Below are 288,358 nucleotides of genomic sequence, written 5' to 3' on the forward strand. Positions count from 1 at the left end.
GTAAGGTAACGTATCTCTAGCTTCCGCCCGAGAATTGTAGCTATAGAATCGACTTAGTGGGCACTAAAAGCTCTGCTTACTTCAAATCTCCAGGAGCAAATCTGGTTTTGTCCATTTTTTCTCCAGAGGGATTTGAGTATTTCAAACATGTTTTGAACTCTTGTAATTTTCTATTGGGTGTTTTCATGGCGTGAAATTACACCATAGTTTATCCCGAGTGATGTGCGTAGTTTGAGTATCAGGGACACTCTCGAGTCCCTTCGAATCTCGCAGAGGGTTACGGCAAGGTGATGGTCTTTCGTGCTTGCTGTTCAACATTGCGTTAGAGGGTGTAATAAGGAGAGCGGGGATTAACACGAGTGGTACGATTTGCACAAAGTCCGTTCAGCTGCTTGGTTTCGCTGATGATATTGATATTATTGCTCGTAAATTTGAGACGATGGCGGAAACGTACATCCGACTAAAGAGTGAAGCCAAGCGAATCGGATTAGTCGTTAATGTGTCGAAGACAAAGTACATGATGGCAAAGGGCTCCAGGGAAGATTCACCGCGCCCGCCACCCCGAATTTATATCGACGGTGATGAAATCGAGGCAGTTGAAGAATTCGTGTACTTGGGCTCACTGGTGACCGCCGACAACGATACCAGCAGAGAAATTCAGAGGCGCATTGTGGCAGGAAATCGAACTTACTTTGGACTCCGCAGAACTCTACGATCAAATAAAGTTCGCCGTAACACGAAGTTAACCGTCTACAAAACGCAGATTAGACTGGTCGTCTTCTATGGGCACGAAACATGGACCCTACGTGCAGAGGACCAACGCGCCCTTGGAGTTTTCGAACGGAAGGTGTTGCGTACCATCTACGGCGGAGTGCAGATGGAAGACGGGACTTGGAGAAGGCGAATGAACCACGAGCTGCATCAGCTGCTGAGAGAACCAACCATCGTCCATACCGCGAAAATCGGGAAGCTACGGTGGGCGGGTCACGTCATCAGGATGTCGGATAGCAACCCAACTAAAATGGTTCTCGAGAGACATCCGACCGGTACAAGAAGACGTGGAGCGCAGCGAGCTAGGTGGGTCGACCAAGTGGATGACGATCTGCGGACCCTACGCAGAGTGCGGAACTGGAGACAAACTGCCATGGGCCGAGTGGAATGGAGACGGCTACTATGTACAGCAGAGGCCACCCCGCGGCCTTAGCCTGATTGGTAAGTAAGGTAAGGTTTATCCCGAAAGGGTGCATGCGTTGTATAAAGAAGGAATGGATTCCAGATTTATCTGATTACCTCGTTCTTTCTGAAATGCTTGAAACGCATTGTCTATTTTCACATCTGTGATGTTCGTCCGGCTAACATGCCTATTCATGTGAACTCACATGCCTCCCAATCTGGGATGTCTACAGTGACTCTTTTACACAAAGTTGTATACGTTTTCAAGAAAGTACTCGCTCAAACGTAGTTTTTGCTTGGGTGATTTCTTGAATTTTGAGGATGCTTTCGATGACGTGCCTTTCAATGTCATATTGCAAAACGCTTGACGTCCCAAGCTACCTCCAATGAGCTGTAGGCTCTCTTTACGACTATGCGTTTACAGATCCTTTTCAGGGCACTAATTAAACCCGTTTGTGGTATGGGCTGTGAGCTCTCGTTGCGCTTATGCTTTCATTCCCTCTTCTAGGGTACCCCTTCCTATTTCATAACCTTTTCCTTTCCTAATTCCCATCCCTTGTTCTATTCTCCCTCAGGTAAATGATGAAATAGACTTATATGTAGGACGACGGCACAAATGTCCCAAATGGAGGATAACGTGCCTTCTGATACCTGCTAGAGTTCTTACTGAAATTCCTACAGGAGCTCCTTCTGGAATTCCTCCAAGAGTGCCTTTGGAGATTTTCCTAAGAGTGTTTTCTAAGATTTCTCCAGGAGTTCTTACTGAAATAATCCAGCACTGGTGTTCCTCCAAGAATTAATTTGAGAATCCTCGAAAAGTATTTTTTTTAGAATTCCTCCAGCAGTTTTCTCTGGGAATTTTTCAAACGTTTTTTTCTGTGGTTTTTCAAGAAGTTTCTTGGAGTATTTCTTACTTCCTAAAGTTCCCTCTGCCATTCCTTCAAGATTTTCCAAGATTGACCAGATTCCTCCTTCTGGAAATTTTATCCATGTTTTCTACTGGTATTCCTCCAAAAATTCCTTCCGGAATCCACTCCTTCCTTTAAAAATTTCTTCAAGAGTCTTCTAGGATTTTTCAAGATGTTTCTTCTGAGATTCCACCTTTTGAAAATTCCGAAATTCCTCCAGGAGTTTCTTGTGGGATTCCTCTAGGACATTTAGGATATCTCCAAGAGTTCTTTGTGGGTTTGACCCAGGAGATCTTTCCTGGATTCCGCCTATATAGAATATTTTGTGGGATTGTTATCACTAACTCTTAGCGGGATTTCTCCAGAAACTCCTTCTAGAATTCCTTCATGAATTTCTCCCATACTTTTCATTCTGAAATTCCTTCAGTATTTACTCCAGAGATTTTTTACAGGTTTCCTCCAGAAATTATTTTCGGGATCGCTCAAGAAGTTCCTTCCAGTCATTCCTAGCCGAGGTACTACTATGGCTAATTGGATGTCCCTCCGACCATCTTCAAGTGTAGCTGCGCCAAGCTGCTCTTCCGTTGTTAGGGCCACTGCTAGCTGCTGCGCGTAGTCTTGAGCCACTTCTACGATACGCAGCTGCTCGATGATGAGCCACGGCGTTCGACTTTGACGCGTAGAACTTCCAGGAATTCTTTCTTGATTTCATCCAGAAAAAGCGTGACACCGCTGTATGTCAGAAGACAGTATGGGTGCCTATGTGAACCCTCTATGTGCAAGGGTCATTATTGACCCCCAAACCGTTCACTAGGTCAGCGAGCTATTCCCAACGTTATGCGTTAGGAAGGTTCAATAATACAAGCTCTGAACTTAAGTATTGGGAGGTACTTCAAACATCGTGAATCATTTATCATATTCCGTCAACCCAATGGAAACCAGGGAACTGTGCTGCATCACCCTCACAGTAAATTAAGCACACATTACTGCTATCAAACGGCAATCTACGCACCAAAGTGAACCTCTTCCAAACAACCAATTATCAAAAACACTACGACAGCCACATCATTTTTAGTAGATTTAGTTCTCCAGCACTTATTCACTGGAGGCAGTGATGCCAGATATACAGATTTTTCTGTAATATACAGATTTTTGGCCTTCTATACAGACAAGATACAGAGTACAGAAAAATACGGTTTTTAAAATGTGATACAGATTTCTCCAGAAAGCATAAAATTTGTGGTTATCTATATCTATCTATATATATAAAAATGCAGTGCCATACGTGGGACCACGCATAACTTGCGAACGGATGGTCCGATTTGGGTCGTCCGAGTTTTGTTCTGTTAGTTTTCACCCAAGGAAGGTTTATGAGGCCAATAACTTGGAAAATTGAGAGTTTTTGAAAATCGATTTTTCTTACTTTTTGAACGGAGACTTGGCCTTGGCTTGGGACTTCAAGCGTCAAAAATCGTAGTAGGCAAGACAAAGTTTGCCGGGGTCAACTAGTTTTCAGTAAATTTATTGAAAACTTGATAAATTGCTGCTTAAACTTCAAAGAATTTATTGTAATTTGTACATTTTCACTCATATTAAAAAAAAAATAAATGCCAGGAAAAATTTAAAACCGCCAAAAAGTAGTACAGTTTTGTTCGTTTCCATTGAAGTCTAGTACTTTCGGTGTCTGCTATTCCCTTAAATACGGTGATACGGAAACATCTGTATTGATACAGATTTTTGATAAAATAATCTGGCATCTCTGACTGGAGGTTCGTGTTATTCGTGAGCAATAGTCTTATTGATTTCTTGTGCAGGTTCCAAAGAAGGACTTTCTTTCAAAGTAAACACACACACACACACACACGACTAATTTTATTACATTTTATTTAAAAACAGGAAACATACCATAAATTTCTCGGTTGCTGGATTCACCATCAATAATATTATCATATATAAAATAAATCATTCTTAAGGGCCTACAGTCTAAATTCGGTACAGGAAAAATACTCCTTTCTGGTTGCTTACAAAATACAGATGGAAAATGGTTATGTACAATAGGTTTTTTTTTTGTTTGCTTCTGTCTCACATGATAACATAAAAAAAAAAACTCTTTCAACAGTTAGTTGCTAAACTAAAAGTGTATCATTTTTCGTAGAGCTATTTTCGTGCGCGGAATTCAATCACTGTTTCGGAGTATCCTCCTCCGATTTGAGTATTGCGTACTTATCCGTCTGTGTGCAAATATGTGCGTTGTTGGGCGTGATCGATGTAACGGTCAACTATTTACAGGAAAAAAGAGGAAACTTGCCACAGGATATTTTTTTTACCGGTGCCGTTATAGTAGAAATTAACCCAAACCCGTCAGACAGGGAGGAAAGAATTCATGATTGATTGACGGGTTGGGCACCAACAACGCAATGTGCTGATGGTGGAAAATGGATCAGATTTCACTCCTAGTAGTGATGGGAGTGACAGTTGGGCGACGGGAAAATATTTTTGTTTGAATTGTTTCGGTGTTTAAGCAAGGAGGGTGATGGGCGGTATATGACGTTGATTGAAGCTTCTGTAATCCTAGGTGTAATATTTACATAAATTATCGTAACCTAACAATAAAATATTGTTTAGGAAGGGGGGAGTGGGGTAATTGCTGCCACACAGGCCGCTGTTGGGAGCAAAATGCTTCAAAGTTGGAATGATTTTTCAATTTTTCCGTCCTGGGAAAAGTTGAAAAATCAATCCACGCGGTTTAAAGCCAGCTCATTCGGTTTCAGTGGAGGTTCTTCTAAATCTACTTAACTGTGAGGACAAGGAATGGGAATTGGGATACGGGGATCAAATTATGCTATTCTTAGGAAACAAAGTCAAGAGCGAATCCACACTACTACTGTTTGCCAAAGTGTGTCGAAGACACACTTAATCTATCAAGTGCAGGGGGTCGATAGTTTAGATTTATGGCTCCTCTCTTGGCTTCTCCGTACAGTGCAGTGGAAATTTGAGGATGATTTCTTACAACACTTACGAAAGCTATTTCTGTGCGTGGGTGGAACGATGATGGGTTCGATGCCATAAAATTCTTCCGACTTCATAAAAGACCATGTACCCATCCGGGCCTTGTTCATAGATATGATAAAGAAAAAAAAACGGAAATTCTTGGTAAGGGTACGATGGAGCTGGTGGTGGTCCCTGTCGGTGATAATCGTACATCACGTAAATTTATGTCGATAAACAACACTTGGAGGCACTTCTGGCTGTAAGATGGAGAACTTTTGCCTTGGTTGGCCCGAGTTCGGAGGGTTGTTGAAATTATAGTTCGTTTTTATGGGCGGTGTTGAACGTTCATGGGCGGATGGGGGGGGGGGGGGAGGGGGGGTGGCATAGGGTTTCCGAAGCGTGATTGGAGGGTACCACCTTCGCGGTTCTAACTAGTAATTTTACCGGAGGCCTCAAAGCCGTTTGTGGTGCGTCGTCCGGTCAATGAACGAGTAGTGATTCCCTATGATTTCCACGTGCGAGAAGGGTCGTAAGTCATTGGTGCGTGAGCTAGCGGATGGTTGACGTACGAGGGGTTGCTGGATGATGGAAACGTATTGGCTAAATATTCAAAAAATTACAAATCCAGTCTTTAAAAAAAAAGGAAAAAAAGAGTTCAGGAGAAATCAATCAAGGAGATTTGAGAGGAATCTCTGCAAAAAAAAACTCTGAAGGAAACTCAGGCAAAAAACCGGAATAGATCTCTAAAAGAATCCCGTTATATGTTTAATGAAGAAATGTTGGAAGGAATTCTGGTAGGAATACAGGGAGAATGAATTTTGGTGAAATCCCTGAAAAATCTCCGGGGATATCCCTTTGAGAATACCCAAGAGAATTCCAGGAGAAATCCTAGGAATGAACTCTATGGGATTCATTTAATTCTATAGGGGAATTTACGAGACGGATCCTGATACGAATATTACGGCTATTCATGAGCAATATCAAGAAAACATTCAAGGGAATTTTACAGGAAAAAAATGAGATTTTTTTGCAATCATCCTGCAAAAATCTTCAAGTTCTTCAGCAAATCTTTGTATATCTCTTTATGGGATTTTTTTTTGGGAAATCTCTGGATGTTTTTCTGGATGATTTTCATCCAGCATTATTCCAACGTTTTTGATTGAATCTTAAAAATGGTTTCTGGAGGAATTTCAAAGAGAAAATTTTGGAAAAAAGGTTTGAGGAAAGCTTTGCAAATAACCTCACATTTGGAAAATGATTTCCGCTTGCATGGCATATTACTGGTCACCAAGAAATAAAGATATGTCGGAAGCAATTCTAAAAAAAATACGGGGAATTTTGGATATTTTGGCCAGGGTAAATATCAGGAAAAATCCTGAGAAACCCTACAGGGTTCTCAGGGGGAATTACGAGATGCATCCTGGTAGGAAAGCCACATAAATTCACCAAGAAATAATCGGAAGATTTTTTTAAGGAAAATTTTGAGATTTTTTTTAATCATTTGGTAAAAATATCTTGGAACATACCTACTGTAATCTTAATTTCTTGCATAAATCTCTCTCAATTTCATCAGCAAATTTTTGTGGAAATCTTTCAGAAAGTTTGCGGGAATATCACTGGATATTTTTCTGAATGATTTTCATCCAGAATTGTTCCATCGTTTAAGATTGAATTCAAAAAATATGTTTTCTGTTGGAATTTTTGAAAGAATTCTTGAGAAATGGTTTGAGGAAGTTACTCCGATTTGAAAAATGACTTTCGCTTGCATGACAAAGCATCCTGGTCGCCCAGAAATTCAGGCTTGTTTGACCTTTAATTTACAATGAATAACTGATATACAAAACTGTATATATGATGTATATATGATTTTTTTGTTTTGTTTTTTTTTCTAAATTGTCATTTTAACAATAGGTTGGTTCTTCATCTCCGCAAAAATATAAAAAAAAACATGCTGAAAACAATCATGGTTACCCCATTCTATTGGAAACTCAAAATAAATTACTGAAAAACTGCACTCAATCGTTACTTCGTGAAAGATAAAGGAAAAAACAAAAAAATCAGAAATAAATGCCAAGGAAACACTCTTGAAAAGTAAAATATAAAACATTAAAGGAACAGAAACGTTTGAAAAAAAACGTATCAAGAATCTTTGTGAGTCTAAGTAAATGGAAGAGATTCTTGAAAAGCCTAAAAAAGGATCTTAAAAAAATCATTGAATAATATATTCCAAAAAAAGACACAATTTTCTCAGGGATCCAGGAAAATCATCAGAAAATGTTGGAATAATTTTTTTTTTTTTGAGGAATTCCTGTAGGATCTGCGTTCACTCCTGAATAAATTTCAAACAAATCTAAATATAAAAAATCTAAAAGTAGCAAAAAAATCGTTAAAAGAATTTATAAATAAATTAAAAAGTTATAGTTCAGTATTCTTTAATGATCTCTGACGAAGAAGGTTAAGATGTCTCCTGGGAAAAGTATTTTGTAGAATCCCATAGAAAAATTCCAAGAAAATAATGCAGAGATGTTGGAAAATCGTGTTAAAATCTTTTGGAAACTATAGCAGACATCATTCATTATTCATTACATAAATTTCGGAAATCTTTCAGGTAAACGGCTCTTGTAGAAAGAATTCTAGGAGAATTTCCAACGCCAAAGTAGCATTTCGAGTAAAATAGTTTCATAGAGATCACTAGAACAAACATTAAACCAAAGGAGAAAGAAATTAGGTTTTCAAACTGTTCTAAGAACTTTCCCAAAGCTAATTGTTCTTTGAAAGAAATCATGAAGAAATCATTGGTTAAATTCCCTAAAGGAGTTTTTGAAAAATTGGTGAGAAATAGTAAAAAATAGTCCAAGAAGCATTCGTGAAGACCGGATAAATCTCAGAGGAAACTTCATGAAATGCTTTTCTGGAAAATCCTTTGTTATTCCGGAACTTAGCCTTGACTGACATTCGTAAGCCCTTACTAGGAATGCCAAAGAGTTTTATGGAGGCAACCCAGTAAAATTCCTGACACGGTCCTCTTGGAATGAATGTCTTCTAGAGGAATCTCAAAATATATTTAACCTTGAAGAAGAGATCGAGAAATCATCAGGAAAAGTGAAGGAAGAATCCGAAATAGTTTGTGGGGGAATTTTTACAGCAACCCCTGACCAAGTACTCAGAAGTTTGTAAAAAAAAGTCTTCCAACAACTTTCCGGAAAATCTTCTGAAAAACTTCTGATGATTTTCAGAAATTCCTTGAGATTTTTTTTTTGTTTATTTTTCACTGCAAATCTATTACATTTTTAGTCAAAGCAATGTTCAAAGAAGTTGAAAATGGACATTCTCAAATATGTGAATGAACATCTACAGATAATCATAAGGGAAGAAAACGGAATACGTTTGGCTAAATTAAAAAAAATCGCATTCTGAAGAAAACTTCTAATCCTGACGATAACTTTCGTGGGATGCTTTTCAGGAAGCTCTGGATGAACTCTTTAACTCTTTGAGGAAAATCCTACAGTGTCCTTTGATGGAGTTTCTGATAGTTCTGAAATTACATGTTTTGGAAAACTGTTTGGAGTATAATTTTATAAATTTTGACCTTTCTAGCATTAAAAAAAACATCTAAATAAATTTTGAAACATATGTTTTAGTTTTCTGCTAGATTTCTTAAAATCGGTGAATGTACCGTTGAATAAAACCTGATCAGGGGATCCTGATACAAGATCTGGTTGAATCAATGGAAGAATTTATGATAAAGAAGTATGTTAAAACGTCTCCATCACTCTGGTCTCTCTTCAAATGTCGATTAAAACGTCTCCAGATGAAATCTGTTTTGAAGCAAAATAAAGAAATGAATATTTGAGGCAACCAGTAATACCCAGTAAATTTATTTATTTTTTGGGAAATTCCTACAGGATTCGTTGCTTCTTACATTATGTTCTGCAGAGCTCACGGAACTCGTTAATAAACTCAAGAGTGTACACCTCTTGGTTTATTTCTTGATGAGTGTTGCAGTCAGTATTTGGGAAATATCTAGAAGAGTTCCAAAAAATCCGTAAGAGATACCCTGTAAGAGTTTTCAAAAGAAATTTTCTGAAAATGTGACAAGAAAAAAAATAAAAACATGGATATTCTGGAAAGCCCTACGTTATTCCTGACTAAAACTTTTGAGCTATAAGCTAAACTGTTACCGAGATTTTCGAGAAATATCAGTGAATTGATTACTCGCAAAGTCTCTAGAAAAAATCCCAAGTAATGTATGGAAACATTCGTAGAAGATGTTTGGTGGAAAACAAAACCAAATCTTGTACCAATTTCGAAACGAAAAGTTGTAAGCATCTCCGTAAGATTGGCTTAAGGAATTCTAATGAAATGATCAGATGAAGAAATCTTTCATTTTTTTTTTTGAAAATTTAGGCATTCTGAAATTTTTTATAAAAAGTGGATAAGACATCTCCAGAGAAAGTTCAAATGATGAACATCGAATTATTTTAAGAAATTATAACATATAGGAAACTTTGAGGGAGTTCCTGAAAAAATCCCAAAATCAAATTCGTAATAGGCAAGAAGACTTTTTGACGATTTTCTATTTCAAAATTTCTGTATTGGGTGGATGTTTTAAATAATTAAACCAGCGTCGTGTTGGAAACTCCCAAATTTACTCTTAATAAATACTTGCAGATCTTTGACAAAAAGAAGCTAGAAGAAGCTCTTGCGGGATGACTTCCATGATTGAAATTTCGAAAGTAATTCACCACCAGATACACGAATAACCCAGTGACAACTGAATTACAGCTTATTCAACCAACATTTTCAAAATCTACCTTAAGAGCGGATTATTCATCTGTTGTACAGCGATAATGATTGTTGGCAAGTTTTTGGAGAAATGTCTGGTGAAATTTATTAGGCAATCTCTCAACAAGCTCCTTGGACAATTTTCGAAAAATTTCGTGTAAAATTCCAAAGAAATCTATGAAGAAGTCTCTGGAGAAATTCCAGGAGTTATGTGTAAGAAAACTCTGGATGAAGTTCTGAAGGACTTTTTGTAGGAATTTCGAAAGCAATGTCCACAAAATTTCCTAAATGAATGTTTGGAGAATTTCCTAAAGAAATACCTGGAGAAATCTGTGGAGCAATCTCTGGAGTAATTCCGGTGGAAGCTTCTAAAGAAATTCCTGCAAGAATTTCTGAAGAAGTTTATTCAAATATTTCAGGAGAAATTCCCGAAGGAGTTTCTGGAAAAAAAACTGCAGAACCTCGGGAGAAACTTCTGAGGGAATATTTGTAAAAACTCATAGAAACAACTTGGATGAGTTTTATGTATTTTTTCTCAAACATTTTTTTTATTAATCTGGCATGCCAAAAAGTGAAGAAATTTCTGAAGAAGTTATGTGAAGAAATTTCTGAGAAGTTACCCTGGATTAATACCCTTTACCCTTCCACTAACATCCAAATTCCCGTGACGCCTAGGCCTGAAAGAATGTAGAGGTCTCTACGTACTTTCATAGGTGTCCAACTAATCTTCCTTTCCCTTCCCTCAGCTGTCGCAAGGACGTGGCCAGGACAGCACTCGACCGTTGGAGAATTGCATCAATCTTGTCTAAGAGTCAAAGACTAGTCCCAAATATTTGTGCTTTGGTAACGGACAGGAAGGATGCAACCCTCATAACAGCGATCCAGGGCTGTACCACCTACGAATTTGTGCGACTTGCTTAATGCTAATGCTAATGCTAAGTGATCCCTGGATGAATACCTGCTGGATAAATTCGTGACAGAATCACTGAAGACATTTATGAAGCAAGCTCTTGAATTACTATAGTAATTATCAGAGAATTTTCCAGGGGAATGTTAGGAGAGTTTCCTAAAACAACCGCTGGAGAAAGTCCAAATTAAAACTCTGGAGAATGTCATAGAAAGTCGCTGATGAAATTTCTGAACAAAATTTCCCTACGAGCCTACCAGACGTTTTTGAAGAAATCCCTGGTGAAATTTCCTGAGAAATCTCGAAAGAAATTCTTATCCAATCTCTAGAGAAGCTCATGGGGTAGTTTTCAAAAAAAAATCCTGGAACAGTTCCAAGAGAGGACTCTGCAGAAGTCTCTCAGGAGATAATTTTCAGATAACTCTGGAGGAATTTCTGAAGGACTTTTTGTAGAAATCTCGATGGCAATATCCACAGAATTTCCTAAACGAATGCTTGGAGAATTTCTTGAAGAAATCTTGGGAGAAATTCCAGAAGGAGTTTCTGAAGAAATTCTTGAAGAACTCCGAAAGAAATTTACTTAGATATTTCTGAAGAAACTCCTGAAGGAGAAATTTCTAGGGAAATTTCCTAGGGAATCTTTGAAAAAAAAAACTCACGCAGATATATTGCGTGAGTTTCAAACATTTTTTTCAAACAATTTCTAAATAAAATCCGACATGCCTTAAAATTATTGAATCTCTGGAGAAAATGTGTCACAGAATCACTGTATGAATTTCTCTTGCAATTTCTTTAAAAAAAAAGTCCAGAGGATATCTTTTGAGAAATGCTTGAATGAATCTAGAAAAAAAATCAATGGATGAATCCTTGGAAGAATCCTGAAGTAATCTAATATAAACAGCATGCTCTGGAGGAGTTCGTTACTGAATCATTGTAGAAGCTTTTGAAGCAATTTCTCAAAGAACTATAAACATTGGAGAAATGTCTTGGGGAATGATTGGTGAATTTCCTAAAAGATTCCCAGGAAAATCAGAAGCAAAATCTCTGGAGAAGTTCGTACAGAAGTTGCTGCAGAAATTCCTGAAAAAGTTCTCGGATAAACTTTCAAATGAAAATGCTTGGAACATTTTTGGAGACAGTCCTAGAGTAATTTGTGAAGAAATTCTTGAACCGATATCTGTAGAAATTCTTGAAATAATCTTTGAAAAAAAAATCTGAAAAATCTCTGACGAATTTCAGAGTTCAGTAATCTCTTAATAAAATTCTTAAGACAAATTCCAAATAAAATCTCTAGAGAATTTTATAATGGAAGCTCCGCAGCCATCTCTAGAGAAATTATCAGAATAATCTCTGAGGAAGTTCCTGGATATATCTTTGAAGAACGCTTCAAAGGAAACGCAGGGGATATTTGCGAATATACTCCTAAAAAAAATCCCTTTCCAATCTCTGGAAAAATTCGTAGAAAATCATCAGACGAACTTCTAGACCAGTTTCTGAAGAAATATCGGAAAGATTCTTTGGAGAGAATAGAGATAGCTCTGGACATATTCCTTGTGGCATATCACAACAAATTTCAAAAGTAATATCTGAAAAAATACTACATTCTTATGAACAAAAACTTTGGAGAAATTACTTGAGTAATCTGTACAGAACGTCCAAAAGAAATTTCCAATGCAATTCTTAAAAAAAATCTTTGTAGAAACTTCTGAAGACATCTGAATCTCTTGAATCAATGTCTAGATAAATATAGAAAACCGAGGTTTCAGTGAATATTCTGAAGATATTTTTGGAAAAAAGTCAGGAAAATTCTTTGGATAATAGAGACAATAATTGAGAAATTTCTAGAGGAATCTTAGGAAAAAGCCCTGAAGCAATATTTGAAAATTAAAAAAAAAGAAAAGTAAATTTTTGAGGATTTTCCGAAAGAATGTCTTGACAGCAATCTCAAGTAAAATTCTTACAAAATATTAGGAGAAGTTTCTCAAGAAACCAGAAAAAAAAAAACTATTTAAAAAGAAGTTATGGGAAAACATTATCGAAAGAAATTCCCAATAGAATATATTGAATTTTTTAAAAGAAATCTGTGGAGAAATTTCAAAAATAATATTAAAAAAATACTTCGATGCATCATTGGAAAAAAGCTGATGGAAAATCCTGGGAAACTATCGGATGAAACCCTGGAAAAAATCCTTAACCAATGACTGGAGAAATTGCTAGATGATTCTCTGGCTGAATTTCAAAAAGATTATCTGAAGATTTTTTGTAGGAATCTTGAGGTGAGTGAAAAAAATCCTAGGAGAATCTTTGGTAATTATTCTAGAGAAATCTCTGGTCTAACATCCAGAAAATTCTTTGGAAAATAGGGACATCTCTTGCCAAATATCTAGATGAATCTCAGGAGAAACTCCGGAAGGAAAAATAAGAAACTTCTAGAGGATTTTCTGAAAGATTGTCTTGAGAAATTGTTAAAATAATCACTAGATGAATGTCTACAGCAATCGCAGATGAAATTGTTACAAAAATGTTTGGAGATGTTTTTCAAAAAAAAAACAGACAAAAAACTATCAAGAAAAAAATTCTTTATCCAGAGAAATTCATAATAATTATTTTTTTTTTGAAAATTTTGTGAGAAATCTATAGAGATATTCCTTAAATAATCTCTGAAAAAATACTTTGTCGCAATCTCTGGGAAAAATCCAAAAGCAATTAGTGGAGAAATTGCTAGATAATTCTCTGGATGAACTTCAAAAGATTCTTTGGAGAATTTTTGGAGGAATCTTTGGGAAAATGAAGAAAATCCTAGGATTTGGTGATTCTAAAAAATGTCTGGTAAAACATCCAGAAGACTGTTTTGAAAATAGAGGCATCTCTAGATAAATTTCTAAACTAAACTCCGGATATAATATATGAAAATAAAATTGAAAAAAAATAACAACAGGAATCTCTAGAGGATTTTCTGAAAGAATGTCTTAAAAAAATCGTAAAACAATCTCTAAATGAATATCAACAGCAATCTCAGATGAAGTTCTTACAAAAATGTTTGGTTGCTCAAAAACCAGACAAAAAACTTTCAAGAAAGAATTTCTTAAAAAAAATCTTTAGAACTTTTCAATACAAATTTGTGAAATTGTTTTAAAAAATCTATAGAGAAATTTCTAAAATAATCTCAAGAAAAATGCTTCGTCACTATCCCTGAAAAAAAATCATTAAACAATGTCTAGAGCAATTGATAGATAATATTCTGGATTCTATGGAAAATATTTGGAGGAATATTTATGAAAATGAAGAAAATCCTAGGAAAACCTTGGGTGAATATTCTCAAGAAATGTCTGGTGAAGCATCCAAAAGAGTCTTAAATAAAAGAGGCATCTCTGCACAAATTTCTAGATGAATCTCAGAAGAAATTTCTGAAGCAGTTCATAAAAAATATCCATAATGTGAACAAATTACTGGAAAAACTTCATGAGCAACCTCCAATGAAGTGCATAACAAAAATCTATGAAGAAATTTCTGAAGAATCTTAAAGGGGAAGTTTCTAGGGAGAAACTCCAGAGTAAATATATGCAGAAATGGCTGAGGCAATCTCTAGTTAAATTCTCAATGGATTTTTTTAAGAATTCTCCAATAAAATCTGTACAGAAATTCACAATTGACCATCGACCAACCCCTCGTGTCATCCATCGTGCCAGCCATCCATCTTCCGAACGGGAACCCATAATTTGCCCATATCCCCCCTTCTGTATCCGAGAGAACCCGTCGACTTCTTCCCGAACAAAGAACCCGTCCGTCCGTTCCGATCCGATCGCCCCCGCGGCAAATCGTCCCACCCCCCATAGACGGGAAAGTAAACGAAATTGCCCACTTCCTTTGATTCCACTGTAGGAGGAGGAGGAGGGCACCACTCGCATCGCAGCACAAAGAGCCATAAACCTAATCGCCCGACCCCCCGCTTGAAGAAATTCCCCCCACACTCTCACCCCTTGGTTTGGAGAGGGGAACACCTAAAAACAATTGATTGCTATCACTTGCGAAGAGTTGAGCTAAAATTAATTATTAACACCGCTCCACCGCTGCTAGTGGGTGGGGAGATACGGAGATACAAGTGGCTTAGCCCACGTACGGGAAGGGAGCGTACGGCGCGGGGAAGTACCCGGGAAAAGCGGCTGCCGTCGGTTGCACCACCGGAACCGATTGCGTCACGTAGGTGGTCAGCTGCGTGGGGACCACGGTCGTCGAGTAGAGCGTCGTGTAGGCGGTCTTGGCTCCGAAGGTCAGCTTGAGGACTTTGCTGTTGGTTTCCGTCACGATGACGTTGGTGACGACCGGGGTGGACTGGACCGTGACCTGGGGTTGCTGCTGGAAGGGGTTCAGCTGGGGGATTGGGGGGATCGGAAGGGCTGGAAGGGTGGTGGTGACCACTTCGTAGTTCGTTTTGGTCAGGGTGCCGATCGGCCGGGAGATTGTGCTGAAGATGGTGTTCGCACCGTTGATGATCGGGAGGACGTGCGACTCGTAGACGGTTTCGAGGGAGACCACGGGTTTGGAGGAGGTGATGACGGAGGGGATTTGGGCGGCGGCAGCAGGGTTCAGTAACCGAAGGAGAGCGAGCTGTTGAAGTTGGTCTGGGGTGAGGGATGGAGTTGTCACCGGGGCTTCGGTCGTGACTTTGTTGGCTTCCTTGTGCGAAGAGATCTTCTTCTTGGGACGGATGTTCTCTGGGATGTTGGTCTTGTCGACTTCAGAAAGGTCAAATTCGGAGCCAATGCTGGACAGGTCCAAGTCGGAGGGTAGTCGCTGTCGTTTGGGATGGTCATCGTCTTCGTCGTTCTCATCACCGAATTCCAGTTCCAAGTGCAGTTCGGAACCGGCTTCGTCCAGACGGCTGTTAAACTCGTTCAAGGTCTTGGACGGCACGAATTGGTAGATCTCCATGGGCGGAAGCGTCTTGGTGGCAGTTACCAACCGAGTTACGTGGTAAGTCTGAATCAGAGTATAACTCGAAGTGTCAGTTCCATCGCGAATCACTGGCAGAATGTGGGTCTTCAGCATAACCTGTGTAGTACTGAAGGTCTCCGTCAGTGTTTCCAGTGGGGGAGTTTCCGTTTCACCCGACAGCGTAATTGGCGGAAGCGTGGCAATGCTCGAGTCCAGCAGGTTGCTTTCCTTATCAATGTGAGTGGTCGTCGCCAGGATGTTCTCCGTCAGAGGCTCCGTCAGCGAAGGCGTAATTGTGGCCGTCTCCTGCTCGAGAACTTTCTCGAATGTTGAAGTCACGGTGATGTAACGAGTGTTCTTCACGGTGCCAACCTAAAACATATCAAAATTCCATCATTATAATACCACTTGAATGTAATCCCCAGCCCTCGACCAAACCTGGAAAGTGTAGGGTGACTTGATGGTAGCAATCTCGTAATACGTATCCCTGAAGTCCACCGGAGTCGAGATCTCTACCTTGATCGTCTCGACCGGGTACCGTCGCTCAATCTGGTTGTCGTTCTCCGCGTCGTTCAGCACGTTTCCGTTGACCGATCCGGACTGGTCCAAATCCGCATCGGTGTCGACCTTCTCGGCGTGGTCCGGGTTTTGCGAGATGTCGTTGTACTGCACCGAGGTGTCCGAGATCGGGGCCGTCGTCAGGTTCTCCACGGCGTCGTTCGTCTTCTTGGCGCCGCCGCCGCCGCCGGGCTGCTTTCGGATATTGACCGTGGGTTTCGGTGGGCTCTTGTACTGCCAGCGGCCGGGCGAACGGTTCAGCTTGAACTTGTACAGACTGGTGCTGGTGGTTCCGGATTCCGCTTCCGGGGGCGTTGGCCGCAGGTTCGGCTTGAACGAACGGCGGTTGTCCTGTTGCTGGACTGCAGACGACGACTGGGCTGAGCTAGATATGGTAGAGCTTGGCTTGAAACTGTTACGAGAAGCTTTGTTACGCCTGTTTGCGTAGGCGGGAGCGGTGGTTGTTTCGCTAAAAACGGACACCGTCGCCAGTTCCACACTAGATGAGGAGAATCGGTTAAAGCGGGTGCTGCAAAAACAACGTTAGGTGGTGTGGGGTGTGGGGTGTGGAGTGTGGGTGGAGGGGGGAAAAGAAAAAAAACGAAAACATATGTACAGTCACCGTGAGTGTGTGTTGGTTTCGATTTGTGTTTGTGCTTTTTCTGTGTATTGGCGAGGTTTGTTGGCTTTGGATGGTCTTCGGGAACCCTGAATTTCAACCTCGACAACACTATTTACAAGCTAAGGCATGCGATTTGTCCTGGAGTGTTCCTGTTCTTGAATGAGGTGGGTATTGAAAGCTGATATCACTCAAACGTGCAAATTTTGAAAAAGGAATAGAAAACACGTTCATACTTACTCATTTGTACGGTAACTGTTTTGGTGTTGGTTGCTGAAAGTAAAGTGGTCAGTAGTGTTTGTCAGCAGTCTTTTGCTGGTTGATGTGATTCCTGTGGTTGAACTTGTGTTGTCAGATAGGAGTATGTTTCTTGTTTCGGCAGCTCGATAGACTTCAGAACGTCTTCTGTCTTTTCTTTGACATTTGGAAGTATCGTTTGAAAGATTAGCATAGATATTCACTGTTTAAAAGTGCATACATAAGATTGTGAATAAAAAGTTTCTTAGTCGAGGAGAGCTTCTGCATTTTGAAGTGCCAGGTGCAGAACAAAAGTGCATTTACAGTCCTTACCTTGTTCCAGCCTTATTTCGTATACCCCCGTTGGTTTGAACGACGCCTTATGGAAACCAACGGGGTTCATTTTTTAATTTAAACTTTTAGCTCACAGGGGTGAGCATCGAAAAGCACATTGATGGTAACCTTTTTTGCTGTTTTGTTTTGATTTTGCGTTCCGTTTCACCCCGTTTCATGAACAGAATGATGTTTAAACCATTTTGAGTATGAATCATGTGCAGATTTGGGGGGTCAAATTAAAAATTGTTCAAATTAGTTGAGGTCAAACCAACGGGAGTAGACGGTATTACCAATGACTTTGGCTCGAAATTCCTGTTAGTGTTTTACATGACTGATGTCAAAGTACAGATATTTTAAACGACGCTGTCATTCATCTGGAATCTCTTCCAGGATTTTAAAATTATAGGTGAATCTCTCAGTATTGAATTTTTTGAACGTATGGCTGTGATAAAGATCGAGTTTTCCCATAGAATGACAGCCTGTTTCAATGGGTGATGGTACACGCTCCAAGTAATTGGAAGCTCCGCTTCCCATGACAAATTAAAGCTCAGATTAAACTTGATCGGAACTTCCCAAAGAAGCTCCAATTACAAACCTAGTCCTTTAGAACTCCGCTGTTAGCCACTTCAGTAACATTTAGGCTGGATAAAATGTTTCTCGAAACTAGATTGTCATCTATAGGCAAGAGTTTGCATACTTGTACGTACAGTCAAGGAGGTTACTTAGCTCTGCCATGTACAACAATGTACAGGGGGTGGCCAAAATGTTTGGGATAGGCAACTTTTTTTCTCCCACAAAAAAATTCAACATGCTGTAACTTTTCATAGAGTGCATCAAAAAATCTCAAATTTTGACTGTTTATCAACCTGTTATATGTGCATGATTGGTACAAAATTGGGCTCGATTGAATAATTTTTCGCGAAGTTAGAACCGTTCGGGTAAAACACTATTTTTTAGATAACTCATTTTTGAGCTGTCATATCTCGGAAACCAGTGAACCGAATTGAATGAATTTTTTAACGTTTATGAACAATGTATTGATACTTAATACAACGTTATAAAATGTAATATTTTCTCACGACGAATTAAGTTATACCGGGTTGAAATTTTTACCCATATAGAGGAAAATAAGTCAAATTTACAATACCATACAAAAATTGCTAAATGTGTTCTTTCTTCAATCTAAATAGGCTCTGATATATCTGATTAGAGATAACTTGAGAACAGAAGTGGAAATTCTTTGGACATCAACACTAAAATTTGTAGACATTGACGTAAAAAAAATTACCTTTTTTCGAGAAAAATCCAAAAAGTGTCAATCCATGATATTTTTTTTCAACGTTCAAAAACTATCTATGTTTTAATAGTTTGTGAAGCATCTGTATATTGTTAGTGTACGTTCAAAATTTCATTCAATTCGGTTCACTGGTTTCCGAGATATGACAGCTCAAAAATGAGTTGTCTAAACAATAGTGTTTCACCCGAACGGTTATAACTTTGCGAAAGTTTAATCAATCGAGCACAAATTTGTACCAGTGATGCACATATAACAGGTTGATAAACAGTCCAAATTGGAGATTTTTTGATGCACTCTACGAAAAGTTATAGCATGTTGAATTTTTTTGTGAGAGAAAAAAAGTTGCCTATCCCAAACATTTTGGCCATCCCCTGTATATTCAACAGAAATGCGGTACGTCAGCAGGCTATCACGCAGTAGGATCTAGTTTAAATCTTCATAGCCCAACATAAAAAGTAGAATCACTCACCACTACTAATATTGATTATAGGAAAATGTGATAATGACGGTTACCGTAGCTATAGTAATATCGCCCAGGGTCGTTCAAAGGGAAAAACGAAGGGAAGTCTCAAGGAGATCTAAGGTGGGATGAGCGAATGGGTGGAATCCTGCTTCTTGGCGTAACGTCTTCATTGACACAAAGCCTGTTTCTCTGCTTAGTGTTCTGTGAGCACTTCTAAAGTTATTAACTGAGTGCTTCCTCTGCAAATGATCATTTTGCATGCATATATCGTGTTGCAAGCACAAAGATGTCCAAGACGGAAGTCAAGGAAATATCCATTACGATAAGATCCTGGACGGACCGGGAATCGAACCCGTCAGCCGTAGCATGGTCATGGTCAAGTTAAGTACACATGTCTTTAAACGGGCCCCCTACTTAAGGAAGGTCTCAGGGTAGATTTAAACATGTTCCGAAGGGATTGCAGAGGGTTTCAGGAACGTTTCTGTAAATTCCAGAGGGTTTAAGAACAGATTTCAAGATAGTACTTTAGAGCATTTCAGAAGGGTTCAGGGACATGTGTGAAACGATTGAAGAAGCTGCGGGCGTGTAACATTTTGGAGCCGCTGCTGTCGCAACCTTGCTGCCCTCAAACACGTTTGCTATGTGACTCCTATAATACCAAATGAAAAAGGGGTCTCAGAGGTGATCATGGGAGTTCCAGTGACGTTTCTATGGGTCTTAGGGAAGTCACAGGGACTTTCAGAGGTGCTTCAGTGGATCCTTAAGGGGTCTGGGGGATTTCAGTGGTATTTCAAAAGATGTCATGTGGGTTATAAAAGACGTGTAGAAGAGCTTTAGGGCATTTCGACGAGACTGGAGGTTTTAGTCATTTGAGTGAGTTAAGGAGGTTTTCAGGTGCAGCCCTGGGTTCTACATCCCAATGAACTGCGCCTTGAACCCCTTGAATTGCCCTTGAAAGGACATGCTAAAACCCTGGTTTGCTCCTGAAGCGAACGTAAAAGTTGCTGAAGCCATAAAAATAAATCCTAAAATCCTCTTAAATTCCTCTTACTTAAGCACCTCCCGAAACGCTTTTTAGAGCCCCCTCCTTTTAGGCTTTCCTGAATCTCGAAGAAACTTCCTCACCCAATAATCTTCAACCCCAGGAGCAAAATATATAATGTACACCACCCAAGTAACATAATTGCCACAGAAGAGTCACGGCGGCGCAGGTTTTTGTTGCGCAAAAGTCACTACGTCTTACTTCTAGTAAGTTAGTATTAATTTGTTAGAAGTTAGTCAACCTGACTTCTGGGCAACAAAAACCTGCGCTGCTGTTACTCTTCTGTGACAAGTGTGTTACTTGGGCAAATCCTCTTATATGCAGGTTATTTTCATGTGTATTTGATACACATACATATGTACCTATTTTTACACCCTTCACAAAAAGAGGAAGCGTTATTTAGTACCAGTAGTATACCTATGGAAATGTAATAAGGCTGTTACGTAACGCTGACATTGACATTTTTGAACCCCTCTCCTCTCCCTCCATAACGCTTTTTTTGTATGAAAATCCTACAATTTTTGTATGGACCGTAACGCTCGGCCATATTCCACCCCCCTCCCCCTAAAGCGTTACGTAATTTGTGGACGGCACCTAATGATGGTAACTATAGCCACACCGCCCTGGAGGCATTCAAGGGAAGAGCAAAAGAAGGCCTCTTCTTGAAGAGCTAAGGAAGGAAGCAGTGAATGAACAAGCTAGGAAGCCCTGAGGAGGAGTTGAGATGTAGCTATAGGGAGGATTTCGAATGGGTTCCGAGGGGTATTCGAGGTAATTTCAGAGGGTTTCAAACAAATTTCTGCCAGTTCCATGAGACTGACGTTCCAATTGGTTTCAGGGAAATTCAAAAGATTTTAGGGGAGTTTTAGGAGGCGTTTCAGGAATTTCATGAGGTTTCAGAGGGTCACAGCGGTGTTAAAAGGGTTTATAGAAGAGGTCTCGTCCCTGAAGGTTTCAACAGATTTCTGAGGGTTTTGAGGGTTTCAGTAGCATTCATATGACGCCCTCAGGGTCCTCAAGGGCCCTAAGGGTCGTTTAACCCTCTAATGGATACCTGGGGTCCATTGGACCCCAGAGCCATAATGAAGTGGTCACAAAAAAGTTTGGATTGACATATCGGTCGTATTTTTACAGTACCTTTAAACTACACCGCGATGAGTTATTTGGGAAAATACCGATAGTTTCATGGCGTAGTATGGAATGTTTTGGATTTCAAAGTTGAACCGGGCGATTTTGTACCCCTGGGGTCCATTGGACCCCACGGCACGAATGATTGTATCTTTTGATCGTGACTTGCTAGAATAATGCTGTCTTAGACAAAATTGTTCAATAGATCAAGGGCAATCTTATGATAAATAAATTGAATCGAAATTAGCTCAGTAGTGGCACTGTGTATTGAAATTACGGATTAAATGTTATATTTAGTTCGAATATCTTTATATTCCGAATGTATAGAATATTTGTGTCTTCGGAAAAAATGTTTAATACATCATGGATTATTTGGCAAGCTGCCGGTAACAAATACTTTTCCCCCCAGCATCCTAGATACCACGATCGACAAATGTCCTCAAAAAAGGAAACTTCTTTTAAGATGAATGTCTTGATACAATATATTTACATACTGTTAACAATACCAATACTTCCTATTTGGTGGATAATTTACTTTAGTATTGCCTCAACAGGTGGCGCAAATGTAGCTGCAAAGATCACATATAGATAAAACTTTTGACACGTATTCCAGAAATGTAATATACACTTGTTACATTAGAGAAAATATTCGAAGTTAATGTCTTCGGCGGAATGATTCATATGAATGTAAGTTTTCAATTTCAATAAAATTTGATTTGAAATTAATACAGGGAATCTTTCAATGATTCTCTAAAGGCTCCTCCAAGGCTTCATCTAGGAAATGCACTTGGAACTCATCCGCATTTTTTTCCAGAAATACCTCCCGGAATTCATTCAGAAATTTGTATCAGTAGTGCTCTCAGGATTCCTCCAAGAAATACCTTTCGGGCTTCCCCTAGAAATTCCTCCTGGGATTCCTTTAGGATTTTCTCCCGACATTTCCCCAGGAATTCCTACAGGAAATCCATCTGGGAATGCTCTAAGGATTCTTCCCGGGATTCTTCTAGGAATTTATCCCGGGATTCCTCCAATATATAAACTGTACATAACAATTGTATCACTCAACTATGTATCAGCAAGTCTGTCGATGCTATAGTGTCTTTATTTTTTAGCCCTATGCCAGCCAAAAACTTTGCCGTAGACACCATCTCTACAAATAATAAGTATTTCTTGTGTACAGCAGATATAAAATGTAAAAAATGCTTATTAGCGCCAGCGCCATGTCAAAGTTCCGAAGCAAATCCCGAACAACACAAACTTTCTAAGTAATCAGAATCCTGAGCTATATGAAATATAAAATTTGTATGCTCACTAGCGCCCCTTCACCAATCAAACAACTTTGCCGAAGACACCAACTCTTGCGATATATAAGATATTATTTAATGAATGATATGTCTGTTTGTCTGTGATGCCCCAAAATCATTAAAATAATACGTAACGTAAAATTTTACAATTTTGGAACTCCTCCCTTCCCCACATAATAACTTTTGAATGGTAAATTTTGTTTTTCTTTTTGAACAAAGCGTAACAAAGCGCAAGACTCCCTCGCTACCCCTAGCGTTACGTACCTAATATTTGAACGAACACTTTTGAGCTTCCAGACATATATGTCTACCCATTTACAGAAGTGCGATTTATCATTTTGTTATGTGCGTCTTGTCTGCTTGCTTTGGTACGTTACATCCTATTGATTAGGGGCGTTTTGGAATGCTCTCTAGCGCCAACTATCGGATATTTCCCAAACTAAATTGTTCATCACTAGATAGGCCTTTACTTACCGAACATCTTTGCTGAAAACATTAACCTTTTAAAAAGTAAGGATCACGAGATACGCGAGAATATATGTTGGGGTCCAATGGACCCCAGGGTCCCAAAACGGACCTTTTTTTATGGTATCCATTTGAGGGTTAATGAAACGACAGTGTTGTTTCAAGGGCATTGCATGGGTGTTTCAGGGGGTTTTCAGAAGTTTTTAAGGAGATCGGCGAGGTTTTCATGGATTCTCCAGTAGTCTTAAAGGCGTTTTAGTGGGGTTTCAGAGGCGCTTCAGGGTGTCTTTATTCATAACAGGGGAGTTGTAGGGGATCTCTGATGTATTTTAGGGAATTTTAGGAGGGTTTTCAGAGGCGTTTCAGGCGATCCCAGAGGGTCTCAGGGGGATTCTGAATATTTCAAAAGGGGAGTCATGGAATGATTGGGGTGGTTTCAGGGGACTGTACCCGGCTGAGAGTGTTTCAGGGAATTCCAAAAAGAATTATAGACCTCCTGAAACGGAGTCCAGAAAACTCCTTAAAACACTTAGGAAATGCTTCTTTTTGAGTGTAGAATTAGCTTAAGTTAAAACACATATGTATAAATGATGCTTCAAACCGTAAAACCTTCTGAAATGCTCCTGAAAATCTTCAAAATGCCCTGAAGGGTCCATGAAACTCTTAAAAGGCCTTTTCAAGGTAACTGACACTTGCTGGAAGTTTCCTGAAATACCCCTTAAATCACCCCTAAAACGCACCTTAAACTTTTCCGAAACCCATAAAAAAATGGCTTGAAACTACTCTGAAATACTCGAAATCCCCTTTATAGCTTCACTGAAACCCATCGGAACGCCCTGATAAGGCTCCTGCAACACCAAGCCTCCTTCTTCACTCCCCGAAACTACTTCCTTATTTATTGTCAAAACTTCAACCTAATGAAAAGTCCAGCTAAACATCTCTGAGGCCTCTGGAACCTCCCCTTTTTTGTGATCTCTGGGACTTAAGGACCGTCCATAAATGACGTTGCATTTTTTGACCGATGTTTTACTAGTAGCATATTTTCTCATACCTAATGCATGGTTCGTTACACAATCCCAGACCTAGAACCTGGATCGAGTTGCCCAACTGGGATGTAGTAGCAAACACAAAAAAAAAACACATTTCCAGCAGATAAGGAAGGACAATAAACAATTTATAGAACCTCCTCTTCCTGTGAACGGAATTTGTAATGTTCAATTCGTCGTGTATGTGCAGTGGTCTATATTATTTTTTTGTACACCCAGAAAAATTTCTACTCAGTCCCTGAGTTGGTCTTACTCAGAAATCGATAAGTTACATAGTTTCCGTTAAAAGTGGGACAGCTCATTGTCAATAAACAAGAAAAAAAAAGACTTATCGATTTCTGAGTAAGACCAACTCAGTATGAGTTGGTATTTTTCTAGGAGTAATATTACGTTAACGTGACACATTAATAGCGTATTGTAGCGTGGACCTGACAGTCTTGATCAACTGGCACGAATCAAGGTTTTCATGTTAAGAACGAACATGACATGTTGTTCCTTTGAATTCCACTAAGAATTTGCATCCTTTGACAGATAAGTATTTCGACCTCAACTGTCAGGTCGTCCTCAGTGTCTTGTACTTGACTCGACTTGTACAAGACACTGAAGACGACCTTACAGTTGAGGTCGAAATACGTATCTGTCAAAGGATGCAAATTCTTAGTGGAATTCAAAGGAACAGTACTTAACGCGATTTTCTTTTACTAACAGATATTCCCCTAACAAGCCCAGGTTAATCATCATGACATGTTGGTCGATGACGAAATCATCAGAAATTTCACTAATATGCGGGTGCCGCTTGAATCATACTGTCGGGCTAACCTGGCATATACAGAGTGTAGAGTTCATGCCCATGGACCCGAGCCATGTCAGACAATATACATCAACTCTGTCGGGTCCAGTACTTCTGAAGACTTGGAGGATTTAAAACTTGTAGTTAATTATGAACTTTATCAAGTGACCTGAGACCTTGGTTAACGGCCTGCTTCCACGGGGTATTCAGATATAAAAAAGCGTCAACTGACGAATGAGACAAGGGTAGAGGATCCCGTGCATATTTTGACAATTAGTGAGACACACGCTGGAGCTGGATTATTCTGGGAAGCTCAATCGAAATCAATTATCTAATTAAGTAGATGCTGGATTTCTCGGCTATGCAGTCTCCAAACTCCTTGGAACGACAACGGGTTTAATTCGTCCCTACGTTTCGGCAATGTTTATTGCCATCTTCAGGGGGAACTGGGGGATTTTATTGTAAATGTTAGCTCTTATTTTTAGTTTTTCGTCATTGTGTAAACTTACAATCATTTGGTTCGTTCTGTGTCTATAGTCTTTGCTAAGCGGAATGTCTGATTGGAATTTTTTGGTAGTCTGTACATGTGCTGAAGTTAAATTTAAATTAGTTCGTGTGGTATAATAATTGTTCTACAAACTTACGTTGGGTTTTTTGAAAATTAATTTCACTTATTTTGTCGGCACTGTACTGGAGTATTCAATTAGGCAGTTTTTAGATTTGATTGTTGGTGTGGTTTGTGTCTTGGCTAATCCTGATCCTCGCGTTGTGAAACTAGGTAGCCCTACGCCAAGAGCTTCCACTTTCACGTTCTTCATCGCGGATGAGCTCTTGTTCTCATCAAACTTACAGCGTAGTGTTACTTTAGTTACACTCATTGCACAATTATGGGTCACTCAAGGAACAATCATTTCATAATATGAATCGTTTTTCATACAAATATAACACCTTCATTATTTTTCATTTATATTCTCTTCATTGAAACTCCTTTTATTTGTTTTATATATAAATCTGCTTGTAAAATTAACTTTAGGCGGTGAAAATTACTGAAATGTTGGTGAATAATCAAAACCACAATTATGGGTCAAAATTGACTGTGTAACAATTATGGGTCAATTTGTTGCCTATTATGGGTCACTCAAGAGGAATCGGCTGAACAATAATGTTTTGTCTATTTTTTCAATGAATGGTCACTTATTCTAGACAGATCAACTATAGCAGAATCTAAAACTGGTCTCAAACCTCTTAACGAAGCGTGTTTTCACGATTTGGAATCAATTTCTCAAAATTGGGACAAAATCTCCAACACAACCACCGATAAACGCCTAAAAGTATGCAATGCCCATGTACGCAGAACTCTCAATATTATGCTGCACAAAAAGTGACCCATAATTGTGTGATTTTCGGTGTTCCTTGGCACAATAATGAGCCACTTAAATTTCGCCTGAAATAAGCTTTAATTAGCAGTTACATGAATTTCTACATTTAGAACGTAAATTATACCTTTGTTCTGGTGACGATACCATTTCGCACTTGAAAATCACTAAAGCTCGCCTTTACAGAGCTTACGAAAGCAGCGCATGCACTTTGTGATGTTCACAATCGAAGTGTTACTTTGACAGATGGTTTTACTCCGAACAAAAAATTACTGAAAATATGTATGTTTTGACGAATAAGCTCGTGTGCGATACGTATAGTGACACAAAACAAATCAACTCATGAACGAAAAATGATAATGGCTAACAAAAGCTTGCAATTAATTAGTATTTATCTATTAAAGTGGAAAGTGACTAATAATTGTGTGTGACCCATAATTGTGCAATGAGTGTCCTTATTGTAGGTCAGATATTCTTGGCCTGTGAGCCACCCATGCCTTGCATGGACAAATAAATGATAGAACGATCATCGTGTCTTCTTAGAATCATGGAGTTTCATGGATTATCAGGATCATTTCGGAAGGTCATAGAATTTCAAGGAATTTTCTCATGCATGTCGTGCGGTCTCAAGGGGGGTTTCAGATGTGTTTCACGGGCTTAATGGGATTTTTGTGAGATTTCAAGGGCCTCAAGGGTATTTCATGGGGGTTTGAGCAAGCCTTAGAGGATTTCAAGAGGTTTCAGAGATATAAGGAAGGTTTCAGGGTTGTTCCTTGGGCTTTTGAGGGAGTTATAGAGATGTTTCTGAGACATGTTTGGGGATTTAGGTGTTATCAAAAGCGCTTCAGGGGTCCCAGGGAGTTGCATAAGATGTGCGGACTATTACAAGGACGTTCCTGTTGTCTCAGGAGGTTTTCAAATGCATGGCACAGGGTCTCTCGAAGTTTCAGGGGGTGTTCAGAAGTTTTTCGGGGGTCCTTGAGAATTACAGGGACATTGAAAACGATTTCAGAGGCCTTTCAGGGTCGTTTCAGAGGGCTCAGGAGATCAAAATGATTTCAGAGGAGAGGGGTTTCACATATTTCGTGGGGTCTCATGGAGGTTTTTTGGGTGTGCTTTAAGGGTTTTCATGGAGTTTTTTTTATGGGGCCTCAAGGGCATTTTTTTTGCGAGCCTCTGAGGCTTTAAAGAGGTCACTGGGGTGTAAGGGAGGTTTCAGGGGCGTTTAATTATATTTGTCGTAGTTTGATGCAAACCAGAAATAAAATAGTGCATGTGTAACGTTTTATTTCATTTCTGTTATATGATAACTAACATGGGGACAAGTGCACTTGTAGTGTCCATTTTTAGCATGAGTAACAACTAGGAAGCTTAAGGTCACCAATGCTCATGTGACCTGAAACTTACTACTCCGTGATTGACCAGAGCTAGCGAAATGGAACACAGTACCAATGGATGAGGCTAGGGATCAGCACACCATCCTCAATGTAACTTTCCGAGATTTCAAACATTAATGAGTCAATAAATACGCCGGCCACGTCCTTACCGGGGCGAATAGAAGGAATGTTGGTTCGACAACCGTAGTTCTTCATCCATAGGACGTGTTCACACCCTGCCACACCTTACTCTTCCTAAGATTGTTACTACAAATACCACATCGTTTGTGATAATGGCAATCGGAAGAAGTTGGTAGAGGTATAATCTATTGCTAGAAGGGTATGTAGGATGTAGGATCACTAACATCGAAGAAGACTACAAGTATTAGATAAAATATGAGTATTTACTGATTACATTTGCTACCACGAAAATGCTTAATTTATGTCCATGTCTCCTCAGTGAGTAAAATGCAATTTAGGGAATTATTTTGTGCTGCAAGCAGCTCGCTAATAGATGAAACACGAACAGAACTTTTGTGAAAGAGCCATTGAACGTTTCTGAAAGTTAAGTAATGCGGGTATCAGTAACAAATTGTCAGTAACAATGATGACTTAACAGTTGAGTTCTGCTTTCGATGCATACCTAAACAGTATTTGTAGCTGAAAGGTAAACGTTAGTCATGAGTTGAGTATGGCTGTAGTGTAGTATGAATCTATGTATTTGTATGTAATGTATGAGTCTACATAATGGTGTTGCAATGTCAATGTCTGTATACCGTGTGTATGATTGTATGCGTATGTAAATGTCAAGCGTAAGATGAACGTGCATATCTCCAAAAATATATAAAATCTAACCAAATGTATCACACATTTACAGCAAGCATTCATCTCAATCATCAAACAAAACAAAAGCTATCAAATGGAATTTCAAACACAGATGTAACGAATCATATCATAAAAACAATCGCTGATAACTCGCTCAACTGGGCATGCTAGTTAATATAATAGTGTGCGTGGATAAAGGGAGGGTTACGAGCCCCAAAACGAACATTACCGCACTCAAAACTGAAAAATAAAATAAACCTTCTCGCAGTGTGTGTGCGACGTGCTATACTTACTTCTTTACCACATTGTTAGGCTTGATCGTTTGCGTGTTACGGTAGCGGTTAGTTTTCTTCCCATTACCAAAGCTTGGCTGCGCGGACGCGGCAGCCGGTGGCCCGACCGGTTCCTCGACCGTATCGGACCGCTCCTGCAGATCGTTGCTGTTGCTGTTGTCGTCCTTGCCGATGCGATTCTTGAGCCGGTTCTTGAACGCGCCCCCATTGAGTCCGGCTCCGGGACCGCTGAGACGGCGCGAAGGCCGCACCAAGCTGGAGCTTGGCTGGCTGGCGAAGAGATTCTCCAGCGGTAGCCCGGTGTCCTCCAACGCTTGCGAGTGCGACGGCGTGATGATCGAGGCCAGTTCCGGATTGTAGCGGGGCGTTTTGTTCGGGTTCGGGGCGGCCGTTTTCAGAATGCGAAGCGTTGGAGTGGGCTGGACCTTCGGTCCCGAAGCCGGCTTGGCGTTGGCGTTGGCGGGGGCGGCGTTGGCAGCGGCTGGGTTACCTTGAAATACATGAGAAGTGCTTTGTAGGACTTGGGCATATTTTCCTGAAATGTAGGTGCCGATGACGCTCGTTTCGTGGACGGTCGTGGCTCCGTCCTTGACTACGGTTCCACCGAGCTTGGTGACCAGGCCCGTCGGGCGGGGCTTCTTATTACCTCGTTTCGGTTTGGCTCTGGCCGTGGATGCCGACGAGGCGCTCGAAGTGGGGGTCGGTTTCAGATTCACCACTCGGTACGTTTCTTCCACGAATTCGGACGGCTGGCGGGACAAGAAATCGTACTCCGGTTCGGGGGCAATGTTGTTGCCGATTTGCAGCACTGGGGCTGGCTCGTCGTCTTCGTCTTCTTCGTCTTCCTGTGCGTCGTCATGGTCGGCTTCGTTCTCTTCTGTGATGTTCGAGAACTCGATTGGCGAGTGTTCCTTGTGCTGATGAGCTTCAATGGTAGGTTCTTCCGTGGTCTTTGGCTTGGGAGCTTCTACCAGGGCTGGCTTGGCTGGCTCCTCAACTTTGTGTTCTTCTTCTTCGTGTTCATCCTCTTCGTGTTCCTCCTCTTCGGGAGTTTCCTCTTTAGTCGGTTCTTCAGCGTGTTCTTCTTCTACTTGATCCGACTCATCCTCCTCTTGATGTTCTTCTTCTTCGTCATCCTCCTCTTCTTCATCTTGGACGACCTCAACTTTGGATTCAGGAGTGACGACTTCCTTTTCCGTGGTGACTTCAACCTTGGCTGCAACAACCTTGATGATTGGAGCCTGGGGTTTCACCACCTGGATTTTCGGTTCGGCCTTCTTCTCTTCTACGACAACCTCCGGTTCTTGTTCAGCCTTCACAGGGGTAACTTCAACGATCGAAACCTTCGGTTTAGGTTTGGTGATCGGTTTAGCCTTGGCCGGCGTCACCACCTTGGGCACAAACTTGACCGGAGTGTTGGGCTTGACAACGAAAGGTTTCGGCGTTTCGGCGATGACCTGGACGACACTGACCTTCTCCTTCGGTTGCACCGGCAAGATCACCGTCTTGCTGGGTTTGATCTCTTCGATGAGGGGCGCCGCTGGGGCTTGTGTGGTTGTTGGAGGAGGGGACGTCTCGATCACCGGTGGAGGAGCCGGTGTCGTCTTCGGGGGTTCTGCAATTGGAGGGTTAGACGAGGGTCTTGTGGAACTATGGATAAACTTACCAGTTACGGCTGCAGCTGCACTCTGTGGAGAGAAGATCATCACCGTGTTGCCGATGGTGGTTGTGAAGTCGAGGAATCCGTAAACGGTCTGGGTCACCAGGTAGCCGGGGTTGTTGACCTGAGTGGGGATGATGGCTGGTACCTCAGCATTCGGGTTGTAGACGGGGGCGTTGCCTGGGGTGTAGACAGCCGATTGGGCGAAGAGTGCTGGAAGAATGGGAAACAATGCATCAGACGACAGAGTTAAAAACAAAATACATTATTTGTGATGAAACTTCTCAAGTTAAGGAAAAGTGTCCAGAGAAAGAATAAAATTTTAATGCTCAAACTGTGGAAGTAACCGTTAGCCAAACTGCTAGATCTGCTGGTATTAGAAAGTTGTTGTATCACGTGCCCGGCAGATGAACGCCAGAAAAAAACTAGGTCATTTATTTGTCTAACAGTTTTGATTACGAATGTGATAGAAATGCCTTCTTCAGTCTCGACAAAATTCAAATACCGCTATTTGATCTTGTCCAACGTTTCGGTCACCTTTAGAACCTTCATCAAGGACTTTAAAATTGTTTATTAATTTTATTTGATAGATTAAATGACAGTATTGGAATTTTGTCGAGACCGAAAAGGCCATTTTCAAGTTTGTTTGTGTCAGACACGTTTCAACAGCTGATTCGTTGGTACTCGACAATTCGTGATCAAATTTCAATCTGTGTCCCCTCAGCATCAAAATTCCGACGTCGCATCGACGCCGGCAGTGCTAATACTTTACTCAAATATTGACGCCAACAATTTGCATCAATTTCATCATGCTGCACCCGGTGAAACACAAAAGTTCCTGATGTCGCTGAAGAAGCACCCGACGGCCGGCGTTTGGAACGGGGCAGATTTGCACCCGCCTGAACACGACTGACGACGACAACGGAGACATCGCCCAAACGATGCTACTTTCTTCGAAAAACAAACAATTGTTGTAATTCGACCAGGACATGCCGAGGATGCTCTTCCGCCAGAGTAATGAAGGCGTGGGTGGAAAGTCCCTAATGGGGCGCGGTAACCAGAGCTGCTTGCACTCTCGTTGTTAAACTGATGGAAGCATCAAATTTCAATAAATTTCCCTTCAATGAGATTGTTATGGTCTAATGTACTGGGGGAGTAGGGTAGGTGACGGGGGAATGGAAGAACTCCATCTTGGACAAATCTGGCACAAATTATCACGACACCATGCTATTATACCACACCAGTTCCATTCCATCGGACGACGACGGTGGCGTCGGGTAATCCAATATGCTCCCGAGCGGTGTGGGAAAATTGTCTTCCAGTGCATATGTGGTTTCTTCCCAAACAATGTCCGACCAGGTATGGATTTACGGGTGATTGGATGGTGTTTTTGAGGTTATTAAACAGTAAAATAAAAACTTCTAAATTTCTGAATTTCTGAATTTCGAATTTCTGAATTTCTGAATTTCTGAATTTCTGAGTTTCGGAATTTCTGAATTTCTGAATTTCTGAATTTCTGAATTTCTGAATTTCTGAATTTCTGAATTTCTGAATTTCTGAATTTCTGAATTTCTGAATTTCTGAATTTCTGAATTTCTGAATTTCTGAATTTCTGAATTTCTGAATTTCTGAATTTCTGAATTTCTGAATTTCTGAATTTCTGAATTTCTGAATTTCTGAATTTCTGAATTTCTGAATTTCTGAATTTCTGAATTTCTGAATTTCTGAATTTCTGAATTTCTGAATTTCTGAATTTCTGAATTTCGAAATTTCTGAATTTCTGAATTTCTAAATTTCTGAATTTCTGAATTTCTGAATTTCTGAATTTCAGAATTTCAGAATTTCTGAATTTCTGAATTTCTGAATTTCTGAATTTCTGAATTTCTGAATTTCTGAATTTCTGAATTTCTGAATTTCTGAATTTCTGAATTTCTGAATTTCTGAATTTCTGAATTTCTGAATTTCTGAATTTCTGAATTTCTGAATTTCTGAATTTCTGAATTTCTGAATTTCTGAATTTCTGAATTTCTGAATTTCTGAATTTCTGAATTTCTGAATTTCTGAATTTCTGAATTTCTGAATTTCTGAATTTCTGAATTTCTGAATTTCTGAATTTCTGAATTTCTGAATTTCTGAATTTCTGAATTTCTGAATTTCTGAATTTCTGAATTTCTGAATTTCTGAATTTCTGAATTTCTGAATTTCTAAATTTCTGGATTTCTGAATTTCTGAATTTCTGAATTTCTGAATTTCTGAATTTCTGAATTTCTGAATTTCTGAATTTCTGAATTTCTGAATTTCTGAATTTCTGAGCACTTCTAAGTATGAAGGAATAGAGAGATCGAATAACACGGAGAAAGCGTGGAGATCAAAGAGAACATACACTAAAAAAAACGAAGAATAGAAAAAAATGTTACAGGACTGAAGCAATAGTCAAAACAACAGACAGAAAAACATGGTGTCTGCAAATCTGGAAATCCACGTTACAAATCCGCCTCTGTATCATCTCCCAGTCATATGGAGAAACTAAGCAACGATACGTGGACGTTTCGAGGTCAAGAATGGTCGGAGAAAGATGTCGATAATAATAACGATAATGGCCAAAGACTAGACGACAATCGTCGATGGTCTTACTTTATCGGTCGTCGTCCTCCTCGTCGACGTCATAACCGGCCGGCGACTGCGACATGCTTCGTCCGAAAAGGATACGCTGCATAAAGGTACATACTGAACACGCTGACCGATACGAGCACCAACGACATCCTTCGTGTAAGAACATCAGGTGTTTCGCCCAAATGGCCCATTGTTAGCGAAGCCAATTTCCAATAATATCCCATTTACATTTCGAGCGGGTCTGGTTCTGGGCAGGTTGTAAACTATAGCTACAGCGGCAGCTGTACAAAACATGGTTTTGATTATACCTTAAGTTGTACCAAGCATGGGGATAACAGCTTTCTCTGAACGAGACGCGCGAAGCGAAATCTGGCAACACTGCCGCCCTATTCTGTTACCTCTGTTTGAGAGTAAATGTAATATCCGATTCAATTCAAACAAATTTACATAAATTCCCTTTTATTGCGTCCGACAACGATCTTTGCCCTTCAGCCAGTCATGGCTTTACAACATACACTGGAAGCCCTGGTCGTGCAGTCTGCAATTATCGTTTAACCGAACCCCATCAGTTTGTGGAAAACTTTTGCATTCATCAGCGTATGATAGTGTTTATCCAACTCTATAGGCCCACTTCCAATTTGTTCGGCCCGTCCTCCAAAAAGGTGGAAATCTTTCCAGTACTAGTCGTTGTCGTCGTCGTCAAACCGATGGCTGAGTTCGAGTTCGTGACCGATGTTGGTCTATATAGTTTCCAACAAACCACCACCCTGGCAAAACTTTCTCCACCTCGATCCTCGGATTGCTAAAGAGGTCCAATTAAATGCAAATTAACTTGGCAAAACTCTAATTAAACTTGAATTTTCAAAGCATTCTTTCGTTTATTTCAGTTTTCTCAATCATCGCCCGCCGTTCGCTCATTTGCGCAAGTTTGCGGAAACCGTTTCTGTAGAGCCAGGCTGGTGGAAATGGTGGTGAATTTTGTCTTTTTCGACGGGGTTAATCATGAATCGTTTGCCTAGACCATCCCCCCGAAAACCTTGCAGCAAACTTGCTCCAAGGACACAACCACCCAACCAGCAACCATGGGTAGTAGAACAGGCCCCCCGCCATTCATTGGTGATTGTTTTCAAACTAATTTGCAGCTAATTTGTCTTAGGAAAATTGGACGGGCGGTAGTAAATACCTAGTTTTGTCACGCAGGCGGTTTCAGTAGGACGAAAATTGTTAAGAGACGTTGCATGATTGGACGAATGTTCAACAAACTTACGGAAGATGAATGATTCTAGGATTTCAATTTCTTGAAAAAAAACATCGACTCAGATCACTATTTCGTAGTTACAGTCGAACCTCCATGAGTCGATGTTCTTTCCCAAAAGCTTCCCAAAGGATTTTTGTTCCACTACTCGATATTTCCTTGAGTCGATGGTGCCTTCAATATCGACTCATGGAGGTTTTACTGTAGTAAGATTCAAGCTCGGTTAGTAACCGTGTCGGACTCTGCTAACCAGCGATCGATGCGTTTCAACGTCTAGCGAGTATGGAACAGAATGATAAGCGGAGGTTTTACGAAACTGTCAAAAACATGCGGAGAAAAACAGCGCCTTCGTCCGTCATGTGCAACGACCGTGATGTACACTTGTTGATAGACAATACAATGGTGGCTCCCAGGAGGAGTGGGCACATCGAGAAATTATTGAATGTTGAGAACGGAAATATGATAGACAGAATTCAAATCGACGACGACGGACAGCCCATGGAACCCTCATCGCAAAACGAGGTCAAATCAACCGCTAGAGGGCTGAAGAACAAAATGGCTGCTGTAAAGGACAAGCTCTCGGTCAAGCTTCTCAAGCACGGTAGTGAGCAGCTGTATTAACTACTCTTACACTATGTTACATTGAAGACATGGGAAGAGAAAGAACTGCCTGCTAGTTGGTTGGATGACTGTATTAGCTTTCTATACAATAAAAGGCATCATTTGGAGAGCGCAAGTTACAGAGAAATAACACTTCTCAACTCAGCGTATATAATTTTGTTTGGAATTCTGTTTAACAGGCTTAAACTAATTGCGAAGTCTTCTATAGACGAATATCACACAGGTTTTCGTGAAGGTCGTTAAATAACGGCTCAAATGTTCACCCTGCGGTAGATTCTCGATTAATTTCGGGAGTACAACTTGCAGACCATCTGTTTATTGCTCTCAAGGCGGCGTAGAATTCAGTGAAGAGAAACGAGTTTATGGCAGATTATGATCGAAGATGGTTTTCCGGCGACGCTAATAGGACTGGTTCGTGCAAAGTAGGCTATTTCTTAAGAAATGTCTTCAAAGATTCATTTAGAATATCTTCATGTTTTTTTTCTGAAAATCTTTTGAAATTTTCAACAAGTATCCTTTTACGAAATTAAAAACAAAATCTCCAGGGATTCGCTAAAATGTACTACAACGATTTATTCAGAAAATCTTCCAGGAATTTCGCTACAAATTTCTAGGAATTCTTCCCTCTTAAATGGTCTATAGGTTGCTTCTAAAACTGCCGAATGAAATCCGTCACAAATTATTTGAGAGAAGTTCCATGTTTCCAGAAGCTTGGTGCGCATGTCGGGAACCCGGCAGATCAGAGCAGGGAGCGCTATAGGGAAGAAAGAGTAGGCAAAACACAAATCTACCGTAAAAAAGAAAAGAGAGCATGAGGAAAACGTGATTGCTCAGGCGCAAGAGAGTATGGAACAGAATGATATGCGGAGGTTTAACGAAGCTGTCAAATACGTGTGGAGAAGAACAGCGCCTCCGCCCGTCGTGTTGAACGACCGTGATGGACACTTGCTGATAGACAATACAATGGTGGCTCCAAGGAGGAGAGGGCACATCGAGAAATTATTGAATGGTGAGAACGGAAATATGACAGATAGAATTCAAATCAACGACGACGGACAGCCTGCGGAACCCTCAACGCTAGACGAGGTCAAGACAACCGTTAGAGGGCTGCAGAACAACATGACTGCTGTAAAGGATAAGCTCTCGGTCGAGCTTCTCAAGCTCGGTAGTGAGCAGCTGTATTAACAACTCTTACACCATGTTATATCGAGGACATAGAAAGAGAAAGAACTGCCTGCTAGTAGGGTGGATGACCGCATTTGCCCCCTATACAATAAAAGGCATCATTTGGATTGCGCAAATTACGGAGGAATAACGCTTTTCAATTCAATGATCAAAAATTTGTTCGGAATTCTGTTTAACATACTGAAACCAACAGCTTTACGTGAAGGTCGTTCAATAACGGCTCAAATGTTCACCCTGTGGCAGATTTTCGATTAATTTCAGGAGTACACTTATTATCCCTCATAACACTCATAGTTCCTTCTGAATTTCTTCAAAGTTTTTTTTAAAGAATATCCCAGAAATTAATTAAAACCCTTTCTTATAAAACCTTTCTTGGATTCCCTCCGGAATTTCTCCATGGATTCCGTTGGAAAATCTTCAAAAAATAAAATCAGAAAGTCTTCTATGGATTCCTCTTGAAAGATTTTTGTGGAACATCTACCATGCATTTCTTCAACAATTACTCTAGAATTTTCTGCAGAACTAGCTCTGGATAGGATTCTCCAAAAAATTATCTCGGACCCGAATGACTTCCATTCAGTTAAAGGGTCCTTAAAATAAATTAATAATAATAATAAAAAATTATCTAAGAACTCCTCTAAAAAACTTCCATGGGTTTCCATAAGTTCATTCAAAACGTCGGACGAGAAGTCTTTCAGGAAATCATCCTCGGATTTCTACGGAAATGCTTTCAGCGATCTCTTCAGAAAATCAAAAGTTTTGAATTCCTCCAGAAAATTCTCAACGGATGTCTCTAGATTCCTTTAGGATTTTTTCCACAGTTTTCTTCATAAGTTTTTAACGTAGATTTCATCAGAAATTCTCAATGATAAATCTTCATAAATCATTCATGGATTTTATCCCATTTTTGTTTTTCAGAAATCCCTTCGAGAATTTTTTTGAAAAAATTATCCAGAATTTTTTTATTAAGGTTTTTTTATGTTAATCCCGAAAATCTTCTAGGGATTATTTCAGAAAATCTTCTAAGGATTCACTATGAAAATCTTTCGGAAATTTCTCCAGGGATTCTTTTATGAATTTGTACAGGGATTGCTTCAGACATGATTTCAAAGATTCTTTCATAAATTTTACCAGTGTCTTTTTTTTCTAAAAATCTTTCAGATATTCATTCAGAAATCCATAACGTATTTCTTAGGAAAAAAAAGCAGAAATTTCTTCAGAAATTGTTATAAGAATTCCATTGATAATACCCGCCAGTATATGTTTAGAAACTTCTACAGTGATTCATCCAGCAAAATCCTGCAGGAATTCCTACAGAGCTTCTTTCAAGATTTCCTCTAGATAATTCCCCATATACTTCACCAGAAATTTCTCCGGCATTCTTTTTGAGGAATATTTTAAGAATTTCACCGCGAATTCTTTGAGAAAATTTTCCAGGAAATTCTTTGGATATATCTCAAGAGTTATGTTTTTTTTCAAGTATTTCAACAGATATTCCTTCAAAAATATGTTCACAAATTGTTTCAGAAATACTTTTAGAAATGCTTCCAGGAATCAGAAAATCAAATGTTTGGAATTTATCTAGATATTTCTCCTCAAATTCCTATAATAATTCTACCACAGACTCCTTTGGTTAATTTAATTCAAGGATGTCTTCAGAAACTTTCTTGAAGATTACCTAGTAAACAGAATTACCAGGTTTTTTTTTTTTTGAAAAATCTTTCATAGATTCATTCAGAAACCCTTAACCTTTTTCTTAAGAAAACAAGCATAAATTGCTCTAAGAGTTCCATTGATAGTTCCTACAGGAATTTCTCCAGAGATTCTTTCGAGATTTCTTCCAGATAATTATCCATGTATTTCACCAAAAATTTCTCCGGCATTCCTTTTCATGATAATTTTGTGAATTTCGCCGTAAATTCCTTGAAAAATTTATCCTAAAAGGTTTTCTAGGAATTTCTGAAGAATTCCTTTAGAGATATCTCAAGAGTTATTTTTGCATTATACCTACAGATATTCATCAGAAGTATGTCCACAAATTACTTTAGAAATACTTTCAGAAATACATTCGACGATTCCTTCAGAAAATAAAAAAATCAGAATTCATCCTGAAATTTCTCCTTAAATTTCTTTTGAAAACCCACCAAAGACTTCTTTGGGGAAATTTATATCAAGGATTTCTTCAAAAATTTTTTAGAAGATTGCCTAATAAACTTTTCTGTGGATTCCACATAGGGCATTTCCAAGAAATTTCTCCAGGTACAAGTATTCCGCTGGAAAGTTTTTCCCAGGGTTTTTGATATTCCTCTAGAGATTTATGCTAAAATACTTCTTGAGATTACTACAGAAATTGTACAGGAAATTTCTTCAAAAATTACTTCGGATATTCTTTCCAAAATTCTCGCTAGGATATGGGCATTTGTTTTTATTACCGTACGGGATTAAGCTGAAGCATCCCAGATTTTCATGAAACTTTTTCTACAGGCAGGGCTCATGGATATATGAACAAAAAAAAAATTGAGAAAAATTCAGGGTCGCCTATTGCCCGGAAAAATCAGGCGGAATTTTTTTGTTTTCCCCTGACACTACTTACTTTGAAAAATCATCACTCAAGAACGAAGCATCATAGGAGCAAAGTTTGTTTTAGAAAATGAAAGCAAATTTTCTCAGAAATCCAAATAAAATGAACTGGAAAAAGTTTTCCACAAAATTTCCCACAGTTGTGAAAATTCGTAAAAAAATCCGGAAAAACAATGCCCGAACTCGTAAACAAATATCCAAAAATATATTTTTTGAGAAGATTATTCCATAAGCTTAAATCGCTAAAACTTTTGGAATGCACTTTTTTTTTCGTTCCTGAGTTATGACCAAATTTGTTGAAAAATGTCCAAATGTGTCATATAAGCCATTTCTTTGAAAAATCATAACTAAAGAACGAAGCATCGTAGAAACGAAGCTTTTTTCAGAAAATGAAAGAAAAATTTATAAGGAATCAAAAAAAAAATATGAAAAGGAAAAAGTTTTCCACAAAATTTTCCACCGCTGAGGAAATTCACAAAGAAAAGCCGGAAAAACTGTGCCGGAACTTGCGGGAAATTTTCAAAAAAATATTTTTGAAAAGGTAGTTTTATGAGCTTTGACAGCTGAATTTTTTGGAATACACTTGTTTTTCGTTTTTGAGTTATGGCCAATTATGTGAAAATGACCATATAATATATGCGTGCATGATTATTTTCACAAAATTTGCTTTCATTTTCATTAAAAAACTTTATTTCTACGATGCTTCGTTCTTGAGTTATAATTTTTCAAAGAAAAGGCTTAAATGATACAATTGGACATTTTTCAACAAAATTTGTCAGAATTGGTGCATTCCAGAAATTCCAGCGATTAAAGCTTATGGAATAACCTTCTCATTTTTTTTAATTTTCCACGAGTTCGGGTATTGTTTTTCCGGCTATTCATCACGAATTTTCTCATCTGTGGAAAATTTCGTGGTAAACTTTTTCCAGCTCGGTTTTTTTGTATTTCTGAGAAAATTTGCTTTCATTTTCCAAAACAAACTTTGTTTCTATGATGCTTCGTTCTTGAGTTATGATTTTTTTAAGTAAGTAGTGTCAGGGGAAAACAAAGAATTTCCAACTGAGTTTGCCGGAAATGCGACCCTGATTTTTTCTCAATTTTGTTTTTGTTCATATATTCATGAGCACAGCCTATGAAAAAAAAATCATGAAAATCTGAGACCCTTCGGCCCAATTTGTAAGATAATAAAAAAAATGCCCTTATCTCTAATATTCTGTCAGAGGTTTTTTTCAAAAATATTTTCAAAAACTTCTTTAGCGTTTGAGGGATTTCTTTAAAAAAAATCACTCTGGGATTTCTTCAACAGTTCTCTCATGGAGATCTGCAGAAATTCATCGAAACATTTCTTTAAAAAATCCCACTGAGAGAATTTTTCGGAAACTCTTCCAAAGGTTTCTCCAAAAATTCAATGAGAGATTCCTTTTGAAATTGCCTAAGAAATTTCTACACGATAGTTTCTCTGGCTCCTGTCCCAGGTAACAATTTGATGCTGTACAAACGTTTTTTCAAACTTTTTTCAAGGCAAGCAAAAGCAGCCTTTATTTGAACAAAAGCTGAGCACAAGAGCTAAAATCCTTTGTTCAGCTCCTAAACATCTAAATATGGAGATTTCTTCCAATCTTTAGCTGATTTTGAGTTCATTGAAAGGCTTATTTAAGGCTCAATAGCATAGCATAGCATAGCATAGCATGAATACTTGCACAAATCTTGGATGGAGTTGCAAAGTTGAATATTTCCATTGACATTGCTGATGTCGCTACTATCTACAATGTCATAGATTCACTCAGCTCCACACACCTGGCCAAGTCCTTGCAAGCATTTATAAATCCCTTCCTCAACTTAGAAAGAGCCCAGAACTGAAGCATCTTCCAATAGATGAAAGGATGTTGAAAATAGCGAATTTTCAACTTATATGCAGTTATAAAATAAATATACTGAAGTAAAATTATTTATAAATAAATAATATTGGAAAGATCTCACCAATTGTTGTGGGGTTTTTGTGGTACCATGCCGATCATCTAATTGTCTTGATTAATGTTCTTCTCTGTAAAGAACAACACAATACTGAACACTAAACACCCGCGCATCTATTATTTTGATTTTCACTCGAGACAATAGCGAACGCAATCGATTATGCTGCCATACTCACTCTTTACAGGAGCGATGCATGCACAGCAAAGAACAACACAATACTCAGCAAAGAACAACACAATACTGAACACTAAACACCCGCGCATCTATTGTTTTGATTTTCACTCGAGACAATAGCGAACGCAATCGATTATGCTGCCATACTCACTCTTTACAGGAGCGATGCATGCACAGCAAAGAACAACACAATACTCAGCAAAGAACAACACAATACTGAACACTAAACACCCGCGCATCTATTGTTTTGATTTTCACTCGAGACAATAGCGAACGCAATCGATTATGCTGCCATACTCACTCTTTACAGGAGCGATGCATGCACAGCAAAGAACAACACAATACTCAGCAAAGAACAACACAATACTGAACACTAAACACCCGCGCATCTATTGTTTTGATTTTCACTGGAGACAATAGCGAACGCGATCGATTATGCTGCCATACTCACTCTTTACAGGAGCGATGCATGCACAGAAAAGAACAACACAATACTGAACACTAAACACCCGCGCATCTATTGTTTTGATTTTCACTGGAGACAATAGCGAACGCAATCGATTATGCTGCCATTTTCACCCCTTACAGGAGCGATGCATGCACAGCAAAGAACAACACAATACTGAACACTAAACACCCGCGCATCTATTGTTTTGATTTTCCCTCGAGACAATAGCGAACGCAATCGATTATGCTGCCATACTCACTCTTTACAGGAGCGATGCATGCACAGCAAAGAACAACACAATACTCAGCAAAGAACAACACAATACTGAACACTAAACACCCGCGCATCTATTGTTTTGATTTTCACTGGAGACAATAGCGAACGCGATCGATTATGCTGCCATACTCACTCTTTACAGGAGCGATGCATGCACAGAAAAGAACAACACAATACTGAACACTAAACACCCGCGCATCTATTGTTTTGATTTTCACTCGAGACAATAGCGAACGCAATCGATTATGCTGCCATACTCACTCTTTACAGGAGCGATGCATGCACAGCAAAGAACAACACAATACTGAACACTAAACACCCGCGCATCTATTGTTTTGATTTTCCCTCGAGACAATAGCGAACGCAATCGATTATGCTGCCATACTCACTCTTTACAGGAGCGATGCATGCACAGCAAAGAACAACACAATACTCAGCAAAGAACAACACAATACTGAACACTAAACACCCGCGCATCTATTGTTTTGATTTTCACTGGAGACAATAGCGAACGCAATCGATTATGCTGCCATACTCACTCTTTACAGGAGCGATGCATGCACAGCAAAGAACAACACAATACTCAGCAAAGAACAACACAATACTGAACACTAAACACCCGCGCATCTATTGTTTTGATTTTCACTGGAGACAATAGCGAACGCGATCGATTATGCTGCCATACTCACTCTTTACAGGAGCGATGCATGCACAGAAAAGAACAACACAATACTGAACACTAAACACCCGCGCATCTATTGTTTTGATTTTCACTGGAGACAATAGCGAACGCAATCGATTATGCTGCCATTTTCACCCCTTACAGGAGCGATGCATGCACAGCAAAGAACAACACAATACTGAACACTAAACACCCGCGCATCTATTGTTTTGATTTTCCCTCGAGACAATAGCGAACGCAATCGATTATGCTGCCATACTCACTCTTTACAGGAGCGATGCATGCACAGCAAAGAACAACACAATACTCAGCAAAGAACAACACAATACTGAACACTAAACACCCGCGCATCTATTGTTTTGATTTTCACTCGAGACAATAGCGAACGCAATCGATTATGCTGCCATACTCACTCTTTACAGGAGCGATGCATGCACAGCAAAGAACAACACAATACTGAACACTAAACACCCGCGCATCTATTGTTTTGATTTTCCCTCGAGACAATAGCGAACGCAATCGATTATGCTGCCATACTCACTCTTTACAGGAGCGATGCATGCACAGCAAAGAACAACACAATACTCAGCAAAGAACAACACAATACTGAACACTAAACACCCGCGCATCTATTGTTTTGATTTTCACTGGAGACAATAGCGAACGCAATCGATTATGCTGCCATACTCACTCTTTACAGGAGCGATGCATGCACAGCAAAGAACAACACAATACTGAACACTAAACACCCGCGCATCTATTGTTTTGATTTTCCCTCGAGACAATAGCGAACGCAATCGATTATGCTGCCATACTCACTCTTTACAGGAGCGATGCATGCACAGCAAAGAACAACACAATACTCAGCAAAGAACAACACAATACTGAACACTAAACACCCGCGCATCTATTGTTTTGATTTTCACTGGAGACAATAGCGAACGCAATCGATTATGCTGCCATTTTCACCCCTTACAGGAGCGATGCATGCACAGCAAAGAACAACACAATATGGCTTATTTAAGGCTCAATATGCGCATAATGAGTAATCAATATGTTTCATTTATTTTGAATAAAAAAACACTTTCGTAAGCATTGTTTACCATTTGCGGCTTTCTATTTCCAGAATAGATGTATGTATAGGAATGTAAAAATAATCTATGGGAAAACTGGGAATTGAACTCGGACCTTCTGATTTATAGTCGTTACTTACCTTAGCACCTACACCACCCACAATTGTATACATCTGCTCGAAATTGAGAGCATTATTTGTTGTGTCTGAAATATTATGACCATAAGTTGAACTAAGCCTGTATTAAGGCTGAAGAAGCTATGTGGATTCTACGAAAACATTGTCCATTACCCAAGTCAGCTGTCGAAAATTATTTGATTAAAGATTGAACAACAGATGATTTATTATGCATGCTGGTATCTGTTTTGAAGCTGGTTACACAAATTAATAATTTTCTATTCAACTTGATATTCAGCCATTCATGTATTGCTGATTAAGGAGGTTGAACAAGCCTTATTTCAGACCAATATTCAGCTATCATTGTATTCAGTCACTGAAACCATTAACCAGTCAATGTTAGGCTAATGCTCTCACTGTTCAGCGTTCATTGTTACTAGGAGTGGCTCCGTCAGAAATATCTACTGGGGTTCCCACGAAGATTAATGTAGGAACTGTTTCAGATATTTAAACAGGGATTATTTTTCCTGAAGTTCTTTCAGAAAGTTCACCAAAAATACTTGAAAGTATTCCTGGAGGAACCTCTGAAAGAAATTCTGAAGAAATCCCTGGAAGATTTTTTGAAGAAATCCCGTGTAAAAAAAACTCTTTGCTATAACTTTGGAGCTTCCTAGAGAAAAATTAAAAAAAAAATCTGAAGTGATTACCAGCCATACATACCTGGAAGAGTCCCTAAAGAAACTACTTAAAATACCGCCTCAATTCCCAGAAAAAAAAAACTTGGGGAGCTCTTAAATTAATTTCAAGGAAAAATTGCTTGAGATATTTATGGAAGCAAATCTGCAGACGTCTCTGGCAAGATGTTAGGATTTTCGCACCAGGATGGCGTAGTGCACGTTCAGCATGCCTGTCTGGGTCATATTGACCCCAGCATCCTAATAGGGCGTAAAATGTCTGAGAAAGATACTGTAGGAGTTTCGGTGAAATCCTTAGATGAACTTCTGGAGGAAATTCATAAAAGAATTCTTTTACAATTTCTTCAAGAATAATGTCATAAGAATCTCTGAAGAAAAATTTCTGAAGGAAAAATTTCTGGAGGAAATCTTGCCGAAACAAAAAAAAACATCCTGGAAAAATGTTTTAGAGAACTTCTGAATGATTTTTTGCAATTTTGAAAAGATCTTTGAAAGGACCTTTGAAAGGACCTGAGAACCACAAGGACTGGACATTTCTTCATAAATTCTTAAAAAATTCCGAGTAATATATTCTAGAGTAATTTCTGCAGGAATTGTTGAGAGAATCTTTGGAAGCATCACCGGAACAAAAAGGATGAAAGAATCCCTGAAGTATGGTCTGGGTAAACCCTGAGCAATCATTTGAGAAACTTCTGAAGAGACTTTCGGAATCTTTTGGAAAGTTTTCAGAGGAAATTTTAAATAAATGTCTGATGGAATATCTGAATATATGGAATAAGAACTGAAGAGAATTTTGAAGCAATTTCAGCGTAAAAAAATTAGCATCCTTAAGAAACTCCCTTAAACAATTTTTGATTGAATCTTTGAAATTATCTCCGAATCTCTGTCAAAAATTGCTCCTGGAATTTTACCTGCTGAAGAAATCATTGAGGGAACTTTTTGAGAAATGCTTGAGGAATTTGTGGGAGAATTGTGATAATTTTTCTGTGAGAAATTCCTACAGAAATGTTTAAAGAAATACATGAATGGATACATACATGAGCTTTCATAGCATTTCTTGCAGGAATTTCCTAAATAATTGCTGAAGGAATTCTAGGAAGACTTTTTGAACAAAGTTCTGAAGTTTGGAGATGAATCTTTTGATAAAATTTTTGAGAAAATGGGGGAGAATCGACTGTATTCTGTGCAACTCGGATTTGGTGCCAACGCAGTCTTGTTGAATCAAAACGAGTTGTTATCTAACCCGACACTTCGGATGGTGTCTTCTTCAGGGAAAAGATACCATTTATTGTTTTTTGTTCAATTTGATTTTGTCTAATTCTGGTGGTGAAAAGATATGTACCAACAATTTCACCACCCGACAGTTGGAATTAGACAAAATCACATTGAACAAAAAACGAAAAAAGGCATCTTTTCCCTGAAGAAGACACCATCCAAAGTGTCGGGTTAGATAACAACTCGTTTTGATTCAACAAGACTGCGTAGCCGTCAAATTCGAGTTTCTTGAGAAACTTTTGAGGAAGACTCATAGAAAATTCCAGGAGAAGTTCCAGAAATAATATCAGAAGTTTTCCTGTAAATTTTTGTTTATTGTAGGAGATCCAGCAAAAAAATCCTTTTTACACAAATCCAGGAAAAATTTTGATAAGTTTTAATAATGGATCCAAAATCATGGAATTCTTGAACAGAAGAAGAATAAAAAGAAGAAGAAGAAGATGAAGAAGAAGAAACAAGACTGAAAGCAAGTATGTAAAGATTTGCAAACAAGTAATTATCGAATTTTTCTGCATTTTTTTTCCAAAGTCATCGTACCAGTATGTATGATTGCAATCCATCTGATATAACATCTCGATGAAAAATTCCCCAACCCTCAAGATAAACTTTCGCACTCCGTTCGCAGCGAATACAGCAAGTGCAACAAGAAGTAACTGGTACGCCATGAGATGCAGCAAGGCAGGAGCAGCCAATTTTCTTTTCGTTTGCATAAATCAACAAACTTTACACAAACAATTGATGAGAATTTGCTAATCAATCTTCCCGTTCCCGTTCCTGTCCTGGGACAGCATCATCCATCCTGTGTGATGGCGATGACGATGGGAGGTCACCCATCCGGAGCCGTGGTGAAGCGTGGTAGGGAAATAATTTCAATCAACTCAGGGGATGCACTGCACACCGAATGAACGACGAATGCGACGCAGAGTTTTTGGGCAAGCAGCAGCCAAGTGACGAAAGTTTATCCTGAGGACGAAATCGGAAATTCGGGTGGGTTGTGGTGCTACTGACTGGCTGTGTTGTTGATTCAACTTATTTCCAACAACAGAAGTTGGGGAAGCCGGGTTGAATTGCGCACTTGGAAACATTCAAACGATGGCCATTCCATGAGTCTTAAAGTTGAAGCCAACTGAAGACCCAAAAGACAGTTTGGAACCGTTTCCTTAGAAAATGTATTTTACCTGATTCCCTCTCAGTGCGACTGCTGGTAGCAACAGCCAGCAGTAGTGGTAGAGATGCAGTAGCATCCATCCACGGGGGAACCAATCGAAAGTGTCGGAAATTGGTGTTTCAACAGAAAACTTTGTCTGATGGGATCGGTCGTTACCTACGCTAGAACTTTGATTTCGGTTGGTGGCACTTCCAGTAGAAACCGGCGGCAGCAGCACCACAGGTAGTTGGAATAGTACTGATTTGGGGATCGAAATGTTGGTATCTGGGGGAGACTTGGATTGATTCAGTAAATGGAAGAAGTATTTGCTGAAGATTTTGCGTTTTAATGAGAAATTCAATTGAGGACGGAAACTCGGGGAGTTTAAATTAACTCAATAAGAAATATGGATTAGATTAAATAAGCAAATTTATCTTGACATGCAAATTTATCGGTCACCGCAGAATCACTGAACTGAGTTATTATAATAGGTTTTCATAGGGTCTGGTATTTTCAACTTGGTGAAAAATTGTTCTAGACAAGATCTTGCATCTGTATAACAACATCAGCACCAAGGAAGAAAATGATGATTCATACAAGAAATATTCCAAAGATTTCTTCAGAATGATTTTTTCAGAAATTTTCGAAGGTTTTATCAGGACTTAGTCCTCTTAGGAATTCTTCAACAATACCTCCGAGAACTTTTGTAGTAATATCCCCTGATTTCCTTCAAAAATACTCCAATGATTCTTTCAGAAGCATCTCCTGGATTTGTTCAACAGTTATTACGAGTATTCCTCCGAGACTTCATCCAAGGAAACCAACGAAAAAATCCCTACCAATTCCTCAAGGGTTTTTCTATCCCTGCATGTGTTTTAAAGTAATTTTCACCCAACCCGTGCACTACGTCAGTGGACTGTTGCAAACGTGATGCATTTAAAAGATTAAGGAGTTCCTAACAAATTCGAAAAACAAATCCATCAGTAAATTCTCCAAGGGTTTTCTCAAGAATTCATCATCAATTGATTCCATCTGGTAAAATTTGTAAGTATCACTTCAAAAATATCTTCAATTTTTGTGATTGCAAGGTATAGCATAATTCTTTATAGCCTTTTGGAAATATTTCTCTTTTCGATCATATATTTTTGCAAAAATTTAATAAAAACCGTTACTTTAGGACCTTGTGGTGTCCTTGAACGATAATAAAGATAATAAAAATCTTTCGAAAAATATCTGGAGGAGTCTCTAAAATGTTTTTATGTCTGAAGGGAACTTATTGGAGAAAGTTTTATAGGAACACCTGGTGGATTTTCTAAACGAGTCCTTTACATACTTCCTGGAGGAATCCTGTAGGTGTTTCTGAAGAAAGACTTTTTGAAGTAACACTTGAAGAAATTCTAAGAGCAATTATTGAAGGATTCCCTCGAGGAATTTCTTACGGCATCCTTGGGAGAATTTTTGATAAAATTTGAAGGATATTAATAAAGAATTCCTGGAGTAATTTCTGAAGGAATCCTAGAATTGTTTTCTAACTAGGCACAAGTAGGAAATTCCTATACTCTATTGGACTCTTTGGATAAGTTTATGGAGGAGTTCTTGAACCAAGTTTTACATAAAGCTCAGAAAAAAAAATCCTAAAAGCTGCTCTGGGTAAATTACTTAAGAAATCCCCGGGGAATTTTCTTGGAGGCATTTCTGTAGAAATCCACGAAAAAATCAAAATAAACCGGATTTTTGTAAGGAATTTCTGGAATAATTTCTGCCATGCTTCGGAATTTCATGTTAATAGAATTTCTAAACAAATCTTTGGGAGGTTTCCTTAGGAAATACACGGAGAAACTTCTGATGGAATCGTAGTAGAATGTTTTGAAGAAATTCCATGAAAGATTTTCCTTAAAAAATACGAGCAGGATTTTCTGAAAGAGCCAATAATGGAGGACTGAGGAAATCTTTATAGAAGGTTTCTCAGAGAATCCTTGAAGAAATTTATGAAGAAATCTGTAAGAGAATTTCTGATGAAGCCTCTCAAGAATTTTAAGATTGATGCTCTGAAGGGATTTCGGAAAAAAGTTGCTGGCGATCCTTCCGAGACTTCTGCGAGTTATTCCTGGTATTTCTACCAACGTTTCTCCTAGCATTTCTGCGGTAGTTCTTCCAGGGATTTCTTCCAAAGGTTCTCGGGAGATCCCTATTGATGACCCCAACAGGGATTTTTCCCAAAGAATTTTCCGGGTTTAGACCAGATTTCTTCCGTAGTTCCTCTGAAAACAACTTTCGAAGGTTTCCAGAGTTCCTCACGATATTACTACCCAAAATTACTCCCTAAGGTTTTGATTTTTCAAGATGTCTCAGGTCTTCTCTGAATTTCTTCGCTTGCGACTTCTCCAGTACTTCTTCTCGGAATTTCTTGCGAGATGCAACCATGATTTCGTCCGAAAGTGCACTGGAAATTTTTAACAAAGGAATTTCGTAGGTCATAACTCCTGGAAAGTCCGGACAAGTACTCTCAGAGTTGTTAATATAAAAATCCTAAAAAGAACACCCAAAGCAATCCCCGGGCAATATTCGGTAAGGATTCTGGGAACAACTCTGAGAGCAATTTTGAGAAAATCACCAAGAGAAATCTCAGGATGATCACAGTAAGAAATCTCGAAAACAACCACGAAGAAAAGAGAAGAAAAACCATTGAAAAAAATCATGAGCAGTGTAGGTAAATACTCAAATTCTCAAATCTCTTGGTTGAGTTTTTTCACGCGCGATTCTTGACTCGCCAAACTCACCACCGAAAAAATCATGCATGAGTTAACTCGTGATTTCACTCATTGCTTTATTTCTTGGTGTTCTTATTATTTACATCGAAGCTTTATGGATTATATGATAGAACAAACGGAAATCTTGCGTACAATAACATTGAATGTTGTTCAAATTGATTTAGAATCGTTTTACAGGCGAACGAGATTTCGGCGCTTGACTCGTGAGAGCGAGATTTTGCATGAAAATCTCGCGCGTGAGAAAATGAATCAGAATCGCGCGCGAGTTTGCTCACGCAGGAGCGCTTCATGAGTGTGCTTTGAGTGTGATTTTACCAACACTGATCATGAGAAGACAAATGGAACTCTGGAAAAACTCCAGAAGAATGTCTACGACAAGTTCAAAAGCACTGTGAGAGACATTGTGGGAGCAACCTCGGAAGCAATCTTCTAAGATAAGTATCGCACCATACTCCGAAAGAAATCTCAAGAGAAAGTTCAAGAGAAATCTCAGTATTTTTTGGAATTGATTTGCATTCTTATTTGTGTCAGGAAAATTTCTATTGAGATATTGATTTTTTGTTTTCTCTTTCATAGAATTCCGTATAGGTTTTTTTTTGCAAATTCTGCAGGAATTCCTCCAGAGCAGGAATTTCCTGCAGTAGTTCCATGCATTTCTCTAGAAAGTTCTGGGATTGCTGTACATACTCATCTTTGTTCAAGAGTTTTTCTCAAGACTTCTACAGGAATTCTACCGAATAGAAATCAGAGATTTTTTTTTCAGAAATTCCTGCTGGGATTCCTTCTGTAATTAATTCAGAGATGTTTTAAGAATAATATCCAGTAAAATCTTCTGAATTTCAGCGATATGTTCAAGAATTTCTGCAAGGTATTTCTTCAATTTTTTTACGTGGAATTTTTTCCGAAATTATTCTCAAATTTCTTTAAAAATTATACAGATTTCTTGAGAAATTCTTCCATTAAGGCTTCCTTGCGAAATTTCATCAGGTATTCTTACAAACATCCCAATAAAGTTCTGTTTTTAGAAATTGTTCCTGCGGTGCTTCTACTGGAATAATTTCAAATATACCTTCTGTGGCTTTTTCAAAAGTTCATCCCGATATTTAAAAAAAACTGAAGAATTCCGTAAATAATCTCTGAAAGAATTCCTTTCAAACCTCTCATGAATCGTTAGGAGGTTTCAAGAAAAAATTATATTTCCTGGACATTTTCAGAAAAAAGGATTTTTCGCAGGGATTTTCGAAAATATACCTGGAGAACAGTAGAACTTTTTGCAGATATCTGTGAAACTTCTGTGGTGAATCTTTCAGAAGAATGTCCTGAGGTTTTTCAAAACCAGTTTCTAAATTAATACCTACGAGAATCCCTACACATATAAAGTGATACCCTTGGTGATACCTGAAGGAAGTATCCTCGAATCTCTTTGAAAAAAATCTCCTGGAATTGAATCTTCGGGGGAATTTCTGTCAAAACACCTAAAGAAATTCCCCCGAAAAAAAATTTGAGAAAATTTTTAGAAGACTTCTAGAAATCCCAAAGAAAAGTCCTGGAATATATTTCTATAATACTAATTTCAAGATGGGCTAATTTCAAGATGAGTCTTGAATTTTTCTGTAGGAATACCTCAAACTAAAATCTCTGGGGGAATCCCTGGAGAAATTTTCAAGTAATAGCATACATGTTGGCACACATTACGCTTTTAAATACTATGGTGTCGTGGTGACGCTGAAGGTGTTTCATGTTATTTTTTTTTTACATGACCGAAAAGTATTCTAAGTGTGCTACACTGTTAATCATATTCTTCATAGAATATTAGCACGAACAGCAAACTTTTTCCTGGAAATCCCACAAAAGTTTTCCAAGATATTTATTTCAAAATTTTTCCAATGATCATTTCTGAAAATTTTTCAAAGACTGCTTCAAAAGTTTTTCGGATATTTTTTTCAAAAAATCTATTATAAATTATTAAATAAATTTCCCATAATTTCGCCATGGATTGCTCCAACTACCACAGGAATTCCTTCACGGATTCAATAATTCATCTTGACTTTTTTCAATAGATTGTTAAAATCTAAAAGCTTTTTTAGAGATATTTTTTTAGAAAATTATGCACACCTCCATGGCTTTTCTACAAATTTCTAGAGAGGTTCTTTTAAAAATTCATCTTGATTTATTTAACTCCTCTAGAGATTTCTGTAGAGTTTTCTTCAGAGAGGCTTTCGGGAAGTTTTCCAGGTATTTCTTCAGAATAAGTCTTAGGATTTCATTCGAATTTCCACCAGAGTGGCTTTTAGGAAATTTTAACAGGGATTTCTTTAGAATAATTCTAAAGATTTCTTCTGAAACATCCATAAGTATTCCAAGAAATTTTCTGTTGAGTGTCTGTTAAAAAATTCTCTTGAGATTACCCAACAATTTCTTCAGAATAGCTTCCTTAGATAGCTTCAATAAATCCTCCGTGGATTGCGTCAGAAATTCCTAACGAGATTCTTTTGAAAAATTTTCTTTTAGGAAATTCCTCTAGCGAACTCTTCAAAAACCTAACAGGAACTTTTTTTTAAATATTTTCAAAAGATTGTTTGAGAAATCCCTGTTTGAATTCCATGAGAAGTTTTCCATGTTTTTTTTATAGAAAAGATACTTCGCTTAACAAAGTCCTCCATAAGGTTTCCTTAATTGATTCCTTAAGGAAACCCACAAAAGATTCTTTCAAAAAAAAATACTAGAGAATCTTTTAAGAATGATTGCCATGGATTGCTTAAAAATTGTTCCATGGACTTCTCGAACATTTCTTCAGAATTCCCTTCAGAAATTGCTCTAGAGATTGTTTTAAAAATTTTCCTAAGGATTCGTCTAAAAGCTTTCCATGGTATTCCTTGCAAATTTCTCTTACAGAAATCTTTCCGGAGATGCTTTTGAAAAAAAAACTACCACGAATAACGTCAGTTAATTAGGAATTCAGAATTCCTTTTCCAAAGTATGTTTCAGCAATTCTACAAGAGATTCTCAAAGAATATCCTCAGGGGTTCAGAAATGCCTCCAAAATTTCATCCATGAATTCCTCCTTTTAATTTTTTTTTAATTATTCCACAAATTTTGTCTTGGATTTCTCCAGAAATTCCTTTTTTCCTCCAGAGATTTCTCAAATGGTCCTTTTAAAAAAAATGAGTAGTTGCGAGATTGCTTCATCATCTAGAAATTTCTCTAGGAAATCTTTCAAAAATCTCTCAGAAATCACTCCAGGATTTTCATTATAAAATCTTCCTAGGATTTTTGAGAAACGGTTCAGTGGTTCCTCAAAATAAATTTTCCATGGATTGTTTAACAAATTTCGTCAGAAATTCAGAAATATTTTCCAGGATTTATTTCAAATTTTTTTTCTATTTTTTCTCCTGTTTAATAAACTCTTTGATTCAATTCTTTTGCTGATACGCTTCCAAAAATTTAAGAAATTTCCGCAAGCATTTCTTAAGGATTCTCATCAAAAAGTCTTCTTTTGATTTCTTTTGAAATTTTCCTTTACTTCCTCCGGATATTCCATGGATTCCTCCAAAAAAATTAATGCGAATTCTACAGATTAGAGGTTTTTTTTTCGGAAATTTCTTCAACAATTCACTTATAAGCTTCCGTATAAATAAATTTACATAACAGAAGATGATCTTTCACAGACCCCTTTCAGTATTCCAAGAATGCATTCAAGATTTTTAGGGGAAATTTCTTATATGGATTTTTTCAGAACATCCTTAAGGAGGTTCTATAAACCTTTCAGGAATAATAAGATAAGCACGTACCATCATAGGGGCGGTGAAATTTGAAAACCTTGAGTAATCAGTTTTGAATTGACAATGACTGCACTGATTGTACTTCTGAGTAGATACTACAAGTTGTTAAGATCGCTATTTAATATTCATATAACCCAATGCTTACCTATTGTTTCATCTTTCAAGTAAGTCTCGACGTAGGAACTAAGTTCCTGGAACTTACAATAATGGTTTGAATTGACTATAGAGTAAAGTTATTCTCCATACCTACCATACACGTCAACTTGTTCGGTTGAACCGAAAACAAACATACCTGCAACGGAAGAGGAAAGAAAGGAAAACTCGAATTAGAATCATTAAACCACCGAGACTTTCGGACTCTCGACTCGACTCAACTGCGTTGATGCGCCCACCCAAACTCAATTTACTGCGAAACTCCTTCCCCTAATAGCCATTAAATTTTCAATTCAACTGCGCGTTTTTCTTTTCAGTTCAAGAAGTTCCAGCTATTCGCCACATCAGGTAGTCAAGAGTTTCTACCCCTGCTCTAGATACTGCCCCACTCGCAGTGTGTTGGTAGGGTTTAGGTTCCTACCAGAAGCGGGGCCCCCGGAGTGTCCCGGAAGGAGACAAGGGTTGATTTGCGCAAATTGTCCGTTCGCGTGCAAACGGTTGGAATTTTATTTAAATTACATCCCAACCCAAACTTGGATGCGCCTTCCTGGCGGGGGTAAATGTTACGAAGTCTCCCCTCAAGTTTCAGTGAGTACCGACAAGAGGACGATTACAGGTAAATTTCAAACTTTCTTAAAGGTTTAAAGTGTGGGATTTGCTTTTCGATTTGTTGGATTTTCATGTGAATAGGTTTCTCTCAATATAGTTCAGTTGGTTAATGCGGAGCATTCCAGTATTCTAAGAGTGTAGGTTCGATTCCCGATAAGGTCCAGATTTTTTTTGCGATACGTTTCCTTGAATTCCTTGACACATTCATTGGCAGAGAAAGCTCATGATTAATAACCGTGAAAGTGTTTAGAACCTTGAGCTGAGAAACAAACTTTGTCCCAGTTCGGACACACTTAAAAGAATAAAAAGGATTCACTCTCTCTTAATCGAAGAAGATTTTTGTACTGAAAAGTGAAAAGCATCGGGACAGCAATGAGATGTTCTGCATATCCCGTCGTGATAAAACCGTCGAAAAGAATGGAATTTTCCAACCAAACAAATCCCTTCGCTGAAAGCAACCTTTTAGAATGTGTGTATGAAAAGCTGAGCATAGAGCTCTACTAATCCACCCTTCAAAGGATCGTGTATGCATATCGCAGCGCCGCCGGTTCCATCAGGTTCTTCCAGGATGATGATTCTATTTGGACTAGCTTTTCTCGCGTTTTTCCAAACACATTTTCTGCACACACACTCCATTTCCCATCTCTGATAAACATCCAGCATGGAGATTTCATCCTTTTTTTTTGTGGGGCGAGCACTCCCACCGGCGAAGGTCCCTCAAACAACAACGCCGTTTGCACGAAAGGACGAAACGGAGAGTGGCTTCATTTGGTGCGGCTGCCGGGTCCTCTGTCTACATAAACATCAAGCAACAGTCGTCGTCGTTGTCGTGCGGTACGGGTGCGATGATGCTAGCATAATGCAGCAGAAATCCGCATTCACCATTCGGAGCTTCCGTTTCGACGGACAGATACAACCCGGCGTGGTCGGCGCCGATGGGAGATCCGTTTGATGTTTGCTCAGGACAAAGCTGGAGTTTCTTCATCTCGGCCGACTGGTTGTACTATGTGGATTAAGCGAGGAATAGTGTGTAAGGTTGATATTGTTTGAGGAAATGAGGAAATCTATGGATATGTGTATTCTACTGTTTTGAAGCAACCACTGGTTGAGTCTCATATAAACTTAATTATTCAAAAACTGTGGGAAGCTTCTTGCATATATAAAGAAAACGTCTGGACAAGATTCCCAGATTGAAGCTTGTAAAGCTTCCAGACAGCTTCCAGGAATGCTTCTCGCTAGAAAAGCTTCCAGACTTCTGTTCTAAAGCTTCGAAAGCTTCCAGGCAGAAGCTTGGAAAGCTTCCGGGCAGAAGCTTGGAAAGCTTCCAGACAGAAGCTTGGAAAGCTTCCAGACAGAAGCTTGGAAAGCTTCCAGACAGAAGCTTAGAAAGCTTCCAGACAGAAGCTTAGAAAGCTTCCAGACAGGAGCTTAGAAAGCTTCCAGACAGAAGCTTGGAAAGCTTCCAGACAGAAGCTTGGAAAGCTTCCAGACAGAAGCTTAGAAAGCTTCCAGACAGAAGCTTGGAAAGCTTCCAGACAGAAGCTTGGAAAGCTTCCAGACAGAAGCTTGGAAAGCTTCCAGACAGAAGCTTGGAAAGCTTCCAGACAGAAGCTTGGAAAGCTTCCAGACAGAAGCTTGGAAAGCTTCCAGACAGAAGCTTGGAAAGCTTCCAGACAGAAGCTTGGAAAGCTTCCAGACAAAAGCTTGGAAAGCTTCCAGACGGAAGCTTGGAATGCTTCCAGACAGAAGCTTGGAAAGCTTACATACAGAAGCTTGGGAAGCTTCCAGATAGAAGCTTGGAAAGCTTCCTGACAGAAGCTTGGAAAGCTTCCAGGCAGAAGCTTGGAAAGCTTCCAGACAGAAGCTTGGGAAGCTTCCAGACAGAAACTTGGAAAGCTTCCAGACAGAAGCTTGGAAAGCTTCCAGACAGAAGCTTGGAAAGCTTCCAGACAGAAGCTTGGAAAGCTTCCAGATAGAAGCTTGGAAAGCTTCCAGACAGAAGCTTGGAAAGCTTCCAGACAGAAGCTTGGAAAGCTTCCAGACAGAAGCTTGGAAAGCTTCCAGACAGAAGCTTGGAAGGCTTCCAGACAGAAGCTTGGAAAGCTTCCGGACAGAAGCTTGGAAAGTTCCCAGACAGAAGCTTGGAAGCTTCCGGACAGAAGCTTGGAAAGCTTCCAGACAGAAGCTTGGAAAGCTTCCAGCCAGAAGCTTGGAAAGCTTCCAGACAGAAGCTTGGAAAGCTTCCCGACAGAAGCTTGGAAAGCTTCGAAACAGAAGCTTGGAAAGCTTCCAGACAGAAGCTCGGAAAGCTTCCAGACAGAAGCTTGGAAAGCTTCCAGACAGAAGCTTAGAAAGATTCCAGACAGAAGCTTGGAAAGATTCCAGACAAAAGCTTGGGTGGCTTCCAAACAGTAGCTTGAAAAACTTCCAGATAGAAGCTTGGAAAGCTTCCAGACAGAAGCTTGGAAAGCTTCCAGACAGAAGCTTGAAAAGCTTCCAGACAGAAGCTTGAAAAGCTTTCAGACAGAAGCTTGGAAAGCTTTCAGACAGAAGCTTGGAAAGCTTCCAGACAGAAGCTTGGAAAGCTTCCAGACAGAAGCTTGAAAAGCTTTCAGACAGAAGCTTGGAAAGCTTCCAGACAAAAGCTTGGGTGGCTTCCAAACAGTAGCTTGAAAAGCTTCCAGATAGAAGCTTTGAAAGCTTCCAGATAACTTGGAGAAAAGCGTTTCACCTGACATCGAATCCACCTCCTTCACACATCACTCAAGCTTCCACACGGTACAAAGCATTAAGGTCACTCGGCCATTGCATTAATAATGGTCTCCCAGGTTATTACGGACACGCCATCGCCCAAACCAAACGTATGCAGCCGGTCGCTATCGTCAGTTTTACAAACCAAAACAAGTCCTATCGCACCGGAGTCTTTCCTTCGTCCGAGTCACGCCAAGAGTTATGCAAATGACATTACACCATCCGCCTCCTGCATGCCGGCCGTTTCTTGTTGCAGTTCCCGGTTCCCTGCATTCTCCGAAGAAGTCGTTCTTCGTCAACCAGCGCAGCACTTGGTGCAGCGAGGTGCATCGGAAACTTTAATGAACCCCTCGATCTGCCGCCTCTCCCACCTCAGGGAGTCCTTCAGGAGTGACCGCCATTCGTTTTTCACCGTTTATTTAGTGGAAAACTAATTTTTCTTCTCGGTGGCGGCGGTGCGGTGTGCGGTCGGTTGGTTGGTTGGTCGGTTCGGTACGTTCGGTAGCCTTTCATCGGGAAGGTGGGACGACTTTTTACTTTGCCTTCTTTCCTTCGAACAAAGTGGGTTATTTATGGCGGGGCTCGACTCTTGTGCTACGGACGGGGACTGGTCGGTCGACCGGTTGGACAGTTTTCTTTCTACATTATGTATCGTTAATTTCCGTGCGACAGTTGTAAAACAGTTTGTTTGTTCAACTTCTTGTTGTTTGCGTTTTTTTTTTCTCATAGCATTCGGCACGTGACTTAATTGCTTCGGACAGTGCGGCGAGCTAGCTGCATTGGAGCGTTCTATTTTCTGGAACGCCGATTTTGATGCAAATTTTGTACATCCACGAGTTGAAGGGAATGGTCCGACAACTATTATCTACTTTCAAAAGGCGCTTTTCAAGAACGTTTTTCGACTAGCAGGACATATAGTGATTGCCGCATTACTGTGATCACCAGGTTATGCCAGAAAAGCCTTAGGATGGTCCAGTTATCTTACTACTAGAGCTTCTTGATTTAATCAATTTATCGGAAAGTTCTTGGAATCCAAGACCGTGCGTTCCCTTGAGTCTGCTTTGCTAACTATAGATATCAAGCAAAGATTGGTAACTTAGGCAGACCTTTGGGCCTAAACTTACTGGAATATTTGGATGCCCTGTGTATCCATTACACATCCTATGATTTCGACTTTGAACATCTTTGTGTACCCATGGTCTTCATTTCGTTCAGATGTTCCTCAAAATATTACTTCCACTTTTCAATCATCTCACTCTCATCTTTTGGGAGTATCCTTTCTCATAAAACATCTGAGAAACTTTGTTCTGACAAGATTTCCAGAAAAAAACTAAAGTGATCACACCATTTCGCACAGCAACCCACACATCCTTCAAAGAAAAATGAAAATATCCCTCCGGAGAAGCTCACTACTGTACGATGATGCAGTGTCCTTCAACGCCGCCGCTGCTGCTGACGATGTTGTCAGTCAACCAACCAGTTTGTCGTGAATACACTTCAAAAGTGCATTCATGGCACTCGCCCGCCATACATATAGGTACGATGGTTATGATGATGGTAGAAAGCTCGCAAGGACACCCCCGACGGACGGACCGACGACACGGATGGGTCCTTTTTCCTTCGCATAATAGATTATGATGAGGGTTTTACACGGATGAATATGTCTGAGAGCGAGCTTTTATGAAGGATGCTGACGCAGCTACAGCTGCTTTTGAAGGTGGTGAACATATGAAACTTAAGGTGATGAAATGGTTGAACATTAATGGGAATCATGGAAGAAATGGATATAAGCGCTTCAGCTCAGATGTGCTTAAAAATAGATTAATAACACTGAATTTTTCGACAATTATTTGTTCTGATTAAAAATTATCGCATTAGATGTTGGCCGAAGTTTGTCTTGAAACCAAGAAAAGATGCATACATTTGAAAATTCTTCACATTTACATCGTTATTTTTTTTTTTTCTTAAAAGCTTCCCAAGCTTTTTTTTTGTAGGCTGTATAGAGAATTTACAAGCCTCGGCTTGGAAGAAATTTATTCAGGATTCTGAATGCGCGAATTTCTATCAGGAAGCTCTCCATGTTTTTGTGTATAAGCTATCCAAGTTGATGTTTAGGAACTTACAATGCTTTGTATGGAAGTTTTCCATATTTTTTTTTATTGAAATCATTCTAAGCTTCTGCTCGGAAATATTTCAAGCTCGCGTTAAAAAAAATTCTGAGCTTTCAGAGCCGTCTATAAATGACGTTGCATTTTTAGGGGAGTCTCTGAAAGTGTGATGAGCCATGGAAAATATGCTACAAGGGGGAGGGGGTGACAAAAAATCATTTTCGGATGCTCCCTTATAGGAAAGCTTTTTAAGCTGCAGTCAAGAAGCATTAAAAGCTTTAAAAGCATTCAAATAAATGTTCATCATGCTTTTGTCTGTAAGTTTACCAAAGTTCTGTATGGAAGCATTTCCAGTTTATGTTTAGGAGCTTTCGAAGCTTTTGCATGAAAGCTTTTCAAGCTTCTGTTGGTAAACACTTACAAGCTTCTATTTAACAGGTTTCCAGGTATTTGTCAGGAGACTGTCCAAGCTGCAGTCTAAAAGCTTTCAGAACTTTTCCTGTTAAAAGATTTCTAAACTTTTGTCTGCAAACTTTCCAAGCTTCTGCCTGAAAGTGTTCCAAGCTTCTGTCTAGAATTCTAGCAGGATATGTTTACAATTTCTACCAATAATTACTTCAGGAGTTTCACTGGGAATATTCCGCAGTTTTGTTTGATAATTTGACCAAGAATTCTACTGCTTTGTTTAGCATTCTGCTGCTAAGATTTCTACTAGAATTTCTACAACGTTTTTCAGGTATTTGATGGTGAACATTTCCAGGAATCCCTCAAAAAATTACATGAGAAATTATTTTCCAATTATATCGAAAGTTTTCAAAAAAAAAAATTTATTCCTCGAAACGGCTATCTCAGTCTTTATTTCGTGACGTTTTTATTTATTCTACCCGACGTTTTTTAAAAACAAATCTGTGAAGATTGCTCCAGAGTTTTTTTGAAAGGTTTCGTCTGAAATTCTGCAGAGGAAATTTCCAGGAATTTTTGCTCAGGGGAATGGCCAGAAGTTGTCCCCATAAATTCGACCAAAGTTTTGTTTCAAGAGATCTTTCGAGGATTTAAAACAAAACCACCAAGGGTTCATCCTGAAGCTACTTTGAAAATGGCTAAAATGGCTAAAAACTCCCAATTATGTACAGATTCTTTTCAAAAAATAAATCAAGAATTTCTGCAAGATTTCTTTTGTGTATTCCTCCAAGGATTCGTTCAGAAAGTTTTTCTTTAAATAATTTCTTCCAAAATTTCATCGAAGACTTTAACAAGCTAACATGAAATGTTAAACAAAAATTTGCCCATGGTTTCACTTAACAATCTCAGGGTATACATCCAAGAATTTATTCAGAAATGATTTCAAGAATTTCTTAAAAAATCCTAAAAATTCTACATAGCAGTGTTCGTCCTCCAGAGTTCTACTTTTAGGAAATTCCTCTTACAATTTCCTCTTCAGAAACTTATCCAGGGATTTCTCCAGACGTACCCTGGAAGAAATACGTTTCACAAATCTCGCCTAAGATTTTCCCGGGGATTTCTCTAAAGTGTCATGCAAAAAACTGCGAAGCTTTTTTCAAGGATGCCTTTATAAATTCTCCCAGATTTTTTTCAACATTCCTACTAAACAATTTGAGAAGATTCCTTAAGAACTTTGTAAGGATTCCTCTAGAAAATTTATCCATAGAATTCACCATTGACTTCTCCGAGAAATTCCTAAGAACCTTCTTCGGAAAGTTGATCAGAAACGTTTTCGATATTTTTTTGAAAAAAAATGCTCCAAGTACTATAGATTTTTTTCAGAGGATTTGTTCTAGTATTTCTAAGAATTTCTTTCAGGCGTTCTTCCAAGGATTCCTTTTGAATTTTTACATATAAATAATTTCTTCCGAACTTCAACCGAGGGCTTGGCCAAGATTTTAATAAAATTTCATTAGGGGTACTCACTAAACAGATTAAATTGCTGCGTAAGCCATGATTTTCTACTTATTTGAAATGTTTCATGATTTTGCGAATGAAATAATCAAAGATTGCCTTGGTGATCGCAACGTTTAATCAGTTTAATCAGTTCACGCTGTTAAGTGAATCCCCCTATTGAATTTTCACCGGAAGTCACCGAATATACTCCAACAATTTCTTCAGAAATGCTTTCAACGATTTCTAAGAAATACCTTAAGAAATCCTCCCCAAATTATTCCGAAAAATCCTCCAAAATTGTGTTCGTTTAGAGATTTCTGTTTTGGAAATTCCTTTAAATATATCTTCTTATGAAGCTTATCCGAGAGTTTTTTTATACGTAACCTCGAAGAAATAATCATAAGATTTCACCAAGGTTTTTTTCCAGTGATTTCTCTGAAGTATCATGCAAAAAACGGCGAAATATTTCTCAAGGATTCCTTCTTTAATTTCAATTTGTGTACTGTAAGTGTCGTGTCTTATCTCGCGTCGCGTTTCGTGAATGTCGATTCCTTCTTTAATTCTCCCGATTTTTTTAAGAACTTTGGAGGGATTTCTCTAGAATTTAATCCAAAAAATCTCCATTGATTTCTCCTAGAAAATCCTACGAACTTTCTTCGAAAATCTCATCAGATATGTTTATGAGACTTCCTCGAAACATAGCACCACTACAAGTTCATTTCAGGGATTCCACAGAAATTTTCAGAAACTGCACTGAGGATTTCCCTACAAATTTCTGTGAGGGTTTGCTCCAGAAATATCATTGAAAAATATTTCCTGAAATTTCGTCGAGGAATCTCCAGAAGCTTCTCTTAAGATTGTTTTTTTTCAAATATCATCTAGAATATTCCTTAAATTTATCCGACGACCAAATTTAAAAACTTATGGAGATTCCTCCAGAAATTTCTAAAAATATTCTACCAGTGTATAATTCTCAGACTTCTTCAGAAATTCCCTATGGGAGCTCTTTAGAAATTTCTTTAGTTTTTTTTAGTTTTTGTAAGATTTTTGTAAGAATCCGTATTTAAGAATGCCGCAGAGAATTTTTCCAGATTTTTTTCCAAAAGTTCTTCAAGAAAATTTTTCAACATTTTTTCTAGAAGTTATCCATAGGCAAGACACTGAGTAAACGAGACCAAGTCAGAGAAATTGTGTTTAGCACTCTTTTAACCCTCCTAGGATGTTAAGGTAAATGCCCCACCCAAGTAACATGTTGATGACCACTTAGCCCTGAAGGGGTTTTGAGAGCCGTAATGAAACTTTATACCGTTTATTTTGGTTTTATGATGGTTGTAAAAACCTCTTCTAGTCTATTTGACAAAACAATGATACTTGGACACGGTGGCGTAGTGCACGCTCAGCCAGTATGTCTGGGTCATATTTACCCAACATCCTACTAGAGTTAACCCACTAATACCCATTTTTTTTTTATTTTGATCTAAATATCATTTTTCGTCATCTAAAATCGATTCAAACATGTTTTGGAAGATGATTCTTTTTAATTCTCGATTTCGTGAATTTCAGTTTTTGATTTTTCTAATTTTTATTTTTGAACATCCCCACACTTTTATATTTTTCCTGAAAGCCTATTTGGGGAACGGATTTTTTGAGATGAAAACATTTTGAGATTTTGTGATAATTGTTGAAATATTATTATTTTATTTTTTTTTTCATAGAAAATTTTATTTTCCGTGTAATTTTAAGGAAAATAATTTTAGAGTGTATTCGATTCCCTTAAACTATTAAACAAGGATAGAATGATTTGGGAAAAATTTAAAATATGTTAATTGTAGCGATTCAATACTAAATAAACAATGACTTCTAAAAGGTGACTAAAACATAAATTTTTCAATGATTTTTAAAAAAATGTAAATACGCTCTGAAATACACCAAAAACCATTTTGAGATGTATAGAACAGTCCTAAATATCAGCCAAAAATATAAAAAAATTGATTTTCCACGAAACCAAAATTACAAAAACGCTCAAACTATACCCCGTCCAAAGGCGGGGTTGGGTATTAGAGGGTTAAACATGTTCATTAATTTCCGTTGTTTTCCTTCAACACACATAACACTATTTGATTTAAAATACCGCCCTAGCTTAGCAAGAGAATACCCGAGGAATTGTGACAAATCTCGAGCATAATTTCAAACGCAGATTTTCTCTCGTGAACTGTCTGACTGCTGGGAAATTCTTGAATTCCCCGAAAAAAAAATTCTGAAAATTTACCCAGTTACATTCCCAAATATGCGAATACATGCTTCTTTGAGTAATGAAAAATCAATGTAAAAACAAATGAAATCGGCTCAGTTTTGCCCATGTGACGCCCGAGCCTTCTAAATAAACGGATAAGAAAAGCTTCTTTGCGGATTCGATCAGGAATTCTGACGGATATTCTATTTTTTTTTATTTTTTTAAAGAAATTTCAATACGAATTTCTACAGATCCCCTGATGAAGATCCAGACCTGGATCGGAACGTTGGAGCAAAAATAATTGTTCGTGAGCCAACACATAAGAGTTCAAGCCAGAAAAAAATTACAGATAATTTTCTGGAGATTCCTTGAGATGTTCTTTGATTTTTTTCCGGATATTTCATGAAATCCTCCAAAAATTCTGTCACGAAATTTCCATTCTTGAAGGAAATTACGATAAATTTCTCCAGAAACTCTTCCAGCTCGCTAGTTTCCCAGAAAATCTTCCAAGTTTACATTCAGGAATTTTTCCAGGGATTTCTTCGAAAGTTTTTGAAAGGATTCATCTAGACATTCTTCCTTAAATACCTTCACGAATGCTTTCAAAATATGCTCCAGGGATATCGTATTTTTTGTTGGGGTCAGCTGTACAAATTCTTCAGGTGATATTCCAAAGGCTTTATCTAGAAATTTTCAATAAATTCGCTTGAAAAGTTCGAATGGATTGTTTTAAAACTTCTAGAAATTGCTGTATAAATTCCTCCAGGGATTCTTTCAAAAGCTTGTTTCTTGATTTCTCCACAAATTTGAAGGATTCCATTAGTAAATCTCACAAGGATCATTCAGAAATTCCTTGGGATATTCTTTCTAAAAATCTTTCTAAGAATCATTCGGTACATTCTCTCCAGAGAATTGCTTAAAAATTTCTCTTGAGATTCCCTCAGAAATTTTTCTAGGGATTCGTTACGAAAGTCTCCCATAGGGTTGTTCTTCTTAACCTTCCGTGACTCGCGCGGTTGACTACCTGCGTCAGCACCACGCTAATGCTGAGTACAAAAAGCGAGATTTTTTCAACGTGTTGTACAAAATACAACATCGCGATCGCTCGAGGGTTAAAATTATTTGAAACATTATTTCTGTGCTTTCTTAAAAAAAATATTTCAGGGTTCCTGCAGAAATTCTTCCAGAAATTCGTCCACCAAATCTTTTAAAAGATCCTTTAGAAGTTCCTCTGGAGGGGTTTTTTTTCCGAAGAATTCCCTCCATAAATTTCAACTCGATCTCGGTTAGAAAATCTTCCATGGCTTCCATCTTCCATGGCTTCCATTGATCATTGCAGCAAAGATTCTTTTGGAAATTCCAACAAAAAAAAAATCGAAAAATCTTCCACGAAGTCCTTAAATCTTGCATAGATTGTTCCAGAAATTGCTACATAAATTTCTTCAACAATTTCTTAGATCCCTTAAGAAGTTTTACAAGAGATTCCTCCAAAAATTAACTGATTGTCTAGAAAACCTTCGGAATTCTTTCGAAGGTTTTTCAAAAGTTTCCTTCAGAAATTCTGTCATGATTTTTTCAAAAGTTCTTCAAGGATTGGTCCAGCAGCTCCTTCCGAAATTCTTTCATAATTTTTTTATAACACGGTGTCTGTGACAAAAAAATAAAATCGAAGTCTCCTCCTACTGAACTGGACTGAACTGAAAAAAGGTAAGATTTGAAAATTCTCAAAAAAATGCGGTAATGCACACATGTGGGGCCTGTTGTAAGTGAAAGTGACCTCGGAATGGACGTGAATTACTAGATATTCTGAAACGGATCACTGGATCCCAATAGAGCTATATCACCTTTCAACTCTCTGGCTAAAGATGATTTCAGTTTTTAGTGTGAAATTTAGTAAAAACCGCACAAACAACTGTAGACATCTTTCTTGCATAATATCACTGTCGGACAGTGGAAGTTGAATTGTATACACACGCATTCTCCATTTTTGATATCATTTGGCCATTTCAATGCCAAAATACCAATTCATTAATCAACATTCAACTAGTGTAGTAGTCTGTTGTAAACTACAACCAGTTAAAAAAAAAAGAAAAAAAAAATCTTCGAAGTCTATTTCCGTCTATTTCAATTCTATTCCTGGATTTACATGCATTCAATTTCCGTCATACCTTCAAGAAGACGCTATGGTACACAGGATGGTCACACATTATTAAATTATAGAAATTGTGCATTGAAAAAGTCGGTTAAATCCTTAGCAATCTAAGTAACTTAATGTTTTCCAAGTACACCAAAACCACATTACAAGAAGGAAAACTCTTAGAAACCAAATTGTGCATATAAATGGCAATGACTTTAACTATGCCATTGGCGGCTTGCGAGCGCCCCTGAAGTTCATCAAACTTCCTGAGACCACTTAGAATGTCCCTGAGACACCATGGAATATCCCTGAAACCTGCAGAAATGCCTCTGAAACCCCGTCTGATCTCCTAATCAGCACACAAGTCACAAAGAAGTGTCGACAGTGTAAGTTTTTGGATTCTTAGGAGTCATATTCGTGTAATTCTAACTCAAGGGCAAAATATCATGAAAATGACTCGTATCCAACCAAAAACCTGCGCTGTCGACGATCCTTTGTAACATGTGTGTTACTTGGGGGCATCCTTGAAGGTCTCTGAAAACCCTTTGAGGTCCCTTTAAACGCCCCTGAAACCTCCTGGTACCCCATGTGACCCCTTTAAAATGCCCATTAGATCTTCTGGTATTTCCATACAACCTCCTGGCAAAGGGCGTGTCAAAGGGCCCTTCAGATCTCCTGGTGCCCCCTAAAACAATTTGGGACTCCCTGAAACGACCCTGCAACCTCCTTTTCGCTCTTCTCTATAAATTTCTCCTGGTCACCGATGCCTAAGTTACCATCATTACTACGTGATGCCATCGAAGCACCAAATTCCCTGTTTTTTTTTATTTTTTTTTTTTCAAATTATGCACATTTCAAAAAAAATACTTCGGTGTGATTTTTTCCGACGTAGGTATTTATTTGATTTCCAGTGATTTAGAGGTTATTGATAGTCTACATTTTTATGGTTCCAGAGCTACTATGTCATTGACGAAGATGAGTTGAAATGTCCATGATTATTGATTTTTTTTCCGTCTGATATGACGGGAATTAGCGCATATGGTGAAATAGATTTTTATATTATTCAAACAAAATTCGATAAAGGTTAGCCAAACAACAATTTCCGTGAAATTAAAATTACTGCGGTAGGCTGACATTTGCCCAGTTAGTTGTAATGAATCTAATGACAGGTATACAAGATTTTGTAATGAGAGCTTTTGTGTCAATATATGAATTTTCCAGTGAAATTATATAAAAGGCTTAGTACGAGAAAGACAAACGGACCGTTGATTTCCACGTCAAATTATGCATGTTCATCGATAGTAAAAACCCAAATTAATCCACCTAGTGGTGGTAGTGCCTTTCTCGTCGAACATGTTCTCACAATCTTTCCGGCAACGTAAGTCAAAGTGTTTCTGAATCCGAATATTTTTATAGAAAAGCAAGCATTTTATCAGACATCTTTGAATTGACTTGAAACTTATTGATTGCACATAGTCCGACATTATGTTCAACGTATAAGCAGGGCTGAAAAATATCAGACTTCTCAGTTGACTGCTTGAGCACTTTGTTGAGCACCTTCACTAACACTGGAGGCTGATCAATTTCAAGACGATATTAACAAGCTAAGCCATAACTCTTTACACAATCACAGATCACATTTTTTTTTCTGAACATTTGGGCTGTATCTTATTGACCGTTGAAAACAAGAGCGATAGGTAGTGAGTATAGTGCGACATCTGTTTGTATGTGGGTTTAATTTGTTAGATTTTGTTCTCTTACACATATTTATCGCTTGCATTGGTTTTATTTACTTTCGTAGTTCCGGCGAAGCACCAAACGCTGGTTGTGCAACCCTACCGGTAGTCTGCAATGTGGTGTGAGCCTATTTTCTAGTTAACCGTTCCTCGGGTTATTCAAAAAGCCGTGATCTAATATGTTGCATGGTACATTTGGTTACTTTCGATGCGGTACCGGAACAGGTTCCGGAGCACACCGGGTCTCCCAAATATAGTCTGAGACTATTTCATTGCTAACGTTCATTAGGTTACCCAAAAAAAAACACGATTTGATTTATCTCATGCATGGGTGGGTATAGATCACTTTTACATTTGACCACTTCCAGTGGGACACCCAGAACTGGTTTCGGGACACTACCGGTTGTCTAAAATATAGTCTGAGGCCATGTTCTTACGAATCGATCATCGTGTATTCACAAAAGCTGCTATTTGATGTACTGTCAAACACTTATTTGTGCATTTCGCTAGTTCCGGCGAGACACTCGAAAGTGGTTCCGGTACACTACCGGTAGTCTTAAAGTGGCCTGAGACTTTTCTTGCTGACCGTTCTGCGCGTCATCTAAAAAGCCGATATTTAATGCGCGGTGTGCATGCGTTTGGTTCCGTTCTATATTTGACCACTTCCGGCGGAGCATCTGGAACCGGTTTCGGCACAGTATTGGTTTTCCAAAGTGTGGTCTATGATTGTTTCTCTTGTTAATCGTTCATCAGGTTACCAAAACAGCTATTTATGGGGTTGGTTCTCCTTTACATTTGACCACTTCCGATGGGGCACCCTTAATCGGTGAGGAATACTACCGGTTGTTCCAAATATGGCCGGAAACTTTTTTTTGCCAAATCAAGATACCTAAAAATCCGCGATTTGATTTGTCGCATGGGTTTGGTTTACTTTTTTGTTTGGCCATTTCCGGCGGGACACCCGGAACCGGTTCCGGATCACTACCGGTTCAGATACATATGGTCTGAGAATATTTTCCTGCTGACAGTTCATCAGGATATCAAAAAAGCCACTATTTGATATGTCGCATGTATGGGTTTGGTTAACTTTGAAACTTGGCCACCTGTGGCGGGACATCTGGAACTGGTTTCGGAACACTACTGGTTCCGATATGTTCTGAGAATGCTTTCCTGCATACTGTTCATCAGGTTATCGAAAAAACCGCGGTTTGATATGTCACATGCATGGTTAAGTTCAATTGCATGGTTAAGTTCAATTTTATATTTGGCCACTTCCGGCGGGACACTCGGAACCGGTTCCGGAACACAACCGGTTCAAATATGGTCTTAGAATATTTTCCTGCTTACCTTTCACCAGGATGTCAAAAAAGCCACTATTTGATATGTCGCATGCATGGGTTTGGTTAAGTTTTATACTTGGTCACCTCCAGCGGGACATCTGGAACCGGTTCCGGAATACTACCGGTTCCGATATGGTCTGAGAATGTATTCCTTCTTACTGTTCATCAGGGTATCGAAAAAGCTGCGGTTTGATATGCCGCATGCATGGGTTTAGTGCACTTTTATGTTTGGCCACTTCCGGTGGGACACCGGGAACCGGCCTCGGGACACTACCGGTTCAGATATGGTCTGAGACCATTTTACTGCTTACCGTTCATCAAGTTATCGAAAATGCCGTAGTTTGATGTGTCGCATGGATGGGTTTGTAGCGTTTTCATATCTGGCCCCTTCCTGGGGTACCGATCCGGAACACCTAAATGGCCATAACTCCGGAACGGCTGGACCGATCCGAACCATTTTCAATAGGAAACAATGGGACCACATTCCGCGTCGAATGAACCATCGGTCATTAAAATCCGTTGAGGTTTAGTTCAAAAAAGTGATGTGACCTTTTTTGTACACAGACATACATACACACATACACACACACATACACACATACACATACATACACACATACAGACATTTGCTCAATTCGTCGAACTGAGTTGATTGGTATATGTGATTCGACCTTCCGAGCTTTCTATCAAAAAGTAGTTTTTGGAGTGAACATATAGCCTTTCCAGTACACTTAGTGTACGAGAAAGGCAAAAACATAACCAATTACATCAAAGTTAATTCCTCTAATCAATGCCGTTATCGTTGTACCACGTAACCTTTTTCGCACAAATTAATCATCAAACCAAAGCACCCATGTAAACACGGCTCAAAGACATCTCAATTAGCCAAGTGCTCTTCCCCACACTTTCCTCGTCACGCCACATCCCTTCACTACAGGTGCCTTTCGGAGTACTTTTTTACGAGCAGCTCTAAAATGTTTATCTTCTCGTAATATTTGTCATCTCCCTTCCAGCACCTCCCCACCGTCATCGTCGTCGTCAAACGGTTCCTAATTCCGTCCCTTCAATTTTTCAACAGGGCTTAAACCCGACCGACGAAATGATCTTTTACGCAAATACCTACGACCGACGACGGGCGACGAACGCCGCTACTCTTGAGGATTGGTCCCGTGGAATTTCCGAATTTTTCTTCCATCTCCTGTCGCGTGTGTGTATTATGATGGTCCCGGCGCGAGCAAGGCGCGATCGTAAAGTTAATGGCAGCGAATGCAACTCGTTCCTTCGCTTGCTCGCAGCTCCATTAGGATTAAGCGACATACAGACAGTTCCAGTGGAATAAAATGCCGTTTGACGACAGACAGATGCCACGGTGACAAGCGGATCCACGGAGAGGGGTGGCAATTATTCGAGAGTGAAGTTTGCCATTTGGGTGTCATTTTTAGAAGGATTGCATGCCATGCCTTCAGGTTTATGGCAGGCATTTCCTCCGAGGACACATCATAAACAGAGCGTCCGGGGAGTTTCATAAATGTATGGAAAAGTACAACTTATCTTTGTAGTATTAGTTACGAGCAAAAAAAATCTTGGGAAAAGTTACAATTTTTACTATTCATTTTTCTTTGAATAGAAGTTGCTTATTTGTTCTGTGATATGGGAACTCATTAAGCATAAAACAGAATCCTAAGCACCCCCGTTTCCTCATTTTTCAAATTACGGTAAAACGACAACCGTTTTTCGAAGAAATTTAATTTAACAGCCTCAATCCCAGCTCCGCGAACAACTTAATGATCCCTTAAAAAATAAAGAATCGCGCGACCAAGCCAACCGATAAACAGAGCAACCAACCGTGATATTATGCAATAACACTAAAATTTGATTCCAAACGATTCTCGTTTCTTATCGCGACGGCGACGCCAACGACGACGATGAAGCAACAGCCTTTTTCTGGTGCAACTCACCTTAAAAGCCACCACCGAGGCGAGGCCGGTAGGGAGGCACTGTAACCCATTGTTTAGAAATCATCAAGTCCTTCCTCCTTGGGAACACTCGCTTCGCTACCTATTTACCAACAGTCGGATAGGTTGCTGTTGTTCATTTGCTTCACTGGAATTGCTTAATAAAAAGCCCCCCGGGCGGCGGGCGGTGGCGACGAAGATGAAGACAACAACCCGGTTCGGTGACGACGACGACTTGCAAATAAACAACGCGAAACAATGAACTAGTGCGCTGTGGTGAGCGTTGTTCCTTCGAAGAGACTGGAGCTACGCGCTTCAACGCAATGTGGAGTGTTTTCAACTTGGAGACGTTTGAAAGCGAACATCGTGCAATAACAGTATCATTTGACGGTTTATCGTTTTCGGGGTTTCATCGTTTAATGAACACTTTCCTTATCAGTTTAACAGATAAGAGCGATTGGTATGAAAATGAGCTGCATTGAATTCTTGAAACTGCGCGCTTTTTCATCATCTACTCGAGGAAGAGAGATAGTAATTTGGAGGATTGAATAAAAGACCATATTGGCGACACCAACCCTCAGCTACCTGAAGAGCGATTTGCATTGAGTAGAAAAGGTTGCTGATGCACATACCAACTAATAATGTTAGGTAGTTGTCGGCAAAACCATAAGTACGGAAACCGCTATTATTGAGTTGTTTCAATAGCGTATTTGCTACGAGATTCCACAAAAGCGGTGATCAGACTCCCCCTTGGGGGCATCCACAAACACTCAATTTCCTAATCGCTGCTTTACGCAATGTCGAGAAGTGGTGTCGGTTTTTGAGCATTTGGTGAATCCAAATGGTTCACATGAAGAGGCACGTTGGCCAGATGAACATCATGGATGTGATGATTGACAATGCGTTCTAAGCATTTCAGAAGAAAAGAAGTCAAACTGATAGGCCTGATACTCTTTGCTTCTTATTTATTACGATAAACGACCCCCTTCCGGAATAAACTTTACAATAATGTCCCGCCAAGAATTGAGAATATAACCTGTAGTAAGACTGCAAACAAGTAGTATCAAATCCTTTCTGAAGCAAAATGGAAGGAATTCCATCTGCCCAGGACATTTGAAAGAAGTAAAGCAATTAAGTACCCACTCAATCGTTTCTATAGTTACCATAGGGAATCGCGCCACTTGGGCGGTGGTTTCTGTTTTTGTCTGTTTTCCGCTATAACTCAGTCAAATTTGAACCAATTGACTCAATTTTTGGAATGCGGTAAGATAGGTATACATAGTATCTAACTGTGTACAATATTTCTAGTAAATTGGTTCAAAATTGACTGAGTTATAGGGGGAAACAGACGAATATAGAAGCCACCGCCCAAGTGGCGCGATACCCTACTCCACACCGAAGCCAGAAAATCATAACTACAAGAGAAGACATCAGGTTCATCCGAAAATGTTATATCCAAACAAACGGGAAAAACTGTGATTAATAAGCATTCCAGAACATCCTCTTCAGAGGAAGTGAAATCACCATTCGGCAAACGTAGCTCGTTTACTCGTAAATTTTTAGATTTTTCAAGGATTTTGTCCAACCCACTGACTTTTTTGAAACTGGCAACATTTGTACGAAGGTTTTTCCAGTCGGATCATTTAGTGGACCAAAGAGCTGCTAGCTGATAAGATTCTCCAGGATTTCCCAAGAACTCAACTAAAAATTGTATAAAAATAATGAGTCCTTCACGGTAGCATACCTTGATGAAATGAGTTACCATGATCATCTGCCTGTATTTGGATTCTCGTGAGCCCAACAAAGAGCAGTGCTAATCTCTCGCAGTATCCCTGTGTGGCTGCTGTGGTTAGAGAATTTAGTTTTATTCTGATCGTCGTCAGTGTCGGTTCTTTTTGCAGATCTATCGTGTGATCAGCCGCACAACAACGGTGTAATCATTTCCATATATACGTAGTGATAAGTGAGCATATCACCGTTTAATTACTTTTCTATCGCTAATCATACGATCGGAACAAATTTCGCGAGTTTACAGATAGGGATTGGCCCTAACATTAGTCCTGGTGAGCCGGATTAGCCAGTTTCGCGATAGCTTGTCGATTTACCTGCCAATAGAAGAAATTCCACTGTCCAACAACAGCTGAGTGACGCCAAACGAGTAGTAATTGTGCCAATTCCAAATACGAATGTTAATATAAGTTTATTCTTGCTTGTTGAATTGAATACGACACTTTTTTTATTCTTCGACCACTTAACCTAATTTACAGCTCTTTTGTCCACTAGGGCACTACGTAAGCGATTAAAATTGGCAACTACACTTACAGTTTGTACAGCGCCTAAATTTGTTTTATTCGAATTCTACTTTATCGAACTAGTTACTCTTGCGCTGCTGTCACTTTTCCACCCTGTCCATGGTAGAATGATGAGCACGAGGATGATGATGTGTGGCTCTTTTCCTGTTCCAGGGGGTGGTTTCCATTATGAGTTTCCGTTAGCCGATATCCATGTTTCCAGGACGGTTAGAGCATATGCTCAGAAGATGGTCAGGTGAACGTGTAGCCACTACGCCTCGGGCCCCGGCGAATACGATACTTATATGGCCGAAACAGACCTCAACAGACGTCTCCCGAAGCCGCTGTCGTGGTCAAGTGCATTCTTTCTACATTTTTGTTTCGTTCAGTAGTTTGATTGTTTCTTGTGTGCAGAAGATTATCGACAAAAAAGGTGTCATAGACTATGATCTCAAACAAGACTGAACTCACATTTTCCTAATCTCTGAAACGTTGTCCAAAAACGTCTAAGCGCCAATCCAGAAATGAAGGCTTTGTATAAGGCATTCATGCACGAATATCTCTCCATGGACCATATGGAGGAGATACCAATGACAGTGAACAGTAGAGTCCGGAATACTTCTGCCGCACCATATGATCTGCTCACATACAATGGAAGAAGGCATACAGTTCTGCAAGGAGGTTTTGAAACATCTACGAAGTTCAAGCTTTAGCCTCAGGAAGTGGAATTCCTACGATCCAGAGATCCTGAAGGCAATACTACCAAATCTGCGAGCTGATCGAAAACTGCTGGATTTAGACGAGAAAGCGACAGTAAAGAGTTTAGGCCCTCCGTGGTAGCCGGATTTGGATACACTTTGGATCAAAGCTCCAGGCTGGAGACCGGGCGGACCAATCTCTTTATAATAAAAACTCTCATTTTTGGTTAACACCCATGCCGCACAGGGACTGTGTTGGAAACACACATTTTTTTAAATTGCTCGTACGATCACATTTTTGCAAAATATCCATATTTTTCGGTATTTGAAGGTGGTTTATAAACCCAGTGAGGTCGCCATGTCGAAATTATTGCAAGATACATGCTCATGTGAGCGTACGAGCAATTTAAAAAAAATGTGTGTTTCCAACACAGTCATGTGCGGCATGGACATGATATGACATTTTTTTTATCGCAGTTTTGATCACATATTTGGCCCGAATAGGTTCTACAATTACATAAAATTTAGTCTAGAAAAGATAAGTTTGAAAAATTTTAAATGTTTTTTGAAAGTTTATTCTAGCAAAAAATTCACTTGAACCCTTTGCGCCACCCCTAAATATCAACTGAAATCGCTCATTTTTGTACAGCTTACTTATTTCGACTAGTAGATCACTTTCCACTAGGGAAAACAATTGGAGAGATTTTTTGAAATTAGCCCCACCCTAATACCACAGTTAGAGCTATCAGCAGCGCTACTGTTGGCGCACATGTATTAAACGGTTTCTACGAGTATGATGGCAACAGGGAAATCCTTCTTCTGGACGAATCGAACGAACTCTACAATAGTATAATGATATAGCTACTCTTGCGCAGATAGCGAACAATGCCCTATGGTGGAGTGGTCCACATTGACTGAAAAAGGACAGTCGCCATTAGCTAATCAATTCACGGATTTTGGAAATACCAGTTCGACTCAGTGGTTTCTGAAGAGATACCGCTGGTTTCTGCAGTTTTGCAAACACTGCCTCCAAGTACAATCTTCAAGTTGCGCTCAACACAGCTATGTAGGTCTCATGTGATTACTTTGCAGAAAGGTGGCGCGGAAAGTGACGCACGAATGCGTGAAATGATTTAGGACGAAACCTCGAATTCATGAACAAAAACGAAGACGGAGGCCATCTGGTTGCTGGTACACTTGCGCGAATTGCGCGAGTTGCATATTCAGTAGATACAATGGCGGTAGCACAGACGGAAGCAATCATGGATAGAACAAAACGTATTCAATACTTCTACTCATTGAAAGGAATATAACACGCGGTTATTTCGTTCGAGTCACTGGAAAATGAAACGGCGGTACGTATTTCTGAGTTTTTGGTGCAGAATATGAGGAACCATGAGTTACTAGATAAATGCGTTGCATTCGATGGTGATACTAATTGATGTAGCCCGTCATGGGGTTGGTAGTTTGGATGTAGACGTTGAGGAATTTGTGTTTGAAACTTACATTTTTTCGATTCACACCGTTAGAATCGAAGATTTGAAAAAGTTCTGTACTTTCGTTGACAATGAGTACAAAAAAGTTCTGAAGCACTCAAAAACATGGTGGGCTCTCCCTTATGGTCACAGTTGAGAGAATAACTTTTCATCTTTTTGCGGCCCTGCAGAGTCGTTTCAATTTAATTAACGGTCAAAGCTTCTGGAAGATTTCTGTTCCGAAGACACGAACGAAGCATACCTGTGGTTTGAGCATTCCTTGATGTCAATAATGTTCCACATCGAGTAGATGGCAGCTGCCCATAACAGTTTTATCGGAGATATTAGACAAAATGAGTAAATCTTGGTTTAGAAAGACAAATGGACGAATCACTTCAATGAGCTGAAAGTTTTCCGATGGATGGCCACAATGGGATGATTTCATTGCATCTGTGGAGTTCCTGGATGAGAGGGGAGTCAAAGTGAACAATAGTCTACTGTTTTGCCAACTATTGAATCTGTCTGCGTTTTCGATATCGAAAAGTGACTGGGAAGCATTCCAGAAATTGCATTCATCTCATTAATGAAGATTTTTTTTAATAAAAAAGGGTCATTTGCGGTGCGAGTTCTGAGCTTTGAACGATTGTTTAATACTTCTTAGCGAATCCTAGCCAAAACGCCAAAGTAGAACGGATGTTAAGCTTCATGAATAGTTTTTGATCAGTGGTCGGAACCGATTGCTGCTAAATAAAATCGGTCAAATCAATTGATCATGGTAAAATTCAACTACCAGATGGATTGCGTCAAGATTTACGAAGAGATTCAAAACGATATGTCCTTGTTGGACATGGATAGAAGTACATAGTGATAAGTACAAAAACTAATTTGTGCCATTCTAGATTTTATATTGTTGCGTTCATAATAAGAAAGTCGATTATTATAAAATAATAACAGATCAAAACCATTTTTTTTTTTTCATTTGATAGGAAGCATGCTCTATTTTGTAAGTCTTACTACAACTTCTATTTGTGGATTGTACGGAGATGAACAATAACAATGCATGATCCGTTAGCCGAGGTCAGCTAGTAAAATAACGGTAAACTGCTTTGTGTCACCATTGCATCGTTACAGGAAAAAAGAAACAGTTGTAGGTATTAGGCCAGTCGTTGCGAGTTGATGTTAATTCTCTGCGTGAGAATATCGAGTGATTCAGAATCTGACAATTCGAGTCTTGCTAATCCGGATTCTGCTTCGGGAGAAAAGAATATAGATGAAATTTCTGAAGAACACACTTTTGGATCAGATGAAGAGTGTAAAGAAACGGAATATGTTTTAAAGTGCGTAGCTATTGTGTGGCGATCGAGTCCCGTTGTGACAGTGACTAATGGTAATAAAAATTCTAGGAAAACATGGAAAATTAAAACTCCTCTTCAAGCATTTTTGTTGTGTTTGGACCCTTTCAACAATCGACATAATTTTTAGAAATACCATTGCTGAAGACTATCATGATGAAAGCTTGAAGAGCTTAGAGCAAGATGAGTTACATGCGTAGATTGGAATTTTGGCTGCTGATGAGAACAACGACTGGAAAACCAAAGGAACTTTGGCCGAGAGATGAAGTGTCAAGACGTGTGTCTTTATCCAGCGGTTATGTCAAAAACAAGGTGATGTGGATACCTATGCAATGTAAAATTGTAAATGGCAAAATGCATGTTTAATTTATTTATGTTTTGTTTATATTTGTTTTCCGAGGAAAAGTATACGATATGCTGGAAAACAACCGAAGCAAACGAGTTGTGTTGCAGCCTAGGTTACAGCTTTGTGCACCTTACTTCAATACTCATCGAAGAGTAATATTTGACAATTTGTTTACAAGTATCTTGACAAGTATCCATTCAGCTCCTGAATTGATACAAAATGGCATGATTTCTACTGGTACACTAGCTGTCCCGGCAAACGTGGTTCTGCCTGCCTACTGTGTTTTTGACATGCAGTTCTGTATAAAAATGCCTCGTAAAATGGATTTCTAACATTCTCGTTTTCTGTGCCTTCCCGGTCGATTTTCACAATTATTTTTTCATACGAACACGTCGGATCCCCGCACGAATTAAACACTGAAAGAATGGTGTAGATCCGTTCCCGAGCCTATTCGTGACATACAAACACTATTCCATTTTTATTTATATAGATATAAGATTAAAATTAAACAAAAAGAAAATTTCAAAGGATTTCTTATCAATTAGAGCTACCTCTGGTGGAACTATGCCATATGGTTACAGTGATGAAATAATGGTGGTATGTATCATTGACCGTGAAAAAGAATAAAAAGTATTTTCCTTGTCCACTAGACACAGTGAAGGATCCCCAAAAACGAACAAATAATAACGATTTCGTTCGAAATGTGTAACTTTCGAAATAAGCACTAGCAACACACGAGCCACACACCCGAAAATCAGGAGCATGTTAGGGTAAACCGACCAGAAAATGGGTACCAAAACGCGCCGAACCAAAAACGATGATGGTTAGAGCAGCGATGTACCGAGTTTGACAGCTGTGTCACCCCACTATAATTACCAATGGGGTGAACATCAATAATATGAAACCCTACAAATGCTTTATTTAATTTTTTGTCTGGCACCTAGCCATGAGAAGCAAAACAGAACACTACAAATACATATTATGACGACACAAAATAACAACATACCTATGGCACAACATAAAGTGCCCGATGGATAATAACACATATGCACAAGATGACTAAGTTCTTAACTGTTTTTGGTCTATCAGTCATCCTGGGATTTTGTTTTGATTGAAGTTCGCGTATTAGTTCGCAGCTTCTGCTGCTCTGCCGTAATTCTGCAAAGTGACGTAAGCGCCATTCAAAATGTCGATATTTTTTGGTATATTATAAATAATATCTGGTGTAAAAATAACACTGTGGTATGCCTGCTGTATTAGAATGCAAGATCTAGTGGTAATCTAGTGGTAATCTATCATCTATGGAAAGAAACTTAGAGGATGAGCAAGAGTTTTATGCATATGTAATAACCAAAAAATGGGCCAAAACTATCAATGTCGCTTACGTCACTTGGCAGAATTACGACAGTGTTGCATTCATAGCTTGTTTTTATCTTAGAATACTAATCCTCATTGGGCCCCTGATGCGAGATCTCATATAAGGCGTCTACATTTTGATGCCTCTGTTAGAGAACGGTTTGCTGCATTTTTAATTGACAATAATTGTCCAAAATGGCCTGAAAATAGGCAATCAAATTGTGGCTGCACTTCATAAGCTTATTTTATCCCGGAGCACTACAAATGCTCAAAAAGGACGATAAGAAACACATGTACAAGACCATGTAAAAAAATATATTTTCATACATTTCTCTCTTCATGACATAAACTCAAATAAACAAAATAAAATCCGTACCTGTATAATTCATGTGGCGAAAATACAATAGGGGGATTCACTAAACAGCGTAAACTGATTAAACTGATTAAACGTCGCGATCACCAAGGCAATCTTTGATTATTTCATTCGCAAAATCATGAAACATTTCAATAAGCAGAAAATCATGGCTTACGCAGCAATTTAATATTTTTTTTTTTTTTTGAGTACCCCTAATAGGTGAAAAAAAATTAACCGAAAAATACAACTCATATTCTCTTACCGTTTACTAGCACGCACAGCACCAGCTCCCAACGGAGTCCCATCTTGATGGCTCGATCCGAAACCGGTTATCACTAGATTATCCTTCTCGTTGTCCTTCTTCAGGACACTCGCACTAATCAATCCTTCTTCCAAAGTTGCGTTCTCAGTCTTCGCGTGGTCAATCAGCGACAAAGCATCACCACGCGATTTTGTTGCGCTGCCTGTTCAAGCTGGAACGGACTATTCTCGCTCAACTGGCTGGCGGTGTGTTTCACCGGTTGCTCTCGGTTCAGGGGCTTTCTGTTTTGTTGCAACCCCGGTCGCTCATGTTACGCGTGAAAGAGAGAAACCCGAATGTTGCGTGTGACAATCGCGGGAAACTGTTGCACGATTGCGACCGGTGCGGTGTGGTGGGTAGTTTATTCTCTACGCTCAATGCGGGTTTTATCTGCAAAGAAAGGGGCAATAGAAGAAAAGGTTTAATCAGTGTGAAACAGCAAACAGCACAATTGAAACGTGCGTTGATGTGGATTTTAACAACATTTTGAAAGCACGCTTTGGCTTTCCGGCTGAGCATTCCAGTCACATAGCGATAATTAGATCGGACGACAAGCGACAAACGACCGAGCTGAATGGAGTTCGGTTGCGCTTCGGTCTCAATACTTGGTAAGGTGGGGTTTCTGTCCAGTTAGATTCAGTTAATTAAAATCGTTTGTTTTGCTTTGGGTGGGCAAACGTTGCTCATAGCCTGTTGGGGGACCCACCCATGGTGTGGTCGATTAGTTGATGAAAGAAAGTTGCTACTAAACGATTAGATTTCATTGAACGCCAGATAATTGTCGGCACATTTGATCCGCTATGAAGGGAGACAACCACACGCTACACGAAACTATTTGATGCTGCAATAGTGATCTCGGTGTGGAAACGGAGTGATAATTAGTTGGTCATTCGTGGCACGTACATGAGATACCGTATCAGCGCGCGTGTCGAGTTTTATGTCTTTGCTTGCATTCATGGAAAACATGAAAAGCGCAAATTTGAAAGAGACTGCCAAAGGTGAAAATAATAGTTTATCGGAAATCAACCATGTGATGATTTCCTTTTCATTGGTTCTTGTTTTGTTTCTGTCGAAATATGATATGCAGTTCTTTTTTCTTCTCAAACTGGCTCTAACTTGAAAATTGTCAAACTTATCGCTGCTTTTTATCTCTCATTCGAAAGTTTATTGAATTTTCTATCAAAAAAAGATCTTTCAATCTATCGGTTTAGTTAAATATCTTAGTTTTCTCAAGCCTTTCTCGTACACCGAAGTGTACTGAAAGGCTATATGTTCACTCAAAAATTCAATTTTCGATAGATACCTCGGAGGGTCAAGTCACATATACTAATCAATCCAGTTCGACGAATTGAGATAATGTCTGTATGTGTAGGGCTCCCATCAACACAGCATGGAAAATCAGGACATTTCATGTATTTTCCCGAAAATGTGTAAAACTCATCGGATTTGTTAAGAATTTTTGGCCAAAATAAGTCGAAAATCAAGACATGTCCTGCTAAATCAGGACGGATGGTAACCCTATGTATGTGTGTATGTATGATTGTCTGTGCGCCAAAAAAGTTCACCCATTTTTAAGACACTTCCCATTGGCGGATTTTTCGATTTCTAGCTTTATCTACCTAGAAAAATCGGAAATAAAAAATATGCGACAGATAAAACTTTTTCATGTTTGTTTACTTTGTTGTGGTAAATCCTACAGGCAACGTAAACAAAAGTTTGTTTACACACATACAAGTAAAAGTAATGGCTGAGTTATGGAAATAGTTAACATCACTTAAATTAAAGTCCTAACAGATAAAAAAATGCAAACCTGTTACCGCTCAACAGCACAATTGTGCTGGTTCGTCACGAAAGGGATATAAAACTGAACCAACGCATCATCCGACACATCAAAGTGCGGCGGTTTTTGTAACCTTTAGCATGGTTTACGAATTTTTGCGGATTGAACACTGGAGACCACACACTCTACGATTTCGGTCCGAAATTCAAGATAGCTGCCTAATATTCAAGATGGCGGCTCCAAATTCAAAATGGTGGCTGTTTGATGGAGTTTCAGGCTCTAAAACCATGTAATATCGATATATTTGGTATGAGGAAGATGAAAAAGGAGTTTAAAAATGGCGACCAGAATATCCAAGATGGCGCTCTAATATCCAAGATGGTGGCTCCAAATTCAAGATGGCAATTGTTTAATGGAGTTTAAGGACCTGACACCATGCACTATGGGTATATTTGATATGGGGAAGAAGTCTAGGCTCTAAAAATGGCGACCAGAATATCCAAGTCGGTCTAAATCCAAAATAGTGGTTCAACATTCAAGATGGCTGCTGTTTAATGTTTTTTTATCTTTATTAACGTGTTTTTTAACAGATGTTAGTTCAACACGAGTGTTTAATCCCAAGCAACACACATGTTATAATAAAGTTACGACAGCGCAAGTTTTGGTTGTATAGAAGTTTATTTGACGTAATTCTAACATTGTGTTGGAATTACGTCAAATAAACTTCAATACAACCAAAACTTGCACTGTCGTAACTTTTATATAACATGTGTGTTGCTTGGGATGGTGTATTAGTATCTAAAACAAAGAAATATGGGTATATTTGGCATGGTGAAGGTGTCCAGAGTCCAAAAATGGCGACCAAAATATCCAATATGGCGGCTGTTTAGAGTTTTAGGCTCTAAAACCATGCAATATATGTATGGGGAAAATCTGGACTCCAAAAATGACAGAGTATCCAAGATGGTGGTCTAAAATCCAAGATGGCAACTCAAAACTCAAAAATCAAAAACCAGATAAACGATATGATCCCTGATGCCATGAAATGGATTTCTGTTAAGGCCGCACGGGACGACGTGTAATTTTTCCTATCTTCCCTCTCTTTCTAACAATTTGCCTCGCGATTTTGAAGAAGCAAATATCAATTTCCACTGCACTGACGTAGTTGAAACTTTAGTCGATTGTGCACCACAAGTGAGCAAATGAACGATCAAATTTCTAGTCAATAATATGAAGTAGAAGTTGAGATTTGCATCTTACTAGCAACAGAGCAATGGCGGACGATTCAACCACCATCCCGTCCGGCCTTAAACGTATGAAAGTGCGATATTCATCAACATGTCACTTGAGTTGTGTTGAAATGTGTTTTCGAAGGCACGAGAAAGGCACCATCACCGCTAGGTGGATTAATTAGGGTTTTTTCATGATGGAATCAGACATTTTCCAAGGCATTCATATAGATAACATTCCATGAACTTTCTCAAAAATACTCCTTGCATTTTTTATGAAAATTATTCACGGATACATTAAGAATGAGAAATTCAGAACTCATTTAAAGTTTTCTCAAAAGCTTTTCAAAGAATTTTCTCCAAGGATTGCTTTAGAAATGCTACAAGAGATTATTCAGGAAATTCACCAGATTTCAGGGTTCTTGAGAATCTCAGGGGAGCTTCAGGGTATTTTAGGTGGTTTCGGGAAAGCTCCAGGGAGTCTCAGGGTTCGCAGCGGGTCACAGGTGGTTCCACGGGGTCTTCGGAGTGCTTCAGGTATTTCCGGAAGGATCCAGGGGATCTCAGGGGGATGGATCTCAACGATTTTTAAAAGTGTCCCAAGTAGACCTGTGCGCCGCCGCGCCACGCCGCCGCCGCCAACACTTTTTGTCCCACGCCGACGCCGACCAAGGTATCGGCGGCGCGCCGTACGCCGCTGTTTGTCACGCCGCCGATTTTCATTTTTCGCGCCGGTGTTCAGTGCACAAACAAAATAAAGTTTACATAAAGTCGAGATAAAAAAATCTCACGATCACTATCATAAATGATTAACTACAATAATTGATTTCTCAACTCTTAGATCATTTGTTTTCATTTTTGATTAGATTGTATTAGTTATTCCTCATTCACATCTCTCCAGAAAATTCTTTAGGGACGCTTCCAGGAGTTTTTTCATCCATTTTATTCAGTAGATCTCTCATGAAGATCTCAACGGGGAAAAGTTCAGGAGTTCCTTCAGAAATTCATTCAGGAGAGTTCAGGAATGCCTCCTAGAGATACATCAGAGATTCATCAAAAAAAATCTTTAGGGATTTTCATAGGAGTTCTTCAGAGATTAGTCTGAGAGTTTTTTTATGGAGTAAGTTCCTTCAAGAATTCATACAGGAGTTTCTTCAGAAACTAGTCCAGGAGTTTCCTCAGAGATTTATTTCTTCAGGGTATCTTTCAGAAATTCCTCTAGAAATCAGGGGATTTTTCTTGACGTTCTGTAGGTATTGCTCAAGAAGATCCTTCAGGGTTCACTCCAGGAGTTTCATCAAGGGTTCCTACAGGAATTCCTTCTAGCATCCCTTCTAGAATATGTTCAAGAATCCCTCCTGAAATTCCTTCGGGGATTCCTCTTGGAATTACTTCGGGATCCTTAATGACAATTTTTCAGAGATTCTTTCAGGAGCTCTTTCAAGGATTGCTCCAGAAGTTTGTTTGGTGATCTCTTCAGGAGTTGGCTAAGGGATCTTCCCAATAGCTCCAGGAGGATGCAGGGATTCCTCCGGGTGTTCATTAGGAGTTCCTTCAGAAGTTTCCTATGCTATTTTAACAGGAGGTTTGTTCAGGAATCCTTCCGGAAGCCCCTTTAAAGAATCTTTCGGAGTATTCATAAATGCCGCCTGGAGATCCATCAACAATCCCATTAGAAGTTTTTTTTTACAGGAGTTCTTGCAGGAGGTCTATAGAAATTCCTACAGGAGCTCTTACAGAAATTAGTCCAGGAGTTTCATCAGAGATTTCTCCAGAAGTTACAGGGATTCTCGCAGATGTTTCTTCAGAGATTCCTCCTGATTTTTTTCAGGGATTCCTATATAAAGCTCCTTCAAAAATATCTACAGAAGTTCCTTCACAGAATCTTATAGGAAGCTCCAAGGATACCTCCAGGAGAATTTAGGGATTCCCCCAGAAGTTTATTTAAGGATTTTTATAGGGTAAAAGCTCAAAAGCTCTCGACTTTGTTTACCCCTTTGTTTCATACATAAAAAATGGAGTTTGTATGGAAGGGGCGAAGACTAGAGCATTGGCGAAGTCTAGTGCTTTCACCCTAAGAGTCCCTTCCAAGATTCCTTCAGGATATCCTTAAGTGGGTATTCCTCGAGAAGCTCCTTTAGGGATTCTTCTAGAAGTTAATCCAGGGATAGCTCCTGGGGTTCTTTCAGATTGTAGATGGAGATCGAGATGTTTCCAGAAAAACTCTCGGAAGTTACATCAGAGATTTCTCCAGAAGCTCATTCAGGCATTCCTTCAGGGAATCTTGAAGGAGTTCTTTCAATATTTTTTAGGATTATAATCAGCCAAATCTCCAGGATATTCTTGAGGGATCTTCCTATTGTTATTGTTTATTTTAACTTCAAATTTTGAAAGAAGAATACTTCAAGGATTTCCTTCTAAAAATCTTCCAGGATTTTTTTTAGGGAATACCTCCTGCAAATCCTTCCCCCTATCCGGAAATATCCGCTGAAAATTGTTCGAGGATTCCGCCTGAAAATCCATTGGATTTTCCTGCCGGAATATTTTATTTTTATTGCTTTTTTTAAATTGTTAATATTTTTTTTAAATTGTTAATTCTACACTACCTACCGGAATACCTTCGTGCATTTCCCTGGAATCCCTGCAGGGATATCCCTTGTAATTTCTTTGGGGATTCCTCCTAGACTTTCTTCAGGGGTTCCCTTGGACTTCCTTCGAGGATTCCTCCTGCAATTTCTTCGGGAATTCCTCCTGGAAATTCTTCGTTGATTCCTTCTAAAATTCCTTCGTGATTTTTTCCTGGAATTTCTTTGGTGAATTCTCTTAGAACCGTCGGAGATTACTATTGAAATTACTTCGGGGATTTCTTATATAATTCCTTCAGGCATTTCTCTTGGGCTTCATTTAAGGATTCCTTCTGGACTTCTTTTCGTAGATTTCTCCTGGAATTGTTTCGGGGATTCCTCTGGATTTTTTTTCGGAAATTCCGGCTAGAATTCATTCTGGAATTTCTCCTGGAATTCCTTCATGGCTTCCTCCTAAAATTCTCTCGCAGATTTCTTCTAATATTCTAACATGGATTTCTCCTGAAATCTCTTCTGGGTTTCCACCTGGAATTTCTTTGATGATTTTTCTTAAAATTCCTTAGAAGATTCCTCCTGAATTTCCTTCGGGGATTCCTCATGAACTTCCTATGGGGATTCCTCTCGAAAATCCTTCGTGTTAACCGCTTGGAAATCCTTCGGAGATTCCTCCTAGAATTCTTTCCTGAGTTCCACGTGTGATTCCTGCAGGGATTTTTCCTGTAATTTCTTTGGGGGGATTTATCCAGGAATTCCTGCAGGAGTTCTCCCATTTATATCGTCGGGTATTCCTTCTGGAGTTCCTCAGGGATTCCTCCTGGATTTCTTTTGGGGATTCCTCCTGGAATTAATTCGAAGATTCCTCCTAGAATTCCTCCGGGGAATCCTCCTAGAGTTCCTTTGGGGAATTCTTTCAGGGATTCCTCCTGGACTTCCTTCGAGGATTCCTCCTGAAATTTCTTCGGTGATTTCTCCTGCTATTCCGTCGGGGATTCCTCCTGAAATTTCAACGGGAATTCCTCTTCGAATTTCTTCGGATATTTCTTCCGGAATTTATTCGGGGATCGCTCATGGAATTCCTCCGCGGATTTCTCCTAGAATTCATCAAAAATTTTCTTCAGGAATTCTTTCGGGGATTCCTCTTGGAATTCCTTCGGTGATACCTACTAGAATTTTCTCAGTAATTAGTCCTGGAACTCAGTCAGAGATTCCTTCTGGATAGTTTTCGTTGATATCTCCTAGAAACCCTTCGTAGATTCTTTCTCGAACTCTCATGGAAATTCCTCCTGGGTGTTTTTGGGGATTCCTGTTGATTTTTTTTTTTTTTGGGATTCATGCTGGAATTCTTTTGGGGTTTCCTCTTGAAATTCCTGCGGGAACTCCAATTGAAATTATTTCAATTGTTCCTCATGGAACTCCTACGAGGATTCCTTCTGGATTTTTCGATGGTTCTTACTAGAAATACTTTGAAGATTTCTTCTTGAATTCCTTTGAAAATTCTTTCTGGAATTCCGTTGGGGATTCCTCTTGGACTTCCTATGGGGTTTCCTCTTGAAAAACCTTTGATGTTCCGCTTGGAATTCCTTCGGAGATTTCTCCCGGAATCCCTTTGGTAGTGCCCTCTGGGATTCCTGCAGGGATTTCTGTTGTCATTTCTTCTGGGATTCTTTCTAGATTTTCTTCGAAGATTCCTACTCATATTCCTACGAAAATTTCTCCTGATGTTTCGCCGAGGATTCCTTCTAGACTTCCTTCGGGATTCCCTCTTGATGATTTATCTTCAAATTTCTTCGGAGATTCGTCCTGGAATTCCTACGGGGATTCCTGCTGGAAATTCTTTGGGAGTCCTCCTAGAATCCCTGCGGAGCGATTCTTCCTAGAATTCTTTCGAGAATCTCTCTTGGAATTTTATCGAGGATTCATCTTCGAATTCCTTCGGAGATTCCTCCCACAGTTCCTTCGGGGATTCCTTCTAGAATTCCATCGGGGGTTTCTCCTGAGGGATTCTTCCTTCGAGGATACCTCCTGAAATCCCTTTGGGATCTCTCCTGATATTTCGTCGAGGATTCCTTCAGGATTTCTTTTGGGATTTCTCTTGGAAGTTCTTTGGGGATTCCTCTTCGAATTTCTTCGGAGATTCGTCCTGGAATTCCTTGTGGGATTCATAGTGGAATTTCTTAAGGGATTCCTCCTGAAATTCCTTCGAGGACTCACGAGGAAATTCCTCCTAGTATTCTCTCAGGGATTTCTCCTGGAACTCCTTCAGAGATTTCTCCTCAATATTTTTCGTAGATTCCTCCTAGAAATCTTTAGGGGATTCTTTCTCGAGTTTCTTTTGGAATTCCCGCTAGAATTCCTTCGGAGATTCCTCCTGGAATTTCTCGTGTAAATCCCTTGGGATTCCTGCTTATATTCATTTGGGGAATCCTCCTGGAATTTCTTTCGAATAATTGTCATGGATTTCCTTCTGAAATTCCTCGAAAACTCCAATCATCGATTTCTTCAGAAGTTTCTGCAGGGATCACTCTAAAAGAGATTCTTAGAGGTTCTTGTCAGAAGGACTAACAGAGGTTCCTGCAGAAGTTTCTTCAGGGTTTCAAACAGCAATTCCTGCAAAGATTAGTTCAGAATTTTCATCATGGGTTCTTTCAGGAGTTTCTTCAAGGCTCCTCTTGGAATTCCTTTGGAGGTTCCTTCCTGAAATCATTCAGGGATGCCTTTGTGTAAATAGTGTGACCTAGAGTGTGACCTTATTATCAAGTTTGATTGCTTCTGAAGGAAAACTAAACAAAAACTATAGCAAAATCGATATTTTATTGCCCTTCATTTGCAATGGAGTAATGCAACAAGGATACAAGTAATGTCTCAAAATGTATAATCACTGGTGGCAGTGACGAACCCGAACAAAAATAAAAAAGGTATTTATTCTTACATAATAGTTTATGTCATCGATGGTCATGAAAAAGCTCAGACTACAAATTCCAATGTTGACATTATGATCAAATTTTAGTCACGCCGATTCACGCCGCCGCCGCCGCCGCCGATAGCTGCCACCGGCGTGACGCCGATGACGCCGCCGCCGCCGGCCAAAAATGGCCCTCACGCCGCCGCCGAACAAAATATAGTCGGCGCACAGGTCTAGTCCCAAGGCGGTTCCAGAAGGTATCAGAGTAATTTCAGAAGGTCCCTGGGGGTTTCAGAAGGACTCCTGGTGGTCTAAAAGGCTCTTCAAGAGGACTCAGGGAGTTCAAAGGAACGTCTTAAGCGTTTTGGGGGCCTCATGAGGTTTCAAAAGTGGTTCAGTGAGCCTTAGGGGCGTGTCATGTGATCCCATGGGATTTTTGGAAAGTTTCAGAGGGCCACAGAGGATTCTGAGGAAGTTTCAGAGTGTCTGGAGTGCTTAGGGGTTTTTCAAGAGGGTCTGCGGGATATAACCCTGGAGCCTCATGAATCCCTATGAAATGTCACTTGAAACGCCGCTTAACCTTTTGGAGCCATTTTGTTTCGCCTATGCTACCGCAACCTGACTGGTCTCGAACACGTTTTTTTATGATCGGTTTTATCGCTGGGGTCATATGTGACCCTCCTGGCCTCAAAATGGTTTACCTCACGAATCGCCTCTGAAAGGGCATTAATTCCTCTGAAACACCAAGATACCCATGCTGAATGTTTGCCAGGTTTTTTTTGGAGATTCCCCACCCATTCAAAACTATTTAAAATTATATAAAACTAATTCAACAATAGTTCTCAAATTATTGCTGAAGTATAACTGTAAAATATTCAAGCAACTTTACACATTTATGAAAAGATTTTTTGCTCAAGGACGCTATCTGCGGAGGGGGAGCTTTCAAGGGGCTATAGTGGGTTTTTGGGGACTTAAGGGGCTGCAGGAAATTTGATTTATCTTTATTAACGAGATAGTGAAGGCGAGGCTAGTTCCTCGAGACCCATGGTTTCGATTCCAAGTTGGTCTCAAATCCTTCCCAACTAAGCTGAATTATATGGCCAAATTTCAGGAAATTTGGCTGACAAAAACCCCCCCATGACGAAGAGAACAAACCTGCCGATAATACCCATTGTCACCCTAGTATGAAATTTAATAAGGACCAAGATATTTCCTTTAATTACTCAAATGGAACAGCATCCATAACCAGAAGCAGTTAGAACTAGAGTTCGGTTTGGTAGATCTTTCACCGTAACGCAACCGCAACCCAAAACCCGTAACCCAAAAGGTGATTTACCCACGCTACGGGCTTCGTTGAAGATTGAGCTTAGTGAACAGGTAATCCGTTCAACTATTCTGCGCCGGCAACTACAAGGGCAGCCCCCCGGTTAGTATTTTCGCCCCCCAATTTTCATTTTTTCTAATTTTCGCCCCCTTGAGGCAAGTTTTCGCCCTCAGGATTCCCAGGAAAAGATTTTGCCCGCTTTGGGTGATGTAAACTGTAAGTCATTCCATTTTTTTTTTAATTTACGTTCGCAGATGTTCCAGAATTTCTGGAGTATTCCAGAAGGTTGCAGGAGGTTCCAGTGGTATTTAAGGAGTATCAGGGGCGTTCCAGGGTGCTCTAGGGCTTCAGGGGTTTTTGGGAGCATTCTAGGAGTTTTCTATGGGTTTCAGGGTGTTCAAGAGACGTTCTGCAGGTGTTCCATGTGGCTTTAAAAAGTTTGAGGATCGTTCCAGGGGTGTTCAAGGGTGTCTCCGGGGCTTCAGGGGTTTTCAAAGGTATTGCACGGAATTTCAGAGGTGTTCCTGGGGTTTTGATGAATAATGGGACATCATAGGTATTCAAGGGGTTTCAGAGATTCCTTGGGCGGTCTAGGAGAATTCCATGGGGTTTCAGGGGGGTTGTAGAAGCAATCTTGTGGATCTTAAGGGGCATCATGGGGACTTCATGGTGTTTCAGGGGGTTTTAAGAGCGTTCCAAATGTGACTCAGAAGATTTAAGGGAGTTTTATGGCATTCTACGAAGTTTCATGAGGTTTAGTTGGGTATTATTGATGTTCAGAGTTTTCCGGGGAGTCTCAGGGGCGTTCCTGATGTATTCCTTGTGATTTTAGCGGATTTCAGAGAATTTCCAGAGGGTTTCGGGAGCGTTCCTGGAGTGCTCTATGGACTTCAGAGAGTTCCAGTGCGTCTCAGGGAATTTCAAAGGTGTTCCATGAAGTTCCAGGACCGATCATGAAGCTACTGGGGTATTCAGGGTGTTTCAGGAAGATCCAGGGGCGTTCGATATGCTTTCAAGGGGTTGCATAGGCTTAACAGAGATGCCCCAGGAGATCTCAGGAGGATTCTTGGGTGTTTCAGGTGATGTCAGGGTGTTTATTGGGCGATCCATAGGTCACAGGTCAGGAACGTTCCTGATATTTTTAAGGGATTTTTGGTGTGTTTCAGGCATGTTCCATTGGGAATTCAGGGTGTTTTAGGATCGTTGCAGAAGTGTACCAGGGCTTCTCGGGGGTTTTGCTGGTGTTTGATGGGGGTTCAAAGGCATTGCACAGAATTTCGGGAGCGTTCTTTGAATGACAAATGGGACATCATGGGTATTCAAGGGGATTCAAGGAATTCTCGGGGCGTTCCAGAGGTGTTCCATGGGTTTCAGAGGTGTTCCTGGCGACCTAAGGGGATTCATTGCCAGGGGTTTTGAAAAGCATTCCAGCAATATTTCCGAGGACTTTAGGAAGTTGGAGAGGGTTATACTAGGTTTTAAGACCATTCCTGGGGTTGGGTATCATGGGCATGTTCAGAGTGTTCCAGAGGGTCCCAGGTGCGTTCCTCGGGTGTTCCATGTGATTTAAGCGGGATTCAAAGGCTTTCCAGGGGATTTCTAAAACGTTCCTGGAATGTTCCACAGGAATTCAGGGTGTTCCTAGGGGGGTTCAAAGGTGCTCCAAGATGTTTCAGCACCGTTCCCAAAGTTTATTAGGGGCTGTTGGTAAACCACGTAGACCAAGATTTAGTCATCTCAGATACCCCCTCTCCCCTAGTAGACTTTTCTCCATGCCAAAATTTTGAAATTTGTATGAAGCGTTTCAGTAGGTTTCATAGGCTTTCCAGGGATGTTCCAAGAGATCTCAGATATTCATGGGTGTTCCATGGGATCTCGAAGGGGCATTCTAGGAGTTTCAGCGGATTTCAAGGGCCTTTGACGGGTTTCTGGAGGTCCCTGGATCATTCCAAGGGTCTTCCATGGTGCTTCAGAAAGCTTTAGAGGGTCCCAGAGGTTTTCCAGTAGGACTCATGAGGTTCCAGGGACGGCCAGGGGCGTTCCATGGGGCTTAAAGTTTCGGAAGCGTTCCAGGGGACTTGAGAAGTTTTCCGGGTGTGTTTCAAGGGCTTTCAGGAGCGTCCCAGGGGGTTTCAAGAGGCCTCAGGGACATTTCAGGGTATTTCTAGGAGCATCTAGGTTGAAGGGCATTCCAGGATTGCTCGTGGAGGATTCAAAAGGTTTCAAAGGTGTTTCAGGAGATACATCATCTGAAGCCCTAAACCCAGAAACCGCTCCGAAAAGTACCTGAAACTGTCTTGAAAATCCCCTAAATCTCCCTTTGATCCCCCAGAAACATATCCGGGACCTTCCTGAAAGCCCCTGAATACGTCTTGAAGCTTCTCTGAAGCATCCCTAAGACCCTCCTTAGAGGTCCCCAGGGGCAGTTTCAAAAAGGAAAAACTGGGAAAGGGAACTTCAATTTAATTGCGTTCTGCTATCTCAAACATTATCTTCGACCAAATCTAAATTCCGTAGATATACGTTAGGAGGAAGCTGGCCCCAGAACCCCAACACCAACACAGATAGAAACACCAGGGTGGCAACATCGACATAGCAACAACAAAGTAAGGCGCCATGCCGCATTGGACGAACGAGCAGGCGCTATGAGGAATTGCACTTTGGCAAACGCATAAACTGATGCCACGCATTAATCGATTCGACCGATCACCCGATCGACGACGGACCCACAGAGGAACAGTCACCAGGCGGATAGGTTTGCTGAGTTGACATAATGAGTTTATAAAAGCCACTTTCAGTGTCTAGAATAAGTTAGTCGTAATCGTGAGTTGTAACTTAGTATTTAATTGAATAAAATTATTTTTTTTATCGAATGCTAGACAGCATTCTAATTATTTATACATATACGAGAAAAATCGCGAAAGATTTTTTTCTACGTTTGCTAGGAGAAATCCAAAAGTCACCTTCTTTAATCACTCTAAAAATCATTCAAATCACTTTCGGTATACAAAAAAAAAAGAAAAACAGGCGGAGTTTTAACTTTTTCCGCGCTTTATCATAACACCGACACTCCAAGGCCCTCAGAACGTTTTGCGTAGTTCTGTCGATTTACAGTAATAACTCTCATTTTTTTCCTGCACTTCTCACCCATATCTCTCTACCACAAAACTCAGTTTCGAGATCGTAACAACTGCACTAGACCAACATTTATGACAACTACTCTCGGTGGTCGAAAGGACTTCCCACTTGAATGTGATGCCACTTCCATGTCCTGTGAAACTTCCAAAAAACCGTCAAATAGCCACAGTAACACTGCCAACACTGTCATCGCCAAAAGCAACCAGTTCAGTTTAAAAACTCTTGGAATCACTAGTGGGGAACTCAAAATCAAGACAAACATTTTTACGAACCACCAAAACGTAAATGCTTTTAATGAAATCAAAACCAAACCCGGGGAGGCGCTGGACGCGCGGAAGCCTCCCAACCGTTATTGCATTGCACTTCGGTTAGCTCCCGCTCATGTAAAGTAGGTAGCCATTTTTTGGGGTTAGGTTGACCAGCCGGCGCGGCGCGACGACTGCCACAGGCCATGGGGAAATTGCATTCCCATTTGTGGGAATTTCACGCATCAGAACAGCCGCCCAAGTCCATAATTTGCAGAACTCTTTCCCGAGATATGGAAGAAGCGTGTGGCAATATTAGCTTAGTTAAAATGGAAAATCTGAAGAGAAGAGATCACATTAAGTCTAACTTGAGAAAAGATGGCGTCCACCACTCGGATTCCCTTAATTGTTATGAGCGTCCAACCGCAGCAGCAGCAGGCAATAACTTCTGGTGCCATTTAGATTTCTCGTTGGGTTTCTCTTCTTCTCTAACTTTTGGGAACAGTCAGTGCTCACCTGATGGTACTTCTGATTATTTAATAACCAAAAGTCCGAAAACAGACCGCCGTGGTGCCACGGAGAAGCAGCAGGGTCGTAACCATTACCATTACGAGTGAATGGTTTTGGCCGGCGAATCACACACAGTAACAAACTCGAAATGCGATGGACAGTTGGGTACTGTTGTAATCATGGTTGGGATAGTCCTTTGTCCGTGTGGTTGTTTGCAGATTTCGAACGATTTTAAGTGGCGGCAGAAGCAGTTGAAAACCACTGAATACACCTAATGGGTGTGTCGTAATCGTTCAGGTAATTGTTTTCTGCGGTTTAGTTCTAATCAGTTCTGTGTATGTTTTTTGTCAAGTTTTTATTATTTTTGTTCGTTTTTTATCATGTTTGCATATCTTCTATTCCATCTGCTATTCTGTTATTATTTTCTTTTTTTCAAGATAGTTTGTATGTTTTAAACCTTTTTTTCTATTTAACATATATTTTACATCTACTCTATCTGTTAGTTCTGTTATCTTCAGTGGCAAAACTTGTTATGAAACTTAAACATCCCATCGCTTTCTATGTTCTACCAATAAACAGTTAATTGGTATTTAATTTCCACCATTTTATAACAATTAGCTTGAAGTTCGTTCTAATCTGGCGCAGAATTATCTTCCTTGAGCTGCACCGTATAAAACCAATCTCATTGAGTTCTACCTGGGGATTAGCGCCAACAACCAATTTAATCTCACATCCGAGTAATTACATCACAATCCCACCACCATCGTCATCGTCGTCGTCTTCGTCTTCAGATGCGCACTGATCTCAATCTCACTCACGCCAGTTCATCACAACCGCCACGGTACGATTCGAAACGGAAGTCCTACTCCTTGGGGCAGAAAAAGTTTTTTCGTGCCACGAAGTCGGAGAGCGAAACTTCCATTTCAAACAGCCCCCGGGAACGCCCGGCTCCTTAACTAGTTTACTCCGGCACACCTGGGCGCACTACGCCATGCCGCCGGATCCGAATTACCTACGCTGCCGCTGCTCCCGGGGAAGCTACGGAATCGGAAATTAAACGTCATACGAGTTCCTTGGTGGATTAACTCCCGCACTGACTGCCAGTCAGCGCAGCAGTGCAGTGCAGTGAGTGGGTAGGCCTGATGCAACTCTGCACCTGCAACTGATTTCCGTTTTTCCACTTTGCCACTCCAGTTGGATAGGAATGGAATGAGCGGGAAAAATGTGAACCGTTGACGTGGAGTTCTAGCTCACCGGCCGACCAGCGACCCGCTGGCAGTGGTATTGATATAATTAAAAAGAAATTAAAAAGTTTTCGCTGTGAGATTACTTTTAATTCGATTCTTCGCGAAAGAGGGAAGTCTCTCCAAAGGATGCAACTTTGTTGGATGCGCGCATTTGGAATGCAAGAATGGAAAGTTGGGACCATCCGGACTGAATTGGTTCTTGATAGTAAATGCGCTTTTTTTCGTTGAATGACGATGAAAATTTCGTTGAAAAGGATCACAAGCAGGGCGACTGCCAGGTGAAACTGCAATCAACTGCAGGTGAAAGTTTGTTCGGATAAAAGTCTCAAAAAAATTAATTTGAACAAAACTCAAGTAACATGTTGATGAATATTGCACTTTCATATGTTTTACAAAAATCCATTTCATGGCACCAGAAATCATATCGTTTTTCTGAAGGATTCGGAGAGAATCCTGCTTAGGATTCGGAAAGAATCCTGCTCAGGATTCGGAAAGAATCCTGCTCAGGATTCGGAAAGAATCCTGCTCAGGATTCGGAAAGAATCCTGCTCAGGATTCGGAAAGAATCCTGCTCAGGAATCGGAAAGAATCCTGCTCAGGAATCGGAAAGAATCCTGTTCAGGATTAGGAAAAAATCCTTCTCAGGATTCGGAGAGAATCCTGCTCAGAATTCAGAAAGAATCCTGCTCAGGATTAGGAAAGAATCCTTCTCAGGATTCGGAGAGAATCCTGCTCAGGATTCGGATAGAATTTTGCTCAGGATTCGGATAGAATTCTGCTCAGGATTCGGATAGAATCCTGCTCAGGATTCGGAGAGAATCCTGCTCAGGATTCGGAGAGAATCCTGCTCAGGATTCGGAGAGAATCCTGCTCAGGATTCGGAGAGAATCCTGCTCAAGATTCGGAGTGAATCCTGCTCAGGATTCGGAAAGAATCCTGCTCAGGATTCGGAAAGAATCCTGCTCAGGATTCGGAAAGAATCCTGCTCAGGATTCTGAGAGAATCCTGCTCAGGATTCTGAGAGAATCCTGCTCAAGATTCGGAAAGAATCCTGCTCAGGATTAGGAAAGAATCCTTCTCAGGATTCGGATAGAATCCTGCTCAGGATTCGGAGAGAATTCTGCTCAGGATTCGGATAGAATTTTGCTCAGGATTCGGATAGAATTCTGCTCAGGATTCGGATAGAATCCTGCTCAGGATTCGGAGAGAATCCTGCTCAGGATTCGGAGAGAATCCTGCTCAGGATTCGGAGAGAATCCTGCTCAGGATTCGGAGAGAATCCTGCTCAGGATTCGGAAAGAATCCTGCTCAGCATTCGGGAAGAATCCTGCTCAGGATTCAAGAGAATCCTGTTCAGGATTCGGAGAGAATCCTGCTCAGGATTCGGAGAGAATCCTGCTCAGGATTCGGATAGAATTCTGCTCAGGATTCGGATAGAATTCTGCTCAGGATTCGGATAGAATTCTGCTCAGGATTCGGATAGAATCCTGCTCAGGATTCGGAGAGAATCCTGCTCAGGATTTGGAGAGAATCCTGCTCAGGATTCGGAGAGAATCCTGCTCAGGATTCGGAGAGAATCCTGCTCAGGATTCGGAGAGAATCCTGCTCAGGATTCGGAGAGAATCCTGCTCAGCATTCGGGAAGAATCCTGCTCAGGATTCAAGAGAATCCTGTTCAGGATTCGGAGAGAATCCTGCTCAGGATTCGGAGAGAATCCTGCTCAGGATTCGGAGAGAATCCTGCTCAGGATTCGGAGAGAATCCTGCTCAGGATTCGGAGAGAATCCTGCTCAGGATTCGGAGAGAATCCTGCTCAGGATTCGGAGAGAATCCTGCTCAGGATTCGGAGAGAATCCTGCTCAGGATTCGGAAAGAATCCTGCTCAGGATTCGGAGAGAATCCTGCTCAGGATTCGGAGAGAATCCTGCTCAGGATTCGGGAAGAATCCTGCTCAGGATTCAAGAGAATCCTGCTCAGGATTCAAGAGAATCCTGCTCAGGATTCGGAGAGAATCCTGCTCAGGATTCGGAGAGAATCCTGCTCAGGATTCGGAGAGAATCCTGCTCAGGATTCGGAGAGAATCCTGCTCAGGATTCGGAGAGAATCCTGCTCAGGATTCGGAGAGAATCCTGCTCAGGATTCGGAGAGAATCCTGCTCAGGATTCGGAGAGAATCCTGCTCAGGATTCGGAGAGAATCCTGCTCAGGATTCGGAGAGAATCCTGCTCAGGATTCGGAGAGAATCCTGCTCAGGATTCGGAGAGAATCCTGCTCAGGATTCGGAGAGAATCCTGCTCAGGATTCGGAGAGAATCCTGCTCAGGATTCGGAGAGAATCCTGCTCAGGATTCGGAGAGAATCCTGCTCAGGATTCGGAGAGAATCCTGCTCAGGATTCGGAGAGAATCCTGCTCAGGATTCGGAGAGAATCCTGCTCAGGATTCGGAGAGAATCCTGCTCAGGATTCGGAGAGAATCCTGCTCAGGATTCGGAGAGAATCCTGCTCAGGATTCGGAGAGAATCCTGCTCAGGATTCGGAGAGAATCCTGCTCAGGATTCGGAGAGAATCCTGCTCAGGATTCGGAGAGAATCCTGCTCAGGATTCGGAGAGAATCCTGCTCAGGATTCGGAGAGAATCCTGCTCAGGATTCGGAGAAAATCCTGCTCAGGATTCGGAGAGAATCCTGCTCAGGATTCGGAGAGAATCCTGCTCAGGATTCGGAGAGAATCCTGCTCAGGATTCGGAGAGAATCCTGCTCAGGATTCGGAGAGAATCCTGCTCAGGATTCGGAGAGAATCCTGCTCAGGATTCGGAGAGAATCCTGCTCAGGATTCGGAGAGAATCCTGCTCAGGATTCGGAGAGAATCCTGCTCAGGATTCGGAGAGAATCCTGCTCAGGATTCGGAGAGAATCCTGCTCAGGATTCGGAGAGAATCCTGCTCAGGATTCGGAGAGAATCCTGCTCAGGATTCGGAGAGAATCCTGCTCAGGATTCGGAGAGAATCCTGCTCAGGATTCGGAGAGAATCCTGCTCAGGATTCGGAGAGAATCCTGCTCAGGATTCGGAGAGAATCCTGCTCAGGATTCGGAGAGAATCCTGCTCAGGATTCGGAGAGAATCCTGCTCAGGATTCGGAGAGAATCCTGCTCAGGATTCGGAGAGAATCCTGCTCAGGATTCGGAGAGAATCCTGCTCAGGATTCGGAGAGAATCCTGCTCAGGATTCGGAGAGAATCCTGCTCAGGATTCGGAGAGAATCCTGCTCAGGATTCGGATAGAATCCTGCTCAGGATTCTGAGAGAATCCTGCTCAGGATTCGGAGAGAATCCTGCTCAGGATTCGGAGAGAATCCTGCTCAGGATTCGGAGAGAATCCTGCTCAGGATTCGGAGAGAATCCTGCTCAGGATTCGGAGAGAATCCTGCTCAGGATTCGGAGAGAATCCTGCTCAGGATTCGGAGAGAATCCTGCTCAGGATTCGGAGAGAATCCTGCTCAGGATTCGGAGAGAATCCTGCTCAGGATTCGGAGAGAATCCTGCTCAGGATTCGGAGAGAATCCTGCTCAGGATTCGGAGAGAATCCTGCTCAGGATTCGGAGAGAATCCTGCTCAGGATTCGGAGAGAATCCTGCTCAGGATTCGGAGAGAATCCTGCTCAGGATTCAGAGAGAATCCTGCTCAGGATTCGGAGAGAATCCTGCTCAGGATTCGGAGAGTCTGTCTAGTCTAGTCTAGTCTAGTCTAGTCTAGTCTAGTCTAGTCTAGTCTAGTCTAGTCTAGTCTAGTCTAGTCTAGTCTAGTCTAGTCTAGTCTAGTCTAGTCTAGTCTAGTCTAGTCTAGTCTAGTCTAGTCTAGTCTAGTCTAGTCTAGTCTAGTCTAGTCTAGTCTAGTCTAGTCTAGTCTAGTCTAGTCTAGTCTAGTCTAGTCTAGTCTAGTCTAGTCTAGTCTAGTCTAGTCTAGTCTAGTCTAGTCTAGTCTAGTCTAGTCTAGTCTAGTCTAGTCTAGTCTAGTCTAGTCTAGTCTAGTCTAGTCTAGTCTAGTCTAGTCTAGTCTAGTCTAGTCTAGTCTAGTCTAGTCTAGTCTAGTCTAGTCTAGTCTAGTCTAGTCTAGTCTAGTCTAGTCTAGTCTAGTCTAGTCTAGTCTAGTCTAGTCTAGTCTAGTCTAGTCTAGTCTAGTCTAGTCTAGTCTAGTCTAGTCTAGTCTAGTCTAGTCTAGTCTAGTCTAGTCTAGTCTAGTCTAGTCTAGTCTAGTCTAGTCTAGTCTAGTCTAGTCTAGTCTAGTCTAGTCTAGTCTAGTCTAGTCTAGTCTAGTCTAGTCTAGTCTAGTCTAGTCTAGTCTAGTCTAGTCTAGTCTAGTCTAGTCTAGTCTAGTCTAGTCTAGTCTAGTCTAGTCTAGTCTAGTCTAGTCTAGTCTAGTCTAGTCTAGTCTAGTCTAGTCTAGTCTAGTCTAGTCTAGTCTAGTCTAGTCTAGTCTAGTCTAGTCTAGTCTAGTCTAGTCTAGTCTAGTCTAGTCTAGTCTAGTCTAGTCTAGTCTAGTCTAGTCTAGTCTAGTCTAGTCTAGTCTAGTCTAGTCTAGTCTAGTCTAGTCTAGTCTAGTCTAGTCTAGTCTAGTCTAGTCTAGTCTAGTCTAGTCTAGTCTAGTCTAGTCTAGTCTAGTCTAGTCTAGTCTAGTCTAGTCTAGTCTAGTCTAGTCTAGTCTAGTCTAGTCTAGTCTAGTCTAGTCTAGTCTAGTCTAGTCTAGTCTAGTCTAGTCTAGTCTAGTCTAGTCTAGTCTAGTCTAGTCTAGTCTAGTCTAGTCTAGTCTAGTCTAGTCTAGTCTAGTCTAGTCTAGTCTAGTCTAGTCTAGTCTAGTCTAGTCTAGTCTAGTCTAGTCTAGTCTAGTCTAGTCTAGTCTAGTCTAGTCTAGTCTAGTCTAGTCTAGTCTAGTCTAGTCTAGTCTAGTCTAGTCTAGTCTAGTCTAGTCTAGTCTAGTCTAGTCTAGTCTAGTCTAGTCTAGTCTAGTCTAGTCTAGTCTAGTCTAGTCTAGTCTAGTCTAGTCTAGTCTAGTCTAGTCTAGTCTAGTCTAGTCTAGTCTAGTCTAGTCTAGTCTAGTCTAGTCTAGTCTAGTCTAGTCTAGTCTAGTCTAGTCTAGTCTAGTCTAGTCTAGTCTAAACTGGAGAAACAAAGCCATGGACTGAGTAAAATGTAGACGAATCCTACGTACAGCAGAGGATACTTAGGACTTAGTCTGACCGGTAAGGTAAGGAAGTTCTAAAACATTCGAAAGTAATAATTTCATTTGACATTTTTTAATGCCGTGTCGCTTTACTCCTAAAAAATGATTTCTTCAAATGATTTCAACTGAATCATTGATATTTATTGATCGCAAACAAAAACATCCCAAGCTGAACACCTTCGATCCAACAACCACAGCAATAAACATCTAGTTGGTTCCGATTTCCGTCCCATCAGATAGACAGACCTTCATTAGCCACGCACCCCGCCAGCTGTCAACATGCTGTGCGTAGGTAAGCTCGATATGATAGAAATCATCGGGTCCATTCATTCGTCCAGCAGCCAGCACACGAGAAAAACTCACCCCAATTAGCGAGACCCGGGCGAGGAGTGGGCGCCTTAAAACAAGCACTAAAATCAACACCCCGATTGATGACGGTGGCTAACAATTTTGCCACCTTCCACGCATCACCCGACCCGCCGACAAGGTGGGTCATAATTCAAAAGCTTGATTGGAGGAAAGAACGCCTTTTTGGCTCGGTGGTTCTTGGACTTCTAGAGGCATCACCCAGCCGGCTCAAGATATGTTGTCTTCAACGTGAAGAACTGAACAGCCGTTCATTACGACGGTGGTCATTGCTCAGGATCATGGCGACAAAAACTTGTTGATTCTAGTTGTATGGGCAAGCCATTGATCGCAAAGTTGGAGGAAAATGTCTTGAACTAGGCGTGTTTGGAGACTTTATGGCGAGGACAGAGGCATGCGCTAGTTACTTCTTAAATATTGAGGGGCTTGGATTGAAGCTTTCGATCTTAAACGCCTAAAGGTAGATATTTTTGAGAATTTTAAACTTTTATGACTATTTAGTGTTGTGAAAGATTTTTGTGGCATTTTCCACATGAATTATAAATTCAAATGATTTCTACAATTTCAACAGTTTGGCTTACAGTATTAAAACATCTAACTAGAAAGTAGCTGTATTGTCTGAGAATAAAAAAATGGCATGACAACCGCCCCTTGCACGCTTGTGATCGTTCATTTTTTATCGAAGACCGTTAGTGGTCTCGTCTCAATGATATTGACTTCTGAACCAAACTTGACTCGTAACGATCTGATGAATGCTTCCTAATGTTACCACTTGGGGTAACTTACGAAATGCACCAACCACCCAGATTAATCTTTGACGTTGAACGCAAACACAGAGGAGGTGACAATGTTTTTGTCCATCTAACTCGAATGAGAATAAATTTGCGCTAATATATCGCCCATTAGTAATTAGCTGCAACAACATTATAGTAGTCACTGGTACCCGACTGGGTTTATCGTGTTTTGGGCTGCAATTGCGGCAGTCTGTCCAGCATTCGTAGTGCAGTGCCAGGGCAGCACCCAACAACCACGACGACGACGGTTTAATGGAGCCAATAATAATGCAGTCGACAACTTGGAACCGTGAAATGGGGAAAAGTTGTTCAAATATATCAGTGGTCCATTTCTTAATTTTTTTATTAAAATTTTATTTTGTGTATATAATGTTCTTCAAGTTGTAAATCAACACTCAGAATTCAATCATAAAATGAGCTCTCCGTACTCCTCAAATGAACACAAATTGAGCAACAATGAATAGCGTTGAAAGTAATCGCAATAATACAAAATGAAACGAGCTCACCAATGTGTATGAGTACAAGCTGTCTTCACAACCACATGTATCAGAAGTTTAAACGGAATACATTACAACATCACTACGTTTTCCGGTGCCAGCTGTTCAATGGCACATGCCATTTCTGCAACTGCTGAAATTACTCTTTTTCTCACCAAAAAAAAACAAGAAAAAAGTCACCAAATGAACAAGCTCACAGCTGACAATAATTTTTGTTGTTTCAATTACTTTGAGTCATTAATTTCTACTAGTGGCAATTGCGCACTACCAAATTTAGCAGCAATAAAGGCACTCGGCACTGCACTGGCATAGCTTTTCCCCTCCTTGGCGAGTTCACGACGAGCGACGTTAGATAAGCTCAACGCTCGGCTCTGCCACCTTGCGCCCAAGACTGAGAAGATTGCGGTCTGATGTCTCTGACTGCAGCATCGCATTAATCTTGTGGCATTACGTTGTTGCTGATGCTGCTGATGCTGCCCAAAGAACTCCGAGCGGCAATTGTTTTGCAATTTTTCCTGGCTTCAATTTCAAACTGCTGCTGCTGTTCGCTCGACTGTTTGGCGACAAGATAATCTGCCTGATGCTTGCGCACACAGCACACAGATCCATTCAGCCGGAAAATGGCTTATCGACGACGAATGTTTTTTTTTTGCTCGACTGGAACGCGATTCACGATAGATGGGAAAACTTGACTCTGACTTAGCTGGTAGACGTATTTCATTCTTTTGGTTGGCTTTGAGGTAAGAGAACTTATCAGATAGAAAAACTGATGATCGCTGATACAACCACATTTGTTAAATGAAGATGGCTGGCAATCTCTTTTTACAAACATAACAAAAATCATGAAGCTGCTGAAAAATTAATGACAAAACTTAATAATCCTATACTTTTGCATACATTTGTGGTTTAAGAAAAAAAAAAATACAGAGAAAGATACTTTTTTATCAGTATTAACGAGATTTTTAGCACAGGGCAAGTTCACCTCAGGATCCACTGCTTTACTTCCCTTCCGAGAGACGAACGCACATTAAGTGAGTATGTCGGGACTGGGATTCGATCCCAGGACCTCAGCGTGATAGTCACGAGATTTAACCATCACACCAGATCCGCTCCACAGATGAATCGTTGTTCAGTATGCTCCATGCTTTTTCAAAAGGCAAATTTGAAGTTTACTTGAATAATTATTAAAATTCAATCTGGATCTAGCTCATCGAGGGATTCCTTCAGAAATTCGTCCACGGTGTCCTCCAGGAATTCCTCCACAAAATTATCCCAGTATTCCTCCAGCAATTCCAACAGGGGTTCTTCCCGGAGTTCCTCACAGGGATTGTTTCTTAAACTCTTTCAGAAATCCCATCAGTCATTCCTCCAGGGATTCCTTCAGGAATTCTTTCTGGATATACTCGAGGATATATTCCAGAAATTCCTCCAGCAAATACTTCAGAAGCGCCTTCGGGAATTACTCTAGGAATTACTCTACGAATTCCTTCTGGAATTTCTGCAGGAAATCGTCTAAAAAATGTTCCGGGAAACATCCCAGGAATTCCTTCAAGAAATATTCTAGGAATTCATCCAGCATTAACTGCAGGAATTCCTACAGGAATTGCTGTAGGAATTACTACAGGAATTTCTCCAGAAATTCCTTCAATTCCAGTTCTTGCGGGAAACACGTGAGGTATTCGGAATTACTCGCATGAATTTCTTCATGAGTTCTTACAGGAAATACTTCATGAAATTCTCCAGTAATTCCTCCAGAAAATAAAAATTGAAAAAAAAATCACCTCAAAATTCCCTCGCAGTTCAAGGAAATCCTTCAGTAGTTCCTCTAAGAATTTCCCTAGGAAATTCTTTAAAAACTCCTTCACAAATTACTGCATAAATTTTTGCAAGAAGTACTCCAGGAATTCCTTCAGGGTATTCTCCAGACATTTCTTCAAGAAATTCTTGAAGAAATTCCTGGAAGCATTCTTGTAGGAATTCTTGGAAGAATTCCTGAAAAAATATTCAAGGAATTCCTGGAAAAAATCCTGAAGATTTTTTTTAAATTTTTATTTCTGTATATTTTTAGTTATTCTAGTTCTACATTAATTCCTAGAGATTCTTGGAAGAATTCTTGAAATATTTCTTGGAGGTATTCCTGAAGGAGCTCATGGAAAAGAAATTTTGGAAGAAATTGTTGGAGGAGTTCTTGGTGGATGACTTGGAGAAATTCCTGGACGAATTCTTGAAGGATTTCCTGAAGTATCCCTTGAATCCCTTGAATCCTGAAGAAATTCCTGGAATAGTTGCTGGAGATCTTGGAAGAACTTCTGAAGGAGCTCCGGTGAAATTCCTGGAGGAATACCTGAATGAATTCCTGGATGAATCCATGGAGGAATCCATGCAGGAATCCTTGGGGGTATTCCTGCACGAATCTTTGAAGGAATCCATTAAGGAATGCCTGGAATAACTTCTACAGAAACCGCTGGAAGAATCCCTGGAGAAATTTTTAGGAAAATTCCTGGAGGAATCCCTGGAAAACTTCCTGGAGGAATCCCAGGAGAAATTTCTGGATGAACTCTTGGGAAAACTTCCTTGAGGAGTTTTCAGGGAACTCCTGGAGAAATTCTTGGCGGACTCCCGTGAAACCCTCGGGATTTTTTTTTGGAGAAATTCCTAAGGAACTTTCGGAAGAATTCCCGACAAACTCCTGCATGATTTTTCGAAAGATTCTTGATCTAATTTCTGAGGAACTCCTCAATTTATTAGTATTAGTTTACAATATTTAAATGTTTACAATTCCAAGTGAAAATTCAAAGCATTTACATCAATTACATTGTAACAGTAATTTACAAAGCTGATGTATTTTATAAATATTCAAAGAATCGCCACTCGTTGTGTTCTGTTCATTCCTGTCCAAGCCGGGCCGACGCACACTGCTGCGAATGTATGGAACTGCAGGACAAAAATCATAACTAACGTACCATACATTTTTTCTCAATAGTGTCTTGGGTGAAGTTCACTATCTTGATAAAAGCTACAATTTGCATAAATGTCCTATGTATAATTAGTATTCGCTTAAGTGTCTTAAACGCCAATTTATTTAATTTTGCTGTTGTTTTTTTCTAGAATGCAGTTTAGGCAACAGCATAAACATATAGATCATAATAAAAATGAAATTGGAAAAAATTACTTTTTCACCAAACTTTATTCTAACCGAACATCTTGTTTCTTGAAGGCCGTGCGTTTGGCCATTTCTTGTCCAATTGCATACTTTAAAACTGGAGAAATCGTTGAAGTTTACCATCACATTTTTCGTTGAAATCAGCAGTTTCATAAAAAAGTGGGGAAACAATATAAACTGATACATTTTTCGTTTGAATGGATCAGAAAAGAACATTTGATTAAAAATATCTTCGATTTTGACTATAAATACATCACTTGGAAAAAACTCGATCACTAACAAATTAGCAAATAAAAGCAGCAAGAGTCGAATTCAGTATTCAGCGGACACTATAAGGAAAACATTGTGAAAAATTCAGAGAGGTCTTTTGAGGACATTTTTTGTTTCATCTATTTGAATTTTGGGGTCGTTTTTCCTCTACGCTACATAGTGCTTACATTATGACGTTTTATTTTCATAAATATCAAAACATGTTGCTGTGCTAAACGAAAAAATAGATTCTACTGATGTGTTATAGACCTTCCATTTTGATTTTCACTGAAAACTTAAACGTTTAATAATGTTGAGCTAGGCCAAAGACGAATCTGTTTTATAAAATATTATTTTTCTATGGACAACGAAAACACTGTTTGGTAATCTAGGTTTTTTTTGGTATAATAAACACGATATTCAAGCTTATAATGGTCGAGCAACATACTTAAAGCATAGCATGGCATACTAGATTGAACAAAATTTTGAAGCCAATTTTTTCACTTTTGTCTATGGGGCGCAGCATTGTGCGACGCGAGCGCAGTCGCAGAATTTGTGCCAGAGCGTTTCAACTTGGTTGCCAAAGTACGTGCAGTTTTCGTCTGCCATCCGCTGCATTACGAACGGCAGCTTCCGGTGCTCGAACTTCCCGTTCACGAGCAGGTACAGTTTCGATCGAGGAGAGTTGTCTACTGTGAACGTTTCGCCACACGCGTATCCAATCTGTCGCCGGACTGTTGCGTTCTTTGGGGGACATCCGAGGAATACTCGAGGAATTTCTGGAGGAATTCCCGAGGAACTCCTGCAGGAATTTTCGAAAGATTCTTGAAGTAATTCCTGAGGAACTGCTGAAGGAATTCCAGCATAGCTCCAAGAAGAAATTTTCGAGAAACTGCTGGGAATCTGCAGAATTTCATAGGAAGTCCTGAAGCATTCCCTTGGAACTCACAGAGGTATTCTCGGAGAACATCACGATGAATTGCTTAGGGACTCCTGGAGGAATTTTCGAGTAACGCCTAGAGGAATTCTTGAGTAGTTTCCGACACTTCCAAATACCATAACGATCATTTATATGTCAGTGGATGCACAAGTAATACAAAAATATACTCAATATTTATTATGAGATTCAACAGAGGTAATCGTGGAAGAATAACACCGATAAAGTAAAGAGATACCAGAGTAGAGCTTGTAGCGTTTGAAGGTCTTAATTCCAGAATAGTTTGGATGACCTAGATCATCAGGTGAATGTTGCTAAGTGCTAATCAAGTGAATCAGAATTGCACTCTGAGGTTCTAAAAGTAGCGTAGGTTATATTCCGCGAGCATTCGCTACAATAAAAATATCATAAGATTTACAGATATTGCGACCCATACTTTAGAATACATTGGGTTCATTTGTATGCCAGTGGACACCCAAATAGCAACAAATAGAGATACTCGTAATATAATGAGATGCAACAGACACAATCGTGAAAGAATTATGCCGATAGAGAGAAGAAAAACAAGAGTAGAGCCTGTAGACCTTGAAGACCCTAATTCCAGGATAGTTTGAAGCCTGGAATATCCCATGAATATACCAAAAGCATTATAGATGTGCACTGAGGTTCCATCAGCAGTATAGACTACATTCGACGAAAATTTTTCACAACTTAAGCATGATACAGTATGTAGATATCGTAACCCAAACTTCATTGTTCATTGGCATATTCAGGTATTGGAGGCCATTTGTATTTCACGGAATGTCCAACTACCACAATATCAAATTGCTCATAGCATTGTGAGGTCTAATGGACATCAACGTGACTAATTTTTTTGTACAGAGTGAACGCAAACGATGGTAGATGTTTTAGATCTTAAGAAAACGAATTCCAGAGTAGTTTGGATGACCTAGATCACCCAATTCATGTACCATGAATTTTCTAGGGGCGCTTTGAGGCTTTTTGAGTATCGTAGACTCTGTTCTGTGATCATTCATCGTGTATAAAATTTGGTTGAGAATGTTAGATTTGTGTCACAAACTTCGGAATACTTTGGAGGCCTTAGAATAGCTCTGGGATCAAAACTTCAACAGACTATGATGGGTAGTAATACATTGCACATGACATTGCATGTCTAGGATCTGTGAAAACTATTGAAAAAATTAGCAAAACGATAAAATGTGAGCAAAAACATGCAGAATTTATAAGAAATACAAAAAAAGCCACGTATTTTCGGCTCCCCGCAAAAAGGGTAGGGTGCAAAGGGGGAAGGTACCATGCATTTCTTAGCATAACTATTCCCCTTGACTATAAAAAAAAATCCGGGGTAAAATGTTATAAAACAAAGAAGATATTGCATTACTACCAAAAGTAGATCGTCCCGGGGTTTATGGGTTAATATGTTCGGCAATGAACACAAGAACAACTTGGCAAAAGCACTGGACTGTAGGCACGGGGTATAGCACAGCAGAAGAGAACACGGGGGTTTCGGTTTGGGAAGGAAAAGCCCTGGAAAAGCTTAACTACACTAAACACTTTATTCTCTCTACTTGCTATTTACACTTTACATTTGGATTAGTTTCACTTCGCGTTGTTAAAGCCACGCGAACGCTTATCACTTGATCACACTTAATTTGCAACTGACTTGCGACCGCGAACGGGTCGCATATATATACCAAAAATCTAACGTTCCAGAACCACGTGGAAGGCTCTACGCGCGCGTAGAACCCACGCGACGTGTATGGAACGAACAAACCATCATCACATTGACTGCAGGGCGACGAGCATCGATGATGATGATGATGGCTTCGGCGACGGCGTTCGCTGCTGCTCTCACGGTTGGATCTCACCGCACTCACTCTCTCGCTGCTGGTCGCTGCTGTCCCATAGGCTCGGGTGAGTGCGCGTGCATCGTGACGGTCATCGATGACGGTTCCGATGCGATGGTTGGTGTTGGTTGCGCATCTCAGCATGCTGCTGCCCACGTTGGAAGCGCATCTTCGCGAACAAAATATTTGAATAGTTCGTCATTAAAGACGGTGATGTACTCTTCATTCATATTTCCGTAAGTATGTACAAATTATGGGAAAACTTTCTATCCTTTCCCACTAACAAAAACTCTTTTCTGTTACAACTGCGGAGATGCAGAGGTATACTTGGTCTGCAGTAGCAACGATTGTCATTGCATGTTTTGCTCGATAACCTCAAGAATGTGGCCAGAGCCGTCATTGTCGTTTTGAAGCTTGGAACTTTCAGGGGAAGATGGGGTGGTTCCAGAAGCGTGTCAAGGTGTTTCAGAGCATTGGTTGGTGTTTTACAGGGATATAGGGTTTCAGATTCGTGAGCTTCAGGTGAGCTTCAGATGTGGGAGCTTCAGAGAGCTTTAGTGTTTCAAGGTGGTTTCAGGGTTACTACAACGGGTTTCAGAGGCTTTTCAAGCAGCTTCAGGGCGTTGCAGGATATTGCAGCGGGACTTCAGGGACCTCCATATGTGATCAGGTGAGCTTCAAGGGGTTTTCAAGTGTGTCAAGGTTCAGAAGTGTTCCAAGGCGTCCATTAGGTTCCAGAAGAGCTCTAGAGGGGTTCATAGGCTCGCAGATGAGCAGCTCTGTAGGCAAATGAGCTTTGATGATGTTTCAGAATATGCTTTTCAATGCGTCTCAAAGCATTCCAGGACATTCCAAGTGGTTTCAGGGGGTTTTTAAGGGGCTTTCACAAGCTTCAGAAAGGTTTCGGACACTTTTAGACACTCATTGAAACCATAGCTGAGAGAAACACAGACATATTATCCGTTATGCTTGAAGATCCGCTGACTTATGCTCAAGAAAGTTTATAAATTTATAACTGTGAAAGCGCTCAAGACCAAGCTGAAAAAATATCTGACCTGTTTTGGGGCTGTCCATAAACCACGTGGTCATTAGGGGGGGTGGTTTGCAATGACCATTTTGTATGGGCTAATAATTTTTTTTGTATGGACTAATGACCACGAGGGTGGGGATGGAAAAGTCCCAAAAAAATGACCACGTGGTTTATGGACAGCCCCTTTTGTGGTTAATATGTTGAGCCAAGAAGAATCTGACTCCTAATGGCGTTTTAATGAAAACTATGACAGCAATAACAAATTGACTAAAGTGTTTGACAAACAAACTGTTATATTAATCACCTGAAGCAGCACGTCATAAAACTTCAATACGGGAATCAACTCCCGTCATCGCAAAAGTTGCAACTAACGTGTGCCAAAGCACCCGCCCCGACACATTGTTTAAAAAAACGGCAATTAACGTTCCACCTGGCAGGCAACCTGACCTAGCTCAACAACTTTTTCCGTAGTCGTGGTCACCGTCGTCATCGACTGCTATTCGTGTCTGGAAAGCACCTTTGAAGTTAGCTTAGTTTGCCGCGCCGCCATCTAACACACTCATTCGGGTCTTGGGTAGCGCCCAAGAGCCACCAACGAACGCTTTTGACGGATGGACGGTCGTCGGGTCGGTTGGCACTTTAATTAGCCATTAATCAAATAACATCAAAATTGTTACGGCGGATCGTGACATGGACGACGCGCGCCGTGGCGGGTCGGGTTGGATCGGTGGTCGTGTATGAAAGTGGCTGCTACCGAAACAACAACAAGTAGGAGAGGAAAAATCAATTTCATTACCCGATCCGATAGAAATGTGTTATAATGAGACCGTTTTAATTAAAATTTCTCAGTTTATGAGGAGTAATTTGTATTAATCGAATCTATGGCAGTTTAACGGGATATCAAAGGAGTCGGGGATTTCAGACGGCTTGGATACTAAATTTGTGCGAGGTCTGATTTAGCCATGCGACCCTGGGACGTTCTAATCTAGCATTTTGATTTGTGCAATTTAGAACTAATTCGGCTAAAATTCATCCAACAAACTCACAAGAAAATAGTCATGTTTTTCTGCAAGAATACTATCAACGAACATTTCTAGGAATTCTTAGCAGGATGCTGTTCAAGACCTTCTTCAAATCTAGCTCGTTAAGGGACCTCAGGAGAAATTAAGGTACAACTTCAGCTGCCGAGTAGACAGTCGGAAGTATACGAACGTCCTCCAGGTGCCACATCTAGGTCGTGGTAACTCGTTATTTTGCCATACAACATTGATTGGACATCATGGTACAACGGTACGATTGTATCAACGAGCGACTTTCGGTGGCGCATTCGGCGCTTTGTGAACACTCCTCTTACTGCACGTTCAAGCATCTACAGGACAGTCTTGGTCTACTTTTCCACCACAAAACTGTACAGGGTCAACAGGGACACAGCAACGGTATTGAACCCGTTGAAGCTTCAGCAAGTGTGTTTTCGCCGCGGACTGAAAACAAAAACTAACGTATTCTAGAACCGACAGAATGGTTGTTTGGTGCAGCCTGACCAGATCTTCCGGATGCGCTCCCCACCATGTTCCGGTAATAGTTCGCATAAAGTATTGATTCGCTTTTGGCGCTGCTGTATCAGATACACAAAACATGTCAGATTTTTTGTCAGATATTATTCCAGGGATTCTTTTAGATATTCTTACAGAAGTTTCTGAAGAATTTTTAAAGAACTCCTAAACATCTTGAAAACTTTTTAAGGAATTTCTGAAAAAAATAATAATCGTGATGCGATTTCTGAATTCTCTGGAGAAATTTCTGGATGAATGCCTAGAATCATACCTAGGAGATTACTTGATTACTTGAAGAAATACTTCAAGATAAACCTCTAATGTTTAGAAAAAAAACCATGCACAGCAAAAAGTTTCTTGTGATATCACATCCATTTTTACTGCATATCAGTCACGTTGTAAAATTGATGTATATATTACACGCATGAAAATCCGTTCTGGTATCCGGGAACAAAATATCATGAAGGTCAGAACTGGCTACTAATGCATTTTCGTGATTTTGTTCCCGTGAACGCGATGTAATGCATGCATATTCCATTAGTCTGATCACATATCCCAGAACTTTGTTCATGTTAGCACATTGCAATAACAATTTCGTAACGCTTTCATAAATATGAAACTAAATCACGATATCGAGAACGCATGCTCTTGAATCCAGGAATGTGTTCCCGATAACGCGAACAAAAGTCACGCGCTCTGTCATTGCAGCGACGGCCTCATAAGATACCTATTTGTAAACAAAAGTTCCGTGAGTGCGAAATATGGTGCAAGTGCAAAAAACTTTGATAGAAAAGTTAAAATTTAGGCAGTAAAGATGCCCCATTAAGATTGCATAGTGATTCCTGTGGTCGGAAAGTGATTTTTGGTTTAAAAAGGTGCTGTTGCTCATCGGAATACTTCGCGGGAGCGGTAAGTTACCTGCTGCGAAAATTGGGCAACATTGTACACTGTTCAAACCGTCAAAAAACTCACAATTATTCATCTAATCCAGCATGTTGTCGTGAATTACGGTTCTTTTAACAATAAAAATCGGCTCTGGCTTCAGCAATGGCTATGCATTTAATTCAAAAAGTTTCCTGAAAAGAAAATTCAAGTTATTTTCTCCATCAATAGAATCCATATTCTCGTGAGCCTAGTATCAGTGGCTGTCATAAACATTACAGACCGTGAACTGTGTTCTGATTCCAGTGACCTCCCATCTTGTATCCATGAATATAGTTCTTATTTTCGTGAACTAATTTCCCGATTACATGATTGAATGCTGTCAAACGCTGCGTTACGGAGGCGTTACGGGTGCGCTGTAGAACTAAGTTCTTGATTTTGTGATTTATATTCATGGTGTATATTCGTAAACGAAAATCTAGCATGTTCTGGATTTCGTGACCGAATGTTGACAGTTTTGGGAACGGATTATTTTGCGTGTACATCCCTTTCACGCAGCAAATTAGCCGCCGCAGCTTGAAGCTTGAATTGGATCGATAGATAAATCATATATAAGAAAAATATTGGCATGGATTCGTACCCTAATCCGTTGATTGAGAGGCATATCCCTTGTCTTTATTATTTAATATGCCCCATTGACAAGAAAGGCGACCATTTGGAATGTGAGAACTCCAGAGCGATCACTATTTTGAATGCTGCCTACAAAGTGCTATCCCAGATCATCTTTCGTCGTCTGTCACCTAAAACGAATGAGTTCGTAGGAAGTTATCAAGCCGGTTTCATCGACTGCCGGTCGACAACGGGCCAGATCTTTACCGTACGGCAAATCCTCCAGAAATGCCGTGAATACCAGGTCCCAACGCATCACCTGTTCATCGACTTCAAAGCGGCATACGACAGTATCGACCGCGCAGAGCTATGGAGAATCATGGACGAAAACGGTTTTCCTGGGAAGCTGATTTGACTGATTAAAGCAACGATAGACGGTGTGCAAAACTGCGTAAGGGTTTCAGGTGAACTATCCAGTTCATTCGAATCTCGCCGGAGACTGCAACAAGGTGATGGACTCTTATGCCTACTCTTCAACATCGCTCTGGAAGGTGTGATGCTACGAGTCGGGCTCAACAGCCGGGGAACGATTTTTACAAAATCCGGTCAATTTGTGTGCTTTGCGGACGACATGGACATTATCGCCTGAACGTTTGCAACGGTGGCAGAGCTGTACACCCGCCTGAAACGCGAAGCAGCAAAGGTTGGACTGGTGGTGCATGCCTCAAAAACAAAGTACATGCTGGTAGGCGAAACCGAACAGGATCGGATCCGTCTGGGCAGTAATGTTACGATAGACGGGGATACCTTCGAGGTGGTGGAGGAATTCGTCTAATCTGATCCTTACTGATGGCTGACAACAAAGTGAGTCGTGAAATTCGGAGGCGCCTCATCAGCGGAAGTCGGGCCTACTACGGGCTCCAGAAGAAACTGCGGTAGAAAAAGATTCACCCACGCACCAAATGCACCATGTACAAAACGCTAATAAGGCCGGTGGTCCTCTACGGACACGAGACATGGACCATGCTCGAGGAGGACCTGCAAACACTCGGAGTTTTCGAGCGACGCGTGCTGAGGACGACCTTTGGCGGAATGCAGGAGAATGGTGTGCAGCGGAGGAGGATGAACCACGAGCTCATTGCACTCTATGGCGAATCCAGCCAAAGCCAAAGCCGAAAGGATACGGTGGGCAGGGCATGTTGCAAGAATGCCGCACCACAACCCTGCAAAGCTGGTGTTTGCAACTGATCCGGTTGGCACAAGAAGGCGTGGAGCGCAGAGAGCACGATGAGCGGACCAGGTGGAGCGTGACTTGGCGAGCATCGGGCGCGACCGACGATGGAGAGCGGCAGCCACAAACCGAGTATTGTAGCGAACTATTGTTATTATGTCTTATCTTAAATATTATGTTGAACAAATCAATGTATTTTCTTCCCCCTTTGAAACGGAACGCCCGAGAATAACATGAATATTAATGCCGTATCACGATATGCAACAGATTTATAATTCTAGCTTCTTATTGACAAGGACCTGTCTTGAACGGACCCTTAATTAGAGACATGCGTCGTCAGTTATTAATCACCAGTCCATCTTCTTCAACCATCCATCGTCGTCATTGGCTGTAATTGAAAGCACCTTCCGAAGACCGATGAAGCCAAGGTAATTTCATCATCCACCCACCTCTGGCGCTCTGTTCAGAAATCGAGACCTCCCGTTCTCTCCGATACAAACTTGTCAGCCATAATTACCTCGGACAGTGATTGATGGCACGCCAACTCTTAGAGCTTCATCGAAACAGACACTAGAACGTCGCGTCGTCGTCGTCGTCGTCCAGAACTCCCTACCTCAAGCTTCTATCCAACGCCAATGGGAATGGTTTTAAATACATGGGGCATTCGAGTCCGGGTGTCAGAAGGAAAACCACAATTTTCCACCACCTGGTTGCTGCAACTGTACACACCACACAATCAACCGAGGAAAAACTAGAAACCCCTGAAGTCTCGTGCCACAATGGCACGACTTCATGTGAGTGGCATCGACCCGATCCGTACAAAAGGTGGTTTGGTGGACTGACACAATCAACCAACGCCATCGCCCAGCGTACACCACCGATCCGACAGAGGCAGAGCCTCGTCGTCCACCTGTCACAGAGCTAGATTTCCGTGATTGTGCGGAACTCGTCGACGGAAAAATGCAGACGCGAGAAAAACTTTCAAATTGCCACATTACCTGCCTTCCCGGCTGCTCCCGGACGATCGGTAGCCACCTTCCACCACACGGTGGGAAAACTGACGTTCCCACTGACTATGACTGGCTGGGCGGACCACAGAACGCCGCCACGATTGCATGATGTGTCAATCCAGGAGAACCCATTAGGTTCGAAGCACACAGAACCCTCCTATGTGGGAGATGGGTGAAAGCCGGAGAACAACCCAGAACGTAACCACATTGATGTGTGGCCAAGCAGCAATGCAATGGACTCTGGGCGCGAGTGTGCGGCGGGCTCAGAAACGTGATTGACTCCTGAAAAATTGATGATGATTCAATGGGTGGGTTTGTTTGTGGGAAGGCTTGACGAGTTCTGGTTGATGGGTTAGAATTGAACTTTTTATTCAATTTAGATCATGGATAGCTGAAAATGTATTTTACGAGTGGATAAGTATTTTGCTAGTTTGTTTCACTACATAAAAAAATCTATGAACTTGAACGTTTATCCTTTGCTTGTTATTATTATTTAAATAAACATTTACTGTTGAGTCTCCTACCATCTGCTTTGCCCTTAAGGCAAGCTTAAGTTAATCAGCACAAATTAAAAAAAATCCAGCAGAATTAGCAGGAGCATATTTAAGTTCACTAGCTTGTCCGAACACTTGCGGCGATATACAGTAGCAAAAGATATAGCTAACGTGTCAATATTGAGTGAGAACACGGGACACTGGGAACGATTGTAACTAGAACCATTTACGAATGGTGGCTCCAAAGTGGAGAAGAAGATAAATATTCACCGGGCCTTGGAAAACCCATTTTAAAAATATTCGAGTGACATGTTGATGAATATTGCACTTTCATACGTTTAAAAAAAAATATTTCATGGCTCCAGAAATCATATCGTTTATCTAGCTTGTTTGATCCTTAAAATCTTAAAAAAAACCACTATCTTGAATTTTGAGCCACCATTTTGGATTTAAGTATGCAATCTTGGAAATTCTGGTCGCCATTTTTGAACTCCAGACTTCTTCCTCATATCAAATATGCCCATATAGCATGTTTTTAGATACTCAAACTCCATAAAACAGCCGCCAACTTAAATTTAGAGCCTCCATCTTGGATTTTAGACCGCCATTTTGTATATTTTTGTTGGTCGCCATTTTTTAACTCCAGACATCTTCCCTATTTCAAATATATCCCATATTTAATGTTTTAGGCCCTAAAACACCATAACACAGATGGTATCTTGAAATTGGAGCCACCATTTTGGATTTAAGGCTGCCATTTGGATTTGGTCGCCTTTTTTTACTCCGGACATCTTCCCCATACCAAATATACCCCATATATGTGATTTGACCCTTCGAGCCTTCTTTTGAAAATTGTTTTTTTTTTGAGTGAACAAATAGCGCTTTGGTGTACTAGAAAAGCAAAAATATTGTGAAAAAACTATAAAAACCTTTAAATAATAAGCTTGAATGATTATCCATCAAATTATGGCCCCGTCTAGTTCACGTCTATTCCAGGCACAACCTGAATTCAATTCCCGGTGCACATTCTACGTGACACTATGGGACATAGGATGGCCAAAAATTATTATTTGACCGTGAGTTTTTATTCGAAAATCGTTTAAATTCTTCGCAATTCAAATCACATCATTTGTTCAAAGTACTTTTGAGCAGAAAGCTTCAGAACAGTACTGCCATGCTAAATTCAGATCTGGCTGCTCAAGGTTTCAAAATTTCAGCCAATAGGGACGCCTTATTTTGAATTATTCCGGGAAAGTCCCTTCATGTACTATTATTTCATGATGATTTTTTTTGGAAGGCATATTCTAGCTGAAATTTCTTTTATGAGTTAAGCAAGAATCATTTTTAATATTTCTAGGAAAATCTATAGGATTACCTCAAGGGATCAAAAATTACTTAGGTTTTTTTTCAGGATTTATCAATTTTTTTTCGGAATGTTCGGAATGTTGCCGGAGTTTCTCTAGAAATTTCTCAAAATAATCATCTTGAAACTGTCTGACAGGTTTTTTTTTTCAGAAATTCATTTATAAACTTCTCCAGGAGTGTCTCAAGGAATTCCTTCCAAAGATGACATGTCTGGAGATTTCTTTCCACAAAGATTCAGAGATTCTTTCAAAAATTCCTCTAGGATTTATATTCACAAAGTGAAACAAAAATTGGAGGCACTTTCCCAGAAGTTATTGCTTCAATTTCTCTAGATTTTGTCTTTTTTTATTTAGGGAGTTCCTACAGGTATTACTCCATTTATTGCGGGAATCTCTCTGGCATTTGGTTAGCCATTCCTCAAGAAAACAGTTCAAATTATTCTTCTGGAAATTCCTCTAGATGATAAAGTTGGGATTTGTGTGTTCAAATCCCTTCAAAAATTGCATAAGGAGTTTTTCATGTAGAGTTACCTTAAGGATAGGCTGTCCCAAAAAAACGATGTTAAAAAACTCAAGATGCTCCAACCTTAAATGAAAAATATACACATTTGAAGTATTTTTGAAGAAAATTTCGAATTTCTAAAACAACATTGAGAGGTTCCGCCAGAGAAATTTTTGAAAAATTACAATTTTTCATAAAAAATGTCAACTTTTTTTTTATTATGATTTTTTTTTTTCATTTTTTTCAATATTTTTGTGTTTTTCTGATAATCACTAGGCATTCTTGAAGAGTCTTGATTTTTAAAATATTGCATTTATATAGACTGCAGAACTAGTGCTGGGGCACTCCTTTGTTTAAGGTACACCGGGGCAAGTTGAAACGGGTGGGGCAAGTTGAAACGGATGGGGCAAGATGAAACGCGAAGTTTTGATATAGATTTCAACTGAATTTTAAAATGTATCCTTCGCGAAAAGTTTGCTTGAATCGAAAACTATATTTTATGGTGATCAAACTGTTTATCATCATTAGAAAACATCATGTTAACCCGCTGTTTCATCTTGCCCCACCCGTTTCAACTTGCCCCGGTGTACCTTACACGTTTTTCGCATTCCGATCAGTTTGGTAAATTTTGATTGCCTTGACATCCTTGTCGAGACAAGTGATTAAAAATGTTGTGTACTTCTTATACGCGAAAGTATGTATTTTTTGACAAATTTTGATGAGAAATTCTTAAAATAAGTGCTTTTATAGGTACAAAAAATTCCGTGGTCAATATAAATACAATATTCAAAAACTAAGAAACTTCAAGGATACATAGTGGTTAATAGAAAAATTCTAAAATATTGAAAAAACTCAAACACGGAAAAAATGTTACGATTTTTTTTTAGAAATTTCATGAAAAATTTAAAAATCGTCTTGGCGGAACCTCTAAATGTTTTTTTTTTTATAAAATCGAAATGTTCTACAAAAATGCTTCAAATATGTACATTTTTCAACCCTAAGAGCACCTTGACTTTTTGAACATCGATTTTTTTGGGAAAGCCTACTCAAGGAGTTCTCCCAAGGATTCCTTAAGAAAATCCTCTAGAGATCCGTCAGGAATTTATTGAGGGATTACTTCAAGAAAGCCACCTGTGCCTTTGTCTGCAATTGTTCAGATATTTTTCAAGAGATTTGTTCTGACGACGACGGTTCAGGATTCGTTTTTCATCGGAGGGGAACCTAAGTACACTAACACGTGGCTAAGAATTTAGAACACACTATCTTTATTAAAAACTGTTACAAATTTTCCTAGTGGACTGTTACATGTTCATTCATTCCTGTCGATCACTTGTTGTTTTGAATGGACTGTACGTTTTCTAATATCCATACTACCTAGTGAGCTTACGTTCTTGGCGCGCAAACTGTCTACTCAGCAAAGCTCCTACCCATCAATGCGCACTATTTCACTGCCCAAATGTATACCTTTTCGCGTAAACAAAATTTCTTCAGAACTCCTTTATCGATTTTTCCAGGAATTACTTCTGAAATTTCTAAAGCATTTGTTCCTCGGAATTACTTGCACAGTTCCTCCAGACGTCTCTCACGAATTTTTTCTGACAATAAAGGGGATACTTTAAAGTGTTTTTTTTTCAGGTATTTTCCCATGTTTAATTCTAGGCAATTATTGAGAGTTGTTCCAAGTTATATCTTCAGAAACTGGTTCAGGAGTTTTGCCCAGCAATTTCCTCAGGAAAATTTCAAGAATTTCTACAAGTAGTTTCCAAAACTATCTTCGGGAGAAATGAGGGATCCCTTGTGACAATCCGCCAGGGATTTCTTAGAAATTCATTCAGAGAAAAAAATTGTTGATTAATTTTTGTGCAATATCTGAAAAAAAAAACTTCTGCAAAATCTCTGGAGGAAACATTAAAAACATTTCTGCGGGAATCACTGAAGGAAAGGCTTCAAGAATTTTTCGAGAAAAACTAAAGAATTCGTAAATAAATTTCAGGAAGATTTTCTGAAAAACTCCATGGAAGAAGTTTTGAAGAAATACCTTGATGAGATTCCTGAGGAAAACTCTAAAATTCTGAAGAAGTCTCTGGTTTTAAAAATGTATAAATTAAAAAAAACTTCAGAAGGGGTTGCAGTAAAAATCTTCGAAAAAAACCCTGAAGAAATTTTTGATATAATCTTAAATAGAGTGCTAGTAGAAATTTTAGGAATTATTTAAGGAAGAATCTTTGGAGAAATATCTGAAGAAATCCGAAAGAAATTGTTGAAGTAAATTTAGTAGGAATATCTCTAGAACTTCCTGCAGAATTACCTGGGGAAAATTAGGAAGGAAAATTTGAAGAAATGTATAGATAAACAAGTGTAACAGTCCCTAGAAAGAACTCTAGAAATATTTAGAAGGGAATGTCCGTAGAAACTACTAGGAAACATTTTTGAATAAATTTCTTAACTATATTGATGACAATAGTTTTAAAGCTTGGTTTTGATTCCCGAAAATTTCTGGTAGACTTCCTAAGGAAAAACCTGAACGAATTTCCTAAAGCTGTCTGTGGAATTTTTTTCTGAAGAAATCACTGGAAAATTTATTTAAAAGTGTTTGAAAGATTTCCTTAAGGAACCCCTATAGAAAATCCTGAAGGAATTCTTGGATAAATTTTTCGACGATTTTTTTAACGAATCCCCAGAAGAACATTCAATGTATTTCCTGGTGGATTTTTATAAGAATCCCATAAAAATCTACCTGAAAAAATATAAGAAAATTAATTCAAGAGGGCATATCTGAAGGTGGCTCCGGAGACATTTTTGAAAGAATACCTGGATGAATTTCTGAAACAAAATCACCATAAGAATTTATGGAGCAATGTCTGAATAAAATTTGGAAGTACTCTGAACTTTGAATCCCTGGACAAATTTATGGAGAAATTTTATAAAGATTGTTATAGGAACAAATTTCAAAAAAAATCATCTGGAAGAATTTCTGAAGGAATCTGTTTAAGAGTTTCTAAAAGAGTCTGTGGAATTTTTCTTAAGAATTCCTTAAGGAAAGCTCGGCAGGTACTTCTAGTTATCATGAAATCATGAATATCATGAAAGATTTTTTTTACGGATTCCTAAAAAATTTTGAAGATTAATTTTTAAGAAAACCCATGGAATTTTTTCTTGAAAAATTTGAGAAGATTTCTGAAGGATCTTCTAAAAAAATAAAAAAAAAAAATTATAGAGGCAATTCAGAAGCATTCCGAAAAGAATGGAAAAATATCAGAGGGGATCTTGAGAAGATTTTTTTTAAGTTCCTTCATTAATTATTGGATGAATATATAAAAAATTTTGGGGAAAATTCCCAAAGAAATTAACAGTTTCCTAAAGGAATCAATAGAAGAACTCCTGAAGGATTTCTCACAAAAATCTCCTAAGGCATTTCTGGCATAATTTCTTAAAAAATCATTGGATATTTTGTGGAGGAGGATGATCTTAACCTGGAGGATTTTTGGATGAATTTGTAAAGATATCCATGCCTGAATTTTGAATCCTTCGATAATTTTCTGGTGAAATCTCTTAAAGAGTATTTGAAGAAATCACAAATGAATTTCTAAAGAAATTCAACAAATAATTGCTGAAGTAATCCGTGCAAGATTTTCTAAAATAACCTTTTCAGACGTTTCGGAGGAAAGATAAGTGTGAGGGTGCTCTTACTGGGAGTTGAAATAAAAATTCACTACAACAGCTGATTACTCAGTTAATACCTTAGAGTAACCTCGATGTCACCACTGCTTTAGAATAACGACCAAACTATATCAATTAATATATTTATCTACCAGATCATAATACGCCATGACAGTGCAACGGAGAAATCTTTCATTGTGGTTGAGGAATACGATTTTTTTATCTGTATGAACGAGATTTTTAGCCCTAGGCTAGTTCATCTCGGGACCCACGTTTTACTTCCCTTCCGAAGGAAGAACCCACATTTTGTGAGTTTGTTGGGAGTGGGATTCGATCCCAGGTCCTCGGCGTGATAGTCACGTGCTTTAACCATCACACCAGATGCGCTCCAGGAATACGATGTTTTGTATGCAGAAAATCCTCTTCACATTTACTTGCATTCTCCCTAGACGAAGACTACTCATTGTTTACATTTCACAAACCGGAAAAAAAAATTGTTCAATTAATTGAACAGTGTTTGTTGTATTCTGCAGCACTGAAATCCTACTTTGAACTGCCACAGAGCTTTTGGGCGGTGCGGTGTGAGTGGAAGGTTGGTTCAACAGTTGATTTGGCGTAATGAAAACCGAACGGCGATTAAGAACAATTCGGCTAGCTGCTGCTTTGGTGCGGTTGTCTTCGTCTTACGCAAACAAGGAACATGTTCATGTTTAGCTCATAAGTGGAGTGAATTGAAACGTGAAATTTTGCATTATTATTCGACTTTCAGTGCTATAGGGGATGGCTATTAGTATGGGACAAATATCAAATCCTCGCTCCAGTCAACTTTTTAGAATCCATTTAGGTCCCATATGAACTGTACAAAATTTCAGCGCAATCGGTGAAACTATAATTTAGCGCAAGCGTTTCAAAGTTTTCATAGGATTTACTATGGGAAAAGTTACACTTTCAGATAAAAAATCCCAGAGGTCGTCCCTTGTCTCCTTAATTCAAATCGATCAATGTTTCTTATAGAATAATCAATTGTGAAACTTTCCTTCGAAGACCGCAAAACAATTGGATGCTTGTGGAAAAAGTTATTGATTTATTACCGATTAGTGATCCAATGAGCGGCTTTTTGTTTTGTTTTATTAGCAGCACTGTAGCTGCTGCCTTGGCTGCTGCTGTTTCTGGGGGTGGTGATGCCTCCCGCCACCCCATGTAACAACGGCAACAGCAGTGCTGCTGATAAAACAAAACAAAAAGCCGTTCGTTGAATCACTAATCGGTAATAAATTAATAACTTTTTCCACAAGCATCCAATTGTTTTGCGGTCTTCGAAGGAAAGTTTCATAATTGATTATTCTACAAGAAACATTGATCGATTTGAATTAAGGAGACAAGGGACGACCTCTGGGATTTTTTATCTGAAAGTGTAACTTTTCCCATAGTAAATCCTATGAAAACTTTGAACCGCTTGCGCTAAATTATAGTTTCACCGATTGCGCTGAAATTTTGTACAGTTCATATGGGACCTAAATGGGATCTAAAAAGTCGACTGGAGCGAGGATTTATTTTTCCCATACAAGCGTGTACCATACTAATGGCTATTGATAGGGTCGTCTTTTTGTATACATCTGATGAGACGGGAATTAGCGCATATGTCGAAGTAGATTTCCCATATCAGTAACATGTAACGATAAATAAGATCTCAAAATTGAGCATACAACAATGTTTGACGCTTTTTCAATCGTTTGTGGCTTCGTGGTCGTGCGGCTAAGGTCACCAAGCCTTTAATCCCATCGTGCTAAGGAGCGCGGGTTCGATTCCCGTCGCAGCTGTCAGGAAAAGTTTTCGGCTGTGCCACTGGGCGTTGCATGCTAGTCCGGTGTCTAGTGTCGTGCTTCCTTCAAATAGCAAATAGCTCACTGGAAGCATTAAACGTGTCCGTGTCGTATCAATACGCAGCATATCTTCACACGTTTATAAAAACCAAATACTTACCAGTTAATGTAATAAATCTGAAATGAAATAAGGAAAAGCTAGATTAGCATCAATTATATCTCTAAAATAGCGTCGCAAAACAGTGACCTTTATGGAATTTCTCTGGACAAACCTGAAAATAGAACATTTCACCAAGCAACAACCCGGGTAGACGTGAATATCATAATAATATCTTAAAACGATCAAATTTTGATGTCATATCTTAATGTGATATTGATGAGATACGCAAAAAGTTGCCAAATATCTGCTCAATATCTCATCGTGATATGATTTCAAAATTAGTACTTAATTTGATCTTTGGAAAGCCTAGTGCAACCCGCTGTAAGAATGTCGAAATTTCTCAACATTGCGCATAAAAACTATTTCAAGTCTTCAACTTTCATTATGCGCCGTTCCCAAATAACGTAACGCTTCAGGAGATAGGGGTTTAATCAGTTACGTAATGCTCCAGGGGAATAGGGAATACAGCCTAGCGTTACGATTCATACAAAAAAGTTGGAGTTAGCATACAAAAACACATTATGGAGGCCGCCAGATCCTAATAAACCAACCACCGAGTTCAAAAATGTCGAATTTAGCGTTACATAATTAATAGATGTTCCCTTATGCCCACCACAAATTTTACAAACGAGCACTGGGACAAAAAGGAAGTAGAAGTGGCCTTCATTTTCAATAAGCAGGTTTATAGATGCGGCAATTGAACCAAAAAAAAAAAACAAAAGAGTAATCGGCACAAAAATGCATACAATCGATATTTGCTTTTCTTTAAAAGGTACAAAAGTATATGCTGAATTATCTGATACATTACTTAAGCCCAGTTTATAATTATTTTATTTCACTGTTAGTAAACCAGCACAGGCTTTCCAATTGAGTCCGATGACAACATAAGCTCCATGAGCTAGACCTTGATGTCGAGCTAGCATTTGTGGTACGAATCCAATAAATGAATCACCGGACAATTCGGGAAATATGTCCATTTCGAAAAACGGACTGTTGATTCTAGATTCAACAAAACATACCGCTGCAGACGACCAGCTTTTTGAGTTTCAACCAACAAATTGCGTAGCGATTCTGCCTCGGGTATAAGAACAGACGACAGTCGTGACGACTACGATCTTCTAAAATAATGTTTCCAAAGCTTTTCTGGGCGACAGTTCACAATTTAGCACGTTCAGTGAAGTACATACTAGATTTTTAGCTGTTTTTTTTTTGGTTAGAAGGTAAATTCTCCGTTTCTGCAACGAAGTTATGCATGAAGCGCGGGTATTAGGATTCCTTGCCTTATTTAATGCTGCTAGAACAAAACTTTGGAAAACTTTGTTGCAAAAAGTGGAGAAACGGAGAAAACAATAACACAGTTACTCAAACACCATGGAATTAGGCAAGAAATTATAATAGCCAAGCTTTTTGCGTCATTTCATTGCAGAAATTGAGAATTTACCTTCTCACCATACAAAAAAACAGCTCATTACTAAACATGCTTCTACACATGTCGTTTTTAAAGTTTGGATCACTAGCTTTGTTCACAATTCAGAGAATATGCATAAAATGTGAAATCATCTAGAGAAAAGTACTCTCTTAGTTTAGGAAAATATGCTATTCCTAATTGAGCCCTAATTCGTTTCTATGTTCCATACTTTTGCTTGAGTTTGCAAATTTTGGGTGGAAACTGTATTAATATTCTGCAATAGAACATTTATCATTGAGAAATCTGAAAAATACTGGTTAAGGTCAAAATTAGCTCTTCACATTTCCATCTGCAACATCCAGAAAGTAATAGATCTGAAAATTACTGCTCAAGATCAAAATCAGTTCTTTCACACATTCATCTAAAACATCCGAAAATTGTAAGATCTAAAAACTACTATTCAAGATCATAATTAGTTCTTTCACACACTCATCTACAACATGGCGGGACCAAACCAACACAACTACCATGACTCGCAAAAACCTTAGAAAACGTAGAAGTTGATGCTCTTGTTACCTCTTATTTTCAGATATGAGTTGTAGTGCAGTGGTAATGTCACTGCTCATAAATCACAAGGTCATAAGTTCGATTCTGGTCGTGGCCATTTTTCTTTTTTTTTTACTCTAATCCATCTGTCAGATCATTTTATGATATTGGTTTGATGTGCTACAGCCCAAATCTCCCCAGAATTTAGTCTGATCTTATAATATCAAAATGATATATTATTATGTTCTTCCCCATACTAATTTTTGATCTTATTTTTGATCTTTTATCTCTTATGTCAATAAGCTAATTATGATCTTGAGTACTTCACTGAGGAATATCAAATGATGATATTGTTCTGATTTTTACTTCTACTCGGGAACACAATCAATGATACATCCACAGACAAACAGACGTGTCACTCTACTCACTTCCCATCGTTTCCCTTTTTAACGGATAATTCAAATATTCCGTAGTTCGCAAATCGCTCGCTCATGGCGCTCGCATCACTTTTGCTCCTATTTGACATTTGCTCACTATCGCCATCTATTCAGTGGGTTTGCGTACCACAGCATAATTAGCATTGGGCGATTATGATTGCGTGACGATGATTTTTATCGCATTTTGTTCCAAGTGATACGTCTGTTTGTCTGTGATACATCTATTGCCCTTTACTGGCATTTACCAGGCTTGCTTGTATGTCTTGTACGTGACAAATTGAGAGATGACATTTGTGAAAAAAATCGCGTTTCGGTGGGATTCGAACCTACGATTCCATATTCGCAAGACCGGCGCTTTAATCAACTAAACCACAGAACATAGTTCTCGACGCATGCTAAATTATACACCAGCAAACAGACTGCTTGGTGGCTAGGTATGCGGGGTGCAAGAGCAAGACTTGGCTTAAGAGGAAACAAACCATCATCGTTTAGCAAGAACTTAAAAACAGTTTTCTCGCTGAAATCCCAACCAATGTGATTAAAAATTTATCACTGCACTCTGGCCACCAAATAATTTTCATTGACGGTTTTGTGACTTAGAGGAAGTAAACTGCTTTTGAAAAATTGATGATTGTTGAAGACTGAATGATGGTTATTTGAGCCTTCATAAAAACAATTCGATCTCACACAAACGCGAGTGTATTGAGAATTGGCATCTAAGCCGAAAGAGAGATGGATTTGTGAAAAATAGTACCGTGCTTTCCCCATAGACGTAGTTTACGTCAAAAGAAGTGTTCATGGTGTGGCTTTGGAATCGGTTTGGCTTTCTATTCCGCAGAATCGTTACATGTTCTGTGGCTTAGTTGGTTAAAGCGCCGTTATAGCGAATACGGAGTCATGGGTTTGAACCCCACCAGAACGTGATTTTTCCACAAATTTCATCTCTCACTTTGTTAAAGCAACGTTTTGTGCCTTCTAGTTACAAGTTTTTCCAACAGAACAACACAATCGATTGACAAATCCCATAAAGTTTACCTAAGCATCATCACACAATTGCCAATTAATCTCCGGTAGTTAGCGAAGATTTCCCCCCATTTTTCCCAATATAATCCTCATAACTGGGAAACTTCCGGCGCGTTGATCGCTCATTACGTGACAGTATCAGGCCCATCCAATCACATCACATCACATCGCCCACTTTCCTCGAGACCCACCCTACCCCACCGAGGTCCATTGTAATTCCGAGCCAATTAATCGCGCTGCACAGCTACAACAACAAGCAGTTCGCCGAAAGCCGGATGATATAATGTTCGGATAATTATAATCCTCCCCGGCGCGCCCGCCGCGGCGTTTGCTTGTTTCCGGCTTCGAAAGGCCGACCGGCCCCGGCAGCACAAAAGTAGCTCACTGTCCTTTCTCTTCGTTTCGACTTATTTTCTTTTTTTTTGGCTGACGACGGCCCATTGATGCTCACAACAAACTTCATCATTCTGGTGGATGAGCAAGGAGGACACCACAACCATGATGGTCTGATGACGACGAGCCGGGACAATCGCGTCCCAAATGAAATGTTAGGCTCTTGTTGTAAGGATAACGATGGCGATGACGACGACGATGAGGAGGACGATGATGATGAGCACAAGCGCAAGTTGTTGGTGACAATGGAACGATGATTATTATCAACAGCACCGACAATAAAACACGCAACAGTTTGGATCCTTTCGCTTCGAGGACGGGAGAGTTTTTGGGAGTGAGAATTGGGGGTAGTATTGCGGAAAAGATTCATCCTTGGAGGAGACTTCCGTTCGTGTAGCTTTCTTGGAAAGGCTGATGGATGCCAAGTTGTTGGACTTGTATAGAATTTGAAAGTAGGTTTTCCTTGTTTTATTCAACTTGCTTTGAAGGCAATCTCTTGTAGTACTACATTATTACTTCAACGTACAATGGAATATTCGTAAAAATTTTATTCCATTAAATTGTTGATAAATCTTAAGGGCATTTTTTCCAAAATTGTTCGAACATTCCTCCAGAAATTTTTCTTTTTTTAGTAATTGCAATTTCTTCGGAAATTTTGTGGCAGTTTGTTAGGCAATTTATTTGGGAATTTATTTGGTAATTCCTCTGGGAAATCCCTCAATAACGTCTTTGACAATCTTAGTGGCAATGACTTTGGAAATTTCAGATTTTTTTTAATTTAGTTTTAAAAGCCTAAGGGCTCATCTCTTGAACATTTCATGAGTAATCCATTTGGAAACTGCATAGACAATACCTTAAGAAGTTCACTTGATAATTTATTTTGCAATTGCATCAGCAAATTCTTTGGAAATTATCACGGGAGTTTTTGCCAATCATTTTGGAAAACTTTCAAAACATTTTTATGGGGATACTTTACAGGATTCCTTTGGTAATTGCTTTAGTAATTAGTTCGGCAACGGTGATTTTTCGAAAAAAAAGTATTTTTTAGAAATTCCCTCAGCAATTTTTTCGAGAATGTTCCTGCAACTCCTTCGGGAATTTCTTTATGAATATCTTTTGGAATTCCATCGGCTATTTATTTCAAGAATCTTTCGATAATTGATTTGAAAATTACTTGAAGAATGAATTTAGGAAGTTCTGAATTCATCGAGCAATTTCTTCGTGAACTCTTCAGAATTAGGGAGAATTCCAGAGATTAAAAAAAAAAAATCAGAAATTTATTTAGGACATGTGTTGAAATTTTGATTGAAAATGTCATTCGCAATCACTTTGAAAATGTCTCAGGCACGTTTGAGATTTTTTTCTGTGAATGATGTGTCGTTTGTAAATGATTTTGGCAATTGTGTTCTAAGAATCATTAGGCATTTTTTTTAAATCGCCATTACTTTGTGATTTTTTTTTTTAAATTTCTTCAGCAATTCCACTTGAACATTCCTGAACGTCTAAAGGAATCACCTCGGAAATTTACAAAGGCCGAAGGGATTCTCAGAGAATATGCCGAAAGAATAGTAGAGAAGCAATTGCTGTAAAAAGTAGTAAGAATTTGTAAAGCAATACACAAAGTATATCCAAAGAACTTGCGCTTTAATCTCTAAAACAATTGCCAAATCAGCTTTCAGAGTAAATATAAATACAATAATATACAAAGGAATTTCAAAAGGAAGCTCAAAAAAATTACCGATAAAATTCTCAAATGCAAAACAAGGAATTTCCGCAAGAATTGTCCATACCCATATTGCATGGTTTTAGAGCCTACCCAACTAACATTTTTGCTGTATAAGAGCTTAAACGAGCTTGCTTCCAAAAGCGTGCAGCTACTTTAGTTAGCTGGGTAAAACTCCATTATACAGCCGCCATCTTGAAGTTGAGCCGCCATCTTGGATTTTCGATCGCCATTAAACAGTCGCCATCTTGAATTTTGAGACGCCATTTTGGATATTCTGGACGCCATTTTCGGAGTCCAGCCTTCTTTATACCAAATATACCTATATTACATGGTTTAAGAGTCTGAAACTCTATAAAACAGCCGCCATCTTCAATTTGGAGCCGCCATCTTGAATATTTGGCTGCCATCTTGAATTTTAGGCCGACATCGTGAAATTTCAGGTCTCCTGATTTCTGCACAAATTTCGGCAACCATGCTAAGGGTAACAAAAATCGCTGCAGTTTGATGTACCGCATGTTGGGCTTGGTTCAGTGTTGTTATACGGCCAGTTATACCGGTGCTGGTCCGGATCACTGAAATGGTCATAATTCCGGAACGCCTTGACCGATCTGAACCATTTCATTCGATTCGATTAAAGCTAGAATCTGAAAAATCGGCCAATGGGAAGTGCCTTAAAAGTGAGTGAACTTATTTTGTTCACAGACACACATACATACACACATACAGACATCATCTCAATTCGTCGAGCTGAGTTGATAGGTATACGTGACTTGACCCTGCGAGCCTTCTATCGAAAGTTCGTTCTTTGAGTGAACATATAGCCTTTTAGTACACTTCGGTGTACGAGAAAGGCAAAAAATGTGGAAATCTTTGAAGTTATCTTTGCTCCAAAGGAATTTTCCAAGGTATCTCTGCATTCAATCTAAGAGGTAACTTTAGATCAGTAACTGGCTGTAAACTTGGAGGAGTTTTTGGATAATTCTTTCGAGAAACTTCTGGAAGAAGCTTTAGGAAAAATTCTCTGTAGGAGTTCTTGGACGAATCTCTGAAGTAAACCCTGAAAGATTCTCTCAATGTTTTTGACTAACTTTAGAGAGGATTCATGGAAAAGCCTCTGATAGAACTCTTGATGATATCTCGGGAGTCATTCTTGAAATTTCTAACGGAGCCTGTAGAAGAATTGCACAAGGATCCCGGCTAGAGATGAAATACTGACGATCAAAACGTGATATTGGTTTGATTGATATAAGCAGGCTTGTCCGCACTGAGTGCATGAAAATTCTGCTCTTTGGATTTACACCATCAAGCACATTATAAATTATAAATCTTTTCATCTTATCAGATAGAAGGATGTTGAAATATTGTAAATGTCATTTCGAACTGTCAAAAAACCGCTCCGCAGAGCCACACGGAAGGCGAAAAGAGATTTTCACCCGGGTGAAAACACTCTAGTGAATTTCACTTTGAACGGCCCATGCGGCGCTGCGGTGCGGTTTTTTGACAGTTCGAAATGACATTTACAATATTTCAACATCCTTCTCTCTGATAAGATGAAAAGATTTCTAATTTATGATGTGCTTGATGGTGTAAATCCAAAGAGCAGAATTTTCATGCGCTCAGTGCGGACAAGCCTGGATATAAGAGATAAAAGATCTGAAAATAATATCTGAAAAATGTTCCTGGAACATATAAACAAGATCAAAATTTGATATGACAAGATTAAACGAAAAGCTTGCTGCTATTGGTTAGATCTTACAAGATCTAATTATGATCTGATGATGATGCTCCAGGAGTAAATTTTAAATATTATTTTCAGATCTTTTATCTCTTATATCTAGAGGGTCTTGCCCGGGATTTCCCGGGACAAAAATCCCGGGAAATCCCGGGATCTAAAAATTCCCGAATCCCGGGATATTTTTCCGAGATTCCCGGGATTTCCCGAAAATTTAAAAATGGCAATAGTGTTTATTACTGAAATATAAGTGGTCACTATAAATCTTTTTATCATTTTTTCCATTTTTGCATTAGATTCTACACAATCTGGCGCATCCAATGGTCATTTTTTTTTCTAAGGACTCTTAGGACGGCAGAATATCATAATGCGGATTCTGAGGATTCATTCAGTCTATGTTTAGGTTGTTCTGGTAGTATTCCTAGAATTTAGGGCCGTAAGAAAACATTTTAGTGGTACAATCATTACTGACAGATTTCTGCATTAGAAAATCTAATGCTGGATGAAGCTCAATTCCTGATTCAGAAGTACTACATACATTTTTTCAGATGTCCCTGGAGAAATCCCTTCATCTACTGATGTTTTCAGGATTTTTATAAAAATTTTATTAAAAATCTAGATTTTTTTCCAACCTCTCAGATTAAAATATCATCGTGTTTACCACACGAATGTAAACAGGGTTTTTTTGCGAAGAAAGTATTTCATTTATAACTATAAAACACCTGAGATGCACAGTATATCCTAATTATTGTATTACAAATGTGATAATTAATATACCCTCCTAAGATGTTTGGAATTTCGCACCACGATGGCGTAGTGCACGTTTAGCGTGCTGTCTGTGTCAAATTTACCTCAACAATAGAAAAAAACATCTGAAGAGACTGCCGAAGGTTATGATTTTGTCAAAAAAAATGTAAAAAATATATCAGTGGAGTTTCTAGATGAAGCTGTTGAAGTCATTTTAAAACCAAGAACCTCCTGGAGGATTTTATACGTCTCTCATGAAGAATTTTTGAAGTACTTTATAAAACATCCATGAATCAACCTCAAGAAACTGACAATATAAGTTTTCAAATCACTTTTCCAAGCCTTTCCATCAAAACACCGTCAGAGAAATTCTTAAATTTATTTCCAGAAGAAAAAAAAACATGAGGAGAGATCTCATGGGTTTATTTAATAATTTCTCTAGGAATCCTGTTGAGTCTTAACTTATTATTTCCTCTAGGAATATACAGATAATAAGCAATGATTTAAAATAATCCGATGACAGCTCTTTTTGTAATTTCAATAACCTCAAGGTTATTACGGGTTTCTCAAGAAATTTCATAAGCAATCTCTTACAAGTTCTGTTGAATCACACAAACGTAGCATAATAGTCGAAGATAACTTACCCCAGAAGAAGATGTCTGCTTAATTATAACATTTTGAAACATCCTTGTCATTCTATTTTGGATGGAAAAGATAGCTTGATATTCTTATATTTATATTTATATATACTCATACAATCAAGGCTACTTCTGAAAAAAAAAAATCCCTGCAATGCTAATGTCTAAATCCTCATTTTTTATATAAAGAATATTGTACATTTTGTTGTCAAAAACAAATGTTTTAAAATTCGTGCTATACATTTTTTCTTCGGTTTTGGGAATTTTTGGATTTTTCCCGGGATCCCGGGAAATCCCGGGATTAAAAAAATAAAAATCCCGAATCCCGGGATTTTTTTCGGTCCGGGAAACAAGACCCTCTACTTATATCAATCAAACCAATATCACATTTTGATCTCAATATCGAAATGTGCTATTATTGAGTTTTTTTACTCTACCCGGGATTCGCGAGAGAATTCCTCAGTAAATTCCGACAAGAATTCTAGCAACAGAATTTAAAAGGAAAAATTCCTGCAAGAATGGGGTATTGGTTCCCTTATTCAGCCTATGGATCCCATTTTCATCTTATAAAAAACAAAGGATTTAAACGCTGTTTGTTTTGTTCCTTATTTTTTTATTTTTTGTTAGAAGTGAGCATAAATGAAAACAAAAAGAACGAAATCAATCGGTGCCTTGATCGCTTGTTTTCGAATAGGATGAATTTAGAAGCATGAGCTTATTGATGGCACTAATACCCTATCTACCGCAAATTTCGAAGTTTTCGAATCAATCTGGGATGGAATTCTTGGAGGAATGTCTGAATTAAACAACTCTTGGAAAAACTTCTGGATAAACTTCTTTATGAATTTATGATGCATTTCTCAGAGGAAACTGTAGAAGATTTCAAGAAGGGGGTAAGAAACAAACTATAGAATGCCAAAACCTCTAAGGAGTGAAAAGTTCTGGAAAAATCTTTGGAAAACTGCTTAACCTTCCGTAACTCGCGCGGTTGACTACCTGCGTTAGCACCACGCTAATGCTGAGTACAAAAAGCGAGATTTTTTCAACGTGTTGTACAAAATACAACAGCGCGATCGCTCGAGTGTTAAGAGATTCTCTGGAATGTTTTGCAAACAGAAATCTAATTACTGGAATCTATGTAAAAAAAAAATCTGTGTAAATCTTCCTAATTATAATAATTCGTAGCTGAATCGCTTCGAGAGCTCCTCGGTGAACCTCTGCAAAAATTTCTAGAGAGATCTCTGAGAGGTGGGAATTCACAAAAAAGAAAAAAATATTCTGTTCCCTCAGATCGACTATTTTCCTCATACCACATGAAAAAGAAGACTTTTAACTTTCATGTAGTGGATAATTTCGTGATATAGGTTTTTTTTATAATATTTTTAGTGACGGGCATCGTGTTCTTAAAGAATCTTTGGAAGAGTTTCAGATGGAAACACTGAAGAAATTTCTAAATTTTGGAACATTTTATGAAGGAAATCCTTGAGTAATTTGTGGAGGAATCAGTAGAAGATATTCCAAGATATTCGAAAGCAATCCATGGAGAAATTTTTGGAAGAATCTATGGAAGATTTCTGAAGTAATCTTCGAGCAACTCTTTGAAAATCCTTGATGGAATTTCAGATAGAATGCTTTAAAATATCTTTGAAGTAATTCTGTGTTTATGATTTTTTTTTAAGAATCCGTGTATAGACTGTTTCAGAAATTATAAATACACTAACGATAACCTGCCATTTCAATTTGAGCACAATATCCAAACAAGTTTCTTCTAGCTCTTATGGTAAACATGCTAACGAAGCAAATAATACCAATGTTGTTGATGTTTGTGGTAAAAGTTTAAAAATAGGGCTCTGTAAACTAGATGATTAAAATTTGAAGTTGCACAAAGTGGTAAAAAAATGTAGCATAGTAGAAAAGAAAAAAATCTCACAGATAAAATATTTAATTTCCAAACGCAATAAAAATTGCTGTATCGATAATAAAAGATATTTCTCGATTGGTAAAAGTAATTTTTACTGGAATATTTGATCAAGAACCACCATTACGGGCCTTCTCAAAACAAAAATTTTTGTTTCAAATTTCTCAACAACACCAGTAGCAACAAACGTTAAGCAAACGAATGTTTTAATTACTGTTTACAGCATTAGTTTTTATGGTATGACAAGCTTTGCCATCTGAAAGATCGAATGAGCTGAAAAAATAAGTTTGTTTAGATTAAATGCGTTCAGGAAAGCTAAGAAACTGTGTGGTACCGTCGTTCGGGGTGACATTGGGCCTAGAGGGTTACATTGGTCCATCGAACGTACGGATTCAATATAAGTAAGAGAATTTAACGGTGGATGCCAAGTATCTTAGAATTATGTATTCTAGTAGTTTAGCACACAATATGCATCCCCGTCGTGCTCTTAATGTGCGGAATAGTGGCCCAATGTCACCCCACTTTGGCCCAATGACACCCCGCATGACGGTAGTTCTTATGTTCCGCTGAAAACCTTAAAAAATGAGAAACTTGATCTCCGAAAAAATGTTGTGGATATGCCTTTATCGATTTTTCCCAAATTATGATTAAGGCATTCCAACAAGTTGTCTATTGTTGATAAAGCGAATGTGATAAAAATTTAGATAATTTTTTATATTTAGTGATAAAAAATGTTGAAATCATTAAAAAACACATTTGTGCAAATGCAAATTTGAAAAATTAAGTTATTTGTTAGAGAACTCGACTTGTCTTTAAAATATCAAGACAAATGAAAGGAAATATAAAAATATGGAGTACAATATGCTATACCCTGAAAGAAGTTGGTAAAAATCATTAAAACAGTTCATTTAATTTAATAAACAAAGTGTATTTATAATTTCTGAAACAGTCTATAAGATCTTCCAAAACATTCACCAGGGGTGTTTACGAAGGAATCCATGGAGTAATTTTCAAAAATGTCAATGAGGGAATCCGTTGAACAATTTTCTGAAGATATATCTAGAATAATTTCTGAGGGAATCTGAGTAATTGCTAAAGAAATTCATGCAGGAATCTGTGCAAGATTTCCTTGAAAATCCATGGAGAAATTTTCAAAGGACTCCGTGAAAGCATACCTGAATATAATTTTCAAAGGAATTTCTATTAAAATCAAAGCTACAATTTTGGAAGCAATCCATGAAAGACTTTTCTCTAGAGTCGGACGGAACCCCTGGAGGAATTTCTAAAGCAAGTTTTGGAAAACTTTGTGAAAGAATCTCTGTCAGAGTACTCTGGCAGGAGTATAGGGTATTGGTTCCCTTATTGAGCATGTGGGTCGCATTTTAATCCTACGAAAAACAAAAGATTGAAGCGCTGTTTGTTTTCTTTCTTATTTTTGTATTTTTTGTTAGAAGTGAGCACCCATGAAAACAAAAATAAAGGAATCAATCGGTGCCCTAATCGCTTGTTTTTAAACAGGATGAATATGGGAGCGTGAGATTACTGATAAAGCACATACTCTCTCTCTTCTTGGCGTAACGTCCTCACTGGGACAAAGCCTGCTTCTCAGCTTAGTGTTCAATGAGCACTTCCACAGTTTTTAACTGAGAGCTTCCTCTGCCAATGACCATTTTGCATGTGTACATCGTGTGGCAGGCACGAAGATACTCTATGCCCAAGGAAATCAAGGAAATTTCCTTTACGAAAAGATCCTGGACCGACCGGGAATCGAACCCGTCACCCTCAGCATGGTCATGCTGAATACCCGTGCGTTTACCGCCTCGGTTATATGGGCCCTAAAGCACATACCCTATTTTTAAAAGATATCGTAGAGAGAATGTTTGCAGAAATTCTTCTTTTTTACTTATTCGCCCGAGCCTTCGAGGGCACGACATGGGCATAACTGAGCCGAAATCATTTGTTTTTACATTGATTTTACATTTTACAATTTATTACTGCCTTAATACTATGTTAGTTTGGGAAGCCGAAGTACTCCCGGCTGTTTTGAGTTTAAGGATAAGAAAAAAGAAAAAAAAATAAACAAAAATAAATAAAAAAAATAAAAAAAAAATAAAAAAAATGAAGAAGTTCTAAAAGGGGAGAAGAAATCCCGTGGAAAACATTTGAAGAGATCCCTAGAGTAGTTTCTGAAGGAATTCTGAACAAATCTCTGGAGAGAGTGTTCCGATTGAATCTTAGGTATTCGTAAAAAAAAATTCTGAAAATACATCAAGCGAAATTTTGGTACTTATTTCTGGAAAAAGTTCCACTCTCAAAGATTTTTTGCGCATAGATGGCATAAAAAAAAGCTCGCAAAGGAGAGTTGGCGTAGACATTTCGAAAAAAATATTACGAACGCATTTTAAAGTATATTTTGAAGGAGAAGTTTAATTCGTAAACATGATTTTTCTTACATGTTTGGAGGCCTTCAAAAATCGCATTTCCTAGGGTTAGTTTTTTTTCTTTCGAAAGTGCCAAAATATTTGAAACATAACATGTTTTTATTCTTTGAACTGGTAAGTCAGCGACTAACATGGAGTAACCAATATGACACTGGAGTAGGAGGTTAGGATAGTATTCCTGTAACAATTTTACGCGTATTATTTGAAAACATGTTACGTTCGATGATATATTGACGGATACGTTTGATTGAATTTCTGAAAAATATTTTTTAATGCAGAAGTGTGACAGAAGTTGGCTGGAAAAATTTCAAGATTTCTGAGAACCTTGTAGCGGTTTTAGCTAGATTTGTTCAGACATTTCAAACATTTCTGGTGGAATTAATTGATGATTTTGAACCTTTATCACTACTGTACTGGGTTTATTTCCAGCAGGAATTTTCAAGAAATTATCGCTCTTGAATCTTGATACAATCATTACCAGTATTTGTGTTTTACGAAATGCGGATTTAGGAAAACTTCGACGAATTGAGCTGATGTCTGTATGTGTGTATGTATGTGTATATGTATGTATGTCTGTGCGCCAATTAAGTTCACTTACTTTAAGGCACTTTCTTTAGGCCGATTTTTCGGATTAAAGCTCGAATCGAGCCGGAATTTTACCGCATTGTTTGCTATTGAAAATGGTCTGGATCGGTCAAGGTGTTTCGGAGCTAAGGCCTTTTCAGTGATCCGGACCAGCACTGGTAGAACTGACCGTACATAAAACTGAACCAAGTCCCATCATGCGACATAACAAACTGCAGCGATGTTTGTAACCTTTAGGATAGTTTACGAAATTTGGGCGGAAATCATCACTGGTGACGAGAAATTCCACGATGTCGGCACAAAGTTCAAGGTGGCGGCCTAATATTCAAAATGGCAGTTCCGACTTCAAGATGGCGGCTGTTCAATAGTTTAAGGCTCTTAAACCATGCAATATGGGGTATATTTGGTATGAGGAAAATGTTCGGAGTACAAAAATGGCGACCAGGACATCCAAGATGGCGGTCTGAAATCCAATATGGCGCCTCCAAATTCAAGATGGCGGCTGTGTATTAGTATTTTACACTCTAAAACCATGCAATAATGGTACATTTTGCATGGGGAAGATGTCAAAATGGCGACCAGTGTATTAAAGATAGCGGTCAAAATCCAAGATGGCAGCTTCAAATTCGAGATGGCGGCTGTTTAATGATGTTTTGGGCTCTAAAACCATTCAATATGAGTATATTTGATAAAGCGAAGATGTCTAGACTTCAAAAATGGTAACCAGAATATCCAAGATAGTGGTCTAAAATCCAAGGTGGTGGCTCCAAATTCAAGATAGTAACTATTAAATGGAGTTTTAGGCCCTTAAACCGTGCAATATGGGTAGCGGCTCACTATTCAAGATAACGTTTATTTTAAATTTAAGGCTCAAATATCAAAAGCCACATAAACGATGTGATTTCTGGTGCCATGAAATGGATTTGGAAACGTATGAAAGTGACATAAACATGCCACTTGAGTTTTTTTTTTAAATGAGGTTTCGATGGCACGGGAAAGGCACCATCATCGCTAGGTGGATTAATTAGGATTTAAATATTGTCCCCACAAGAAGTTATTGTATGAGATACCATGGAAATCAGCCATGAAGTTTATAAAGAATGTCTAGATAAATTTTCAAAGAAATTCCCATATTTATTTGTGAAAGTTTGTCAAAAAGTAGTCAAGGTGTGTCCTGTCAGAATATCTTCCTAAATACTAACGAACACTTTACTCGAATATTTGTTAAGGATTCGTCTAGTAATTTTACTAGAGCTTTGTCCAAGAAATCTCAGAATATTATTTTTTATGTTCTTTTTCTGTGAATATCTCCAGCAACCTTTTCAGAAATTCAACTAGAATCTCATTTATTTCAGTTGGGCATTTCTAATATACTTCTCCAAATAATATAGAGAGTATATCTTACTCAAATTTGTTAAAAGTTTCTGAAAACTACTCTCGGCAAACAATAAGGAGAGACTTTATCAGCATTTACATCAACCGAACTCCTCTCCCCTCTCGGTCACTTTCTGAAAAGACGTCGTAGCTACGCCTATGATTTATGGAGGGGTAATATTGTTTTTCGTTGAAATCGGTTGTAGGGTACCAGTCATTCAGGGAATTCCTCTCTATTGTGGTTTCTGATGGGCGAATTTATTTGTGAGCTCGTTCCATTTTATTATTTTATTATTCGTCTAAGTAAAATTGAATATCTTCAAACTAGAATTAAATAACGCCGAACTTGTTACACATTATGCTTCAACCAGCAAATTCCGTTCTCACTTAAGTATTACCGAAAATGAAGAAATTCATACCCCAGTTAGCACCTGTCAAATTCCATTGCTACCAGGACGGATTTACTGATTCGCGTAATTTGATGCCACTACCCTCTCCCATCATCGATCGAGTACTTCGGATTCAAAGGAACGGTTGCTACGCTGGCTGATACACCTATATTCCAAAAAACGTAACACTTCAAGTTGCACCAAATCGCACAGTCAGAGTCACATAACCTGAATCCATGCGTTTTCGCAACAAACCGGGAGGGGAACCCCCAACCTGCGGAGAGGAGTCACATATCGAGAGGTCCCCTGCAGCACACGCGTCACGCGCACACAGCCACACACACAGTTACTGTAGCAGTCAGTAATATCATTTGCATTTTGATTGGAATCGAAATTTGCCAAAATCCAATCAATTTCCCTCAGCGGCAATGACTCACATAGAGAGAATGTCACCTACCCGCACCGCATCGACCAACGTCCCAACGAAACAAGCAAATACTGTACATAGCTCACCGAGTGACAGTCGATTTCATTACGTTACCTATGGTGTTTTTTTGGTTGCTGGTTCGAGGATTGACGAATTAGTTTTTTTGTGGGTGGAAAAGAGACGAAAGAACGGGAAATTGTTTACAGGTGTGACGAGTTATGACAGGCGTCGATTGTGATATGGACTGGAACTGATGGAAGCAAATGGACCGCGAATGAAAGGACTGTGCAGAGGGGGTAGGTTGATCATGATTGAATAATTTCCATGTAAATTATTGTAGAAGAGTATCCGACGTTCTTAGATCTTAAAAAAGACAGATGGAAATGTAGAAATGCGTTCAAAACTGACGAAATTGTAGTTAACAGCATAATGAGAGAGGCACACAAAGCTCAGACTTTTCCAAATGCCATTGATCATTGCATAAAATCTCCGCATATCGTTTTGGTTCATGCTTTTGTATGCCCAGCAAAAAAACATTTTTTCGAACGAAATATTCAAAAAATGAATCCTTTGTAATTGGAAAATTTAGTCCTAGAGCAACCAACTCACCCCCAACTTAAGGAAGCACTTTCCACTCATGGTAGGTAAATGTTTCTCGGAAGAAACTTTTGAACTCGCCATCGCCAAAACCGCCAAACAAAAATTCAAAGCTGTGGAACCACGACAGCGGAAATCTCGAATAATGATTCTTGGAAGTTGTTGTTCAGATGAAGCAAAAAAAAACAAGAAGTGGGAACGCCTAGAATAAAAGATATCACTCCCAGAATCAACTTTGTGGTGGCGATTTTTTATTCTGCTGGCTGGCTAGCAGGGCTGACAGGGATTCAAACTGATTTCATTATTTCGGTGGTACCTTGCAGTACTGCACTGTGAACTTACTGGTGCAGTCTTGCAACATAACGAGGACATGCAGCTCTGCAGTTCCACTTGGGCGAAAAAAGTGTAGAATAAAGAGCTTTTCGTGTTGCAGACGAATTGTCGGTTAGGGTGGACCAGGGAGCAGGAATCAAATAAATATAGAAGGAAAAAGATTATTGATAAACAATAGTTACTTATTAAGCAACCAGTTCTTGAGATATTTAGAAACATTCTAAGCTCCTAGCTTGAGCGAAAATTCTTCCTGGAAATTTCAGAGAAATTCTGCTAGCAATGCCTTTGAAAAATTTTCTGAGAATTCTTTCAAGAATTCTTTTAGGAATTTCCTTACAAAATTCATAATTTCTGTTATCTGTTTTATTACTATTGTTTTATAACTAATAAATTTGACATTAGTGAAATTTCTAAAAAATTCAGGAAATCCTTCCTTGAATTCCTTAAGCAATTGAATGGATTTTTATATAAAATCCTCCAGATGTTAAATGTTTTTTTTGAACATCTTCAGAAATTCCTCTAAATAATTCTCCAGAAATATCTCGTACAATTCTCTTACAAATACTTCCATGGGTATTCTCAGAAGTTCCTCAGAATCTCAGAAATCCGTTCAAGATTTTTTTTTTCAGGAAATCATCCTCGAAATTCTTCCCAAAAAAAATGACCACGTGGTTTATGGACAGCCCCTTACTGCAAAAACTCTTCTAGGCATTCGTTTAAAAATTATCTCCGAAGATTCAATAAAAATCGGCGAATTCTTTCTCAAATTTATTAAAAAATTATTTCCAGAAGTTTTTTTAGTTTTATTTTTCAGAAAATCTTCCGGATATGCCTTCAACATTCCTACAAGAAGTCCATCAGAAGTTTGCATTGGACTTTCTAGAGAAATTCCCACAAAAATGTGTCCAGGGATACATCCAGAATATCCGATCGGAATTCCTTCAGATATTCTTGCATTTCTACTTTCAGTAATTTAGGCAGGAAAAGCTCCAGAAATTTCCACAGAATTTTATTGAAAGAGTCCTTCAGGACTTCTTTAAGATTTTTCTCCTCGCATTTTCCCAGCAGTTTTGGGTATTCTCCAAAATATAACTCGAAGAATTGCTTCACGGATTATTAAGCAATGTGTTGAGATTTATTTCCTAGGAAATTCTATAGGAATTCGTTTGAACATATTTCAAGAGTTTTTTTTTTTTTTCATGTGTCTTATTGGAAACTCATCTAGGCGTTTCTCTTGGTATTCCCACATCCACAAGGTCGACAGATTCCACCTGGAATAGTAAAACTTTAGTAAAACTTTTTTTTTACTAAATTTTTGTAAAACAAAAAAAAAAGGAAATTTCCAACAGAAAATCCTCAAAACAAAAATTCCAAAAACTTCACCAAGGGTTTCCCGAAGAGTTTCATTTGGTGTCTGTCGAGGAATTTTCGGAAATTTTTCACGAGATTCTTGCAAGAATTTCCCTTGGGTTCTTTCGAATGAATCCCTATTCTAGACTGCTTCTTAACATTTCTACAGGAATTTTTACTGAAGATTTCCTCAGAAATTCTTTCAGGGAGTGGTACTTAAATTCCTTTCGAAATTCTTTCAGGGATTCGTTCAAAAGTATATCCAGAGTCTTGTTCGAAAATTCCGGGATTTCTTCGGAAGTTTCACCGAGGGATTTCTCCAAAAGTTTTTGCATAAAGGTTTTAAGAAATTCCTTTAAAATAGCTTTAAAAATTCTACAGACATTCTAGGGGTTTCTCCATAAATTTCTTCAAGGATTGGTGCAGAAATTCTAAGAAGGATTTTTTTTAAATTGCATGAGTGGCTAAGTCAGGAATATCTTTTGGGACTACTTTCATGATTCTTCCAGAAATTGCACAAAAAATTACAGGAAGAAACTCTGAAATTCCTCATGGGTTTTCTTCAAGAATTTCCCTCGGTTATTTCAGTAGTGATTCATTCCAGACTACTTCCTTATACTTCTACAGGGATTCAATTAAGGATTTCTTCAGATTTGTTTTCATGTTTTTTTTTTGTTTCTTCAAAACTTGTTCCACGAAGTTCATTTTTCCAGTAATTCCTTCTGATATTTTTTCAAAGGCTACTCCAAGAACTCTATCCGTCCACGAATATCTTCAGGAATTCCACAATAGATTCCTAAAAAATCCATCAGAAAATTTTCTTGGGATTTTTTAAGACATTCAGCTAGCAATGCCTTCGAAGATTTCTCTGAAAATTCCTTCAAGAATGCTTCCAGGAGTTCCTTTACAAAAGTTATAATTTATTTTGAATTTTCTCCAATTTTTTCATTTCGTCAGAAATTATTTTAGGAACTTCTTTATATTTCCCTTGAATTTCTTCGGAAATTGCTCCATGGATTCTCCAGAAGTTCCTTTAAGAAAATAATGTACGCATTTCTTTTTAAAACTCCTCCAGAATTTCCTTCAGAATTCCTTTTGGAAAATTCTCCAGAAATATTTCCTAGAATTCAAGGATTGATGAACTTCTTATGAGTTTTTTTTTTTCTAAATTGCTCCTGGAGTTCTGTCAGAAATATCTCTTGGGATTCCTTCAAGGATTCCTGCAGGAATTGTTTCTGATGTTTTTGCTGGGATTTTGTCTTTCGGAAATTGCACAAAAAGTATTGGAAAAATCCCTGGAAGTATCCTCAAAGGAATTTCCAAGAAAATCCCCAAAGCATTGTCCAAAGAAATTTTTGAAACAGAGCTCCTAGTGATATCTTTGAAGATTTCTAGAAGAAGTCCTTAAACAAATCTGAAAGATTCTCTCAAACCCCCTGAAAAATTAAGAAAAAAGTCTGCATATACCCCTTTAAAATAACAGAGGAAGCCAATGGTGAAATCTTTGAAGGAATCCCCCAAAACAATTCTGAGAATTTCCTAGAGGATTTTCTTAGGGAATTTTTGAAAGATACTCGTGAAGATACCTCTGGAGAAGTTCTTAAAAGATTTTCTTATATTTATTACACAATATTTTATAAAGTACTGCCTGGAAAAATTTAGAAAAAAAAATCCTGCAGCAACAAAACAAAATCCTGAATTTCTTTGGGGAATCATCAAAGATCTTTTTGCAAAGATTTTTTTATCATTGAAAGAATACCTGGCAAAAAAAGATAAAAAGATATTTACTGTAGAATTAAAAAAAAACTTGAAAATGCGAGTAAATTCTTCAGAAATTGCTGGGATAATCTTTGAAAAATATCCTGAAGCTTCACTGGAAGATTCCTCAAAGAATTCTCAACAATCACAGGAGGAATACTTGATGGAACCTCTGGAAAATCCCAGGTTGAACTTCTAAAATTCTAAAAAAAAATTTTCAGTGAATCCCTGATTATATCGAGTTATACACGAAGGAACTCCTGGAGAAATTCCAAAAATAATTTCTGAAAGAGTTTCTGGATAATTTCCAACTTTCTGAAGGAAAATCCTAGAACCTTTTCGAAAAAATCTCATAGAGGATATACGAATCACTGTGAAAAACAGTCTCTTGAAAATGTTTTTTTTTTTATAAAATCTTCAGAGAAATTTCTCGATTTGCACATGGAGAAATACTTAGAAAAAAATCAGAAATTTCTAGAAGTATTCCAGAAAAAAAAAAATACTAAAGAAAACATCACCAAGGAAATTCTAATAATTTTCCTGAAGAAATTTCTTTAGAAACATTTGAACAAATACATTTGGCATTTCATACACGAACATTTGCAGCAGTCCTGGGAGGAATTAAAAAAAAATCCAGGAGGAATTTTCGAAGAAACCTAGTAGACTTTTGAGGATTTTTTTCTGTGAATTTTGTGATGAAAACTGATTTGAATTTCTGGAAGAATTGTTGGAGACATCCTGATGCTTCATCGGAGCATTCCTCAAAGGATGATTAGCAATCCCAGGAGGAGTACTTGGAGTAGTTTCTAGAAAAAAAAACAAGAAGAATTTCCACAGGGATCTCTTCTAGACAAATTGCTAAATGATTTCCTAAGAAAATTCCTAGAAATACCGAATTATATATTGCTGGAGAAGTTTCGATTGAGATTTCTGAAAGAATTCCTGGTAAATTACTGATTTTTCAAAGAAAATCCCTCTTTGGGGTTTCTGGAGGACTTTTTGAAAGTATCTCTGAAAGAATATCCGAATCTATGTGAAAAATATAAGGATATTTTTTTACATCTTTTAAAAAAAGTCATTAGAGGAATTTCTGGATATAATCATGGAGAATATTTCCAGAAACATTCCTGAAAAAACCCCTAGAGAAGAACTCACGAAGGAAATTTTAATAATAATATTCTTGAGTACCTTCAGCAACATTTGAAGAAATGTATGGCGCATTACATACACGAACTCTGTAGCAATCCTTGACGGACTATCGTCAATAATCCCTGAGAGGAATTTCTGAAGTAATCCGTGGACGTCGAAATTTCTAAACCCAAGGAAAGTTCCTGGAGGAACTCGTACAAGAACCCATGCTGGAGTTCCCGCAAAACGTTTCAAAGTAGTATATGGACAGAAATGTTTCTTAAAATCTTTGGAGGAAATATTACTGCAATCATTCTAGAAAACCCTATATAAATCCTCTTTTGTTTTCAAAATTTCGGTAAAATTTCAACAAATCCTGATGAACTCCTCAAGGAATTTCTTGCGATGTCCAAGTACATGAAAAGGAGTACATTCTTAAAAAATTCTCGGATAAATCTCTAGATCAATCCTGGTTGAGCTCATTAATAGTTTTTTATATAATGAGTTGCAAAATGATGATTTTTACAGCACGAGTCGTACATTTATCCAACGAGGCTTGCCGAGTTGGATAAATACGACGAGTGCTGTAAAAATCGAGTTTTGCAACGAGTTGCATACAACATTTTTTGCAATGACCAAAATTATTCACTAGAATGTGATAATTTCTGTTTGTACCATCCTGTTTCACGGTAGTTCAATGGAAACGACCACGTGCTCCAACATACTAAACCTGAAGTTTGGATCAAGCAAGCTGTGCTATAATCATCTATAACCGTCACAGTTTTGCAAGCTCTTACCGTGGAAACGGTGGCAACCAAGGTGGAAACTCAGATTGTTGATCAAATAATTGCATTATGGTTCATAATGCAACCGAAATGAGTTGCATTATGAACCATAATGCAACTGTTTGATTTAGTGCAAAAAAGTAGGCCGTTTCGGTGCCAAATCGGCAATTGTAAAATAATAATTTATAATGCCGAGTTGCAAAAAATAATTTTCCTCATAGGATGATAAAAGCAGAAGCAGCTCAGAGAACAGCAAGATAAGAAACAATATAGAGAAGACGGAAGAATAAATAACAGGAGCATAGGAAGATAAGACAATAGAAAGTTAGGAAGACTTCAGTAAAAAAGTAAAATAAAATAAAATAAAAAAATAAAATAAATAAAATAAAATAAAATAAAATAAAATAAAATAAAATAAAATAAAATAAAATGAAATAAAATAAAATAAAATAAAATAAAATAAAATAAAATAAAATAAAATAAAATAAAATAAAATAAAATAAAATAAAATAAAATAAAATAAAATAAAATAAAATAAAATAAAATAAAATAAAATAAAATAAAATAAAATAAAATAAAAAGATAGAAAGGTATCCAGGTAACAAAGAAAGTTTAAGGATTAAAAAGAAGAAAGACAAGAAGATAGTAGATAAGATTATAGAAAGGTATAAAGAAAGAAGGATACGAATACAGGAAGATAAGAATATTTTATAATAGGAATATTTGAGAGAAATATTACAAGAGAGAGATGATAAAATATTTGGCAAAACGATAAAAAAAACAACAAATTGCTTTATTTTCCATTTTTGTTTTCCTAAGATACCCAATCACAGCCAGAAACGGCTCACCCTAACACACCCAGCAGAAAACCGCATAGAGAATTGTAAGTCACACTAATTGTGGCATGAATAATTATTTTCCATCCTGTTCTGGTTCTCACAGAACAAAGAAATTCCTGCCACGCAGTTTGTTCACCCTTTCTGTACATGCTTTCTGGAAGCAAGGAGCAGTTCAAACCAACTCCGAAAAAAAAAATCACCACTTGAGACGATTTCTACAATCGTCGTCATCGTCGTCGTCACCGTTGGTTGGCACGATTGGAAATAATTGCGCGACAAATTCCTCGGAACTCATTCCGACTGCACGGTCCATATTTGATGAGTGCCATTAATCCCCCCGTCAAGTCGGTGTGGTGGCGTTGGCACGGATGATGGTTCGTTTGCATCGCGAGGCGGATTTGATTTAATTCGATTTGTCGTCCGCTTTTTGAACTTGGTAGTAGGCACACATCAAGGCGCAGTTAACCAGCAGTGGAAGAAATTGAGATGCCGAGCTGCCTTGGCAGGGAAGCTCGTTTCCTCATCTGACTAAACGAGATAATGATGAGCTGTTTGTGCTTCGCATCTTGGTTCCTTCATCATCATCATTATCTCATCGAGTTTTCCCTACGTCTCTCTCTCTCGATCTCGGAAGCAGTAGCAGCACCAGCAGCGTGTATGCTCATTAGCGCACAGCCACAAGCTCACGTGTGTTTGACTTCCGAAGTCCTGGAGGATGGCAAAGAAGCCGCAGTGGAGGGTGGAAAACTAGAAATAAATCCCTCCAATTATGAAAATTTTGTCATAATTGGGAAAATTCGCTTGCTTCACTAATTGATAGGGACCCAGAAAGGCTTCTGCGTTGGCTGCTTATGCTGGGGAAAGCTTTTCTTTGATAGTTGGCGTACCAGAGATAAAATTTAGTGTTTGAAGAAGGTTCAAAATTACTCAGATCAATCAGAAAACATGAATCATGAAGTAGTCATATGTTTATGACTGATTGCTCTAAGTTTTCAAGCAAACAACATGGAATTAAAGAAAAATGGTGGATTCCAAATCGAGCAACTGTACATTAACGCTAAATAATTCATAACCGTCAAGAAATCCAGTCGAGCACATGCTCACTGTTTACTTTTCGCACTATACAATAAACTCCGGGCAAGAAATCTTCTGAACCTAGTCGAGTAATAGCTCACTGTTAACTTTTCACGCCAAATAACAAACTCCCGCCAAGAAATCTTCCGAATCTAGTCAAGCAGATGTTTCCTTTTTACTTTCTGCGTATTACAACCAACTTCCGACAAGAAATCTTCCGAATCTAGTCGAGTAATAGCTCACTGTTAACTTTTCACGCCGAATAACAAACTTCCGGCAAGAAATCTTCTGAGTTTAGTCGTGTAATGGCTCACTGTCTACTTTTTGCGTCTAACAACAAACTCCCGGCAAGAAATCTTCTGTATCTAATCGAGTAATGGCTCACTGTTTACTTTTTGCGTCTAACAACAAACTCCCGGCAAGAAATCTTCTGAATCTAGTCGAGTAATAGCTCACTGCTAACTTTTCATGCCGAATAACAAACTCCCGGCAAGAAATCTTCTGAATCTAGTCGAACAAAATGCTCACTGTTTACTCTTCGCGCCGAACAGCAATCTCACGTCAAGAACTGTTCTGAATCTATCCGAGCACAAACTTACTGTTTATTTTTTTCGTTTAACAACTAATTTCCGCAAGACATCCTCTGAATCTAGCCAAGCAACATGCTTACTGTTTACTTTTCGCACTATACAATAAACTCCCGGCAAGAAATCTTCTGAACCTAGTCGAGTAATAGCTCACTGTTAACTTTTCACGCCGAATAACAAACTCCCGGCAAGAAATCTTCTGAATCTAGTCGAGCGCATGTTTACTGTTTACTTTTTGCGTCTAACAACAAACTCCCGGCAAGAAATCTTCTGAATCTAGTCGAGCACATGTTTACTGTTTACTTTTCGCGTCGAACAACAAACTCCCGGCAAGAAATCTTCCGAATCTAGTCATGTTTATTGTTTACTTTCCGCGTCGAACAACAAACTTCCGGCAAAAAATCTTCCGAATCTAGCCGAGCACATGTTTACTGTTTACTTTTCGCGTTGAACAACAAACTCCCAGCAAGAAATCATCTGAATCTAATCGAGTAATGGCTCACTGTTTACTTTTTGCGTCTAACAACAAACTCCCGGCAAGAAATCTTCTGAATCTAGTCGAGCACATGTTTACTGTTTACTTTTCGCGTCGAACAACAAACTCCCGGCAAGAAATCTTCTGAATCTAGTCGAGCACATTTTTACTGTTTACTTTTCGCGCAGAACCACAAACTCCCGGCAAGAAACCTTCTGAATCTAGTCGAGTAATAGCTCACTGCTAACTTTTCATGCGGAATAACAAACTCCCGGCAAGAAATCTTCTGAATCTAGTCGAGCAAATTCTCACTGTTTACTTTTCGCGCCGAACAGCAAACTCCCGTCAAGAATTGCTCTGAATCTATCCGAGCACAAACTTACTGTTTATTTTTTTCGTTTAACAACTAATTTCCGCAAGACATCCTTTGAATCTAGCCAAGCAACATGCTTACTGTTTACTTTTCGCACTATACAACATACTCCCTGCAAAAAATCTTCTGAATCGAGTCGAGCACATGTTTACTGTTTACTTTTCGCGTCGAACAACCAACTCCCGGCGAAAAATCTAAATCTAGTCGAGCAAAATGCACACTGTTTACTTTTACGCACTATACAACAAACTCCCGGCAAGAAATCTTTCGAATCTAGTCGAGTAATAGCTCACTGTTAACTTTTCACGCCGAATAACAAACTCCCGGCAAGAAATCTTCTGAATCTAGTCGAGTACATGTTTATTGTTTACTTTTCGCGTCGAACAACCAACTCCCGGCGAAAAATCTAAATCTAGTCGAGCAAAATGCACACTGTTTACTTTTACGCACTATACAACAAACTCCCGGCAAGAAATCTTTCGAATCTAGTCGAGTAATAGCTCACTGTTAACTTTTCACGCCGAATAACAAACTCCCGGCAAGAAATCTTCTGAATCTAGTCGAGTACATGTTTATTGTTTACTCTCCGCGTCGAACAACAAACTTCCGGCAAAAAATCTTCCGAATCTAGCCGAGCACATGTTTACTGTTTACTCTCCGCGTCGAACAACAAACTTCCGGCAAAAAATCTCCCGAATCTAGCCGAGCACATGTTTACTGTTTACTTTTCGCGTTGAGCACACTTGCGTGCGCAGCCTTTTTTTTTCTCGCTCGTTCATTTTGTTGAACGCAAGAAAGAGCGAGATTAAAGAGGGGGCAAAGTGCTCCCTCTATTATCTGTTTCTTTCGCGTGTTTGTTTACGAGAGTGAGTTAGAAAAAAGAAAAAGCTCCGCACGCTAGAGGTTGAACAACAAACTCCCAGCAAGAAATCTTCTGAATCTAGTCGAGTAATAGCTCACTGCTAACTTTTCATGCCGAATAACAAACTTCCGGCAAGAAATCTTCCGAATCTAGTCGAGTAATAGCTCACTGTTAACTTTTCACGCCGAATAACAAACTCCTGGCAAGAAATCTTCTGAATCTAGTCGAGTACATGTTAACTGTTTACTTTTCGCGTCGAACAACAAACTCCCGGCAAAAAATCCTCTGAATCTAGTCGAGCAAAATGCTCACTGTTAACTTTTCACGCCGAATAACAAACTCTCGGCAAGAAATCTTCTGAATCTAGTCGAGTAATAGCTTACTGTTAACTTTTCACGCCGAATAACAAACTTCCGGCAAGAAATCTTCTGAATCTAGTCGAGTAATAGCTCACTGTTAACTTTTTGCGCTGAACAACAAACCTTTGGCAAAAAATCTTTTGAACTTGGGACGCAATTGAACGAATATCCCGTTCAGCGGGTGTCATTTCCAATGAATGTTACCCGTTCAATTACCTTCCTTAAATAAACCAATCCAAGACTATCGAAAAGACATTTATCGTGGTAACATTTACTCGCATGGATGATAGGTACCGCGACCGGATTTTCTATTCAATCGGGGATTGCAATTCTCACCGTCAATTAGTGTCAATTTCATCAACCATAGAATCGGCGACATTGGCTCCTGTTCTCGCTTTTGCTTCCGATTTTTTGTGAGCTTTCAACGTGAGTCAGGCATTTTTTCGTGGAACACGAGCTCACCGGGCTATCTGATTTTTCTTCTATTCATGCTGTCGAAGGTAGCGCCTGGAGGTAGGAGACGTAATTCTCAATCAAAGACACTGTATTATTCAATAGTGAAGTTCGAATTAGTACTAATTGCACAGAGTTGATGAAGCTTTCAGAAAAAATCTCCGTCTCCAAATAAGACTGACAGTGCAGTGCAACCAATGACGACTAATGGACCTTCGTAGAAAGCATCCTAATGTAAGGTGACAATTTTCAACAATTTCATTCATCTTCGAAACAGTCACATCAATCCCATTGTCCGCTATCAAATTATTTAACACCAGAAGGATAAACTATCCCGCGATCTGGTGTTGTGACAATCGCAATTGCGATACAGCATTCAGGCAGGAAGTGAGATATCATAAATTCTCACCCAGTCAACTTGCCGCAAAACTCGACTTCAAAAACCAACAGCAACGCGGTGGAAGAAAACTTTCCTCCGATTCTCATCTTCGGAGCACCAAAAAAGAAGGAACGTCGCTTTCGTTGACGTCGTCGTTTGAGACGTCCGCCAAAATGGGAAAAATGTGGAAGATGACACTTTTTCTTGTGGGGTGTGTGTGTGTGTGCATTCTCCTTCTTATCAGCCGCAAAACCTGTAAAAACTAGCGAAAATAATACTGACAGGAAGCATATTCTCCCACGGGCATGGTTCGGAAATCGAAATGGATAGGGAATCATTTCTCATTGGTGGTTGATGTCACCAACCACAGTGAGGTTGAGGATTAAAAAGTCACCGAGACAGATGGATTTCGCTCGTCGTTGTCGTTGGTGAAAAATGTAATTGTCGTAATGTCAGAGAAGAACGAGATTGTGTCTTATGGATAAGGAACGATGTTAGGTAAGAACTGTAAGTGCATTGAAGTTCCGAATCTGGAGTCGGATCCTCTACAGGAGTTTTTTTTTATTTCAAACATCAAAATTTTGCTGGGAATCTTTCGATACTTAGTTAAGATATCCCTGGAAGGTGTATTCCGATATTCCATAATTATCAAAATCCTTCGTTAATTTGGTAGGAAACTTTGTTGAAAATTTCAACACTTGCTTATCCAGGAAACTCTCCAGTGGTTTTGAAAAGAAAACTCTCAGAATTTCCCTACGGATGTCCCGAAAAGAAAACTATAACAAATGAATATCAAACTGTGACATGATGTTATAATATTTTTAATAGACACGAACACCGTCTTCAGCCCAACCAGACTGAACGAATCTTAACACTAGACAAAGGACGCACACACACGCAGCGTGCACCAGTAGATGCGGAGAAGAAACAAATCAAACAAAAAGTTTCAACGCCCGGAGCGGGAATCGAACCCTCGCCCCACAACATGGGGCGATTAGAAGCTTGGTGACCCTAACCGCACGGTTACGAGGCTCCACAATTTTAAATCAATAACTTATTGTGTTGCAAACTAGAAGAAGGGTGATGTTAAAATAATTCATATTTCACCAATAAAGCACACTCAAGAGTGCACTAGTTCACTCACTGAGCGAATCCTGTTAAGGATTCTGAGCGAATCCTGCTCAGGATTCTGAGAGAATCCTGCTCAGAATTCTGAACGAATCCTGCACCGGGTTCTGAGAGAATCCTGCTCAGGATTCTGAGAGAATCCTGCTCAGGATTCTGAGAGAATCCTGCTCACGATTCTGAGAGAATCCTGCTCACGATTCTGAGAGAATCCTGCTCACGATTCAGAGAGAATTCTGCTCAGGATTCTGCAAAAATCCTGCTCAGGATTCTGCGAAAATCCTGCTCAGGATTTTGCGAAAATCCTGCTCAGGATTCTGAGAGAATCCTGCTCAGGATTCTGAGAGAATCCTGCTCAGGATTCTGAGAGAATCCTGCTCAGGATTCTGAGAGAATCCTGCTCAGGATTCTGAGAGAATCCTGCTCAGGATTCTGAGAGAATCCTGCTCAGGATTCTGAGAGAATCCTGCTCAGGATTCTGAGAGAAACCTGCTCAGGATTCTGAGAGAATCCTGCTCAGGATTCTGAGAGAATCCTGCTCAGGATTCCGAGAGAATCCTGCTCAGGATTCTGAGAGAATCCTGCTCAGGATTCTGAGAGAATCCTGCTCAGGATTCTGAGAGAATCCTGCTCAGGATTCTGAGAGAATCCTGCTCAGGATTCTGAGAGAATCCTGCTCAGGATTCTGAGAGAATCCTGCTCAGGATTCTGAGAGAATCCTGCTCAGGATTCTGAGAGAATCCTGCTCAGGATTCTGAGAGAATCCTGCTCAGGATTCTGAGAGAATCCTGCTCAGGATTCTGAGAGAATCCTGCTCAGGATTCTGAGAGAATCCTGCTCAGGATTCTGAGAGAATCCTGCTCAGGATTCTGAGAGAATCCTGCTCAGGATTCTGAGAGAATCCTGCTCAGGATTCTGAGAGAATCCTGCTCAGGACTCTGAGAGAATCCTGCTCAGGATTCTGAGAGAATCCTGCTCAGGATTCTGAAAGAATCCTGCTCAGGATTCTGAGAGAATCCTGCTCAGGATTCTGAGAGAATCCTGCTCAGGATTCTGAGAGAATCCTGCTCAGGATTCTGAGAGAATCCTGCTCAGGATTCTGAGAGAATCCTGCTCAGGATTCTGAGAGAATCCTGCTCAGGATTCTGAGAGAATCCTGCTCAGGATTCTGAGAGAATCCTGCTCAGGATTCTGAGAGAATCCTGCTCAGGATTCTGAGAGAATCCTGCTCAGGATTCTGAGAGAATCCTGCTCAGGATTCTGAGAGAATCCTGCTCAGGATTCTGAGAGAATCCTGCTCAGGATTCTGAGAGAATCCTGCTCAGGATTCTGAGAGAATCCTGCTCAGGATTCTGAGAGAATCCTGCTCAGGATTCTGAGAGAATCCTGCTCAGGATTCTGAGAGAATCCTGCTCAGGATTCTGAGAGAATCCTCCTCAGGATTCTGAGAGAATCCTGCTCAGGATTCTGAGAGAATCCTGCTCAGGATTCTGAGAGAATCCTGCTCAGGATTCTGAGAGAATCCTGCTCAGGATTCTGAGAGAATCCTGCTCAGGATTCTGAGAGAATCCTGCTCAGGATTCTGAGAGAATCCTGCTCAGGATTCTGAGAGAATCCTGCTCAGGATTCTGAGAGAATCCTGCTCAGGATTCTAAGAGAATCCTGCTCAGGATTCTAAGAGAATCTTGCTAAGGATTCTAAGAGAATCCTGCTCAGGATTCTAAGAGAATCCTGCTCAGGATTCTTAGAGAATCCTGCTCAGGATTCTTAGGATTCTAAGGATTCTGAGAGAATCCTGCTCAGGATTCCTAGACAATCTTACTCAGGATTCTGAGAGAATCCTGCTCAGGATTCTGAGAGAATCCTGCTCAGGATTCTGAGCGAATCCTGCTCAGGATTCTGAGCGAATCCTGCTCAGGATTCTGAGCGAATCCTGCTCAGGATTCTGAGCGAATCCTGCTCAGGATTCTGAGCGAATCCTGCTCAGGATTCTGAGAGAATCCTGCTCAGGATTCTAAGAGAATCCTGCTCAGGATTCTAAGAGAATCCTGCTCAGGATTCTAAGAGAATCCTGCTCAGGATTCTAAGAGAATCCTGCTCAGGATTCTAAGAGAATCCTGCTCAGGATTCTAAGAGAATCCTGCTCAGGATTCTAAGAGAATCCTGCTCAGGATTCTAAGAGAATCCTGCTCAGGATTCTAAGAGAATCCTGCTCAGGATTCTAAGAGAATCCTGCTCAGGATTCTAAGAGAATCCTGCTCAGGATTCTAAGAGAATCCTGCTCAGGATTCTAAGAGAATCCTGCTCAGGATTCTAAGAGAATCCTGCTCAGGATTCTAAGAGAATCCTGCTCAGGATTCTAAGAGAATCCTGCTCAGGATTCTAAGAGAATCCTGCTCAGGATTCTAAGAGAATCCTGCTCAGGATTCTAAGAGAATCCTGCTCAGGATTCTAAGAGAATCCTGCTCAGGATTCTAAGAGAATCCTGCTCAGGATTCTAAGAGAATCCTGCTCAGGATTCTTAGGATTCTAAGAATTCTGAGAGAATCCTGCTCAGGATTCTGAGCGAATCCTGCTCAGGATTCTGAGCGAATCCTGCTCAGGATTCTGAGCGAATCCTGCTCAGGATTCTGAGCGAATCCTGCTCAGGATTCTGAGCGAATCCTGCTCAGGATTCTGAGCGAATCCTGCTCAGGATTCTGAGCGAATCCTGCTCAGGATTCTGAGCGAATCCTGCTCAGGATTCTGAGCGAATCCTGCTCAGGATTCGCAGCGAATCCTGCTCAGGATTCGCAGCGAATCCTGCTCAGGATTCTGAGCGAATCCTGCTCAGGATTCTGAGCGAATCCTGCTCAGGATTCTGAGCGAATCCTGCTCAGGATTCTGAGCGAATCCTGCTCAGGATTCTGCGCGAATCCTGCTCAGGATTCTGCGCGAATCCTGCTCAGGATTCTGCGCGAATCCTGCTCAGGATTCTGAGAGAATCCTGCTCAGGATTCTGAGAGAATCCTGCTCAGGATTCTGAGAGAATCCTGCTCAGGATTCTGAGAGAATCCTGCTCAGGATTCTGAGAGAATCCTGCTCAGGATTCTGAGAGAATCCTGCTCAGGATTCTGAGAGAATCCTGCTCAGGATTCTGAGAGAATCCTGCTCAGGATTCTGAGAGAATCCTGCTCAGGATTCTGATCGAATCCTGCTCAGGATTCTGATCGAATCCTGCTCAGGATTCTGATCGAATCCTGCTCAGGATTCTGATCGAATCCTGCTCAGGATTCTGATCGAATCCTGCTCAGGATTCTGATCGAATCCTGCTCAGGATTCTGAGCGAATCCTGCTCAGGATTCTGAGAGAATCCTGCTCAGGATTCTAAGAGAATCCTGCTCAGGATTCTAAGAGAATCCTGCTCAGGATTCTAAGAGAATCCTGCTCAGGATTCTAAGAGAATCCTGCTCAGGATTCTAAGAGAATCCTGCTCAGGATTCTAAGAGAATCCTGCTCAGGATTCTAAGAGAATCCTGCTCAGGATTCTAAGAGAATCCTGCTCAGGATTCTAAGAGAATCCTGCTCAGGATTCTAAGAGAATCCTGCTCAGGATTCTAAGAGAATCCTGCTCAGGATTCTAAGAGAATCCTGCTCAGGATTCTAAGAGAATCCTGCTCAGGATTCTAAGAGAATCCTGCTCAGGATTCTAAGAGAATCCTGCTCAGGATTCTAAGAGAATCCTGCTCAGGATTCTAAGAGAATCCTGCTCAGGATTCTAAGAGAATCCTGCTCAGGATTCTAAGAGAATCCTGCTCAGGATTCTAAGAGAATCCTGCTCAGGATTCTAAGAGAATCCTGCTCAGGATTCTAAGAGAATCCTGCTCAGGATTCTAAGAGAATCCTGCTCAGGATTCTAAGAGAATCCTGCTCAGGATTCTTAGAGAACCCTGCTCAGGATTCTAAGAGAATCCTACTCAGGATTCTTAGAGAATCCTGCTCAGGATTCTAAGAGAATCCTGCTCAGGATTCTAAGAGAATCCTGCTCAGGATTCTAAGAGAATCCTGCTCAGGATTCTAAGAGAATCCTGCTCAGGATTCTAAGAGAATCCTGCTCAGGAGTCTTAGGATTCTAAGGATTCTGAGCGAATCCTGCTCAGGATTCTTAGACAGTCCTACGCATGATTCTGAGAGAATCCTGCTCAGGATTCTGAGCGAATCCTGCTCAGGATTCTGAGCGAATCCTGCTCAGGATTCTGAGCGAATCCTGCTCAGGATTCTGAGCGAATCTTGCTCAGGATTCTGAGCGAATCCTGCTCAGGATTCTGAGCGAATCCTGCTCAGGATTCTGAGCGAATCCTGCTCAGGATTCTGAGCGAATCCTGCTCAGGATTCTGAGCGAATCCTGCTCAGGATTCTGAGCGAATCCTGCTCAGGATTCTGAGCGAATCCTGCTCAGGATTCTGAGCGAATCCTGCTCAGGATTCTGAGCGAATCCTGCTCAGGATTCTGAGCGAATCCTGCTCAGGATTCTGAGCGAATCCTGCTCAGGATTCTGAGCGAATCCTGCTCAGGATTCTGAGCGAATCCTGCTCAGGATTCTGAGCGAATCCTGCTCAGGATTCTGAGCGAATCCTGCTCAGGATTCTGAGCGAATCCTGCTCAGGATTCTGAGCGAATCCTGCTCAGGATTCTGAGCGAATCCTGCTCAGGATTCTGAGCGAATCCTGCTCAGGATTCTGAGCGAATCCTGCTCAGGATTCTGAGCGAATCCTGCTCAGGATTCTGAGCGAATCCTGCTCAGGATTCTGAGCGAATCCTGCTCAGGATTCTGAGCGAATCCTGCTCAGGATTCTGAGCGAATCCTGCTCAGGATTCTGAGCGAATCCTGCTCAGGATTCTGAGCGAATCCTGCTCAGGATTCTGAGCGAATCCTGCTCAGGATTCTGAGCGAATCCTGCTCAGGATTCTGAGAGAATCCTGCTCAGGATTCTGAGAGAATCCTGCTCAGGATTCTGAGAGAATCCTGCTCAGGATTCTAAGAGAATCCTGCTCAGGATTCTGAGCGAATCCTGCTCAGGATTCTGAGAGAATCCTGCTCAGGATTCTAAGAGAATCCTGCTCAGGATTCTAAGAGAATCCTGCTCAGGATTCTAAGAGAATCCTGCTCAGGATTCTGAGAGAATCCTGCTCAGGATTCTGAGAGAATCCTGCTCAGGATTCTGAGAGAATCCTGCTCAGGATTCTGAGAGAATCCTGCTCAGGATTCTGAGAGAATCCTGCTCAGGATTCTGAGAGAATCCTGCTCAGGATTCTGAGAGAATCCTGCTCAGGATTCTGAGAGAATCCTGCTCAGGATTCTTAAAGAATCCTGCTCAGGATTCCGAGAGAATCCTGCTCAGGATTCTGAGAAAGTCCTTGTCATTCTGATATTCTGAGAGAATTCTGCTAAGTAGTCTGAGAGGTTGCTCCTAATGATTCGGAGAAAATCTTGTTCAGGATTCGGATAGAATTTTGCTGAAGACTCTTAGCAAATCTTGCTCAGGACTCAGAGAATATATTCCTCAGGATTCTGAGAGAATCCTGCTCAAAATTCTAAGCGAATCCTGCTCAGGATTCTTAACGAAGCATGCCAAGTATTCTGGAACTTTTTCTGAAGGAAACTCAGAAAAATGTAGGAGTCAATCGGTTAAAAATGCTACGTCATTTATGGATGCTTCTTCAGAGGAGTTTGTGCAAGAAATCCCGAAAGAATTTCCGAAGGAACTCCTGCAGAAATGTCTAGATGAATTCCAGCAGCAATCTTAGAAGAAATTTCAGCTGAAATTGCACCTGTTCCGAAATAATCTTTAAAGGAATACATTTATTAATTTCAGGAATAATGCCTAGAGAAATTCCTATTGGGGTTCTTGAAAAATTTCTAAAAAAATTCCTGGAAGAAATTCTAAAAGTATCTGTAAAGGAACGATTTCAGAACTTTATTGAGGAATTTCTGATGCAGTTCTTGAAGGAATCTTAGGATGAATTTCGGAAGGAGCGGAATACCTGAAGTTGTAGGGGTCTTTCTGAAGATACCCGTAGGTATCAGTAGGTCGGCTCCAGAGGCACGTTCTCCTCTATTTGAGAAATTTGTGCCACTCGTAGACTAGTTCCTAAGAGAATTTTTATAATTTTTGTTAATGTTCATATAAATTCCCAGAAAAATTTTGGAAAAATTGTAAAAAAAACTCCTGGTGGAATTGAGGGATTATAGGACAGAACTTTAAAGAAACGTATGAAGTGCAATACATTCTAAAATAATTTCTGGATGATTTTTTTTATCTATTAAAAGAACTCCTGCAACTGTGTCACTTCTGTAAAAATTTTAATTTTTGAGAAAAAATTGGGAGATATGAATAATTATACCATGATTATACCATGATATCACTAGGCTCACGATGGTGTTGTCTAAATACTGCACCGTATTTTTGTTTGGGAAAGTGACTATAAAGAATTTATAGCGGATTATTGAAATATCGCTCTCCTTATTTAATACGTGAATAAATGAGGGGCTATTCTAAATGGCTACTTTATCTGTGCATTAAAATTCACATGAATAAAAACTAGAAAAACATGTAGATATAATTCCAAACTGGCAGATTTGTCTTCTAAATAAAACAAAAAAAAAATCAACAGGCTTGCAAATGTTTCCCCTCTGATTGAATTTCAATATTGGGCACACAATATCGTGATGACACCAAATCAAAACTCGATGAGCCATCACTTTTTGTCACCTAGCTCTCTGTAGCTGACAACTGTGTGCGTAGTGTATAGTTACGCAGTGAGTCGATACGTGGCGACTGATTGCTCTTGCAATGCCTGATTTGAATTAATTTAGAACTGGCTAGGGTAACTTTGTTCAGTGTTGCTGTGCTCGGTCCATGTAGACGAAGCGGTACACGCAGCAAATCTAAGCTAGAGGGTGCCTGGGTACGAATCTCGGTCAGTTTTGGATTTTTATTTTGTAAATAATGGAAATTTTATATACTTCCTGACAAAAATTATTGATTCAATAAGGAAGCTCTCGTAAATAACTGTAAATTCCACGAAGAATATGAATGGAAAATTCCATAAAACCGTAATCAAACAGATTCAGTGCCAAGTTCAGTGCTGTTTATTCCCCACTACATGCGAATTTACCCTAACTTGCCAACCCGACAAAATATGTACATATGTATGCGTAGGCGGTTATGTGACACCATAACCAAATTGGTTTGTTATTATTTTTCCGAATCGTTCGTCAAACGCCAATCAACCCGTGATATTGCTCGCTTGGAAGCGTTTGACTATAGGAAAGTTCTCGCTCTCCGTTGCTGCCAATTTGCTAACCTACATATTTGTGTGTTTATTTTTGGAAACTAGAACGAGTGCAGTTTTTTTCCACGCTTTCAGTTGATTCATTTCAGTTGATTCATTATTGGTATCACTACGCGGGTTAGTATTTGTGAGTGTTTGTATCCAACAGAGATGATCAACGAGATGATATCTATTCGGAACGAATGCCGGATTTGTGACAAGTGGAAATTGAGTCCTTCACTGAGTTCTGGGAACAATACTAGTGCACCCCAACCACCCACCACTCGTCTGACGATAGGATATTTCTGCCATTTGTCAGCGACACAGGATATCCACTTTTCATTCATCATACACACAGAAACAATCCGTGGGGGGTAAGTAGGTGAAGGATGTCACTCCCTGAAGTGAGCAAGCAAAGTGCTGTTGTTGTTTCAATTTCAAAGCTGTTGTGATAAAAATAAGTCAGTAGGTATGTGGGAAACAAGGGCAGAGATGGAAACAGTCACAACTAACACGAGCGAAATATGCTTATAGAATAAAAAAATAGAGGAGGATTCTCCCAGAATCTTGAGCAGGATGCTCCCTGAATCCTGAGAAGAATTCGCTTAGAATCGTTTGGAATCCTGAGCAGGATTCGCTTTGAGAACTGAGCAGGATTCTCTCAGAATGCTGAGCAGAATTGTCTCAGAATCCTAAGCAGGATTGTCTCACAATCCTAAGCAGGATTGTCTCAGAATCCTGAGCAAGATTCTCTCAGAATCCTGAGCAGGATTCTCTCAGAATCCTGAGCAGGATTCTCTCAGAATCCTGAGCAGGATTCTCTCGGAATCCTGAGCAGGATTCTCTCGGAATCCTGAGCAGGATTCTCTCGGAATCCTGAGCAGGATTCTCTCGGAATCCTGAGCAGGATTCTCTCGGAATCCTGAGCAGGATTCTCTCGGAATCCTGAGCAGGATTCTCTCGGAATCCTGAGCAGGATTCTCTCGGAATCCTGAGCAGGATTCTCTCGGAATCCTGAGCAGGATTCTCTCGGAATCCTGAGCAGGATTCTCTCGGAATCCTGAGCAGGATTCTCTCGGAATCCTGAGCAGGATTCTCTCGGAATCCTGAGCAGGATTCTCTCGGAATCCTGAGCAGGATTCTCTCGGAATCCTGAGCAGGATTCTCTCGGAATCCTGAGCAGGATTCTCTCGGAATCCTGAGCAGGATTCTCTCGGAATCCTGAGCAGGATTCTCTCGGAATCCTGAGCAGGATTCTCTCGGAATCCTGGGCAGGATTCTCTCGGAATCCTGGGCAGGATTCTCTCGGAATCCTGGGCAGGATTCTCTCGGAATCCTGAGCAGGATTCTATCGGAATCCTGAGCAGGATTCTCTCGGAATCCTGGGCAGGATTCTCTCGGAATCCTGAGCAGGATTCTCTCGGAATCCTGGGCAGGATTCTCTCGGAATCCTGAGCAGGATTCTCTCGGAATCCTGAGCAGGATGCTCTCGGAATCCTGAGCAGGATTCTCTCGGAATCCTGAGCAGGATTCTCTCGGAATCCTGAGCAGGATTCTCTCGGAATCCTGAGCAGGATTCTCTCGGAATCCTGAGCAGGATTCTCTCGGAATCCTGAGCAGGATTCTCTCGGAATCCTGAGCAGGATTCTCTCGGAATCCTGAGCAGGATTCTCTCGGAATCCTGAGCAGGATTCTCTCGGAATCCTGAGCAGGATTCTCTCGGAATCCTGAGCAGGATTCTCTCGGAATCCTGAGCAGGATTCTCTCGGAATCCTGAGCAGGATTCTCTCGGAATCCTGAGCAGGATTCTCTCGGAATCCTGAGCAGGATTCTCTCGGAATCCTGAGCAGGATTCTCTCGGAATCCTGAGCAGGATTCTCTCGGAATCTTGAGCAAGATTCTCTCGGAATCCTGAGCAGGATTCTCTCGGAATCCTGAGCAGGATTCTCTCGGAATCCTGAGCAGGATTCTCTCGGAATCCTGAGCAGGATTCTCTCGGAATCCTGAGCAGGATTCTCTCGGAATCCTGAGCAGGATTCTCTCGGAATCCTGAGCAGGATTCTCTCGGAATCCTGAGCAGGATTCTCTCGGAATCCTGAGCAGGATTCTCTCGGAATCCTGAGCAGGATTCTCTCGGAATCCTGAGCAGGATTCTCTCGGAATCCTGAGCAGGATTCTCTCGGAATCCTGAGCAGGATTCTCTCGGAATCCTGAGCAGGATTCTCTCGGAATCCTGAGCAGGATTCTCTCGGAATCCTGAGCAGGATTCTCTCGGAATCCTGAGCAGGATTCTCTCGGAATCCTAAGCAGGATTCTCTCGGAATCCTAAGCAGGATTCTCTCGGAATCCTGAGCAGGATTCTCTCGGAATCCTGAGCAGGATTCTCTCGGAATCCTGAGCAGGATTCTCTCGGAATCCTGAGCAGGATTCTCTCGGAATCCTGAGCAGGATTCTCTCGGAATCCTGAGCAGGATTCTCTCGGAATCCTGAGCAGGATTCTCTCGGAATCTTGAGCAGGATTCTCTCAGAATCCTGAGCAGGATTCTCTCAGAATCCTGAGCAGGATTCTCTCAGAATCCTGAGCAGGATTCTCTCAGAATCCTGAGCAGGATTCTCTCAGAATCCTGAGCAGGATTCTCTCAGAATCCTGAGCAGGATTCTCTCAGAATCCTGAGCAGGATTCTCTCAGAATCCTGAGCAGGATTCTCTCAGAATCCTGAGCAGGATTCTCTCAGAATCCTGAGCAGGATTCTCACAGAATCCTGAGCAGGATTCTCTCAGAATTTAACTTTGATCTCTTCTCCCTTATTCTCTGAGTAGGAAAAGATCGATAAAGCCATACATATAAATAGAATATGGTCGATAAATCAGAACTTCCTTTCACGGTTTCCTCAGAAATTTCTTTAGGAACACTTTTAATAAAATCTTCAATAGTCTGCTTCGGCAATTTCTTTACGAGTTTCTTTAAAAATACTCCGAAATTCCTACAGCAATTCAAGTTACTGTCCTCGGCTACTTTTGGAAAACCCACAGATTTTTTTTTATAATCTTTTTCAGAAAGGCTTCAAGATTTTTTAAAAATAAGTCAGAAATAAGTCTAAAGATTTTTGTAAAATTGTAAAGATTTTAAAATTGTAAAAATTCCAACAGAAAATCTTTCGGTAAAGGATTCCTTGAAAAAAAAATCCACCGAATACATACCGAAAATTCTGTTGCATAAAAATATATTTAAAAAAATCTTAAAAAAGAGCTTGGAAAATTGTGATATTTTTGCAGATATTCTTTCAGAAATATCTCCTTGTATACCTTATAACTTTTTCAGAGATTTTTCCAATGATTCTTTCGCGTTGATTCCCGTTGATTCTGTTAGCGGTTTATTCAGAAATTATATCAGAGATTCCTTTTGGAATCTGTACGGGAATTTCTTCCAGAGCTTCTTGAGACTTGTTCAGGAATTTTGATCTGAATTGCATTGGCAATTCTCGAAAAAATGTTTTAAAAATTTCTCCATGAAATTCTGCACGGATTTGTTCATGATTTCTTCCAGTGGTTTAATAAGAAATACCTCCAAAGAATCTTGCTTGTATTCCTCAAGAATTTTATTCGGGAATTCGTTCAAAAATTCCTTTGCAAAGCTCTACAGAAATATTTTCGGAGTTTTTTTTTTTATTTTCCAAAAAGCGGCATCTGAAGATCTTCCAGGGTTGCATGAATAACTCTTCATGGATTCCTCCAGAAACTCCTACAAGGTTTTTTGAAAAAAAAAAATCTCGAAATTCTCTTGAAAACATACTTTAGGGATTGCTTCAGAAATTTCACATCAAATTCTTTCAGAAATTCTTCTAGGAAATCATCCTAATAGGGGTACTCACTAAACAGATTAAATTGCTTCGTAAGCCATGACTTTCTGCTTATTTGAAATGTTTCATGATTTTGCGAATTAAATAATCAAAGATTGCCTTGGTGTTCGCGACGTTTAATCAGTTTAATCAGTTTACGCTGTTAAGTGAATCCCCCTAATAGTTTTCAAAGAATTCTTTAAAAGTATGTTGTTTGGATAGCTTCAAAAATTTAAAGGATTTCTTTTGGCATTTCTGTGAAAGTTCTTGTATAAATTTCTTCACAAATTTCTCGACAAATAATGTTACATATAAAACCTTTCATAGTTTGCTTCAATCCCTACATGGATGTTTTAAGTGAATCCTTTGGGAATATCTTCAGGAAATTTTCCACAGAGGCTGTTAGGAAGTTTTCCGTACAATTTTCCAAAAATTATTCTTAAAATTAATCTAGAAATTTCCGAAAAAATTTCATTATAAAGTCTTACATGCATTTCTTATGAATTTCTATAAGGGATTCTTGGAGAAAATCTTCCAAATATTCTTTTAGGGATTATTTCAGAAATTTTCTCCAAGAATTCTTCCAGGAATTTCTTTGGAAGTTCCTGCCAAGCTTTCTTATGACATTTTTTTAAGAATACTACAAAATTTTACATAAATTTGTAAAAAGTTACTTTTAGAAGTTCCACCGTAGATTTGTCCGTTACCCGAGCAGAGGGGAATATCAAATTAATAACTACGAAATCACAAAACCTGTTTTTATATTTTGTTGTGTTATTATTGAATTATCAAGGTATTACGTTTCCATAACATGTTTTGTTGGACAATCTTATTTTGTTATAACCAAACTATTGGTATACAGCAATAATAGTAGTTTACGCAACAAGGTGCAGAATGAAGATTTTTACAGCACGAGTTGTACACTTATCCAACGAGGCTTGCCGAGTTGGATAAGTACGACGAGTGCTGTAAAAATCGAGTTCTGCACCGAGATGCGTACAACGTTTTTTGCAATTTCATAAATTACCACTTGAGGATAGTTTTTAACAAAACTTTTTCATCAAACTGCACACAGATTTCCATAGCCATGTTTAAGAAAGTCTGATCATAGCAGGTTATACTGTGCAGTTGTCACAATTTTCCAAACCTGCGTCCAGAAAGCATCAAGAAGTTGATCAAAACTGAAAACAGTGCTGTAATGGTTCATTACGCAATGCAAATCAGTGCTGTAATGAACCATTACAGCACTGATAATTTGGTGTGGGAAAGTAGGCCTTTTCCTGTCAGATTTGCGTGAGGTAAAACAGCCTATTACGATGAGAAATTGCAAAAAATAACATTTCAATATTACATTTTGTTGTGGAACAAGTTTGGTTATTATTGTATTATTGAGAGTGTACAAATACTTAATGCTATTGCTATCAAAACTAAAACAAGTTTTGAAAAAAAAACCTACGTAATTCTACAACGCTATTTACAGCATTTCGTGAGTGAGGGGAACAACTGCATATTCTCTCATCAATTTGTCTTCCTCATCCATTTTTTATTACATCCTAACTTTGACAGAGTGCAAGCAAACTTTTGCCCACGGAATACTAGCTAGAGATAGTATTCCGTGGGAAAAAGTTTGCATAATGCACCAGCAAAATTGTTGAACTATTTTTTTAAAAAGTGCGCAAAGTTAGGCCCTATGTGCGCAAAGTATGTTACGCTTACGGTATCACATTTGATACGAGGTACATGGGCGAAACTACGGATTTTTTCCAGGGGGTGCACTATAAACAAATATTCATTAGTTCATCCAATCATCATTCATCGCCCCATATCACACAGCAATGCTTTCAAATTCTAGGGGGTGCCTGGCACCCCCGGCACCCCCAGTAGTTTCGCCTATGACGAGGTGTGGTGTATTACGTGACATGGAGGTGCTGTAATGTGTACAAAACCAAGTCCCTGCTGGGCGGCGCGAGGTTTGAAATTGACTGAGTTGTAGCTGAAAAGTACCCTATATACATCAAAACGAGAACATAGCAAACGATATTGAAGGTGGGGTTTGAAAGGGACGTTTCAGATTCCCCCTTTGATATGATTCTCATGATTCAATGATAAAAATGTCAAACTTATTGAGTAAACTTGTTTGAACGAATCTAATACAGACAGCTGAATCCAAAATTGTAGATGGTTTTGAATGGGATTTTTCAGAAATATTTGGTATTTTCACATGTTTTCCCTATCTTTCCAGAGGATGAAGTCGGATCTACCAAGTTGTGGTAAAAGATTACACGAATAGTTGAAAATACGCCTATGAAGGAAGAGAGAAACTGAAGTTTGCAATGATTGTTCCGCCCTTCTCACATGATGGTATAAATATGTATAGCATTCTCGGCCAACACGGAGTCGAATATGATGTAGAATAGGATGCTAAAGTGGAGGTCATATGCGTAAATGCTTTCATTTAACCACGGTAAAGTGTACGCATATCGCCTCCACTTTAGCATCCTATTCAACAGCATATGCGAACGTTTGATATCATAACTAATTTTGCTTTCGGAATGTTATCAATAACTCTTTAATATCAAAATTTGTTATTGAAACATTTCCCAAATTCACTGTTATTAAGTTGTTATAGACACTAACAAAACATGTTATTGAATTGGTTTTCCAGGAACAAATTTTTGTTATGTGACTTGTTATTTTGCCGCTTATGACAGACAAGTTTATAACTCAATATGTTATGTTAATAACATGAAAATTACTAATTCCATTATGCAGTTATTTTGCCAAAATAACGCATTTTGTTATGCTGTTGTTATTCTCTTCTGCTCGGGTAGTCTCTCCAAGGATTCGTTGAGAAAAACATCCTCCTGAGTATTCCTCCATAGTACTGTTTCAAAAAACCCTCTTAGGAAATCCTTCTAGGATTGCTTTAGAAGTTTTTCTGCGGATTTTGTCAAAAATTTCATCAGGGATTTTTTTGTTCCAGAGAAGCTTTTAGGGGTTTTCTAGGGATTGCTCCAGATATAACTCTAAAGATTCTTCCACAAATTTCAAAAAGTACTGTATTACAAAATCTTCATGGACTCTTTAAAAAGTTCTTCCAGGGATTCTTACAGAACATCTTCCAGAAGTTCCTTATTGAAATATTTCAAGGATTCTCAAAAAATCATGGATTTTTTTTTATATTTTCTAGAGAAAATTTCTCCAGTGAGTCCTTTGTATTTTATTCAGAAATTCTTTCAAGGAATCTTTCTGCAATTCATCTAGCCTTTTCTTCAGAAGTTCTTTCTGGAAATCCTACAGATATTCGTACAGGTATTTTTTTCCAGAACATCTCCAAAGACTCCTTGAGAAAATTTTGTATGGATTATTTGACAATGTTTTTTTTTTAGAAATTTCTCTAGAAATGTCTAAACAGGAATGAGAAACAGGAATTCCTCCAGAAAATCCGTTATGCATTTCTCTAGACATTTACTAAGCAATTTATCCAAGGGTTCTTTTATATAATCCTTCAGAAATGCATTCGGTGGATTTTTTTTTTAATTTTACAACAATTCCTTTTGAAATTCCTCAAGGGTTGCCTATGACAAATTCTTCATTGATTCCACGTAGCCGAATCCATTTGTTTTAATCAGAATCTGTGAACCAGATTTAAGGTATTAAAAAAAGCTTTTGGATGCTAAAACTTTTGACGGCAAACCTTTGAAGATTTAGATATATCTAGTTAAACAAATGATTATAACTCCAACACTGCGAATACTACTATTCCTGAAACACCATGAGAGCAAATGTATAATATCTTTTGAGCCACCTGACAACGAGGCAACACGTATCCTGCTCACGTTACGACAAATGGGTACCGCTGCTGACAAGACAACATGGCAAAAATAATGGGACAGGATGTGCATTTGCCAGCGTACAACTCCCTGTCGGTTGCAGAGATATCCGATTTCTTTGTTAGCATTTTTACATGAATTGCTTCTGGGTGATATCCAATTTCAATTCCACCTACACACCTCAGCTGTACAGCGAAAATCGAAAATAACTTCCGATTAAGGTTTTATCGAACAAGACCCATAAAGCTCAACTCCTTTACGACTGGCGGCGATAAGGCCGATGAGGGCAGGAGATGTAAAATTTGATTTGGTCAAGCAGATTAAACGTCATAAATTAATTAACGACCGTCGTTCCTGTCATTTTTTCCCGGCTGAAAGTTAACGAGGAGTTTGGGAAGCGCGCTATGCAAATGTAGGTACCTATTACCCCTTTTTCCGGTGAAGCGTGGAAGATACGCTTCACGTCCTCGCGTCGCTGCCGCGACGGCACGGAAAAGGGTTTATGGGATTAAAATAATTTTATGGTACTGCCGTCGCCGCCCCGGTACGATCAGGTGCTTGAGTATTGAGGAGGGTCGAATGGGGTTTGCTTGATTAAAGAATTTAGGTATTATGAGGGGAACTTAATAACTGAGGCGTATAAAATTCTAATTGGATGTGATAATATTTTAAGATTTACGTTTCTTGAGCGTAAATAGATGAAGGGTAAGTTAACGATGCTGTTAAACAGTATCAGTATGACTTCAGATCAGCTTTTCATTCTGCAGAAGCTTTCCATGCTCTGTGGCTTAGTTGGTAAAAGCGCCAGTCTAGTTAATATGGAATCGCGAGTTCGAATCCCACCCTAAAGCATTTTTATTAATTTTGTTTTTATGTAATTCAATAATCTACGAAAATTGTAAACTTTGAAAAGAAGTACAGAGTAGCGAAAGCCTTGGAAGCAATCAATTTGACTGATTATGTTAATATCTTCCTGACCTCCACTCGGCACCCCCTTCTCTGTTTATTATTATTCTTTTAGGACCAGAAACCGATTATACTCACCACACGCAACATTTTCCAAATAGGATACAGTTTAAAACAACCCTACTTTGATCGTAGAATGATAATCACTTCCTCGCACAGTAGTTGTTTCCCTTGCCTTGCTGTGCGCCGCCTCGCCGGTTGGACATTCTGAGATTTTATCGCACCGTTATGATACGGACCCGGAACACGCTTCGGCCAACTCCTTAGGGGGTTAAATGATTAGAAATCGGTTGGTTTTCCAATCCACCGACGAAGGCAAAGGTGCACAACACACCATGATGACAATCGACGCCGGTGATGGTCCGTCGTCCTTAGACGGTCGTCCGGTGGTCGGTCGGTGAGCGGTTTGAGGTTTCGCTCCCAAGATGTCAAAGTGGGTGGGGAGAGATGTATCTAATACGTGCTTTTAGACTATCTGGAGTATCCGGAGCAATGTTTCCCCCGAGGGGTTTGTGGGTGCTAAACATTGGTGGGGATCGCCTTTTCATAATGGAAACGAGTTTAATCTCGTTTAACCCCTATCCGCCACCAGCAGAGGTGTGGCTAGGGGGAACACACTTTTGAGCCAGATGGGATAAACCTTAAATTATTCAGAAATTTTAAGAAAAACAATGATTTATTATCATAACCCAAGTTACACACGGGCATTTTTTTTATTACCGTACGGAATTGGGCCGAAGGGTCCCAGTTTTTCATGAAATTTTTCCACAGGCTGGGCTCATGAATATATGAACAAAAAAAAATTGAGAAAAATCAAGGTTGCCTATTTTTTCGCCTATTTTAATTCTTTGTTTTCCCCTGACACTACTTACTTTGAAAAATCATAACTCAAGAATGAAGCATCATAGAAACAAAGTTTTTTTTCAGGAAATGAAAGCATATTTTCTCAGAAATAAAAAAAAAACAATATTAACTGGTAAAAGGTTTCCACAAAATTTTCCACAGTTGAGAAAATTCGTAAAGAAAAGCCGGAAAAACAATGCCCGAACTCGTAAAATAATATCAAAAAAATATTTTTGAGAAGGTTATTTCATTAGCTTTAATCGCTGACATTTTTGGAATGCACTTCTTTTCGTTTTTGAGTTATGGCCAATTTTGTTGAAAAATGTCCAAATGTATCATTTAAGCCTTTTCATTGAAAAATTATAACTCAAGAACGAAGCATAGAAGAAACAAAGTTTTTTAAAGAAAATGAAAGCAAATTTTCTCAGGAATAAAAAAAAAGTATAAAGTAGAAAAAGTTTTCCACAAAATTTTCCACCGTAGAAAATTCAAAAAGAAAAGCCGGAAAAACTATTCCCGAACTCGCGGAAAATTTTTAAAACAATATTTTTGAGAAGGTAGTTTTATAAGCTTTAATTGCTGAAATTTTTGGAATGCACTTGTTTTTTTTGGTGAGGGATTCTTTCAGAATCTCTCTATAAACTCTCTCAGAAATTCTTTTACAGGCTCTTTGGAGAATCTTTAAAGAGTCATTCGGAAACTTTATCAAGAGATTTTTTAGCTTCTTACAGGCATTAATTCAAATATTTCACTAGCTATACCTCCCCAATTCTCGAAACATATTTCGGGCAATTTTGCATGGACTGCTTCAAAAATTCCTCCATGAACTTTGAGAGAAGGATTTATTCAGAAATTCATGTGAAGATTTATTTAAATATCCACCCATGAATATTTTCATAAATTGCATGAATTTAAAAAAAAAACTTCGAAGTTTTTCCTTCAAAAAATATCCTGCGATTCCTTCAGAAAATCTACCAGGGAACTTTCAAGAAGTTCTACCAGGAATTCCTCCGTATAGTTCTCTAAAAATTATTTCAGAATTTTTTGCATGGTTTTTTTTTAATAATTTATGGTTTAGAATTTACTCCTTTTTTTCTAGAAGTTAGTAAGGAACTTTTTTATAAACCTGTTTTGGGTGTCATCTGAAATTTATCCATAACATATTTTGTAAAATCCTCGTGGAAATCGTTTCACAGAGTCTTCTACAAATTCTTATTGGAAATTATTTTAAAACTTCTCCAATGGATTGCCTTGGAAATATCTTCAACATTTTTGTTTTCAGGATTTCCTTTAGAGGACAAACTTCTCCAAATATTTCTCTAGAAAATACTTAAAGTAAACCACCCATGGATTTCGTGAGAAATTCTTTTAGCAATTTCTTTTGGAAATCAAAAGTTCAAGATTGCGCCAAGAATTTCTAAAAAGATTTCTTCAGAAAATCTTCCACAGGCTCCCTCAGACACTCTTTCAAAGTTTCCTTCAGAAATTTCTCCAGGAATTCCTTCTTTCTCCAGAATTTTCTACAAAAATGCCGTCAGAAATTCGTTTGAAGCATCTTTCATGAATTATTTCAGCATAGATTAGCTGGTAACGCACTTGTCCAGATTAAGCGTCGCGAGTTCAAATCTCATATGAGCTGTGGATTTTATTCCTTATATTTAGCAATAGTGTGTAGGTACGTTGAGTTATTTGAAAGTTATAATTTATCACACTGATTGTTTTACCGAAAATGTGCACTTTGAGTGAGTTCTTTCAGTGGGGTTTTCAGTAAATGTGCCAGAGATTCTGAAATTTGTACAGATATTTCTTGAAGAGGTGCACCAGAGATTAGTTCAGAAATTGCTTTAGGGATTCTAGGAATTTCTTCACGTTCTAATCATGTAGGAATACTTACAGAAATTCACTTAACAGTAACCAGTGGTTCAGGTGGGAATTCCTCCGGATGTTGTTGCAGGAATTCAAAAAGAGATTTCTCCAGATTTTTCTTTACGAATTACTCCATGCATTTCCTTAGACATTTCTCTGGTATCGCCTCTTAGGATAACTCTTAGAATTTCTCTACATATTTATCCAAGAATTTGTTCAAAAACTATTTTCAAGGAATTTACACTTAAATTCCTTTAAAAGTATCTCAATAATTTTTAGGAATGTTTACTGAAGCTTATCTGAAGCTTATTTAATGTTAGTAGAATATAATTTAAAATAGGATTTAGTATTGGTTTGTGTAGTTCTCTAACTAAAAATGGCAAATAAATAAATATCTAGACGTTTCTTCAAGTTTATTTCAGAAATTTTCTTAAAATTTTTCAATAAGCAATCCTAGGAATTTCCCCAAGGACTTTCCTCAGGAATTCTTCGTGTATTTCTTTAAAAATGCTGCTTTGGAAAAAATATTTAAAAATTTAGGGTTTTTTTTTCAGGAATTCCAGCAAGGAATTACTTTAAAATTTCTTCCCTGAAATTTCTCCATATACTTCTTAAAAATCCTTCATAGATTCCTTTGTAAATTCTTCCAAAGGTTGCTTCAAGAATTCCATGAGAAATTCTTCCACAACATTGATATACCTGCATGAATTTTTTCAGAATCTTTAACAGGACTTTTTCAGATGATACCCTTGAAGATTCCTAGAAAAATTTTTTTTAATTCTTTAGGGGTTCTAAGAAAAAAAAATCACATAACAATTTCTTAAATTCACACTTTCCTGGACGAATGCCTGGAAGAATACCCGAAGAAACGTATAAGAATACCTTCAATTCCTTAAAAAAAACAAGGAAAACTTCGAAGAAACTTTGAAAATATTTCCAAGGAAAAGCTGCTTGAGAAATTTCAGAAGGGAAACCCATTTCAGAAGGAATTGCCTTTATATATTCGCAGAATTCCCTGCAGAAATTGCAGACAAAAGTACTGGTGGGTTTTTGAGGGATCCTTTGAGGGATTTCTGAAGGAATCTTTGGAAGAACTCCTGGAGATACCTATTGAGGAATTCTGAGGATAATTTGTCATACAACTTCTGAAGAGATGATTACACAAAAATCCCTGAAGTGCTACGTGGAGAAACTTTCGATGGAAATCGTGCAGAAACAAAAAAATCAGAGGAGAGTTTTTTGGAGAACCACTAAAGAAATAAAAAAAAAGATTTTATAAGAGAACGCTCTGTATTCAAAAAAGAATTTCTAGGAAAATTTCTTGATAATTTCAAAGACAATCTGGAGTTATTTCTTCGGTAATTTTTCAGAGAGTCTTTAGAGAAATTCTTCAATCATCACAGGAAAAAATTTCTGATAGAATCTCTGAAAAAAAGTCTTTAAAAATCCTAAGCGATCCCTGCAGGTATACCAAAAGGTTCGTCCAGAGAAGCGAGGAGAAGGGCTTCTTGAAGAATCTCTTGATAATTTTGTGGAACTTTGTGGGGTATGCATGTCAAAAAACAACGTTGGCAGGCCCTGAGGTAGGCAGTTCGACGATGGTCGGGACTGCTAGTTTTATTATATTTATCTACAGTTTTTTTTTGTAATATCAATAATAATATTACAAATATTTTTTATAAAATAGTTAAACTTCTAAAGGAAATTTTTAGAGGAATTACTTAAAAAAAATCTCCGAATCACTGTATAAAAACATCTCCAGCAATTGCATTTTTTAAGGAAAATAAAAAAAAATCTTGGAAAAAATCTAAGAACATTCGTGGAATATTTCCTTCAAAAATGTTTCAAAAAATACATGAAGAATGCATGCACGAGTTTCTGTTAAGATTGAAGGAATTTCTTAAAGAATCCCTAAAGAAATCCCAGGAGGGAAATTTTTGAAGAAATCTGTGAACTAGATTCATCTTGATCTTTGGAAACGTTTCTTGAGAAACTCCTGAAGAAGACCCAAAAAAAAAATTAGGGAATTCCTGAAAGAATCTAAAAAAACACATGGACAGAAATGGATAATGAAAGGAATTCTGGATCAAGCTTTTGTGGTTTATCTTGGTATGGTTATTAAATCTGTAGATACAAATAAAGTGCCCAAAAAATTAAAAAAAAAAACAAAGTACTTAGTAATGCTGCTGCTTATTTCTTCAGAAATCCTGACAACGGTCTTCACATTTTACTCTTCGAGTGCATGTCAAAAATATGGTAATTTTATATAAGCAAGCTTTTTTTCCAACTTATCATGAACCTTTCCAGAAGATTTGTGTAACTTTTTGAGAAATCACATTGCTTTTTTTAAATTGTTGCCCCTCCAAACATTCTTTGAAAGTGCGCCTGAAATGTTTTCATCTATGAATCTGTCGAAACGCTTACGTAATTCAACTTAAAAGTCTTCTGCAGTTAATTTGCGTTATTTCGTTGTAAAAAGCTGATTTAGTTTATATTAGTCCAACGACTTTGTAAATGTTAAAAGAAATTCTTTCAATAATTTTATGAAACCTCTTGCAAAAACCATTTCGCGTTATAACATGTTAAGTTATTTGATAACTTCAACATTTTAATTTTGATGGGAATGTAATCACAAACTTGGTTACAAAATTCTGCTTTAAATTTGGCATTTGTTTTTATATTATGTTTTATATTCTGAAAATTCACGCCTATTTTTATATTGTTTTTTTTTTTATGTTCCAGGGGCAACATCTGTTACAGAAATTCCGCAAAAATCATTTAAGTATTTACAAAAATATCATTTTTTGCATTTTTACTATAAATTAGTTTTGTTTAATTTGAAACTAGCTGTTCATTCAAATATCGCACAACCTTTTTTTTTGGAAATTCTAATAAAAATTCCCCTTAACTCTATCTGAAATTCACTGAGTTTTGTGAAGAATTATTTTTGGTCTCAAACAAAGTCAATCAAATGCTCTTCCAAAAGAGTTGTGGGAATATTTTTATTTGTTTTTGCCAGAAATTTTGGAAAATGTTTTAAATAGTTTTTCACAAAGTTCTTAGATGAATTTCGAGAGTTTTTTTCGGAATAGATTTTTTGGAATATTGAGGTTATATTTCATAAAGCAAATTTACGAGAACTCCAGCTTTCGAATAGTTTTGGCGTTTCAGTCTTTTCGGGGTCAAAAACAACTAAATGTTTTCTTCTTCCAACGTATCGATCCTTATTGGATCCAGCAAGAATTTGAGGTGAAATGAAGAGTTTTGTTCCAAATTTCTGAATGGTTGATTTCTAAAGACTTTTTTTCCAAATTGAAAATGTGGCAAATACGGTGAATAATCTAGAAATTTCACATGAAATTTCCTAAGAAATGAATTCAAAAATTTCATCGCGAACTCATTAAGGGATATCCCTAAAGTTTCTTCAGAAACTTTTACTATTATCATTTTCAATGCTCTATGAAATTTCGCCATATTGTTTTTTTTTTATTTTGTTATTTTTATATTTTTTTAATATTTTTATCTACATATAAATCATTCATCGTAGTTTTAACACTAGAATTTCTGAACGTCAATATATCTTCTAAAACGAAAGCGCCCACCATGTTGTGGCCATTGGCTCCACATTTATAAATTGGCCCAGGGAATTCAACAGACATTTGTCTAGATTCTCCACAAATGTTTACTAGGTAATGTTAACAAGCGATTCAAATTATTTTGTGTTTTTTTTTTGAAGAAGCTCATAGTAGTTTTCTCTAGGATTCCTTATATAAAATGAAGAAAATACACCAAAAATAGCACCAGCAGTAGGTACAATATATTGCAATCTACTCGGAGCTACCATTAAAGACCTGATACAAATGGGCATGCAGTTCGTCAAAAAAAAAATATGTCTGCATTCGAAAAGCCCATTGTTCAATTATTATTTTTGTTCAGAAATGTCGGTTTAAAATCACCAAGTAGGTTATTGGTATGAAAGTGTTCAATCATGTTTTTATAAACAATTTGGCCTTCAATTTTACGATTAGAGATTCATAGCAAAAAACTATAACATATTTTTTTTCACGACTTTCGTCACAAATTATTTAAGGAACTCCATTGAAATATTTATAGAATTTTTTTGTTGAATTGAACCCGTTTATAATCCGTTTTATAATCTGCTGCAAAAAATTATCCGTGGTTTATTTTTGAAAACTATTGGAATTTAGTACAAATACAAATATGGCCATAAAATACTTCGCCTCAAATTTATTCAAAAATTTTAAAAGATTATGCATAATAGCACCATAACGAGTTCCACCAGAAAATTTGGAAAAAATTGGAAATTTCTAATCCTTCCTAGCGTAACGTCCCAACTAGAACAAATAGGTACTGCTTCTCAACTGTGTTATGTAAGCCCTTGTATAGTTATTATCTGAAAACTTCCTCTGTCGCAGTTTCCATTACGGAAAGTTCCTGGATCGACCTGGAATCGAACCTGTCACCCTCAGCATCGCCATGCTGAATACCCGTGCATTTACCGCATCGACCCCTGCCAGTTACCCCCGAACAAGAAATCCTAGCTACACCAACGTTCCCCCACACTACAAAAGGGGGATTTCGGCCGACGAGCGGTGGCGTTGGCGAAACAATATGGTAAACTTTGCATAGATAATGGGACAGCTTGCCTGGTTTTGCGTTGTTTTGGCAAATCCGGCTTAGGGGATGATCTGGGCTGCTGTTGCTTTTGGTGCAGCTTGTACAGTGTCGGATGCCGGCTGAGTTGAGTTGCTCCCCCCGATCCGACAACATCGGAGGCTAATGAGACAAACTTTGGCCTGCCCCGAAGGTGTCATCCGATATTGTGTACCAAGGAAGCCAATTAAGATTTGAATTTTAGATCGTTCCACACGAAAATAGTTCGTGTGGAAAAAGGAAACGTTCTTACCTTCCAGCTGTAGCAGCAGCAGCAGTAGCAGTCGATGATGATGGGATGCGGCCAACGTGACTGTCCTATGTGTCAATTGCGGTTCTGAAACGACAAATCCAAAACGGTAGATTCGAGTTAACTTTATGACTCGGAAAACAACGGTTGAATATTTCATTACTATAACTATGAAGGATCACATTCGAGAGCAGACTTGGTCAACAAAGATTTCCGACAATCCTACAATCCTCCCGCAAGCGTCAGCGTCTATCATGTGACAAATTTCCCTCACCCAACCTGTCACATCGAAAATTTCCTCCTCAAAGTAGACCAAAATCCTCATGCATTTTGCAGTTGCTTTTGGTTCGACCGACCGAGCTTGGGCGGACCGTCTTCATTCCAGAGCCTTCGTCCGAAGACACTACTAAGATTACAACACTGCACTGTCTTGTGCTGCACAAGAAACGTCTCAACGACGTCAGTCATGTTCTCCACCGTACGCCGTCGCCGGTGAAGTGTGAGATGTGACACAGAGTAATCTTACTGCCCTAGGATGGAAGACGAACGACGACAGGTTACTTTTTTCGTTTGGGAAGCTCCCCATTCCCTCTCATCATTTCCAGGTGGGATCTAAGAACTGAGGATCGACATCGCATCGGACGGAGCGCGATTTGCAGACTGGTGGCCGACCATGCAGAAATAAAGAAATGTGTAATTTCACGATCCATTTGACATGCTGATGGTCTTTTGGGCAGCGCGGCGGAAGTGTGATTTGGGGAACAATCAATCTTCCTGTCCCGGAGTAGTGAGACGGGACGATTGCGAGAGGTTTGCGGGTTGGGGCTTCGAAATGACTGGGATGGAGTCGATAATGGTTAGGAAAATGGGTGAAAATGTTATCTTTCATCTGGAAAAAATGGAGGAATAATTTCTAAATGTCGGAAGATAATTTCTGAAATAATTTCTGAAGACAACGATTATGAAGTATCGGATCGTTCTTTGGCTAAAAATTGCAAGGCAAAAAGGCGAAAAACCCTTTTGCAGATATTCTTAAAAAAAAATTCAAAATTCTGATAAAGTCATTGGAAAAATTTTCATGAGAAATCCTTGAAGGAAATTTGGAAGCATTACCACCACACATTTATGAAAGGATCCCTTAAGAAATTTCTATTGAATCCATATACTTTTGGAATTCCTCCAGGAATTCTTGAAAAATTCACCCAAGAATTTCCCAAGAATTTCTACAGGAATTCTTCAAGAAGTCCTCCAGGAATTCTCCTAGAATTTCTCCAGGAATTCTCCCAGAAATTCCCCAAAAATTCTCTTAGAATTCCTCCAGGATTTTTCAAGAATTTCTCCAGGAATTCTAGGAGAATTGCTGAAAGAATTGTCCTAAAATAACTTCAAGATTTCTCCTAGAATTCCTTCAAGAGTTTTACTCAAGAAATTCTCCTAGCAATCCTCCAGGAATTTTCCAAGAATCTCTCCGGGAATTCACCTGGAACTTTTCCTGGAATTCTCCAAGAATTCCTCCAGGAAATCTTTTAGAATTCCTCCAACAATTTCCCACGAAATTATCCAGGAATTCTCCTTGAAATTCCCCAAGAATTCTCCTAGAATTCATCAAGGAATTTTTCAGGAAATTCTCCAGGAATTCTAGGGGAATTCCTGAAGGAACTATCCTACGATAACTTCGAGAATTCTCCTAACACTCCTCCTAAAATTTCTCCAGAAATTCTCCTAGAAAACCTATTGGAATTTTCCAAAAATCTTTCCGGGAATTCTCCTGAAACTTTATCTCGAATTTTCCTGGAGTTCCTCCAGGAATTCCCAAAGAAGTCTTTTAGGATTCCTCCAGAAATTTCCCAAGAAATTCTCCAGGAATTCTCCTAGAATTCTTCCAGGAAGTTTCCCGGAATTCTTCCAGGAATTTTCCATGAATTCCTTCAGGAATTCTACGTGAATTCCTTCATGAATTTTCCAAGAATTTCTCCAGGAATCCGCCAAGAAATCCTTCAGGAATTTTCTTAGAATTTCTAAAGGAATCCTCCCAAAAATTCCCCATGAATTCTCCTGGAATTCCACCGGGAATTTTTCAAGAGTTTCTCCAAAACTTTTAGGAGAATTTTTGAAGGAATTGTCCTAGAATAAATTCGAGAATTTTCCTAGAATACCTTCGCTAATTCTCCTAATATTCTTTCGGGAATTATCCTAGAATTCCTCCAGAAAATTCTCCTAAAATGCCACCAGAAATTCTCCTAGCATTCCTCCAGGAAATCTGCTAGCAATCCTTCAGGAGTTTTTCAAGAATCTCTCTATGAATTTTCCAGAAACAAATAGAATTCCCCCAGGACTTCTTCAGGAATTTTTTTAGAATTCCTCCAGGAATTTCCCAAGAAATTCTTTAGGTAATCTCCTAGAATGTGCTCCAGGACTTCCACTTGAAATCCTCCAGAAATTTACCCATAATTCTTCTAGGAAATTTCCCGGAATTCCTCTGGAATTCTCTTTGAATTTATATAGGAATTCTCAAAGTATTTCTCCAGGAATTCTCCAAAAAATCCTACAGGAATCCTCCTAGAATTACTCCAGGAATTTTCCTAGAATTTCTTCAGGAATTCTCCCAGAATTCCCCAATAATTCTCCTAGAATTCCTCCGGGAATTTTTCAAGAATTTCTCCAGGAATTCTAGGAGAATTCCTGAAGGAATTGTCATAGAATAACTTCGAGAATTCACCTAGAATTCCTTCGGGAATTCTAGAATTATTTCGCGAATTCTCCTTGAATTCCTTCGGGAATTCTCTAAGAATTCCTTACGGAATTTTCCCAAAATTCCTTCAGGAATCCTTCTAGAATTCCTCCAGGAATTCTCCTTAAATTCCTTCAGAAATTCTTCGTCTTTTCAAGAATTCCTCAAGGAATACTACTAGAATTCCTCCAGGAATTCTTCTAGCAATCCTCCATGAATTTTCCAAGAATCTCTCCGGGAATTCTCCTGGTACTTTTCCTGGAACTCTCCTAGAATTCCTCCAGGAATTCTAATTGAAATCCTCTAGGAATCCTCCTGGATCTCTTCAGGAATTCTCCTGGAATTCCACCAGGAAATTTCCTGAAACACCACCAGGAGTTCTCCTGGAATTCCAGCAGGAATTACCCTGGAATTCCTCCAGGAATTCTCTTGGAATTTCTCCAGGAATTCTCTTGAAATTCCTCCAGAAATTCTCTTGAAATTCCTCCAGGAATTCTCTTGGAACTCCTCCAGGAATTCTGTTGGCATTCCTCCAGGAATTCTCTTGGAATTCCTCCAGGAATTCTCTTGGAATTCCTCCAGGAATTCTCTTGGAATTCCTCCAGGAATTCTCTTGGAATTCCTCCAGAAATTCTCTTGGAATTCCTCCAGGAATTCTCTTGGAATTCCTGCAGGAATTCTCTTGGAATTCCGCCAGAATTTCTTCAGAAATTCTCTTGGAATTCCTCCAGGAATGCTTTTGGAATTCCTCCAGGAATTGTCTTGGAATTCTTCCAGAAATTCTCTTGGAATTCCTCCAGGAATTCTCTTGGAATTCCTCCAGGAATTCTCTTGGAATTCCTCCAGGAATTCTCTTGGAATTCCTCCAGGAATTTTCTTGGAAATCCTCCAGGAATTCTCTTGGAAATCCTCCAGGAATTCTCTTGGAATTCCTCCAGGAATTCTCTTGGAATTCCTCCAGAAATCCTCTTGGAATTCCTCCAGGAATTCTCTAGGAATTGTTCCAGGAATTCTCCAGTAATTCCTCCAGGAATTCTCCAGAAATTCCTCCAGGAATTCTCCAGGAATTGTCCTAGAATTCCTCCAGGAATTCTTCTAAAATTTCTACTGGTGTTTTTCAAGAAATTCTCCTAGAATTTCTCCAGGAAGATTCCAACAATTTCTCCGGGAATTCTCCTTGAATTTCTGAAGGAATTCTCCTGAAATTATTCCAAGAATTCTCTTATAGTTCCTCCAGAAATTCCCAGGAATTCTCCTAGAATTCCTCCAGGAATCCACCTTGAATTCCTCCAGGATTTCTTCTAGAATACCAACAGGAATTCTCCTAGAAATCTTCCAGGAAATTTTCTGGATCTTGGAATTCTTCCAGGAATTCTCTTGGAATTCCTCCAGAAATTCTCTTGGAATTCCTCCAGGAATTCTCTAGGAATTGTTCCAGGAATTCTCTAGGAATTGTTCCAGGAATTTTCCAGAAATTCCTCCAGGAATTCTCCTGCAATTGTTCCAGGAATTATCTTGGAATTCCTCCAGGAATTGTCCTAGAATTATCCTAGAATTCCTCCAAGAATCCTTCTAGAATTTCTACTGGAGTTCTTCCAGAAATTCTCCTAGAATTTCTCCAGGAATTTTCCAACAATTTCTCCGGGAATTCTCCTTGAATTTCTGAAGGAATTCTCCTGAAATTATTCCAGGAATTCTCTTATAGTTTATCCAGATATTCCCAGGAATTCTCCTAGAATTCCTCCAGGAATTCTCCTAAAATTCCTCCAGGAATTTTTCTAGAATACCTACAGGAGTTCTCCTAGAAATCTTTCAGGAAATTTTCTGGAATTCTTCAAGGAATTTTTCTAAAATTCCTCCAGAAATTCTCCTTGAATTCCTCCAGTCATTCTCCCTGAATTTCCTCAGAAATTCTCCTAGAATTCCAACAGGAATTTTGCTAGTATTCTTCCAGGAATTTTCCAAGTATTCCTCCAGGAATCGAGATACATTTCTGGAGTAGAACAAGACTTTGGCTGGATTTTTCCAAGGATATTTCCTGCACATATTTTGGCTGAAAATCTTTATGCAGTTATAGTTTAAAATTCTCCATAAATCCCATCTGTGATTCTTCCAGTTATTTCTTGAAATCTTCTTGTTGGATTTCCACAAGCATTGCTCCATAAATGATTTTTGGAATTTACCCAGTAGTAGGAAGGATTTGTACAGGTATTTTGGAACAATATCAGCAAAAATGATCTAGTGAAATCTCATTTTGGGAGGCATTCTTAAAGGATTTTTTCCAAAGATTTCTCAATGGATTTCTTCAAGAGTTCGTTCAGAAAATTCCTCTAAAAAATCCTCTAGGAATGCCCACTGGGAATTCCTGAAGGAGTTCCTTCTATAATTTCTTCAGGGATTTTTAGAAAGATTTCATATGGAGTTTCCCCAAGAATGCCTGCTAGGTTTCCTAAAGTGGCTCATCCAGAGATTTTCCAAGGATTTTCCAAGAATTTCTCTTGGATTGTATTAAAGAATTCCTCTCGGTTTACCTCCTGATACTCTTGCTAGAGCTCCTGCAATTATTTTTGATGGGATTCATCCAGCAATCCTTGCTGTATCTTCTCTATGGATTTCTTCAGAAATTACCCAAAGATTTTTTTTCAGGAATTCCACTAAGTGATTTAGAGCATATGACGGCGTGACTTACGCTGGAAATCTGCAACTGCAAACTAAGTATTACCAATTAGGACAACTTTCACTTGATAAACTATTATACCTGATTTGTAAAGTAGTCAACGATTAATTTAAAATTGAACCTCATAGCAAAAAGGAAGAGCAACACCCATCAGAATTAATGATCATTAGTTCTCAAGCTCACATTCGCCGGTCATTATCACGCACATAAAAACGACACCTCATTTGGACCAATCTGTCATCGGACCCTCGTTTCATACTTGAGCTTCATCTGCCTCAACAGGACACCACACCACACTTGGCAGGTTGTCATTTGTAAGCCACCTGTCAAGCCGCTTAACATTATTTATACAAATCTCCATCATCACCGCCGCTCGGTAAGAAGACTCCTTCGCACTCTAAGTAGAAGGAGCAATACATAAATAGCGTCAACGTAGAAGGGCTCAATTTGCACAAATACGATGACTGGGGGCAGTCACTTGTGGCTTATGGTACCGTTGCCGGAGGAGACTCAGCTAACCATAATTACTGAAACTCATCACCTTAACGTGCTGAAGGGTTGCATCCTCCTCCCACTATTGAGCGCGAGCTCTTCTATACTTTGTGTGCCGCTTCGCACATTGATCAGCCCAGCCAGGTGCTACACATCAATTCACATTCGTACCTAACTTCAAGAACAATCTCTTCTCGCCCCGTTTGAATTGAACATCCTTTTCCAGCAATGAAGCAAAGATCAAAAGTATATTTGCGCTGACGACGACGGCCCTCGGCATCGCCTCGCCACCACAGTGAGTTGTGTGTGGGCTGGCACTCGAGGGCCTGACAAATTGGCACTCATCTACCACCTAGCATCTAGCAGCCAGTCAGTCGTCGTCGGAAAAACGTCAACTTACCTCGCTGTGAAAAGTGCCCTCGAATTAATAAACCGATTCAAAAGGAGGGGAAATCTATGTCGGTAAGTGAAGGGACTTTGAGTCATGTTTTCTGCAACAAGCCAACAGAGATTTCGGATCATCTTTTTTTTCGAGTGAGCGTCGTAGTCGTCGTCATGGACGTGATGTCATTACACGATTCGACGTCGTTTGAGTACCGAGCCGGCCCGAGAAGTGTGGCTGACGAGATTAGATATGTTGGGTCCCCCTCGAGAGCCCCAAGATGAAGAACCTCGTGGGACAATTTATGGAGTAATTGTTTTATTGCCGATGGTACGTGAGCGGAGTACCGACCGACCAACAACCGACCAACCAAGACACTGGAGCGTAGATAAAATAAATTATCGAGTGGCGCATCGCAGAAGTGGCTCTTCTTCAGCTGGTTGGCTCGGTGACATGGTTGAACATTTTCGATCTTCGATCTGATCAGCTCATTGACTCTCGCGTCGTCGAGTCTCGTTTCTCGCGTCGAGGGAGGTTTGGGGTGGTTGCATAATTTATGGTCGATTGAGCCATGGGCATTGATAGCCACTTGTCCCCGTGTGTGAATTGGGCAATAAATATGTTGACAGCAGCCATTTGGCTTGGAAAGACGTTCTGTGGCAGTCAGTGGCGTCTCCTTCGTCGAGAGGAGTTGGTTTGACAAGCTTGTTACTCAACGGAAGATCTTGTAATGTACATTTATGTTTCATGGATTATGTACATCGAACAACTCTGATGCTCATTGAATATGGAGAACTTTTACGTTTGCTCAGTGGATGAATTACCAACTTAGGTAACTTAAGGTTACTTAGCATCTTTTGGAATAAAAGAAAACAAGGTTAGATCTATCTGAGTATTTATAAGGAGTTTCTGGAATAATTCTTTAGTTGAATTCTCGTAGAATTCCTATGCATATTATACCTAAATTCTACATAGAATGTCTGTGTAATTCTTGGATTATTTCTTGATCAATTCTGGAAGGGTTTTGTTGAAAGGTAGCGAAAGAACTCCTAGAGAAATCCAAGAGAAATTTCTGGGAAATAATTGTGAAATTTCTTTGTGAAATTACTTGGAGGAAGTACTGATGAATTCTCTAAAAGGTTTCTTTGGAAATCCGTTGGTGGGATTTCTAGGAAAAACCTCTGGAAAATCTTCAATAGGAATTCCTTTGGAGTCCCTGTTTAATGTTCCTTAGGAATCTTGTGTAGGATTTTTGAGGAATTCTGCAAAGGAGCTCACAGGCAACTCTATGGAGAATTTATAAGTTCTAGAGAAAATGCTGGAAAAGCTAACAGCAATTTCTGGAGAACCGAGATGAACTAGCATAGGGCTAAAAATCTCGTTAAAAATCCTGGAGGAGTAACCATGAAGCTATGGGAATAGTACCCAAGGTATACATTTAGTTGATTAGTAAGTCTTTATTTTTAATCAAATTTCAGAAAAAGGGATAATTCGCTTTGAGTGATTTGATTCTTCTCTTTATGAAATTGTTATCAAAAAGACACAAAATCACTTTATCTTTTCAAAAAAAAAAAAAAAATACGTTTACAAAGGCAATATCATAACTTAAGGTATTCATTTAGGTATTTCTGAAGAATTCAAGTAGTTCTTGGATAAATCCCTAGAAAATGGCAAAGTAATTCTGATGCAATCTGGGACAAATTCCTAAAGCACTGCCGAAGTATTTCCAAGGGGGTTCCTATGAATATCTGGCTAGTTTCTGAAGAGTTTCTGGAAGAACAGTTTTGGATTTTTTGGGCTTTTCTAGAATGATATCTCAAGAATTACAAGAGGATTTTTTTTTTTCAAATGACAGAAACGTTTCCTAGAAATTGCCGGGAGGATGTCAAGGAAAATTGCTGGAATATTTCCTGACACTTCTCCAAATTATTCAAAACGGGAATCTCTAAAGGAATTTCTGGGGAATTCCAGAGAAACTTCTGGAAAGCTCTGCAATTTCTGGTGGAATTTTTGAGAAAGCTTCTAGAGAAATTTATAGAGAATTTCTAAAAAAAATCATGTCCAATTTCTGGAGAAATTCTTGGGAAATTCCTGGAGGTATTGTTGGAGAATTCGTGGAAGAATTTCTGATGAAATTCTAGGAGGATTCCTGATGAAATTTTAGAAGAATTTCTGGAGAAATTCTAAAAAAAAAAAAGAAATTCTAAGAAACCTCCTGGTGGAATTCTTGGAGATTTCATAAACAAATTCTAGAAGAAATTCTGGTGGAATTCCAGATGAATCCTTGATGGTATTCTAAAAGAATAGCAAAAGGAATTCTTGGAGATTTTTTGGAGTAATTCTTGGAGAATTCCTGGAGTTATTCTTGGGGAATTCATGGAGAAATTTTTGAAAAATTCCTTAAGGAATTCTTGAAGAACTCCTAGAAAAATTCTTGGAGAATACCTGGAGGAATTCTTGAAAAATTCCTGAAATTTTTTTGGACAATTCCTAGGGGAATTCTAGAAGAATTCCTAGGAGAATTCTAGAAGAATTCCTAGGGAAATTCTAGAAAAAATCCTGGAGGAATTCTTGAAGATTTCCTGGAGGAATTCTTGAAGAATTGCTGGAGGAATTCAGGAAGTATTCCTGGAGGAATTTTTGAAGAACTCCTGAAGGAATTCTTGAAGAATTCCTGAAGGAATTGTTAAAGAATTCCTGGAGGAATTCTAGGAGAATTCCTGGAGAAATTCTTGGAGAATTCCTAGAGGAATTCTTAGAGAATTCCTAGAGGAATTCTTGGAGAATTCCTAGAGGAATTCTTGGAGAATTCCTAGAGGAATTCTTGGAGAATTCCTAGAGGAATTCTTGGAGAATTCCTAGAGGAATTCTTGGAGAATTCCTAGAGGAATTCTTGAAGAATTCCTAGAGGAATTCATGGAGAATTCCTAGAGGAATTCTTGGAGAATTCCTAGAGGAATTCTTGGAGAATTCCTAGAGGAATTCTTGGAGAATTCCTAGAGGAATTCTTGGAGAATTCCTAGAGGAATTCTTGGAGAATTCCTAGAGGAATTCTTGGAGAATTCCTAGAGGAATTCTTGGAGAATTCCTAGAGGAATTCTTGGAGAATTCCTAGAGGAATTCTTGGAGAATTCCTAGAGGAATTCTTGGAGAATTCCTAGAGGAATTCTTGGAGAATTCCTAGAGGAATTCTTGGAGAATTCCTAGAAGAATTCTTGGAGAATTCCTAGAGGAATTCTTGGAGAATTCCTAGAGGAATTCTTGGAGAATTCCTAGAGGAATTCTTGGAGAATTCCTAGAGGAATTCTTGGAGAATTCCTAGAGGAATTCTTGGAGAATTCCTAGAGGAATTCTTGGAGAATTCCTAGATGAATTCTTGGAGAATTCCTAGAGGAATTCTTGGAAAATTCGTAGAGGAATTCTTAAAGAATTCGTAGAGGAATTCTTGAAGAATTCGTTGAGGAATTCTTGAAGAATTCGTAGAGGAATTCTTGAAGAATTCGTAGAGGAATTCTTGAAGAATTCGTAGATGAATTCTTGAAGAATTCGTAGAGGAATTCTTGGAGAATTCGTAGAGATATTCTTGGAGAATTCGTAGAGATATTCTTGGAGAATTCGTAGAGAAATTCTTGGAGAATTCGTAGAGGAATTCTTGGAGAATTCCTAGAGGAATTCTTGGAGAATTCCAGGAGGAATTCTTGGAATTCTTGGAGAATTCCTAGAGGAATTCTTGGAGAATTCCTAGAGGAATTCTTGAAGAATTCCTAGAGGAATTCTTGGAGAATTCCAAGAGGAATTCTTGGAGAATTCCTAGAGGAATTCTTGGAGAATTCCTAGAGGAATTCTTGGAGAATTCCTAGAGGAATTCTTGGAGAATTCCTAGAGGAATTCTTGGAGAATTCCTAGAGGAATTCTTGGAGAACTCCTAGAGGAATTCTTGGAGAATTCCTAGAGGAATTCTAGGAGAATTCCTAGAGGAATTCTTGGAGAATTCCTAGAGAAATTCTTGAAGAATTCCTAGAGGAATTCTTGAAGAATTCCTAGAGGAATTCTTGAAGAATTCCTAGAGGAATTCTTGAAGAATTCCTTGAGGAATTCTTGAAGAATTCCTTGAGGAGTTCTTGAAGAATTCCTTGAGGAGTTCTTGAAGAATTCCTTGAGGAGTTCTTGAAGAATTCCTTGAGGAATTCTTGAAGAATTCCTTGAGGAATTCTTGAAGAATTCCTTGAGGAATTCTTGAAAAATTCATTGAGGAATTCTTGGAGAATTTCTGGAGGAATTGTTGGAGAATTCCTGGAGGAATTGTTGGAGAATTCCTAGAGGAATTGTTGGGGAATTCCTAGAGGAATTCTTGGAGAATTATTGGAGAAATTCTTGGAGAATTCCTGGAGAAATTCTTGGAAAATTTCTTGAGGAATTCTTGGAGAATTCCTGGAGGAATTCTTGGAGAAGTCCTGGAGGAATTCTTGGAGAATTCCTGGAGGAATTCTTGGAAAATTCCTGGAGGAATTCTTGGAAAATTCCTGGAGGAATTCTTGGAAAATTCCTGGAGGAATTCTTGGAGAATTCCTGGAGGAATTCTTGGAGAATTCCTGGAGGAATTCTTGGAGAATTCCTGGAGGAATTCTTGGAGAATTCCTGGAGGAATTCTTGGAGAATTCCTGGAGGAATTCTTGGAGAATTCCTGGAGGAATTCTTGGAGAATTCCTGGAGGAATTCTTGGAGAATTCCTGGAGGAATTCTTGGAGAATTCCTGGAGGAATTCTTGGAGAATTCCTGGAGGAATTCTTGGAGAATTCCTGGAGGAATTCTTGGAGAATTCCTGGAGGAATTCTTGGAGAATTCCTGGAGGAATTCTTGGAGAATTCCTGGAGGAATTCTTGGAGAATTCCTGGAGGAATTCTTGGAGAATTCCTGGAGGAATTCTTGGAGAATTCCTGGAGGAATTCTTGGAGAATTCCTGGAGGAATTCTTGGAGAATTCCTGGAGGAATTCTTGGAGAATTCCTGGAGGAATTCTTGGAGAATTCCTGGAGGAATTCTTGGAGAATTCCTGGAGGAATTCTTGGAGAATTCCTGGAGGAATTCTTGGAGAATTCCTGGAGGAATTCTTGGAGAATTCCTGGAGGAATTCTTGGAGAATTCCTGGAGGAATTCTTGGAAAATTCCTGGAGGAATTCTTGGAGAATTCCTGGAGGAATTCTTAGAGAATTCCTGGAGGAATTCTTGGAGAATTCCTGGAGGAATTCTTGGAGAATTCCTGGAGGAATTCTTGGAGAATTCCTGGAGGAATTCTTGGAGAATTCCTAGAGGAATTCTTGGAGAATTCCTAGAGGAATTCTTGGAGAATTCCTAGAGGAATTCTTGGAGAATTCCTAGAGGAATTCTTGGAGAATTATTGGAGGAATTCTTGGAGAATTCCTGGAGGAATTCTTGGAGAATTCCTGGAGGAATTCTTGGAGAATTCCTGGAGGAATTCTTGGAGAATTCCTGGAGGAATTCTTGGAGAATTCCTGGAGTAATTCGTGGAGAATTCCTGGAGGAATTCTTGGAGAATTCCTGGAGGAATTCTTGGAGAATTCCTGGAGGAATTCTTGGAGAATTCCTGGAGGAATTCTTGGAGAATTCCTGGAGGAATTCTTGGAGAATTCCTGGAGGAATTCTTGGAGAATTCCTGGAGGAATTCTTGGAGAATTCCTGGAGGAATTCTTGGAGAATTCCTGGAGGAATTCTTGGAGAATTCCTGGAGGAATTCTTGGAGAATTCCTGGAGGAATTCTTGGAGAATTCCTGGAGGAATTCTTGGAGAATTCCTGGAGGAATTCTTGGAGAATTCCTGGAGGAATTCTTGGAGAATTCCTGGAGGAATTCTTGGAGAATTCCTGGAGGAATTCTTGGAGAATTCCTGGAGGAATTCTTGGAGAATTCCTGGAGGAATTCTTGGAGAGTTCCTGGAGGAATTCTTGGAGAATTCCTGGAGGAATTCTTGGAGAATTCCTGGAGGAATTCTTGGAGAATTCCTGGAGGAATTCTTGGAGAATTCCTGGAGGAATTCTTGGAGAATTCCTGGAGGAATTCTTGGAGAATTCCTGGAGGAATTCTTGGAGAATTCCTGGAGGAATTCTTGGAGAATTCCTGGAGGAATTCTTGGAGAATTCCTGGAGGAATTCTTGGAGAATTCCTGGAGGAATTCTTGGAGAATTCCTGGAGGAATTCTTGGAGAATTCCTGGAGGAATTCTTGGAGAATTCCTGGAGGAATTCTTGGAGAATTCCTGGAGGAATTCTTGGAGAATTCTTGGAGGAATTCTTGGAGAATTCCTGGAGGAATTCTTGGAGAATTCCTGGAGGAATTCTTGGAGAATTCCTGGAGGAATTCTTGGAGAATTCCTGGAGGAATTCTTGGAGAATTCCTGGAGGAATTCTTGGAGAATTCCTGGAGGAATTCTTGGAGAATTCCTGGAGGAGTTCTTGGAGAATTCCTGGAGGAATTCTTGGAGAATTCCTGGAGGAATTCTTGGAGAATTCCTGGAGGAATTCTTGGAGAATTCATGGAGGAATTCTTGGAGAATTCATGGAGGAATTCTTGGAGAATTCCTGGAGGAATTCTTGGAGAATTCCTGGAGGAATTCTTGGAGAATTCCTGGAGGAATTCTTGGAGAATTCATGGAGGAATTCTTGGAGAATTCCTGGAGGAATTTTTGGAGAATTCCAGGAGGAATTCTTGGAGAATTCCTGGAGGAATTCTTGGAGAATTCCTGGAGGAATTCTTGGAGAATTCCTGGAGGAATTCTTGGAGAATTCCTGGAGGAATTCTTGGAGAATTCCTGGAGGAATTCTTGGAGAATTCCTGGAGGAATTCTTGGAGAATTCCTGGAGGAATTCTTGGAGAATTCCTGGAGGAATTCTTGGAGAATTCCTGGAGGAATTCTTGGAGAATTCCTGGAGGAATTCTTGGAGAATTCCTGGAGGAATTCTTGGAGAATTCCTGGAGGAATTCTTGGAGAATTCCTGGAGGAATTCTTGGAGAATTCCTGGAGGAATTCTTGGAGAATTCCTGGAGGAATTCTTGGAGAATTCCTGGAGGAATTCTTGGAGAATTCCTGGAGGAATTCTTGGAGAATTCCTGGAGGAATTCTTGGAGAATTCCTGGAGGAATTCTTGGAGAATTCCTGGAGGAATTCTTGGAGAATTCCTGGAGGAATTCTTGGAGAATTCCTGGAGGAATTCTTGGAGAATTCCTGGAGGAATTCTTGGAGAATTCCTGGAGGAATTCTTGGAGAATTCCTGGAGGAATTCTTGGAAAATTCCTGGAGGAATTCTTGGAGAATTCCTGGAGGAATTCTTGGAGAATTCCTGGAGGAATTCTTGGAGAACTTCTGGAGGAGTTCTTGGAGAATTTCTGGAGGAGTTCTTGGAGAATTTCTGGACTAATTCTTGGAGAATTCCAGGAGAAATTCTTGGAGAATTCCAGGAGGAATTCTTGGAGAATTCCTGGAGGAATTCTTGGAGAATTCCTGGAGGAATTCTTGGAGAATTCCTGGAGGAATTCTTGGAGAATTCCTGGAGGAATTCTTGGAGAATTCCTGGAGGAATTCTTGGAGAATTCCTGGAGGAATTCTTGGAGAATTCCTGGAGGAATTCTTGGAGAATTCCTGGAGGAATTCTTGGAGAATTCCTGGAGGAATTCTTGGAGAATTCCTGGAGGAATTCTTGGAGAATTCCTGGAGGAATTCTTGGAGAATTTCTGGAGGAATTCTTGGAGAATTCCTGGAGGAATTCTTGGAGAATTCCTGGAGGAATTCTTGGAGAATTTCTGGAGGAATTCTTGGAGAATTTCTGGAGGAATTCTTGGAGAATTCCTGGAGGAATTCTTGGAGAATTCCTGGAGGAATTCTTGGAGAATTCCTGGAGGAATTCTTGGAGAATTCCTGGAGGAATTCTTGGAGAATTCCTGGAGGAATTCTTGGAGAATTCCTGGAGGAATTCTTGGAGAATTCCTGGAGGAATTCTTGGAGAATTCCTGGAGGAATTCTTGGAGAATTCCTGGAGGAATTCTTGGAGAATTCCTGGAGGAATTCTTGGAGAATTCCTGGAGGAATTCTTGGAGAATTCCTGGAGGAATTCTTGGAGAATTCCTGGAGGAATTCTTGGAGAATTCCTGGAGGAATTCTTGGAGAATTCCTGGAGGAATTCTTGGAGAATTCCTGGAGGAATTCTTGGAGAATTCCTGGAGGAATTCTTGGAGAATTCCTGGAGGAATTCTTGGAGAATTCCTGGAGGAATTCTTGGAGAATTCCTGGAGGAATTCTTGGAGAATTCCTGAAGGAATTCTTGGAGAATTCCTGGAGGAATTCTTGGAGAATTCCTGGAGGAATTCTTGGAGAATTCCTGGAGGAATTCTTGAAGAATTCCTGGAGGAATTCTTGGAGAATTCCTGGAGGAATTCTTGGAGAATTCCTGGAGGAATTCTTGGAGAATTCCTGGAGGAATTCTTGGAGAATTCCTGGAGGAATTCTTGGAGAATTCCTGGAGGAATTCTTGGAGAATTCCTGGAGGAATTCTTGGAGAATTCCTGGAGGAATTCTTGGAAAATTCCTGGAGGAATTCTTGGAGAATTCCTGGTGGAATTCTTGGAGAATTCCTGGAGGAATTCTTGGAGAATTCCTGGAGGAATTCTTGGAGAACTTCTGGAGGAGTTCTTGGAGAATTTCTGGAGGAGTTCTTGGAGAATTTCTGGACTAATTCTTGGAGAATTCCAGGAGAAATTCTTGGAGAATTCCAGGAGGAATTCTTGGAGAATTCCTGGAGGAATTCTTGGAGAATTCCTGGAGGAATTCTTGGAGAATTCCTGGAGGAATTCTTGGAGAATTCCTGGAGGAATTCTTGGAGAATTCCTGGAGGAATTCTTGGAGAATTCCTGGAGGAATTCTTGGAGAATTCCTGGAGGAATTCTTGGAGAATTCCTGGAGGAATTCTTGGAGAATTCCTGGAGGAATTCTTGGAGAATTCCTGGAGGAATTCTTGGAGAATTCCTGGAGGAATTCTTGGAGAATTTCTGGAGGAATTCTTGGAGAATTCCTGGAGGAATTCTTGGAGAATTCCTGGAGGAATTCTTGGAGAATTTCTGGAGGAATTCTTGGAGAATTCCTGGAGGAATTCTTGGAGAATTCCTGGAGGAATTCTTGGAGAATTCCTGGAGGAATTCTTGGAGAATTCCTGGAGGAATTCTTGGAGAATTCCTGGAGGAATTCTTGGAGAATTCCTGGAGGAATTCTTGGAGAATTCCTGGAGGAATTCTTGGAGAATTCCTGGAGGAATTCTTGGAGAATTCCTGGAGGAATTCTTGGAGAATTCCTGGAGGAATTCTTGGAGAATTCCTGGAGGAATTCTTGGAGAATTCCTGGAGGAATTCTTGGAGAATTCCTGGAGGAATTCTTGGAGAATTCCTGGAGGAATTCTTGGAGAATTCCTGGAGGAATTCTTGGAGAATTCCTGGAGGAATTCTTGGAGAATTCCTGGAGGAATTCTTGGAGAATTCCTGAAGGAATTCTTGGAGAATTCCTGGAGGAATTCTTGGAGAATTCCTGGAGGAATTCTTGGAGAATTCCTGGAGGAATTCTTGAAGAATTCCTGGAGGAATTCTTGGAGAATTCCTGGAGGAATTCTTGGAGAATTCCTGGAGGAATTCTTGGAGAATTCCTGGAGGAATTCTTGGAGAATTCCTGGAGGAATTCTTGGAGAATTCCTGGAGGAATTCTTGGAGAATTCCTGGAGGAATTCTTGGAGAATTCCTGGAGGAATTCTTGGAGAATTCCTGGAGGAATTCTTGGAGAATTCCTGGAGGAATTCTTGGAGAATTCCTGGAGGAATTCTTGGAGAATTCCTGGAGGAATTCTTGGAGAATTCCTGGAGGAATTCTTGGAGAATTCCTGGAGGAATTCTTGGAGAATTCCTGGAGGAATTCTTGGAGAATTCCTGGAGGAATTCTTGGAGAATTCCTGGAGGAATTCTTGGAGAATTCCTGGAGGAATTCTTGGAGAATTCCTGGAGGAATTATTGGAGAATTCCTGGAGGAATTCTTGGAGAATTCCTGGAGGAATTCTTGGAGAATTCCTGGAGGAATTCTTGGAGAATTCCTGGAGGAATTCTTGGAGAATTCCTGGAGGAATTCTTGGAGAATTCCTGGAGGAATTCTTGGAGAATTCCTGGAGGAATTCTTGGAGAATTCCTGGAGGAATTATTGGAGAATTCCTGGAGGAATTCTTGGAGAATTCCTGGAGGAATTCTTGGAGAATTCCTGGAGGAATTCTTGGAGAATTCCTGGAGGAATTCTTGGAGAATTCCTGGAGGAATTCTTGGAGAATTCCTGGAGGAATTCTTGGAGAATTCCTGGAGGAATTCTTGGAGAATTCCTGGAGGAATTCTTGGAGAATTCCTGGAGGAATTCTTGGAGAATTCCTGGAGGAATTCTTGGAGAATTCCTGGAGGAATTCTTGGAGAATTCCTGGAGGAATTCTTGGAGAATTCCTGGAGGAATTCTTGGAGAATTCCTGGAGGAATTCTTGGAGAATTCCTGGAGGAATTCTTGGAGAATTCCTGGAGGAATTCTTGGAGAATTCCTGGAGGAATTCTTGGAGAATTCCTGGAGGAATTCTTGGAGAATTCCTGGAGGAATTCTTGGAGAATTCCTGGAGGAATTCTTGGAGAATTCCTGGAGGAATTCTTGGAGAATTCCTGGAGGAATTCTTGGAGAATTCCTGGAGGAATTCTTGGAGAATTCCTGGAGGAATTCTTGGAGAATTCCTGGAGGAATTCTTGGAGAATTCCTGGAGGAATTCTTGGAGAATTCCTGGAGGAATTCTTGGAGAATTCCTGGAGGAATTCTTGGAGAATTCCTGGAGGAATTCTTGGAGAATTCCTGGAGGAATTCTTGAAGAATTCCTGGAGGAATTCTTGGAGAATTCCTGGAGGAATTCTTGGAGAATTCCTGGAGGAATTCTTGGAGAATTCCTGGAGGAATTCTTGGAGAATTCCTGGAGGAATTCTTGGAGAATTCCTGGAGGAATTCTTGGAGAATTCCTGGAGGAATTCTTGGAGAATTCCTGGAGGAATTCTTGGAGAATTCCTGGAGGAATTCTTGGAGAATTCCTGGAGGAATTCTTGGGGAATTTCTGGAGGAATTCTTGGAGAATTCCTGGAGGAATTCTTGGAGAATTCCTGGAGGAATTCTTGGAGAATTCCTGGAGGAATTCTTGGAGAATTCCTGGAGGAATTCTTGGAGAATTCCTGGAGGAATTCTTGGAGAATTCCTGGAGGAATTCTTGGAGAATTCCTGGAGGAATTCTTGGAGAATTCCTGGAGGAATTCTTGGAGAATTCCTGGAGGAATTCTTGGAGAATTCCTGGAGGAATTCTTGGAGAATTCCTGGAGGAATTCTTGGAGAATTCCTGGAGGAATTCTTGGAGAATTCCTGGAGGAATTCTTGGAGAATTCCTGGAGGAATTCTTGGAGAATTCCTGGAGGTATTCTTGGAGAATTCCTGGAGGAATTCTTGGAGATTTCCTGGAGGAATTCTTGGAGAATTCCTGGAGGAATTCTTGGAGAATTCCTGGAGGAATTCTTGGAGAATTCCTGGAGGAATTCTTGGAGAATTCCTGGAGGAATTCTTGGAGAATTCCTGGAGGAATTCTTGGAGAATTCCTGGAGGAATTCTTGGAGAATTCCTGGAGGAATTCTTGGAGAATTCCTGGAGGAATTCTTGGAGAATTCCTGGAGGAATTCTTGGAGAATTCCTGGAGGACTTCTCTAGAGCCGACCTACTGATACCTGATACCTGGAGAATTCCTGGAGGAATTCTTGGAGAATTCCTGGAGGAATTCTTGGAGAATTCCTGGAGGAATTCTTGGAGAATTCCTGGAGGAGTTCTTGGAGAACTCCTGGAGGATTTTTTGGAGAAATACTGAAGAAACTCTTGAAGAATTTCTGGATGAATTCTTGCATAATTTCAGGAGCAATTCTTGGAGAATTCCTGGAATAATTCGTGGATAATTCCTTGAGAAATTCTTGAAGAATTCCAGATTGTTGCTGGAATTTCTCTAGGAGTTCATCTGAGATTTCTGTAGATGTTCTTTCTGTGTTGCTCCCGTAGACCCTTCTAACATTCCTGCACGAGTTTTTTTTTGTTTGATATTCCTGTGGGATTCCTTTTTCGATTTCTGTTGCAGGTCCTTCTGAGTTTCTGCAGGTAATTTTTTGGGTTCATCTAGGAGAACCTTTTGAGAGTCCTCCAGAATTTCATTCTGGGATTTCTCTAGAACTTCAATTGAGATTACTCCAGAATTCTAGGCTTCCTCCAGGAGTTCCTTCTGGGATTCCTTCAAAAATATTTCTGGGATTCCTCGTTAAGTTCTTTGTAAGATTTTCACCTAGGCTTCCTCCAGCAGTTCCTTTCAGAATTACTGTAGGGTAGAAAATCTTTTTGGAGATTCCCTTGGATGTTTTTTTTGGGGAATCTTCGAAAATACTCTTTTGAGATTTTACTATGAGTTTTCCTGTGGAAGTCTGGGTGTCTTTCAGTAGTTCGTTCTGGAAACACTGTTCTGAGTTCCTCAAGGATTTTTTTTTTTGAATTTATCTGGGAGTTCATCTGAGATTCCTCTAGAAGTTCCTTCTTGGTTTCCCCACATTGGATAATTCTCGGATTCGTCCAGAGAATTTTGTGTTTTGGGATTCTTTTAGAAATTGAATAGAGATTCATCCAAAAATTCCTTCCAGGATTGTCCAGTATTTAGTTGTGAGAATCCTCCAGAACTTCTTTCTAGGATTTCTCAAGAAGTTCAATTGAGATTTCTCTAGAATGTAGATTATGTAGAAGTCTGCGCTTTCTTTAGTAGTTCCTTCTGGGATTCTTCTACGAATTTATTTTGAGATCCCTCCAGGAATTTCTCTACTGGGTTATTCATAAATCCTTTTCAAGGAATAAGTAGTCAACCGTCTCTTGTTATGCAGTTTGTATATGCAGTTTGAGAGGTGGAGCTACTTGTAATGCCATTTAACTTTAAGCCGAGGATTTTTCTCTTAAATTTCTGGGACAATTTGCACTGCACACTGCAGATCACAATAAAGCTGGATGTGTAGATGCTAGGAGTTACATGTACAACGCAATGGTAAACCTGTAAACAATTCAAATGGCCACATTTTTTAAATCATCGAGCGGACATAAAAAGTGGAATAAAAGATATCAGGATGATTGAAAACAGGAAGTCATGTGTGCTTACTAGGACGTACTTCACATTTATGTGCGGAATTGCCTGACATATTTCACCGAAGAAAGCTGTGAACATCGAATAAAACTCCTTGCTGAGATGCCTCTCTTCGTACATTAAAACATCACGCTCAAACTGTTCATCTTAATGGTCCATGACGATGTTGATAATAGCGTCGGAGAAAAGCGACATTCATAGATTTATTACCACATTCCGTCTGATGCAAAAAACCACATTCAACGGCATCCCTTTCCACTGACACAGCTTCTCTGTCGAAACCCACTTTTTTTTTCCTAACAATAACCTCGAATCTCCGCGCCAGTCACTCTCGACGATTCGTCCCTCTTGGCATCCGAAGATTAGTCAACCTTTCGACTCCTATGCACGTGTGGGTCACCCATCATTACATGTCGATGCGAGATGCGAGCACCTTTTTTTTCAAAAGCGGGGAAAAAATGAAATCGGAACAAAACGCATCGCCGCCGCCGCATCAACGACTGGGTTCTGTATTAGAGTGTAACCGTCGTCGGATGCTGAGGAGACTGCTGCTGGCCGTTGTTTGTTGGTTGTTTGAAAGGTTACAAAGGGAACCCACTCGACTCGACTCCGCGCGCGAGCGCTCTATAATTTAGACATTAAAATAATTTATTCCGAGTACCGACCGCCAAACAATTGTCGGAATTCAAGTTGCCTGAACTAGTCTAGATGTGGTGGCGGCGGCGTTCGGTGTTTGTGCGGAGCAGAAAAGTCGGTTCGAAAACCAGAGCATGAGCTATTTTTTCAGCATTATGCACATCGCTGTAAAACCGGGTGAGTGCGCTCGATGGTTCCGGAGCTGGAGCAGCAGCTGCTGCTGCTGCTGCTGGCTGGTGGTTGCATCCGATTCTGGGTATGTGGCCCACTGCTGAGGATCCACGAGGACTCCGCGAAATAGAGAGTGGGTGGCGTAGATTACAGAACAACAACATTTTGAGCTTCGCGGAGCGAAAGGGTCGTAAATTGAGCCACCCTGAATTTCTCCCCGAGGGCAGTCAGTGGTAGTAGTTTTCGAAGTTGTTGACGACCACGAGCTTACAGGGGCACGTGGGGTGCCATAAAAATCGACGTTTAATTACCAGTCGGCGCTGCACTAGCAGCAGCAGCATCAGTGGAGCGATGAAATGCGGTATGAAATTGTAGCGCTTGGCACATAAGTAAGTATTTACTGTTGGTTGCAAGTTCTGAACCTTCTGAGTGGGTAGTGCAACATTCGGACTGAAGTGAGGTGATGCCCAAGCTGGAACGTTTAAGCCGGTGCATTGTTTCATTTCAATGAGGTAATTTAGAGAAAGCCAGAGCGCACTTGTTGGTTACAGTTAACGACGTCGTCAAAAAGAGATTATAATTAGATGTGGAAATTTTCTATGCTATGTGGGTGGGTTATGCTTAGAAAAGACGAAACATTGAATTCTGCAAAGCAAGCTGAATGAATGGCTTCTGAAATAAAAGAAACAGTTGAACTCTAACATACACTGCATTTCAGAAAATATATATATTCTGGTCCCTATTTTTGGACTCCGGACATCTTTTCCATACCAAATATACACATATTTCAAATTTTAAGAGCCTTACACACCTTAAAACAGTCACCTTTTTAAATTGTGGGCTGTCATCTTGGATTTTAAGTGTTTGAATTTTTAGCCATCATCGTATATTTTCTGGTCTCCATCGAGCTTACTCCAAGTTACTCATTGAGTAACCAGCGCTGAGATCAAAGAAACCATTTTTAGCTTCCAGTTTGAGCATCCTTGAAATTACAAGAAATCCCTCCGAATAAAAAAAAAATTCGGGATTCTCTTGGAAACTCGTCTTGGTTATTTTTAGGAAATTTATTCAACGATCACCCTACAAATTCCCACGTGGAGAAACCACACCATCTTAAAATCTATCAAGTATGCATTCAGAGATTTTCTCAATATTTCACTATCATTACACCATTTCCCAAAACATTTTTTTTTTTTGAAAATCTGGCGAAAATTGCTTCAAAAATTCTTCCATGCGTTTCTGTAGAAATCCTATGGAAATTCTTTGGGAGAAGGATTTATTCAGAACTTCATTCAGAGACAATTATTTAAAAAATCCTTTCTCTTCAGAAATCGCTCCAACGATTCTTTTTGAAAATCTTCCAGGTTGGTTTTTAATTCTGCCAGAAATGCTTTGGAGATTTCTCTCAGAATTTCTTCTGGAAATTTCCTCGGATTTCTTTAATATCAACGCATAATTTCCTTCCAAATTATCTTCTAATTTTCCCAAAGATTACCCAGTATATTGATTTTATATCTCCTATGTAAAACCTCCCTGAAATACCTTCATGAATTCATTTAGAAAATTCTCTAGGAATTCCTTAGAGTAGGTCTTCCATTAATTTTTTTCCGTGGATTTCTTTAGAAATCTTCTAGAGGATCCTTTAGATTTTTTTTCTATTCCTCTAAACAAGCATCCATGTGTTTCCTCCGAAATTGCTGCATAGATTCCTTCAGAAATCCATACAAGAATTCTTAAAGGAATTCACCTATGAATTTGTTCAGAAATACTTAAAGCCATTTTTTTCATAAAATCCAAAGTTCTGGATTTTGCCAGAAATGCCTTCAAGTATTGTTGGCGAACATCATTGCCTTTATAGAACCTTTATCCCACACGCACACCAAGGTAACAAGTAATGTTCAATTGTCACCGGTGCCCAGAAAGAACTTTTGGAGAAATGCCTGAAGGAAGTACCGAGGAAATACCAGAAGAAACTCCCAAAGGAATCTCAGATGTATTCTGGAAAGAATCCCAGCAGGATCTTTTTGATAAATTGAACTTGTCCCAAAAATCATCCCAGGAGGTTTGATCAGAGCTGGCCAAAGTTTCCACATTTCAGCGCCCCCTATACTGGTACGCCGTCACGGAAATGACTTCCATATTGCGCTTAGTTAAGAATAATTCCCGCAAAACCTCTCCATGAAATATTTATTTACTAAACTTTTCTTTAATTGGGTAGTTAAGTGAATAAAATATTGCTATTTTCTATATCCTAATCGGAAGAGCTCATTTTTCTGAGTATAACGTGATTTTATTGCGATCCAATTCTTCCTTTGTTTTGATAGTTAAATAAACAAAACAAATTTAATTTCTGTGGATAGAATGACATTTCATTCGATAAAATGACAGTTCACCCCGAACAAAAAAATTTCCCCATACAAACTATAAATGCATTTTAAAAATAGTTCTCGGCCACCAAAAAATATGAAATTTTGGATTTCGACTATTTTTTGGATGGAAAATCCGATTATGGAATAATCTGAATACTCCTAGAGAACCCAATTATCACGAAAGAGGCATTCTGGCAGAAATTCCTTCTATGAGTTCAGCTAGAATTTTTCTAAAGAATTCATTGATAATTACTAAAGAATCTATTTCTACCCATGTACTTCTTTGAAATTTACTTCACGATTACCACAAGGGACCTCACCAGAAAGTCATTTAATAAATGTTTCAGGATTTATATTTTTTTTCTGATTTTTCGTTAAAAGCTTATTCTCGCAGGAATTTTTAGAATCTTTTCAGCAAAAATCCTTCCGGTATTGCATTTCACATGAATTATAATGTATAATTCTTAGAATGTATAATATATAAAATGTGTAATATATAAAAGAAATCCAGGGATTTCTCCAGAGACTCTTCCAGGAATTTCTTTACAAGATTTTCAAGATTTTTTTTCATGAAACTTTTCTGAAATTATCGCGAAAGAGGCATTCTGACCAGAGATGCCAGATATACAGATTTTTCTGTATTATACAGATTTTTAGAGGTTGATACAGACATGATACAGAGTACAGAAAAAAACAGATTTTATGATCTTGATACAGATTTTTCCTCCACATATTTTTTTTCCTCATACATTCAAGCAAGATGGAAAATGAAGTAATAAAAATTATTGAGAGTACAAACCCATTAAATTATCTATATTTGTCACATTTCAGTAACAAATTTTGAAAACGACGTATAATCAATGGTGTAGCATTGATTATACGTCGTTTTCAAAATTTGTTACTGATTTGACCTCAATTTTCAATCATTTCATTACTGAATTTTTTTCTTTAGAATTGAATCTAATAAATCAAATATTACGAAACATAAAACGTCCTAGATATTTATGTAATAAGCATACGTTATGGGCGTTTTTTTATGTTTTTTCACGTTGAAATCTTAATCTTGTTATATAAAACTTTTTAACCTTCGCCCAGAAAGAAGTTTTTAGCAAGTTTTCAAAGATTATAATGAGAAGGGGCTTTTTTAAAGAAATTCTTGCAGGGATTCCTTGAGAAATTTTTGGAGGGCATTCTTAAGATATTCCTTGATTAATTTCTCCAGGAATTCTTTGGAATAGATTTTTATGGGTTCCTTCTTAAACTCCAGCAAGAAAAGCTTTACACATTCTTCTGGAGATTTGTTTAAAAAGTTATCCATTTTTTTGTCGACGGATAACTCCATTGATATCTCCACGGATTCTTTGAGAAATTTATTCAGGAATATTTCCAAAGAATTTCTACGAAAATTCTTTAAAAAAATACCTGAAGAATTTATTTCTGGGATGTTTGCAAATGCTTTGTAATGCGTTCTACCAAGGATTTCCCGAAATGTTTCTCCAGGTACTTCTTCTATGATGTAAAAAAAAGAAATTCAGGTTAAGTACTGTGCCTTTGAATTCCACTAAGAATTTGCATCCCTTGACAGATACGTATTTCGACCTCAATTGTAAGGTCGTCTTCAGTGTCTCGCACTTGACTCGACTGGACTTAACTGAGAAGTCGAGTCAAGTACGAGATACCGAAGACGACCTTACAGTTGAGGTCGAAATACGTATCTGTCAAAGGATGCAAATTCTTAGTAGAAATTCTAAGGCACAGTACTTAACCCGATTTTCTTTTTACTTACCACTAATTTTACTTTACTCAAGCGTTAGATTTCTTTCCGAATTTTCTGCTTAGATTTCTTTAGAAATTCGTATGTGTAAAGTTCCTTCATGGAGTATACCTGAAAAAATAAAAATTCTGAAATTTTTCAAGTAAATTATTCACAAATCCTTAAGGAATTTGTTCGGAAACTCTTCCCAGGGATCTCCAAGATTTTTTGAGAAATTCGTTCAGTGATTCCTGCAAACTCCTTCACGTTTTTTTTTAGAAAAAATGAAAAAAATCTTGATAGACTTCTGGAGTAACTCTATCAATGCAAGAATCCTTGAGAAATTTCTGCAGTGATTCCTGGAGAATGCGTGGAGGAATTTCTAAAGAAATCTCTCTAAAATGCAGACATTGCAGACAAAGGTACTTGTGGATTTTTTTTAAGAAATCCTTCATTGAGTTTCTAAAGATTCCCTGGAGGATTTTCTGAAGGAAGAACTGCTGGTACTTCTGAAGAATTCATCGAAAAAATAAACTCGTGCAGTTTATGAAGAAATTTCTTGGAAGAATATTTTAGAGAACCAATGAAGAAATAAAAAAAGAGATTTTTCAATGAATCTTTGAGAAACCTACAAGAACTGGAGAACCCTCTACAAATATACTTTGAAACATTTCTAGAAAAATTCTTTGAATAAAGCTTATTAGTAGTTCCAAAAGATTCTCTCAACAATTGCTGCAGAACTTATTGTTGAGAAAATCTTTTGGAAAAAAAATTTAAAAGAAATCCCTGAGAAAAGGTCTGAACAAATCCAAAGCATGCCTAGAGGAATACTTCAAGGAACTATTCGATAAACTCCTGAAGGAACTTCACAGAAAAATCTTTCGAGAATTTCTAGAGGAATTTCCAAAAAAACCCCGAGAAAATTTCTGAAAAAATGAAGTAATCCTTTAGGTAGAAATTCAAGCAAAAATTTCTGGAATGGTTCTTGAAGATTACTTTTTATAATCTCTCTTTTTTTTGTGTATTTTAACTTATGCTAGTTCTTCATACAAACTGAAAGTTTCTAAATTTCTGATAGAATCTCTGAACGTTTGTTAAAGAAAAATATCTCCTGGAATTGCATCTTTTCAACATACGTGAGAAGGAATTCATGGAGAAACCCCTGGAGAATTTTATTGATAAATTTTCAGAGAAATGCTATAGAAAAACTCCTGAAAAAAGTTTGGAGGAATTTCCCCAAAAATATTAAAAAAATATAACTTATGAACTAGGAGTTCGGTAGTTAGTTTTTAAAAAACAAGACACTTGTTAACTCGACTGCGCCTAAAACTGAAGTGCGCGTTTATTCAAATTAAAATTACTCCAAACCTATCATCAAAGCCCTAACTGCTGACCTAGCTCCTTACCAGGAATTCTGCCAACATGCCATGGGTGCTATCGTCGTCGTCGTCGTCGTCATCATCGTCGTTGCTGCATGCGCGGGACAGTATCTAAGTGCAACGTGTTGTGCGGTGTCGGATTATGCTAGGGAAGCAGATGGATTGGACTGGTGGCGACTAATTGAATCCAACGTGACGGCTACTTGTTGTTGTTGTTGTTGTTGTTGTTGGACTTGGCTTAAGCGATGTGCCAAGTCCCTTGATGATGCATCCGGCCTCGAGGAGTGGTCTTTAACTTATATATTAAGAAATACAAGCATAGCTTATGTAGCAATCCCTGAAGGAATTTTCTCTTTAATCCTTTAAAAAATCCCATGAGGATTTTCGAAAAGAATTTCTGCGGAAACCCGTGAACCAGTTTCAGGATATTTTTTGAGAAACTCCCAGGAAAGTCTCAGGGAAAATTCTTGGAAAAATCCGTAGAGAAATTTTCACAGAAATCCGGTGACGTCAAAGTTCAGAATTATTAAGAATAGACATATTAATTTTACTATTCAAAACCATAACGTTCTGCTATTTACACCGTTTAGCGAAAACTTACTGCAAACAGAAATGTTCGTGCAAAATTCGGGACACAAACATGTTGTTTACATGTTGAACCCACAGATTTCAGATTTCTAACGGGGTTTAACAGGATTTACGGAAACTTGGTGTTTTTTGGCTTTCAGTCACAGTTTCAAAATACAGACAAATACAGATTTTCTAAAATCCTGATACAGATTTTTGGAAAAATCATCTGGCATCCCTGATTCTGACAGAAATTCCTTCAATGAGTTCAGCTAGAATTCCTCTTAAGAATCCATTGATTACTAAATAATCTATTACTACCCATGTACTTCTTTGGAATTTACTTCACGATTACCTCAAGGAACCTCGCCAGAAATTCGTTTAGTATTTTTTTCAGGATGTATCGATTTTTTTCTGAAATTTCGTAGAAACCTTATTTTTGCAGGAATTTCTCCAGAGACTCTTCTAAAAATTTCTTCAGAAGTTTTTTAAGATACTTTCAAAGCATTCATCATTAATTAGTCCGTGGGTTTCCTCTGAAATTCATTTCGAATTTCCTCCTAGAATTTGTGCAGGACTGCTTCAGAAAATTCTTTCAATGATTGCCATAGAAGTTCCTACATGTATTGCTTCAGGTGTTTCTTTATATTTTATCGAGGAATTCCTCCAGGAATATGATCAAAATATCTTTCAGGAGTTTTTCTTTGGAATTTCTTTAGGAATGCTTCCAGAAATTTTTCAAGAAATTTCTTAAATTTAACTAGGGGATATTACAAGAATTCTTTCAAAAATTCAGCAAAAGACGCAAATCCAGCAGATTTTTTTCACAGAGATTTGGGGATCCTGTCAGAGATTTTGTTTTCTAGAAACTCCACTATGGTTTTCCTTTAGAAATTCTGATATTTTCGAGAACTCTTCAAAGATTCCCTCAGTAATCCAGTAATGCAGAAATTACTGCAGTATCTAGTCATCTCCTATACATATGTGCTGAAGGTTCTCCAGTTCTTCCAGGTATTCTTTCAATGAATCCTCCAAAACATGATTTTATTCAGAAATTTATGCTGTATCTCTCTAAAGAATTCTACAGTGATTTTTATTTTTTTTTCTTTTTTAGAAATTTTTACAGGATTCTTGTGTGTGTTTGAAATTTCTGAAAAAAAATCTTATGCTTGCATTTTGACGAAACCACTGGACCAGTTTCTTGAAAAAAAAAAATTGAAAGAAACTTTTGGAGGAATCTTTAGAAGAATTTCCGTAGGAATATCTGTAGGATTTAAGAAACTAATTTTAAAAAAATCTGAAAAACTTCATGAAATAACTTCTTAAGAAACCCCTTACTGAAATTCTCGAAAAATCCCCAACATTCTAAAGAAGTCTCCGGAGACATTTTTGAAGGAATTTAAGATGCATTTCTAGAGTAGGAATTAAAAGAGAAATCTGAACAGAAATTTCCAAAAGAATCCTTGAAGGGTTTTTCAAACGAATCTCCAATAGGAATCCTGTAGAAATCTCAGAAAGAACTGTTGAAGGAATTCCAAGTGGAATTTCTGAAGAATTTTCTGAATGAACATGATGATTATCTTAGGGAAATGTGTGAAGAATTCGCATAGTTCCCTGGTAAACTATTGGTGGAGTTGGTTGGAATTGGTGAAAGGTATTACTGTATGAACTCCTACAGGAATCACTGAAAAAAATTCTGGATGAATCCCGGAAGAAATTCCTGGGCACATTCCTGCGGCAACTTTCAATGGAATCCCTTGAGCAATTACTGAACAAATCTCTGGTGAACTTCTAGCAGGAATTTCTGTTCAAATTTCTTAAGGAATTTCTGTAAGTTTTTACTACAGAAATCACTGAAACAATTCTTTAAAGAATCTATGAAAGAATTTCTGAAGGAATTACTGTTGAAAATTCCAAAGAAATCACTGCGTAAATTTCCAAACTAATCCCTGGCGGATTTTTTGAAGAAGTTGAAGGTTTTCATGCTTCCTAAAAGAATTCTCATAGAAATTTCTGGAAAGTCTCTAGCGGGAATATCTGAAGGAAGTCTTGAAGGAACTTCTTTAAAAACTTCTTGAAGAATTTATGAAGAAATTGTTGGAGACGCAGCCCAGAACGGCAATGATAATGCGCCGCTGATGCTGCTTAGCACGCCTAGGTGACGCCGTTCGAATCTCCCTGGAACTCCATGAAGCTTCTCTAACACCCAATCGCCTTGAAACCCCAAGATCCACGTAAATTTCTCCTAAGCTCCTGATGCCCCCTGAAACCTTATGGAACCCCCTAAATTTCCTTGAAACGTCTTGAAACTACTTTTAAACGCGTGATGAGGTGACGAGGTAAAATGCCTCGAAACCCCGAGAGCATCTCTTGGAGTCCTGAAAATTCTTCTGAAGTCACTCACACCCTCATAGAACCAGATCAAACCTAAACCTTTCTGAAAGCTACTAGGATCTCCAAAATCAATTGCTTCGCTTGAAAAATCTCGTTAATACAGACAAAAAAACTTTCAGACAAATATGATCTTCTCTTAAACTCTCTTAAAACATTCCGAATCTTCATGAAACTCCTTGGAGTCCTTCTGGAGCCCTTGAGACTCCTGGGAACACCCGCGAAAAACCCAGAACTCCACTAAATCGCTTTGAATCGCCTCGGAACTCTCAAGATCCACGTTAACTTTCCAAAGCTTTCCCGATGCCCCCTGAAACCTTAATAAATCTTCTGAAACTCTATGAAACGTTTTTAGGACCCTCTAAAACTTCTCTTTAACCCCGGGCACTCCTTGAAACATCTTCAAATTCCCCAAGCCATCGGATAACTTCTTGTAAATCTCCAGGATCTCTTTGCAAAGCCCCCTGAAAACACCTGACTGAATACTACTAAAGGGTATTGAAACCTCTGTGAAACAACCATAGGACTCTCATAACTTTCTCGTAAACACCTAGAATTCCCCGAGAAACCTCATGATGTGCCTTGAAGCGCATGAAATGCCTTTAAACTACAATGGAAAGCATCCTGAAACTCCCAGAAATATCTCGTATTTAAATGTCCTGGAATTCCTCAGAAGCTCTCGAAAACTTTGGAAGAGCTTCATGGGTCTCCTTGAAACCCAAACCCACTGTTACACCTTGAGACGCTTTGAAACCCGACTGAAACCCCTCTGAAGCCTTCTTGATAGTCCCGGAAAACCTCTGATCTCTCTGAACTTTCAAACGCCTCCTGAATCACTGCAGACGGCCCTTGAACTCTTCTGAAATCCCCTCAAGCCTCCTCCCCCGGAGCCACCATGAATTCCTCGAACAATCAGTAGAGCCCCCTTGAATCCTTCACGAGTCTGGAATTCTCTTCAAATAACAAACTGATTCCTTTAACCCTTTGGAGGCGCAAGCCCGTGCACAAGGGGAGGGGTGTTAATCCCCCCCCCCCATTACCAACGCTTAATACAATAGGCACCCCTCCGCCTTTTTCCGAAATTGAAAAAAAAAACCCTCCCTTGGCGCCACTTCTGTGCACGGGCCTGTGGAGACGGATGGGTCACATTGGCCCAGCCTAGAAAACTGACCATTGTAATCGTGTTTTAGACCAGCGAGGTTGCATCCAGAAAGACGAAAATACCGTCTCCAAAGGGTTAATGAAAAACGTCTTGAAATTCCGCTTCAACAGTGCATCACAATTTCAAACGTACAAATCTCAAGAAGCAAGATTCACAGAACAGTGCATTTCATTATTCTGTTCTTGCTCACTCGTAATAAGCTTCAAATAAGAAGATCAGGAGCGCTGGTTTTCTTTTCGAAGAGATTTGTGCCCTCGAAACCGTGAGTAGGTACCAAAGTCCGCCATTGTGGCGGCCATTTTGGGATTCTAACAAGTCTGTCCACATATGTGCACTTTCAGCCCAATTGTATTTTCAACTTTTAACACAGTTGAATGAGACTGTGAATTTCTTAAACTTTTGGCCTCTAATATTTTTTCTGAGCTTGGTTTCAACATTATCTTTTTTTGTGAGAAATGAGAAAAACGTATTATGATAACTTCAGAAAGTTCATCTAAACTTTTCTTGACCTCAGAACATGAAGTCTACAATTGTAACAGTTATTCTTCAACAAATTTATAAAATTAGTTTTGACTTTATCATTGAAGTTTCTAAACCTCACAAAACAAAATAAATTCGTTTGAGATGTTCTAGATAATAAAAACGATACGCGAGTTCTAAATAAAGCGTCAAAATCAGTAGCCAGTACAGCGTTTCAATGAAAAGTGCTGAACTAGGTAGCTGACAACACCGTTGGACCTGAATATTGAAATAACATGATAAAACACGAAACATTACGAATTTTAGCGACTACGAATGTAACGCAAACACCTGATTTTTATATCTGGCAACACTGCTCAAGTAATATAAGAAAACTTAATTTGTAAACATTTGTAGCCCTTTTCTGAAATATACTAGATGTTGCTATATCGGAAACACTTGTAAGAAAAAGACAGTGTGTCGAATACCTGACAAGTTAAGAAATAAACTTGCAAAAAAATCACGTTCTGGTGAGACTCGAACCCACGACTCTGTGTTCGCTCGACTGGCGCTTTAAACAACTAAGCTATTGAAATATTGGACAATAGTGTGCAGCGTCGGCATCTAAATACATACACATAAATATATAGTCATCTCTAGGTAACGTTTGTGAACCTCATTCGGCTCTAAATAACGTGGCAATGGCAGTGAATCCGGCTAAGAAAGTCGAGGTAAGCAGCTCTCCAGAACTCTTTCTATAGAATCTACGCCGAATAAAAAAATCTATCTCTTAAGAAATAAGTCCTAACCCATACACTTGCAGTCTTCATCGAAGATATAGAAATCTTCCAAATAGTATCAAGTGTAAATGCAATCTGACTGTTGAAATTTGTGGAAGCTAGGCAATACACCAGTGGAAACGTTACGCCACAAAATGAAGGAAGACTAAGCTTCTTGTTAAATCCTGTCAGCTCACAAGAAGCGTCTCAATCTCAATTAAACATGAGTTTAATTATGACACCCATCCACGTTAATTGGGAAGGGAGGCACCCACATCACGAAATTGCGCTGTTCTCATCACGCCCCCAAAACGTTCCAAACGATGATGACGACGACACCAACGAACGACCAAGAACAGGGCGGGATTCCTTAACTGCTGGAAAATTATGTTAAATTACTCGTCAACCTCACGTGTGTCAGCCGATCGAAATGATGAGTTTAGACCTCCTCTGGTTGCCCACCCTCGCTCCACCTTAATAGCAGTTTTAGTGAGCAGCGATGGGCTTGGGCATGACAGCGCAATCAAAGGCACACAAGATGCACCCGTTTGGTGGTCGGTCGGCTTGGAAAGTTGCATCTAGTCCGTGATAAAACCATACACTGCTGAACGGTGGCGGCGGTGCAGCGCAGCGCTCAGCTCGGTTGTGTAACTTAATAAATTACATTCGCCGTCACTCATCGCCACAAAAGTTGGAACACACGGAGTTTTGTACCCCCGGCACCCAGTTCCGAGCCCACGTCGGGCCTCACGTCAGATGGATGATATGCAGCCACCAACCAACTACGGGCGGGCGCACCACCGCGTCCTATTCGGATAGTCGGAGCGATATGTGGGGCAAGTTTTCCCGTTGTCGTCGTCATGGGTATTTTGCGGGAAAATTAGATTATCCCCCGGCGGGAGGATATCGAGGAAGAATGTGCGTTAATTAAAACGCGCTTCCAGCGAATAATAATGGAATTTTGCGTGTGCCACGACGACGTAATGGAATTGCAACTGGGGACTGGTAATTGGAAAATCAAATTTTCCGATGGAAAATCAACAGTTTCTAACAGCTTAGAAGTCGTGGTGAGTTAGCAGCTCGGCGGGATGTTGTTGAGAATCAACACATTAATCAATGCCAAAACTAACTTAAAACAATTCAAGATTATGGGTTACTTGGCAAATATTTAAGATAATGATTAACCTGGGCTTGGTAGGAAAATATCTGTAAGTAAAAATAAAAGCGGGTTAAGTACTGTTCCTTTGAATTCCACTAGAATTTGCATCCTTTGACAGATACGTATTTCGACCTCAACCGTAAGGTCGTCTTCAGCGTCTTGTACTTGACTAGTCAAGTACAAGACACTGAAGACGACCTTATAGTTGAGGTCGAAATACGTATCTGTCAAAGGATGCAAATATTTGAGGCTGGAAGCCAGCTTTGTATATACAAAGTGGTCTACACTGAGTCGGTTCTTGAGAACTGCCGTAGTCAAATGTCGTTTGAAAAAGTTTTCTTGCTAACTGTTCATCAGATTATTGAAAAAACTGCAATGTGATGTAAAACATGTAAGGGTTCGGTAACATTTGACAACTTTAGGCGGGACACCCGGAACCGGTTCAGGAACACCATCGGTAGTTTTAAATATAGTCTGACCACTTCCAGTGGGACACCCGACTGGGACACACGTAACCGCTTTCGGAATACTACCGGTTGTCCCAAACATGCTCTGAATCTATTTTCTTGCTAATCGTTCATCAGGTTACCTAAAGAGCCGCGATTTGATGTGTCACATGCATCAGTTTGGTACACTTTTATAAATGGCCACTTCCGGCGGGACACCCGGAACCGATTTCGGAATACTACTAGCAATTTCTAATGTGGCCTGAGCCTATTTTATTGCTAGTCGTTCTTCGGGATATTTAAAAAGCCACGGTTTGGTGTGTCGCATGCACGAGTTTAGTTCACTTTTATACTTGACGACTTCCAGCGGGACATCCGGAACCGATTCCGGAACACTACCGCTTCAAATATGGTATGAGTCCACTTTCCTGCTTACCGTTCATCAGGTTATCGAAAAAGCCGCTATTTGATGTGTCGCATGCATGGGTTTGACACATTTTTATATTCGGTCACATCAGGCGGGACATCCGGAACCGGTTCTGGAACTCTACCGCTTCAGATATGGTCTAAGACTATTGTCCTGCTTACCGTACATCAGGTTATCGAAAATGCCGCGGTTCGATGTCGCATGCGTGGGTTTGTATCATTTTCATATTTGATCCCTTTCTGGGGCACCGGTCTGGATCACCTAAATGGCCATAACTCCGGAACGGCTGGACCGATTCGAATAGGACCGATTTCAATGAGAAATGATGGGATCAGATTCCCCGTCAAATGAACCGTCGGTTATCAAAATCGGCTGATGTTTCCTGCCAAAAAGTAATGTGAGTTTATTTTGTATACATACATGCAGTCATACGCACACACACACACACACACACACACACACACACACACACACACACACACACACACACACACACACACATACATACACACAGACATCACCTCAATTCGTCGAGCTAAGTCGATTGGTATATGTAACTCGACACTCCGGGCCTTCAATCAAATAGTCATTTTTGGAGTGAACATATAGCCTTTCCAGTACACTTGGTGTACGAGAAAGGCAAAAAACGATTAAAAATAAACAGGATACTTAAAAAGTTTTGAGGCTGACATTCTGCTTTCTTCAGAAAAATAAAAACAAATAGAAGGATTAGATTTTTTTTTTGAAAAATTGTAACAAGATGCGCGGTGAATTTTTCTCATTGTATTTTATTCTATAAAAGTCCTTCTTGAAACATCTTCGAAGGCTATGCAATTTCAAACCAACAAACTGTTTTCAAGCAAAAACATATTGTTCACACTGGTAGTTGGAATTTTCATTTATCTATTACAAACATACCAGATTTTAGTTTTTCAGTTTCATCGGAGCTTCATATTGGTTTCGGAGGGATTCCTGAGGGTCCCACACAGAAAAAATATGTAATTAAAATTCAGCGAGAAATCATGCACATAAAGAGAATGCTAGAGTTAGTGCACTTTTACATGAGATATAATGTAAAATTACATTTCCATCGTGTAAATGTCTGCCAACCATCGCGTAAACCATCATGGACACCAACCGGTTATGCGACTATTAGCGGTAATTCACACGAACGTAGCGTAATTTTACATGATATCTCATGTAAATATGCACTAACTCTAGCATTCCCTTTATGTGCATGATATTTCGCTGAATTTTACATGAATATTTTTTTCTGTGCAGGGAGCGTCGAGAGGGGTTTCAGGCTAGGTTTAAGGTATGTTTCAGAGACGTAGCAAGGCTTTCCAGGAAATTTTGAGATAGTTTCGAAGGAATTTCTACTGGGTTCGAGTGGACGCCCCTGAAATCTCCTGAAATCCTCGGGAACATTTTTGCAACCCCTGAGAGCCTTAGAACATCCCTGGAACGCTCCTGAAACCTCCCGAAACCCCCTTCAATCGCATGTAACACACTTTAACACTATTGAAATATCCTGAAACCCTCTCAATCACCCTGGAAATTTTCTGGAAGGGCTTGAAACCCTTTGGAAAGACCTTTCCAAGTAACCATTAGCACTACATTTCGCCTTTTTGGCCTTAAAAAGGCATTATACGTACAATATCGAGCAGGTCAATTCTTCATTAGCACTGTATTAGCACGCGAATAATAGTGCCATTTAATTACTTGGGCTGACCCTTCGAAACTCCTTCGGATCTACTGGAACGCCTTGAAATCCTCGGATCACCCCTTGTACCGACTTTTCGAACCCTCTAAGCAAAATACCCTCTTCGAATGAGTGTAATCAGTTTCGTACCTTTTAATTCTGCCCTATGTTGCTTATTCTTTGACAGATACGCGTATTTCGATTACCACTTGTAATCTTCCTCAGTGTCAGTTATCCATTGATGCAGAGTGGATAACTGACACTGAGGAAGATTAAAAGTGGTAGTCGAAATACGCGTATCTGTCAAAGGATAAGCAACCCTCGGATCACCCTTAAATCGTTTTGAAACGCCCTGGTACACCACTGAATTTTCTTTCTACACTCTTGAAAAGCACATCTGTGATCTTTAAAACGTCTCCAAAACTCTTTGAAATCTCCTGAAACTTCCAATTTACCCCCTGAAACCGCATGAAAACCCCTAGAATATCTGTTAACGCCTCTAAATCCTCATGCAACCCCCGAAATCCTTTTGAAACGCCTCTGAACCCTCTTCGACATCCTGGAAACCCCTGGAACGCTGTGAATCCCCTGTTATATCCCTCAATGCCACTGGAACGCTCTAGGAGCACCCCTGTACCATGCTTGAAACCCCTCGCTGCCTCATAAAACCCTTTTAAATCACTGTAACATTCCTGAACTTCACGAAAACACCTCTGAAATCACTTCAGAACGTCCCTGAAACGCCTTGGAACGCCCTGGAACTTTTCTGGAATCTTCTGAAACATCCTTGAATGTCCTTGGAACACCTAGAATGTCAACTGAATCGCCTCTGAATATCTTTAAATTGACCTGTAATGCTCCTGAAATGCCTGAGAACAACCCTGAAACGGCTTAAAATACACTGTGACCCTCTGAAACGCCTCTAGAACCCCCTGAGAAATCCTCGGAACGGCACTGAAATCCTCTTTAACGCCCCTAAAATGACTTGAAAATCCCTGGAACGCCTCTTAAAACCGTTACGGGTTTTTATGCTCCTCTTGGTAGGCTTAAAGGGGATCCATAGGGTCTCAAGGGCGCTTCAATGAATCTCAGGGGCGTTTCCTGTCGTCTCAAGCGGTACAGGGGGGCGCCGGGGTACTTCAAGGGGATGTTCAAGTGGGTCTCAAGGAAGATGTCACAGGGGGTCGTGAGGACGCTTCCCAGTGAGTGGTCTATGCAGTATTTTTTTTTTACCACTATTGTCGTAAGGCTTTTACCGTCATGGCTAATGTAGCATACCAGCGTCAAACACTTCATTCAAGCTACATTCGATGCAAGATGCAAATCAAGATAATAGAAGTTGATTTTCTGAGCAGGTTTCAGGAACGTTTCCAGGGTTCTGAGGGGGTTTTCTAAGGCTCAGAAGATTTTTGACGGGTTTTGGAGGCGTTACACGTGAGTTATCGATGGTTTTGGAAGGTCTGAAAAGCAAGGGGTCCGAAAAGATTTAAGGGGGATTTCGGAGGCATTTCAGGAAGTTTCAGAGGATTTTCGGCGGGTTTCAGAGGCGTTACGGAGGCGTTTCCGGTTGTTTTTAGGAGGGCCTCTGAATTTTAGGAGGAATTCGAAAGCATGTCAGAAAGTTTCAGTGAATTTTCAATGAAATCATCATAAAACCCTTGAAACTCCTTGAAACGTCCCTTAAATGCCTTGGAACGCCTTACAAATCTCCGTAATGCCAATAAACCGCCCTTGAAACCATCAAAATCTATTTTGAAGACCCCTAAAACCCCTTGGAACGCATATATGCATATATGCATATGTAAAAGGCTCTTATACTTCCTGAACGCACCTGAAATACTCTGGAACGTCTTTGAAATGTTATTAAACACCTCTAAGAACGCCCTTAAAATGTTCCCGAAATTTCCTGAAACTCTCTTAAATGCTTTTGAAATGCCTTGAAACGGCCGTGAAACCTCTTGGCTTCTAGGACTTTCTTGAAATGCCCTTAAATTCCCTTGAAACGTCTCTGAAAGCACCTTAATATTATTGAAACGCCCCTAAAATCCCAAAAATCCAATTAATATGTCAACGAAACCTGACGGAACGCCCTGAAAACGCGTCTGAATCTCCTTGGAACCCCTTTTTTATGGGTTCCCTGGGAACTTCCTGGAAACTGCCTTGGCTCCATCTCAAATGCCCAGGAGCAAGACCTGTTCTCACGAACTAGATTCCTTCATTAAACCCATGAGTTACTTCAAGACTTCTTCGTGGTCGTGCGTCACCAAGCATTTAGTCGCATCGTGCTGAGGAGCGCGGGTTCGATTCCCGCCACAGCTGTCAAGAAAAGTTGTCGGCTGTGTCACTGGGCGTTGCATGCTAGTCCGTTGTCTAGTGTCGTGCATCCTTCAAAAAGCGAATAGCTCACTGGAAGCATTAAACATGTCCGTGTTTTCTTACGAACTAGATTTACGTGCCTCTAGAGCCGACCTACTGATGGTAAACAAAGCGCTTTGTCAAACCAGTGATTTTGGTTTAGTGTTATATATTTTGGTTGTTTGAAGATGTCTGGTTTCGTGTCAAATAATCGTCATTTAGGGAACTGTTGATTTTCTTCTTCCATTAGAAGAAAACGGCAGCTAAGGCACATCGAGAGCACCAGAAAGTTTACTATGATGCTGCTCTGAGTGAAACAATGTGTCGTGATTGGTTTCGACGCTTCAAAAACGGTGATTTTAGTGTTGATGATCGTTCGCGTGAAGGATGGCCGAAAAACTTCGAAGACTTTGAATTGGAGGCATTGCTCGATGAGGATTCGTTCAGGATTAGGAGTTTCCCGCCAAGCCATTTCTAAGCGATTGCATGCGTTGGGAATGATTCAAAAGTAAGGAACTTGGGTGCCTTACGATCTGAAGCCAAGAGATGTTGAGCGTCGTTTTTTCGTCTGTGAACTACTGCTCCAGCGGCAAAAAAGAAGAGTTTTCTACATCGCATTGTGACAGGTGACGAAAAATGGATTCATTACATTACAGTGACCCAAAACGAAAACATTCATGGGGACTGCCCGGGCATGCCTCAACATCGTCACCAAGACCGAATATTACCGCTTCGATGACTATGCTGTGTATTTGGTGCGGCCAAGTTGGTGTTATTTATTATAAGCTGTTGAAACCAAACGAAACCGTTACTGGAGAACTGTATCGAACTCAATTGATGCGATTGAGCAGGGCACTACACGAAAAAAGGGCACAATATGAGCACAGACATGAAAAAGTGATTCTTCAGCATGACAACGCTCGACCTCACGTTGCGAAACCCGTGAAAACCTACTTGGAAACGCCATATTCTCCTGATATTGCACCGTCCGATTATTACTTGTTCCGTTCGATGGCACATGGTCTCACTGGTCAGCGATTCCACTCATATGATGACATCTCAAAATGGCTTGATTCCTGGATAGCATCAAAAGACGAACAGTTATTTCGAAATGGTATTCACGTTTGTAGGATTAGAGATTGGGTGTAGAAAAATATCGATATTTAAATTCATACTGCATTACTCTGAAGTAGAATCGCCCAATGCTACATCAGTAGAGCGATCGTCAAAAACGAAGGGGAAACTGAAGAAAGCGCAAACTACAAAACAGCGAGCATCGTTGCGCTCGAATCAGTTGATTAACGAATGCGGAAAACGACGGACCATTTGATCGGGAAGCAGCAGACTGCCGTCTGACTGGAACAGCGGCTCCGCCCCGACGGCAAGCAAGCGGGTGGAACTGCCTTCTGCCTGTCGGAGCGTCGTGAGACAGCGGTAACACCAACGAAGGCAAAAGGACGCAAACCCGATACTGCGGGTAGAGCAGCAGCAGTTGGCTCGCTTGTAGCGCACTTGTTCCCGCCGCAGGAAGGTTTTGAAGAGTTCCCTTACTGCGGCCGGTGAAGTGATACAAGAAAAGCTGCTGCGGTCACGACAACTGGCGCAGCATACGCTCCCCAGAAAATATAGTAAGTATCATTAACACGAGAAGAGCAAGCTGGCGAAATGGACAGTTGTGCTTAAGTGTAATGCAGTAATCTGGCGAGAAGAAGGACTGATTAACTGCTTTAAAAAAAGGGCAATCTGGCGCGTAATAAGGACAGATTTGCGAAGAAAAATTAAAATCGAACGAACAGCAAGCTGGCGCTACAAAAGGACAGTTTTGCTTTAAAGAAAATCAGCAGTCTGGTGCGAGGACAGATTTGCTGAGTAAGAATTTATGTCAGCACACTGGCGAGTAAAAGGACAGTGTTGCTGGAATGAAATGAAGTTTTCTAAAATCTGGCTGAAAAAGGAAAGATTTGTTGAGTTTGTTTCTAGTCTGTGAAAGAAGCCTGGTTTGATTAACATTGTGGACAGTTGTGTTTAAATGTAATGCAGTAATCTGGCGAGAAGGACTGATTTACTGCTAAAATAATGGCAATCTGGCGCGTAGTAAGGACAGATTTGCGAAAAAAAAAATAAGAAGATCGGATAGCAAGCTGGCGCTGCAAAAGGACAGTGTTGCTTTTAAAACAGAAATCAGCATTTTGACGAGAGGACAAATTTGTTCAGTTATTTTTTTTTCAGCATACTGGCGAGCAAAAGGACAGTGTTGCAAGAACAAAATGAATAACTGGTTATCTGAAATCTGGTGGAAACAGGAAAGATTTGTAGTCTGGTTATATTGAAAAGGGTGACTTAGAGAGAGAAAGTTATGAAAAAAGAGAAATAAGCAAGCTGGCGTGAGATAAGGACTGCTTTGCTAATTAAAAAAACTAATCTGGCGAAAGAAAGGACTGTTTAGTATAAATGAATCGTATCTCAAAAATTAGAAAACGGATGGAAGTGGCGTAGTTCAAATAAATTCCAATTGGAATCAGATGTGATAAGAACATATATTGACTGTTTATAATAGAAACGAATGTTTAATGGAATGGCATAGATTGTTAGGACAAGCTGCTGGCGAGATTAAGGACAGTTGCATTTCTAAATCAAGCCTATTAAAGACTGTGTATGTGTAGATAAGACAAAACAAGCTTCGTTTCTGAAGCAAATCAGATGAAATTTCATTATGAAACATTCAGAACGGAAAACATAATTTTCAGAGCCTCCGTCGGCAAGATTTGGCGAAGAGATTTATTTTGGAAAGATGTTTTGACTCGGGTTTTGATGATAACGGCAAAAAAAAAAAAGTTTGTGTTTGTGGTGTGTACAGAGAACACTGAAAGTGGAAGTCAGATTCAGTAAGTGAACAAAAGACCGAGTTGTTTCAGTTTTGTGAGAACAAAATGTGAAAAAAGATGAGAGAGGATCAAAATCAAGAAAAAAAACTCTACTATCTATACTAAGGAAGTGCTTTTCAATAAAACACGTTTCTCAGACAACACCGATGTTGAAATTGTTGACCCAATTTTTAAATTGTGTTACTAAATGGGGCCTGGTAAGTTTCATTTAGAGACATATGATTATTCAGCAATTTGTGTAGTTTACTTGAATGGGTAAAATTGAACGGTACATTTTGGGATGGCGCAATCGATGTTTACACATTTATATTAGATATTTTAACGACAGCAAGTTGGCGTGAAAAAAAAAGGACTGCTTTGCTATACTGGCGTCTGAAAACGATAGAATGCTGAGAACTCTTAAATGATCGAAATCTTCTGTAGCAAATTCATTACATACAAAACATGTAAACGTGGGAAAACGTAGGAGCACGTGTGATTGTTGTGTGCTTTTCAAGAACCTACATTTGATGGAAACGTTAAGCATTAAGACAACATTTACAAGGGAAACATGCTAATGGCTTAAGAACAGAATAATAAACACTTTGGGATTTTGTTGAATATTGAAATCCTCCAGAACTTCAACTGAGTAAGCATGACCAATATCGTTGTAAGTTATCTGTTTGGATTTGAGTGAGACCAAATATCGAGATTTCGTTTACCGAAAAAAAAGTGACTGAGTTTTAGCGAAAAAAAGTGCCCAAAATGGAAGCTACTGCCTACGTGACTCGGCAACCTACCAAAAGAATAAATTCCAAGAATTGTGATGTTTCTGCTTTGTGAAATCTTCTGTTGTCTCGCAAATCGTATGCATAACAGGTATTTGATATCAATTAAGGCAAATCATATAACGTGCTTAAACGAAAGGCAAACAAGTAAAGTGAGAAGTTAGTTATTTAGTATCTGGACTGAAGGTCTCAATAGGACTCGATCATCCAGTTCAAAAATTCAACTCCTTGAAATTTTGTTTATGATTTTGATGAAATCAAACATTCATTGACTGTTGTACATTAATTATATTGCAAAATGAGGAACACAGTTTAAAAAAAGGGCAAGGATGAGGTAAACGTGTCACCTAACCGAAACGTCTTCAAAAATGACGCTATCGTGATGAGACTAAGAATAGAGAAAAAATCCCACACTTTAATCCATGCTTTAATTAATTGCAAGGCGTGAAAAGGCTAGATTTAATAAATCAGTTTTGAAAATTCTGGCGATGAAGAAATTTGAAAATTGATGGGAATTGACGAAAATACACTGCTAATGAAGAACAGCTGTTTAACAATAAAAATAATAAGAGCTATGTTGGGTAGTGGACTATTTCATAGAACGAGTGAAATAGAATAAGAATAATGAAAATTTTGGGAAGGATTTTTATTTTTTATACCGCCCCTAGCTGCCGAAGCTTCATACAAAAAAGGAGGATAATCGTTGAGAGTAAATAAATCTTAGTTAGAAGTAAATGTAATTAGCAAATAGTTGAGGAATCCAAGGAAAATATGTGATTTTTATGCTTATGCAGGATGCTTCAGAATCTAACGTAAACAAGTTCATTACAAGAAACTGCAAAGCAGATTAAAAATGCAGTATGTTTGATGCACTATAGAAATTTATAAACCCTGGCAAGCACAATCCAAGTTAACAAAACTGAAATCATTGGAAGGTAATTCATTTGGAGTGAGCAGGTAATACACGGAACTTCGGAAAATAATTGTCGAAGTATTCATTGAAGGAAGTTAAGTATTGAACAACTTCCGATAATTTCATGATGACGATGATGTTGAATGTTTAATTGTTTTATCATGAAGATTCTATTATTTTAATGATGGAATATTTATTACATTTGAAAACATTAGACTGGTTCAGAGTTTAGATACAAACTATCAAAAAAATAACAAAAAAATCGTCATAAATTTCATTGACATTGAATATGATGTATAATTGGGTTTTTAAATTAAGAAAAATTCAATGATTTTTTATTTTTAAACAAAAGAGCACCTTTTTCTGAGCCGCTATGATTTTTTTTTCAGATTTTTAGAACTTTATTTTGGTATCTTAAATCAATTTCAAAGAGATTTTTTGAAATCACCTTTTGACAGCTGGGCAACTGCTTGACAGTGAAGCGCCCTGTACCGTCCAGGGGCTGCATTAAACACTACACGGAATGTGATATTTTTCATTTCATTACAGTCCGACACAGTTTTAATAAACTATATTGAAGTATCACAAACCATCACTTATCTTATATTACAACGGTTCACTTTTTCTTATATCATCTTAACATTATCTGTATTTCTTCACCGAACTACTAGAGACACTTCCAGCTTCTTCTTGACCCGACTACTACGTCCTACCTACAGCTTTTATTTGGACAGTATCTAGAGGTGTCCCACATGGGAGCTCAAGACTTATCCGATGTGCTGCCTGCGTTAACGTTGTCACCGAACTCCCCGACTACTGACTCTCAACAACTGACCCGATTGAAGCCAAAGCCTCAGTATTTATAGCCTAAATTTCCTAGCAATACCCGAAGAAGTCTCGAAAATTTCTAACGTTGCCCAAACCATCTTGGGCGTGTCCAAAAACCATCGATGCCAAAAATAAAAAAGCTAAAAGTTAAGAACTCTATCTATCCTACTCGTTCTCATCATGGTTACCATCCCCTCCTGACTTGGGCGTGTTTGAACAGAACCTATGAAAATCTTATTCCCAAGTCTAAATCTCCTAGCCACGCCTGACTTTGGCGTGTTTGAGCAAAACCTATTAAAATCTTATCCCCAAGTCCAAATCTCCTAGCCACGCCTGACTTGGGCGTTTTTTTTTGTTTGAGCAAACCGCTATGAAAATCTTAACACCGAAAACCACGCCTGACTTGGGCGTATCCAAAGTCGACCCCCATCATTGCCATCTTCGTCAACATCATCATTCTTAGCGCCATCATTATCATCATCATCATCATCATCATTCTTAGCGCCATCATCTTTCGGACTTGGCACCCAATTCTTCAAAACAAAGCAACCGCCTTGTTATTCAAATGTACCCTTGCTTGTGCACAATGACCCCTAGCCGGGCTCGGCCGCGGATGTTCGTTGAAATTATACCCCACATTCTTTTACTCGAAGTCAAAACAAAATCGAGTACAAAACAATTCCGGCGCCCCTATGCCGCCAGTACGATTTCGATTTTCAACATTCCTTTTATGGTTCACCTGGGTTCAAAAATCGAACCAAGTGAAAACAATCACGGCTACCTGAAACCATTCTCGGCAGATACAGTGCCTCGATTTCAAAACCAAAACAATCTAGGCTACCTGAAACCGCGCCTTGATTTCAAAACAAAAACAATTTTGGATACCTAAAGCCATATGCGGCCAATACGGCGCCTTGATTTTCGCGACATTCTAGCGCGATCGATAGGGTATCCGTTCCATGGCATCCCTATCGACGGCCCACCGAGCGTAATCAGAGCTGCACCAAACCAACCGGACCCAACATGTATGATCGTGAAAAACAAAACAAACGCATCGCTGCGCGGTCGCTGCCCCGCGAAACCAGGACACCGTACGGATGTTGTTTTGGTCAACGTCCAGTACGACATTTTAGATCAAAAACAAAACCTTTACAGGTTTACAATTGAGCCTTGAAGCGGTCGCCGCCAATCAAACCCAGCGACCATTGACCCACCAAGCATATTGTGGATTTACCGGCTCGACTCCCGTGTTTGAACACGATCGCACCCGGCCATCACCGGGTGCGATGATGGGTCATAAAAACAAAGTCAGTAACGAATGGTATGTTTCCCGTTGCTTCCAATTTACAGCGCGTGAGGTGGGTAGAACCTACCTAGAGCGTAGCTGTTGGTGAAAAATTGAAATAAAAACACACCCAGGCAGCTACTCTAACGGGAGTGTGTGGGGGGGAAATGCATCTTTTTCTTTCACAGTTGAATTGACTTAGAATATCGGAAGGCGTGGGAATATTTAGGCGTTGCATGCCCTCCCACTTAGCGGAGTTTGAACGTGTATAAAATCACGTTCAAATGTAAGGATGTGGGTAAAATGTATCCCCAAAACTTCATTTAGATGATGACGTTAACGATGATCGTTAATTTTCTAAACTGAAACTGCTAAACTAATCTTTATCTTCCCAGTAAGTGTCTTACAATATTTTTCCACTACAGTTGATTGATCTGAATATCCCAAAGAAACTTTAAATTTTGTATTAGCCTTCTTACATTCTTCCTCAAGAGATTGACTTCCTTGGTACTCGCTGCTGCTCCTCTTGATTCGTCGTAGGTGTTGTTCGTCTGCCTTTGATATGTGCCTCTTCTTGTTCAATGCCCAGATCAATTGGTTAGTATCAGGTCTCAGATGAGTGGTATCGTTGCTTCTCTGTTGTACTGGTTTGTCTTGAAGATGATGTAGTTGATTCAGTTGATGTCGTCTCCTGTGGGAACGTGACCATGAAGCTTTGGTATCCGGATATTACCTCGGTTGAATCGTATTTCCCTGCTGGTAATTCCCACGCTGTCGTTTGCATACAGAAGAACTAGTTTTATTGTTGCTTTCTGTTGTTTCTCGAAAAAGTGTCATAAGTTGCCTTCCGAACTGGATTGTTTATCATTGTCGTTTACGGTGTTGTGGTTGATTACTTATCGCCCGCCTTCTGAATTTTGTTGGTATAGGATCAATCTCAATAGTGATGCAAATATTGTTGTCTTTGACCTGGTGCAAATAGTGGAACTGTTGCACATTCTTTAAGGAGTTTGTAATTAGTTGGCTTAAATTCCAAACCTTTTGATGAGGTCGAAATGTTGCATTCCTGGTTATGGTTACTGTTAATTGTTGTTGTAAGAAGCACGGAGTAAGTGCTTTTTCAATGGTGAATGTAATGCGGTTGGTGAACATTTCATTATGTCGGTTAATTTGGGAAACTTTGAAGACGTCCTTCTCTCATCATATGTCTGTATGAATTGTTGTTGTTGTTGTTGTTTTTGTTGTTGTTGTTTTGTTGTTGTTGTCGTTGTTGTTGTAGTTTTTCCCGATGCTCTGCATTGTATTGGTTCATATTAGCAGATTCGCAGATGTACAATAATATTTGTCTCGATGTGCCACCCGAGTTGACCTTGAATCGTCTCCGGTGAAAAGTTATGTTCGCTGAATCCTCTCCTCCGCCATACCAGCACCTTTGACCTTCAACGTTCCATCCGATCTGTTATTTCTCGTCTTCGTACCAATTGGACTGTGGTACGTTTTCATAGAGGTACCGTTGAACTGCTCCTCTGGTTGCTCTCGCCGGATGTTGCCTTCTCGTCTTGTCCTCCCGCGTCATCTCTCGAGGAATTATGTTTAGATTTTGTCAAAATAATTTATTCAAACATGACATTAAATTCCATCGAAAAAGATCGTTAATAACATCGTTGTTTTCTTTTGTTTCTTGCTCAGTATACTCATTTAATTACATTTTTTTTTTCAATTTCTCATAGGACCACAAAATTAACCCATTTGATGATGACTCTTGTAATAGATTTTTTTTTTATTGCATTTATAATATTGTGAGGTAGATCCTCTGGAATTTTACTGAGATGCAATTACCGAATAATTCAATTGCAAACTTCAGATTTTTGAATAAAAGTTGGGGCTGGCTTAAATTGAAGAAATTCATTGTTTTCTGTTACTGTTGTTTACCTGTGCGGAATAAAAAGTGTCATTATTGCTTTTCCTTTACGCATCTCCTGTCTGCGCCTTCCGGTTCCGTGGGTAAGGCTTGCGGTTGAGATTTTGCTACAAAATCACTCCTCCTTTTCCCCTTTTGGAGGCTTTGCTACGGTTGGTTGATGAGGGATCTACTTCTGTAATAAAATACTATGTATTATGGTTATTCTAAAAAAAAACTAAAACGAGATGATATAAAAAGAAAACAAATATATATAATTATTAAAAGATTGTATTATATTTGCACCTTAATTCAAGCATTTTCATACACTTTTCGCCATTACTCTTTTAACTGTCTTGTTTGTATAATATTTCCCTTATACTCCATATTGTTTCTCTTTGTTAATTTGCCGTTTTGTTAATTTGCGTTTTTGTCACAAGTCCTTTTCTTTTTTCATTTTCACACATTTACCTTTTCTTAACCGCTGTAGGATACCTATTCGTCTTATGCTAAGGTTTTGATGGATGTCCATTCAAAATTGTTGTGCATTATGACGTCAATTCTTCGTACGTTGGTCATTCTAAGGTCATGTAAATTCGTTCAGTAAAATGTCATTTAGTTTTCAGTTGATTTATCTTTTCTTTGAGTATCTCATTTTCAATTGTTACTTTTTCTGTGTTTTTTTTTGTCTTCTTATAGATCTTCCATTATATTCATCATATTTCATATTATTCCATCTTTATTATTTCTGCATTATTTGCCCTTTTTCATACTTTATTGTTTTGTAACTTTATTTCCCCAATGACATTTTCACTCTCATGTCTCAAAAATATTGCTTTATCATTCCCAATATGTCAAATTATTCACCTGATTTCCATGTTCTATTCCATGTGTCTAGTTTGCATAAAAATTGCATAACATATTGTGTATCCCTAGTAATTTTCAATTATTCTTTTCTTAGTTATGATTCCCCATCCCAATTTACCCTTTTTTTTCAGCTCTTCGGTACATTCAAGTCGTTTTTGCATTAAATTAACGCCGAAATGATGGACGCATCTTTGTTATAATTTAGCTGTATAAAATATCCCCAAAAATCATTTATTTTATTCCTCGCATTTTTTTAATCCTTTATGATGTATTTCCATCTTCTCAATATGTCATTATTGATTTGTTTCATGTTTTCAATCATTCAACATATTCCTCATATATTCTCTGATAATCAGTCACTTTGTTGTAGATTTCATTTGTATTCCTTGTCTACTGAATGTATTTATTAATTAATTATAGTTTATTTTAATCGACACCTGCGCTTGACTTACGCTAACCGTTACACTTGTATATATATATATATATATTTTTTTTTACTGTTTTGTGTTCAAACAAAACATGTAGTAACTAAAGTATGGAAAATATTATATTTACAAAATTTTATACATTTTTTTCTGATGCGTAAGAGCTGATCAATCGTTATATTTTTTTAATCTATTGTTATGGACTTTTTTCCAATTTATTTCCATTTTTAATAATTGTAGTTTGTTCGCTGGGTAGGTCAACTACTGCGTATGGGCCTCTCCATTTACTTTGAAGTTTTTGACCTGTTCCTGTTGGGATTGCTTGTACTAAAACCAATTCGCCCCACATAGGTTGCCATTCTTCGGTTTTCTTGTCATAAATAATTTTACGTTTCTCTTTGGAAATAATCAAATTTCTTTTGGCGTTTTCATGCAAATTTTTAAGAATTTGTTTCATTTCGCAAAAATAGTCATTATATGTTAAATCTGAATCTGTTGGAGTGTATATGGAGGTAGGAATCCTTGCCTTTCTTCCATATAAAAGTTCGAACGGACTGTAGCTTGTTGAGCTATTATTTTAAAATCTTGTAAGGTCATCCTGCATAACCAGCGCGTATTTGTTGCCCCATTCGGATTCTGGGAGAACAACAATATCCATATATAATTTTTCAAATGGTTCGGATGACGTTGTGGTTACTTTTAACGGAATTCTATTGGATTTACAAATTTTATTTTTCTGGCATGAATCACATTGTTTTACGTAATTTTCGATATCCCTTCTCATGTTTTTCCAATTAAAAATGAGACCAATGCGTTTCCGCATTCGCCTTGCTCCAACATGTCCGCCTAAGGGAGCATCATGAAATTCTCGAAGGATTGTTTCGATATCTTCATTACGTACTTCAGTGCGTTCCGAATCTGCGTTATAAAGGCTTAACGTAATTTGATTTTTCAAAGCTAAAAATTGAATCATCTCAAGTATTTCAAATTGTTTAATCTTTCTGAACGAAATCAAATGAATATTTTTGGACGCTGTTATTGGCGCTTTATTTTGATTGAAGCAGTTGCTAAGTTTGTAAAAGAATGTTTTGGTATTAATCATTGAATTACTTTTGCCTTCCACAATAATTCCGAATAAATTACTATCTGGAATAGAAACAACTCCATCTTCGCAAAAATCTTTCAGTCCATGGGGTAAATCAATAATTTTTGAAATTTCATTAAATGCTGATCTGCTATTCAAAATTACAATGTTACAATCAGCATCTGCATTTTTCAAGTTCCTAGAAATTTTCAATCGATTTACATCAATTGGATTATTCTTGGACATCTCTAAAAATTCATCATATGCGCTTGCCGCAAATGTGTCATTGGTGTGCGTTTCATTGCAAAAATCCAAAACGTCGGCCATAATGGATTCTTCAACTTCAGCCTCGTCCGATACCGCACTCGTACTTGCTGGAGGTGAATTTGACACCTTGTTTATGCCGCGTTGACAAGCTCGTAGGTCAGAACCCGTGCAATTATTATTTACGCTATCATTCATATAGGTCATTTTTTTCGTTTTTGTTTTGGTTCCCTCGCTTTCATGGTCCCGGTCAGCGATCGCGCCCCCGTTACTGCGGCACGGAACGGTGTCTTTTTTCATCAGCTGTTTGTTTGGAAGATCGCGGTCGCGGTGCTTTGGGTTGGATACGTTTTCTTGTTCTGCTACTTTCTTTTGCTGTCGTGTGACCACAGCAATTAATTTCGACCTTGCGGTTTTAATTTCATCGGCTGGATAACTTTGCTCTTCTGATTCATTGTCCGGATTTAACCTAGAGAGAAAATCCGCTACAACGTTATCCTTTCCTTGTTTGTATCGAATATCGCATTCCAATCCTTGCAATTTCAAACGCAAACGTGTGAGGACTGATGAAGTTTCTTTTAGATGCCATATTGAGATCAATGGTCTATGATCTGTGTAAACAATAAATCTCTGATTGTAAATATAATGACGGAAATAATTCACTGCCCATACTATGGCCAGTAATTCTTTCTCAATTGTATGATATTTTCGTTCTGCTCCAATAAGTCCCCTACTAGCGTAAGCTATGGGTCTGTCAATTGATTTCTCATTCGATAAAACTGCCCCAATAGCGTATTCACTGGCATCTGTCGTTAAAACAAATGTGTCCTTGTAATTTGGTCTCACTAGCAAAGAGTCAGACGTTAAAAAGTTTTTCAATTCTTCAAATGCTTTCTGGCACTCTGAGGTCCAGTTAAATTTTACATTTTTCTTCAATAGATCATTCAGAGGTTTTCGTTTTTCTGCAATTCCTGGTATAAACTTACCATAAAAGTTAACTGTTCCTAGGAATGATCGCACTCCTTTTACAGTTTTTGGTATTGGCATTTCTCGTATAGCCTTAATATTACCATCAAGCGGACGAATACCATTTTTATCAACTGTATGTCCTAAAAATTTCAATTCGGTTTTCAAAATTTGGCATTTTGTTGGTTCAATTTTTAAATTATGTTTACGAAGAGCTTTCAAAACTTTAATCAGATTCTCGTTATGCTCTTGAATTGTTCTTCCAAAAACAATGATATCATCCAAATAAACGATTGCTTTAACATCTTCAATTTCAAATAAAACTGTGTTCATCAGTCTTTGAAAAGTCGAGGGACTGTTTCTAAGCCCCATAGGCATTCTCGTGAATTCAAAATGACCTTTGGGTGTAGAAAATGCAGTTTTTGCAGCATCTCTTGGGTCTATAGGAACTTGATAAAATCCCGATTTTAGATCGATTGTTGAAAAGTATTTGCTATCACCTAGGCTATCCAATATTTCATTTATTTGTGGAATCGGATACACAAATGGTTTAGTTATCAAATTCAATGCCCTAAAATCTACTACAATTCTATGCTTTTTGTTTCCTTCTTCGTCTAGATCTTTCTTTGGTATGCATAAAACAGGCGCATTCCAAGGACTTTTACTGGGCCTAATAATCCCTTGCCGACGCATTTCTTCAACTTCCTCATTAATTTGTTTCTTCGTTGATTCAGGAAACCTATACTGCCTTTTATTTATTGGAACATTAGTCGATGTTTCAATTTCATGTACTGCTGCATCTGTTACTGTCAGGTGATCCCCTTTCAAATAAAATACATCACTATACCTTGCCATTATATTTTCCACTGCGTCGTAATTGGCGCTTTTCAAATGCTTCAAATCAATTGTATCTAGCAATTTTTCGATACGATTTTTACCTTGAATTTGTTCATAATTCAAATTATCTGTCAAACTTAGATCTTGGTTTGAATCTAAATCCTCCGGCGTATATTGATTCCCGGCCTCTACATTCTTATTGTAACATCCATTATTATAATATTCTTCATCAAAATGTTGATTTATACATTCCTCGTCCTCATAATACTTCTCATAAAGGCACATATTGCATGAACAATCTTTTTTCGGTACGATTGGCTGTGTAACTATTTCATCATGTATGACTTCATCAATATCAAAATTTACTTGACAGCTTTTGTCATTGTTATCATATTGTATACAACTATTATCTTGTAGATCAGTCTGACATGATTTATCTGATACCATTACGTACTTTGTTGTTGTAATATTGTTAATATTATATTCTACACTATCTGGCTTGCGTAGGGCTATGTAATCAAAGTTCTGGCTAATATATAATGTATGCTGTTTCAAAAATTCTGCTCCTATGATACCATGTACATTTAAGTGGTGAACTAAATAAAATTTTATCTTATACTTAGACTTCCCAATTATTAAACTAACTTCAGTAGATCCGAGCGTTCTTGTTTGACTTTCATTGAATCCCGAAATCAAAAACTTTTCAGATTCAGAATAATCTATGTCTGTTGCTCCGATTCTAGGGGCTGCATCCCATCTTAATATGTTTAGTTGTGAGCCTGTGTCTATCATGTAATTGATTTTTGTGTATGGTCTTTCTACAGTGGGTATATTTAACATAAATTGATTATTGCCCGTCCAATGTATAAATACTTTTTCTTGTGCTGGAATGCATTTATCAAATTGAACCAATTGTTTTTGTGGTATGTTATAACTGTTATTTATGTTCATGGGCATCATTTTCTTATTACTTGCAGCATATAAGCGCCTTTCTAAATTATTTTCTGATTGACGGAGTGATCGGACGCAATTAACGAACCTCCGGCTATTTAGTTTTTTCGCTCATTATAGTAAATGTTGTTGTTTTGAATTCCCATGTCGCGTTCATCAAAAGTTCTGTTGGTCCAATAAGGTGTTATTTCATTAAAACTTGTCTGGTAATCACCACGATAAATTTCTTGTTGTCCCAGATTTCTATAATTGTTGAAATTTCCCTCATGCACTATTTCGGACTGGTTGAATCTACTTTTATCGTAATGAAAGTTGTGGTCGATACCTAGTGGATTACTGAATCTCTGTTCTTCATTTTGTTGCCTGTAAGATTCTGCAATGTGTGAATCCCTCAATCTCTGTTCGACGCGCTCTTGTTGTTCTACCTCGATGCATTCTTCTTGTAGGTAATCTACCAAATCCTCCAATGACTCTTCTTTTTTCGTTTTTGCAAAAAATTTCAAATTTCTATCTTTCAACCCCGCTAGAAAATGTATTCTTAAATGTCTTTGAGCGTATGACTCAATTGTAGGATCTTTAACATAATCTTTTTCAAATTCATCAATATTTTTCTTAAGTTGAAGAACGCGATCTTTGTAGCTTTTAAAACTTTCACACTTGCCTTGCTCAAGGGTCTCTATTTTGTTAAACAGTTCTTCCAATTGTAAACTAATTCCGAATACTTTTTGGAGATTATCTTTCACTTTATCCCAAGTATTTGCAAGAATGTTTTTAAATTTTAACGCTGCTGGGCCTTTAAGTTTAGACAGTGCAATTTGAATGAGTATGGTTTCTGCATTTTTCCTTTCACTAGCATCAGTTATCCGTTTTATGGGTTTCAAAAAACAATTTATTTGATATATGAAAGCATCTAATTCACACGCACTACCATGAAATTCTGGAATACACTGTATAGCAAAATTTATTGGAAATTCAAATCTAGCGTTGTTCGCTCCACTATTGTTGCCTATTTCATCCATTGTATTCGTGGTCATTTTTATGTTGATATTTTTACTGATTTTTTTTTTAATTCAAATTAACACGACCTAATTGTCGCAGGTCTGCTGCATAGTTACAATTTTTTTTTTCAACTTTTAATTGATTCCATTCCATTGTAATGCTAGTTTACAGCTGAACATCATGTTTAGTGTAAAATTATGCCCTAAGTTTGAAAGCATAAGGAAAGAAAAATACAGTAGAGCTGAAAATATTTTCGATATCCCGTACAAAGCTGGCGATTTTGAATCAACATTGCTACAACTGATAAAGATTTTTTTTTTTGAAAGAAAAATACAAATCTTGATTTATTGAATATTTTGCTAAAATTTAAGACGATTGTTCCTTACTCTTATCAATATCCAATCTGACGAAAAAAAAATCAGATGTTCAAAACATATTACATTCAGCTTCCTATTATTGCAAAAAGATATTGAAAATTTGATGAATTGTAACTTGAGATTTTCGAATTTTAGTAAATTCTAAAAAAAACTTGGTTGCGATTGTCTCGTATAATAAAAAAAAAGACTGTACTTCTTAGTTTTCTTATTTTAAACACGGTCTCAAAATCAGCACGTAATTATGCATCAATAATTTTAATCGTTAACAGAAGTCCGCGATTTTCCTTTGATTTTATTAACTAGTGTTTGTTCGTAATTTTCATCCACTTGTTCTTCTTGAAATCATTATTGTTGTTATATTTTTCCATTATTTATTGAAAATCACTATGATTTCCCTTTTTTTTTTATTAATTTTTGAATAACTTCTTTATTTTTCCCACAACAGTATTTCAATTAAAATGTTTTTGTTTGTATCGTAAAAAATTTCCTTCATTTCAAACCACCTCACAAAAATTTTAAACCATCTCAAACACTTAATCATTTAAAAGGTTAATACTCACGATACCATCAAATAATGCAGGCTGAATTATGTCCATTGGTCCAGACACTCGGTTCCATACACAGGTTGTTGCGTTGCCATTTCCTATTCGGTGCTACGTTGTATTCCACTATCACTTGCGTTGCCACGAACTTCATCTTTTCCATCCAGTCTGTAACATTGTTTTCTTCTCAATTGTTCAAAACTGTTCAATGTTAATGGTTTGCACTGATTCTGACACTGATTTCTTCTTCCAGTCAGAAAATTGGCGTTCCGCTGTTCTAATTGTCGAACAGTTTTGCGCTGTCACCATATTGAAGCGCCCTGTACCGTCCAGGGGCTGCATTAAACACTACACGGAATGTGATATTTTTCATTTCATTACAGTCCGACACAGTTTTAATAAACTATATTGAAGTATCACAAACCATCACTTATCTTATATTACAACGGTTCACTTTTTCTTATATCATCTTAACATTATCTGTATTTCTTCACCGAACTACTAGAGACACTTCCAGCTTCTTCTTGACCCGACTACTACGTCCTACCTACAGCTTTTATTTGGACAGTATCTAGAGGTGTCCCACATGGGAGCTCAAGACTTATCCGATGTGCTGCCTGCGTTAACGTTGTCACCGAACTCCCCGACTACTGACTCTCAACAACTGACCCGATTGAAGCCAAAGCCTCAGTATTTATAGCCTAAATTTCCTAGCAATACCCGAAGAAGTCTCGAAAATTTCTAACGTTGCCCAAACCATCTTGGGCGTGTCCAAAAACCATCGATGCCAAAAATAAAAAAGCTAAAAGTTAAGAACTCTATCTATCCTACTCGTTCTCATCATGGTTACCATCCCCTCCTGACTTGGGCGTGTTTGAACAGAACCTATGAAAATCTTATTCCCAAGTCTAAATCTCCTAGCCACGCCTGACTTTGGCGTGTTTGAGCAAAACCTATTAAAATCTTATCCCCAAGTCCAAATCTCCTAGCCACGCCTGACTTGGGCGTTTTTTTTTGTTTGAGCAAACCGCTATGAAAATCTTAACACCGAAAACCACGCCTGACTTGGGCGTATCCAAAGTCGACCCCCATCATTGCCATCTTCGTCAACATCATCGTCATTATCATCATCATTATCATCATCATCATCATCATCATTCTTAGCGCCATCATTATCATCATCATCATCATCATCATTCTTAGCGCCATCATCTTTCGGACTTGGCACCCAATTCTTCAAAACAAAGCAACCGCCTTGTTATTCAAATGTACCCTTGCTTGTGCACAATGACCCCTAGCCGGGCTCGGCCGCGGATGTTCGTTGAAATTATACCCCACATTCTTTTACTCGAAGTCAAAACAAAATCGAGTACAAAACAATTCCGGCGCCCCTATGCCGCCAGTACGATTTCGATTTTCAACATTCCTTTTATGGTTCACCTGGGTTCAAAAATCGAACCAAGTGAAAACAATCACGGCTACCTGAAACCATTCTCGGCAGATACAGTGCCTCGATTTCAAAACCAAAACAATCTAGGCTACCTGAAACCGCGCCTTGATTTCAAAACAAAAACAATTTTGGATACCTAAAGCCATATGCGGCCAATACGGCGCCTTGATTTTCGCGACATTCTAGCGCGATCGATAGGGTATCCGTTCCATGGCATCCCTATCGACGGCCCACCGAGCGTAATCAGAGCTGCACCAAACCAACCGGACCCAACATGTATGATCGTGAAAAACAAAACAAACGCATCGCTGCGCGGTCGCTGCCCCGCGAAACCAGGACACCGTACGGATGTTGTTTTGGTCAACGTCCAGTACGACATTTTAGATCAAAAACAAAACCTTTACAGGTTTACAATTGAGCCTTGAAGCGGTCGCCGCCAATCAAACCCAGCGACCATTGACCCACCAAGCATATTGTGGATTTACCGGCTCGACTCCCGTGTTTGAACACGATCGCACCCGGCCATCACCGGGTGCGATGATGGGTCATAAAAACAAAGTCAGTAACGAATGGTATGTTTCCCGTTGCTTCCAATTTACAGCGCGTGAGGTGGGTAGAACCTACCTAGAGCGTAGCTGTTGGTGAAAAATTGAAATAAAAACACACCCAGGCAGCTACTCTAACGGGAGTGTGTGGGGGGGAAATGCATCTTTTTCTTTCACAGTTGAATTGACTTAGAATATCGGAAGGCGTGGGAATATTTAGGCGTTGCAACAGCTCCGCTCAGTGCAAAATGCGACGAGGGGTGATACGACAAATCGCTTCCATACAAATTTCAATTTGATTTTTAAATAGGTTCCCGGGCACCAAAATTGATGAAAATTTGGATTTCGGCTCAGTTTGGCATGCTGATTCAGAATATGAAATTATCTCAACACCACTAAAGAAGCCAATTGATACGATACATAATTGATTCTTCCTTGAAGTTCTCTCACATACCATATCGAAGAGTAGGGGTGAGAGGAATTGTAGGATTAGAGATTGGGTGTAGAAAAATATCGATATTTAAATTCATACTGCATTACTCTGAAGTAGAATCGCCCAATGCTACATCAGTAGAGCGATCGTCAAAAACGAAGGGGAAACTGAAGAAAGCGCAAACTACAAAACAGCGAGCATCGTTGCGCTCGAATCAGTTGATTAACGAATGCGGAAAACGACGGACCATTTGATCGGGAAGCAGCAGACTGCCGTCTGACTGGAACAGCGGCTCCGCCCCGACGGCAAGCAAGCGGGTGGAACTGCCTTCTGCCTGTCGGAGCGTCGTGAGACAGCGGTAACACCAACGAAGGCAAAAGGACGCAAACCCGATACTGCGGGTAGAGCAGCAGCAGTTGGCTCGCTTGTAGCGCACTTGTTCCCGCCGCAGGAAGGTTTTGAAGAGTTCCCTTACTGCGGCCGGTGAAGTGATACAAGAAAAGCTGCTGCGGTCACGACAACGTTCTACCAGAAAGATGGGAAAAAGTCGTAGCTAGTGATGGACAATGCTTTGAATAATTCGTTTGTAACCTTTGTTTTCATAATAAAGTTTCTTTTTCACCAAAAAACAGCGAGAATTTAGTTGCGCACCTAATACTTTATGAAATTCTTCTTTTCTATACCCTTCTTAATCTATGCACATATTTTAATTTATGGCATAAAAAGATCTTTCAGTATGTACGCTTCCATAACAGCCGTTTAAAGTAAGCAAAAATCAATCAGGATCAATTAAAAAAAAATAAAAACCGTTCGAGTTTTGAGCAGTCTTGAGAAATTCACAAATTACCATAAATGTTATAAGATAATTTGTTACTTTTTTTATTCATTTTAAGTAAATCATTTTTAATTGTTTTGTTATCCCTTTCGTGACGAGCCAGCACAATTGTGCTGATTAGCAATAACAGTTTTGTGTAATTTTTTCAACTATTTAGTCGTTTGTTTACCTGGTGTAAATTGTTTCATATATTGAGCCATTACACATACTTGCATGTGAGCAAACAAACTTTTATTTATTTTGTGTGTGTGTGATTTACCACAACAAATTTAACAAAAAGTGAGCAAAAATTGTAATACATGAAAAAGTTTTATCCGTCGCAGATTTTTCATTTTCGATTTATCTAGGTGGACAAAGTTAGGAATCGAAAGTTAAAGAGTAGTTCCTGCAAATGCCATAGAAAACATGTTGATATATTAAAAAGTCTTAGAGTTCTGGAGAGCCAAGTTTGAGCAATTTGTATAGAAATATCAGTTTTTTGTTCTCCGTCCCGAAAGGGTTATTTCTAGACCAGTCTAGTCTGGCCTACTCTTCATATACACAGCCATCCATTGAAAGAATCCTGGACAATAAAAGAATCGATGTACTTCTATCATTTTTCTTGCCATTATCAATGCTAGCAGCACATCAGAGATGTAATACTGAAATTGAAGTGGCCCAGGCTACTATGCATCGTCATTAGTACAATAATGCTAAAGAACGGAGGCATGGAGTGGACCTGGTGTGATGGTTAGAACACTTGACTAATACGCCGAGGACCTCGGATCGAATCCCACTCCCGACAAACTCACAAAATGTGAGTTCTTCCTTCGGAAGGGAAGTAAAGCGTGGGTCCCGAGATGAACTAGCCTAGGGCTAAACATCTCGTATAGATAAAAAAACGGAGGCGTCTCATATCAGCTGCTCAGTACAGTATGTAGCATAAATGTACAGTAAATACGTTGGGAGTGACTAATCTGAGAAAGTTAATGTCACTCCGTCGAGGCTCCTGTTCCGCAGTTGGGACAAAGAAATGTGACCCTCATGTTCCGACTCTTAAACCTAGGCTTAAGCGCCATTGCTTGCTCTCCGAAGCGAGACAAAAAGTAGTGTGATCCCTTCCCCAAGTTTATACATAAAATCAAAATGTGTGCTCTTCAACCTCGTTTTACGTTCCGTTGGATGAGACAGAATAATTTCTAACACCAATATAATGAGTAAACTAAATATTTTTATAATTTTGTACATTTTTATCGATTGTCAAGATGTTTCAAAAGATATAAAAATGTTAAATTTCCTCATTGTCTTAGTGTAAGGTTATTTTTCCAACTCAGCCAATGATGGACGTAAAAGAGAACGGGGTGTAATGTAGAAAGTATCCCAAAAGAAATCAACATAAAAATTGTGAATGTGATTACAGAAAAATACACAATTCAAATCCAAACGAACTAACCAAATTCATCAATGCGAAATGGAAACGGATGTCCTTTTCTTTTGATCCAGCCAAACTTTCTTTGCAACACCAGCACGAATCTTTTTACCCTTCTTACACCCATAAGAAGGGTATAAATATCGCTCGAAAAACCGACTTTCGTTCCGAAGCCCGGAGGACCGAGTCTCATATACCAATGAACTCAGCTCGACGAACTGAGCAAATGTCTGTATGTGTGTGTGTGTGTGTGTGTGTGTGTGTGTGTGTGTGTGTGTGTGTGTGTGTGTGTGTATGTGCGTGTGTGTATGTGCGTTACAAAAAAGTCGCGCACGTTTCTCAGCCGTCTGTCAACCGATTTCAGTTCTCTTGGAAGCAAATAAAAGCTACTACATCCTAGTAGAACGCCATTGAATTTTTTTTCGATTGGACGTTTGGTTACCGAGATATCTCTCGAAGAGTAATTATGAGTCATACATCTAAACTTTTTAAGATTTTTGACCAAGTGTATCATAATAAATATTTCGGCCGTTTGTCAATCGATTTGGGTTCTCTTGGCACCAAATGAAAGCTACAACATCCTAGTAGATCACCCAGAAAGTTTATTTCGGTTGAACATTTGGTTACAGAGATATCTTTCGAAGAGTACTTAGAATTTATACAACTAAACCTTTTGAGATTTTTGACCAAGTGTATCATAATAACTATCTCAGCCATCTGTCAACCGATTTGGGTTCTCTAAGCACCAAATGAAAGCTACAATATCATTGTAAAAGGCCCTGAAAATTTATTTCGATTCGACATTTGATTACTGAGATATCTTACGAAGAGTATTTCAATAAATTCTTTTTTTATTGTTATATTCACTTGTTATCTTGCATGAGTTTTAGTGAGTCTATGGGAAATTATTTTTCAATCAATAATGCTGACCTCATATATAGTGTATACTATAGCAGGTTATTGTTTTCCACAAAATTATAAATAACAAATTACAAATACACAGGAATTCTATGAAAACTAACAATATGTTAAATGAAAGCTTTGAATTTATATATTGTGGGAAAAAGAACCGGACAGCCAAAATAACTAGTTCATGCCAAAACTGATTATCTTAGTAGATATATCATTTTTGTCCTTTCTACACCATAACCATGAACGCCAAGTACTTCGGAGCTAATTTAATCGACTGATTAAGAGATATTAGACAAAGTGTATCTTGCTGATTTTCTTACGTATTTGTTAATCTATCCAAGATCTTTTGGCAGTTAACAAAAGATACAATATTCCAGAATATGTAAGCAATTTTTTAAACATTCCATACAAGATTCTAGGGGGTGTCTGGCATTTCTGGTAGTTTAGTCCATGGTCCATGATGCTATTTTGGAAACCAATCCACTAGATGCCAAATCCACAATATTTTCTAGAACTTTTGGTCAATTACACAAAACAAATATGTTAAATACAAATAATAAAACAATCATTTTAATAAGTGTATGAAGGGTTCTGTTCACCATAGGTGGATTTAATCAGGTTTTTTTTTTCGATTGTTTCAACTACAAACAGCACATGTATATAAACAACCGTTGCTACAAAAATCAAAAGAGAAGCTTCTTCACTTACCTAAATTGAATTAGATATAATGATGTATAAATGCCGGATGATTACCTGAAATGATAGAAAATAATCTATAAGATAGTATTGCTTTACACATAATATCATTTTGAACAAATTATTGACATAACATATGATATTTTTAAGTTGCTTTATTTTTTTTATTGGAGATAGTAGTTTATTTATTTGGTATACAAAGTAACATTTTTAAGATGTAAAAAATTAAATAATAAATGAGAGTAAATGAAAAAATCGATCGTTGAAACTAACTTAAAAAAAAACACAGGGAGCGGACCTGGTGCGAAGATTATAGCACATGACCATCACGCCGAGGATCTGGAATCGAATCTCACTCCTGACCAGGAATGCCATATATACAGATTTATCTGTATTATACAGATTTTTGAGCATCCATACAGAATTCGTTTTATATGAAGTACAGATTTTTGAGCTAGAGTGGCTATTTTATTTTTGTATGAAATACAGATTTTTCATTAAAATTATATATGGAATACAGATTTTTGAAAGTAATGATACAGATTTTTCAAAAAAATCATCTGGCATCCCTGCTCTTGACAAACCCAGAAAATGTGAATTCTTCCATTGGAAGGGAAGTAAATTGTGGGACCCGAGATGTATTAGCCCAGGGCTAAAAATCTCATTATTACAAAAAAAAAACAAAAAAATAAATAAAAATTGAAAAAAAAAAAACAATCTTTAAGTTTTGATCAAGGTTTTCACATCGTCCTGAAGAACTAGAGCCCAGTTAATTCAAATTGTTGCATGTGCAGTTTGGTACTTACTTCCTTCACGGTTCAAAGTTACTGAAATATAATCGATGATTCACAAAGGTGTATGTGAAGCTGGAAGTGCATAAAAAAAAATCGAAGAATAAGGTTTTCGGAAAATTGAAATTATATGACATCAAACATAGAATACTCTCCCGACGAATACTCTCAGTCATTTTCTTAAATCCTTCAAATTTCCTGAAACATCTTCGAAGACTACTTTTCAATCCAACAAACCGTTATCAAGCTGTAACTTTTTGAAGAACAAAATTAAATTTTTCTCATATACTCTTTTCTTTTTTTTTTTTTTTGATAATTCACAAAAACCAGAGCATGAACAGAATCTCATTCAAACTAAAAATTATCGAGTCTAACATAGCATTTGTTTTGTGTTTTGGACTGGAAATGATCTGTAACAAAAATTCGTCACAAAGCTCTATCGTGCAGTGATGCCGACATGCTCGCGAAAGAATGCTATTTTTTCCCAATCGTTCTTATAGCGCACGGACATGATTCATTGGCACCTGCCGGAAGCTCCATCGCTATCGAACTCATTTGTCCCAACTTTTCTCTAGATTGTCGAACATCCAAATCCAGAAGAAGCAAAAAAACCTCTCAGGAAACAGAACTGTCACACGATTCCGCGAAACTCACATCAATAATCGGAGAGCAGCAATTTCTACCATTGTTCCCACCAACCGTTACAAATAGAGATCCTTGCGGATGTACGATATTGGTCCATTACAACCGTAAGAAGAAAAACGCCATGTGCCATCCCCAAATCGTCTCCCTTGGTGACGATTGCGGGACTGACGCCACCGCACCACCTACAACCACTGCCGAAGAGAATAGTAGATAGATGACGATGCGATGATGAGCTCAAGAGAGACAAATGAACGATTGTCACCATGTCGTCGTCGTCGTCAGGCGAATGACGACGGCGACGACAACGAGTCTACTGCGGAGTTGTCGACTGCTCCGAGATGGCAGGACAAGTGAATGCGGAATGCTAATGGGAAAGTTGCGCTTCGACGGACGGACGGCGATGATGACAGATTCGATGGGTGGTTTTCTTATGCAGATATCATCAGATCACTCGGCGAAAGCAAAGGATTTGTGTGCTTCAGTCAAAAGGAAAGAATGATTTTTTTTTCGCTCTGGTCTTGAGGAGCAATATAGTTCTGCTTGTTTCATGATTTTTTTTTTGCGCATTATTCATAGTTGTTGGTTTGGCGAATGGGCGGAAGTGTTGTGGCCAACAACAGCTCAACAAAACCCTGTGCTTATGATTTATTCATGAGTTTATCCTTTTGACTTCGGAAGTTGTCATTGTGTGCAGATGGTGACTTGTTCTTCATTGTGTGCTTGACTTGCCGCAATGTCTCGGCCTCGAAAGATGGAGGAAAAATCATGAATAAAAAGCTGTCATCAGTTCGGTGCTTATTGGTTGATAAAATGTCGATTACTGTGGAAGGAGGAGAAACAGGACGTTTAACTTTTGCCATGATTGCCGACTGGAGACAGATGGATTACTACAGGATTGGAATAAATGAATTATTTATGGAAATGTGAGCTTAGATACCAAATAACTTGTGTAGGACAGCTGATTGATAATTCGCTCTGATTCCGAAAGCAGCATTCTCTTTGAATCTTGAAACATGATTTTCATTGAATCCTGTGATGAAATTCAATCTGAATCTTGGAGGATAATCCGCTCTGAATGCTGGAGCGAATTCACTTTGAATACTGGAGCTGGATTCACTCTTAATCCTTGAGCAGGATTCACTCTTAATCCTGGAGCAGGATTCATTCTGAATCCTGGAGCATGATTCATTCTGAATCCTGGAGCAGGATTCACTCTGAATCCTTGAACAACCCAAGAAACAATTTTTGCTTTAAGAAATGTTTCTCAAAGCAACGTTATTAAACTGGAAGTCGTATTATATTTGAATAATTTTAAAATAAAACTGTTCTTCAACTCTTGTTCGCCCAAAAATGAGAATCTATTCAACGGTCAACCGTTCTATAAGCACGATGAAATGAATGTTTATCCAATGATCGTACATCGATTGTGAAACTCTTGTTCAACGTTAGAGCCATCAGCAATTTACACAAACATCATAAACTTTATTTCAACGTTTATTAAACAATGTTGTATGACGCTATTTGTTTAATCATTTAAGAATGGTTTTAGAAACCGTTATTGTGCACTAGTAGCATAGCGCATAATAACAAGCTTTCTTCGATATTTATTCCACCATAATACAATCAAAACATGCTGGAGCCGTGATACAACTTACGAAATTTATTTCTATTTATAGATATGATTTTATAATTGCTACAAAAACAGTTCTTAAACGTTTGTTCAACATCATGTTACATCATGTAACAAAAAAAGGAGAAAATGATTTAACTTTCAACATTTCTGCATTTGTGTCTGGAATAGCTCTCTCTGATTATGTACCCCCAACATCTTTATTTTATTACATTTTATGGGACAAATCACATCAATGGAAAGACTCGAACTCTGGATCTTTGGGTTCACACTCGTCTGCATCCGCTCTGCTTCAATCCGAATTACATGAATTGGCAGATTTGAAGCAGTATATAAATATTCTATTCCTGAGTCGAATACATTACCGTACATATGCTGCTTAAACATTGCTTACATATTTTATTCAACTAATTGTCTTCATAAACATTGAAGTTGATCAATGTTTGAATAATTGTAACCGCAACGTTTAATCATAAGGCATGCATGCTAATTATTTTGCCAGTCTGTCAGTAATGCATGGTGTTGTGTTGTAAGGTTGGTGTCGCTTCGAACTTTTTTTTTATTTGAACGTCCAAATAAGTGAACTTTATTTATTCACTGCCCTTGTTTTGTGTCGGGAGGAGAATGTGTAAAACTTGTGTTGCTGGAGTTGCCTGGAGATATAACTATAAGATATAGACATAAGGAAGATAAGCCCGGTTTGACCGGTGGCAACAAAGTGGATAGAGTAGATTGTCAATACCAAACAGAGGAGCCAGGACGCCCAGGATCCACTTCAGCTGCTTTTTCTGGTGCTTTTGTTACCGATTTTGCTGCCGTTGAAGCGTGTAGTGTAAAAGGTAAGTCATAATGTTTTTAAAAGTGTAAAGAGTGTGACATGCTGCTGATAGAGCTGCTGCAAGAAGTTTGTTTGGTCTTCAAGCTTGTAGCCGCGGTTGCTCTTTTTAGGCTCCTAATCAACAATCATGTTTACAAAAAGGGGCAGGGCGAACAACGATAATTAAGTGACACAGTACCACTGCTAATCAACATTGCTTGAATAAAAGTGTAACATGTGTATTAAAGAAACATGGTAATATCTTGTTGTTAAGCTATATCAGTGTAGTTGAATAAAATGATCAAGCAAAAGTTGTTAAACTTTAAATAGGCTACTTGTTCCATTGAAGATCTTATGTGGAATAACGGCATCTAATACGTTGGAAGAAGCTTGTATTCTATCATTATTAGAGCACTATTGGAAAGATGATGTGAATATTTGAGCAACTGTTTTTAAACTTTTATACCATTGGTTATTCAATGAGCAGAAATATGTTTAACTAACGTGCAGTTTCCACTGCATGAAACATTTATTCGCCATTTTGTTCAACATAAACTCTTGTACAACTGTCGGCGCCTTTGTAGCACATTTAATCAACTGACATGCTTATTAATGATTTTGAATTGTTACTTGGGAAGATTTACTCTGAATCCTTGAACAAGATTCATTCTGAATCCTGGAGCAGGATTCATTCTGAATCCTGGAGCATGATTCATTCTGAATCCTGGAGCATGATTCATTCAGAATCCTGGAGCATGATTCATTCTGAATCCTGGAGCAGGATTCATTCTGAATCCTGGAGCAGGATTCACTCTGAATCCTTGAACAAGATTCACTCTGAGTCCTAGAGCAGGATTCATTCTAAATCCAGGAGCAGGATTCACTCTGATCCTGGAGCAGGATTCATTCGGTGTTTTTCAAATCAAATAAGTATACAGAGGCAAATGCCGCATTGCGGTAAAACTTCTTAGAAAAATAAACTAAATCAACCATTAACGAGGCCTCGTTGAAAGCGTCTGTCACTGCGATCTAAATCGAGCCATTCTTCTGGAATTTGACCGCATTCAATTTTCCGTCATCGTGCATTATCTCAATCAGCAGCCATCAATCCTGCCAAAAGCAGAAACGTGGGTGACCAGACCACGTAACGAATGACGACGACGGTTGATTTTTTCCGCCTCAATTGTTCCGCACCATTAGGACCCATACTAGGTCCAACAACCGATTCCAAGTGATAAATGTTCCGTAATTGCTCCAATTCGGAACGGATAACAATTAGGTATGATGTGATTTGCTTCCTCCTGCGCGTCTGAATCCAAGCCACCATAACGAGCTGATTGATGAAGAGACCAAGCGGCAGCAGCAGTGCCAAATGAACGCCAAATCACCATGCCGCCGTCAACTCGCGCGAGACTCAAGGAAACGACTGGGGTGTTGCATTCCTACCTAGGCTGTCGGACATATTTATCCGCTCTCTCAAGTCTCAGTGTCGAGTGAAGTGATCGATATTCGGGTAAGCAAAACACTTCACAGACGTTAAATTGCAGATTGGCGAACGTCGCGTCGCCGTCGTCAATGGTATTTGCGGAACGTGTCGCCCTCAAAAGGCGCGAAACAATGTGTAGCGCGCCATTCAATCGATCGCTGATCGCAATCGGTCGGTGATCGATATCTCCGTGATCGATGATTCTCGTCAAACCGCCGTCAATTGGCTCTTGGGGAGTGAGGAGTTGAATGCATCAAAAGTACATTTTTAATAACACATTATTTAACCCGCACATTCATGGTTTTCTCGTGGTAATTGGGAAAACTAGTTACTAATGATATGATGACAGAACAAAACCCAATATACAGTATGAGGCAGGAAAAAAAGCGAAAGTGTTTTTCAACTTCAAGCCTCATTTTTGTCCATTTTACGTTAACCAATTTATGTTTCAATGTTCCACGATCTGTAACAGGCTAATTTTCTGAAAAGTTTAAAAAAAAAACCCATTTTGGTCACTGACCTTTACAAGACGGTGCCTGAAGCTGAAGACAATCAGAATTTTCAAACCACTAAAATGTACGCGACCTGTGTAAATTTCATATGTGATGAAAAAAACATATTTTCTCTACAATATCATAAAATACATGTGCTTATTCAATCTGATATGTGAAACTACATGGCTCTGGATTAGTATGGCCTGTTTGTTCATCGAATTTAAGCTATTTTTTACTAATTCAGCCATTTTCTCTTATCACCTTTGGGCGCACAGTTTATCGACACCCACTTTTGAGGCTTGCATTATCACATGTTAAAAATCAAATATGTTCATTTTTATTTTGTAGTGCTAGAACATAGACATGGACTGATACACTGTCTTGAAAAAATAGTCATATATGTCCCATATTTAACGTGTGATAGCGCCTTGAACTTTTCGCATTTTTTCCTGCCGCACCCTGTACATTTTTGAGCGTAAATCCCAAAGTTCATAGACACAAATGTGATGACAAATTGAGATGGAGAATCAAAAAAAAAAAACTACGTAGTTCTGGTGTGATTTGAGCCCACGTCTTCCTAATTTGCTAGACAGGATGCGCTAACCAACTTCACCACAGGACAGTTAACGATTCTGCGATTCCGGACTGCTACATTTCCCTCGGTCCTTAGATGCCCACTTCCAACACTCTCTGAGAGTGCCTACGAACAACAGTGAGAGCATCTAATTTATTTTGAGTATCAATTATGTTTGCCTCACAACATAACTCATTGGCGAAGTTCGATAACGCACCCTGCCTAGCGAATTGAGGAGACATGGGTTCAATTCTCACCAAAACTATGCAGTTTTTTTTTCGCAATTTTGTCAGTCTCTCGTTCAGTTGGCGAAAAAGCTAACACTGTACGCGGAAGATTCGGTGGTTCGCATGTCGGGAGTAGGTTAATTTTCGAACAAAGTAAACACAGCGTGCGTGAAAACTTTGAAAGTTTGATAGACGGGAGTTTATTTGGCGCAAACAGTTTTAAGTGAGCGATCTGTTCACCATCCATCGTCGTTTCAAGTTTGTGTAAGGAGAGATTCTACAGATTTTTTCGTAAATTATTTAGATTTTTTTGGTTTATACCTTCGTTAGACGACCGGAAACTCAGTGAGTGGTGTGAGTGAGTTAACATTCAATATGGTATGGAGGGCATTTCAAACCTTTTGGAAGCTGACATCAAAGACAAATTATAGAAACTAACTGAAGAGGATAACCTTTGTTACCCTTTATATTTTAACATGGCAATTTTTTGGGGATTTCTAGAAGGGTGGCCTAAGAAAGCCTAATGAACTGGTTTCCGGACAAATGCTTGTAGGGCGACCAGGCTTTTGTCACGAGATAGCTACAATCATGTAGTATTCCGATGATCCCCAGTTAAGCTTACTCTGCTATAACAATCCATCAGGTAGATCATCAATCGTTTCATCCATTCTATCTATTGCTGATTAGCAAGCACCAAAGGCGATCGACAAAAGTGGACAAAGCACACGCGATGAATGCCTTTAATGCAAAGCAAAGGCTGTATCGACGGCAAGAGAGCACATGTGGGTCCGTCTGCACTAAACGATAGCAGAAACCAAACTGTAGAAGAGGACCTTAGAACTCTCTTAAAATCAAAAAAACAGGCCTTGCTCTTGGTTACTTGGGATGAGGCCAAGGGATATTCCAGGAAGTCCAAAAAAAGGACGTTACATCGGACTTCAGAGGCGTTTCAGGGAGTTGTTTTAGGGATTTTCAGGAGCTTTTAAGGGCGTACCGACAGATTCCGTTGGCGTTTCAATAGGGATTACGGGGATTTCAGGGACGTTTCAAGGGGCTTTAAGGACATAGCAGGACATAGCATCTCCCTATGCTGGGACCTTTTGAAGGCATTACAAGAAGTTTCAGGAGCATTCCAAAGTGATTACGTGGATTTCAAGGGCGTTTTAATAGGCCGATAGAGGTTTCAGGAGCGTTTCAAGGAATTCAAAGCATTTTTCTGGAGATGTCCCAGGAGTTGAAGATCTATAGATAGCCCATGAGACCCCCTGTAACACTCCAGGTACCCCCTTAATCCCCCTAATAGCCTCTGAGGCCCCCCTAAAAGGCCCTCGAAACCCTCAAAAAGAACCCTTAGATCCCTGCAGTCTCACGAAACTCACAGGGACGCCCTGAAACGCCCTTAAACCTCTCTGAAACACCCAAGGAGATCCTCATACTCACAGGGAGGCCCTGAAACCTCCTGGGACTCCTGAAATGCCCCAGAGACCCCATGAAAGGCTCCTGACACTCCCGTGGGACCCCCTAAGAGCCCCTGAGAAGGCCTTCAAGGTTCTTGAGTTTCAGGGGCGCATACTTTCTCTGGGACGCTTAACAATAACTTGGTCTATACTTAAAAGCAATATTCCGGTATTTTCTTGGACTTAATCCTTCAACAAATCATTGGTTTAAATTGTTTAAATCTTCTTTTGTTTTTTCCAAGATATTTTTTCGAAAATTATTCTAAGCAGTCATCATATTTTTTCCGAAGTTTACAAACGGAATGTTCTAGTCCACTTTTTTTGACTGAGATTTTTTTGCACGGGGCTAGTTTATCTCGGAATCATTCTATCAGAAACGATTCAGTACTAAAAAAACCTCTTTTAATGTGTAATGTTTGGTTGCCGAAATTGAGCTTATACTTTAATAGAATCTTTACCTCAAAGGAATGAGTTTTTTACCAAAATCGTAGTTTCCCAAACTTCGCTTCGCGACACTCTATCCCACCGACGAAAAGCGAGTTGTCAACAGACTGGGAGCTCAACTAACAAATTCAGGAAACAGTAACCTAAATTATTTTGAAAGTTGATGGTAGTTAAAGTTGGGCGAACAGTATATAAACGTCTATGTGATCCCATATAGAGTTTCAGGGGGATTGCTGAGGGTATTAGAGGTTTCCAGAGGTTCTCAAAAGATCTCAACAAGGTTTGAGAGGGCTTCCGAGACTTGCAGGAGAGCTTCAGAGAAGTTTCAGGGGAGTTTTTGAAAGTTTTATGGGTGTTTTAGGGGCTGCGTGAGAGGTTCAGGAGTTTCAAGGCGTCTTGAGGTAATATAATGGATTTCAGGTGGCTTCAGAGCGCTCCTGTAGGGTTTTAACTAAGACTATGGAGGATCAGGGCGTTTCGAGGGGTTTTGGGGTATCTGATAGGGGTTTCAGGGGGCTTCAGGAAGCTTTCTTTTAAGGAATTTTAATGCGCTACAGTCAATCTCTGCAGGCTCCATGGGGATTTAAGAGGGCTTCAATAAAGTTTAAGCGTAGTCTATGGCATCGAAGGAGTTTTATTAAACGTTTAAAACAATTTTAAAGGTTTCAGGGAGTTTCTGGGAGTTTTTGGGAGTTTCATGTAGTTTAAGTGTAGTTTGATGGAAGTTTACGAGGGTCTCTGAGGCCTGTTCTGGAAAGGTTTCAAGTGATTTAAGTGGGACATCTTGGATACTTCTGGGATATTCAAGTATTCCAAGGAAGTTGAGGATGATTTTTTTTGGAGGTGGTTAAGGATGTTTCAAAGGATTTCAGATTATTTTAAGGGTTTCATGGTATGTACCAAACATAGCAGCATGGGGCTATGTGAGAATGAACTTCGTTTATAATGCTTCACTGCCCATGATCGCATAGTCAACGTAACCACCATTGACAATGGGTAACTCTCGCTGAGACCGTCCCACTATTTACACCATGTCTTCAAAAATGTTTAAGGTGGTGATATCCTGAAAATCCCCCCCCCCCAAAAAAGTAAGAAAAATGCATTTGGTTAATCAATTTGATGGACCCCCCGTTAGTTAGAGCCACAACCATTTTTGCGGACCCCTCGATTTTGATCAATTGTTGGCTCATTTAAACCGTTATAACTCAAAAGTTTCTCAAAAAACCACTCAATAACAAAATGTTGTTGAAAAGTGGAAAAATAGGGCTACTATTTACAGTTATAAAAAGTTGGGTCGGCCATATTGATTTTGGCCGCCATCTTTGATTTTTATACCAAAACTATTTTTTTCACCATGTTGGCAACCACCGATTTTCAAAAATTGTAAGTCAATTGAAAGCGGGAACATTTTATACAACATATCAAAAATTTGGAGATGTATCTTTTTCCTATCAAAAGTTGGCAGCAAAAATCAATGTATGGAACACTTTTTCATTTTTGTTTTACCTGAAACTTTGTAGAAGAATATATTAGCGTAGAATCAATAGTTTAGTCAACAGAATGCTGCAAACTCTCCACGGCGTGAATATAATTTACATTCACCGAGTGGAGAGTTGCCCTCACAGCTCGCTCACGACTTTAGTATGCGTGTGTGACCCCAATGTCATTCGGCAAACTTTTAGATAAAATTACAAGGTTAAATTTATTCATACATTGTGTGTCGATAGCATGCCTCTGAACTGAGATAATAGCAAGTGAATGTAACTTTTTGCAAATGAATGGTCCCATCCCTGTGTCAAAGTGAGAAAAACTTAAACTTTCCATTATTTATTGTTGAAATTTTGAATGTGTGTTGAAAACTACAGTGGCGCATACGTCACTTATGTGATCATGGGCAGTTCAGATGATTACTAGTTTTTCTTGAAGGGAGTTTTTGGAATATCAGTAGACTGCCTCTGGCTCCAACTTCAACTCGCCTCAAATGTCCTTCTACTCCTTCTCCTCCGTCCCTGTCCCGTGGTTTCTTCTTTAATCTCACATTAATCCCCCGAAATGCTGTTAATACAATAATGTTTCACTTAGGTCACCGTTATGGAGGTACCCGGATGGAACTCAGATGGGTGCTTAAATGGAGGTTCCAGTGTACAGTCTCAGGAGCTTTTATTCGTTTTTTTGTGGAAAAAAAGCTGTTGAGAATTAATTGATGAACAAATCAAAGTGGGGATTTTATCTAATTCCCGTCATACTAAGCTTCGACCAATAATGATCGAGTTTACACAAGTAATATTTTGATGCCAATGCCAATCAGTCTTTTAGATGTTTTTGGAACCGTCATAAAACCTAGTGTCTTTTATATTGGTTCTAAGCAGAGATGCCAGATATACAGATTTTTCTGTATCATACAGATTTTTGACATTCTATACAAACAAGATACAGAGTACAGAAAAAATACAGATTTTCAAAACGTGATACAGATTTTTCCGGAAAGCATAACATTTTTGAGAATTGAAGTTATTTTATACAATTGCAATGAAAACTTTATAAATTGATGCTTAAACTTAGACGAATTTATGAAAATGTGTGCCTTTCACAAATTTTTAAGAGAAATAAACAAGAGACAAACCAGCCAAGGGCTGAAAGTCTCTATAATATAGCTAAATCAATCAATCAAGAGAAATAAATAACACAATAACAAATAAATCAAAAAAATAAATAAATCAAAAACTGTCAAAAGTCCTACAATTTTATTACTTTCTACTGAAATCTAGGACCCTCGGTTTCTACTGTATAATTAAATACGGCGATACAGAAAAATCTGTATTGATACAAATTTTTGATAAAATAATCTAGCATCTCAGGTTCTAAGAACCTCTTCTAGTCTATTTGACTAAAAATTGTTACTTGGGTATGCTTGCACTTCACCCAATACCTCATGAAAATTTGGTGATAACTCTGAACTTTTCGACGATATTTTGATGCAGATGTTTCATTACATAATAAAGTAATAGTATTTCAGAAACTAATGCCCTAGATTTCATATTCTAAGTACTTGCAGAACATTTTCCGGTCTGACCTAACGCCGACCAAATTAGCTTTCATTTAATGCAAAAAATATATTATCCTCGAATTCTATTTCCGTCTAGTCCACGTCTATTTTGGGCACTACATGAATTCAATTCCCGTCACACCTTCGACGTAACACTATGGTACATAGGATGGCCTAAAATTATGATTTCATCGTAGTTGTGTATTCGAAGAATCGCAATACAAATCTAATCATGTGTTAAATAAACAAATAAATAAATGTGTTCAAAGTACTGTTGAGCAGGTTTTAAATTGAGATAGGTGTAGCTTAAGTCTTAAATATGTTTGCCTTTGAGGCTGTCCATAAACCACGTGGTCATGAGGGGGGGGGGGGGGGGTTCGGCCAATGATCTTTTTGTATGGACAAATAAAAATTTTTGTATGGACTAATGACCACGCGGGGGGGGGGGGGGGGGGTTGAAAAGTCCCAAAAAAATGACCACGTGGTTTATGGACAGCCCCTTTGGTTGTGAAATACGGTGTGTCATACTACGAAGAAAACTTGTTTTGTTTACATTTTACCGACGGAAAAATATGTTCTTCTTTAATTGATTGTGTAGTTTTTGCTGCATACTGCAGCAATGAAATCCAACTTTGGAGTCCCACCCACAGAGTTTTTGTGGGGTGTGAATTGTAGGTTAGCTCAATAAAAGAGTCTGAAGAAGTGAAAATTGGATGGTGATGAAGAATAATTCGGCTAGCTGCTGCAGCCGATTCGGCTAGGTGCAGTTGCCTTCGTCAAATCTTACTATGTGATGCTTTCACTGTTATACTCTGTCCATGGAAGAAGGATGAGTACGATGATGTTGATGTGTGGCTCTTGTTCCTTTTTCAGTCCGATTGAGGGTTCATTACATTACAAGTTGCCGTTATCCGGGTCCGTTAGAGATACTAGCTCAGAAGAGGGTCAGTGCCAGCCGCTCTCGGGGGAGGAGCAGCTGATGAAACATTACAAATGCTGGGACTGGGATCGAACCCATGACCATCAACTTATGAAGTGAACGTTTTACCACTGCGCCAGGCCCATGCACAGAAAAGGCGACAAGGGAGGGGTTTTCCCTCATTTTGGCAAAGGGCGAAGGGGCGCCTAGTGTATGGAACATCGGCAATGGGATGGGTTTAACCCCCGAAACATCTCCCTTGTGCACGGGCTCCGTAAAGGTTTTGTTTACTCAAGATACTTTTATATAGTTGGTACAATAACTTAACCACGATTTACATCCAAAAATATAAACAAAATTCTTAAAAAATTGGATTACTTTCTTTACTGATTTTCTTTAAATATGCATTTCACTTCGATTCTTTTTGTAGCACCTTCCCCCATCGAAACCACAAGCTCTCTCACATTACAACGACAGCATCACTCGTTTAGAGTACGGTTAGTGCCCGCCCACCCCTTGATACAGCTGAGTCGCGCCAGTCATGAGAACAAAAGTAACGGTAAAAAATTAACGTTAAATGGAAACTTATACACAAAACCACAGCATGATCGACAATGCCCTACCCACCCGTACGTCGCCGCAGTCGGTAGTCGGTTGCAATCGGATCACACATCACGCGCCCATTCGTCCTTGGAGCCTTGATGATCTACACGGTGGTGGCGGCGGCGGCGTACAGCAGGAGGTCCCTCCAGTAGATGCCGTTCGAAAAAAATGTAGCAAGCAACCGGAGCTGCAGTCACTTACAATAGAGCAATCATCGCATGTAAGTACCGTTTTTCTCAAGTGCCTCAGTCGTGTCGGACATGTTTGAAGATACATCTACTATTGTAGTTATAACTGGGAGTTTTTTGGTCAAAAGATCGCTTTGGCATTCGGATATCGAGTGATAAACAAGAAGACACTCGTGAAAACTTCCCAAGTAACATTTTGTAGTCAAATAGACTAGAAGAGGTTCTTAGAACTAACACAAAACCTAAATAAAAAGTGTAAGGTTTTATAACGGTTCTCAAAACCTTTACAACACCAATTGGCCACTAAAATGTGATTTGGGCTCCTTCATGAATTGGGTCATCCAAATCTAAAAAAAACTTACATTTGATTGCATCAAAATCAGCTCAGTTTTACACCTTAACATTCACCCATTTGAACTCGATGCGTATCCAAAAGAGGAAACAAAGGTGTAACTGTGGCACCCCGTAGCTAGCCTAGAAGGCAGCAGCCCGTTGAAAACTAAACCATTCACCGTTTTTATCGGTCGGTCCCAATAGCCGTGAGCCCAAGCGAGAATGGATTGTTACTCGGATAGTGTTGGGGGGCTGTTTACCGAGGCACACCCACAATTCCGTTGTCGATCGACCGGCCATCGACGCGACGGTAACGGGCAGCCAACCAGCGATACGGTGGAATTTCCACGTTCTAGATTGAGCTATTCGATCGTTTGGCTAATGGGTGCCGGGCTGCCCTGCCGGAGGGGTCGTTTTTGCCGTTCATCAGATAGCCGCCACTTGGAAGGTGGATTGATTTTTGCTTGAGTAAATATGGGACGGTAAACAGTAACGGTGACCGGTGAGCTTAACGAGGGATTGGTTGTTTGTTAGGAAGTTTGATTTCGCAAAATTATATCTTAGGGTATCTTGAAAGCAATCACTAAATTGAATTTAACATTAGGGAGGTGCCGTGATGCGTGAACTGTTGTTTGAAAATCCTAAAATACAATAGTGTTCATAAAAATAACAGTGAAAGCCAATTTTTATACAAAATAGTCAATTTTGACATTCAGTGTCTTCGTTCTCCTGTGACCAATTGATTTAAAACTTTGACAACAAACTACAAATATGGTCAATTTCGCTATGACAAAACTTAGATTTTGTCGGAGCTCTAGCCAAAAAAAGTGAAATACTATGTGAAAATGTTCAAAATAACAGCAGTATTTGTTGTTTTTTTTGCAATTGTTTTTATTTTTTTTGCCTACTTTCTATTTTGTAACTTCGAAGGGTGCTGTCCGAATAGCGTGCGAAATTATTTGTTTCTTATTCATGGTAGAGTAGGTTTTTATTTTGTTTACACTGCTATTATTTTGTAAAAATATCATATAGTGTTAAACTTCTTTGTGGGAGCTCCAAAAAATCAAAATATAGCTTTCACAAAATTTATTTATTTATTTATTTAAATAGTCCATATTTGAGGGGGTTAGAAGCAAAGGGATGTAAGTGAAAAAAAAAACACTTTCAAATAAATGAGGTTTGAAGTTTTTCAACAATTTTTCATCTTACACAAAATATGTGGTGCTTCAAAATCAACCAAATTTTCTCCGATTTATTGTAATTTTTCTAATCATCGTAAAAACTATCTTGAAAAAGTTCCTGAAAGCTTGAAATCTGAAGAATTTGTTGATATGCTCAAATCAAAATCGACAAAATGGCCACTTACACCCCTGTGAATCTGGGTCCGCCATAGTTCGCTTTCAAATTTTTGGCTTGATCGCTTATAGGAGAACAAAGATACAGAATGTCAATGTTGGCCATTTTGTATGAAAATTGGCTTTCATGAACACATCTGCATTTATTAATAAAATAATGCTTCTTTGAGAAATATTTCCAGCTCCTAAAAAGGTGTGTTGATAATTACCAATTACGGCGGATAGGTCATGCAGGATTTTTTATTACCTAGAAGAGAAAAGAAAAAGAAGCCTTAAGTTTAATGGCGGTATGAACCTTTAAAATTGAAATCATATACAATCAAATCAATCCACGGTAGTCGTGGTTTTCTTGTGCTTTCAAAATATATGTTTGTTCAGAAAATTGAATTAAAGGTTTTTAGCTAACCAAACTAATAACAAACAACAAGTTGTACTGTGAAAATTTGATAGAATAACCAAAATGGAAAGACTAACCATGCTTTAAAATAGAGTATGCATGTTCAACTAATTGCCAATGCACTATTTGAGTTATTGTTTTTAAGACCATTGGTGCCCTTAATTCAGAAATTTTGCAGTTCACTCCTAGCTTTGCCATCAGTTGGCATCGGAATATTATATCTTGCGTTTTTTTTCGTTTCCTGAATTAATTCACTACATAGGATAGATTAGCGATTAAACTGGAAAAAAGTTTTGTAAGTCAAATTCAAAACATCGAAGAACTAAGTGTTGTGTTCCAAGCAACTCTGATGTAAAAAGTAGAGATTTCTTGGTGAATTCAATTTTACTGATAATAGTGTTTATATCATCCATTAGGCAAGCAAAAAATCGCCAAAACCTTCGAAGTATTAGTCTACGTTCTCCTCAGACGAGTCGAGGCATTATGATTTCTAAGCAGAAGCTCTATTTGTTTCCTACGTCACTACCGAATGTGAACGGTACTCCTTTGGGTACATTGCTGCAAAATTAGCCTAGTCTGACATTGAATTTATAGTCAACAACATTTTTCTGAAAGATTCCTCTGAACCCCAAAAAACCCTCTGTACTGGAGGCATCGATCCAAGGCATGATCTGTTCTGAGTGGAGGCCAGGATAGAATCCAGAGTGCGTCTACCACACTCGAAATCTCACCCGATCGTCGCATGTGATCTCAGAAACAAGTCAAAAAAGAACCCTTCTTTGATGCTTTCGTCGCCTGTTTTCGAACTAAATTCGCGTGAAAGATGATGAGACATCTTACATGTCGAGTTCATGTGTTCGCTTGCCATTTTATCAGTACCTCGTTATACTTTTGGCCTGGCAATTGAGATCAATTTTTACTTGCTGAACCGAAAACAGAAAAAAAAAAACAATTGCTCGTAGTCGCCCAAAGCCCATAGCGACAGAAATGCGAGAGTGTAGGTGGTGCTGGTGGTAGTAGTTGGCCGGCGCAGCTCTATGTAGGGGCGGAAACAATATCCACTAATCAACATGAAACTGGAACCCAAAAGTACGTTCATCGAAACCGGATGATCAAGGTCTGACGGTCTTTCAAGGTGACTCGCTGCACCTGGGATGTGCATGATAGAAAGCGAAGCGAACAACAAATGGTTGTACTCCAAAGATGAAATTTTCCCTACCATCAGCTATGGTGGCTCCAGAGAGGATTTCAAAATACTAAGTTCATTGACATTTTTTTTTATCTAAAACACGTTTGAAATAACTGTGCTTAAGGAGTTGCGTGTTCCCAAATCTCACTATCTAGACAATATTGATTGCACACTGAGAACCATTTTGACTACGCTGATTTCACAAAATTGAGAAAAAAAAAATGTTCCAAAAATATGAAGAAACTTCTTTGAAGACAGCCCATGGATAAAACCAGCAGTTTTTAAGCTTCTATATCACCTACACAGACAAATACATCTTGGTTGACGAAATATGTTAATTTTTATTTTGAGAATATGTGTATTTACGGGGATTTAAGGCGTTTGAAGACATTTCCAGAGTTTCACAGGTTTTATCGGTGATGCATGATACCGTAGAAAAGATCAGTGGAGTAACGGAATGGAATTGTGGAAGTTACTCTTCAGAAGAGTGGAAGAGTGACTTCCACATTTCTCCAAATTGCTCCCAAAAATTAACATATGAAGAGTTCTTGATGATTTGAGCAACATTTCTTCCGAAATTCTAATCGAATTTAAACCGTTAGAAATGAATTGAAAAATCTGACGACGGCTGGAACTGGAACTCCACCTAAGAAAGAAAAGAAAAAGAAAACAAATTCAAATGCAATGAAACCTCCATTTGCTTAATGAGTCGAGGATTCTTAAGGTGAAGATATGATGCAGCCACATCTCGAATTTTTAGAAGCATAGATCTGAAAAACCAAATGTCATGGATTACAAGTTTCGACTGGATGATGGTTGACTTTTGGAATTTTTGGCTCTCAGTCTAATAAATTGCGTTGATTACGCTTCTATCATCGTCAACGTTTCGGTCCAGCTATTGGACCATCTTCAGGGCTCGATACACAAATCAACAGGTCACACAAATTTTGCAAATGTTCAAACAGTCGGGTTGTACAGGGTCACGCCGTCTGGTACACTTTTGGGCCATTCGTTCCGGTTTGAAAACTTGAAAACTTGAGCGCAAACCTACACTGGGTTCTTCAGAGTTGTGCTCTTCAAAATTCGAGGTGTGGCTTCGTCATACCTTCACCTTAAATAGATTCTTTACATATATGTATTCAGTTCTTTACTTAAATAGAGTTCAGGCCTTTTCATTGCAGTTTTCTTCGAAATACAGTATCATCGAAATAGATCATGAGATCGAAATGGTTGCCAGGTCGATTCATCGTTTGAATGGAAAAAAGGTTGTTTGGCCGCAAAATACTCTTGCTTCAAAGTGTTAATTTGGCCTACCAGGTCATTGGGCCGAAAACGTAATTAGGCCGAATATATGATTTGATCAAAAAGGTCATTAACCTGAACAGGTCATTAGGCTGCATGGGTGATCCGATCGAATTTGTTGTAATGTCTTAGAGGTGATTCAATCTAGTAGGTCATTAGATCGAATAGATCATTAGGATGAATGGGCTGAATGGGCCACTAAGCCGAATAAGCCGAATTGGCGGAAAAGGTCATTGGGCCGAATACGCCATTAGGCCGAATGGATCATTAGGCCGAATACGCCATGAGGCCAAACACGCCGTTAGGCCGAATTGGTCATAAGGTTGATAGGAACATTACACCGAGTAGGTTATAAGGCTGAATAGATCATTAGTTCGATTAAGTCATTAGGCCGAATGAGTCATTATGCCGAATAGGTAATTACTTTACCGTCCTAATGAAGTTTTCTGCCTTATGACCTATTCGGCCGTATGATCTATTTGGTCTTATGATGTATTCGAGCAGACGACTTCCCTGGCAACTTTCAAAAGAACAGATGTTTTCGAAGCCGTAGCTTATGACCATATATATCTACTCCAAATCAAAACCTGCCAACATTCCTCTAACTGTTTCTCAGCTAATCAAGGTCTCCTGACCTAGGTTTGAGAGGTCGCAGAGCTGTCTACATCTTTCTTAGGTGTCCAACTAACCATTCTAAGTACCCTCAGCTGTCGCAATGACGCGGCCAGTTCTCGACCATTGGAGAACTGCGTCCGTTTTGTTTAAGAACCAGAAATAACTCCCAAATCTTTGTACCCTTGTACAAATATTTGGTACTATCTGTACCTGCTTGTATACTTTGTATGTGATCAGAAACAGTTTGTTTTTCTTACTCGCAAAATTCAGTATTATTTGTAGTTTCGTGTCCAAGTTTGAAATCATTTCATCAAAGGAATATAGTTATAGCATCTAGTATGGCATCTGAAAGTTATATCACCATTACGTAATTTTTGAATAGAATGATTGTTCCTATTTAGTAATAAAAAAAGGCAGTTGAAGTCGGGGATTCCATGAAAAATCTCGATTGTTGTAAGCATAAAGGTAAAAAGATATTAATGAATCTACTGTTAACCAACCCAGAATAAAAAACAAACCATGTTTGAACTAGATTTACCATCCAACAATTAAAGCCTTCATTTTAAGCCCAATCTTTTTAAATATACACACATTAAAATGTCAAATAGACCAGTACATAAAGTTCTGCAAATATTTTATATATTTTTTATTCATTTGAAGCTTAATATCTCAGCTTCTAGACAAGATATTCAATTTTTGAAAATGAAATGATGTATATGAATAGTACTATCAAATAAAACTTTCATGATTTACAATAAAACATAGCATATGTATTTTTTTAAGTGTATTTTGATCAAAAATGTAAAAAATAGTCCTTTTATCAGTACAAAAAAGGTTCTGCCGCCAATATGAATATAACATTTGAAAAACCAATACCCATCAAAAATGCATAAGGTCCATAGAGGAAACAAAAAGGGCCCATATAGCCGAGGCGGTAAACGCACGGGTATTCAGCATGACCATGCTGAGGGTGACGGGTTCGATTCCCGGTCGGTCCAGGATCTTTTCGTAAAGGAAATTTCCTTAACTTCCTTGGGCATAGAGTATCTTCGTGCCTGCCACACGATATACACATGCAAAATGGTCATTGGCAGAGGAAGCTCTCAGTTAAAAACTGTGGAAGTGCTCATTGAACGCTATGCTGAGAAGCAGGTTTTGTCCCAGTGAGGACGTTACGCCAAGAAGAGGAGAGAGGATATTTCCCGCAGCTGTCGCAAGGATATGGCCAGGACAGTTCCCGACCATTGGAGAATTGCGTCAGTTTTGCCTAAGAATAAAAAATTAGTCCCAAACCTTTGTACTCATGTACAAAGATTCGGGACTATCTGCACTTGTTTGTATTCTTTGTATGTAATCAGAAACGTTTTGTTTTTCTTACTCGCAAAATTCATTATTATTTGTAGTTTCGTGTCCAATTATGAAATCATAGAATCTTATAGCATCTAAAAGTTTTATCACCATTACGTATTTTTTGAATAGAATGATTGTTCGTATTTAGTAAAAAAAAGAGGCAGTTGTAGTCGGGGATTCCATGAAAAATCTCGATTAAGGTAGAAAGATATTAATGAATCTACTGTTAACCAACCCAGAATAAAAAAAACATGTTTGAACTAGATTTGCCATCCAACAAGTAAAGCCTTCATTTTAAGCCCAACCATGTTCAATGTGTATATTAAAATTTCAAATATATCAATCCACAAAGTTTTTAAAATATTTGAAATATTGTATATTCATTTGATGCTCAATATCTACGCTTCTAGACAATATATTTGTTTAAAGAGAAATGATGCATATGAATAGTACGGCTGAAATATAATCGACTCATAAAAAATGATCATTTTCTATAACAAAATTGAAAATTACCAATAGAGAAGTACGGGTGGGAGCAATAATAAACTACAAAATTACCATAAACAAATCAAAAAGTGCATAAATAAATCACAATTTCTCATAAATAATTGATTTTGAGCAACAAAAAAAATGGTGGAATTTCCCGGGATAATTCAATAATTGCAATAAATTATTAACCCTCAAATACCCAAATTTTTAATTTTGATCTAAATATCATTTTTCGTCATCTAAAATCGATATAAACATGTTTTGGAAGATGATTCTTTTTAATTCTCGATTTCGTGAATTTCAGTTTTTAATTTTTCTAATTTTTATTTTTGAACATCCCCACACTTTTATATTTTTCCTGGAAGCCTGGGGGACGGATTTTTTGAGATGAAAACATTTTAAGATTTTATGATTATTGTTGAAATGTAATTATTTTAAATTTTTTTCACAGAAAATTTTATTTTCCGTGTAATTTTGAGGAAAATAATTTTAGAGTGTATTCGATTCCCTTAAACTATTAAACAAGGATAGAATGATTTGGGAAAAATTTAAAATATGTTAATTGTAGCGATTCAATACAAAATAAACAATGACTTCTAAAAGGTGACTAAAACATCAATTTTTCAATGATTTTTAAAATATGTAAATACGCTTTAAAATACACCAAAAATCATTTTGAGATGTACAAAACAGTCCCAAATATCAGCCAAAAATATAAAAAGTTTGATTTTCCACGAAACAAAAATTACAAAAAATGCTCAAACTATACCCCGTCTAAAGGCGGGATTGGGTTTAGAGGGTTAATTTTTTTCCACCAAAAAACTTAAATTTTCCATAAATAAATCTAAGTTTTCCATAAATAATTTAAAAATTCCCAAAACACATAAAACAATAGAAGATTATTTATTGCTAAATATGAAAGAATGAAAGAATTAACTTGAATTCAATTCTAGTCAAAAGAATCGGCCGAGCCATGCGGCGAAGCCGCATAGAGGATTCAGGAACTGAGGTGGCAGAAGGCCGCTGAAGTTTCCGAAATCCGACGCGCCGAAACTGCGTCGATTCGGATCTAGGCAATCCACAGATCCAAGAATTTGCCCGGTATAATGCGAACAAAGATGTTATCCTTTTTTTAAAGTCCGACGAGTGATAGCGAGTTCGGACAGCAAGCGATTGTCTGTTAAATTGCACACATAGTTTCAGTCTTTCTATCATAGTTCTATAATGTAGTATGTTCTTTTTTTTTGTTAGAAAAAATATAGTTTTTTATTGCATTTGTTGATTGATTTGTGGAAATTCTGACATTTTTATTGCTCGAAAATTAATAACTTATGGGAAGTTTTGATTTATTTATGCGCATTATGATTTGTTTATGAAACTTTTATAGTTTATTATTTCTTCCTCCCCTATTTATTTATTGGCAATTTTCGAATTATGTGTGTAAACTTATAAGTTTATTATGGGGCGTTTAATTGGCTGCCGGAACTTTCATGATTTACAATAAAATAAAGCACATGTATTTTTTTAAGTAAATTTTGATGAAACATGTAAAAAATAGTCCTTTTATCAGCACAAAAAAAGGTTCTGCTGCCAATATGAACACCATAAGGTCCATAGAGAAAATAAAAGTATTGAAAAACTTCAGAAGTTCAAAATATATTACAAAATCGAGAAGTTCAAAATATATTACAAATTTGATCGAAAGGTTTGGTCTGACTACATAGAGGATTTTCTAGCTGCTGAACCGTCGACAGAAATCCATGTGTTGGTTAACTCAAGCAACAGGTAAGCTTCAAAGAGGAAATCCTCACTGCCATCAATTTTGGCATTCTATGGTGGCTCCAAAGAGGATTTACTAAGGAGTAAATTAAAGAAAGTATTTTAAAGGGATGGTATCTTTGATGATGGTACCCCGTTTGGATATAGGTGTTTGTCATACGGACGTTATGCTGAATGAAAGTTTAACATTAAGGCGAAACTGGAAGCATTTCCTCATATTTTGGTTTTTGATTTTTTATTAAATAACGAAGCAATATTTTTAAAATCGGTTTTCGTGCACATGTAGAGTATGGATCAGGGTATCTTCAGATTTTTTTACGCGGTAGAAAATGTATTTCGTTTTTGTAGAAACCATTTTTGAACAAAATTTCACTAAAAAGTGTTTTTTGAAAAAAAATGAAAAACATTTTCTACCGCGTAAAAAAATTAGGAGATACCCTGATCCATACTCTACATGTGCACGAAAACCGATATTGAAAATATTGCTTCATTATTTAATAAAAAATTAAAAACTTAAAAAATGAGAAAATACTTCCAGTTTCGCCTTAAGACGTTAGGGGCTGTCCATAAACCACGTGGTCATGAGGGGGGGGGGGGTTTGGCCAATGACCGTTTTGTATGGACGAATAAAAAAAATTGTATGGACTAATGACCACGCGGGGGGGGGGTGTGTGGTTGAGAAGTCCCAAAAAAATAACCACGTAGTTTATGGACAGCCCCTTAAACAGAAAGCACATGCGGGTTTGCACAGAACAGGCAGCTGTCAAACACGCTATGCCGTAACATCCGAAAGTCTAAAATCAGTGTCAAAAACAGATTTGATTAAGTCTCCAATGGTAGTAGACAATAAAGTCAGGAAATAATTGGTTCAATTCACTGCTCGACCGAAAGTTGTTTCAGACAAGAGATTTTCTGTCTGAGTACACGATACAAATTCCGCTGACATATAATTAGCATATTTGAAGCGTTACATTCCACACTGATAATCATAACAAAGGCAGAATGATAGAGCACGTAGTATTGTAAACCACAAAGAGTGGGTTCGATTACCACTTCAACTGGAGAAATATGTTACCCGTTGTCTAGCACAAGCTAATGTTCAGCCTCCGGCTGAAGACGACGTCCAACAACATTGGACGTAAGTAATCGAATCTTAACCTCATATATTGTCAACAAGTAATTGCAAAGTGCAAACAGCTCTAGATAGAATTCCTAAGTGGCGCAGTGAGCCAAGGAAGCAGAATATGTCTACAAACCACCAGGGTTCACTCACATCTCTCTCAATCAGCAAGTGTCTCATCCCGTAGTTGCAGTAATAATACTCTCATTTCCGTACTGAACCTAAGAGAAATTTAAATAATTCGTCAATTAATAGTCGATCAACAAGGCTTCAATCAGGAAGCGTCCTTCACCTTCAAGCGGATCGATACAACCTAGTCCTCTTCATAACCATCCACCTCACCCGTCTACGCACAACAAAGAACGACGCGTCCCCACAAATCACGGAACACCCATCATCAGCCATCAAAACGAAACAACAACAGCGTTCTATGCGATAAGAATACTTAAGACCCCCGCGTTGACTTCCCGCAATATTCATTACCTCGAGATTGCATATAAATTTCCCCATTAATTGCCCACGGGAACCGTGTTCTACTGCGATCGCAACCATAAATCTCAAGGAGCACCCTCTGTCTGTGCCTCCGTCCATTCGTTCATCCGTCCGTCGTCGATGAACCCATTCCGAACCAACCTCCTCAACCTTGCACTCGATTCTAAGCGAAAACCCATGTCGCTCCACACCGTAAATGCTCCTCCGACTTCCAATGAAAATAAACTGCAACCACCACCGCAGCCCACACACTTTCTTCCTCATATTTGAGCATTGCTGGAGGAGCCGCTCCTCTCGCAGCCTCATCCACACCATCCGCCTTTAATGGGATAATTACCTTCCCTAGCGCGCGCTTGCTCGCGCTGTGGACCGAGAGCTGCTGACTTCGCGGATGCAGACTAAGAAAACCCAACCCGAGGCAATCGATAAAATGATTTAATGCAGAAAGTTAATTAAGCACGACGTTGTTGAGCTTCATTTGCATTTGCAGCAGCCCGCCCGCCGCTGGTCGCCACGTCGTCGAATACCTCGGGTACCCTCCGCCTAACAGGTCCCAACATCCCTAACAGAGGAGACGCTTGGTGATTAGTTTCAGTTAATAACCTTACTTAGTGCATGAATTAGCATATTTTTTCCTCCTTCTTGCACTAATCTCAGCCAAAGGGCGAGGCGATTCTAATAATTTTTATGCATTTCTTGAGGAGAACAACGAATGGGAGGTGCCAGGGCAGGCACCGCGCGCAGGAGTCTAATGTTTGATGGAGTGCAATATTTATCACTCAAGTCTGTGGCGTTCGATGCGTACACATCGCGCCGTGCCCACTCGTTTGTGACAGTAATGTGATAATTTGCATTTCCTCGTTCCAACAGCGGGCCAGTCAACACCCTGCTCAGGAGGTAAGAATTTATGATCGACAATGGGTGGTGGTCGACTGCTTGATGCAGAGAAAAGCGAATAATATTCAACGTAGATGCAGCGCGAATCCTGCTCAGGATTCTCTCAGAATCCTGAGCAGGATTCTCTCAGAATCCTGAGCAGGGTTCTCTCAGAATCCTGAGCAGGATTCTCTCAGAATCCTGAGCAGGATTCTCTCAGAATCCTGAGCAGGATTCTCTCAGAATCCTGAGCAGGATTTTCTCAGAATCCTGAACAGGATTCTCTCAGAATCCTGAGCAGGATTCTCTCAGAATCCTGAGCAGGATTCTCTCAGAATCCTGAGCAGGATTCTCTCAGAATCCTGAGCAGGATTCTCTCAGAATCCTGAGCAGGATTCTCTCAGAATCCTGAACAGGATTCTCTCAGAATCCTGAGCAGGATTCTCTCAGAATCCTGAGCAGGATTCTCTCAGAATCCTGAGCAGGATTCTCTCAGAATCCTGAGCAGGATTCTCTCAGAATCCTGAGCAGGATTCTCTCAGAATCCTGAGCAGGATTCTCTCAGAATCCTGAGCAGGATTCTCTCAGAATCCTGAGCAGGATTCTCTCAGAATCCTGAGCAGGATTCTCTCAGAATCCTGAGCAGGATTCTCTCAGAATCCTGAGCAGGATTCTCTCAGAATCCTGAGCAGGATTCTCTCAGAATCCTGAGCAGGATTCTCTCAAAATCCTGAGCAGGATTCCCTCAGAATCCTGAGCAGGATTCTCCCGGAATCCGGAGCAGGATTCTCCCGGAATCCGGAGCAGGATTCTCTCAGAATCCTGAGCAGAATTCTCCCGGAATCCGGAGCAGGATTCTCCCGGAATCCGGAGCAGGATTCTCCCGGAATCCTGGGCAGGATTCTCCCGGAATCCTGGGCAGGATTCTCCCGGAATCATGGGCAGGATTCTCCCGGAATCCTGGGCAGGATTCTCCCGGAATCCTGGGCAAGTTCTCCCGGAACCAGAGAAAATCCTGCTCAGGATTCTGAGAGAATCCTGTTCAGGATACCGGGAGAATTCTGCTCAGGATTCCGGGAGAATCCTGCTCAGGATTCCGGGAGAATCCTGCTCAGGATTCCGGGAGAATCCTGCTCAGGATTCCGGGAGAATCCTGCTCAGGATTCCGGGAGAATCCTGCTCAGGATTCCGGGAGAATCCTGCTCAGGATTCCGGGAGAATCCTGCTCAGGATTCCGGGAGAATCCTGCTCAGGATTCCGGGAGAATCCTGCTCAGGATTCCGGGAGAATCCTGCTCAGGATTCCGGGAGAATCCTGCTCAGGATTCCGGGAGAATCCTGCTCAGGATTCCGGGAGAATCCTGCTCAGGATTCCGGGAGAATCCTGCTCAGGATTCCGGGAGAATCCTGCTCAGGATTCCGGGAGAATCCTGCTCAGGATTCCGGGAGAATCCTGCTCAGGATTCCGGGAGAATCCTGCTCAGGATTCCGGGAGAATCCTGCTCAGGATTCCGGGAGAATCCTGCTCAGGATTCCGGGAGAATCCTGCTCAGGATTCCGGGAGAATCCTGCTCAGGATTCCGGGAGAATCCTGCTCCGGATTCCGGGCGAATCCTGCTCCGGATTCCGGGCGAATCCTGCTCCGGATTCCGGGAGAATCCTGCTCAGGATTCCGGGAGAATCCTGCTCAGGATTCCGGGAGAATCCTGCTCAGGATTCCGGGAGAATCCTGCTCAGGATTCCGGGAGAATCCTGCTCAGGATTCCGGGAGAATCCTGCTCAGGATTCCGGGAGAATCCTGCTCAGGATTCCGGGAGAATCCTGCTCAGGATTCCGGGAGAATCCTGCTCAGGATTCCGGGAGAATCCTGCTCAGGATTCCGGGAGAATCCTGCTCAGAATTCCGGGAGAATCCTGCTCAGAATGGACTACCCGCTTTGCGCGCAGCCACAGTTGATCAGCAAGAGTAAATCAATTTAATTTTGTATGGCGAAATGCATCTAAACTTGAATTACTTGAAATACAAAGCTTTTCCCGAAAAAATATTTGGTAGGTTTAATAGTGATCACCGTTGTGCACAACCACTACCAAATATTTTTTCGAATAATGTGTTCCACTTTGAAGAATTTGCCTTTAGATGGTATTCGCCATACAATATTTTTGCGATTTACTATTAGCGATTTTTCGCGCATAGAAGCTAGCGCCACATTGGTCGATGCGGAGAGTAGGAAAACAGCCGATGTAGATAATTCATTCCGGGAGAATCCTGCTCAGGATTCCGGGAGAATCCTGCTCAGGATTCCGGGAGAATCCTGCTCAGGATTCCGGGAGAATCCTGCTCAGGATTCCGGGCGAATCCTGCTCCGGATTCCAGGAGAATCCTGCTCAGAATTCCGGGAGAATCCTGCTCAGGATTCCGGGAGAATCCTGCTCAGGATTCCGGGAGAATCTTGCTCAGGATTCCGGGAGAATCCTGCTCAGTAGAGGGTCTTGCCCGGGATTTCCCGGGACAAAAATCCCGGGATATCCCGGGATCTGAAAAATCCCGAATCCCGGGATATGTTACCTGAATTCCCGGGATTTCCCGAAAATTTGAAAAATGGCAAAAGTGCGGCGTCTGAAAACATAACTATTCACTTTAAATTTTGTTAATCAATGTTGTATTCGATTCTACATTACCTAACAAGTGCACTGGCCATCTTTTTTTTTTTTTTAAACAGAAATCAAGTTTTGGTAGAGATTTTTAAAAATAAACATACATATTTTTTGGTAAAATATCAGAATGTGTATTTTCTAGATTTATTGATAATAATTGGGCTGTTCTGGTAGTATTCGTGGAATTAATATAATGATTCATTGCATTGTTTTCAGTATTAGAGTTTGTTGAAATTTTTTTCACGAAATATATGTATTTTTTTTTTATCTGTAATAATGAGATTTTTTGCCCTAGGTTAGCTCATCTCGGGACCCACGCTTTCCGAGTAATAACTCAGGTGTGATAGTCAGGTGCTTCAACCATCACACCAAGTCCGTTCCATATGTGTAATATTTTCAAACGGAACTATTGCAGAATTATCTAGGGATATCTTGAATCCTTGTAGCCATTTCTGACAGACCTATTCAGGAAGTCTGATGCTTAAGAAGGGTGTATTACTAAAGTGCTACATTACACCTTTTCTTATTATCTGGATAATTTTTTAAGAATAATCCATTCATGTTTTCATGAGCAATTACTTGGCACATTTTCAGAATACATTCGATACGCGCGAGATAGTCGCCTAGGAAAACAGACTTGTTTTCAAATTTTCAATCATAGCGCTCTTTGATAATTGTTGAAAAAAGGTCGCCACATAGCCAGGTGATGTGTTGAGTACTGCGACCGCACGTGACATTTGCATTGCGATTGAATTTGGTTCACCATTGAGGGCCCTGGAAAATAGTCATCATAGTTGTCCTTTTCATGCAACGCACAATAATTTCCTCTAGGAATATAAATCGCCAGCAGTTAACAAAATTTCCACCTTGGACTGATGTATGTCCTACACTCTTAAAATGTTCAAGATTTTGAGTTTTGCTCTAGAAATTTCATCGTCAAAAAAGTTCCAGCTACGCAAATATCTAAATCATTTTTTCCTTTGAAGAATAAATATGGGGCGGATGCATAGCCTAAGTAATAATAAAAAAACAATGTGTTGCCTCTGGGCACACTGCTCCGAATCAAACGAACGGAGTGTCGTCGACGCTTAACGATGGCCTTGACAGGTCAAAAGCAGATGAGGTCGATGACGAGGCAAAAGCATTGAAACCGGCATGCAGAGAAGACTAGGAGCTATAGTTAAACGTGAAATTGCCTCAAAAGATCAAAATTATTAAATCCTAATGATTGAATTTGATATTCTATCTAGCCTAAAGTGAATTCGTTATCCTACATTAATCAAACAGTGAGCTCGAGAATTTGTTATACTAGTTGGTAATGAAATACTAATTGAAATCGCATTTCTATAAAATAGGTTAGAATCTGCAAGTTAGAGTTCTACATATTGAAGTCGTGAACTACTATTACTTTATTCAATTAGGTAAAGTGCTAGGTAAAAATAATCATGCAAATAGTTCTAGATTAGCTAACGATACTTTGATTGCAGTTAAAGCTAATCCAATTAGTTGTGTCGGGCAAGGAGGCTGCAAAAACTCCGCCAGTACACCGAAAGTGTAAGTCGCAGTGTAATTGTAGGCAAACGCTATATTCTAATAAATTAATCTTATTGCAGTTTAAAGCTGCGCTAAACCCAAGTACTGCGTGACGCTGCTAACAGCCCGGTGACAGCATACCCTTGCCCTCTTACAACACATCTTTAAAACTTTCGATATGAGTACTCAATCGAAGAATAAGCTCCTGATATCGTCGGATCCAATACGAGAGGGAGGCTGCGTCAGCTGTTCGCGCCCCGATTCGTACGACGATTTCGTACAGTGTGACCAGTGTGACAGCTGGTGGCACATGCGCTGTGCGGGAGTCACAAAATCAATATCGCAGCGGCCGTGGACCTGCCGCACTTGCCTACCATTAAGCGTAGCATCCAGCAGCAGCTCAGCTCGTATTTCGCTCCGGCTGAAACAAATCGAGGAAGAGCGCGCTATACAGCAGCGCGAATGGGAGGCAGAAAAACGAGCTCTCGAGAACGAGAGAAAGGCCATGCAGGAGAAATATAAACTGCTGGAGGATCAGCTCGCTGAAAGAGAAAACGCCACCCGGCGTAGCCAAGTTAGCCGACCATCGAGCATGAGGCGTGTTAGTGCTTGGGTCGAAAATCTTGTCGAAAGCCAGGAAGTCGAGGGTGCAGTTGGTGGAGTGGTCATCGGCGTAGCGTCAGAAGCAGACCAAGATGTTCTACGTGAAGAAGCCGAAGAAGCAACGCCGTCAACCGTCGGCCGCACCGCTGACGTCATTCAACGATCGGAGAAGCCGGTGCACCCGAATCAACTGAACGTCCCCATGCAACTAGTCTCTTCTGACTCGTCGCCCCAGGATGGAAATCAGCAGCAAAACAAAGGCGCGATTCCAAAAATAGTTCCGAATAGTTGTGAACCGATCCGCGATGGTAATGTATGGACAGCTAAAGGTAATTTCACATCCTCTGTACCCCCCGTACTACATCCAGGTAAGCCAACCATTGTTCCAAAGCCAAAAGATAAAATTTCCGCTCAAACGAGCGACGATGCATATAAAGATTTGCTAGCAAAATTAGGGTCAATTGGTGTGTCTCCTATTGTCCAGAGCGCACCACAAGTTTTTGCAACAGAGCCCATAATACAAGGGCATGTTTACCCTACCGTTCCGCTTCCTTTAACCATGGGAGAGAACGAATCTTGCATTGCTCATAGAGCAAATACAGATCCACATGTTACTAACATGCAGTCAATCGCGCCTTCCCCGTCAATAGTACCCAACGTAACCGAGCAAGCCCCTTCCCCCTCGCAGTTAGCCGCGCGTCAGGTAATGCCTCGCGACTTACCGATGTTCTCCGGTGATCCCGCGGAGTGGCCTATCTTCATAAGTGCGTTCGAAAATACTACCGTCGCGTGTGGCTATTCTAAAGTGGAAAACCTTGCGAGACTTCAACGGTGCTTGAAAGGTGCAGCATACGAATCTGTTCGAAGCCGTCTCTTGTTACCAGAATCAGTACCACAAGTGTTAAGTACTCTGCGTCTTTTGTACGGCCGACCGGAACTGCTTATTAATGTTCTTTTAAACAAACTGCGGTCAACCCCAGCGCCGAGATCTGACAAACTAGAGACGCTCATCGAGTTTGGTCTGGCTGTGCAGAGTTTGTGTGACCATCTTGTAGCAGCAGGACAGCAGCCTCATCTGACGAATCCCTACTTGTTGATGGAGTTGGTGGACAAGCTACCTGCGCACGTGAAAATGGATTGGGCGAGTTACATGCAGAGATATCCCGAGGTGAACCTGAAGACCTTCAGCAACTTCATGGAGGGCATCATGGTCGCGGCGAGCAAAGTTACGCTGTACACGAGTAGTTGCACCGAAAAAACAAAACCCAAACCCAGGACATCTATCAACACCCATTTCAACGAACAGGAATGGCCAAAGGACGATGAAAGGATTTGCTGCATCTGTAAAAATCGTGGACATCGCGTTCGGGAATGTGATGCTTTCAAAGCGCTATCCATCAATGATCGCTGGAAAACAGTGCAATTTCATGAACTATGTAGAAGTTGTCTTTGTGCCCACGGCAAAAGAAGTTGCCGAAATGCTGCTCAGTGCGGTATCAATGGGTGTACCTTTCGTCATCATCCCCTGCTCCATTCAAACCGAAGCGAGCCAGCTCCGCGTGAAGTAGAGACGCAGAACGTAGAAGCGGCGGGAAACCACACTCATCGCCTGCTGAATCAGTCACTACTGTTCCGAGTCATTCCAGTGACGCTTTATGGACCTCGAAAGGCAGTGACAACCTTTGCCTTCCTCGACGATGGATCACAGCTGACACTTATCGACGAAGAACTTACTCGAGAACTTGGCGTTGATGGTAGGAGTGTTCCGTTGTGCATCACTTGGACCGGGAATGTGTCCAGGATGGAAGAAAATTCGAAGCAGCTGCGGCTAGATATATCTGGCGTGGATAAGGGAAAACGTCTGAATCTCGACGACGTGCGCACCGTGAAAAAACTGGCCCTGCCAGGTCAGACGCTTCGTCTAGACGACCTCAGAGACAGATTTCCATATCTCAATGGCTTACCAATTTCAGGCTATGAGAACGCTTTGCCACGTCTACTCATTGGAGTCAACAATCTGCACTTAACCGTCCCGCTGAAAGTTAAGGAAGGAAGTTTCAATGAGCCGGTAGCTACTAAGACGCGGCTCGGGTGGTGCATCTATGGAGGAAATGGCTCCTCCACGTCAAATTCAGTCAACGTCCATGCTTGTGAGTGCAACTGTGATCGCAATCTTCATGATCTGATAAAGGATTATTTTATCTTGGAGGATGCCGGTGCAACATCGACGAGTGAACCAGTTTCGGCCGAAAATAAAAGAGCACAGGAACTTCTGCAGCAAACCACGGTCCGAGTCGGCGATAGGTTCGAAACCGGGTTATTGTGGAGAGAAGAGGAAATCGAGTTTCCCGAAAGCTACGGAGCTGCGGTGCGAAGATTGGAGTGTTTGGAGAGACGCATGAAGAAGAATCCGTCTTTAAAAGATAACCTGGAACGTCAAATCAACGAATATCAACAGAAGGGTTATGCTCACCGTGCCAGCGAAAAGGAGTTACGATCGGCAGACTTAAGAAGGGTCTGGTATCTTCCTCTCGGAGCCGTAGTCAATCCAAAGAAGCCGGAAAAGGTGCGTCTCATTTGGGACGCGGCTGCTACGGTGAATGGGGTATCCCTCAATTCCCTTCTGCTTAAAGGTCCGGATCAGCTGACTTCGTTGTTAGCGGTTTTGGTACGTTTCCGGCAATATTCGGTAGCAGTCTCAGCGGATATTAAGGAGATGTTTCATCAGGTTAGAATCCGTGAAGCCGATCGTCAATCCCAGCGATTCTTGTGGCGAAACGAACCATCAAGCAGTCCAGATATTTTTATCATGGACGTTGCAACGTTTGGATCAACGTGCTCACCGGCCTCTGCACAATATGTGAAGAACAGGAATGCAACGGAATACGCGGAAGAATTTCCAAGAGCTGCAGAGGAAATCATTCACAACCATTACGTGGATGATTATTTGGCAAGCTTCGAGACGGAGGCGGATGCAGCAGAAACTGCGGAACAAGTAAAGTTTATTCACATCCAAGGTGGTTTCGAACTTACGAACTGGAACTCCAACAGTACTATAGTACTGCATCGAGTAGGAGCAGCAGAAGATAATGACCGGAAGCATCTGTTTCTGGACAAAGGCAATCAGTTTGAACGTGTTCTCGGAATGCTGTGGTTAGTTGGCGAGGATCAGCTTAGCTTCTGTACACAACTTAAAGAAGACGTACAGGAAATCATTGCGGGAAATATCGTACCCACGAAACGGCAGGTTCTACGTTGCCTAATGAGCTTCTTCGATCCTTTGGGCCTGTTGAGTTTCCTATTCGTCCACGGCAAAATTTTGCTGCAGGATGTATGGCGTGCCGGAATACAATGGGATCAAACAATCAGCAATGAACAGTGGGAGCGTTGGCAGAAATGGATCGCGGTTCTTCGACATGTATCTACCATACAGATTCCCCGATGTTATTTCATGAACGCCACGGCACAATACTACAAGGAAGTACAGCTACACATTTTTGTAGATGCGAGTGAAGGAGCATATGCTGCTGTCGCCTACTTCCGGATTATCGACCTGAATGGGGCACCAAGATGCGCATTAGTGGCGGCCAAAACCAAGGTGGCACCGCTTAAGCCGTTATCGATACCCCGTCTCGAGCTACAAGCGGCTGTTCTCGGGACCCGCTTATTACACTTCGTTCTGGAAGCCCATACCATAACTGTAAAACAGCGATACTTATGGTCAGACTCCACAACAGTTCTGGCGTGGCTGAGAGCAGATCCTCGAAAGTATAAGCAGTACGTAGCATGCAGGATCGGTGAAGTTCTAATGGAGACAGATGCCAGCGAGTGGTGGTGGGTACCATCAAAGTTGAATCCGGCGGATTTGGCAACAAAATGGGGAAGCGGCCCCACCCTGGACGCTGATGGGATATGGTTTAACGGACCTCCTTTTCTGTTGAAACCCATCGAAGAGTGGCCAGCGCAGACTACACATCAGCAAACAGTAGAAGAAGAACTACGTGCATGTAATATGCATTTGCAAGCCACACCAATACCTTCAGTAATTGACTACGATCGATTTTCAAGTTGAGAAAGACTCCATAGAACTACAGCCTACGTACATAGATACATTGCCAACTTGAAACGAACGTGTTACGGCAAGGCGAGGTTAAGCGGGCACTTGACTCAAGAGGAGCTACAGCAGGCTGAAGCAACGCTGATACGATTGGCACAGTGGCAATACTATCCCGAAGAAATGTCGGTCCTTACACAGGATCGTGAGCGTCCACCATCCGAGCGAAAAGGTTTAGAGATCAACAGTTCACTGTATCGTTCTACGCCGTACATTGACGAGTTTGGCGTTTTGCGGGTTGACGGAAGAATAGGAGCGGCTAAGCATGCGGAGGTGGGAATGAAGTTCCCATCCATTCTACCAAGAAGTCATCGCGTCACGAGTCTCATACTTCATGCATTCCATCGAAAGTTCAAGCATGCCAACTTCGAGACGGTTGTGAACGAAATTCGGCAGCTGTATCATGTACCTCGACTCAGAGTGACTGTCAAGAAGATCAGCAGTGAATGTTTGATTTGCAAGTTGCGCAAAGCGGTTCCTCAGATCCCACGGATGGCCCCTCTTCCACCGGCTCGTCTAGCAACGTTTGCTAGGCCGTTCACCTACGTAGGATTGGATTTCTTCGGACCACTGGTGGTAAAAGTCGGGCGAGGTAATGCAAAACGATGGATTGCTCTCTTCACTTGTTTGACCATTCGAGCTGTACATTGTGAAGTAGTTTGTAGTCTATCGACGGAAGCTTGCGTAAAGTCTATTCGCCGTTTCGTGTGTCGCCGAGGTGCACCGGCAGAAATTTACTCAGACAACGGCACCAACTTCCACGGTGCCGAACGTATATTGATGAAGCAAATTCAGCAGGGAGTTGCTGCAACCATAACAAGCACGACCACCAAATGGTTCTTCATCCCACCAGCGTCACCCCACATGGGTGGGGCGTGGGAACGTATGGTGCGTTCAGTTAAGCAGGCAATGCTGGGCGCCTACAATTCCGACAGGAAACTGGATGATGAATCTCTTTTGACGTTTGTCTCTGAAGCGGAAAGCATGGTCAACAGCCGACCACTCACTTATCTCCCTCTGGACGCAGAGGAAACCGAAGCATTGACTCCGAATCATTTTTTGTTAGGAAGCTCAAGTGGTGTACGACAGCCGGTTGTTGAACCAACTGACAACTCAGCCGCCCTCCAAAATACTTGGCATTTGATCAACCATCAACTAGACGGCTTCTGGAAACGATGGATCCGCGAAATGTTACCGACCCTAACAAAAAGGACCAAGTGGTTTGGTGAAGTGAAGATGGTTAGCACTGGAGATTTGGTGATGATCATAGACGACAGTAAAAGGAACAACTGGATCAGGGGACGCATAGTGGAGGTAATCAAAGGATGTGACGGACGAGTCCGTCAGGCGGTAGTAAGAACTGCAGGGGGCTTGCTGCGCAGATCTGTCTCTAAGCTAGCTATCTTGGACGTCCTGGCTAATGGTAAAATTGGAACCGGTGGCCAATGTTACGGGGGGGAGGATGTTGCCTCTGGGCACACTGCTCCGAATCAAACGAACGGAGTGTCGTCGACGCTTAACGATGGCCTTGACAGGTCAAAAGCAGATGAGGTCGATGACGAGGCAAAAGCATTGAAACCGGCATGCAGAGAAGACTAGGAGCTATAGTTAAACGTGAAATTGCCTCAAAAGATCAAAATTATTAAATCCTAATGATTGAATTTGATATTCTATCTAGCCTAAAGTGAATTCGTTATCCTACATTAATCAAACAGTGAGCTCGAGAATTTGTTATACTAGTTGGTAATGAAATACTAATTGAAATCGCATTTCTATAAAATAGGTTAGAATCTGCAAGTTAGAGTTCTACATATTGAAGTCGTGAACTACTATTACTTTATTCAATTAGGTAAAGTGCTAGGTAAAAATAATCATGCAAATAGTTCTAGATTAGCTAACGATACTTTGATTGCAGTTAAAGCTAATCCAATTAGTTGTGTCGGGCAAGGAGGCTGCAAAAACTCCGCCAGTACACCGAAAGTGTAAGTCGCAGTGTAATTGTAGGCAAACGCTATATTCTAATAAATTAATCTTATTGCAGTTTAAAGCTGCGCTAAACCCAAGTACTGCGTGACGCTGCTAACAGCCCGGTGACAGCATACCCTTGCCCTCTTACAACACAATGTTTACCATTTTTTTTATAGCGAAGTTGTGAGTATCGAAGAATTGAACGTTTGTATTAGTCGAGAAAAATGTTACAGAATTTGTTCCATATATTTTTTGCCGGTTTTCGAAAAATTTGGATTTTTCCCGGGATCCCGGGAAATCCCGGGATATGAAAAATAAAAATCCCGAATCCCGGGATTTTTTTCAGTCCGGGAAACAAGACCCTCTACTGCTCAGAATTCCGGGAGAATCCTGCTCAGGATTCCGGGAGAATCCTGCTCAGGATTCTGAGAGAATCCTGCTCAGGATTCTGAGAGAATCCTGCTCAGAATTCTGAGAGTATCCTGCTCAGGATTGTGAGAGAATCTTGATTCTGAGAGAAGCCTGCTCAGGATTCTGAGCGAATCTTGCTAAGGATTCCGAGCGAATCCTGCTCACGATTCTGATTTCAACAGGCTCAGGATACTGAATGAATCCTGCCCAGGCCTGCCCAGCAAGAAACTTTCCCAGGATTTTCAGAGGATATCGCTCAGGATTCTAAGCGAATCCTTTGCAAGATTTTGAGTAATTGCAGATTTCCGATTTATCAAGAATCCTGGAAAGGATTCTTGACGTTTCCTATTGAAAATTTCATGACCTGTTAACATTTCTCCCTCTCCTGAACCAGCTACTGACCAGAATCGTGACTAACATCGTCACTTAGGAAGGTTTACAAGTTTTTTTCTGATCGTGCTCTTGGGGGTACGGTACCGCACCACTATCAACCAGTATAAGTCAGTTAATTTCCTTTAGTCCTTTTGCATTAAACGACCCACGCTCTACATACTCTGCTACTGCTTTGCTGCGACTTGACTGCCACAGGTCGAAACAACAAACGCGGGTACCTGCTTTTAATTTCAAGCGTAATTTCTCGTTTGTCGAGCGTAATTAAATTATGCTAATCATTGGTTTGACACCAGACGCTGTTTAAACAAGTCATTTATTTTCGGACGGTGCGCACGACGTCGCTTGCACGACAGCTAAGTGATGTCACCGGGTTCGCGAACCAAACTTGGACTCGACCAGTCCGAATTGTATCAGAGTTCCAGGGTCATACATTTTTGAACGTTTCGATTTGAGATGGGCAAACGTTTTTGGGTTGTGTTTACCTCCGTGGTGGAAGCGAGTCCAGCATGCGGCTTTTGAAGATATTTTCCATTTACTATGGACGGCTTGAGTTGAGGAATTAGTTTGCTTTTTAGATGGAAATGGAATGTTTGCGGTAGTGCTTGTGCTACGAGAGAGCTAATGCATACCAAAAGGATGGCAACAGTGCAAATCAACATTTCGCAATCAGTTCCTAAAAGATTTGGTTAGAGCATCTTTCAACATTAAGTGGATACTCTTTAGAAAATGCATTTAAGTAATACTTTGGAAACCGACCATTACACAATACACATGGATATCTCTTCTTCTTTTTCTTATAGTTGTGACTGATCAACTTTAAGCACCGACCATATGTCCAACATGGATATCACCTCCGTAGATAATACCGTGAATTGACCACGATCTGATATTAGGAATTAGAGATGATAATTGATCATACTGCGCCCAATGGTCTCCGTCATCAGTACTGTACGGCACGGACAATCGCCTCGATACGACCTAGAGCAGCTGAAGTAAGTGGATGTAGCTTTTGCATGTGGTCTAGAGGACGGCTTGAGTATAATCAGAGTAGCCATCAATGGGAGGGGTTTAATCCCCAAAATCCCTTCCTTGTGCACGGACTTGCTCGATCGTTTCTCCTATCCTATCAAACACCAATAAAAAAACCCCGATTTTCTTCTCAATCCGTTTTTTTTGTTCCATGCGCAAACTTCATATAGTTGGAGTCTTCTCGTATCAGGTAACAATAGCACACTTTTTCCTTCTCATGCTGTTTTTTGAGTGTAAAATTATCAGTTTTCACGTAACAATTTGATACGAGCAAATTTTTCGCGTTTGTCAAAAATGTCGCGTTTCCTGAAAAAATATTGTTCTTTTTTGATAAAAAAAAAAGTTAATAATCTAGAACTTCTTTTGGTGGGATTCGAACCCACAATTTCGTATCGCTAGTCCGGCGTTTTAACCAACAAAACCACAGAACAAGTCACGATTAGAAAAAGCCAAACTGCTACTTTAACTGGTCCGTCTTTTGCACTCACAGTATCCAGTGGTACACTGCAGCTTTTTGGGTAACGCAGACAATATTCATTAACAGAGTTTTATTATAGCTCATGGACTGCAAATATGTTTATGGGTATCACAGAATATCTCTGATAAAAGTTAAATTATATTTCCTGTTTTGCTTACTACCTTCACCGAGCCGTCTTGTGTTTAGATGTGCACCTGTAAGAAGAAAACAAAACAATAATCATTAGACTGGCTATAACCACATCAAGAACATTTGTGCACAGCAATGGTATAGGACAATAGACCAACAGTTGCCATCAGATGAATCATATGGGGCTGTCCATAAATCGTGTAGCTATTTTTTGGGAGATTTCCACACCCCCTCCCTCAGATTATTGGTATTTGGTTCATACAAAAAAAAATGTATGTACCGTGGTCTTTGCCCAAAGATACGAAAGCTTCAGTACATGTTTATTTATTCTAATACATTTTTAAAAGGAATGATGCAAACTAGAAGATAACACTGCTCGACAAAAACTTACGAAAGTTCGTGTTATGAGATGAGAAAAAATGAACAGGGGATTGGGAACCAAGAAAGAATTTTTGAAAAATATTGAACCGGGACTGCACAGTATGACCGATGTTTGTATGGAGAACTTGGTGGGTTCAATTTGTATCCCCATTAATACGTGTATATTGCACGACACGTTCTAATGCTCAAAAACTAAAAAACATACATTTCTGATTTTTTGATATGTTACGCCAAATTTCTTGAATGTTCTGATAAAAATATAAAACCAGGGTATCTCTTTGGTCCCGAGATCGTGAAAACGTGAAAAAAACTAATATATTTGCATATGTTTTGCAAAAAAAAAACACAATTTAGCTCATTCAACGTATTTTTTCCTAAAAAACTAGAATTCAATGGCTTTTAAACAAAAAAAAGGTTTAAAATCGGTTGACTGGTTCAAAATTTATAATCTTTTGAAATTTTTTGGTTTTTTTTAACTTTTTTTAAGTTTTTTTAAACTTTTTTAGGACTCTATCCGATAATTGGTCACCCTAATGACGAAATTAAAAAATACAGGTCAAATTATTTCCGATGAACTACATACCCACCAAGTTTCACGATAATCGGAGTTGCACTATATCGTTTTTCTATGGATTGGCTGTTTTATAGAAAAAAAAAACATTCTCATTGTTCGCTTGCAATTCTCCATCATTTCTTTAGGTACTCCCTCTTGCTTTAAGTTACTTATCATCGCTTATGAACACTTATCACCGAAAATAGTCAAAAAAAAAGATGATAATGATAAAGTCATGTAGTGAACCAACAAACGGAAGCAATAATTTCCTAGAAGAACTCTAAAATGTTAATTTTTTTATTTCCTGAAGTATTTGTCGCTGTAAATCATATCGAATTTCCCATCGATTTTCTTAGATACTTTTATTGTCTTCAAAACTTCGCACTTTTTTCCAAAACGTTTGATTCTTGTCAAACATTTTGCACAAAATTCTTGCAAACCGTTGAACAGTTTTTGGATGTTTGGAAAATGGACTAGGTTTTTCCTGGTAATAAACAACAGAACAAGAAGTTATGTCAAAAACTTTCTCTTATATTCAACCAAAATATAAAAATGTTTACTTAATTTTTGTTTTTATTTCAAAACTCAACCCAATGTCATCTTTCAGAACTAACACAGAGTTCCTATTTATAATTCCGTACGTTATTTATTCAAAAATGTAATGCGGATAAAGACTACTGATTGAGTTATACGTTTCAGAAATTCCACCATGAAATATGAGAATTGTGCAGAAAATAATCTAAAAACAACCTTTGCGAAAATTTTGAGAATTATAAGCGAATCCTGCTCAGCATCCCAGCAGAATCCTGCTCAGAATTCCAGCAGAATCCTGCTCAGGATTCCAGCAGAATCCTGCTCAGGATTCCAGCAGAATCCTGCTCAGGATTCCAGCAGAATCCTGCTCAGGATTCCAGCAGAATCCTGCTCAGGATTCCAGCAGAATCCTGCTTACCATGAAATATGAGAATTGTGCAGAAAATAATCTAAACACAACCTTTGCGAAAATTTTGAGAATTATAAGCGAATCCTGCTCAGCATCCCAGCAGAATCCTGCTCAGGATTCCAACAGAACCCTGCTCAGGATTCCAGCAGAATCCTGCTCAGGATTCCAGCAGAATCCTGCTCAGGATTCCAGCAGAATCCTGCTCAGGATTCCAGCAGAATCCTGCTCAGGATTCCAGCAGAATCCTGCTCAGGATTCCAGCAGAATCCTGCTCAGGATTCCAGCAGAATCCTGCTCAGGATTCCAGCAGAATCCTGCTCAGGATTCCAGCAGAATCCTGCTCAGGATTCCAGCAGAATCCTGCTCAGGATTCCAGCAGAATCCTGCTCAGGATTCCAGCAGAATCCTGCTCAGGATTCCAGCAGAATCCTGCTCAGGATTCCAGCAGAATCCTGCTCAGGATTCCAGCAGAATCCTGCTCAGGATTCCAGCAGAATCCTGCTCAGGATTCCAGCAAAATCCTGCTCAGGATTCCAGCAAAATCCTGCTCAGGATTCCAGCAGAATCCTGCTCAGGATTCCAGCAGAATCCTGCTCAGGATTCCAGTAGAATCCTGCTCAGGATTCCAGCAGAATCTTGCTCAGGATTCCAGCAGTATCCTGCTCAGGATTCCAGCAGAATCCTGCTTAGGATTCCAGCAGAATCCTGCTAAGGATTCCAGCAGAATCCTGCTCAGGATTCTAGCAGATGCTCCTGATCTGGAAAGATGCTCATGATTTTGAGATAATTTGGTTACGAAGAAGAATCCAAGTAGGTTTTTGTCAGAAAGTCCCACGCATAGAACCTATGAGATCACTACGTAGTTGTCTGAAACAGCTTACATATTCTTGGATAACGGATTCGTGTGTCACCGGTTCCATCAAAGCCACGCTTCCTAGCGGTAACCGTCGTAAACCAGTCACACCTGCTCCAGGTAAGGTTTGGCGATGAAATTGATCCCGGTATCGTTGATCCGGTTCTTGATCATCGCGCTCGAGCCATAGAGACGAACCGGTTGTTATTGATCGGAGCATGCGCCAATATGAGGAAGAAAGCGATTCCACCATCATCTAATGGTCCGGTCCACCGACATTGTGATTTTTTTTTCAATCGAAGTCAGTAGGTAAAGTGAGCGGGACGGTCAGCGCAGAAGAGGACAAAAAAAGGTGCAAAAACGAATGTAATCGCCTTACGGGCAACCGCTTGATCGATGGCAGAAAATTGACCATCAGGCTGGTGCGAAATTGAATAAGTGGTTTCACTTATGCGATCTGTCAAAATAAATCAATCATCGATCGATCGGTTAGCATGTGCGGTACTCAATAATTTGGTTGAATAGTTTTAGGTGAGAAGGATAAGCTTAGATTTAAGTACCTTCAAGCAGTTCAAGGGGGTCAACTCTTGGGTGAGAGGAATTTGAGAAACACGTTGCTCTCTGGAATGGTAATACTGACAGAATACCTACAGAACATTGAAAATAAGTGATTACTAATAATCAATGAAAGATAAGCTTATTATTAAACCTTTAGTCTAGCCTAATATGTGTAGGTAGATGAAAAAAAGATTATGTCGGTCGTAGTGAGGTAAAGGCGAACTAGGATTCAAACAGCAAGCTGCCTTTTAAATCTTAAGATCATCATGAATACGTGACATACCACAAAGTGACATATTAACTTAGATAAAACTAAAGACGTTACCTATATTTCAAACGCAGCACTGATTTACATCCCCTCATCAGTGAAACCCTTCTCGTGCTCATTTCGACATTCGATTGTCAGTTCGACTCATCCTCCAAATCAACTCAAGGTTTGCTGACTAGTCAGTCACCCAGTCAGTATCCACTTAGAATCCACTCCGTTCTAGAACAGCTCTTGTAACAGATAGAGCAGCACCACTGACTGACTTCAAGCTCTAGCATGGAGTGCCTACTACTAATTCATTCTTTCTCGAGCGTTTCCCGTCATCCTTCTGCCTGACACCCAGGTAATAAATAAACACTAATTGCACGTTGTTGTTGTTCGAAGCCATTTGCCGTTGTTCGTTGCCCGGGTGAATGGTGGAATTGCTCCGAAACAAATGGTTGCCTTTCATCAAACTGACAGCCCGTCGGGGGCGATTTATGCTGAAAATGATTCACAATCATCGGTTAATAGGAGGGAACTACAACGATATGGACGCCTTCACTTCGGAATGGCAGTTCAGCAACAAGCAGCGAGGCAGTCATCGAAACGTCACCTGGTGCTGGCCAAAAATGGCAATTGACGTGTGGGACCGTTAGGGTCTTTAGATGGGACCCTCCCAGCCCAGCATGATAACGACAATTTAATTAGATCAATAATAACGAGCTGCAATTCAGTTTGTGCGGTGTGTGTGCGAGCCAGCTTCGACCAGGTGCAATTGCACAAACAAAAACTTCAGAAAATGCGAGACTAAGGGTGTGCTACCGATTGCCCGAGACCACACACGTCGTTGTCGGAGGTGGGTCCGTGCACGAAATTTTCGCAATTGATTTGATATGGAGCGAAAGGGTTGGGCCTATTTCCTTCGATCTATGGCGATCGCACACAGCAGCCATATTATAGTCATGTGCCCCATAGTTGGCGAATTGGAAGATAATTATCGACAGCTCAATGCGTTTGAGCGGTGGTTGATTAGAGACCAGCAGGAGCGTTTGCGTCTTGGTTCTCTATGATTGGTAATGCGCGGGTTCATGTGTCTCACGTACGGGTCAAAACTGTGGCACACGTGGGATCAACTAGTGACAATCATCTTTGATGTGGACAAGAGTGCCACTTATTTTCGAAAGTTGTTTGAAGTAGTAAATCCTGTGCTTGTCTATTTAAAATCTTATAAAAAAAAGTCAAAACTCCATAGAGTTGGATTCCGGATTATTGTTTTAAATAAACTAGCTTACGGCATTTTGAGTAGGATTCTCATGAAATCCTGAGCAGGATTCTCGTGGAGTCCTGAGCAGCATTCTCTAGGGATCATTAACATGATTATCTCGGAATTTTGAGCAGGATTCTCTTGGAATCTTGAGCAAGATACTCTTGGAATCCTGAGCAGGATAGCTTTAACACAGAGCAGGAATTATTCAGAATCCTAAGCATAATTCATTCAGAATCCTGTGAAGGATTCTCTCAAAATTCCTAACAAGGTTCTTTCAAAATCCCTAAAAGCATTCTATCAAAATCCTGATCTGGATTCTATCTGAATCCTGAACAGGATTCCATCAAAAACCTGTGCAGGATTCTCGAAATCCTGAACAGGATTCTATAAGAATCCTCACCTGGATTCCACCAGGATCTTAAGCAGGATTCTATCTGAATGCTGAGTAGGATTATCTCAGAATCCTGAGCAGGATGCTCTCAGAATCATGAACTGGAATCTCTCAGAAACCTGAGCAGGATTCTCTCAGAATGCTGAGCAGGATTCTCTCAGAATGCTGAGCAAGATTCTGTGCGAATCCTGAGCAGGATTCTGTACGAATCCTGAGCAGGATTCTGTACGAATCCTGAGCAGGATTCTCTCAGAATCCTGAGCAGGATTCTCTCAGAATCCTGAGCAAGATTCTGTGCGAATCCTGAGCAGGATTCTGTACGAATCCTGAGCAGGATTCTGTACGAATCCTGAGCAGGATTCTCTCAGAATCCTGAGCAGGATTCTCTCAGAATCCTGAGCAGGATTCTCTCAGAATCCTGAGCAGGATTCTCTCAGAATCCTGAGCAGGATTCTCTCAGAATCCTGAGCAGGATTCTCTCAGAATCCTGAGCAGGATTCTCTCAGAATCCTGAGCAGGATTCTCTCAGAATCCTGAGCAGGATTCTCTCAGAATCCTGAGCAGGATTCTCTCAGAATCCTGAGCAGGATTCTCTCAGAATCCTGAGCAGGATTCTCTCAGAATCCTGAGCAGGATTCTCTCAGAATCCTGAGCAGGATTCTCTCAGAATCCTGAGCAGGATTCTCTCAGAATCCTGAGCAGGATTCTCTCCGAATCCTGAGCAGGATTCTCTCAGAATCCTGAGCAGGATTCTCTCCGAATCCTGAGCAGGATTCTCTCAGAATCCTGAGCAGGATTCTCTCAGAATCCTGAGCAGGATTCTCTCAGAATCCTGAGCAGGATTCTCTCAGAATCCTGAGCAGGATTCTCTCAGAATCCTGAGCAGGATTCTCTCAGAATCCTGAGCAGGATTCTCTCAGAATCCTGAGCAGGATTCTCTCAGAATCCTGAGCAGGATTCTCTCAGAATCCTGAGCAGGATTCTCTCAGAATCCTGAGCAGGATTCTCTCAGAATCCTGAGCAGGATTCTCTCAGAATCCTGAGCAGGATTCTCTCAGAATCCTGAGCAGGATTCTCTCAGAATCCTGAGCAGGATTCTCTCAGAATCCTGAGCAGGATTCTCTCAGAATCCTGAGCAGGATTCTCTCAGAATCCTGAGCAGGATTCTCTCAGAATCCTGAGCAGGATTCTCTCAGAATCCTGAGCAGGATTCTCTCAGAATCCTGAGCAGGATTCTCTCAGAATCCTGAGCAGGATTCTCTCAGAATCCTGAGCAGGATTCTCTCAGAATCCTGAGCAGGATTTTCTCAGAATCCTGAGCAGGATTTTCTCAGAATCCTGAGCAGGATTTTCTCAGAATCCTGAGCAGGATTTTCTCAGAATCCTGAGCAGGATTTTCTCAGAATCCTGAGCAGGATTCTCTCAGAATCTTGAGCAGGATTCTCTCAGAATCCTGAGCAGGATTCTCTCTGAATCCTGAGCAGGATTCTCTCAGAATCATGAGCAGGATTCTCTCAGAATCCTGAGCAGGATTCTCTCAGAATCCTGAGCAGGATTCTCTCAGAATCCTGAGTAGGTTTCTCTTAGAATCCTGAGTAGGTTTCTCTCAGAATCCTGAGCAGGATTCTCTCAGAATCCTGAGCAGGATTCTCCCAGAATCCTGAGCAGGATTCTCCCAGAATCCTGAGCAGGATTCTCCCAGAATCCTGAGCAGGATTCTCCCAGAATCCTGAGCAGGATTCTCCCAGAATCCTGAGCAGGATTCTCCCAGAATCCTGAGCCGAATTATATTTGAATCTTTTACAGGATTCGCTTATAAAATCTGAAGAATTGTTCCCAATAGATTCGTGTCGAGTCATTCGTGGAAAATTATACGTTAATTCTTTGCAAAACTCAACTTTTTTGTTTCATTATCCTATAACAGTAATTCTAAGCTACTATGCAGTGACTTGATGCGCAGGCGAACGAAGCATTGCCCACGTTACCTTGAGGGCATTGCCACTGTTTTTTCCTCACGATCTTCCAGTTTCCATTTTATCACCTTCACGAAATCCGGATTAATTGCCCAATCATCCACACACCAAATTACTCATTATATACGACCGTTGATAAGTGGTGCGAGGCCACGCAGATTGTGCTCACAATCTCGCACCGAATCCGGCGTTCATTCTGCGAGTCGCAAAGCCGTCGCTCAGGGTCATTGTCAACCGTCAGCATCGCGCAAATTGCTCCCGGTGTCAGAGAGTTATGATAATAATGCCGCTGGCTGGACGACCGGCTTGTGGTCCTCCCGGAAGGTCGCCGGTCGTTGAGTTTTACGAGGGTGCAAATCGCGCTTCGGTTTTTTTTTCTGCTGGCTCTCTCAGTTCCCACCGGGAATTACCTTTGTGATAAGTTCGAGCGTAATGCGCTAAACGGTAATGAGCAGGAGCACGAAATTTAGTACCTTCGGTTCGGAGCCGCGAGGGAAGCCATTTGGTGGTGATTTTTATGACGGCTGGGTTGAGTGCTTTTGTCAATAATTCGATTATTGTTCGTTGATTGTTCATGGGTTTACTGGAGAATAAATTTTGAGGACTTTTAGAATATTTATCCAAACTCCGAGAATAGTAAATTGGACTCATGAGAAGCAATTCTCTTCTTTGAGCTTCTAAAGCATCATATACTCGTTAGCGTTAGTGATCGCATATCCACCACAAAATCAATTGCAAACGCCTCTGTACTATACCCTCGAGTTCATTCGCTGAATTTTCATCGAATTCCCCCAATGTGTAAGGAAAGATTCTCTCTACCACTCATTAACAGGGATAATCGATATAACTCCATCGGCAGCAGCAGCATCCCACGGTAGTCATCGATATTAATTACAACCATCATCAGTACGGCAAATGGGGTCTTCCCAGGAGACATTTCCCATCATCGGTTGATGGTGGCGTCGCATCCGTCGATGCAGTGTGGGACGAACAGAATTACCTAGGCTGCTTTGCGATGACTACGCTGAAAAATTAATAACTTCACTATGATGAGACTTTCGATGCATGGTTCTTCGATGACGGTGCAAGGTGAGCTTCGATGAGCCAGCCTGGGAATTTAATTTTGCGGAATGAGTGAGAAAATAGTGTCTGATCGCACTTTATGTTCAAGGCTCGTTGAAAGGAAAGGATCGTTGTGGGTAAAGCCAGGTTTTTTTGTATGAATTGTCTAGAACAGATCCTGCTGCCTAGTTCGTTGTTCTATGAACTTCAACCAACATTTTTTGTTAAAATCATGCCAGGGTTTTTTCTTGAGTTATTATCACGATATATTTTTCACGATTTTTGCGATTTTTTTCTGGAGTTACCTTGGAGTTTTTTTTTTATTTGTTTTTTGTCTAAGTTTTTTAAATGGATTTTGCTTGGAGCTGCTCAAAAGATATCAACCAGAGATTTTTCCACGTTTTCAAATATAATTCCTACTGGAATCTCTCTTCGAGTTCATTCGGTGATTTATTTTAAGAAGTTTACCAAAGTCTCTTGCAATACTTTTGTTGCAAAACAGCATGTTTAAAGGAGTACCACCCAGGATATCACCCAGATAGTTTCACGAGATTTCTTCCAGAGTTTGTTCCTAAGAGAATCCTGCTCAGGATTCTGAGAGAATCCTGCACAGGATTCTGAGAGATTCCTGCTCAGGATTCTGAGAGAATCCTGCTCAGGATTCTGAAAGAATCCTGCTCAGGATTCTGAAAGAATCCTGCTCAGGATTCTGAAAGAATCCTGCTCAGGATTCTGAAAGAATCCTGCTCAGGATTCTTCAAGAATCCTGCTCAGCATTCTGTGCGAATCCTGCTCAGGATTTTGAGAGAATCCTGCTCAGGATTCTGAGAGAATCCTGCTCAGGATTCGGAGAGAATCCTGCTCAGGATTCTGTGCGAATCCTGCTCAGGATTCTGTGTGAATCCTGCTCAGGATTCTGTGCGAATCCTGCTCAGGATTCTGTGCGAATCCTGCTCAGGATTCTGTGCGAATCCTGCTCAGGATTCTGTGCGAATCCTGCTCAGGATTCTGTGCGAATCCTGCTCAGGATTCTGTGCGAATCCTGCTCAGGATTCTGTGCGAATCCTGCTCAGGATTCTGTGCAAATCCTGCTCAGGATTCTGTGCAAATCCTGCTCAGGATTCTGTGCGAATCCTGCTCAGGATTCTGTGCGAATCCTGCTCAGGATTCTGTGCGAATCCTGCTCAGGATTCTGTGCGAATCCTGCTCAGGATTCTGTGCGAATCCTGCTCAGGATTCTGTGCGAATCCTGCTCAGGATTCTGTGTGAATCCTGCTCAGGATTCTGTGCGAATCCTGCTCAGGATTCTGTGCGAATCCTGCTCAGGATTCTGTGCGAATCCTGCTCAGGATTCTGTGCGAATCCTGCTCAGGATTCTGTGCGAATCCTGCTCAGGATTCTTTGCGAATCCTGCTCAGGATTCTGTGCGAATCCTGCTCAGGATTCTGTGCGAATCCTGCTCAGGATTCTGTGCGAATCCTGCTCAGGATTCTGTGCGAATCCTGCTCAGGATTCTGTGCGAATCCTGCTCAGGATTCTGTGCGAATCCTGCTCAGGATTCTGTGCGAATCCTGCTCAGGATTCTGTGCGAATCCTGCTCAGGATTCTGTGCGAATCCTGCTCAGGATTCTGTGCGAATCCTGCTCAGGATTCTGTGCGAATCCTGCTCAGGATTCTGTGCGAATCCTGCTCAGGATTCTGTGTGAATCCTGCTCAGGATTCTGTGCGAATCCTGCTCAGGATTCTGTGCGAATCCTGCTCAGGATTCTGTGCGAATCCTGCTCAGGATTCTGTGCGAATCCTGCTCAGGATTCTGAGAGAATCCTGCTCAGGATTCTGTGCGAATCCTGCTCAGAATTCTGTGCGAATCCTGCTCAGGATTCATTGCGAATCCTGCTCAGGATTCTGTGCGAATCCTGCTCAGGATTCTGTGCGAATCATGCTCAGGGTTCTGTGCGAATCCTGCTCAGGATTCTGTGTGAATCCTGCTCAGGATTCTTTGCTCAGGTTTCTTAGAGATTCCTGCCTATAATTCAGGTTGCTCAGGTTGCTCAGGTTTTATAGAGATTCCTGCCTATAATTCTGTGCGAATCCTGCTCAGTATTTTGTGCGAATCCTGCTCTGGATTCTTTGCGAATCTTGCTCAGGATTCTGAGAGAATCCCGCTCAGCATTCAGAGAGAATCCTGCTCAGGATTCCGATAGAATCCTGCTCAGGATTCCGAGAGAATCCTGCTCAGGATTCCGAGAGAATCCTGCTCAGGATTCCGAGAGAATCCTGCTCAGGATTCCGAGAGAATCCTGCTCAGGATTCCGAGAGAATCCTGCTCAGGATTCCGAGAGAATCCTGCTCAGGATTCCGAGAGAATCCTGCTCAGGATTCCGAGAGAATCCTGCTCAGGATTCCGAGAGAATCCTGCTCAGGATTCCGAGAGAATCCTGCTCAGGATTCCGAGAGAATCCTGCTCAGGATTCCGAGAGAATCCTGCTCAGGATTCTGAGAGAATCCTGCCCAGGATTCCGAGAGAATCATGCCCAGGATTCCGAGAGAATCCTGCCCAGGATTCCGAGAGAATTCTGCTCAGGATTCCGAGAGAATCCTGCTCAGGATTCCGAGAGAATCCTGCTCAGGATTCCGAGAGAATCCTGCTCAGGATTCCGAGAGAATCCTGCTCAGGATTCCGAGAGAATCCTGCTCATGATTCCGAGAGAATCCTGCTCAGGATTCCGAGAGAATCCTGCTCAGGATTCCGAGAGAATCCTGCTCAGGATACCGAGAGAATCCTGCTCAGGATTCCGAGAGAATCCTGCTCAGGATTCCGAGAGAATCCTGCTCAGGATACCGAGAGAATCCTGCTCAGGATTCCGAGAGAATCCTGCTCAGGATTCCGAGAGAATCCTGCTCAGGATTCCGAGAGAATCCTGCTCAGGATTCCGAGAGAATCCTGCTCAGGATTCCGAGAGAATCCTGCTCAGGATTCCGAGAGAATCCTGCTCAGGATTCCGAGAGAATCCTGCTCAGGATTCCGAGAGAATCCTGCTCAGGATTCCGAGAGAATCCTGCTCAGGATTCCGAGAGAATCCTGCCCAGGATTCCGAGAGAATCATGCCCAGGATTCCGAGAGAATCCTGCCCAGGATTCCGAGAGAATCCTGCTCAGGATTCCGAGAGAATCCTGCTCAGGATTCCGAGAGAATCCTGCTCAGGATTCCGAGAGAATCCTGCTCAGGATTCCGAGAGAATCCTGCTCAGGATTCCGAGAGAATCCTGCTCAGGATTCCGAGAGAATCCTGCCCAGGATTCCGAGAGAATCATGCCCAGGATTCCGAGAGAATCCTGCCCAGGATTCCGAGAGAATTCTGCTCAGGATTCCGAGAGAATCCTGCTCAGGATTCCGAGAGAATCCTGCTCAGGATTCCGAGAGAATCCTGCTCAGGATTCCGAGAGAATCCTGCTCAGGATTCCGAGAGAATCCTGCTCAGGATTCCGAGAGAATCCTGCTCAGGATTCCGAGAGAATTCTGCTCAGGATTCCGAGAGAATCCTGCTCAGGATTCCGAGAGAATCCTGCTCAGGATTCCGACAGAATTCTGCTCAGAATTCCGAGAGATTCCTGCTTAGAATTCTGAGAGAATCCTGCTCATGATTTGGAGAGAATGCTCTGTAATAATCCTGTCCAGGATTCTGAGAGAATTTCGCTTAGGATTTTGGAAGAATAAATTTTCCATTTCAGCCACATCTAAATAAAGATCAATATTCAAAGATTAAAAGTTGAAAGAACTTCACTGGGCAATGTACTTTACTTGTTCGTTGAAATTTCTTGTAGATTACCGATATATGTCTGGTAACATGCAACTGAACGGTGCACACAAGTTAATTCTTTTCAAATTAGTGGTCTTTCTTGAATGGTACATACCTACTCAAGTGGTATCAGAAAGTGATAATGAGACAATAATAGAATTACTGATGACCGCAGCTGAAGACGAGTTTGGAAACCTGTTTGGAAAGGTAATTATATGGACGGTCGTGTAGTGGCCATCAAGATTAAAGCTCTCGTTTGTTCAGTTTTGTAACCGATATGGAAACAGATCCGGCACGTGGACTTTCAGGTCAGCCACTTATCTTTCTGAAGGGAACTTGAAGGTAGATGGATTTAAAGATGGTGACAATTTTAGTCAACTAGGCATGATATATCAATGACGGCTTGGAATTGAGTAAAATCTAAGCTGTTTAATCATTGGGTAATGTTTTTAGAATTTTTAGTGCTTCAGTGGTATTCTTCCATATCACATATTTGATGATGAAACACTTATAAAACAAACAATTACATGAATCAAATCAACAAAAATACTTTACCATTGACCAGACCCCATTGAAGCAGCCATAAAATGAATTTATTTCATACGTATCAGCGATTTTCAAATTTTCCGAAAACAAAATTTAATTCACCGCTACACATTTCCAGTTTATGGAATCCTCCTCAACAACCCAAACAGCAGTTATGTGGTTAGTGATTATATTTGAACTTTTTATGTGAATATTTTTCATTCTGACGAACCCGAGTAAAAGTAATAGTGCTTCATTCGCAGAACAAAACGTAAATTTTTTTTATTTTGGAAAATTCATTGGTCTCAATCTGTTCATCCTAGGAAGAAGACACGTTGGTTTGTCCCTAAGCTAGGAGTTTTTTTTTTTTTTCTCGGGTCCCCGAACCGCAACCCCTGCGGGAACACACTCCCAGTCAGTCAGCGTGTGCGATTGATTGTGTGTTTTGTAATCGATTTTGAGGCCGCCACCACCGCCGCCGTTTCGCGGTTCATTGGGCTGGGGACTGTTTGTGGGCACCAAACGAGCGACTACTGTGTGTGTTTGTGTGTGTGCAGTTTTGATTTTCCGGCAATTCGATTCATCTCCTGCTACTACAGATAATACGCCACAGAGAGAAAACGTGTGAAGGGGGGCGTGGTTCACCTGGGTGAGGGAGTTGGGGGTAGACACGTGTGTTTACTGATTGTTCCTCTGACAGGTATAAAGCATTATGTACATTGACTGACTTTGTTCTCCGGCTGTGTGCTATTGGTTTATGGAATTATTTTGGGCATTTTTTATTTTGTTTCCGGAGGTTTACTCTATGTCGTTAACCTGATTGGTTTGTGTTTAACACGAAAAACAGTGCGGAAACGTGACCACCGTGAAATGATTCAGTAATATTTGCGAGCTACTGGATGTGGTTTTTAATGGATGTATGATTTTGAGAGATGGTTGAGCAAACACAATTTTTGGTGCCCTGCAATTATGTTATGACGTCGGATTGAATCTGGACTGTGAGTGAATTGTGCTCAAAGTTCTAAGCGAATCCTACTCAGGATTCTGTTCAGATCTTGCTCTGGATTCTGAGTAGGATCTGCTTACTATGAGTGAATCTTGCTTAGGATTAAAAGTGAATCCTGTTCAGAGCTCTGAGCAAATCATGTTCACGATTCTGAGTGAACCCGGCTCAGGATTCAGAGTGCGTCCTGTTCAAGATGTTGAGTGAATCCTGCTCAGGATTGTGACTGGATCCTTCTCAGGATTAAAGAAAAATCCATATCATGATTCAGGAAAAATCCTGCTCAGAATTCAGGCAGAATCTTGTTCAGGACTCTGAGTTAATCCCGATCAAAATTCTGAGTGAATCCTGCTCACGATTCTGAGTGAATTATTATCAGGATTGTGAGTGAATCCTTCTCAGGATTGTTAAAGAATCTTGCTCAGGATTATGAGTGAATTCTGCTCAGGATTCTTTATGAATGCTGCTCAGGATTTTGAGAGAATCTTGTTCAGGATTCTGAGTTGATCTTGCTCAGGATTCGGAAGAACCCTGCTGAGAGTTCTGGCAGAATCCTGTTCAGGGCTCGGAGTTAATCCCTGCTTTGGATTATGAATGAATACTGCTAAGGACTGTAAGTGAATTCTGTTCAGAACTCTGAGTGAATCCTGCTCACGATTCTGAGTGAATCCTGCTCATAATTCTGATTGTATCCTACTCAGGATTTAGGGAGAATGCTGCACAGGATACGATCAGATTCTGAGAGAATTTTGCCCAGGATTTGAAGTGAATCCTGCTCAAGATTTTGAGTGATTTCTTCTCATGATTGCGAGAGAATCCTGCTCAGGATTCCGATTGTATCCTGCTCAGGATTCAGGAAGAATCCTGGTCAGGATTCAAGGACAATCCTTCTCTGTATGCAGGGAGAATACTTCTCTGATTTTTATCTTAATTCGTCTCAGGGTTTATGTGAATCTTATCAACACATTTCACAATGGTGCATTTTATTGATCCCTCTTCTAAATAAACGAGTATTATCACCAAGAGCACACTCTCGAAATATTAACTTCCAGATGGGTCCGTGCTGCCCGTGTCAGTAGCGACGATGAAAGTCGCGAGTCCATAAATCCAAACCGGTTTATCAAAACAAAATAAAAACAAAAATTTGCAAAACCGTTCCGAAAAACCGGTGACGACCCAAACGTAGGTAGTTGGTGGTTCACTAGGTGTGAAGAACCAATCGATGATGGTTGTGTCGTGACGACGACGATGATGATGACGATAATGATGGCGCTTTTATGGCCACCCCTCCGGATCGGACCGAGGTGATTAGCTATGCGAAAGCGAAGAAGGGGTGATATCACCGCGCCGTGGTCATCGTTCATCGATCGACCGATCGCACCTTTGCCTCTCTCTGTGCGGCGAAGAAGGTTCATTGACTCGGGTCTGTAAGGCGACGACGACGACGCAGCAACAACTGACTGGCTGACTACGTAATGTTTGGCCGAGTGCGGCGAGTATGCGACCATAAATCCGATGGAACTGGTTTCGGCTTCACGATAAAAGTCCGTTATCGAAAAAGGGGGATGACTGTGAGATTGATTCGTAGGATATGCATTGATCTGTTTGATTAATGAAGAATTCCGAGAACCATTCACATTTCAGCCTTCTCAAACTGGTCTTTAGAAGTTTAATACATGCAGCTCTGCCCACTGGTTTTGCATTATTTCGATTGAATATACAAAAATTGAATTCTTCAATTAAAATTACATATATTCGAAAACAGAACGATTTCTGAAAAATACTGAACATCTCATTCAAACGACAATTCCAACCCCACTGGGATCATCCACCACAGAACCAGTGCACTTCTAGTTCAGGTTCACTGAAACAAGATCAAAACCAGCTCAGAGCGCGAATCAAACTAGGTAGTGGAGTGAACGACTGAATTCTTGAACCGATCAGCCATGACCAAGTTTAAGGCTGCCACGAGATATTCGTGCTTATTGCCCCCCAGATTGATCCACCCACATGGCATAAGCCGTTAGCCGGTTGCTGCGCGGCTCGACGATGCGACGTCCAGTTTCATCTTATATAACCAACCAACCACGATGCGAATGTCCCCATCAGCAGTGGACCCGTGTGGTGCGTCGTCGTCGTCGTCGTTGTGGTCAAGCGGAAATTTATGCAAAATGTGCGATCGCGAAAAAGTAAAAGAGAAAGTTAGCGAGTCAACTCTGCTCTCAGAGATTGCAGAGAAAAGGGGAATCGAAACAAAATGCCGATCAATGAATACGAATACTATTCAGATACTGAGTATTTGGTTCTTCTTTGCAGGGTATACCGAATATGTTACAATCAGAATCCCCACCCGAAAATTAATCTGAATGTAAAATTCTATCCGTTTTGGTGCCCAGGAACTATTTTTGAATTTAAATTTTATGTTCAATGCTGTCCAAGTAACATTTTTTATTCAAATAGACTAGAAGACGTCCTTACAACCATCATAAAACTAGAATAAAAGGTATTAGGTTTTAAGACGGTTTTCAAAACCTCTGCATGACTAATTGGACATCAAAATGTTGCGTGGGTGGACATTTCAATTTTCGAAATGTCTATAAAATCAAGTTTTTTATAAAAAACGAAGCATTTTTTTTAATTTTATTTTAATTTAAATTGTAGGTATACCAAAATGTACCAAAGCATATAAAAACTGCATGAAAACTATGTTTTGGATAAAAGGGACGGAGTTTTCGGCATATATGATTAATTATAGCTAAATAGCGAATAAACCACTATCTTGCTAGCTTGTTACGATCGAAATCTTTTGTCTCCAAAACTATGTATGGTTGATTCAAAACCCATATTTTGAGCAATGAACATACCCAATAATGATATTTGCATAAATGTCCCAATGAATTGAAAAAGTTCAGAAAGTCATTCAGGGATTCTTTTAAAAACGTCCTTCATGAATTGCTTCAGAGATTATTCCAGGGATCCCTTCAAAAATTCCTCAAGGGGTTCCTTCGAAAGTTTTGAGATACGTGACAAGCACCTGATAGAGCGTGGTTACTAGTTGTACTGTATTGGCCAAACGATCTTTCTGTACGAGTAGTGTATGTTCATACCGCTATCTTCTCGGTCATCTTTTGTTGCAATTCTGCGGCGTTGAATAAAAGTAAGTGAACCCCGAATGTTCTACTTTATTACAACGGTCTCCGAAAAATAACTACCCAAATTAAATAATCATGTTACAGATTTTTCCAGAAAATCATCAATGTGAACCTCCAGAATTGTCACAAAGAATTCTTTTACGAAATCTGGCATTAAATGTTTCACCAATTCCTCCGTGATTTTTCACAAATCATTTCAGAGATTGTATGAGAGATTTGCCCAAAAATTATTTCACACATTCCTCAGCATATTTATTCAGAAATTTCTCTAGAAATTAGTTTGGAGAATCTATTGGAGATTCCTTTAGAAAATCTACCAAAAATTTCTTCAGAAATTATTTTAAAAAATCGTTCTAAATTTTTTTTTTTTGAAAATTTGTCCGAGTATTTGGCTAAAAATTCTTTCAAAAAATCTTCCTGGGAATTGTTTCGAAATTCCTCCTATTCTATAAATTCCTCAAACAATTCTTTCAAAACATGTTGCATGATTTACTTTTTTTTAATTTTTTTATCTGTATTAACGAGATTTTTAGCCCTAATTTACTTCTGATATTCTTCCATTTTTTTTTTATCCATGAATTTGAGCTGAAATTTCTCCAAAGATTCTTTCTGACCGAAGAGTCTTGCAGAAACTTAATTAGACATCTATTCAGAAATTTTCCCAGAGAGTTTCCTTTAACAAAACTTCCAGTGATAGCTTTTGAAACTATTTCTTAGATTTTCAGAAAATGTTTCAAAAGTTCCATCAAAAATTGTCCAAGAATTTCACCAGAAATGTGCACAGCAACTTCCAAATTCTCCAAAACTTCCACTAAGAATTCCTCCAGAAGTTTCACGAAAAGTTGTGTAAAAAAGTTGTGTTTAAGTTTCTGCAGAAACTCCTCTAGGGATGTTTTTAGAAAATCTTTCAGAGATTTACCCTATTTTTTGGGACTTTTCTAGAATTTTTGATTGAAAAAGCTTTTGGAAACTCCTTTAAGATTATTCCAAAACTTTCTCTTGGGTTTGCTTTAAAAATTGCTCTAAGGATTTTGTTTTTGAAAATCTGAAATTCTGTCAGAAAATCTTCCTGGAATTCCTTTAGAAATTTCACCAGGAACCCGTTTAAAAATTTGCAAGATACATTCAGGAGTTTTTTGCAGTGATTCCTATAGAAACTACCCTAAGATTTTTTTTCACAGATTTTTCGAGGGATTCTATAAGAAAATCTCCCATGGTTTTCATTTAAATAAACCTTTTTTTTATTTCAGAAATATCTCCAGGCTTTCCACCAGAGATTTCTTTACAAATTTCTCCAAAAATTACTTCGACAACACCTTACAGATTTTTCGATAATTCTTTCATGAACACTTGCTGAAATTCATCCAAGGATTCATTTTAAAATCTTTCACGAGTTTCCCAAAAATATCTCCCAGGGATTCTTAATGATTTTTTTTCAGAGACTCCTTTTCAAACTCCTCGTAGATTTACATTAAAAAGAAAGCCAGGAAATTCCAAAGAAATTCAGTCTTAATTTTCTTCACGAAATCTTCTAGGGATTCCTTTAAATTTTAGATTAACCTCCAGAAATTTCTCCAAGAACTCCTTAAGAAAGTCTGGCACGAATAGTTTCCAAAAATTGTTGCATGGATCCCAATAGAAAATACAGAAAAAATCTTGCATAGATTGTTCCAGAAATTTATCTAGGAATTTCTACAGATTATTTTTTTTTTTCATTAAGATCCCTCCAGAAATTTTTCAAAGCATTCATCTAGATAACCTTTCATTAA

At 39.6% G+C, this 288,358-nt stretch overlaps 3 protein-coding genes across 9 annotated transcripts; 2 read left to right on the forward strand and 1 right to left on the reverse strand.

Annotated features, from left to right (window-relative positions):
- Nucleotides 1-3,948: 3,948 nt before the first annotated feature.
- On the reverse strand, nt 3,949-172,570 carry LOC109403341 (cell surface glycoprotein 1). Of its 4 annotated transcripts, XM_029875711.2 has the most exons (8): nt 172,487-172,570; nt 120,638-120,654; nt 78,238-78,666; nt 30,521-30,727; nt 29,501-30,469; nt 28,855-29,344; nt 16,138-16,786; nt 3,949-16,071 (listed from the first exon to the last, which is right to left on the reverse strand). In XM_029875711.2, the coding sequence occupies exons 3-8, from the start codon at nt 78,278-78,280 to the stop codon at nt 14,872-14,874; spliced, it is 3,558 nt and encodes a 1,185-aa protein (XP_029731571.1). In that variant the 5' UTR covers nt 78,281-78,666; nt 120,638-120,654; nt 172,487-172,570; the 3' UTR covers nt 3,949-14,871. The 4 variants fall into 4 exon arrangements, with proteins under 4 accessions (XP_029731571.1, XP_062712319.1, XP_062712318.1 ...); XM_062856335.1 differs by having other exon boundaries at nt 16,138-16,642; nt 28,855-30,469; XM_062856334.1 differs by having other exon boundaries at nt 16,138-16,756; nt 28,855-30,469.
- Nucleotides 172,571-259,053: 86,483 nt separating this feature from the next.
- On the forward strand, nt 259,054-267,800 carry LOC115269769 (uncharacterized). 4 transcript variants are annotated; one of them, XR_009998681.1, is made up of 2 exons: nt 259,054-267,453; nt 267,513-267,800. XR_009998681.1 is itself a non-coding variant. In XM_062856333.1 (2 exons), exon 2 carries the CDS (start codon nt 260,933-260,935, stop codon nt 265,427-265,429), a length of 4,497 nt encoding a protein of 1,498 aa, XP_062712317.1. In that variant the 5' UTR covers nt 259,054-260,775; nt 260,835-260,932; the 3' UTR covers nt 265,430-267,800. The 4 variants fall into 4 exon arrangements, 2 of the variants coding, with proteins under 2 accessions (XP_062712317.1, XP_062712316.1); XR_009998680.1 differs by having other exon boundaries at nt 259,054-267,185; nt 267,255-267,800; XM_062856333.1 differs by having other exon boundaries at nt 259,054-260,775; nt 260,835-267,800.
- LOC134291042 (uncharacterized) lies at nt 265,595-267,070 on the forward strand. Its single transcript, XM_062858304.1, has one exon. It carries the CDS (start codon nt 265,595-265,597, stop codon nt 267,068-267,070), a length of 1,476 nt encoding a protein of 491 aa, XP_062714288.1.
- Nucleotides 267,801-288,358: the final 20,558 nt, after the last annotated feature.

The sequence above is a fragment of the Aedes albopictus genome, chromosome 3 (genome assembly GCF_035046485.1).
Source record: "Aedes albopictus strain Foshan chromosome 3, AalbF5, whole genome shotgun sequence".
Lineage (NCBI taxonomy): Eukaryota > Metazoa > Arthropoda > Insecta > Diptera > Culicidae > Aedes > Aedes albopictus.

Bases quoted from the DNA above. Each gene is read 5' to 3' on its own strand.
- LOC109403341 (XM_029875710.2), bottom strand. From the start codon at position 78,280: ATGGGACTCCGTTGGGAGCTGGTGCTGTGCGTGCTAGTAAACG. The intron at 30,728-78,237 runs GTAAGAGAATAT...CCATTCTTCCAG, and splicing joins GCTGTGCGTGCTAGTAAACG to CACTCTTCGCCCAATCGGCT. The intron at 16,787-28,854 runs GTAAGTATAGCA...TTGTTTTTGCAG, and splicing joins CCTAACAATGTGGTAAAGAA to CACCCGCTTTAACCGATTCT.
- LOC134291042 (XM_062858304.1), top strand. From the start codon at position 265,595: ATGTCGGTCCTTACACAGGATCGTGAGCGTCCACCATCCGAGCGAAAA.
- LOC115269769 (XM_062856333.1), top strand. From the start codon at position 260,933: ATGAGTACTCAATCGAAGAATAAGCTCCTGATATCGTCGGATCCAATA.